Source organism: Tyto alba, unplaced genomic scaffold (assembly GCF_018691265.1).
Source record: "Tyto alba isolate M040663 unplaced genomic scaffold, T.alba_DEE_v4.0 Super-Scaffold_22, whole genome shotgun sequence".
Taxonomy (NCBI): domain Eukaryota; kingdom Metazoa; phylum Chordata; class Aves; order Strigiformes; family Tytonidae; genus Tyto; species Tyto alba.
Genome location: NW_024881296.1, coordinates 33730387 through 34018744, shown reverse-complemented (window position 1 = coordinate 34018744; position 288358 = coordinate 33730387). Strand labels below are relative to the sequence as shown.

The 288358-nt window shown below is 42.1% G+C and overlaps 4 protein-coding genes, 1 long non-coding RNA gene and 1 other non-coding gene across 19 annotated transcripts; 4 read left to right on the top strand and 2 right to left on the bottom strand.

Annotated features, from left to right (window-relative positions):
* The first annotated feature begins 101997 nt into the window (after nucleotides 1-101997).
* HEY2 (hes related family bHLH transcription factor with YRPW motif 2) lies at nucleotides 101998-112362 on the top strand. The gene is made up of 5 exons (XM_042796224.1): nucleotides 101998-102223; nucleotides 103382-103460; nucleotides 103567-103650; nucleotides 106360-106441; nucleotides 111370-112362. The coding sequence occupies exons 1-5, from the start codon at nucleotides 102141-102143 to the stop codon at nucleotides 112047-112049; spliced, it is 1008 nt and encodes a 335-aa protein (XP_042652158.1). The 5' UTR covers nucleotides 101998-102140; the 3' UTR covers nucleotides 112050-112362.
* Nucleotides 112363-126883: 14521 nt separating this feature from the next.
* TRNAE-CUC lies at nucleotides 126884-126955 on the bottom strand. The gene has a single exon. It is a non-coding gene; the product is annotated as a tRNA-Glu (tRNA).
* Nucleotides 126956-127163: 208 nt separating this feature from the next.
* On the top strand, nucleotides 127164-225380 carry NCOA7 (nuclear receptor coactivator 7). 10 transcript variants are annotated; one of them, XM_042795623.1, is made up of 17 exons: nucleotides 127164-127272; nucleotides 129694-129884; nucleotides 153714-153845; nucleotides 173930-174183; nucleotides 196411-196490; nucleotides 197125-197232; nucleotides 198620-198721; nucleotides 199701-199826; nucleotides 202132-202316; nucleotides 203765-204792; nucleotides 206332-206500; nucleotides 215445-215592; nucleotides 220095-220220; nucleotides 220708-220860; nucleotides 221404-221499; nucleotides 222146-222219; nucleotides 223113-225380. In XM_042795623.1, exons 3-17 carry the CDS (start codon nucleotides 153796-153798, stop codon nucleotides 223246-223248), a joined length of 2835 nt encoding a protein of 944 aa, XP_042651557.1. In that variant the 5' UTR covers nucleotides 127164-127272; nucleotides 129694-129884; nucleotides 153714-153795; the 3' UTR covers nucleotides 223249-225380. The 10 variants fall into 10 exon arrangements, with proteins under 10 accessions (XP_042651557.1, XP_042651558.1, XP_042651555.1 ...); XM_042795624.1 differs by having other exon boundaries at nucleotides 203732-204378; XM_042795621.1 differs by having other exon boundaries at nucleotides 203732-204792.
* A 2097-nt stretch (nucleotides 225381-227477) lies between these two features.
* Nucleotides 227478-236098, top strand: HINT3 (histidine triad nucleotide binding protein 3). The gene is made up of 5 exons (XM_032998105.2): nucleotides 227478-227636; nucleotides 228356-228473; nucleotides 229842-229911; nucleotides 230735-230861; nucleotides 232761-236098. Exons 1-5 carry the CDS (start codon nucleotides 227478-227480, stop codon nucleotides 232806-232808), a joined length of 522 nt encoding a protein of 173 aa, XP_032853996.2. The 3' UTR covers nucleotides 232809-236098.
* A 2812-nt stretch (nucleotides 236099-238910) lies between these two features.
* Nucleotides 238911-240456, bottom strand: LOC116962887. Its single transcript, XR_004407866.2, has 2 exons — nucleotides 240167-240456; nucleotides 238911-239964 (listed from the first exon to the last, which is right to left on the bottom strand). It is a non-coding gene; the product is annotated as an uncharacterized LOC116962887 (long non-coding RNA).
* Nucleotides 240457-241194: 738 nt separating this feature from the next.
* TRMT11 (tRNA methyltransferase 11 homolog) lies at nucleotides 241195-271867 on the top strand. Of its 5 annotated transcripts, none has more exons than XM_032998071.2 (13): nucleotides 241195-241322; nucleotides 246701-246766; nucleotides 247483-247556; nucleotides 249726-249807; nucleotides 249901-249993; nucleotides 251191-251325; nucleotides 252982-253138; nucleotides 257208-257288; nucleotides 257976-258140; nucleotides 259540-259612; nucleotides 260362-260493; nucleotides 263827-263947; nucleotides 271285-271867. In XM_032998071.2, exons 3-13 carry the CDS (start codon nucleotides 247519-247521, stop codon nucleotides 271414-271416), a joined length of 1209 nt encoding a protein of 402 aa, XP_032853962.1. In that variant the 5' UTR covers nucleotides 241195-241322; nucleotides 246701-246766; nucleotides 247483-247518; the 3' UTR covers nucleotides 271417-271867. The 5 variants fall into 5 exon arrangements, 4 of the variants coding, with proteins under 4 accessions (XP_032853962.1, XP_042651737.1, XP_042651736.1 ...); XR_006165574.1 differs by lacking the exon at nucleotides 241195-241322 and adding an exon at nucleotides 243163-243346 and having other exon boundaries at nucleotides 260362-260513; nucleotides 271285-271396; XM_042795802.1 differs by lacking the exon at nucleotides 241195-241322 and adding an exon at nucleotides 243165-243346.
* Nucleotides 271868-288358: the final 16491 nt, after the last annotated feature.

The window sequence follows — 288358 nt, the reverse complement described above, 5'->3', positions numbered from 1 at the left end:
GACTAATTTTTCACATCTGAAAAGTCTTCTCAATACAACCAGGCTTTCAGCAAACGCTTCATTACACAGCTAAGTTTGGCAATCACTCCCAGGAGTGCAGCCAAACTGGACATTGTCACGACCTAGTGTGACATGCTTGCCTTGGATACCAGTACAAGTATAAAGATACCCATCTACCAGTGTTTGCCACCAGCTTCCAGCATTTTCACAGCTGGTTGCCTGTTCTCCAGCCCATGTGCAGTATCTTCATGCCATGTATAACACTGCTCATTGACTAGAGGAAGAAGACAATTCCAGATGGATTTCTGCACCTGCTTACTCTCCATTGGGACCCTCCTGAGAGTACATGGAATGAGATGGGCTCCTGAGGAGGACAGGCAGGACCCACGGTCTTTTGGCTACAGGTAACACTGCAGTTGAGCCGAGTATGGTTTGTCAATAAACATTGGCCTGGTTACTTTTTTCCCTGCTGTTTCTTCCAGCAAAATATCTGCAGGTTGTTTGCCATTGTCTCAGGTTTACTCCTGGTGAAGTAGAACATGCGGGAGGACTCCAACGTATCTAAAATGTCATGTGCAAATGCAGTCAGCCCCCTGTGCCGTGGTATGCTTAACCTCTGAACATGAAGCAGCTACCTTCAGCTGCCTTCCCTTCTCCTCAGGGTGAACCTCTGGACTGTTGGGAACATGTGAGACCTTGGGGGCTTCTAAAACAGCCCAGACCATGACACTTACCCAGTTTCCCTCCTCATCTGCCAGAGGGCTCACAAACACCCCTTGAAGTTTCTGAACAGCCTTCCGTTGGCTTCCATGGGAGTTGGATTGGGCCCGCGGGCACAACTCCAAGTCTAATCCCAGCGAGGCAGTGTTTTTGGCCTCTGTTAATTGGGAACTTGGAATCCCCTGCTCATTTACAAACCTAAGGGCTCCAGCTAGGGCGTACAAAGTGCTTGAGCCATGCCAAGAAGCCAACTGGAATAATTTTTTTTTGCAAGAGTTAATTATGTTAAATTGGGTGCCCTGCTCTGAGGGATTCAGCCGCAGAGGCAAGCACGAGAGAAGGAATCTAGCCAGTTTTGCATGAGCATTAGTGAGGACTGTGATCATGCCAGTGTGTGAGAAATCTGGGGCTGGGGAGCAATCTGCACACGATGTCATCTTTCCCAGACTTGTGAAAAGGTTGCAAGGACCTGCTGCAACCCTCCCAGAAAGGCTTGGTCTTGTTGCTCCTGGATTTGGAGTGTATGGCTGCCTGGGCACACAGCTCGTTAGGGAGATATGTGTAAGGGAAACAAACCCCACTCCAAGAGCGTGTTTATCTCATGGCACAGAATGCCGCATGCCCGCAGATCAAAGCCGGTGGGAACAGATGCTGTTAGCTGAGCAGCAGCTGCACTCAGATCCTGTCCACACCCTTCCTGTTTGCAGTGGCCCACCCGGGGGCTATTATGTTCCCCACGGGGCGATGATTGCCCCTCCCTCCCACCCCTGCTGCCATTCTCTGACGAGGGTGTACCGGCGCTCGCCTCTCTGTCTGCCTTCGGGTTCTCATTGTTTCTTTCAGAAGGTGCAGATAGTGGGGCTAGACACTCCTTGGCTGGTGCTCTGATAAGGGTCTGGAAATTGTTCTCATGGGTTACACAGGAGCCCGCCTGAAAGAAGGAACTCTACCCAAAATAACAAAACTGACCTCGGGGGTCATTATTTTCTGTTAAGGAAGGAGCTTGTGCCTGTCCACATTGGAAGAAAAAAAAAAAAAAAAAAAAAAAGTCAGTGTGGTCAGACCTTGTTTTCTACTGCACTAGAGTAAGATGGCATTAAAGTTGGTGATGTTACTGTGCTTTTCTACAAGTGTTCTGGAGACCTGATTCCAGCTCTGAATGCAAGGATATATCTATTTCCTTACTGTCCTGCAATTCCACCTGTTGTCCAAGTCATTTGCATCGAGTTTGGCTTAACCAGACTAGCCCTAACTTTAAGCAGTAGCAGTTTAATCTTTCTTGCAGTAGTGTAGAAAGAACTGCGTTCATTGTAAAAGGAGGTGACGTGGAAAGCAGATGTTCAACAAGAGGACCTGGGTGAGAAGGAAACATGTTCCTTTTCAGCCTGGATGTCTAAATAACCTTTGATCTGTTCAGTAGTTTATGAACAACTCAACCTGTAATACACAGCAGACTGGACTAAGACTTTCACTTGTGAAAATCAGGAATAATTGCCACAGGCATCAATGGGTCTAATCAGTGGAATTTAAATTTTAAAATGCCTTCTGATTTGTATCTGTAGCAAAGATAGGAGTCCTTCAGGCAGCTTTGTTCTGTCATTGTCAAGTGGTAACACAAGCATTCCTGCAGGCAAAGCATTTTCCACCCTGCCTCCAGTGTGAAGCCTAATTACTTTGGAAGAGTCATCATCTTCAAAAGACCATTTTAAATACACTGCTGGCAGGTACAGTTTGTGTTTTATTTTTCTGTGGTGCTTGCAAGTTCAACAACAAAACCAACACAACGAGATATAACCTAAGGTCACTTCTCTCACTCAGGACAAATACGGCGTTATATCAAAATTCTAGATTGCTCACTAGCTTAGCTTCTTGACAAGTCTTTGTTTGCTGTCTTACTGTCTCATATAGGTGAAAAAAATCAGCAAACCGATTGATGGCAAAAAAGTCGATTGCATTACCTCACATCAAAGAGAATCATAGGATGCTCCAAGTGACCCAGCCAGTGTGAGTGAATGGACAAAATAATGATAAAAATATGATGGGCTGATAACTATAAAGTATGCTTTGTATTTTAAGATCTCCTTAAGAGAAGAGATGGTATGAACTGCTCTTTCAAAAACTGATTTGTCAATTAATTTGTTCAGAGTTACAGCAGAAAGTGACAGACACTTTTGCACTATGGGGACTATGTTGGATCATGGAGTAGCTATTCTGTAATATGCTTGTCTAACTTCCCTGAAAACTCTGGTCCTTGCCCACTCTTCAAGACAGGAGATTGGATCACATGGAGCAGTTTTACCATTTCTAATGTCCCCAACGTCTTTTCCTTATACTTTCCACAATTCAACTTATATCTTTACAAGTCACCATCAAACCCTCTAGATGATGGCTTTTCATAGGAGTTCCAAATACACCGTCATCTATGGCTGTATCTGTGATAATAAAACATCCTGAGATATGAGAACATGCACTCAGTCATGAATGTTTTTTACTTTCTGAAAGGCCCCTGGCGCAGTTTAGCCATGCCAGTTATCAATTCTCCCAAGGAGTTCCTGGTCACGGCTCACATGTGGCCTCTTCTGAAAAAGCAGCCTACCCATGGCCACTCCATTTTGGAGGTTAAGAGAGATTAATAGCTATGGATGTGGCCAGACTGTGTTTCCAGCTTTGGGTGAAGAGAATGGGCTTTGACACTTTTTAGTGTACTGACATATATGTAGGCAAAAAATAGCCTTACTGACATATATGTAGGCTTAAAAATAGCCACTCAGTGTTTTCTCGATTAACCTTTCCTTGAAATAATATTGTAGAGGGAAATTCCCTGCCTACAAATCCTAGATAAGGCTCTCTGTTTCATGAGTGTTTTCTCTCTATTTGTTTGTTATTTTCCCTGACAGCTTATTTATTTTCCCAGTTGCACTTGCCTATCTGCCGGCTTGTGCAAGTCGAACTGTTCTTTCCCATTTCCTCTGTCTCTGGTGTTTCCTCTCTCATCATCATTTTACACTGTGGCATTTGCAGAAGCATCACTCCTTTCTCATCATCGCAGCCAGTATGTGCTGACCCCAGCCACGATGGCAGGAGTGGGGAAGAAAGCAGCTCTGCCTCCTCTTCAGTGTGGTCCCTCTCCTGCACAGGGACTGTTCTGTGCTGCAGCCATGGGCCCAAGGTAAACTGATACAAGCAGGGATTTCTCCCAGGGAAAGAAGAAAAAGACAAGCTACTTGGTGTTTCACAGCGGTCAAAATAATGGAAAATTACTTATGGTGGTAAATTGGTAAGGTGTGTTCAACAAGAAAAGCAATTCTTTATAAATTTTGGGAGCTGTCAGGACAATCTGGGTTATGCCAGCTTCCTGCACAGCGCCAGCCACAGGATCTCAGACATATCTTAGAGCTGAGTTCCTACTTTAAAAATGTCAATTGTTTCTGGCCTTGAAAATATATTAGACTTTAAAAGGCATGCCTTCTGATCTCTGTTGTCAGGATTGTTTTGGGTTTTAGTTTTTTCACCCAAAGTCTCTGTAAGGCAAGAAGCTAGTCTCCATCTTGCCTTGCACAGTTTTCTCCTCTGCACAGCGGCACAGCATCAGCAGGATCGTGCAAAATATTCCCCAGACACATACAGCAGGCTGCCAGGATGGGATGCTCAGCTTCAAATGCCTTGAATCCCTTCCCACTGCAGGACAAGTCCCCAGGTTTCTTTTCTTGGAGCAGCCAGAATAAGAGGATCATCTAAGCAAAAGGATGATCAGATGCAGCGTGTCAGCAGCTGCAATGTGCCCATCTCACTTGCTCAGAGAAGTCCCACACAAGGATAGACTCAGTCTCCTCTCTGGAAGGAGATGACAGCTTCACAGCCCTAACCCTGGCTCTGACAGCTGGAATAGGACAGGATTTCCAACACAATTCCACATTTTTTATTTTCTATTAGCTGACCACAGATGGCTTTCTCAACGGGGCATGCTTTTTTTAAGCAGTGGATGAGTGTTACTCTGACCTTCAGATTACATTCTGCGGGCCAAGCACCAAGTCTGTAGGTGTGCATGTGTCTTTTTCTTGGATCTAGCTCTAACAACTCTACTAACTGTGAAATAAAATTCAGGGGGCTAAAAGCCCCAGGAGGAAGGCAGCAACACAGACACTAATGAAATCACTGTCTGACGACTGCCATCCTCACACCTAGCCCAGGTCAATAAATCAACAGGAAAGAATTTGTATATTTACAATACTGCACCATCAGGCAGTAACACCGAGGTATTTTGGAAGACAAGTGACATTTGTATGCATGGCTGTATGTGTATGCACATGTGGCAAGTACAGGCACACAGATGCACACACTGCAAAAGGCATGAAGTGCTGCAATGTGGTGAAGTCTGGTTGCAGAGAAGTGATATTTTGGTGTGTTTTGTAGTTAATAAATTAAAAAAAGTTTCTCAAACACGATTCAGGATCCCATCATAAGCCAAGAGCCATTGCATATATGTAGCTGTGCGTTTCATCCTCCAAAAGCCTGTTCTCGGCAGAATGTCAGAGCATACCATGGTGTACAAGAGCTCCACATCTCTTTTTTTTTTTTGTAATAGTGAAGAACACTGTTACTGAACAGTTAATAACATACAAAACTGAAGAAGTTAAGTTTCGTCTTGTTTTGATGGCTATGCTGGGACCAATCTCTCTTAGATTCCCTAAGAAACACTGCTAATTAGTCCGTAGATTTCACTTAGGTTCTGCATCCAAAGAATGAAGAGTTTGATACAAGATATAAGATTCTTGTTCATGCCAAGAATCATAGTATTGCTGTCCCAGGAGCTGGTGTTGAGAAGCTCCAAGACTGAGTTGATATTTGAAGAAATCTCTGTGCTGCTACACGATGAAATAGCAAGTAAAGTGAGTTACAAGTCTCTCCTTGGGAGGAGAGAGCAGGACGCTCCAGAAGCTCTCCTGCTTATCTGGAGCCTTGACCCCAGCCTGCACCATTTGATTCACATGCCTGCAACTGCTGGAGACTTATCTCTTGCAGCAGGAATTTGCCTGTGCCTCATGCACCCATCTTACAGTCCACTTACAAACTAGATTATGGGACTAACACTTCAACACTCACAAGTGGGAAACCTGAGAGCAGGTCATGGTCTCCATCACAGGCAAGGTGTAACAGAGTCAAGTGGGGGGTCAAGCAGAACTAACTGGGTGAGGTACAGCATATTTCATGTCATTTTATCTTCCTTCTATCCTTCTCAAATTTGATCTTTACAAAACAATTTTAGACAGGTAATGGAATAGAATTTGATGTTCATTTATCTTCTTCTATCCCTTTGAATGCAGGATAGCATAGGTATTTTTCTGGAACTGACAGCCAGGTGTTTTCTACATAAGTTCCAAGATCAGGTAAGGTGTCTGCACCCCCATGGGGGTCAGCGAGCACTGTCAGTACCCAGGTGAGATACTTAGTCTCCCAGTGAGGGTGTGGGAAGGCACCTGGGTCTGATGAGGATTCATGGCCTAGATATTAAAAGGCTCTTCAGAGTCACCTCCGAAGTCTATAAGGATTCAGACCCACGTTGTTCACTTTCCCAGAGCATCCTGCAGCCAGCAAGACTGCTCCAGCTGGTGAGACCAGGAAACACAGACTTCTCCAAAAGCCATGGCAAGTTGCAGAAAGGAAAGGAAGGCCCTGTTGTTTGAGAGGAGACTTGTCTTCCATCTAAGAGAAAATGTGAACTAGATAACAATTTTTTTGTCTGGTATGTTATATTCTGGCCCATAATTATTTCCCCTCCCTCTCCCATCCTCAGATACGAGTAATTTTCCACATCTACTCTATGTGGCAGTCCTAAGTCGGTGCTTAGGATACATTTATTTTTCAGAACTCTTTTGTTGTGTTTGAACATATTGATTCTTCCCACTGCACCACTACCAATGATGCCATTATTCTAACGCAAAGCTGACAATTTACTCTAGGTTGTGATTTATAGGCTTCTGGGCTTTTTATAGAGCTCAGTGTTTCCTAAAGCTTGTGCTGGGGCATTTGTCTCTTCCAATTTACCCTCGTGGCTAACAGACAGACAGTGAACAACATTTCTTAAAAATGGCAGGGGGGGACTTTCCCGAGCAACTTCTCTAGCATCTTCTTGAGTTGTTAACTACTGTGGGGGAGAGAGGAGCGGGCAGAGGCAGGCGGCTGCGATCACTGCGAGCAAGCATTCGGTTTTGCCTTGGTGACACATGGCTTTCTAAATTAGAGAGCTCTGAATAAAATAAAAAATATCAAAGCCATGTGTCTGCTTGTGGGTGCCACATTCTTTAAGATCACAGTGGCTGTCCTTCTGCACGAATGTCACAGAAACGGCTCAGTTTCATCCCGCTTGAATGATGTGGCAATATTGTGAAACGCGGGGTGGAAAGGCGTCCCAAAAACAGTCAAGCGAAGAAACTACCGGAGAGCTGGAAAGTGGCTGTAGAGACCCAAGTTCTGTCACTTTAAAAAGGCGACGGGCCTCGGCGCCTTTGAAATCATTTATCACAGAAGCCGTAACATCTGCCACCATCTTGGATTCATTCGAGAAGTGCGTCTCAGTAGCCATTTTAAAAATGTTTGTTTTCAATTCAAAACACATAATTAAGTACAGGCTGGGGTAGAATATATGCCTTGAGCTGCTTTCCCTCACCCTGGTTCAGAGCATGGCTTTTTCACAACTATGTGCTTTGAATTGAAAGCTTTCTTTTCTTTCTTTTTTTTTTTTTTTTTTTTTTCTGCGGGGCCTGCAGTTTCTCAAGAATAAATTGAAAGTAGGGCTACAGTTTTAAAGGAGCCCATCCGATAGGAGCCTGAGCATCCTGCAGCCAGAGGGGCAGCCCAGCCTCCTGGAGCTCCGATCAGCTCCTTCCTTCAGCGGGGACGGAGCTTGGCCCCAGCAAACCGCAGCCGAAGCCTTCTTGTCAGATAAGTAGGGTATGTTTAATTAAGCCATGTCCCATTTCATAGATAAGAGACACTCAGATGATTTGTGGTTGTAGAAGGAATGAGCAACCTTGTTACAAGTCTCCAGAGAGGCTACCAAAAAGGTAGTTCTGTCCTTAATATACTGTCCTTAATAAACTATTCACATCCTTTTTCCAGAGTTTCTAGGAGGCACTTCAGAGGGACAGCGTGAAGACAGTTCTTGTCTGTTTACATGGCCTTCGGTTCAGCCGACTTTTATCACCATCACTGACACGTTGCAAACAAGCCTGGGGAAAAGACGAGCAAATGCTCAGGAATGAGCCACTCCAGACCAGCTGGGGATGGGCTGGACCTGCGGCTCTAACATTATCTCCTAAACAGGCAGGAAGAAAAGCAAGTCGCTGATACAGGAATGAGTTAGGAGCTAAGGTAGTGCAGGTCTCAATCTACTCCCCCCAAAGAAGAAGCGGGTTTTGTGTGAGGGTGGACAAAGTCCAGAAAAGGCTTTAAGTGAAAAGTCTTCTGAATTCAGTTCCTCTTTGTAAGTCTGACCCACCATTTCCAGGTACCTGAAATTCTCCATCTGAACATACAAGTCACACAAGTTCTCTGAATGACCGAGGTGCTCAGACGCTGGGGCTATGGCTACGTGTGTGCTGCTGCACCATCCCCTCTCCTCAGTTCAGGTGGGTGTAAGGGAGTAGGTCGGTACTCAGGGACACTTAGCAGAGACCTACTCCCCACCCCCACTGAGCACTGTGGTTCCCAGGGTTAAGGAAAATCAGATATGCGCATGGGCCAGGAGCTGCAGCATGCTTTAACCACCGATTTTCAGGCTGAGATGGTTTCTGAATGATGGGGGGACTGGAACTCGGTAATGTGTCATGGTGAGCAAGTATGTGCAGCTAATGTTAATGAAAACCAGAAATAGATGATCTCAGATTTCGATGACTCTGTGCTTTTAAACATGACATCTTTATTTTAAAACACAATGTATACAAGGCAGTTTTTCTTTCCTGAAGGTGCCTGGCAAAAGCTGAATTCAGAACTATGCAAAGAGAGGAGACCCCTTCATACATCTTCAGTGAAATGAAGAAGCAATGAGCTTTTAAATAACTCATCCTAGAGGTTTCTGTGAATGAGACCTATGAGTGAGAGTGTTTTTACACCAATATATTGTTCCACTGATGATGAAATATATTTACTATTCTGGCAGTGTTTTCACTAAAAGAGGAAAAATTGGAGGAAAACCCGGGAAATTAATGAGAATATTACTCATGACAGGGTCCCCGCAAAAGACACTTTCTGTCTGTTGTCATAGTATTGTACAAAGGAGATGGGATGCATCCATGTTGAAAATAAAAGTATCTGTGTGTGCTCCTGGCATGTGTTTGGGAATAGACTGCAATTCTAATGTGGGGGAAACCAAAAGCAGAAAAAGTGAGATACCTGCTGCTACTTGAGCTAGCGCTTCCTAAACACAAAGCCAAAGCATGCTTTTAATTTTTTACTACACCCATCTTTTTGAAGTGTCCCGTAACCATGTGAGGGGGGGATGTTACTCTAGATTTCAAGGAGGAGGGGATCTGCTTTCTTTTTTCTTACAAATCTGTTTTTCATGGGCTTTCTTCTTTGGGCACGCATTCCAGCGTTACAGATGAGCGCTGAAATTACAGGGGTGAGAACGGAGCCAGGAATGAGTAACATGCAGCCATACAGAAAACATCCTCTTTGACTAGGTGATAATTAGGAAGGCTACTTCATTGCTGTGTACACAAACAAAGCACGTCCCCTTTGGGAATGTATTTTCTTTCCTCTGATGTGAAAACATTAATATTTTTTTTGTGGAGGACAGATTTTTAACTGCTCGCTGATCTATTTTTAAACAAAACTTCTGCCTGCTCCAGCAATTGCATCCAGCTACAGGCATCTGACCACTGCCCAAGTGGGTCTAGGTGGGATGTTGGAGAACTGGACTAGTGTCTGATTAGAAATGCTTGATAACTTATCAGCACTTGCTGTTACTTGATTAAAGCCAATTAAAGGTCTCTTGGAAATAAGCTACTATCTCCTCATCTATAGCCGTGGCTGGTGACTGACAGGCTGAGCTGAACTATGAGCTCTGCACTTTTTCTTCGATTACAAAGATCATCTTCCCCTAATACGCTTCCCTTGTGCTCAATCCAGAATTCATGGGCTTTCCTCTGTGTCTGACCCATCTTCTGCATTTCCTCACTACAGTCTGATCATAACTCCATCAGCCTAGAATGACCTTCCCATAAAAGCCATATCTCACCATGCAGACTGTAAAAGAATATTTTGTGAGTAGTTAACAGATACGAATATGAAACTTTCAGATTAAATGTATGACAAGCTGAGACAGTATGCTGTTGGATGTCTTGCAGAGACAAATATGACACATGCCTGAATCTTTTTTAGGGGAAAGGAAGGAATATACTTAGGAAGGAAGGAGAAAAAAAATGTATTTTTTATATCCTTCCTGTGTTCATTGGCTGCTTGAAGAACTGTAACAACATTCAGAACCAACCCCTCTTGCCAGGGTGCAGCACAGGGAGGCTGATGAAGTTGACCCTCTCCAGCTGACCCTCTTTACTGTTCTGGTCTAAATGGAGGCAAAAATATCACAGCAACACTTAATGTGCCAGGGAAATCACATGTAAATTTTGCTAACAGACATGTTAAATAGTTGAAGTTCTTGCTGGTGGATAATTACTTCAAGTTCTGTGTGATCTCTGGGAAAAAGGAACTATGTGGATTCAAAGCATTACTTTAATCATTAATTGGCATAGAAAGGTTAATATAGTGAGGAGGGTATTAAGGTCAAAGCTGAACCTTGATTTAGGCTTTATGTTTTTATTTAGACTTACTAAACATTCTACCTTGCATTCTACAGAGAAAAGGACAGATCTTCATAAAAGTTAATATGTCTTTTTAAGGTTGCTTTTACTGGCAAGAGAAGAGGCAAAATAGCATTTGTTTTCAAAACACATCATTTTCACTATTTGGATGTCATTTTTGTATTCAACCAAAGCAAGAAAAGGATGTCATTTGATGAAAAGGTTCAACAGAATTTAAATGCAAATTGTGTAAAAGAACAAAATATTTTCTACCTTCCATATACAGTGGTAGCAGCAGGCTAACACTGATGTATTTAAAAGTAATGAAAATGTCTAATTTGCATTTTTCCCAAAAGTTTTAGGATATATACACACAGCTCTCAAAAGTGGCTTTTAAACTGAGATTTATGTAGGATTCACAAAACACTCTGCTAAATGAGCACAGCTGAAGAACTAAAAATTTTTGTACACAAATTTCCGGATAACCAAAATTGTGTTCAGTAAGGCACTAAATGCCATTACATTCTAAGATCATTACATGCAAGAACACTCAGGTAGGAAGCAGTTGCCATCTTCTAAGGTTTAGCGAGATGCCGTAGTAGTCAGGTTTGTAACAGGTTTTGTATTTTTTTAATGCAGGCATTTGCAACGGCATTTAGTGTTTCTGCAGTGGGCCACATCCCGGCACAATCAGGCCCTGATTCAACAATCATATAACGTAATTGTAATAACATACCCGAGCGTTATTATCTAGCAGAACACATCAATGCAAGCCAACCTTCAGTCCTACCAAACTTGGTAGATCTACACTGCCTATTTGGAGTCAAGCGCAGGCTGAGTGACATATTTGGGATCAGAGCCACCCCCCCTCAGCCGCTACGGCTGGGGTTAGGACCACCTCCCTGCCCGACCCTGCTCCCCTGGCTGCTCTTGGTCCTTCAGCAAAGGGCTGGGACCTCCTCTGGCTGACCATCAAAGGCAATCAGGAGGGCAGGGCAGCCCGTGCCCTCTGCAGAGCCGCTGTGGCAGCCCAGGGAGTGGCTGAGCCCCACCCGGGACAGGGGCAGGACCGGCCGGGGCCGTGGGGCAGCAAAGAGGGGGGAGGCTGCCCTGCCCCTGGTGCAGCCCCGCCAGCTCAGAGCCAGGTGCCATCGGCTTTCCTAGGGCTGTAGAAACGTCGGGTTTTCCACAAATCGACAAGCACACGGCTTCATCTTAATTACAACACACGATACAATAAAGAGCTTTTTCATTTTAAAGGTAACTAATTCTTGGCTAAAATCTTTGGGTGGAGTAGAGCTCCTCCCAGAGTAATGCCCCACAGTAGTAGTTTTAAGTCATAAAGAATCCAAGGGCTTGCTAAAGTTTAAAAAAAAAATAAAATAAAAAAAAAAAAAAAACAGGGGCAAAGCAGTGTCACTGGGCTGAAATTCCTTTGACAGATGTAAAGGTCTCGATGACAGTTATTTTCCAGGTCTGCAGCTCAGCAATCATGCCTCTGAACAGTTTCCCACGTGAAGTGTTTGAAGAAGCGGTCGACGTGTGACTGATCTCTAAGGCCCACCGCCTGGTCTTCTTTAAAGATGAGGCACAGGCAGAAGGAAAGGTGATGCTGATAAGGGAATCTGAACCAAATGTTGTCACGTTCTAGAGATGATTAGATGCCCTTGCTGTGACTTATTACACAATCTGAGAGTGGAAAGGGAAAACCTGGGATGAAATGTAGCCTCAGGAGGGGGAGATGCTTTTTCAGCAAAGAACAAAATCCAAGAGAGAAATTGTTGTTGATGCCTAAGATCAGATCGGACATCAGAGCATTCTCTGTGCTGTGGGATAGATGTGATGCTCAATAAATCTTCCTCTAAATGAGACCTACTGTGATCTGTATTTATATCTTCACAACCTGCTGATTATATAAAAAAAGCTTGTCTTTAGTAAAGAACAGGGAAATGCATTTAAAGGGTATTTCTGATTGACCTAGGCTATTTAAGATTTTACATTTTTCCTTGCATACATTAATGAATGAAAGCTTTGAGGCCTAATGTATGCAATAGAAATAATAGACTTAAATTTGAAAACCTCTCTAAACTTCAATAAAAAGTTTGTATATTTGCTTATAAGAAAAATTATTGATTCATATATTTCATATATGGCATACACAGCTTAAAGAAAATGCGATCTTGCTCCTATATCTGCATTTTCTTTTAAAAAGAAATTACCTGTTGGCATATTCCTAATCTTGGGATTAGATGCCTTTTCTGTGTATCACCCTACAGTCTGACTATGATGAAGGGGTATTTAGCTCAACAGAAAAGAGAAGGGAGCATGAGAGTCTGGAGGAGTTATTTGGTCAGAACACTCCAGTTCACTGAAGAGTGCTTTCACATCTATAAAACACTCTTGTTAAAAGTAGCATCAAAAAAAGCCTGCTGCTATGGAACTACTGATTTGTCACATGAAACGTAGACACCAAAGAACGGTTTATACATGATCTGTCATGCATGACCACTGCTGCATGGCTTAATTTGCAGTATAAATATAGAAGTTACATTAAGTATAACTTCTCAAGATGTCTGCCATTTACTCTGTCATTAAAAAACACCTTCTGGATTGTTTAGTTACCACAGAAACTAGTGTAAGTTTTCCCATTGATTTCAGGACAGGAAGTGTCACCCCTTGCATCCACCTTCCCACAGATTTAAGGAGATGCAAGGGCAGAGCTCCCTACTGCTGTTCTGTAGCTTAGAAACAATGCTGTGTTGAAAAAGGAGTGTCATTCTTAATATTAATCATGGCTTATGAAATAACTGTAGTATGCTCAAATTTTTCAAAAACTTTTTTATCAAGTGTGAAGACCCTGAAACAAGGATTTCAGGATTTAATGTGTTATTGTTATGTATTTTTAAGTATGTATTATTTGGAAATATGCATTATTGTATGTGTTGATACAAAAAATTATTGTGCAAGTGCAAGAGAAAGTGCAAATTTTCCTAGTGCGATGGAAAAGCTGACAATCTCCTTCTTAACCAGGTCCCACACTTCTCTCCGGCCTCAACACCTATCACATACAGCCTGGATTTGTTCTGCTTCTGGACGCCAAGGTGGCTAGTAACTACTCCCCAGCTTATTATTTAATTGTTGAAATCCTGACTGAGGATGGCAGCTAAAATGTCATGCAGAAACACAGGCCACTTAACACATACCCCAGCCTCATCATCCTGCTGCCCTTTCCTGAGGTGGCTGAATAGCTATTTTAAAGACTGGCCTTTATCAGGCCTGCGATTGCCTAAGCAAATCCATGGGTGATTATAATGAACAGAAGATGATCTATAGACTGGGAAAGATCAAAGTGGAGGCTCTACCTGTTACCCCACTTTTATAGCTCAAGAGGAACTGTGATGAGACTGAGGTTTTACCACAATGTAAATTATTGGTTTCGGTGTCCCAAAAATGCATGTCTTGAGGCAGCCAGGTGGTTAGCGCTGCTTTGCAAGCAGCTGCAGCGAGTGCTCTGTGGAGCTGAGATGACTGAGATCGGCAGGAATTTGGGTCTGGAGTGTGGCTGTGACAGAGAGGATCTATGGCTTGAAGTTTCCCATCGCTCCACCACAGGACTGTGACTCACTGTGTCAAGGAAGAGGTCACAGGAAGGAAAAGGGCAACAAAGGGACAAAAAGAAAAAGGAATCCTTACCCCTTGGTGCCTATCTCCCCTGGTGTTTTACCTTAGCAGTTTGAGAAATGCGTGTCTTTTATCTCCTTCCTCGAGCCTGGGGAATTTTAAAGGCTGTCCATACGCTACCTACGTACCTTCTTTTACTCTCCTATTTCCCTTCATCACAAGCACTTGCCCTCACCGAACTCTGGGCACGTTTGTATTGCAGGCACAGGCAGGCGAGGACAGCCGCCTTCAGCACACCCTCCTTTCAACCCCGTGTTGCCCTTCACCAGGTCCTCACCCCCTGCACGACCCCGTCCCTTTGCTGGCAGCCTTACAGGGGTCTGAGTGGCTCATCCCTGACTTTGAGGCCAAAATATATCAGGGGCACAGTGAAGGGTGCTGCCTTTTGTTTCATTTCTGTTCCACAAGTAAGCAGGATGCTTCACAACATAGTGCTGCAGCACAGATACTTAGTTTGTAAACTCTTGCCCCATGTTTGTACAGTGCCTGCCCATCAGGAGGTCCAGCCCATGATAACCATAATGAAACTTGTATGGACCTTGTAAAATACATCTACATGCAGAATGACAGTACTGGAGCTGTAAAAAATGTTGTATCTCTTCGAGACCTGATTTGGGCAGCTTGCATAGATCCTTGTGTGATGAGCGGAGTGACGTCTCTGCCCAGATGTCAAGAGAAGTCTGAATTCAGCAAGGAGAAGCTAAGAAGAATGTAGCAACATATGACAGCAGGAAATTGCAAAAACACTGCTCATAAATGCACACCGAATGGTTTTTACCCTCTTTCTCACAGCTGTCAGCTCATTTAGGTATATGGCTTCATCCTGCTCTATTAAATCAAGTCTTCACTTTTTGTTTTGCCAGGAAGACAAGCTCAGCATTGTTTTTTTCCTCAGACGTGCTATCCAGCTGTCTTTCTGGTTACTTGACATAGTCACATTTCTGCAGCCACTGTATTTAGCAAGGAAGTATCACCCCTATTTTACAGGTGTGAATGTGACAGACAGAGTACGCTGAGAGACATCACCATGCAAAGAACTTTATTCTGTTTCTCCAGCTCTCTTCAATCTGTTAGATTTCTCTTCCTAAAAGCAAGAAGGGATGCTAAACTTCAGAGGCAGTGGGCCTGGGAGAAAGCGAGAAAAGAGAAGAAAGGAAGTTGTGGTACTGACTGAAGCCAATTGCTTGCCATGCTTTGCTGTGCATTAGCTTTTATTTAGATGAAGCTACTGAAGTTGTCAGTCCAGACTGTCAGAAAGTGATGGAAAAAAGTGCATGATAATTTACAGGGGAAAAAAACCTCAGTCGGAAGGTCACTGATGGAATCACTCCAAGTGAACACACATGGTTCATTCCACATCCCCCAGAATTTATGCCATAAATGGGTGCAGGACTCATTTTCCCATGCACATCCCTTCAGCAGAGACTGTGGGCAGGGGAAGGAGGGACTTGCTCTCCTCTTTCTGTCTCTTGCAGCATTTCCCTTTGCCTTCCTTCCTCTCCCAGTTTATGCAGCCAGGTCCTGCTGTGTCCTCACCTTGCTAAAGGGTTAAAGCCTGCACTGCCCTTTCAGCTGCTGGTTCAACCTTTGCTTTTGGGGGGGCACATCATGCTGTAGCCTGGTCTACAGCCTTTAGCTAGCCATAGATTTGCCTCCGGCAAAGGAAAGTATTTTAGCTGCTGGGCTTGCAAAAGGCATGCCCAGTGGGAGTGTCAGCAGCTCCTCCAATTGCTGCTGAAAGATGAGCTAGCTGGCTCCCATGCATCAGATGCCAAAACTGTGGGGAAGAGCTGGAAGAGATGAAAGAGAGATGAAAAAGCAGGAGGGAAGATTTGCTGTTTCTGTGGAAACCAAGACTTTACTCAAACTCAGGTTTTTGCATCCCTGACCCCAAGGTGACCTGCTGACCTTTCCTCCCAGCCTGACTCCAGCCCAGCTGTTTCTCCTGAAGGAAAGGGGCCAGACTCACCTCCTGCTCTCTGCTTGACAGCGTGTCCAGGCAGACTCCTTCCTGCCAGAGTAAATACAATTAAAAGAGCATCATGCACGGGGTTCGGGCCACCTAATACCAAAGAGGTCAACAGGATAGGTGCCCCAGAAAGCCCCAGTGTGCCAGTGCCATCATAACAAGTAAATAACTGCACATGTGCTACTCTTTCAAGTTTGCTGGCTGCATAGGTAAGAATTGTTGGATGTTGCTTGTTCCCCACACATATGTAAAAAAACGTAAAATAAAGATCTGAAGCAACCTATGAGGTTATTAATCCAGCTTTCAAAAGGTGTTTGCTAATCACTTTCCTAGTCAAAAAGCCCTAATAGAAAAAATTACAGCATCATGCAGCATGAAGGCTAAACCAGCACACACTAGCAAAGAAGTGAGAGATGTACGACCAGCCCCTGACAGGAAAAATTTATTTGAGAGGAAGAAGAAATATTTAAAAAGCAGTAGAGAAATAATCTAGTCCACAGCCAGGCGGGACAAAGCAACTACAATTATGTGTGCTTGTATTAGGAAGGAACAGTGGTTCCATTGCTAAACTCCTTCCTCAGGCAAGAGATCAAAGCAAATTACACCCATAAGAAGAATTTCTACAATGCCTCACTAATTAAATAGCAGTTGGTTCGTGCAATATTGAAATCAAAAAACATGTAAACAAACCTTGAGACAGGGTTGAATATTTTCCATGAAGACATGAGCCTGAGCAAACTCTATCTTGCACTGTGCCTGAATTTTGGAGAATTTTAAATCCAAAGATGGATCCAATTTTTGTGTTCCAGTTGCATCTCCACTTAATATTAACAAAAGTCAAATCCTTAGCAAGGAAAATACAGTAGCTTGAAAAAAATTCAGAACACAACCAGTGACTGATAACAAAATGCAAACTGAGTCCAACTGCAGTGATGTTTCAAAACTAAAAACGAGTCTGACTGGTGTCACATACTTAGATGCAAGTAAGTGTAAGACATTCAGTATTTTTTAAGCTCCTGTAGTTAAGAAAAGGAATGAGCATTACAGCAGCAAAAGTAATAGCAGTACCTTCCAGTGCAACTGAGAAGGTTCCTAGGCCAGCGGCAAGGCAGCAGCAAAGACCAGCAGCACCCTTCTTTCACCCTCTCCTCTGAGTCAATTTACCTCCAAGAAAGTGGACAAGCGCTGCAACATACGTGATGCTGAGCTGGTCAGAAAGGGACAAAATAATAACTAGAGCTTACCACATCTTTTTATAGTAACACTTTTGAAAGTCTATGAGGCCTGACTCTGTGACATCTACAAATCTCTTCCATCTGACACATGCAGGGCTTGTGTTTTGAAGGGGTTATCCCTGAAGCCACATGTGTTCACCTAAATAAAAAAATAATACCTAAGACCAGGCAACGGGGGATTTCTTGGCTCTTTTCCATCATAAGTCTATAATGGGAACTTGCAGCATCTCTGCTTTCCATTAACAGTTTCTTCTCATTGATTTAAGGACTAACTGTAATGCCACTGTCCATCAGAGACCCCACTGGGAACACTGGAAGTGTTTCTCCTCCTTCATGGCAGAGATCTCTCTTCTCCCAAACCAGCTTCTGCTCTGTGTATGCTGATGTTGCTCTGGCTATGTCTCTTCCAGTAAATGAGGCAAGGCCAGAGAAAAGGCTTAAGCACTGACCCAAGGCTGCCTCTGCCATTTGGCTGTCGACAGACTCCTGGGAGCAGTGCTGACGGCTGCCTCCTGGCCCACTTGCATTGCTTGGACATGATTTGCAAATGCCAGATTTGCATTTTCTCACAGCAAAGGTAACCCTATAACCTCCCATCCCTCCCAGTCACTGCCCTTCCCATATTCGAGTACCATTCCACTTCACCTCATCCCCGATTCCCTTCCTGCTAACCTGGGTCTACATGCATACACACAGCATATCACCACATCCATTGCTATTCCTGTTTTTCCCTTTGAATCATAACCCTGGAGCCCCTCATCTCTAGAAAGCCAATTTTCTTTTAGAAAGAAGATTTACAAAATGAGAATTTCCTTCTCAAGAGCTCATCCGCTTAGTCCCCACCTGCACTCCTAATCCTACTGGTGACATCAGGGGGAATGGGCAGATATTTGAATGTTCAGTAAAAGGCAAAAGTGGTTGGTCTCATACTACACCCATAATCATCTGCTCCCAAAAGAGCAAAACAGAAATTTGTTTTGTTTTCTAAAAAAAATGAATAAGCCGAAATAATAGCCAAAACCCCTGCACACTCCGATATATGACAGAATCACCTTATTTCTCAAGCAAACACCTCTGAGTTTCCCGTAACGACAAACTGGATACACAGTTCAAGTACCCTTCGGATGTGGTATCTGGGAGCTGGAACGAGCAGCCAAATGTTTGGCGCAGACATGGCCACTTGCCAAGGGCAGGGGAAGAGAATCACAGGGACGATACTTTCTCCCTCCAAAGGCAGAGTGCCAGGAGAGCACATCTTCCTCCTGAGGAGCCAGGGTGGCCGCAGAGTTGGCCCACCTTCACAGGCTGCCCGGCGAATCCTCCTGTCCTTCAGGTTTCCCCCCAAAAGGACATTCCTTTCCCAGCTCACCTGTGCCAAGAGCTTCCCTCTCGGGGCAGCTCAGAGCTCTGCTACCTACCACAGACATCTGCAGATGGCTCTTCTGCAAACTGCTGCTTCCAACCAGCTCAACCTGCGCAGACTTGTGCTTCGCAGCAAAAGGACATCACTCGTAATTACATGTTTCAAAAGCCCTTGCACACACTCACGCATTCACATATACACACGCACACATGTACACACACACATTCACACCCCCACGGGGAGGTACATGCCATAGCCGTAGGACAAGTAAATTCAGAACTGGCTTAAAGCATAACTCTACTGCATCCCTTCATTTTAAGAATTAAAGTCTTCGCAGAAAAATGTCTTGAGAGAAGCCACAGGGCTGTTATAGTTTTAACAGACCCAAGTGCTTATCTCAAGCTGAGAGAGTGATTTCATGGCAATAATTTGTTTAAAGTGTTGCTGATTGCTTCCTATTTCTTCCTAGCAAATGACTTTTACACCTTTCTACTGTTGCTTTTATATGAGCTGCTATGGCAATTACTCTGTGGGAGGCTGTGTAAACATCACACAGACCCTTTTATCTGACTACTAAGGGCCATAGAAGACACTCTTGAGACCTGATAAAAAGTATTTTCATACGTTTTTCCCCTCCCTTGAAAAAAATATCATTATTAAGTTGCTAACAGAGTTTTCTCTATTCTTACAGAACTCATTCAAACGCATTTCCAACAGAGACTGTCTGATCCCTGTAAGTATTGTCTTTGAAGGGAAGTCCTATAAAGTAGCAAATAAAATTACTGAGAGTTTCTGGGGTCAAGGAATTGCGCCTTCTCTGCTAAAAGAAGAATTTCTCTGGTAAAATTATTTCAAATCAAGCTGACTTTTTCAGAAGAACCAAGGGTATGCAGCAATTAGGACTAGTAAATGGAATCTCTTTCAGGTTCATCCTTTTATTCTCAAGTGCCAGCGCTAGGTGTCAGCTATTCATTTCTCCTACCCCTGATAGGAACAGGTTGATGCAGTGATGTTCCAGGTGTGACCAAGGCGCTTTGGGTGTTTGTCTGGGGCTCCAGCCCAAGGATTTGATTTGGCCCATGAAAATTTTCTGCTTTATCACAGATTCAAAGCTTCTGTATTCTCCATTCTTCATCTGTCAGAGATCCAAGCCCTGTCAGATCACCCATGGAGCCCAAACATTGTCACACAACCACATCTCTGTCAGAGTAACCGGAACACACACTTCAGAGTCTATGCCAGTTTTTGGCTTCTTTTCTGCCAGTTTTATTCTGACTTTAAGAGGACTTAAAATAGCTGAACCAGCACAAAGTTAGAGCAGCACAGGAAGATAATACAAGATCTGGCATAAATCCTGCTGATACGAAGTTGGGTTGTCAATGTTTTTTAGCATATTTATACTGATGCTCTGAGTTTATTCTTGATCAGTGTTTTGTGTCATATGCCATAGTGGGGTTTTTTTCTTATCAAGAAAATCATTATATTATTCAATGAAGAGTGAGAAAGACACTCTGATAGCAATTAGTAGAAAGAGAATGACAGAGCATTAAACCTTACAGGATAATTAACTCAATGATTCATTATTGTTGCTAGGATTGTGATGTAGGTTCCATTTTAATCCTTGATTTTCGGTTGTTTGGGGGATTTGTTGGTTTAGCTATAACTTCTATAAAAAGACTGATTAAACTCCTACATGCTCACCGGCAGATTATCTTTCTTTGTATGAGATAATGCAACATAGTCTAGTATAAGTAATATGATATTTCTTTCCCCAGTATTCCATATGAATGCACTGTTTCAAATGTCTCATGGATGAAAGCACCAAAACACAAAAGGAAAATTCATAAGGTTTTTACCTGTAGGCAAAATGGGGAAAACATTCCACAGTGATGTTATCATAGATTCTTAATCATCGGTTTCCATTTTGTATAAAATTTGTATTATGATTCCATTTTGCACTCTCTGAATTCATATTTACTTTGGGACAAGGTAAATTTGAAAATAAGCACATCAGTTTACTTCCGAAAGCTACCATTTCCAGTCACCCTGTCCCAGGGATAAAAATCATACATACAATATTGTGAGAGTACACTATTAGATTCATCCAGTTCTGTTCTTTACCTTTACCCAATCAAGGAAAGTTTTCTGAATTGCAGGTCATATTAGTCTTCCAGAGCATTTATTGCCACACTGGTCCCTCTGCTGCTCATCCACCCCTACTGATAAACCATCAATAATACACAATGACATCTTCTTATATTCACCCCCCATAAGTTGTGGGTGGGTTTTCTCAGTGTTTAAAATGTGTTATCAATACTAGCAGAGAACAGGACTCCAGTAGATACCGGATCAAATTTATATTCAATAAAGGGAATAAAGGACATTATACGTATCCTTACCTACACATAGAGTTCTCTCCTCATTTCTACTTGTGCTTCTGGGCAGTGAAATAACTCCCTAGCTTTAAGAGAAGAGCAGGTACTCATCAATAGGCTCTACAACATCTGTTGAAAGACGTGCTGTGTGCAGCATGATGTCAAACAGAGGGAGCATGAGCTCGTTAGGAAGTTATGAAAGGAGCTTCCTTGTTCCTTGGACTGAAAGCCCACTTCTGGCTCCAGGTGGTAAAAACATTAAAATAAGACTGATTGTGTATTATTCTCACTGCTTATTTCACACAAGCACGAACTGGTCTGGTACAAGAACTGTCTGTCAAGTAAGTGAAATGAGATAAGCAGGACTAACACAGTATTATGCACTTAGCATAACAGTAACTCCTGTAACATTATCTAGATGGCTACATAAATCGCTCTTAAGTACTCCAAGTGTCATTACGTGCATTTTCTTTACAAACAGGCTTGGTAACATTGCTCTTCCCAGCCTTTGCACACCCACTTACATGCTCCTCAGCTCTTAGAAAGAGAGAACTGTAACTGTGTGAAACAAAAGCTGAAATAATTATTCACAGCAGTACTATCTAATTCCAGTAAAAGTTTTCTGAGATCTATTTGCTATATATGTCCCTGGGTATATGAAAACACAATGCAATACCACCCTCTATTAAATGAACACTCATTTGCCAAACATAAGCCAGATAGTGGAAAATCCTGATTCAAGCCCCAAGATTTGTGTAAGAATACCGCTTAGACCAAACAAAGAGGAAACTGTTGTACGCTATCTGATGTTCATTTGCAACCCAACACGGAGCTAACTAATTCATCACTGTTCCTTAACGTTATCAAATTCAGTCCTAAATCCTCACTTGGCGTGAATGGTGGCACTGTTCCACCACAAAACTTGTTTCAGATAAAAAAAAAAATACACACTGTGTCACTGTCTAGTCAAAGCTGCTTCTCAAATGCAATTGCCTTCAAACCATTTTATACAAATGAATCTATTTCTGACCTGTTTAAGTGGAAGAGGAGGAGTACTTAGGAAACCTCCCATCTCCACAGCTAGCTTTAGCAATTTAACTGCCATCTGGTGTGGTTTTATAGCTCTCAGAGAGGCACCAGGCCCCTAACCTGCCTTTCCCACCCCGGGAGCCCTTCTGTCTCCCCTTCCTACTGAGGGACCTTAGAGAGAAGAAGATTCTCACGAGGGGTTCTCTTTGGTTGCCTGCTCATAGACACGAAGAGATGCTGGAGCCCCCCAGAACACTGAAGACAGAGCAGAAGGCTGGCAGGCGGGACCTGTGCTCTCTGGGCCATCAGCAGGAGCACCCTGGGTGGCACGGAACATCACTGACCATGGAGGTGGTCATCTGCTGGTCCCAGGGGCAGCCTGGGGACAGCACAGGCAAAGACAAGAGGAAGTGGCCTCAAGTTGTGCCAAGGGAGGCTTAGACTGGATAGTAGGAAAAATTTTCTTCACCAAAAGCATTGTCAAAAATTGGAACAGGCTGCCTGCTGGGGGAAGCAGTTGAGTCACCATCCCTGGAGGTATTTAAAAGACATGTAGATGTAGCACTTAGGGACATGGTTTGTGGTGGCCTTGGCAGTGTTAGGTTAACAGTTGAACTAGGTGATCTTAAAGGTCTTTTCCAACCTAAGAGATTCTATGATTCTATGACTTTTCCCACAAGGCAATAAGGAAGGGTTTGGCTGTACGCACACAGGCTCTGCCGTGCCACTTACTTCCAGGGCCAGAAAGCAGCCCCTGGTCCATTTTATTTACTGGTGTAAGTGTAACCCTTGGCTTCAACGGTGACATTTCTTGAAGAACTGCACAGTCTACCCAAAGGGAGTGAAGTGTAGATGACAAACAATAAAGCAGTCACATTGCTCCTCTTGTGTCCTTCTAGTCTATGGTCCTCTTCCATTTGAAAATAAGAAGCTGTTGTTGGTTTTTTTTTTTTTTTTTAAACAAACAAACAAACAAACAAACAAACAAACAAAAAAAAAAAAACAACAGATTAATTTGTAAGATCTTCTGTTCAAATGATACAGTGATTGCATATAGTCTGTAAACACCTTCCACTGAGACTCTGGGAACTATATGGTCTCTAAATTAGCTATGCTATGAGACACTTGCCTTATTTTCTACTTTTACAGAAAACTACAAATCTGAGAATATAAAAGGCAATAGGAAATTCCTTTCTTGTTTCCTGTTATATTCAATGTAACAAATTTTCCAATATAAAAGCAGCTTCCATAACATTTTATATCACCTTCTACTAAGGTACTGTTCAGTTTACTAACTTCAAGGTAACATTTTCATTTTAGTTTAATGATAGAAATTTGCTGTGTGTTGCATGTAAATTTATTTCCCATTGTGTAAGAATTATTATAAGTAAAGATTTTTGTCTTAGAGTAGGCATCTTCCACCTGGAGGGATTCATAAGACTACATATTTCTGGTCCTTGTAGGTAAAATTATTAGTTCTCTGTCATCTTTAGTCGCGTGATTTCTCACTAAATAAATGTCCAGTACAGCTCTCAAAATAGAAGCATTTTCCATATTTCAATGTTTACTTATATTTTCTGGTACCATTTTTCTCAGGAATGTAAAATCATCCTGTAATTCCTTATCTACTGAGTATTTCAAAGTCATCGCATGTTTTTAAACTGGACCACAGGCAAATGAGAGGTAGTTCTTGAACAGAATGGCCAAGTTAGTGGCATTCCTTGGAGTAATGTTGCTTCATTTTGAATTAGGGAAAGAAAATATAGCAAAGTATTCAATCTGTGTATCAGTGAAAATGACAACACAATCTTTACCTTGATGTAAATGAAGAAACTCCCTAATTTTATATATGGTGCCATTCCCCTTTCTGTATCGGAAGTGCTTATCAATTGAGAAAATTTTTTTTTTTTTAAAGGCACAAACTGTAGAGGACTCAGACAATTTGGCAGTATGTCTGGCAGCAGACAACATAATACCTATTGTTTCTAAATCTCTTTGAAATATGAATGAAATCCAGCAGAAAATTAGAAACCTAGATGACTTCACTCATCATCAATGGTTTCATATAGCGAAGCAACAGTCAAAATCTGAATCCCACTCCTGGAAGGAAATACCAATTACCAGTATATTACCTTGAGGCAATTCCACTCCCAGTAAAATACAAAGCTCCCCTAGTTGCAGTGATGCAAGGTCACAGTGACTGAAGTTATAGAGAACAGACAAAGAAACTAACTCTTAACTAAAAGAAATTCAGTGGGAATAAAGAAACAAAGAGCAAGTGAAGATGTCTCTGTTACGAGTACAAACTACACAGGTGCCTTAGTTGCCTTTCTTCATGGGAAAGAAGAGGTGGAGGGTGAGCTGGGAGGGTTGGAAACTGCATGTTAACAGTAAATGAGTTTTTGATGATGAGTTTTTGACATTCAAACAACACAATGACCTTTATGTTACTGTTCCAGTTGGCTCAGATTGACCCCCGGGCTGCTCTAAATTACAGCAGAAGCTGGAGCCTGTAGGCTTAGGGAAGCCCTAAGTTTCTGCAAAGCATCCTGCCTCCATGTTTGTTTTTTACCTCTTCAGCAATACAGGTCAGTCTGTAAAGGTTTTTTCATCTGCTCCTACAGTGCCTCTGACATGTTCAAGCAGGAGGTGACAGCCATCACAGCAGCATGTGCCATTTTGTGATGGAATCCATGTTCAGAGACCTTGGCAATTATATTATAGGCCTTCATCTGTTCAGTGTTCAATTTGCGAAACATTGTTCAAATGCAGAGACATACTACATGACTCGTACCACATGATACAGCGATTTTAGCATCCTACAGTAAGAGCTCATCTGAGATGATCCACGACATATTGCCCAGAACATTTACTAAGATGCTGATAATCTGTATTTCACCACTATCCTGATTTCTTTTGCATCTTTTTCCTTCCATGTCTTATATTTTTGGTAACATAGGCCAGTAACATATTACTGAACCTTACACTCAGAGGAGCCTTCAGCACCCTGTCCCTAAATCCAGACAGGAGCAGAACCAATTTTGCAATACAGTCCCATTTACCCTGCCTTTCAGTTGTGCAGCTGGGGAAGAACAAGAAAGTTAACATCTAGCATGATAACTCTGAGCCTTCTTTGCTAGAGTTTACAAGAGACATCAGTTTTTGAAGTGTAAAAGTCAGTCCTCCACAAAAATAGATGCTTTCCAAATTATTTATATGCCAGTATAGCGTTTTCAAATGGGTTCATAACAAGTTACTTCTTGCAGGACCTTCACCATAAGCTTTCTCTATGTTTCTGATTGCACAGCTCTGTTAATCAATTTTATGCAACTAATGTTCCTGATCTACTACCCAAATGTGCCCTAGAGAGTTCATATGATCTGCTGTAAGCCTGATAGTATATTTCTTAAATTAGTTTGCCTTAGAGGTGAAAAGATTAGGGCCCTGTAGACCCCTAAGCACCTACTTTTAGGTCTTTGCCAGAAGATATATCTCTTTTATTTCTCTTGCAGAGAAAATTTCTCTCATTTTGTGACACTGGAGGTAATACTTCAAAGCCATCCACTATAAACTGAAGGACAGAAATTTGAATAGTATTAGTTCGTGGCAGCCCTGTTATTTGCTCCAGAGAGGAGAACAAATTCTGATGCGATCATGGTGCAGCTTTTCTTTGCACTAAATCTGGGTCAGCCTCAGAGGATGTGCTTATTTAATTACTTCCACTGTTATTACCTTTGGCATAATGTGCAACAGGTTCTATATCCCAGAATGCTTAGTGCTTTATCTCTGCGTTGAATTTTAAGTTTGCATGGAGATGTAAAATAGAAACAGTCACAGATATATTTTATGGTCAATAGGTTAGAGAGAGCTAAACATACAATGTAGTGCTTTCTGGAACCGATTCTCTCCTGCAGTATACCCCCAGTATTTTAAAGAATATTTCACTAAAGTTATATTATCATGAACAGATGCAACAGAGAACTGAGCATTTGACTGTATTTTTGCATAAAGGTCATTATCTGGTTCACTTGCAGCTTAATACCTAAGTCCTCTGCAGAATAGCAAATATTTGTAATGCAATGTATATATTGTTCTACTTATTTTTTTTTTCCAGAGTTTCTCTAAAAATATCTGCTGCAGTCCTATTCATGTAAACCTCTATACAGACACTTCGGAGAAAACAATGTCCCCCAAACAAAACAAACAAAACAAAACAAAAAACTCAGATCAAAAACTGTTTTCTCTGCCTCGATAAATAGAAAAGAATTTATCCCAGATATAAAGCAGTCAAACCCACATCTACAGTCAATTAAGTAGCTATGCCATGGTGTTTACAAATTTACCAACTGTAGAAGCAGCAGACATGTACTGTACAAATAAATAAAATGCATTTTAAACCATATTTATAATTACCACAGAGTAAGCAAACAAATTATTTTGTGAAGGTCAATACCTAGTTCCGTACTATTCATTTTAACTTCCTGTAGATTTCTTTTTTTAAGTTGTTATTATTAAGATAGGAATTTACTGTTTATTATTAACTTCAAAATTTCATCTCTTTAACCAGGATGTCCCTCACTTCTGGCAACTCTGTTGGAAAGCCAACCCATCTTAATTTAAACAACTCAAGTGATAAAGAGTCTATCATGGTAATGAACAGCCTGCAAGGTACACTCATTACATGCCCCCAGATTGTCAAGTAGTGAGATAGCAGCATTTCTGATTAGTGGGAATACGATATATATATTGCCCTGCTACCAGCTTGGGACCCTGAGAAACCGAGTCGAAAATTCTGTTTGAAAGTCTAGCATCCCCTTCTCTCTGCAGTTGTCTTTCTTGATATCCTATCATGAAACAGTGTTCAGCTTGCAAGAATTAATAGTATTAACTATTAATCCCTAGCATTTAATTAAGTTTTCCAATATACAGATGATGTATTTATGACTATACCTTATCTTCCTTTGAAATATCTATTATTATGAAGGTATCCCAGATTTCATTAATATTTTTATTATTCCAAAAGATATTTATTATTTCTTATGAAAGTACAAATTTTATTGCATAAATTCTACTGCACAAATCACTGGAAAGGTATTAGAAAGCCTTTTGGAAAATTTTTCCTCAAAACTGTTCTGTGCCAGCCTGGATGTGAAAGCTGAAGTGAGTAGACCTTGTTCTGCTACTGGTATGCCACAGTGACCTAAGAGTATTGTAAAAGAGCCTCAAAGTTCCTGCTTCTGGGGTTTCCACAGTGGTAGCTGGGAGGGACTTCAGGAGAACACTGCAGCCAAAATAATTTTATTCAGTGTTATCATAGACTGAAAAAAAAATAAGGTTTGTAAACTAATCCAGAACATTTTACATATTGATCCATATTGTGGTTTAACCTCAGCCGAAACCAGGAAAATCCATTTACATTTAAACTGTTTCTGTTCAGTAACAGCTGACAAAGTTGGTTATGTCCTTTTACTTTTGACATTTAGATTAGATTTTCATTCCAAAATTTACTTTAATGCCTATGTTTAGTATCAGGAATTAAACAAAAATCAATATTTTTAAGATCATATGAGATTAGGTAAGAGAATACTCCCGGGCTTAAAAGTTGTTATTTATTCTCAGACAGTACCTCTCTACCTTCACCAGTCTGCCTTCTGTGTACACAAAAGAGCTTTACTCTTAAATATTTTTACACTCCCATACTTCTGTGTTGTCATACAGGTTTTTTAACCAGCATTATATGATGGTTTCTGGCATGCCATTGCAAGGTACATATCTTCATAGATGCAGTTTTGTCCATTGAGAACACATGTTGAAAGTAAAGCACAGTTTTAACAAGGAGGTTCTCCTAGTTCCAGTCAATAATACACATCTACATAAACTATCCTTCCTGCATTGGAGCAGGCTTTGTTGTCTGACCCTGTATCTACACAAATCTTCCATGTTGCCAATTCACAGATGTGCTGGCTTTTTTGCCTCTTAATCACATACACTACTTTACAATGGGTCTTATTAGACTGACACCTACTACCATGGTTCCCACTGAGTCAGGGCGAGCATCAGACAGGGGCTGTGGGGTGCATCTTTCTCTCATCCCATCCAACACTGGATGACTTGCAGTGATTCTTAACTTAGCTTCATACCTTAGCATCTTTGAGCACCACAGTCATTTGTCCTAGTTTTTCAGGCCTAACACTGGCTCTGGCATCATGCATCATATTTTGGGTAATCAGAAAAAAAATTAGAGCTTTCTAGCACCAAGGTTACATTGAAGATAACAAGCTGTGGAAACCTTCACTGAAAAGCTAGCCACCTGCAAACATCATGTCTTGTTACTAATTTTCAGGCTCTTCCCTGATACATTTTATGTACCTTCCTACAAAGGCTCTTAATACTTTCTATGCTTCACCCTCATGTTTTCTTGAGGCTCTCTTCAAAAGGAAAAGGTATAGGAATTTAGAATTTAAGATGAAAGACATATCTGCTCCACTGTGCCCAAATCTGGCTTCTTTGAGAAGACACTGGTAGGATATCCCATCTAGTGCATTGGGATAGTGAAAAACATAGAAGTGGAACGTGGTGGCTTATTTCATTGCACACAGGTTCTTATGGCACACTCATTACTGTAATATCTACACCGTGGAATAGTGTATTTAATGTGGTGAGTGTACATCAGTCATCCTGGGCTGCTTATTTTCTCATCTTCTCCCTGAAGGGACAAGAATCTGCAAGGAAGTGTCTTTTTCAGTTAGCTTTGGGAAGGTGGGAAAAGCCATCTCTTTTCCTTTAACATACATAATGTGGTGTGTGTAAAAGAAGGCAGAACAAAAATGTATTTGAGGCAAAAAAATGGTGACATGGATGATGGTCTTTAGATTTTAGAGAATTTTAATATAGACTCTCTGATTTGATCCCAAGTAAGTTTACTTTTGTCTCACAAACAATATTTTTTCTCTTTATTCAAACTGTTCTGTTGTGTCAGAGGTTTTATAAGATAAAGCATTAAACTTCTCCTGGGTGAAGCTCCCTTTAAACCTCAAAAAATACCTCCAAATGTTCTACTGACTTTGAAATGCTGTAGAAAATCAGCATAGAGAGATGAGGGTACCCACAGGTGCCATGGCTGCTGGGGAAATGCACTCAGCACTGGTTAAGGTGCAATGTTGGAGCTTTGGGCCCAGCTAAATGATATTCACATTGTCAAAATCAGGCTCCTCAGAGCACAAGAATCATCTGAGGTAATGTGCAGAGAGTTAAGCAAGCCTGACAGAAGGCCATCTTGGATGAATCTGGTGATCCGGACTGAGCCTGAGCACAAAAAGGAGGCACGCAGAGACAGGAGCAGGGGCAGGCCAATTGGGAGGATACAGAGGCATTGGCTGTGCATGTAGGGATGAAGTCAGGAAAGCCAAAGCTCAGCTGGGATTGAAGCTAGGAAGGAGGGTGGAGGACAACAGGCAAGGTTTCCTCTGTAAGTACATTGGCAGCAAGAGGAAGGCTAAGGAGAGTGTGGGCCCATTGCTTAGAGGGGTCAAGATCCTAGTGGCAAGGGAAAGGTGCCCTTTGTGCCCTTTTTGCCTCAGTTTTCAGTTGTCCCCAGGCCTCACAGGTCCTTGGGTCTGCTGGCAGAGTCTGTGTGAGTGAGGCCATACTCACAAGAGACAAGCACAGAGTTAGGGCTCACTTAACTACTTGGACGTGCACAAGAGCTTGGGACCAGCTGGGATGCATCCAAGGGTGCCGGAGGAGCTAGATGATGTCATTGTGAGGGTAGTCTACATAGTTTTCAAAAGGTCGTGGCACTTGAGGGAGGCTCCTCACGACTGGAAAAAGGAAACATCACAGCCATTCTCAAGAAGAGCAAGAAGGATGCAGGGAATTGCAGGCTGGTCAACCTCACCCCAGCCCCTGGGAAGGTTATGGAGCAGATTGTTTTAGAAACCATTTTCAAACAGATGAAGCACAAGAAGAGGATTGGGAGCAGTGAACATGGGTTTTCCAGGGGCAAATTATGCCTGGCCAGTCTGACCACTTTCTGTGATGAGCCTCTGTAGACAAGAGACAGGGAGTGAATATCACATACCTTGACTTTAGCTAGGTCTTTGACACAGTCTCACATAGTTCCCTTATCACTGAACTGGTGAGATATAGGCTGTGCAACTGGAGAGTAAGGTGGGTGAAAAACTGTCAGGACTTCCAGGCTCAAAGTTGTGATCAGGGGTGCAAAGTTCAGCTGGTGGTCAGATAGGGCTTACAGCTGAAGATCACCATTAGCAATCTGGATGACAGGCTGAGAGGAACCTAATGAAGTTCAACAAATGCAAATGCAAAGTCTTACATCTGGGACGGAATGACCCTCCACACCAGTACAGGCTTGGGGCTGATTGGGACACAGCTCTACAGAAAAGCCTTTTCAGTGAAAGTTTAGGTATCGGGTTTTAGGTTCAGCAAACGACTTCAAGAGCTTTTTGCATGGTAGGCTGTATCAGTGTGGGAAAGCTGGCCTGAGCTTTTGACTTTCACCAGGAGAGTATTCTGAGGCAGTGTTCATTATCACGTGTTTATTAGTCAAGATTTAGGCTTTCACTGGCCTACATGAGCTTAGCAAGTACTTAGATGAATAGGTGTAATTTACCTTGTGCTTCTCAGGGAATAAAAACAACCACCTATATCTTATTATTAACTCTATACTGCATCTTTACAAAGATAAAGGAACGTTTGCAGGTAAATGCCCTGCTCAATTCCAAGCTTTTTAAGCAATCCTTCCTAAACAAGTCTCTCTGCTCTCTTCTGCTCAGTGTTGCTAGGACCTGATCAGGACTTTTCCCCATAGAGAAATGCGAAAGCTCTACCTTCTGGTCTTAAAGCTATTCAAGCTTACTCAGACCTATCTCAAATGTCAACAATATTTACAGTTACCAAGAAAAATGTTGGGGCTGGGGCCAGCACTGTGCTACGCATGCGTCCCTCCCTCTGGGGAACGAGGGTGCATCCTTTGCCAGCCAACAACAGAGCAGGCAACACTTTGATTCTCCTTTACCAAGTCTCTATCTCCAACTAAGTTACTCAGTTCCCCTTCTCAGTATGAAGTAGAAAAGAAAGGGGAAAACTGTTTACTCTGTTCCTCTCTTCATTACGGTCATTGCTGTTTCTGTGCCATCTAGAGTGCTGCCATGATCTACCAGGTTTTGAGGTGTTGATGTTGCAGCAGGACAGCAGTGTGTTAAAGGCTCCTGCAGGGCAGAGAGAAGCTCCTTCTCATTGCTATCTCCCATGCCTAAAAAGGCAGAAGACAGAGCAGTCCGTCTCTTTCCTTCCCAAAAGCTGTGCACTGGTGGGAGAAAGAGAGGCAGGAGGGAAGGTGAAATGGAAAGAGGAGAGAAGAGAGATAAACAGCAAGAGGAAAAACATGGTAAGGAGAGAAGAGCCTTGCATAACCTTTCAACTTGTTGCAGCCAAGTCACATTTTTTACAGTTACAATCTTCCACGTCTTGCTGCGCTGTTCAGAAAATGTTCCCACAAGAAAGGGATTTTAATGTCTAAAAAAGCCTTCATTATTACTATTTATTGTTACATCCTGGTAATTTCCAGGATTTCTGACAACATTCCAGTTTCCGGGGAGCCATAGAAATCCATATAAGAAATTAATAAAACAAGAAGTACTTATAAGAAATTAATAAAATGCTTGCTGTTTTACCTTTTGTTTCCTTTGATAAAAGGTCTTTAGCACCTTTCAGCTAAACGGCTTCCATACAGTTCCTGCATATGAGAGCACATATCAGCAGCACCTCTGTGCGAGACTGATGTATTCATCAAAACCTCCGCAGCAGGCACAGTGCACCATGAGCTGATATTGAAGACCTCCAAGCCTTCTTAGTGAGAGTTATTTTTTACATCTTGAACAGTAAACACACATTGCAATACTGTCACATCAGTTAAAGGGAAAAATCACCATCCTATTCAAAGAAAGAAAAAAATCCTACCCCTATTTCACTTGGTGAAACAACACAGAAAGAAAGACAAGAGTCCCAGATTAAAAATGGCACCTTTAAAATAGTTTTTCAGTGCTTATGATCTGAGGACCTGTAGCCTCCAGAAAGCCACTGACATTCAGAAAAAATGCTTATATCTCAATACTTCTGTGAGATAGCCTCTCAAAATCAACTTCTTCTCTTTTAGTCCTGTCCTTCCTCTATAACGTATTTTTGTATAGAAATAAAAGCAAAGCCATGCTGGATTTTCTTTCCTTCCCCTCTCTTCTTGATTGTGGGCTAAAAGATTGAGAAAGTTTGATATTTCTTGATCTAGAGCTTTAAGCGTAAAAGCGCAAAGCAGAAGAGAACAGGAAGCCCCAGTGAGCACAGATCACTTTATGATGTCTATGGGTTTGAAGAAAAAAGCGAAGCTGGAGCGCAAGCACAGTATGGCATGCTCTCCATTTGCTCTATAATATCCCAGATTTACTAACAGCACAAAGACAAAGCAGTACCGTATTATTTATAATGTCATTTCTCAAGAATGCAATGTCCCACCCTCTCCCACTCTCAGCTTTAAACTTGTTTGATGAACACCAGTTTTCCAGTAAAGACAACATGGTATTTGGCCAGAGTGGTGGAATAAGAAACATGATTCTTTTCATGTTGGACACTTGCATAATATTTCTCAACATCCAAAATTGGGGTTATGCAGGATTACAGCAATCCTTATATTATTTATGAAAGATGACAGCATGTCATGTGATAATGTTTAGGTTAGTCATCATGCAACCTACCATAGCTTACGTGGAGGGAAATATGAAATTTTAGTTAGCAAAGTCAAAACTTTAATTAATTTCATCTGTCCAACACTTGCTTTTTTTTTTTTTTTTTTTTTTTTTTAACCCAAGCAGTAAATATCTTCCAACAGATTCACAGAGCAGAGACTTGTCTTACAGTGACAGCTAAGAAAAATGCTTATTAATGCTCTGAGCCTGCCATTTATGCCTTACACAGCCAGGTTTGTCATGCTGTTGATCTCAGATCTGCGTGAGAAAAACAGCTTGCACACAACCCTTCACAGCTTCTCCAGGCCTGTGAAGGCTTGCATGGTCTGCGCTGGAGAATAACATCCTTCTCTGGGAGAGGAGAGGAGAAAACTCTCGCCCGTTGCCATCATCTCCTCATGTATTGCTGCTACCTTCAGCAGGGCGGGCAAGCCATCCTTCTGGGGAGAGATGAGGAAACAGCCAGGAAAACCATGAGACCTGTTGAGATTAACATTTCCAAAACGTCTCCAGCTGACCCTCTGGGTGCTATCAATAATGTTAATCGTGGATGATCTTCTAAAGGCAACGATATGTTTTTTATTGCAGTACAACCGTAAATAATTAAATACAATGTAATAAATGAGCCTGTCAAAACCAGCTGGCATAAAGCTAGACCTCCTAATCTGAGCTGACTGCCAAAATCAGCACGCAAACAAATCTCCGTCTGTGAACTGACTGCCCAAGGTGCGCAGGGGGCATGCTGTGCATGCCCGTGGCAGCTACCCAGAGCAAAGATGCTGCTGGGACGTGCCCCGTGGTGGCAGATGGATGTCCCATAGGGCAGAGGAGTGTGAAGGTCAGTGCTTAATTACTACCGTGCACGAGTATGTGCCATAAGTACAGCCTATCACTGGTTTTACTTTTTTTCTAGATAGAATAAAATACTTCAGGGAAAGCTGATTCTCTAGTAAAAGCTTTTTCTTGTACATACATACGTGTATGTACTACGTGAACAGTATTAATAAAACATACTACGTGAACGGTATTAATAAAACGTCTCTGGTTGTGTGAAAATTTGCTCAGAGCCAGGAAGTTAGAACTACACCCTTAACTCAGAGGCTTGAGCATTTATAAAATGTGACTTTTCCCCTTCTTTTCATTGTGCTTAAAAAAAAAAAAAAAAAAAAAAGAAAAGAAAAGGAAATTAATCTGCAGCTGACCAAAACACACAAAAATGTTTCATAAAAACCTGGCATTTTTAGAAGATGATTATTGGCCACACATTGGTGATGTTATTCAGGTTTTTCTTTTAAGCCCTGACATTTAATCTAAGCATTATTAACACAAATAATTTGCCAATTTTTTTCCTTACTAAGCCTTCTTTTTAGGATGGTTATTGGTTTGTTTCCTTTTAAATAGTGTTTCAAGTGTGATTTTTAATGAATTTTCAATAAAATATCTCTTTAAAAAGTCAAATACTCTTTTAGGAAATGAAAAATGGCTCTGAATAGAGACCTTGCAAACTCAAATCATCCTCAATGCTTTCTACTCTGCATTTTCCTGGTTTTGGCTGACTCCATTTCATTGAATCTAAAAAACCAAACAGTAACAAATGTATATGCTGTGTATGCACACATATACACTTGTAAAAATACACACACACACACACGCACAGATACTATTTGGCCAAGGCCAGTTTGGAAAAACAAAAAACATATGCTAATGCCTGAAGACAGGGATCTCTGGTGGGAATAACTGTGTGGCTACAGTAGGCATCAGTGTTACCGGGAGCTTGCTCTCGGCATCTATTTGTGTTTAACATTCCAGGGATCTTAGAGATGTCGCAATCATAATCTGTCAAATTGAGATGATGATTTCTTGATAGTCTCTTTCTGGTGTAAGGGGAAGCACTCACTTTTCTACTGTGCAGTTGGGTGGGTTTTTGAGAGGATCCTCCACCCTGTAGCAAGACCATATATATTATATATCTATAAAAATATATATAATATATATAAAAATATGTATATGGTAAATATATATATATAAAATAGATGACAAACATTTCAGTGTTTAAATTTTTGTTGATGTTTACACACCTTTGTCTCCCTCTATATCTTTTACCTGATGACAATAAAGAGAAGGGGATATTATCCTTGCACGTACTGATACAACATTAATATTTTTTAAGTTTATCACTTAGATAAGGAAAGACTATTCTGTTTCTGACTCCCTTTTTACATCAAATTTTCCCAACAGCAGCTTCCTTTGGCTATTGTCAAGCACACTGCATAAAAAAAATGAGTGTACGCTGAGGGTGTGTTATGCCTGAGTGATGTTAAAGTCAGAGCAAACTGGTGACAGAATGGATGTGAGCACAGCCAAGGAAGCTGTGAAACTGTCTATCGTCCCAACGCCCTTCAGGGATCTTCGCACTTGTGATCTAACCTTGGTTGCAGGACATGGGGCTCCAGAAAGGCCTCCAAGCCTTGACATTAAAGTTGTCAGGAGGGGGGTCCAAGCACCACATCTCTCGCTTTCCTCCCTCCCGGCCGGCGGTGGGTGCCCGTGGGCGGCGGTGCGTGCCGTGGGCCGGTGCCTCCCCACGCTCGCCAAGCCTCCCCACGGCCCCGTGCCCACAAACGCGCCAATAAATCAGCCGCCCGCTCACGCAGGGCGGCCGGCTGGCCCCCACCTCCTCCCCGCCAGCGTTACGGGCTCCTAATCAGTCTTCCTGCAGGAGCAACCGTGCCGGATTAGACGGCGGCACGTTTTTGTGCTGGGTACCTGCCTTAGCGGAGGCCTTTTCTTTTGAATTGCAGCCCTCAGCCAGCTGGACAGAGCGGCCAAGGGGCCGTCGGGGCTCGGTAGGAAAGTCTGGGAGGAAGGCAGCCCCGTGCGGAGAATGGCAGGAAAGCCGCTCCGCTTCCCGGCGGCTCTGTCTGCTGGGAGGCAGCGCGGGCGCCTGGAGCCTGCCTGCCCTTCAGGCGCTTCCCGGGATTTCCGAGTCGCAGCCACGGCTCCCGCTAACAGCCAAATATTTCACTCTTGAGGCATACTACACTTCCTGATATAGGATGCACTTGCATGTCTCCCGGTGACCTTAAACACTAATAAAGGAGTCATAATATGACCTAGGCAGGCCTCGAGAGCCAGCCATCGTGTGAGCGATTAAAGGGGACGTTGAACGGGGTGGGTGTGCTTGTCTGCTCTTTGTTTTACAGCTTTTGTGCCGTTTTCCTTTCCTTTTGATTACGCGGAGGAAGAGATTTTAAAATGCATTCATGTTGTCCTTTTGCCAACGGCAGAATTTAATCCACTGTGCTGGGAGAGAAAAATCTACGCGTGCTGACCATCAGGGCTGACCAGCAGCTCCCGTTGCCTTGCTCTTGCTCCTCTTCACTTCATCCTACCAAGGAAAAAAGCGACGCAGCGCAAACGCCAATCCTCCTGTGCAGCCACGAATTCCCACTGCCTGCGCAGGCAAGAAACTATTGTGCACGTGTATCACGCACATCGTAAGGCCAATCTGCAGTTGTATATCCAGCTCCTGTCCAAATCACAGACAAGAGATGGTGGAGTTCTTGGTGCTGCTGGACCAGATTGTCATCTGCTGACAACAGACTTACCTGCACTCAGAAAAGCGGAGAATTTAGCCCCTTTGGTTAAGGAAACACAGAAGTTATCATTTGCTGCTTCATGCCACGCGTGGAGTTTTGTACGGCCTTGGCCCTACAGGCTAAGCAAGAATAAGCAGAAAGAGGCTAATTTTGGATCATGCTGGCAATCCAGCTATCAACCATAAAATGTGCTCAGACTTGCTAAGTAATGAGTGAATGATGACTTTGTTACCAGCAAAACAGCCAGTGTTACAAAGATCAAATGCAAGTGGAGGAGAAACAAGAGACCACCAGGGAAAGAGGCAGACTTTCTTGTCAGCAGAGTACTCTTTTAACTGCTTTAATAGCTCTAAAAATACTTAATTTGACCATGAAGCTATGTTATTTAGATATATTTATTTGTAAAAGGAAGGATAACAGTTTGTCTTTAACTCTATATTACATAAGATCAGCTGACATTTGCTGCGATATCATAGACCAACAAAATGAAATAACTTGCAGAGAAAATATTTACTTTCTTTGTCTGAAATGAAGCCAGCAGACAGAAGAAAGACGAATATGAAATAAGAGAAAATATTAGAGCAGTCAAACCCAGGCTAAATTTAGATACAAGTGATGCATGACCTAATTCAGGGAAGCTCAAGAAAAAAATCTTAGGCATTATTATCATTAATATAAAAGCTTTAAATTGCAGAAACCAATCCTTAGCAAATGAACAGTGCAGTGAGACAGTTCTCACAAGTGATGAAAACTAAAGTGAACCATGATCTCATCGTCTTCCCATACTTTCACATAATTCCCATTGATTTTGACAGGAGTTATGCACACATTTCGGAGGGAGGTCTTTAGTTGCACAGCGAAGCAGGAGGCAGAACCTGTACACATGACAATTCTTAACACTCGCTGTCACTGCACAGCCCAGCAACTCAAAACATTATAGATCTGCTCACAGCTAAGACCCTAATCAAATAACCTCACATCTGACATGTCTTTGGAATATCAGTCTGCCTTCAAGACTCTTTCCCAGGATCTGACTGACAAGGGCAATTAATCAGGGCTGGGTCCACTGTAGCCAACAATGTGGTGAGAAGTCCACACCATTCCTCTTTTTCTGCATCAACTTTACTCTTGACATAGTGCTGTTACTCACTTACCACTTCATTTTTTAAAATAAACGTACATTTTTGAAACTTGGTGGGATACATTTCTCAGTTTGATTCAGCACAGTAGACTTGAACTGCAACTTCTACAAAATCCTGTTCACTCATTCCACTTCTTTACAAAGAGAAAAAAGCAATGATGACTGTCTTTGGATATTTCTGTCTGTTGAGGAGACCTCTCCAAAATTTCCTCTGTACATTCAGAACAGTCCCCTGCATAACTCTTCTAGGATCTGATGTGTCCACTTTGCTATTATAATTCACCATCATGAGTACAGAAAATGTTTCTCCTGACATATTCTCAAATTCTTCATTTTTAATCCAATACATCTAAATAACACCTCATTATCTCCCTCCAGTCATAGGCTTGGAGGGGATGAAATGCTGTCTCCCATGTGCTCTAGGGCTTTAGCATGGCAGAAGTTTTGAATGTTAGTCTTTCTTTAATATTTATAGGAATTGATTCATTACACTACACCCTCACTACTGAGTTTACATTTGTGCTCAGAAATCACTCCAGACCAAGAACTGTGTTGAGGACCCAATCCATTCAGTGTCTGACCTATACGTAGTAAAATCAAATTTAGAAGACTTTAGAGACCTAGCCACTTCTTAGAGAATCCTGGATTTTTGTATTATTTCTGGTTTTTTGTAGCATCTTATTAAGCAATACTTCTGTCTCCTGTTACCCCTTGCCAGATCTACGCAAGGAGGACTGTGTTCTGCAGCACTCCAGGACTCTGCACCTCTTCCCTTTTCTCCCTTGGCCTTTTGTCTGCTGTTTCTGTCATGTATTTCTGCACAGCATTTCAGTTTCTTTAAATGCACCGCTATTGGAGCCTCAGCTGATCTCAATTTGTATGTCACACAAGAAAAAAAAAGAAGACAAAAAAAAAGTCTGAAATATCATTTGCTTTTTACTGTCTAAAATGCACCATAAGTTCACCTCATGTCATGTGCGTGTTTCCATTCTCCTCCGCATCGATTTTTCCATGGAAGCTTGCACCAGCGTCATATAGGATAGTAACGCCCTGTGTCTGGGCTGCCCATGCGTGAGAGGAGGAGGGGGTTTGCTGGGAAGGTAAGTGTGACAGACAGACAAACGGCCTGCGGCTCTTCAGCACATATGTTTCTCAAGCTTCAGTTGTGAGTTGACATGTTTACATTTCAAACCACTCACAGATTGCAGTGGGTGCAAACAGGCATCTTCAATTATTCGTGTGGCCTCTTCTCTATAAATAAAATATTAAGAAAGAAAGAAAACTGCCTTCTAGCCTCTTTACTGCTGGGATTTATCCCATCTTGTTGTACTCAATCTGAGAAACTGCAAGGATCTCCTCGGCTGTTGTGAAAATAAGAAGTCATGACAAATAAGCCCGGACAATGGTGAGGTAGATGCACTCCCTCTGGGCCCAAGAGAAAGAGCCCCGATGAAAGGATGGCTCTGCAGCAAGGGGGAGGTCAGGGCCCCCGCTGACGTGCAGGCACACTTCAGTACGTCATTGCAGATTTGCTGTCACCCCAAAACAGGGAGCCGGTGGCCACATCAGCCCCCCTTGCCCTGGAGGTGGGGTGGGAACCGGTGTAACAGCCCTTTCAGCCTCCCCAGCTGCTGCCAGCACTCCCACCCACCCGTTTGGCAGGACAGCTTAGCCCAGGTGACAGCTATGTCGCATCCAGTTCCTACATATCCCACTGAAACTCCAAACCGGTGCCAAGGGTTCTTCTTTGGGCCATAACGCACGTTTGTTTGTTTGGTCAGAGATTTGTCCATGATGGTAACTTGGTCCAGAAAAAAACACGTGCAGAGGGTATGTCCCATGTCAGTCTCACGTGGATTTAGAAATAGCTTTGGTCTAGGTAGATTTAAAGTAGCATTTTTTTAAAACGCCTATTTGAGTTATAACCTAAACACTATTTTTCAAAGTAACATTAGGGCCTACTTCCCTCCAGCTTTCGATGAGGCTAATGGCTTGTCCAAGCTGGCAATTACAGCACTTCATATAAGGTTGGGCTTCACACTTCTTGATTCATAGATATCACTCCCACAGTGGACGATTCCTGTTTGGCATATGGCAATGTAGACATGAGCATGCAGTCATGGGCCCCAGCATTTCAGCTCATGCTCAGCATATTAACCAAGATTGCAGGGATAGGTTTTGTCAGTTCCCCTTAAATTCTGAACTTTTATAAACTAACGAAAAAGAAATTGATAGGCAAATAAACTAATGAGAGCAGAGAAAAGCCATGCATTCGGGAAGACCAGTCCCCTGCAATAATCTGTGAACAGTATGGTTCAACGATATTTAGTTTTCTTTTTCACTATTCCCTAGGAGTTGTATTCATCCTGCCTTCAAGAACTGGTGCCCCTGATTAATCAGATTTATAATAAGCCTAATATTTAAGTTCTCAAGAACAATTTGAGATTTCCTTCCAGTGAACATTAGAAAATGATACTGTGATTAGCTGTGATATCTCTCTAGCTGAGACTGCTAAACAAAACAAACAGCTGGCACAACTATTTGCTTTCAGAAGGAAGAGAAGCAAGAGTAATGACAGCCAGTTTCCAGGTTTTTATTAGAGGAAATGTTTTTGATACAGAAGTCCCATCCCAGATGTATTTAAGTTCACGTATGAAATAATGCATTTTTTTTTAAACATGGAAAAGTTCAGAAAAACTGATTAAAATGATTTCCTACAGCCCTCTATTCACCTTTTTCTTTATTCATCCCCCCAGAGTTAAGAGAATTATGGCAAAAGATAACCAAAAGATCAGTCCTGCACAAAGATATGCTAGTCAGTTCAGACAAGAGCAGAATTTTTCCCAGCTTTGCCTTTCATCCGTAAGGACTTTGTTAGCATAAAAAGAGACAAAGTTATTTTTCTGAGGAATCCGATGTCAGCAGAGTTCTTGAAGAATAAACAAAATATTTTTTTGCATTGTGCCATACAGTCTTAGAAAAATAGTGAACTTTCTTCTCAAGTTTTTTACCACAAGTGATGCATAAAGCAGAAAAAAAATGCTGAATAGATCCTGAAATTTCAAGTTAAACTGGCAGAAGTTAGAAAAAATTTGCCAATTTAACCACTGTGACCCTGAAACAAGTGACAAAACAGAACTATGCAACTTTATATTTTTGTTTTCCATGGTTCAGTTTAATTCTTCTGAAGAACAGACCAGACCCAGCACTGACAAGGGCTGTTGCTTTTTCTTCATGTTGCAGAAATTCAAATTTCAACGTGCTTTTTACTCTGGTCTGAAAATAGTTTAAAAGTAAACATCTGTCTTTCATTTGCTGGATAGCAATTAAAGAATTATCATTAACCCCCCAGGTACCTCTGCAGATTCTGGGTCCCTGGGAGCAAGAGATGCTTGGGGGTCCTTGGGTATGGAGGAACCCAGTGCATCTCTACCTGTTTCTGTGAAGAAGGGAATACAGCATCAGGGATGCCTTTCCGCAGTACAGCTGGGAGACAGGATAAAAGTCAGAAAAGGGTCCTAAAACAAAACATCAGCTACAGTATAGATCTGTTCCTGCATGTGCTCCTACTAGTGTCCTGAAGGCAGACATGTATTTGTTTTTTTTTTTTTTTAAATAAGAAAGAGTAGCATCTATTACAACTGAAAAAAAAATGTACTTTATGGTAGTTTTATGTGTAAAAACATATTCAGTCCTTCCTGTCATTTGCCTTCATTCCTGTTTAGCACCCAGGGGTCTCTACCGTTCTCTTCTGAAGCAGCCTTACAATTTCACTTTCTAGCGAATACCTAAGCACATTCAAGGTGCAGGTACTTCACACTCCGGGACACGATCCAATCTGTTAAGCAGGAATAAAATGCATTTCCTTCTTTCTTTGACATCCTACTTAATATGTTTCAGGGAATATGAAATGCAGAGGAAAGGACTCAGCCTGAAAACCCATGCCTCACCCAGTGCCTCCAAAGAAGCGTTTCCATGTGCTTGGGATGAGCACTGGATACCATTTCTCCAGGGAAGAAACTGAGCTTTATCCCATCCCAAACTGGCTGCCCCAGGACATGAAACATCCAGAGTTGTTGGCCTCAGGATATTTAAACTATTACCTGCCAAATGACTGTTTAGCCACTGGATCAGTTCTAGCCCATTCTGGCACTTTTCTGCCAGAACAGCAAGTTCCCTTTGACCAGGGAGTAAGCTAAAAAGTGGTGGTGGTTAGGCTTGGGGAGACCGAGGTGCCGCGACCCATGTGTGTTTAACACAACACATAAACATTCAAGGGACAAATGCCTAAATATCTTTCAGCCTGTTCTGTTTTGTTTTATGGGGATTATCGTGCCATGCACATTACCACGACATCTGAGCGGTGCGTTTCCAGTGGTACACAAAACAACCTACATCTAAACCTATTTTTTTAAAAAAGGATTTCAATTCGCAAGTCAACAAGACGCTTTTGAAAATGTTACTCTCAGTCCAACTAAGCTCCTCAGGCTTCACCCGGAGAAGCAGCTGGGATGCTTGGGACCTACCAGCACAGAAGCAGTTAATTTCTATGAAGACTCTGAGAAAGAAAAACAGTCTAAGAACAGCCTTGTGTTGGGAGGAGGGCTAGAAAACGAAGCTGTTGCTGTTGTTTTCATTGTGTGCACTCTAATCAGAGAGAGTAAGAACAATAATGCATGTAATGCTGATTTTGGACTGTTTCCATGCAGCTTTTCCCAGGCTAGGCAGCCTTGGGAACCACTGATAGTGTGGCACACCAGGGGCACAGCCTCAATCACCAAGCACAGGGCAGGGCAGCCTTTTCTGCGGATAAAATATGTGAGGGATGACAAGAATCTTCCCAGCATGGGAAGTGGCAATAACAAAAAAAAATATACAAGGGGCTGAAGCTGAGTGCAACAGCCACTGCAGAGCGTGCCTGCAGGCAACACTCAGATTTGAAAGGTAGACTGCTATTTTTCATTTCCTCCCCCATTTTGTGTGTGTTTGTTTGTTTGTTTGTTTGTTTTCCCTTATTTCATTAGATGCCCCCCTCCCCCTCTCAGCACCACTTTGAAGCCAAGATGAAAGAAATGCTGTGGCTGCTGGCACGGAGCACACACAGGGAGACCGACTGAAGTGTGCTTTAGTTTAAGATGCCATGGCTTTTTTTTTTTTTTTTTTCCCTAAGTAGGGGAGGGACAGGGGGAGGGGAGAAGAGGAGAAGAAAGTTATTCAGCTAAAAACAATATATTACACTTCATTGAAAAGCATATTGTACGGCTTGGATTAAAACATCGTCCTAATTTTTCAAAGCTTTTCTCTTCAAGGACAGAAGGCTGGGGCTAGCTAAGATGTGGCATCCTCCCAGACAGCAACTGCCCATATTTTATTCATAAAACCTGTCACATCAATATATGATGAGAATTGACACAACAAGCTGTAGCTTCGTGACCTGTTTTGAATAAGTCGGTCAAACCAATGATGTTTGTCCCTTAGTAGCAGAAATTTATATGGCCACTGCAGGGTGGAAAAAAGTCACTTGCCACCATTTTTGTTCCTGAAACAAAGAGATGCTTTTGAACAGTAACAATAAAAGGATCAACTTGTTTTCTTTTCTTTTCTCTAGGCAATTGATTTCTTTTGACATCCACTTCTAAAAAAAAAAAAAGAAAAATCTGGCAGCAGAAGGAGTAGTATTCATGCACCTCTGCCTTGACACTGTAAATACTGGAAGATGTGATTAACTCTGAGTGGCTGAAGAATGCAGATCTTTGGGGAAATCCTAGCACCAATGACATCAGCAAGGGATGTGTCAATGACTTCAGCATATCAAGAAGTTCAAATCCCACCAAGTTCATTATGTGCCACCCAAGCCTGCAACAACAAGGCCCTTCCACCAACTCAGGCTTGCCTTGATGCTGGGAAAGTTGTGCAAAGACTCTGTAAAATCCAGAGGAAAAGGAAGGTCACCATGGATGGTTGTAATATTTTCTCCTGCCTTCAGCTTCCAGCACTTGCCCCTATAAAAGTGTCATTCACCACTAGAATTTCATGCTTATTTAATATCTGTTAGTCACTGTTAAACTGCCAACAGCTAGCTAAATTCACACTAATGTTCTTTTAAATATGCAGCAGTCCTACCATTTACAATCATTATGGAATTAAACTGGAGAATTAAACTCTCAGGTCAAATACCTTAACGTATATCTAAAACAGCATTAATTAGCATGTCCAAGGATCTTTTGGAAGCCCTTGAAGAGAGCAATTACAGCAATTGGTGAATATCCTTTGAAGGGTGGATTGCATGCAGCTTAGCAAGTTAGAACTTCTGACTATTAATTTATTTTGAACTAATTCTGACCCTGCTTCTGTCTGTTAACTGCAAGCCAATTTTCAAAGGCCAAGTATACTGGTGTACAGAGTAAGCCAAGTTTTCTGGAGAATAGAGAACAGTAAGCCAGCTCTCAGAGGGATGGGGCTGGTTCAGTATCAGAGATTAGTGGAGAAACAAAAGAATCACAAAATAGGTGTTATCATGACCTGTTACACAGAAAAATATTTTTATAGCAATATGTTTTGTATATGGAACAATCCAGGGTCCGTTTTAGGAAACAGCACAGCTATTGTAAGAGTTTCTTGTCACACTAGTAACAGAGAGGATTTGTTCCAAACTAAGAGTTTCCAAGCAAGTAGCAAGCAGGGGAACAGAGCCATTTGCAGTTGTGGCATCACGAGAGAATCATGATCAGACCTTTAAATGACAGACAGATTATAGTGTTTGAAGAGGTTTTCTGACTTGACTCCAGGGAAAGATCAGTTATATTTAAACTATTCCAGCCACGTTTATGGAATCTCCTCTTCAAGATTTCAAATGATGGAGATTCCTCCATTTCCCCAGATAACACAATTCAGTGTGTAGCTGGCTGCACATGAAAACTAATTCCTAAGATCTTCCCCAATCTCCTTTATTACTGTTTGGTATGCATGCATCACATTCTTCTGGAAGGCAAAACGCATTATACATTAGTGTTTTCATTTGGGCTGCCTTTATCCTTATCATTAATAGGTCTGGTCAGGCCCAACTTTCCTCCTAACAGCTCCAGGATAGTGCGATTAAAGCTGTAACATGCTCCGGGTCTCTTATTTGATGCATTTTGTCTAGCCAAATTCTAATTGTAGGACTCCCTTTTGTGAGTACCATGATACACTTCCTATCACCATTGTTTTAAAAACACAGGCCCTTTCAGAAGTGTAAGTAGGAGGGGATCAGAAGAGGAAACGTCCAACATTTAAATCAATCGCAGTAACTGGGTGCCAAGACATTGGGCAATGAATTTTGCATATCAGACGACCACATGGATCTCTCTCAGTCTGAATCAATACGTGAATAATATTCCAGAATTGAAGTAATTTTAACTGAAAGATAGAAAGAATCAAACAGACCAACTATCTATATCATGTAGTACATATCCTGTACTACACAAAATCTAGCTACAAATCAAATACACTGGAGTGAGCAAAAAGCTAGGATCCATCAAGAGTTATTTTTCAATGTGGTGAGATTAAGAGTTCTCCAAAATTCTTTCTTCTTAAATCAGTGGATTTTACGTTTCCTGGGGACAATTGTAAAGCTGTGACACAGGAAAGGCACAGCAAGTTGTAATTCTTACCTACTTCCAAGAAATACTTCAGTTATTGTAACCACCTGAAAGAAGACTCAAGTACCTTCTGGAGGCCCTCAGTAAAAGTATCTGTTGGATGTACCTCTGAGACAGAAAACTCAAATTGTTAGTGCTTCTGGGAGAGTTAACATTTGAAAAAGAGATTGGACAACTATCTGAAGAATACAAATATAGGGAATTATAAAAGATAATGATAAAGAAATCCAAATGATACATTAAACCTGTTGCTTCAGGATTTAGTTGCCTCTAAATACTGGTGGCTTTATAGTAAGGAAGAAACCTGCTGGATAGGAACACAAATCTCCCTGCCTGTGTGAGGCAGGGTTTTCCCACCAAACGTCTAATGCTGACTGGTTTTTAAGGTAGCATATTGAACAGTATGAGCCACATATTGGTCTGATATGAGAACTACCATTAAAAAAAAAAAAAAAATAATAAATCTAGAATCAACTTCAAGGTAGCATCTTTTCCATTTTTACCATCATATCTGTCACAAAAATGTTTATGAGGGCTGGTAGCTGTTTAACCTCATTCACTAACTTATTCTTTTTACCAGCTGGACTCTAAGTGCCAGCTGCAACACTTCAGCACAGTAGTCCTGGCTTTAGCTTTTTAATTACAGCATCCTACTCCCACTACCCCTGTGTGCTCACCAACCACAGGAGGCTGTGTGCCTGACCCCGTGAGGCTCTGTGTGCGGAACCCCATAGAAAAAAGCAGTACCCTCTGCCTCCAGCACCTTTAGTGTAAGTTCCTGCACTGCCCTACAGATCCAGCAACCATGATTTTTATGAATCCTTGAGCTTTGCCTATTTTATATGGCCTAAAATGCCAGATAAATAAATTCTGTTGATTAAACCTATTCATTCTGTCAGTGAACTTTGAGTTTCATTTAGTGTCCAGCAAATGATTTTGGGAAATCAGCCCTTGCCTCTGCTCCATAATAAAGTCAGGGGCAAGATGTAGCCCGCACGCTTGTTCAGCAGCCTCCTCAAGCTCTGTGAGGATCACTCTTACTAACGTATTCCCGGCTGAGTGCCTAACAGGAAAGTATCAGTTGAGGACATTTTTTGCATTAAATGATTAAACATTCTTCATTAAGTAACACTGAGGTACTAAAATAGTAATGTGGTTTTTCATGCCTTATGAATGCCTTTGACAGGCAGCAAGTCCACTGGAGTTACTGACTGCCTGCAGTACAGGGCAGAGGCTTTTTAAATGGTTACAGGAGAATCCTGGTATTGTTTAACAAGTTTGTCCTCTCCTATGTGTGACTGGTATAATCAAGGGGAAATATGTCATGGATTACTTCTAAAAAAGAGAGTAAGTGTGTTTTAAAACACAAATAGCCTCTACCTTTGCAGTCTCTCAGTAGATCGCAGCAGGCAGATAAAAGGTTTGAGCTGCTATTCATGAGCCATTCGTAACCATCTTGAAAACTTTCCCTCCTAACATTAGTCCAAAGCTAAGGCTTACTAGCCAGAGCAAAACCAGCTGCGTTGCCATGACCCACAGCTTTTAAGGGAACAAAACAACTAGCATAGTTATAAATAACTACTTTTGAAGAGCATAAATCATACATTTCAGTTTTTCCTTTGTGTTCCTTATAAACAAAGTACCCTTTAAAATAACTGTGTTAAGAATAAAGACACATGAGATATATGACTGTGACAAATAATGGCCTCTTGTAAAAATATGGGAAATTGGGGTTTTTTTACATTCCTAGTATAATAAAGAAGATCGTAGGCTTTTTTAACGACTGTAACAACATCTGAGAGAAGGACGTGGATTGCCATTGACAATGAATCTCTCAGTCAATTATGTGTCGGCATAATTCATAGTAACGGCTACACTGTCTTCTTCTGACCCTGTCAGGAGCAGAGAAGCTCGGAGAGCAGGAATGTTCAGCGCCCGTCCCCCTGAAGCCAGGGCTTGTGCCTCCCGACCAGCGGAGAGGGCAGCAAGCAGGGACGCGGGGCAATGTGGCACCAACCCAACGGGAAAAAGGTGGCGACAACGATTTGGTTGAGAGTTCAGATCTGTGCAGTCTTTCCCAACTGCTCTCACTCACTGAAACTTTTCTGCTCTTGTACTTTTCTCCTGCGGTTTAGTTAGACCTGCTACACTGGCTGGAGAGTTTATCTAAATGAAAGCTATTTTGCTTTCTGTCACGCTGTTCTCGTTTATCTGAAACTCCCACCAAAATCACCATGTTATTGTGGAAAAATAAGAGGTCTAATTGAGAGAACAAATATCTGAAGGCAATAATATCATATCTGAATGGATGCTTTCAGCAAAGGAATGCAGATTAAAAACTTGAATAAACTAGCAAGCAGAACTGTGACTCCCTCTCTTGCTGCCTGAGTCTCAACAGGGGTGTCACAGGGGTGGAAGGGTGACACAAGAGACTGGAGCAAGCTCTTTTCCACCAGCAATAAAAGAAAGGATACTGAAAGGATTACTGAAACCGGAACCAGGATGCTCCTGACATGTGCCACAGCATTACTGAGAAGGGAAGTGAGTAACACCAGGTCTCTGGCTGACTGAAAACTTTCTTTTGGTTCTTTGGGCTTGTTAACTGAGGGAACGAGAGACTCCTGAGCAGGTACCGAAAGGCTCCCAGAATACTTTCCAACATGTCCCTGTAATAAAACTATGAGTCTCACTGCAGCTGTAGATGAAACTGCTGCTGTGCAAGAGATCCCAGCCATAATCCAAACAGAGGATCTTGATCGCTTTTTTCTTTCTTCACTGGGCAACAGCTACAGATGCCATCATGGTGAGACAGGGGTGTTTCTGTGGGTCCCAAAAGGTGATGAATCCAAAGTTCAAGGCAAAATGTGCGACATTTCTGTTGCTTGGAAGCCACCAGGGCAGAGATGTTCACTTCAAAAATCTGTCACAGATGTTACAGATTGCTAAACTAGGGACTTGGCTATGAAGTCCATTTTTCAGATCATGGAAATAATTTAACTGTCTAGTCTAGAGCTAACCAGCTTACCTCTCCTCTCTTCTGGATAACGACATTAGGGGGATGTAGCCTTGAACATGGGGATACGGAGGTTTAATTTTCAGCTCTGTCAGTCTTCTGGTCTGAATTTGAATGTAACATTTGAATGTGTATCAGAATGACAGGGTGGTAAATGTCTCTACCCTCCAACCCAAGGCTGGACACGGGTTCAGCGACAAAAACATTTGGGGCCCATGCACTTTACTTGAGCAGGGGTCTCCCACCATTAGAACATTCCCATTGCAAAGCAACTGCTAAACCTCTTGCAAACACGGCTGGCAGCCCTGGGAGGACTCATCCAGGCTGGAGCCCTCCCTGTGAGGCTGGAGATGCATGGTGTTAACGAAGGGGCTATCAGGACATCCCCCAGGCTGCCATCAAACCATCACCCCCCGACAACCATCCATGGTGGGGTGACCGGTTTGATGGCAGCCTGAGGATGTCCCAGCAGCAGCACGATGGGATGCTCTGCTTGGACCATGTCTGCTATCCCTCCTAAGCTCTCCCCTGCCTCTCACGTGGAAGCAGCGATGACAGTGGGGACAGCACCGGATCCTGCTCAGCTTGCTGTCAGTCTGAGAGCAGACAATGCTTGTCTATTTTTATTACACCCTTTGCCGTAGCGGGTCTTGGACCACAGATGTGGAGTAATTTCTGGAAACGTTCATCCTGAAACTATAATGGCTAACGCCTTGCATAAGAGAGCTCTGTTATTGCCTTTGCCCTCAGTATAGATAGTCTCAACAGCAGGGGAGCATCCTCCTGTGCTGGTGTGCTGGTGTGCATTTAACTTTGTCTCTCTGGCATGCTTTCAGCTGTGCTGTGAGCAAGAGGAACGATGTAAAAGAGAAACTGGTTCAAAGGAGAAGAGGTTTTCTGATTCCGTGTCTCTGTCCTTGCCTTTGTCTGTTGCTATCACACAGTGGTTGAGTTACAGCAGTGCAAAGGAGGCTGTGGGAACAGAAACAGAGAGGCCCCCCCGGCCAGAGCTACAGCAGTGATATAGGGCAGTGAAGGAGCCCTCCACCCTTACAAGCCCAGGTAGGCAGCTTTTCTACATGACATGCCATTACTCCCAGCCTTCCTGCCTGCATGACACTACCACATAACACTGAACTTTTGCCTTTTCCTCCTAAATCTGGTTTCCTGCATACCATTTTCGTAAGCAACATAGCTCAAAGTGGCCCCTAATTTGCTGGTGCCTATGTTAAAATATATTTAAGCAGTCTGATTTTCAACAAGGTTCTTGAAACTCTTTTTCAACCAGCTTTTCTTCATTCGTCACCGTACAACTGAGTCACTGAAGATCCTTTGCTAATACAAGGATCTCACTTTACCCCCAGTACTTCTATTAAGCCCATAGAGATTGTGTAAAAGTCAGTGATGTTTTGCACTTTAAAAGCATGAGCTATCTTCAGCATGGAAAGAAAAGCAACTCTATGAACTGTTCTTTAATTTTTCAGGTATAACTGGTAAGCTACTGGTAAGCTACACTTGATGCTAAAAACTACTGCAGGTGGGGCTACTATATGATCTACATAGGGCTTACTAATAGTAGGGTAATGATCTGGAGAAAATCTGATTATCTGTTTTTCAGACACAACAAAGGGGAGAAGCTGAATTCTGTAACATTTACTTTGATAAGCTCTGTTTTGCTGCATTTACTCTCACCTCTAGCCAAAATGAAGTCCTGATTTTCAATAGATCCTTTGAAAACAACAGTATACATGTCAAATAATAAGAACAAGAAGTTTGCTGCACACATTTTTTTCTTGGTCGTTATTCCTTTTAAAAAGAGGAAATACGTGTTGTATCGTGTTAACCGAACATGGATTCCTCAAGCCTTACCTGGCATCCTAGTCACCAAAACAATCTTTTTCTGTAAACTAAATGCATGTATTCTGAACAGGTGTGTTGTAGAGGTGATTGATTCAAAGACTGAGAAGTGATACATTTCAGTGTCACTCCTTTGTGACTCTGCATATATGTATATGTGTGTGAATAGAAATTCATGTGTGAAAACATAGAAAACCAAGATTCACTTTTTCTAATCTCTGAATGATTTTATACTCCTTCCACCCATCTTCTGGTGGGGACTTCTGACAGTTTCTGAGATCTTGAGTTACAGCTGAGCCAGCAGGATGGAGAGGTGGCATAAAGACTTTCAAAGAGCTGGCTGATGAGAACAGATTGGTGAAAGAAAAGTTTTAAACACAAATATATGACATTTTTATAGCAGAAAGATCCCAAATCTTTTCAAAAAGATTTTACTGAGGCATTTGCAGGCTAAATACATTAATTGTTTTGACATTTTTACTTGCTATATCAGAAGTGAGTAAAAGCAAGAGTGAAGGCTAGGCTGGAAAAAAACTGCAAACTCATAGAACCACTTCAGCAGAGTGTAACCACCCCAAATTCCAATATGGACACAGCAGCAGAGGTACATCTGTATCTGTAATGGCCATGTAGCCAAAACAGAGTATCTGGATCTAAGGGATGTAGATTCGGTGGCACAATGTCCACCGATGCTGAAAGAAGACAAAGTCCTTATATCTGATCCAGCCTTGGTGCTGCCTTGTGCTGGGTAAGCAGTGCCAGAGCATGGTCAATTTATATGGAGATACTGCAAGTATCCAATAGTTTTGGTATCTGAAATTTCCAGGATTAAAATACTATTCATTCACTTGTTTTATGCGGCAGTCCTATTAAAAAAAAAAAAAAAAACAAAAAAACAAAACAAACAAAAACAAAACAAAAAAAAAAAACCTGAACAAAAAAAAAGAAAGAGTACTATAGAAACAGAACAACTCAGAGACACACTGATTTTTTTAGTTTTCTTGTGATGCAAGGTCTGTTGATTTGCACCCTGGCTGTCATAATTTGCCTCTTGTCAGCACTTATCCCTCTCCCTTAGTTGTTCTAAATTCCTCCTACTTCAACATTATGTGCTCTCCATCAGCTTTCTCATGGCTTCTTCACCATCTGTATCATGTCAGTCTGGTCTAAAACTTTCTGTTGCAGCACTATGGCCTTAGAAACTAGAGAAAAAGGCCTTTACCTCATCCTAAAACTTCCCTCCCTGTGCTAGGCTTGCTGTTTTAGGAAGACAAGAAAAGAAAAGAACAAAAGGAGAGAGGGGTGGGGAGGGGAGGAAGGAGAGGAGAGGAGAGGAGAGGAGAGGAGAGGAGAGGAGAGGAGAGGAGAGGAGAGGAGAGGAGAGGAGAGGAGAGGAGAGGAGAGGAGAGGAGAGGAGAGGAGAGGAGAGGAGAGGAGAGGAGAGGAGAGGAGAGGAGAGGAGAGGAGAGGAGAGGAGAGGAGAGGAGAGGAGAGGAGAGGAGAGGAGAGGAGAGGAGAGGAGAGGAGAGGAGAGGAGAGGAGAGGAGAGGAGAGGAGAGGAGAGGAGAGGAGAGGAGAGGATAAAAAGGAAAATAAAAGAAAAAACCTGTGGTGTAATCCCCATGGGAAGACCATGTCCAAGAGTGACATTCTTGATTCTAATCTTCCCATATGTCCTCTCTAACAAGCACGGTAAGAAATAATTGCAACCATTCGTGCTCAAGTCGCGTACGCTGGCAAAAATTATTTCACCAAAAGAGCATTCTTTTGTGCAAGTCCCCAAGCGCTTGTGAGAGGCTGCAAGGCAGCACTCTCTTGCTCACTCTCCAACATTCCTGCTCTCAAGAGTGTGGCATTCCAGTACGGAGCGGGTTGTGCTTTCTGGTAGAGCGAGTAAAGGTGACTCTCACTGTTACTGTAAATTAACCTGTCAACACTAGCCAGAGAGCCACAGCCAATAAAAATAATGGGCCTGCTAGTGAAGAGTTGTTGACATAGCATTTCAAAAAGACAAGTTCAGCACTTGGGGCTGCAAGGGCACCAAACGTTTTTGTTTTGTTTTGTTTTTTTTCCAAGTTTGCTTGGAAAATGCAGAAAAGTGGAGAACGTTCAGCATCATTTCCAGTTGGCTAGTGTGTTAGGGAGGGCATGGGTAGCCTGAGGAATTTCAGCCTCAGAGGCCACCTGACATTATATACATAGTTTGCATATCTATATTGCATGAGAAAATCAATAGCCAGGGGATTATATCTGTTGATAAATCATTTTCAGCCATGATGCTCCTTAAAGTGGGCCTTTAGAACTGATTGAAGATTGATCCCCCAGCGTTCTCAACCATTGCAAAATTATCACATAAATTCATGTTCTCTCATTTGGTTGCAGGAGGCACTCATGTATCTCCATCTGGAAAGCAGTGACATCTTCCTTTTCTCTTAAAAATCTCCTTTGTTGCAAGATCAGAAGCACAGGTAGACTTGAAAATGGAAGAGCATAAGCACATCTTTGTTCAGAGTGGTTTTTGAGTAGCCACTGGTCTTCAAAGCTGTTTGTATCCCAGCAAGTTTCATTACAACTACTATAAAGTGACTTTATAAGTACTGTTTCCAGTACTCAGGGAACAATTCCTGCTGTGATCCTCACCATCTTCAATTAAGCCAGTACATGCACAGCTTGTTCCGCTGGCCAGATCAGGGCAGTCCCTTAACCAAAGGGAGTAAGTACAAAGAACAAAGGAGCCTGTAAGCAATCTATGTGGTGGTGTGTGGGAGGGAAAGGAGTAATCCTCTCTGTCCTGGTGGCTGGGACAGAAATTGCCTGTGGATTGACTGGGACTCAGTTCAGTCATTCTTGCTGTTCTGATGTTCCTCCGAGTCTTCCTGACACATGGTCGTATGGTTAGAGCACTGATGTTCAGGTGTTTTAGGCTCAGTCCCTACCTCAGCTAGAGACTAACCGAAATGATGGATGAGCCAAGAAATCTTACATGAAGGGGATGACAGTTCTTCTGTTTCCCTGCCTGGTATCTGCTTTATCTGTGTGTCATAGCTGTGGGTCCTCAGGCTAGGAATGCCTCTCTCCCTGTGTTTATACAGTACCAGCCCCAGGGACACCAACATCACTGAGAACCTGTATGGTAGCCCAAAAATATAAGCAGACAGATGGATGTCCACATAAAACTTCCCTTTTTTTAGTTTTTAACAATAGCTGCTACCAAGCTCAGCTTTATCAACCTGTACTGCCATCCTCTCCAGATAACTACCCTGTATGAAACAGTACTCTCCTGCTTCTTTTTGATGCTTTCAGTTTCCTCCACCAGAGTTTGGCAGGATCTCCATTACAGGCAGAAGTACTGATTGGTCCATGGGCCAGAAATATCTTTCACAATTCATTAAGGTTTTACAACTGTTTGACTGAAAAAGAGTTGCCTAATACTCACACAGAGCTCTACATCAGTGAGGTGTCATCTGTCACAGACAGAAATGCAACAACACGATTCCCATCTCAAAGAACCTGCTGTTTAACTAGATAGTTCTTCATACAGTGCTAGCCCTTGTGTCTGCTAATTTGCAGTAAAGCTTCCTAAAAAAATTATTTTAAGTTCAGTGTTTGACTCAGAACTATTTTAATTGATTTTTTTCTGAACCATGATCTGATTTTGTAGAACATTAGCATAAAGAAATTTGGAAGATAAACGCTGGATTTACCAAGTGACTTGAAAAACCTCGGGAATGTGTTGTGCCCTGAGCCTACATAATCAGGAAAGTTAATTTCTTGCAGTATTTACCAAGGAGACACAACTTCAACACTCCTCCTTGTGTCTCTACTGCAGAGAGCAACACACTTGAATTTGGGCTCTTTGCTTCTCAGGACCTTGTCTCAACACTCAGAAAAGTTGGTCTGGAGTGAAGCTCTCCCAGTATTTCTAACTGAATCTTCATTCCAATTTATAGAAAGTAATTAAAGTAATTAATTACCTACTCAGACAAGTGCTGTAGACACCAAAATATAAGAATGAGTTGCAGGGGAGGGACGTGCAACCGTCTCTTTCTTCTCTGCATTGTGAAAGCCACTAGGCTGCCTCATGAATCAAACCTTCCAAAATTCAATGTTTCCTTCTGAAAATGTCGAAATGAACCAGTTGGGCATTTCCAGAGCTTCATTTGTTTGTTAGTTTTTGCATCAGCCAAAATTAGTTGTCCTGCTTGACCCAGTGTCATAAGCCTGAACTTTTCTGAGCGAACGCTTGATTTATTGGGGAAAAGAGAACAATTGTAAAGTCCTGGTCTGTGTCACTTCCTTCTAAGCCAGGTCCAGCAGCTGGGGAGCGGAGCCCGCGCTCCGTCCCGCCCGGGCATAGCGGGCAGCCTCTGACCGGCAGCAGGAGGTTAGCTACTTGTGTGGCAGCATGTGGCATTTCTTCTTAATAAAAAAAGAAATCACCAAAGCAAAAACAGATGATAGAGAGTAGCCGTTGCTGAGATACTACAAATAAGTAAACAATCCTTGGGCTTTGTGCTGTTGTTATTTTTCTTTAATGAGGGCTGTGGGTGGGAGGCCCTGGCGCCTCTTCAGTGCACCCAGCCTAGAAGAAGAGCTCTTTCCTACCCTAATCAGCTTGACTAAGCGACAGGAGTGCTACCTCCTGAGCAACTCAGCTCACAGCTGGGGAATATTCCTCCACTTTGAAGGTTTCTGTTGCTGACATCAGAATAAAATATGAAAACTCTCTCTCTTCTCCTGGATCAATTCGTGCAGTTCTGCTCCCACAAGAAGAAGCTGCTGTCAGGGACTTGGCAGTCTTCCCGAAGCTCAGCAGTTGAGTGACAAGGAGTAGGGAAGGGCACTATACCAGGGCTAGTAATGATTTTTTTAGCCTATTATTAGGTATTAAAAACTATAGAGATGTCCTCACAGGTGCAAATCATCTCAATTCTAAGCTGATGGTAGAGTTCATAAAATCTCATTTTGAGTACAAGCCAGACTGTACCATATCAGCCACAGGCTTTTTGGGCACACTAGAAAAATATTTTCCCGTACTCTTCAAAACTCCTGTTTGTCCACTGTAAGACATATTCAACAAAAGATAATGAAAACAGTGGGAAGGAGGTACAGAGTTGTCCCTGGAAACACCTTCCGGCTACAGCTTCTATATCCAAGTATCCTCCTACTTCAGGAAGCCTTATTATAATTTTTTACCAACTGCAATTGCACTTACACATGGGTTTAACAGTTCTGCTGTCTCTGGACCACCATGTCTACTTCTTTGCACAAAACTGGACCTGTTACTGGAAAAGAAAAATGAGATGGTTATTTGAGATTTCAGCTAGACACCGAATGGATTGTTCTCCATGATACAAACCCAGCCTCATGGGATCCCACAGAAAAGAGGGCAGCGCTGCTTTTTCACTCCTCCTGTACAGTGTGGCACTGCTATTTCTTGTGTGTCTTTCTGCATATACAGCCCTGATGACTTATGGTCTTTTTAGAATTATCAATAATGTTGTTTACACTCCTGTGGTGAATGGATAGAGCATTTTGTGCCTAGTTCAGGAGAGGAACTGCGCTGGGTAAGGGCTGATTTCCTTGCCAACCATCAAACGTCAGTTTGAATGTGAAGGCCTGTAGTTGCTCCTATGGAGTCCTACACTGCTTGTGTAGATTGCTTCCTCTTCCTGACAGCTCAGTAAAACCTGCTGCTATTGCTGCTGCTTATTCCTTTCCTTATAAGTAAACGTACAAAAAGTACTCACTGCAAACATTAATGAATGTACCTTTATGTTTGAGGGAAAAACAAGAACAATGTGGGCTGACCAGACCAGCCGGCTGCTCCCTGTCAGCTGCTGCCAAACGAGGTGCAAGGGGGGAAAACTGAAGTGCCCGCCAAATGCGTCACTCTGGGTGCCAGCTCAAAGGGCACGTGGTTTCCCACAGACTTGTGTTTCGAAGCTGGTGTCCAGAGAGGAGTAAGGTTTCTTCTTTGGAAAGATCTGTCTCCAGTGAATTCTCAGGTGTCTACTAGGGTTGCGGTCCCTCAACAGCATTTCTCTCAGCTGGGGTGATACAATAGGCTTGTGTGATTTCATGAAGCTTGCAGGAATATCGCTAATACTTTGGTGATCCCTACCAACTCTAGCTGACCAACTGCCAGCCAGTTTGAAAGATACTGCGAGATGTGTATATGAACAAACACATGCACACCACGCTGAGTAGTATGTTGGGAGCCTTATTTCCTAGAAAATTCAGCTAGTAAGCAAAACAAAATGACAAGTCATGCCATTGGTAGTAATGTCAGCAGTTCCCTTACCTGCCATGGTGCTGAGGGCACCCAGATGCCTTACTGTCTCCAACCAGCCCCTTTTGGGGCTACTCCTACCCTGTCCACAGACCAGGACCCCATTTCAGCTCAGCCTGGGGCGGTCACTCCCTGCCCCAGTGGTACTGTAACAATGCTGGTTTCCATCCCTATCTCTGGATGGACTGGACCTACACCATAGAAAGCCTGTCTTCTGGATGTACACTGTGGTTTGTCTCCAGCCCTGTCTCTGGCCCTGGATGGACTTTGGACCCAACTGATCATCTCTGGCCAGGAGAAAGGGCTCCATGCATCCTGTCAAGAGAGACTTCTAAGAGCCAGATGGCACCCTGACACAGAGTATCTAGCCAGTTAGGGCTAGATCTGTAATATCACCTCTTAGAAGCGTAAGACCATATGAAATACATTTATATAATCTTTCAGTAGATAATTTGTGGCTCACAGACTTGGGACTAATGTCACAAACTTTTAGGGGAGGAGGAAGAGGGCAAATATGAGCAATGATACTTCACGTGTTCAAAAAGTACAAATACTTGAGGTGCCCTCAGTCAACAAGCTGATATTCCTTGAGGCATCTTCACTGGTGAGGAACTACTGAAAAAAATATATTTGTGTGTGTGAGGGGTGTCTTTAACACTAGGAATTTTTTTGTATGAAAAAGGCTAAATAGTTCACATGCAAAGTAACAAATCTGTATTTATACAAGTCTTATCAAACTAATTCATGAACAATGTTTTTTTTTAGCAGAAAAGCTTTAAATAGTAAGCACAGCATTGTAGCATGTGTTAGCAAAGAAAATATAATGTTAAATAACTCCTACAAGGCTTAAGGCCATGTAATAATCACTGGAAGCTGAACAAGTTCTCTGAAATGGAGGCATAACAAATATGTTCCTCCTGTTGCAAACAAGATCACAAACACTGGAGTATCCCCAAGAGTTTGTTTCTGGTTAGCTATCTACACAATGCTTTAGCTTGGCTGTCTGCAGCCATGGAGAAAAGGAAGAAGAGCTGAAGTCTACAGCTGGGAGCAAAGAAAAGGAAAGGTTAAAATCACAGAACCAGTCTCCAGGGAGTTGAGAATGGAAGGTGAAAGGTGCTAAAGGGTGGCATGAGGGAGTGTCAAGTGCCAGTGAGGGAGTGTTTGGTATCTCAGCCCTGTTATGGGAAAACATACAGAGGGACAAGTCGAAGCTCCAGCAGGGCTGTGCCTGGAACTAGAGTAGATGCGTAAGCTAAGGCTGCTACCCCCTCGAGAAACCAGAAGAAAGGCTTTTGTGAGGATAGTGAGGTACTCTTTGGATGATCGGAAGCAAAAATGCATCGGGATCCTGCAGTGCACTCATACTCCAATACTAAAGGTGACACACATTTTCTTTCATTTTGTTGAGCCAAAATCAGTGAGTTAATGTTTGGTTTTCTCAATCATTGTGCAAACATTTGGCTGAATGCCCTCTGTAGTGCTATTATTACATTTAACAGTCTGTCCTTTGATGTTTTATAGTCACATCCTTCAACAGCCCCTAAGTTTTGTCCTCTGTGTCAAAACCCTCTGTAAGACCTATCAGAGTTACCTGTGGGCCAAACCTAGAGGACAACAGCTTCCCATGACAGCTTCAGTCCTGGGGACAATGGAGCTGTCAAGATCCACGAATCCAAGCCTTGTGCCCGGCTGGCAGGGGCTCCGCGGCAGCCAGCCTTCAGCTGCAGCACGTGCTCAGCAAATACAGCAGGAAGACTCAGATATCAACATTCACAGGCTTTGAAAATAAAATGTAGAAATATAGTGTACCATTAATCCTGAATCCACTTGGAGCTCAGAATTAAAAACACACGAGAAAATTTCTCACAAAAAAAGGGAGATGGAGAAAGATGCAGAAATCTCCTGTTCTTGGGTTTTTCCTTACAAGTTGATGAACTATTCAAAAAATGACATGACAAGCACTGTAAAAGAAGCCAACAAATGACTGTCAGGTTATTTTCACAAAATCACAACCAGATCCTGCCTTTCTTTTTGAAAGAGAATTGCTGTTGTCATTATCCATGGATGATGAAGTAAGCCTGTTCATTTGTGTTTTTAACTGCAAACCTAGGAAGAAAGGTTAAAAAAAGTGTCATGATCCTTACTTGACATAATACAGAAAATAATAAAAGGCAATTAATTTTCATCATAAAGGCATGCAGTTTGCACTTACAAACATTTCTATAGTAAGCCAGATACATTGTAGTATGTATCTTGATGGATCCAGTCCTTTATTCAATTTTTCTTTCAGTGATCTCAAGCTGTAAAAATCCAAATATTTCCTTCATCCAACAGGACTATAATGGAGTCCCAGTCCTGTGAACAGACAGTTGAAACCAGTGCCTAATGTGTGAGCACACTGCTCTGTCCCCTCCTAGAATAGTGTTGAATGGTTAGCTTAAAACACCTGTGTTTTATGCTGCAAAAACATGATTACTCTTGCTCAGCCCAAATCAGTGCTTTACTGTGAATTTTTATTCTCTTTTACCAGCCAGACCAAACTAGTGATGGCTTAAACCAGGCTCTCTGTCCTTGTCCTTAAAGAGGACTAGAGCATTATATATCCTTTCAGACCAGCATGTCAAGAAGATTACATTAATTTGTGAAACCTTCAACACTAGTGCTTCTCTACTTATGGTTTTTATGTGTGTGTTTGACTGTTTTCTGTGTAACATATAAGCACCATACCTTCCAGTACTGCTTTAAGCAACCCATAGCCTTGAGGCTGGGACTCTATAGGTACAACTGCAGTTCCCAGTTCAGGCCTGAGACCTAGCACTGAGGAAGAAGAGAATATGATGATTGCTTTCAAATGTATGTCCTCAAACAAGCACCCAGAGTAGCCCAGAAAGAACACTCCAGCTTCTATGCTTTCGCAGGCTTGAAGACTTCTGATCAGGAAAGCATTTATGGATGTGTTTAATTAGAAACACATTCTAAAATTATGGACTTCAATTATACTAACTTCAATGCAATTTAATTGAAAATGTGCTTAAATATTTCCTGTTTGAGGCCTAAAAGAACAAGAACATATTTCTCCAAAATATAGGATGTTTCATTGTGTGGAATCTTAAAGGACTTTATGTGCTGCATATGCTGTCATTATTTATCCCTGAAAAGCGGCTGCTTCTAAGGTGGAACATTTTGTGTGCTATGAGAACAAACAGCTACAGACAATGAGTATATCATGCCCAAATAAAACCACTGTAGGAAAACAGACAACCAGAACATAATTTCTCAGCTTGAAATTTAGAGGAGACACTAACTGTTACAAAAAGCCTTACTGGAGCTCTGACAATGAGCATGGAGGTCTGGAGCCCTTAGCTTCATACCAGGACACTGATTCATTTCTTACTCCCAGGGAAGAATGACCTCTTCCTTAATGAACTACCAGTAGAGCGTTATTCCTTGCACAGTGCTTAGTCTTCCTGCAAGGTGGTGTCCTATCCCAAAGCCATGCTTTGCTTGCAAGGGTGTCACAGCCTGGCTGTCACGGCCATAGGGAGAAGCCTGCCTAGCAGTTTAGAAAATATCATACAAAGTTTTGTCACTGGTTTTTGTTGCTGTTGTTGCCTTCCACTTAGGGCACTTATTCCTTTCCGTTTATTTCTAAAAACCGCTCTGCGCCACCACTTTTTCAATGGTGCTTAAAAATGGATAGCGCGTCAAGCTGCACAGCCACGTGCTTTGCCTTACCCGCAGCATCTGCCTCGTCTGCTTTCGGCAGCACAGGCGGGAGCTGCACAGAAGCACAGCCAGCCCGACGCACGTGAGAGGTTCCCGGGAAAGCAAGGGGCACTGGCAGGGCTCAGGGCATGCGCTGCCCTGCCCGCACCCACTGCCTGCAGTGCTTTACCTGTTGTAGTACTGTAAAATCTCCAGATACAGCTCTATTAGCCAGAGGAAGTATTTCTGGCAGTATAGCTCTTTCCTGCATGGCTTGGGTATAATGATGTCAGCTGCCTTTATACTACTTAGTTATATTTACAGTAGATCATGTACCAGAACATTCATGCTCTTTCTTTAAATTCACTTTGTTAACTACCACTAAATTGCAGTAAAAAAAAAAAAAAAAAAAAAAAAAGTACGTGTCTTAGATCTTCAGCTCAAAACTTGTTTGCATGATCACAACACAAATTTGTTCTGGAACATATACTCCAAACAGTGTCAGTCTAAAAAAATGGGGAGGGGGAAGAGGGGAGAAATAGAATTAAAAAAACAGTTAACACCATTTATAGTTAAGAATAACCTCATTCCTTCTCAGTTTTTTCTCAGTTGGTTTTCTTCTATTGCTTGATGCCCTCTTTGAGGAGTGATATAAAAGACTTTTTAAAAGGACATTTGCGGGAGATTAGTCTGTGATGTGAATTAATCCCAGTCTGTGTTCTTAAAACATTCAACGTCAGAATTTACAAGGCATCTATGCAGTAATCATTCAAAATAGATTACTACATGGCTGAAATTATAATTCTACAGCATACACATACCAATAGACATGAAAGGCAACAAAGAAACATACTCCAAACACGTTAGTAGCAAGAGGATGGGAAAATAGCTCAACCACCATGCAGTGTAGAAGGAATGACACTGCTTGCTCACACAGGCAAAGGCAAAATATTGAATCTTGCATCAGCCTTCAACACAAAGGTTGCGTGCAGTCACACAATTAACACAACCTACATCAGAACTCAGGTCTCAGGCTAAGAGGAAGATAAAGAATATTTAGAGAAGTTAGTGGCTGAGTTGTGTTGTTTCCCACATCAGCTTCCTTTGGGCATTTAAAGAAATAGCCAAAACCACCTTGGAGGTTCACAGGACTCAGGTGGACAAATGCAGAAAGGACATTCATGCCACCCCATGCAGATCATCTGAAAGTCAGGCATCGTTAATAACACACATTGCACAGATATTAGAGACAAATGTTTTCTCCAGAAGGTAATTTTCTCATCCTAAAATGGTTCCTAAAATGACTGTTTTGAGGCACTCATCTCTCTCCCATAATTACAGAGAGAACCTTGATAATTATTTTAGATTGGACATCAAATGCTCCAACATCCTACATCATGTAAACTGAATTGCACTTACATCTTCAGAAAAAGGAGAAGTTACAGGATTGTAGGGCAGTCATGTGATCTTTAATGTAGGAAAAATACTAGAATAAAGAATCAAATAATGCCTTTGTGAGTCTCTGAAGATAACAAGGAAAGGAGCACAGGGAACATGGATTTGTCAAAGCCTCTGTATTCCAACCCTTCCTGGAGAGCAGCGTGGCTACTGGGTACAGGCTGCTATGGGGTAGGTTGTCTCCATCCATCCCAGTATTTCATATTGCATGTGCAGTAAGAGGCTAAAAACTGTATTCCTTGTGTGCTCTAACCAAGGAGCAATCTGTGAATTGATAGCAAAGGCGGCTGGAAGTGCAGGGAGCCCTTTTGGCTCCCAGGGGCTCTCTGGTGCCCGGCTGGTCAGTCTCCTCTGTCACAGCGGTGCCACATGTCACAGGTGAGGGGCAGAGAGAGCGGTGACCAGCTGGAGGGAGGACAGTGCCAGAGCTGCGGCTGTAACGCCTCCTCTCAAACAGCCACACAGATTAAGCAGCCAGCTCTATTTCACCCCCCACCATGGGCTTTGGCTGCAGAGCCTTAACTCACTCTTTGGCTGCCGTGAGAAGCAGCTCAGGCACAGCGGCGGATGGGGTGAGGCCACTGAGAGCTGATACAGGGGGTAAGAAGAGAGTGATGCTTCTGCCAGGGAAGGGCATGAGTGTGATGTCGCAGGAAAAGCCTTTTTATACAGCAAGAGTACTGTCTCTTATTCAGACCTTTCCTGAGCGACATCTATCAGGGAGTGCCCGTAGCTGTTCTCTTCTTCTTAGTCCTTTGACATGGTACCTACTGAAGCCACCTCTGAACAACCCTTCCTCTTGCCCTGACCCATCACCACGTCTTCCAGCAGCTCGAGTGCGTGAGGCACAGACCACGGTGTGTGTCTGCTGTGGGAAGCACCCACTGGGGCAGGCCCCACAGCGCGTACCAGGCAGCGAGGTCACACATGGCTCACCACACCCGGGGCCACATAGAATTGCAGGCACTCGGGGAATTTGGCTGATGGGAACACAGATTCCTTGGGAGTTTAGGTACCTCTGGCCTCAAGCAGCCTCTGCATGTCCTATGCAGCTACTTCACAAGCAAATGTCTTTGCTTAGCGATCCCACACACAATAGAAAACAGATAACGGCGCAAATGCTTCAAAGCCAAGTATAAAATTACCTATAAAGAGATGTGGTTGAAATAAAATACATATGGACAAATACCTATGTTTTAACATACCATCACATTGCCACTGATCCTATTTAGAATAATGTATTACTGAAATAAATTTAAATATAGAGTCTGATACTTGGCTGTTTGAGATCAGTTGGTTGCCTGATCCCTGGTGTATTTTCAGCACAATTACCATAATTTACATTTTCTCAGGCTGCTTGACATTGATTTCTATTCTTTGTGTTCCTGCATCACAGCCCACCCTGTGAGGGCTGAGGAGCATCTCTGCTGTGCTGCAGAGCACAACACACAAAGCCCAGAGCAAGGGTGCACCCAGCATGGTGTGCTCCCAAAACAGTAGGGCAATCCCATGCAGCCATCTCTGAATAGATGTGGAAGAAGTAATTTATAGAATTACATGGAATTGTGAAAATAACTATTTGCAATTATGTCTTATTGGTGCTAAATGACCATATGGGCAGTGGTTCTGAACCTGTCAACTTCCACGGGTCCAGGTCTCTGCACCCAGGGTCTCTGTAACTAAAATACTTCACACCAGGCCCGGGCTCAGACAATTCAGCTTGGATGTTTCCATTCCCACAAGGTGGATGTTCCCTGAGCCTCCGGATTTAGAAGTAGTGATAAGAACTGAGAGCAAAAGAATATGCCAGCTGGCATGTACACAACATTAGCCAAATAGTACTAGTTAAATAAGGCAACATCTCCTAGACTCAGATGCTCTGCAGGCTCCCTGCATGGCACCCATCAAGCACCAGAAGGCAATTCAGAAATCAGCAGGTTCTGAAAATCTTTTTGTGCTGTGCAGCACCTAGCATGGCGGGGCACTGGTCCATGTCAGACTCAGAGGCACGAGCGCAGTGAAAACAGTGGATCAGTTATCTCAGATGGGGGGGGCAGTGCTGTCATTTACTGAAGCAAATGGTGTCATCCTCACTGTCTCTGCCTGTCTTCCAGAGAGGCAAAATACAGCCAATCTGATGCTTTTTAGGTTATGCAGGTGTTTCCAGATCCGCCCTCCCATATATCTTTTTCTCCTCTTCTAGCTGTCTCAGTAATAATCATGAAAGCAAAACCAAATCAATAACAGGAATGAACCAGCAGTTAAGTGGCACTGGGCTGGCCACACAAGGTGTGATGGATCAGGTTACCAGGTCTTGCAGAGTACCATCTGCAGAGAACAGAACAAGCTTTTCTTGCCTTCATAGCTCTCAGATGGGGCAGAATGCATGAGCATCTCTCTAACTTTATGTTAGGGTTTTCCTTAATGATAGTGAGGATGAAATGGAAATTATTAGTTTTACAGAGATACCTAAAGACAAATATATGCTGATGTACTGTGCTATGTAGGGTCCTTGGTGCTTTCACAGAAGATGCATAAAATGATGACTTACACTGTCATGGCTGTGTTAAAATTGCACCGATGAGAGCTTTAATTAGTGTCTGGCTTTGCCTGATGCTCTTATTTCAGCACTAACTTCGGAAATTAAATTACCTTTCTGTTTCTTTTGTCTGTGCTTTCTAGTTTCTTGCATTTTCAGTCATGGGGCTATATTTTGGCCAGCCACACTGCTGTGCACTTTGAAAGGCGCCAGAAGAAAACACTGCAAGTACAGCAGAAATTACCTGCCTCCAGGATGCTGTGTGTTTTAATTTCATTTTTTAGATTTTCTGTAAACCACATAATTTTCCCACAAGGTGAAACAGATGTAATAAATTTTCAGCACTTGCCTTTGTGAAGGGATTTCACTCTCATAAATTGTGCAGTGTCAGGTCAAACATTCCCTGGAGAAACCAGGGCATAGATTACATTTAAAGCCATGAACGGCACACGCCGACCTATGGCTATACATCCAGCATTCATTTTGAATGTATGACACCTTGAACTTCAGAGAATAGATCATTACAATAGATACAAGAATGAACAGGGAAGAGGGCCGTGAAATACAACATTCACTTCTGCACCTCTTCGGTACAGAGCCAGCAGTGTTTTCCCATATGATTATAGAAACAAGGAAGTTTTTGTAAACTTAAAGGTGGTGAGGAAGCACAGTTACATCTCATGAAACACTGAAGAATGGGAAGGATATTTTTTTCTATTAGCTATGAGTTTTTCCTAGCAGAAACTAAGCTTTTTCTTTTTTCTTTCCCAGAAAGTGGTCAAGTTGAAAAATAAATATATGAGAAAATATAGATGTGTGTGTATAATTTTATAGATATCTTATATGTATTTTTAGAGAAGTTCTACTTTAACACCTTGCCATCATTGGGGAAGTACTCTGTACTTTCACGTTCCAGACAAACCCTCCCAACATCCTCTCCTGCACTTTGATGGAGAAATCCAGTGGTTATAGAGATAATGCATGTTTGTATCCCATGAGCTAGATTTCCTGCTTACTTGAATCACTGGTGAAAACTTCAGGTTCTTCTCTAAAATGGCTAGATTTTCCCAGTTCACTAGTTTCTCCCATTCCTGAAAGTACTGCAGAAATTCAGGGTTTAAACAGAGATTAATAATAGTTTTTAAATGTATTTTCCAAGTTCTGATAGGGACACAGCAGTGCAGCTGGAATGTTGGCAGAGGACTTCAGAAATAAAACGCTGTAAAGATAGCCGAAAAGTCGCAAGTAAAACCAACATAATGTGATCGGCACCAGGGATACAGGACACTGCACCAGTCAGACAAAAGGGCCTTTAGAAGTGTATTTTAAGCCTCTAGGGTTGATTTAACAGAGACAAAGTTTACTGCGGCGCGGAGAGCACTCTCGCTCCGTGGAGGCAGCAGAAAGCAGTTGGTGGGTCCCGCCCGAGCTGCCGGGGGGAAGGAAGGGAGAGAAAAAACCAGAATCAGTGTATTTTCTGAAATGCTGTCTCTTTCCACCTCTGGCCTTTGGCCAGATTGTGAAGTTTCACCCCAACAGAAGGCAAGGATTTAGAAGGGCAAAAGGCTGCCTTGCGCCTGGTGTCGCTGGTCCCTGTGATAAGCCCTAGTATGCTGCCCTGGGACCCGCCGCACGGAACAGCCGGCCAAGGGAAAGGGCTGCCCGAGCATCCCCCAGCTGCACTGCCACCAGTCTGGGCTGGCCACCCTCTGGGTCCCACCTGTCACTCAGGCGTTAGCATCTGTGGGGTTGTCTTGTGATAAATACCAGGGTTCTTTCAAGACTAATACAGAAATATGGGGAAATCTAGTGTTCCTTCCCTAGGACTATTGTCCACATTTCTTCTCACATTCAAGTACACTGAGGCTGTAGAAACAAAGCCTTCAGAAGAGGATGGGGAATGCAATCATGAACTTTGGCAAAAAAACAAACAAACAAACAAAACAAAAAAAAAAAACCACAAACAAACAAACAAACAAAAAAACCCCACTTAAATACAATGCATACGGTACATAAAGTACTAATGCCTTTGGTAGAGGTCTCTCTCTTATTTCCTTTTTCCTAGTGATGAAGACTGTCCCACAGCTCCACCACTTCTCACAGACCATGTCAATGCAGAGCACTAGCTCAGCTTTCTCTTGGCAGGTCTGTCTCTAGTTCTTGGGGGGTCCAGCTCTCTCAGAATACGGTGGGAGCATCACTCCCTTACTCAGACAGCGTCCCAGCCTCCTTGAGGGGCAGAAGAGGTGAGGAAGGTACTGCTGTCTTCTGTGCCACCTCCCACTGCCAGGTCCTCCCTGCCATCACCCGTGCTAGCGTTTAGTCCATTGCAACAGAGACCCCAGAAATGCAGACCTCTGCAGCAGCCTTGAGCGGATGGTCTTGGCAGCATGGAAATAAAGTCTTTGCTACAACTTTGTTAAACTCCCAGAGTGCAAGTGCAACTATGTTAAACTATCTCTTGAATTTCTCTTTCACAAATGAAGCTCAGCATGACAGCACTTTGCCCTTTTTATCAAGACAGGAGGTAGATGATAGCTTTTTCCTCACTAAAGCTTCTGGTCATGGGGTTGAAGGTACTTTGCTGTCGGTAAGATTATAGCAATCCCTAATGCCACAGTCTAAGGACAGGTGCTGAAGTCTCAGTCAAACTTGAAATTATTAAGTTGTACATTTTGGCAGTCCTTTCATTCCTGACTTGGTTATAAGCTGTACCGTGATCACAATGATCATAAAGCCAGAACTAAAACCTGTGGAGGGAACCCAGCATTCATAAAGCAGTCAAGTTTGCTCAGCCCTCCGCAACAGAGCTCATGGAGCATGACCCAATTTCTCCATTATGGCAGCAGTGATATTTAAAAGCATGTGGTAGATATGCTGTCAGTCTGTAGTTAGAAGTACCACTTTAATTTCCAGCAACTCCGTATGCTCCAAGAGAAAAGAATTTCATCCTTGCCTTCATCCATTAGAAATGTGTAGCATCCTTCATTCAGCCCTACTAAGATGGATCACTGGAAAAGAAGAATAAGGGAAAGAATGAACCAAGCGCTGCAGATGTATAGTTACACTTAAGGCATCGCTAGAAGACACTGGATGTATCTCAACAAGAGTGATGTGTAAAAATCTATGTCAAACTGATGAGTGGATCCTGAATCCAGGAAGCCACTGATCACTGACAGGCTGCAGACCATAAGGAACCCTTGTCATCAAGTTCATAATTCAAAACATTATATGAGTGAGATAGTTCCATAGGCCAGCTCCAGATAACAAGGAGTCCACACTTAGTTTGTAAATCGGTGGAATAAGAAAAATGTTAGCTTCTTCAGTATTCATAGCTTTTGCATTCTTTATTTCTTAATCTCAGAATTTTGAAGACAGAAACTCTGTGGGGCTATCCTCATTAAATGAAACTACCAGCAGGTCTCCCTGTGCAGCCAAAAGAGTGGAGCTCAGAAGAGATTCCATCCTTAATTACGGCTGAATGTTCTGCACACACTTATCTGTGAGGCAGAGAAACAGATCTGCATTCCTCAAAAAAAAAAAAAAATGTGCATTTCAATGTCTTGCTGCTCACGTACAAAAGCAACTATAACCTTATGCTTTTGTACTTCTTCTTATCTACTGTATTTTTTTAGATTCCTAAGAATTGAAAATATAATCCTTTGGTCACAAACCTTCATCTTTATTGCAGTCAAATACCATTTGAAATATGAGAGATCTGAAGCCCATCCAAACTTCTTCTGACATTGTTTTTCTGAGCATGGCCCAAACTTTGCCATGACTCAAGTGAAGTTTAAGGCATATAGGTGCTGAACAAAAATAAAGCATCATCCAACAGTCCACGTAATGTAACTATACATGAGATAGAGATAAAATTAGATACTGCAGGGATCGGTAAGGAAGATACATCCATAGCCAAAGTTTCAAGAAACTGACAAAGACCATCAGGATTTTGCAATAGAGAAGAGACATGTGTTTTTCAGTGATGTTAAAGATGAAAGAGATTATTATAATTTTCAGCTGTTACTAGTGCAAGCCATTTCACAAACTCATTTCAGCCAAGAAAAGGACCCAAATATGTGCCAAACAATCCCATGCAAAGCTTCCCATGTAACATACACATCTATCAGAAGCACAACATCAGATTATCAGACAGACGATAATTGCATTTGACACAGGATATCAGATTCTGTAAATAAGTTGTGTGTTTGGTCCAGCCAACCAAAGATAAGGCTCTATTCTGAAGATTTTTCCATCATAGACAGTAGGCAAATCTGATGACCTGCAGCTTGGAGATGGGAATGGGAGGGGTAAACTGAAACCAAAAGAAAAGTTTGTATTAAACTTCAAACACTAAAAAAAAAAAGTTCTTGAACTATAGGAGGGGAAAATACTGAAGTTACAACATGTCAAGTCAATTATTTGCATCCTAATATTGCTGATTCTTTTTAATATGTGTTGTTAATACTTTCTTCATCTTCATCAAATATGTCCTTGTTTTCTCCCATAAAGTCTCAATAGCACTATTGGTGGCTGTTATGAAGTTGTCTTTGTCTTAATATTCCCAAGATGACTCCATCTCTGTAGCAAGCCTCTCACTCTACATTATCCACTGCTAATAGCAATCCAAACAACTCTTAGACTTCAAATATTTCTGAAAAATTGGAAGAGCAGCCATGGCTCCATTCTGCAGTGGGAAGAACCGCAGCACAGATTGATAAAATCGTCTGTCCTTGGCAGGAAGCCACTTACAGAATACTTGCTTTTTGTGTGTTTTTTTTCTCTCCCGCCTTTATATTCCAGACACTTCTTAGATATATTTTTCTTTCTCTTTCTTTCTGGTATTTTGTTGTTTGGTTTTTGTTTTTTTTTTTTAGTTCTTTGCCTTGTTTAGCAAGGTGCTTTTATTTTTAATTACTTCTCCCTACAGGCTATTTCATAGAAGAAAACATCCCCTTGATTGCACAAAGTCCCTAGTGAAGCATCCAACATGATCAAGACTAACCATACCTTCCTCTACTTTTATCCCATTTTTCTCCATCCTTCAGATCTGTTTTTCCTTAGTTCTATCCATTTTGATCTAAACTTCTAACCCTCCCCCCCCCATTCCCTGTCGCCGCCTTCCTATTTTCTTTCTGTCTCTCTCTCCTCTTTTCCCACCAGCTGGACATAAAGGGACCAGGATTTGAAATACCAAACAATAGCTTTTCAGATCTTGGTATGTTTCCTAAGGACTTCACAGGACTGGAGTCTATGGGAGGGGGAGTAGCCTTTAAAAAAATAAGTAGATGTTCCTAATCATTGCCAGGAGATGCACTAAGGGGAGCCTAAAAGGACTCAGTCACAAAAAGGGAGTGGTATTTTCCTTGCCATGAGCCCAGTATTTCACTAGCCAGCAGTCTGAGTCACTGGGGGGAGCTTTGCTGGGAGAAGTCATGCAGGATGTTCAGTCCAAGAAATCAATCTCAGAACAGCCATTGCCCTATTTTGGAAAATATCAAGTATAAACACAGAGCTTCAGGAAGGTTGTTCAAGGTAATCTTCTCATTATGGGGAAAAAGCATCAGCAATGCCTAAGCACAACAGTCCTCCTTAACAGTTTCTCCCTGATATCCCTTATTACTCTGATGTTAACATGGTCACTGTGACCTATGGTCATCTGCTGAATACAGGCTGGTGGCATATGTTCAAAATATCCCTACATTCCTTTAAATAGTTCAATAAATATTTCTCTGATGTTTATGCGTTTTGGAGATACTGAATGACTGCTTAAGCCAGTCCCTGTTCAAGTGTCCTTTCCCAGACCCCTGCAGTTGTTCTTATTTGTATCATCAGCATTGTTTATCAATTTTCACAAAAACTACCTAGCAACAATCAGTAAAACTGAAAGACCTTGGGTTGTCCCCTTGCATCCTGCAGCATGCAACATAGTCAGAAGCTCAGGAGAAAAAATCTTAGTCTGAGAATGCTCCCTTCAATAGAGGTACATAAGAAGAAAGATGATTACAGAAAATGTTAGGAGGGCTTTTAGCAAGCTGGCACAACAAGTAAGAAATAAATGATGGATGTGTTCTTGTCTCAGATGTCTATGTTGGATTTCAAATCAAGCATTAACCATGGTGTGTTTGTATTGGAATAGATGTTCCACAGACTTTTGAAACAGGTCCTTTGCTGCAAGAAAATCAGAAAATAAGAGGTAGCTTCCCAAAGACCACTTTGATTTCTATTCATGTATCTTGCATGGAAAATAGAATAATGTAGTACAGAGTTACCGTTCGTTAAAGTGCAATGTGGAAAGAAAGTCACAGAAGAGTGACATAGCAGTGACATGAACCAGATTGTCATCTATTGTTTTACATACATAGACTTCATCACTTGCACTGCTGAAACACCACATTAGCTAATCGATGTGATGTAATGAGAAACAGCACTGTAACCCAGGGCATCTCTTCATATGCCTCCCTAAATATGGTAAGCCTTTCTGTTTCTGAAATCCATGAGTGGGTTTTTGTCCTGTGGTATGCAGTGCATATAAATGAAGAGTGGAGAGACCATACGCTCAGTCAAACAAAGGGAAAAATATGGAAAAAAAATCTCAATATCAAACATGATGGTGATGAGTTCATTGCTTATCTGACTTTATTTCTGGGTCTGAGGGTAATGTTTTCTAAAGGCTGACAGCAGACCTGCCACAGCTTTGGGCAAAACAGGTGGTTTTTCCATGTTTCTGAGGCTATTCCCTTAAAATGAACTTTGCAAACCTAAACTACCACAAGATTAATTGATACTACTCACAGCTGAGAGCCTAGATTGCACCAGGCTGTGCTGCGGGACCAGCTCCCCAGCCCAGGTCCATGCCTGAAGTGTGTCCAAACTCCTCACTCTGACTGGGGGGGAAGTCAAAACAAGACCTAGACCTACAGCCTCCCTCATGCCCTCGGTCCCAAGGAAAGGAAAGCCAGATCTGCTGGAGGCAGCTCCAGCATTTTCCAACAGATCCCAGGTCTGATGAAGTAACAGACCAGGACAGTGAGAGGAGAGGGAGGACTCAGTATTCAGGCTTCTCTCTTTTCAATAGTAATGTAAAAGAAACCACAAAACCAGCCCTGCAATCACATGCGAAGAAAAAGGCTCTGTGAACTCTTGACATTTAGGCTCACTGGGAGTAATATTTTCCAAGCAATTAATACAGATATACCCAGGTGTGTCTTACACTACAGGCATATAAGATTAATGCAGCTTTCTCAGAATCATAAGAGGAGGACCAGAAAATAACCAAGCTGATCTGACAAAATGTAGATGTACCAGATAGTATGGCCCTGGACAGAAAAGAGGAAGGCATTTGAAAACCTTTTGTTTGGGGAATGTTGTGTCCTTTTGAAATATCTCAAAGACAGCCTTGTGCAGGCTTGACAATTAGTGAGGGAAAGAGAGGATTGCGAAAAAAAGAAATTAAGGAAATGGAAGGAGAACATGAAGAGCATTTTAAGAGCTTGGAGGCAAACACCCCCACCACGGAGAGTGGGCAAAAAGGGAGCTAAAAATAGGCAGCATGAGACAGGGCTCTCCAAAAGAGAGAGGGAAGGACACTGTGTTCTGGAAACCGGTGCAACCAACCACAGACAAATGTGCCAAGACTCTTGTACATTTTGTTGGCAGTTGCTCAAGGCTGGCACATAATCCGTACCAGGAAAGGTATCACGAAGTAGGCAGTGCCCTTCGCTGGGGTATGCATTGCCAGTACAAACCCCCGAGGGACTGGAGGCGAATGGCTCATCGGTCAGTGACAGAAAATGATAAAATGAAGATCTTCCCGGGCACTCCCTTATCTCCAGAGGAACTGATCGAAGTAAAGTTTTATGTACTTATCTAACTCCATCAAAAAAATCTTTTTTTCTACCTACCCACAGTCTATAGCCATTTGCTCTTGTGCTTACATTGGCATTTAGTTTCTTTCTAAATTATCTTTAGTCAGCTTATCTTCTCCCCCCATGTGTTTTTAGAGAGTAATAATACCACCACATGCATTTATAGAGAGTAATCATACCCCCCACACTCTAAGCTAATGCACCAACCTCTGCTATGTTCTTATTGTAAAACAGATCTTTGATTCCATCATCTCTCTCCCTTTCCATTTCTGCCCTGGCCCAAACTAGTTTCTCTTGAAGTGGGGTAAACAAAATGAAAATGGAATTTCAAATACAAGCTCACAAGCACCTTGAAAAATAATACCTCTCTACCTCCATCTAAGATGTCTGACAAAACATGAGGGTAAATAAGTCTTTTTTGCTTCCAAATCACACTGATATTTCTAAGTCCCTACTACCTCTTACAGAGACCTAGTTTATATACAGATGTTCAGATCACTTCCTAAATGCAATCATTTGCTATATTATAAATGCTATCCCATTTCTGATACAGTCGTCTTCAAATTAATCTTCAAAGTCATCTTTATGTGATGTTCTGATCTTCATCTGTATTGACATGCTTCTCTTTTTATTTATCACAGGCGGTTTTCATCAGCTTATTCCTGTTTTCTATGCCAAGCTCATGAAACATACATATTAAGTGGCACCAGTGCCAAGACAGATTCTCAAGGCACCTCCTTGCAGCCTGCCAGGTTTCTTTTCAGCACAGTATGTTGTTCCTTCCCTTTTATGTTCAACTCAGGTATCTCATATTAATTTCCGTCTTCTCCAATCTGACAGTTTCTCAGGTGGTACAATATAAAACACTTCACTAGAGACCAGAAATATTTGACATACTATTTTTCCTTTAGCTAGAAGATAACTTATTTTTCTCAAAGAGAAATTTTATGTCAATGTGGAATACTTTATGCGAACAAGGCCATGCTTTGTCCTGTTTTCTATTTACCTCCATATCCTTAATTATGCTATGTGTCAGCAGTAAGCTGTGCTAAAAGTCCTTGCTGCTAGAACTACACTTCTCTGATTGGTCTCACAGGTGAAAATAGTCCAGTGCCCTGATTTGAGTACATGGAGAGGGCATGGAAACCACATGCTCCTCACTGTCTCTTCCAATCCAAGAAGTAAGACACACATTCAAAGCAAACACAAGGAAGTTGTTCTTCAATCAAAGTGCAGGCAACCTCTGGAATTTCTTGTCCTGAGATGTTGTGGATAATTAAAGTTAAAAACAGATGAGGGGGTGCATGTATGAGTCAATTAAAGTGGAGGAAATCAAAGGTTAATAGCTACCACCCTCCCCACATTTACTCTGGGTAAGTCCCTGGGCCACAAAATGCTGGAGGCTCAGAGACTAATCCTGAATTGGGAATAGATTTTCAGTCTAACCCAGTAAATTGACTCATATATTCATGTAACCTACCATATCTTATTTAAGTAGCTTATCTCAGTCTTGTTTCCATCACACTCATTCTGACATACCTACTCCCATTCTTTCCAACTTTTTACCTTGTGGCCAACATCATCATTATTGAAAGCTGAGACAAAATGTGTGTTTAGATTTTACACAATACTTAGATTATCTTTAAACCCTGTAATATTCTTATGGCACAGCAGATGTGCTTCTTTTTCTTTTTTTCCTTTACATTTCTTGCATTGCCTGCTGTTATTTGCTGTCATTTCTTTTTCTAGGTTAAGAGTATGACTTCTGGAAATTCTCTTTGTCCCTATGTTTTCTAAGATCCAGGAAAAGGTTTGTTTCTTGGTAAGTTCTTTTTCTGTTCCTTGTAGCCTTCAAGTTTCATTCATAAATTCTTGTTTGACGCTAGAGTTCATTAGGCCACAGCTGGACCCCTTTCTGCAAGTTCTTCCTTGCCAAAAATGAAACAGATTTTTCACCTTTAGGGTAGATTTTACACCTATTATCTGAGGGATTCCAGACCTCTGCTGGTTCCCAGTTCCTTGTGATCTCCAAGTTATAACAACAAGGACACCATCTCGAGAGGGAATGGAAAGTAGATTTTGTGATCTGAAGCCCCTTCCAAGTGTCTGAGGTACTTACCTACAACAATTGCAGCCATCTAGTGGGCAAATACCAGAAACAGTCACCAGTCAGTAAAAATGTGGTCTCCTGTTACTTGCAATTGTTCACTTCCTCTGTGGACTGACATATCATGGCTAAACCAGGCAATATGAAAAAAACACATTCCAAAATATTTTATCATAAGCTCGTATTACAGCACAGTTGCCCTGACCACCTCCCTCCTAAAACCTCAGAAATGCACACACCTTGCTACCACTGAACATTATACCACAAGGAGTCACTTGGGCACTTATGCTCTTGTATTTCCGATACCACAAAAAAAAAAGTTATGACTATATTGATGCTGCCGTGCTCTGAGAGTGATAATAAATACATAACCAAGATGGTTTCTACAGTGGGCCACACAAATGACTCACTTGGATGCTTGACAACTGGAGTCAGATTTATGTTTGTCAAGGCCTTACCCTACAGCTGCAATTCCTAACATGTGCTACACCTACCTGATAGATGCACCGATCACTCTATCGAGGGGAATGTCAGCAGCTGCTGATTATCCCTGGTGTAAGTGCTTGCCATCACAGCAGGTAACTCTACATAGACAATTACTACTTTTGCATGCTCAATTAACTCAGACAGCTAGGTAATGGCAATCCAACAGCAACTACCTTTTGGGGTAGGGGAGGTATGAAAGGAAAATAGATCAACTGGTATGCATGGTGTGGAGGAGAGGGTGCAGAGTTGTAGGAAAAGGAAGAAAAGACTGTAGATATCTCTTAACCTGTTAGATCCAAGTATGGAGACAGAAGTTATTGTTATTGCTGCTGTCAGTGTTAATTACCTTTTTTAGCATCAGTTATGGTGGTATCCACACACTCTATGACCACAAGCTGCTTTGCTGAAGGTTTTTATACAGATTTATCAGTCACAAATTGTACATCATATAAGATAAGGTAATTCCTTAAGACTGTACTTGTTTATTTTTTCAAATGACCACATTATCACAGAGTGTATAACACCTGAAACACTTCAGTGTCAAAAAAACTTGCACTTGGCAACATCATTATGATGATGTTCTTCTTTTCCTGCCAAACGTCATCTTTCAAAATGCTGCTACTTCAGTGCAAGGTATGACTATTCCATTTTTCTAGCTAGGAACTCACCACAATTTTGATGCTGTACCGTTGATAAATGCTTCTAAATACACTGAAGGAATGACTTGTTGGAAGCATAGTCATTTCAGTTTTATTTTAAATATTACCACAAAACTTAGCTGAACCCTGGTGGTTATTACCAAGATGAAAGACATATGCCTGTAAAAGAATTTTCCAAAACGTGAACTCTTGAGAACCTAACTGAAATGCTAAGCAGGTACAATACAAAAGTCTAGCTTTTCCACACCCTGTACCCATGTTATGGGTGCTTTCAGGTGTCCTGTCATTGTCAGTGTATGCCTGCATTATTCCTGGCTATTTGGAATTTAAAAAAATAAATAGCAATTTTCTAGTGAGATTCAGTATTAGTGCTTCCTTGAGATCACTGTTACGAAGCCGGGTATGAAGAGAATAGACTTGATATGAGAGGATCAGATCAACACAGATGAGAAAGAAAGTCAGAAACATCCAGCCACTGAAGTTCCCCTTCCTGTGCCTACAGTGCTTTCCCTCCCTTTCTCTTCATTCAGCTCCCACTTTCCCTTGTCCAAGTGTCTGAACTGATGCACAGAATTCTGTCCATTTTCTTCTCCTCCCTCTCCCAGCAAGGTATCACTGCCAGATACTCGCAGCTGCTCCTGTTTTTTACGGAGCAGCAGGTATTTTTCTCCAGAGCAGGGGACATGACTGCTCAAAAGGATAGGATATCCCCAGTGTTTCATATTTTATGGGCAAGGGAGTTTCTACCAAAAAGCAGATGCAGCTCTGCACGCCTAACCCCCACAGCAAAGGTGTGAGCAGGCAGCAGCACGCAGCAGTGCCCAGGGAGGCAGGGAGGAGAGGCCATGCTCTACCTCCGTTTCATTCAGCACAGCTTCTGCAGCTCCTGGAGCTGGACACCATTTGGGCACTAGTGTAACCACCTGGCTGATTCAGCACCAGAGCTAAGTAAACTGTTTCTAGCCAACAACATAACAAATCCAGCTCTCTTTCCCATTCATAAACTATTTTTAAGCTCTGCATTTTATCAATGTGGTTTACTTGTAAAAAATTCACTGTAACTCTTTATTGAAGTATATGCAATTTGTGTTATACTTAGCTCACAAGATATTATTTCTATTGACAGATCAACGCTCTGAAACCTTTCTTCCATAGACGGTGGAACTGAAACAGTCATTTCGAGTTGGATCTTTAAGCAAAGACAGACTTACTCACACATACAAAAATCAGCAGACAATGTCTGTTTGTGTGCATGACCTGGGGCAGCAGTTTTCAGTACTGAAACCCAATGGTACACAACAGATAGGAAAGCAGATGTGCTGTGAAGTCCCCAGCATCGGCAGAACATCCTCAGCTACATATTCCAGTGATCAGTCCATGCCGGGGGGGGGCTGACATCAAACCAATGTTGGATTTATTTCACATTCCAGAATAGCAACAATAATCCTAAATTGCGTAGGTCTACACTAGACTTTAGCACCTGACAGTCATTTGTCAGCTGTAGTCTTGCTCCACATGTCCTCAGTCCCCGCAACATTTTAGCATGTTGCCTTTTGGCAGGATTAGTGTACTGGACATCCCCTGAGAATGCCATAGGAAATACATACTGGTCTTGTGGTGAATTTAACAAAGCTCTTGATGTCATTATTAGTGGAAATGTAGTCAAACACTTACTGTGCGGCCAAAATTTAAATAAATTCCCATGTTCTTAAGTGGTCATTTTAAACGTTTGACATAAAATGTACATCTCCATTTAAGACACATGGCATACGCAGATGAACTTACACACCACTGTGGCTTTTAACATGCTGAAATGATTTGCAACTCTGCTTTAAAGTTGCTGGCTTCCAAAACCAATGGTGATAAGTAAAGTGAGATCTGGAACAAATTAATGTATTTCCCAATAACATGCGGGTTTCTTTGGGACGGCTCATAGTACTTAATGGGCAGCCAGAGCTTCCCATAACAATAACAAAACGTAAAAGAAGAAAAAACTCTGTGAACACTGCTAAGGTGCAAAGTCAGGCACTTTACATTTAGGAAGTTTAAAAATAAGGGTCTTGGAGTGATGTTAATTTAAGACCCTCATATACATTTATTTTGATACAAAGCCGATATTCAACCTTTTTCCACGGGATTCTTCTGCGGCCAGGACAGACTGGGAAGCTGGGAAGCAGAAGCAATGTGCTGCTTTCCAAGTAGGACACAGCTGGCTGTCAGCAAACGCCACGCCAGTGCCAGCTTCTCTGCCGCAGAACTAGGAGCCCGGAGGAGTTATCAGAGGCACGCGTGTTTGTGCAGAGACATTGGGTGTGCAGAAAACAAGTTAATTAACTCCTCCGCTTCCCACCTTTCCCAGGAGGCCCTTAGGAGCAGAAGTATCCCGGCTGGGTTGCCCAGGAGGGGCAGCTGCATCCTGCCACCTCCTTCCCTTCCCCTCCCTGTAACCCCACCGCTGGGTCTCTCACCCGAGCGGGGGGACAGGCAGACCCATGCCTGCGCCCAGCGGTCCCTTGAAAAAAGAGGGCAGTCGGGAACAGGCGGCCAGAGTCGTTCCAGGAGTGCATACGGTTTTTTTGGCTGTCATCTTTCTACCCCCGGGATCTGCGGGGAAGCGCCGGGTCGGCTGGGCTGGTCGTGCCCCCAGCTGCAGACCTGTGGGGGGAGAGGAGCTGGCCCCGGCTGGGCACCTGCCAGGACCAGGTGTGTGTCCGTGGGAAACACGTATCCCCCAGGCACCGTGCAGGTATCACCCTGCAGAGATCCTCAAACTACTTCTAAATGAGCTACTGCAGGGAGTGGGGATTAATCCTGCATTAATGCAATGCTACACCCAGCCTAATAAGCTCTGTTTCTTGAGCCGTAAGGCCACCTTACCGTTCATTTCCCCCTCTGTGTTGTTTCCTATGTGGCTGTGTTATATATTAGACCTTTTTAGTACAGCAATTTAAAATTGAGAGAAAAGATTTTACAATTCACACCCATTTTATTCTGCTTCTTTTTTTCTTCTTTCCAGGGGAAAAAAAAATTCCAAAGACCAACTCTGCCTTTCAGCTTGTCCGGTTTTGTACTTGGGCACTACAATGGTTCACATTAACAGCTGTAATATTTTTTATAGGCGGTAACTGGAAGTTCACAGACACTGAGTGACCTCTCCATGCAGGAAGAAACAAAAGCCTTTATTTCCAGCTTCCTCTTCTAACAGAAAAGCTCCTCTCCCACCCTCCCTACAGTTTACTGAAAATTGTTCCTTCTCTTTAAAATGTTTACTCCAAAATACCACAATTGTGTCTCAGATTCCTGCAAAGCTCATTGTAACAACACAACAGACCCCAAATCTGCCAACATAGCTTCACCTCAGTGTTGCTGCTGCAGCCAAGGTTTGGATTAATGCACCTCAGACTTCCGCACTGCCTACATGCAGAGCCCAGCCACTTGTAAAGGAGGCAACAGTGAGCTATGGGTGACAAGCCAGCATATGGATTTGGGGAGATACAGGGACTAAGTTTTAAAATTACAACCTAAGGAGTGAAGAGTAAAAGAAAAAATTTAAAATTATTCCATACCTAAAATATCAGAGTATTTTTTTCAAAGTCAGACAAAGGGTCTCACTCAAATAATACAGTTGTTTATGACTCAAATTTTCCTCAGCCTCCACATACCTAAACACTCAGCTGATTGCAGTATTTTTTAATGTAAAGCCATCTCTAGACTTCCCAGCAGTGTAGGCAAAATGCAGTTTTGGAAATGGTGGCAGAATGGGTCCAGGATAGTGAGGACAAAAAATAAGGGGCTTTGGTACGTGATAAAGAACCAGACCAGCTTTTCTTGCACTACAAGAAGTGTGGTTCAAGTGGTTTGAGTCTGCTCGAAGCCTGATTTAAGGAAAGTATTTTTAAAATTTTCCAGTTGCTAAAGAGGAAAGAGAATAAAATATCTGCCTCTTGGGTGGGAGTGCTTAAAAAGGAAGACACTGAGTTGTTCCCCATCTGGAAGAGGCTGTTAGCCTCAGAGGGGCTGCGGGACACAGATTTTCATTGCTCCCTGGATTGAATTTCCTGGCCTTTTGCTAAGAGTAGCAGCCAACCAGTTGCGGTACTTGCTGTCCCAGTGCAGGGATGGTGCTGCCAGTGCCCAGGCTCCCCAGGGCTGCCACAGGAGACCACAGTCACTCCAGCTTCTCACAGAGTAGGTGACGGGAGGCTCTGCCTCTTGAGAGAATAGCTCACCGAGGCCAAATCTGCAAGACTGACAATGACAGGGAGTGCTCCCGAGTGCTGCGTTTTGGTCAGATTTTTGGGTTGGGTGGTTTTTTTTGGTCTTTTGCAGCCAAAGGAATCTGTTTTGTCCTCACTTTCAATGCACCTGCATGCTGGTTTTGAACACCAGCCTGTTTACGTAGGTATGGTACTAGATGCTTCCTCCACAGACTGATTAGCCTGCTCCCATCTTTACATGTTCCTCAGAGAGACATGAATGTGGCACTCAGGACTCAGCTGGGACAGCCCTCTGAGCCCAAATCAACTTCCCGATTTGTTATGGGAATGGGTCATAAAGGGGTGTAATAGCTTATCTCCTTTACACAGCCCTTTACTGGTTACCACTTACAGCAACATGTTCAACAATAGTCCCAGGCAAGCTCTGTGGCTTCACTGAGGACTGATAATGTCCATGGCATCTGCTGAGCACCTACTTGGAGCCCAAACCCTACTTTCTGAAAGGCATTCATAGATAACCTTGAATGCGCGACATTACACCTTAGAGGGACTCACAGTATGAAGGTGCACGTGGCCTCAAGGACAGGAACAACAGCAATGGGAATGTTCCATGGTGATTGGTCTGAATGCATGGTGCACTATGTATTTCCCTCTCCGTTGGAGGCTTTTTAATCTGCCTCTTTGGGGACACGGTAAGCAAGATGGTGCCCTGTTCATGTGCATTTAGGAAGCCTGGGGAGATGGAAGGAGGCTCAGATATGAACCAGTGTATCTACTTTCATGCCCTGAGTGCTTGTACACAGGGACTGCCTGTTTCAAAGAGCGATGGTTACTGGTAAGTAATCTGTCAGTTGCCTTTTCTCCTTGCTTCATTCTGTGTAATATTCAGTTTAAAAATATGTTAAGAGCTTTGGGTTGGTTTAGCCAGCTCTTTCAGTGAATCTGAAAACTATTGTTTTAACATGTCTCAACTTTCTGTTACAATTTAGGAAGAAATGAATTGATTCACTTAATGAAAACTGCAAACTCAACCAACCTTTGCTTCTTGTGGATGTGACTTGCCTCGGTGCCCCATCAGTCCTGTACTGCAAACCATCATGTGGGAAAGCGGGAAGGAACTTACACTCAAAGGTTGACTGCTAGTCCCTTTCTTGACACACTGAGAGAAAATGTGATGGCCTCTGGTTGGTAGAAAAAGCAAAGTTAGTCCGTTTCCTTTGTCAGATGTGTTAGAACACCTGCCGTTGCTACCCCAGGACACTCAGGTTTCCAAGATCACCAGCAATTGTTCAATGAATCATCACAGATCTACAGATCCATAGCTGCTTCTGAATAAAGGTGCCCTTCATGCACCGTGTACATGGGGAACTTCTCAAGAGGCTTGTGCAAGACTCCAAGTCCTTTACTCATGTCACAGTTTTCATGACTTTAAAGATTAAGTTTTGTATAGCACTAATATGAGCAAATATTTATCATTCTGAGCTGAACTCACATGTAACTGTGCCTACCACAGTTCAACAAGGATTTTAATCTGCTGTCTGCTTAAAGCAAGACATAGGCTTAAGCAGCTTGCTGAATAAAAGCCAAAGGAAGGAGACATTGAAATAAAAGATTAGGCAGTCATAAAAGATTACATAAAGTTTTCAAACAAACTTTAAAATTGTTTTCCTGTTAATTCTGATGCCTTACTTTTCCTTAACTGGTATTGCATTCCCAGTAGAATCTCAGTGCAGCTCTCATCGTTACATAGAAAAGAAAGAAAACTGAAACAAAACTATAGTTTCCCATTTAACTGAGTGCAAGTTTTTAATGGGTGGAGTCAGGCCCATACACAAAATTCCTCAGACAGACTCCGAGTTCTTTATTTGCATCTTCCAAAAGCCTTAAGCTGTTTAGCAAATGTTTTATCTTATATTAATTAAATGAAAATCAATCATTTCAATATAATTTCAAATGATACATGGAACACACGGGGGTCTTGTAAACATAACAAAACATAAAAACATCTGTTATTATTAATGATCTTTACTTTCTGCCAAGTTTTATCCATGGTCCTGTCAAGTGAGGAAATCCATCCTTGCTGGTACAGGAATCAGATGATCAGAGGAAGGGAAGAGGAGACAAGGATTCTGAAGCATTTCAGGTCAGTGTAAAGGATTTGTTCACACTGTTCTTACTGAAGAAGTGTAAAGGAACTATTGCCTGTGAATATGACTAAAAGGACTGAGTACCATATGAATCTCCTTACTGATGTGTTGTGATCTTCTGGGCAACCTTAATGTTGGTGGATTTGATGGGGGTCAGTGAAGGGTCATTATTAATTTCAGTGGCGTGTAAAGAGAGGCAACGTGCCCTGCATCACCCAGGTTCTGTTTGTCCAACATATCGCAATTATATGTATTCAGCCCAGCAGTGTTCAAGTATCCCCTCAGTGGTGATATTTCAGGCAAGAAAAATATTTTTTTCTGGGTTGAATAACAGAAAGTGGTAAAAAACAAGTATGGAATCATAGTATCAGTGCAAAATGCCGTGGGCAAGATGAGATTGGCAAGCTATTTGCATGTCAGTATACAGAAAGCTGGGTTGTAGCACGCCATGAAAACATTGGGAGGAATGGACTGCAAGGTTTGATATTCATGTTTCTGAAAGATCAAAAAATGTTTCCTGTGACATTGATAAGGATTAGGAGAAAAAAAAATATTCTAACTGAAATGTCCAGGAAAAAATACATTCAACACAAAAAAATTATTTCCCACAATCTAAATCAGTTCAGACTTATCCCAGAGGGAGCTGCTCATCCTTTCTGCCTATTTCCACCCCATTTGTTTTATGCCATCTCTTTCTAATACAACCAGGGAAACTGATCAAACACATTCTATACATACCACCCAGCCCACAGTCTCAACATCCCAGCTGTATTCCTAACCTCACAAATTCACAGTGAAACCATCTCCAGGGTTTCAAAAGCATAGCAGCTTTCATGAAGGAGGGCAGTGGGAGCTCTCTTAATTAGCTCAGCTTCTTTGTGCATTTCTAGACACGTCTCCCTCTTTGTTCACCTTCAAGAGTTTAATGCCATGGTAGAAAGAGAAGATTTCTCCTCCGTAAAGTAGCATCACATTCTTTTGGGTCTTCTTTTTTTCCTAGCAAAGTTTTGGCACTCGGAAAAACAGCTGGGGCCAAGCATCCAAATGGAAAGAGGTGAATTTTAACAGTCTGCATATTTATTGAGCACTAACAGAGGAAAATTTGGAATCCCAGACAGTTAGGTGAGCATTTCATTCTCAGGAAGTCCTTCACTTGTTGTCCCTACAACTCTGACATAGAAAATGCAAACACGAAGCCATCATTAATGTAATTTAACCCTTTCTGGAAGTAGAACAAAATGAAATTCAGTCTTGATAGCTTAATTCTTTTAATTTTTCCTCTTGAGACATAACTTACTAACCTGACAGTCATTTCTAGAACACAGGGAAGGCAGCAGGACTGTGAATTTTCTCATCAGTTCTTTAAAGTACAAGTCTATACAGAGAATAGAGTTGAGGATAAAGTTATGGAAAGGTGGGTTCTACCTGTACTGTGTTATTGATTTCATTATCAAAGATTTGCAATAAGGAAATCACATGATGCCCTGGCACATTCAGCCTGGGCTGAGAGGTCCTGAGACAACTAATTACTCAAGGATGTGCCTAATCTACACACAGCAAGTTTTTCTAAGGAAAACCTGTGCAGACTAAGTTAGAGAATAATTGAAAAGGTTATTACAATTTCTCTCTGGCTACTAATAATAAGGTTTGAAAACTGAGAGTCTCCATTAAAATTTGCATGGATTCCAAATTCTGAAGTAGTACATGGCTGGATAAGAGGCAACAGTCAGTTTAATTTTATAGCTTCTGAGAAATGTTTTGTCTTACACATTGCAATATTTCTATTACAGGAGAACTGAAATAAAAAGGTTAACTCTGGATGTTGTCTAGTTTTTATGCATTATCATGATGGCTTAAAAGAAAGATGAAAACATGAAAGAAATGGTGAATTCTAAAGCACCCTAAAAGTGGATCTCCTCCTGAAAGGCAAGGCAGCTATGAACACCAATCTATCTCTAGATGTTTCCTCATTGATATAAAGAGGCTATCTTCTCTACTAAGTAAGCTGTATTTAGAGAATTTCATACTAAGCCACTGCAATATAAAGGAACATAAACTAATTCTGATCTCTACCTCACCTCTACCTCCCCTTGAAACCCCACCCTGGACTGGTGTTTATTCTGATCCATCTCACCAATGTTCTCACCAATTTCCCCTTTGAAACTCCTGCAGATCTCTCCTGATTATTTAAAATACATCTTTCCTGCAAGAAAGGAGGCAACGATCTAATCAAAGCCTACTTACCTTTTCAGTGCATACATATATGTACACTGTATATCTTAATGCATGTGTATCTTCTGCTTTTCAGTGTATTCTAGCTCCCTTCTCAGAAACAGCAAAGTTTAAGGGTGGGGGTATTACCTAGAAATACATCAACATTGCTTTAACAACCTACAGTAATAAACTACTTCAGTGTCTGAAACTGTACAGCTCTCATTGCAAGGCCTTTTGTATTTTATTTTTCCCATGTAAAATAAGATCTTAATTTTATATAAAAAGTTTGAACAAAAGTTACACATATTAAATTTGTCATACTGTACACAATCCTAGTGGTTTAGAAGGTACCATTCCAAAAATCACATTTTGGTTATTTGGAGATTTATTGTCAGTGAACCACTGTAACAACCACAAATATGTATAGTTAAAGCACAAAGTGAAGCAGATATAATAAATTCACACTCATGGAGCCTAAGGGGTAAGAGGTCTCCTCATCCTCAAGCTATTAATTTTTGTAAATCAGCATCTTAATCTGCATTTTCATTTAATTGTAGTAAATATTTAGTTGTGAGGCTGTGTGCTGCAGGGAAGGGAATGAGAAAAGGTCCACAGGAATATATCCACAGTCAAGTTTAGACAACTAATCACATCTGTTCCCCCTGGATTCTGCCATTTATGGTAACGTAATATAGTCCCAAGCCTTATCTCTCAACCATTCTGTTGAACAAAGGTCATAGACCTTGCATTCACTATGGAAAAAGAGGCTAAACTGACTATGTTGACCAGCTATTAATCCTTGTTTCTTTTCAATGTAATACCTAACATGTTGATGCTATTTAACAAAAATTCAATTCATTAACAAATTAGTCAATATACAAATACTGTTTGACGTTTACCTTCCTGTTCTTTTTCCCAGGCATAAAGTGATCAAACTAAATCTCAGATGTTTTATTCTTGTTGCTTTACTTTCTCAGCTGTTTTGTTAACTATCATTTTTTGTAGATAATTGGGTAAAATGAGATGCTTCTGTAATTATTGTCTTTTATGTATTCTTATTAGAGCATTTCTGTTGTTTGAAGGGACTGCGGCCATCCCTCTTATTGAAGGGCTATACTCAAACAAAACAATGGCAAACATAATTCTACAACCACCACGCACAGACTTCTCTTTATTTGTCTGAATAGGGTTTGGGTTGAAGGATCCTGGAGGATAATTTTATGCCTTTTGGACATACCCTCACTGTCCTGCCTAAGTACAGCAGACTGTGGGGCACAGCTCAGTTACATCTGTGCTAGCAGACAATGGCTCTGCTCCTGCTTCTGATGTAGTCACTGAGAATTTTGCCATGAACTCATATTACTGTAATTCAGATGCGCTACTGAAATAAATGTGATGTATATTTTCCATGATATGATTACTGGATTCAGTTCTGGTCAATTAAAGCAGCCTGCCCAGGGCTATCAACAGCGCAATGATTAATGTCAGTAAGCAGCCCTTCCTGGCATCTGCTGGCTGCCTGTGAAAAAAAAAAAAAAAAAATAAAAAAAATGGGGCAGTCACAACAATTTGCTGCCTTCAGCCACATTTAGACTAAGAACAGAAAACTGCATGGAGCTGAAGATGTGTTGTGTGCCCAACGAGAGACTGTCAGAGGGACACACGTATTGCTAAGAGTGTGTTGGACCTGCCGTGAGTGAGGCCCAGGCTCAAGGTGAAGAGTTGTGCCGCAGCACGGCGCACATCACCCGTGGAAGCCCACCCGGCAGTGCTCTGCCGGGGCGTCACGGTGCAGCCCCACTAGACCCGAGCCTCGCAGCGCAGCAGAAGCAGGCACAAACTGTAACGGAGGTAAGAGAAGAGCGAGCGTGCGAGCACCTGAATCGGCATTTTTATAACAGAACAGCCCACGGTGGGCAGCCCCAGTGCCAGCCCTGCGGAGGACAGCACAAGGGCGGCCGGGCTGGGACCCTCCCACGGGGGCAAAACTTCAGAATAGAGAAGCTCCTGGTGAGCTTCACTTGAGTCCCTGGCTCCCCCCTGCTCTCCTTCCCACCAGCTCCCACTATACCCACACTGACCCTCCACATTTCAGCAAGCATGAGACATCTCTTTTTTCCATCCGAGCTGGGCCTTCCTAATCATCCAGTGGGTTGCATCTCCGAAACAAAGATGCTTCCTTGCGCTCCAGCTCCACTCCTAACTCCTTCTCCCACAGTTTTGATGCCACCCTAGAGATCGTGCTAAACAGATCCCTTGCACCTCAGGGAGCAAAGATGGGCATCTCTCATTCCCCATTGTTTTGAAGCAGGAAATGTCTGCAGAAAAGCCTCTTCTCAGCGCACAGGGCTGATGACATGGGACTGGTGGGATCCCTTCTGGTCAGAACGTAACCCTCACTGGAACAATCAGCAATTTGGACATCCGAAAATTATTTTATTAAACAGCAGTTGTTAATCAGTAGGAGGTCTTTTTCCACAACCATTCTTTAAAGCCCAAACATTTCCATGTTTCCTGTAATACTTGTGCTTAGTCACACATTGACAAATACAAGGAAAAAAACTCAGATCTGTATGACAGATTTTTGGAACCGCCAAAATAATCTCTTTGAATTTTGCAGTCACTTGACAGCAGGAGACCAGGAGGAGAGTGTTGAAAACAAAAACTTGTATTTATTCACTGGATTTTTTACTGCATTTCTCTCCCAGAAAAAGGACACCTATCATATTCTGCTAAAAATACATTATCAAATAAATAGACCACAGACCCTATTAAAGTTTAAATGTTATCAAGTCCACTTTTTGTTACCAAGCCTGTAAATTTGACAGAAAGAGAACGGATGGTCCTTTGCAATTCAACGAGAATTTAACACACTCAGGTATAGGCTCTGACAGAGGACATCTGCTGAAGAGCATCCTGCCATCTCTCAACCCACACACATTTATGAGCAAAAAGTCTCTAGCTGAGTCTGACCTCCCCTTCTATAATACATCACAAGAAAAGAGATCTCTTGGTCAAAATGCCAAAAAATCTAAATACTTGAAAAGTATTAAGTACTATAATTAAGAGTTATTAATATTACTCTCTAAATGCTTAGAGAAGAATGGTTGTGCTGGTTGGGCACAAGGCCATGTGACACTAATCCATGAAACTTTCCTCCTCCACACCAGGCTGTCAGGAGGCTGGCAGTGGGTCTTGTTCAGAGTACTGCCCATGCAAAGAGCAGATCCACTCTTTCATCTTTTTTTTTTAATGATCATCTTAAAAGGTCATGACTCCAACAGAAGCGGAGGCAAATATCCTCTCCCACATCCATCAGTTTTGAGGCATGGAAGGAACATGCACTGCATCTCTGAGGGGATTTTGAAAGAGAGAGATAAGCCTGGCTGTTTTTCAAAGGACTGGCTGTAGCACAGAGCTGGGACCGGGCGTAGGCAGCTGAGGAGGGCCATAGCCTGCTGAGGATAGCAGCCCTGTGGTCTGCTCTGCTGGTGGCACAGGCCTGAGAAACTGGGTTTGCTGCTTGACCTTGCATGACCAGCTCCTGCTGGTGGAATCCTCCCCCTTCCCTTCACCAGTCATGCACCCATGAACTGGAGCAGCAGGCTGGGCTCTCCCCCAGCTCCCTGGCTCAGATTTGCCCTTTCTTTCTTCCGCTTCTCTTTCCAGGACAAGTCCAGTCTCTCCATCACCCACCTCAGACCAGGCTGGCTGTGTTGCTGAGAACCTCGAGCATGGGGTGCTTCAGGGTCTACCTCCAGGGGAGATATTCAGGCTGTGTCCCACAGCAGCCCTGCATCAATATCAGAGATCCAGAGAGGCCTGGTGCTTGGATGTACCCATAGCGTGTCCTACTAGCCTGCTAAGCAACTTGTAAACATCATTGACATCTACTACACATGCCTCTACACATCCCAGACTGTGATCGCTGTCGGTGGCACTTCACTCTCCTTATGACATGCCTGAATGTCCTTGGGAGTCCAACTCAAAGGCCTGGGTTTCGCCAGCCGATGCTGAGAATCAAAACTTCAGTGTCCCGTTGTGAATCTATTCCTTAGCCCATTCCATGCCCATCTGCATAATATGAACAATATTTTTCACCAGATACAACATTTCTGCAGCTTGGAGGAGTACTGTGAATATAAAGCACATTGAAGTCCATGAGGCACTTGATTTTTTGTGTCCTTGGGGTTATCCTGTTATGATGGAGTTACAGGTGCTGTAAGGGAAATGAACATCCCTGCTCATCACCTTCACGGCACAGGCTGAGGTGGTCTTTGTAAACAAAATTAAAAATAAGACCCTCCAACAAATATGGACTGAGAACTGAGACTTTATACTATCACCAATATTTCCTCACAATAAAGTATTTATGCTAAAGACTGTTTTAAATTAATTTTGACCAAGTGAACACAGTGCTGGCCCTGATGTGGCAAAGCCATGGGGACAAGTCTCCTGGAGAAGCAAATAACAGCAGCTGGATGTGGACGTTGGGTGCAGCTGGGCACCACCAAGCCTTCGTGGTGACCTCAGCAGGATGAGTAAGTAGACCCAGCATTTTCCGTGCAGCAGAGAACAATTTTTTTTCACTTTGCGGCTTTCTCCTGAGGCTCCCGAGAGAGCAATTCTTCTTTTTTCCAGACTGTTTCCAACTGCCACAGAGCTTCCCCCCAAATCCCTGTAACTCCTGCCTTATCAATACAAGAAAGGAAGGAAATATAAAATGTTCAGTGACAGGTTCAACTGCTTTTCCTCTTAACTGTAAATGTGGGAAATCTATGGTGGTAGGAGAAAGAGGTGAAAACACGTCAGTGCAGCAAGGTGACATGTCTTTGCAAGCCTCCTGCCTCCCGCTCCCCATCCGCAGGCACAACCGGCCATGAACACAGATGCAATAGGAGCGGCTGTTGCAGATCCCCTGGTTTGCCCCATTATGTCTTCTAGCAGTCCCTCCAGGAGCAGACCCCTTTGGTCAGCGACAGAGGGAAGATTAGATCTGAGCTGATACAACAGCTCATGGCGGGACAAGGCGCGTTTGGCTCCCGCCTGTCAGCGCAACGTGCCATGTCCGTGGGGCTACCGCATCTGCGTGAGAGTGGCCACGCTGAGCTCCCATGATGTACAAAGCTCATGTACTGAATTTTCCCTCTTTGCCTGCAGCCATCCCTGTTCTGCTTCTTGCTAAGTCAATTAATATCTACCATACTAGCAGTAAAGGGCCCTTGGGAAAAAGGAAACCAGGGAGTAGGCTGGTTGTTCCCGATCTAGGCTTGCCCTGTGCCAATACAGCATATTTTCTAGAGTGTTTTTTACAATTCAGTTTAAATGACTCAGCTGAGGGGTTTTGTATAACTTCTGACCACAGCCTAACAGTTCTCACAGGAGGTAATATTTCCTAGTGTTTGGCATGAGCTTTCCTCCTTTTCATCTTAGCACTTGTGCTCCTTCAGCAATCCTTACCCACTTCTTTCCTTTCTTCATGCTTACAGCCTACGACTTTGTAAGTGGTTACTGGATCCCTCAGCTTCCACCGAGCCCTACACCACGCAGAATAATATATCACATTCATTACTGTTATGCAAGTACCTAGACAGACAGGCTTTATCTAGCTGTTTCAATCTTTCCCATAAACCAGTCCTTAAAGTCGAACAGGGGTTTGGGTTATTTTATGTGAATTCCCTCCAGTTTGTCAACGTCAATCTGCAATGTTCTAATCTTTGAATAACTGGATTGTCGCAGTGCTGACAAGGTGTGGCCGTTTTCTTTTTGGTAAGTAACCAATTACTCATTTGTTGCATTTTACTAATTGCACTTAATTCTACCTCTGCTTTTACCCAGTTCCATTATACTCTCCATATTACACTTTTTTGTGGTAAGCAGTACCAGACACAATCGGATTCCTTAGTCTGCCAGCAGCAAAGGTAATCGCCATAGATATTTAAAACACAACAAACTCTGATATATGAAACAATTAAAACCCTTTCAAAACCTGTCTTCTGGTAAATTGAATTTAAGTGGCAGCAAAACAGCCTAACCAAAACATGGCCTTTCATTTCTGCCAATGTGAAATATTCCCCCTCTCTGCTCTGTGTCCTTGCTCCTTGCAGAGTGAGTAGATACTTGATTAGGTACAGATTTAAACACAAAAAGATTTTCCAAGCCTCGGTTCCAAGTTCCAAGCAATTACCCATTTGCTGGGTGTAACTCACTGCAGGGTCGCCCAACTGGAGAGCAGAACAGAGAAGGCTCTTTACAAAGGAAAAAAAAAAAAAAAAAAAAAAAACAAAAAACCAAACCTATTCCCAGTGTTTCACCTCACAAGGAATTCTTGAAAAATGTGCTTTCCCCCAGAGACCTGGAGTTGTTTGTCTCATTCGAGGGCTGAGTGTTTTCCTCTCGCTAGCAGATGGGCAAAGAGGTGGAGGGGTCACGCTGCAGAGTGAGCGAAGAGCTGTCCTGAGCTGACACTGGATTTGCATGAGAGTGCCTGAGGACTTCACCTGTGTCACCTAAAAGTGCTGTCTGCAGGACACTGGACCCTTGCGCTTGATGTCAGGTATAGCAAGCAGGATGTCCTCACCTCATCTGCTCTCCAGCAGCACTGGCAGCAAAATAACTCTGCAATCAGGGCAAAAAGTCCCAGTCGCATGCCTAGGTCTGCCCCCAAATCAGGCTTTCTAAGAGGGAATACAGTTGTTAAGGCTGGTGGTCTTCTGGTGACCCTGCAATGCTGTCTCCGAATAGCTCACCTGCAGAGAATAAGAGCTAATATTAGTCCCCCAGGTCTCAGATAATCAAGATTAAATGTGATTTTTTTAACACTAAAAGCAAGTCTAGAACAAGAAGCTAAGTAACTAGCTCCAACTAGATGACACCAAGTGGTCATAGCAAAATTTGCATTTATTATTACTGGAGCACTTTGCAAAACTTTCACCCTTTGAACTGGAGTTTTGCAGCTTTGCCATTTGAACAGTTTTATTTTTTATGTGGGAGCCACTAAGTCTGGGTATTTTGAGTCTAGCAAGAGTGCTCAATATGTTGAAAAATGCAAGAGAAATATTTCAAACATGAATTGCTACCATACTCAAAAGCTGATTTACTGTATATTAACAGGATGCAGATTTTTAAGCATCAGTTATTAATTTAGTTAATTAGTGGCTAATGAAGTGATTAATAACTAGGCTATGCAATAGTGTTAACATAAAAGTCAATGAAAAAGTTCCTATTACTAAAACATCAAGAGGTCCTTGGATAAAGCATTGCATGGACTACTCAAACTTTCTGAAGTATAAAATAGCAGCAGATCAGTTACACCATTATTTCAGAACAAGTGTTTATCACTCCCTATGCTCTTAGGGTTATAATATCTCTCACAAGAGACACCTGAACATATCTTTATTGAACAAAATAATGTATGTAGGAAAAGAGATGTCAGTGGTGCATTTTCTCATCCGTTACAATTTTATGTATGATGAAGAGTTATATGAGCAAATATCAAAACGTATTTTTAGAAGTTAGTCATCTGCTGGAATGTGTTCTGTTAGGATTTTTTCTTTTCTCCCTTAGATGACTCTGTAAAATACATCCCTACTCGTTTAGCCAATAACCATGAAACTCCAGGAACACATCAGAACTCCAGCCCATCCAAGGCTGCAAAGCTGGCTACACTGAGCATTAGCTCAACAGGTTCTTCCATTGTTTTTGAAGGGCTTAAATTCTCCCCCACTAAATATTCAGAACCTATGCAGACACACGTGAAAAAGGAGAGGGGCAGTGATGTGAAAGCAAATGCTCTCTGTGCCCACGGGGAAGGGGAAGGTGAGAAGCAGGTGTGTGGACAAAGGTGTGTGGACACATGTACTTTGTACTACCTCTGTCCCTAGCAATGAATTTCTGTTCTCTTTCTATAGAGAGTTATCATCCTCTCTAAATATTTCCCATTTTGACTCTGATCCTTGTACAAGGCATGTTCTGAACTGAAAAACTGCAAACTGAACAAGAAGGCAAGAGCAGCATGAAACACGTAACGGAAGGCAACCCTTGCCATCCTCTTTCTTCCTGAGCTTTCCGAACGGGCTAAATGGCCTGCTTCTGTCACCGACGGGACAGCAACAGGCTGTACCATGAGGATTTGCTCTCCTGGCACCTGTGCAAGCCTGCCCCATAAGTGCACGGCCATCTGGCCAGCTGAGCTGAGCTACGGTGGCCACTTTATAGACTTGCTATGTTATAAATACTCTGTGCCCCTCTGTTTGCCGGAACGTACCCCCATTTCTCATGATTCACCTTGCGCCTTGGGCTGTGTTCCCTGAGCTCACTGCATTGCTTTCTGTCATGCCCATGTCCTCATTACTATTACCAGGTCTGCTAAATGTTAAATAATCTTATATGCTCTCTTCAGCATTACTCTGGCAGTCTGCTTACTTCCCATTTAAGATCAATACAGAAGAAATCAATGAACCAAATAAAATTACTTCAGGCACTTCTCTCTAGACTATATAGCATTGCTTTGTATCTGGTCCATTAGCTGTCTTTCTTTCTTTTTAACAGTGGTTTTATCTGAGATAATTTTAATTAGCAGAAAGTTAAGATTCTTGGAGAAACTCTGTTTGGAAAAGTGGTCTTGAAAATCTAAATATCCATTACTTGTGCTATTTTATGTTTTGCTGTATGGAACAAATGAAATACAGGTTCGTCAATAACAGAAGTAATGGACTTCAGATGAGCCCATGGACTCAGAGCACGAGGACTCTGGTCTTTTTGAAACCACAGCAAAAGCCACACTGTAGATGAAACCATGCCCCGGGCCTCTGAGCCCTGCAGGGTACCTGGCTTGGGAAGCAGAGCATACAAGTGACGTGTACCTATTGCATGGGTTCTAACCTATTTCAGACAAGCAGGTACTTGGCAACAGCCTCCAGCAGGGCACTGGCTCTGCGTGACAATCCCCTCTCCTTACTCAATACCAGCAAGAAGATTCTCCCTTGTTCTCCTTACTGTCAGACTCCTCAGAGCAGGAAGGTTTGCCCAGCACATTTCCTCAGCACAGATGCTGCCTGAGGAAATGTCCTACCTCCCTTCACCCTCCCCAGCCCCACGTGCCCGCCTGGACCCCCCTCCCCACTGGCAGCTGAGGAAGGGCAGCATCAGGGAGGTTTCTGGAGCTCGTTCCCTCTCGCCTCCCTCCTCCCTGACAGAGCCAGCAGGCTGCAGCTCCGGCTTGGAATTCCCCTATCAGGGAAGGAAAATCCCTCCAGATTGCGGGAACCCAAATCTCCCACAGAAGTGGACAGGTGATAGAGTCCAAATGCCGCTGCTCTGACATGTCACCTCACATGAAAAGTCACGCGCACCAAGTACCTTTGTGTGGGACTCCCAACCACCAGGAGCTCCAAGGCCAAGGGGAAAATTTTGGAGGCTTAGGGACACGGACATACCTAGTAGCCCTGGGGGCATCTGGGGTTTACAGGGCCTGTGCTTAGGCCCAGAAATAATATAAAGGCAATACAGGAGATTAACTAGCAGTGCTATTGAAGTGTGACCTGGAAAACACTGGAGCTAGTCTGCATTGGGGAGCATCAGCTGAGCCTAGAAAATTGGTATGGTGAGTCTGAGCAGACGTCACAAACAACCATCAGAGCCCTCGTGTTTGGGAGCCCCACACACAACCACTGCTAACCCTGAGCATGCCTGGAAAATCCGCCAAAATGCTTCAGAGACTCTGCATGCCCAGGAAAGGGGAAGGCAGATAAGTCTGACTTGACTGGACTGGTAGAAAAAGGGAGGAGAGAATATGGTAAGAAAAAAGGCAGGGGTGAGTGAGGGCTGGGGAAGGGCTGAGATAGTGAAGGCGGGGTATTTCAGGCAGAGTAGGAATGAGTGAGCCAGGGGGAGCGACAGGAGAGATGTGGTCAGAGCTATTAACCAGAAAGATGAACTGAACAACTTTTCTAACAGTCCAGAAGCAGAGAGAGATGTGCTTGGGAAGCCAGGCAGAAGCCTGGACAGAGTTTAGTCTATCTAGCAGAAAAATCAGATTATTATCTGCTTATATAAGAAGACCTGTTAGCTGCATTTGGAGGCAACCTTCATGTCTAAGCAAACAAGAGGTCAGAGAAGGCACCAGCATTATAAATCTTTTTCACCAAGACTGGAAGAACTGATGCCCTCAGCCTTGTCTGAGGAGGCAGAGGAGAGGAGAGCTTCAGGAAGGAAGAAGAGGGGTTCAAAGTTGGCTGTGTGAAGTCCAAAGATGGGACAGGGACATAGGAAGAGGGAAAGCCTATCAAAAAAAGACGCCACGTAAAAGCCATTTTTGTGACAGGGAAAAGTCATTGGTAGAAACTGAGTTCTGCGAGCTGCGGTCTGCAAGACATCTCAGGCTGTTCCTAGAGATGGAGTTGGCAAAAAGGAAGGGAGCAAAAGGGGGGACCTGAACACATCTCATGAAGATAAAGGGACAATCAGAATCAGGAAAAGAAGCTAAGGAGCAGGGCTTAGGGAAGGCCAAGGAGGGCAGCTTTCCAAGCAGGAGTGATGATGGCCTGAAAGAATAGAAAGTTTTCAGAGACCTGAAATTTGGCTAAGAAAAGGAAGCTAAAATATTCACTTAAAAATCATTCCATGGTCAAAACCAATGCAACAGCAACTAAAGTAGGGGCTGGAGGGAAGAAACATGAAATAACAGTGTCTGTTTTATCCTTAACACCAGAAGAAAAAAAACGGAAGACCTCATGGTGTTTTGGCAGGGGCAATGTCCATTTGCTGCAGCTCCAGAAGGGTCTCAGGCCTGAGGACGTGGTGCCGGCTGCCTCAGGTCCTGCCGTGGAGCCCAGGATGGGAAACAGCATGTATCCAAAAATGAAACCTCTGCTCCTTGCACAGGTAAGCACCAACAGCCACGCAGAACTGGCGAGCACCAAAAGCAAAGTGCTCTCCCACAGCAATTGTAAGTGTTCTTTAGTTAACATCTGCCATAAAAAATAAAACACAAGAAAATAACTTACCAAGCAAATGAAAGCATTTAGCATCTTGGAAAGCCTTCAGTCTACACAGATTTTTTCATCTCTTGCACCACAAAGAGCAGTGAACACTTTTTAAGTCACTGACAATTAGTATGACATGTCCTCAGAACTGCAGAGCTTTCCTCTCAAAAAGAAAGTCAGATCTCATTTTCCTGTAGTATGACATTTATTTTCAACTGCGTATAAACAAAAAAGATACACAGAATTAATCAGATGATGTTAAGCTATAATACTATCAAAATAATATAATATTTTGAAGAAGAAAAAAATGTTTATCACTATAAATCAAAAATATCTTATCAGTATCCTTTTCTTTTAGAAGAGAGAAAAAAATGAGAATTAGGCCCAGCTCTTAAAGAGAGCTCTTCAATTTTCTTAATGAAGTAAAAGTCATACTCAGTCAACACAGGTTTTCCTGATTAAGCTCAGCACAATCAAATGCAATATTAACTAAAGAATCACAAAAATACTTGTTTTAGCACAGACATCCATAAGACACAAGGCTAAGCACAACCAAGACAGAGGCAATTTATCTCCCTCAGAAAATGCAAATGATTGACAAAAGGGAACTTTCTGCAACTTGGAATAACTGTTCTCTGCATGGACAAACATTCATGGCAGTATTTAAAACTTTCAATTTGGGGAAAACTGTTTTCTCTCTTTGGTTTAAGATCTTGATCCAAACCCTTCTGTGGCAGAGGACTCTGGATCTTGACTGGATTTATTCCTGCTTAGTTTGGGTACAAACTTTACCAGTTGAGTATTCATTTTGGCACTACGTGTTTTATTGCAGAGATTTGGAAGATGTTTGCATCAATACTTTTCTTTTTCCAGAGATGATAAGTTCTTCTGCTGAGAAGTGGATGTTTAGCATGTCCTTTTACTTACTTAGCTTTACAGGATCTGTAGTTTCATGGTCACCTCCAGCTGCTGACAGAGACTACTGTTGCTGAGGAAGTTCATTAAAATACCATGGATCTAGTCAGAATATCTGGGGTTGCTTATTTTTATTACACGCATAATCTATATACAGGAGTGGTTTTAGAGCATTGGGTGTTGTGCTTTATTATTAACAGGTAGGTTTGAAGCCTGAAGATGATACACTATTTTCTCTCATAAGAAAAATCGGCTAACGCTACCACTGTTGCCTTAGTGCTCCTTGAAAATTGGTTCCTTCCTAACTCTCTGGAAAGCATCTTCATTTTTATTTTAAAATTTAACCAACAACAAAACTCAAATAATGACAATTCCCCAGTTTTTGGCAACCAAAAAGCACAAAATAAGTCCCATTTGGAGCGAAAACATTCAAGAAGGAAAGGAAAATGCTGAAGAAAGCTGACTGGGAAGAAGGAACTAAAAAAGAATTCCTTTATTCCAAAATCCACTAAGTTTTGCTAAAAAAAAAATCCAAGAAGATCCCCATTTTTGACACTGGATGTGTTTATCTAGCCTTGCCACAGTTACTAGAGTCAAACCATGCTTCACTACTGTGAAAATGTATTTAAACAGGAATGAGTTTCAGCAAGAAAGCTGTGCTTATATGCTCATTTTTACAAGTACTCTGTTTTCATTATACTAGGATAGTTTTATTCTTGTTACAGCCCCGTGCATTTTAATAGAGCTACCTCTAAAATAGATTAAAGTTCATAATTTGTGTTGTGCAGAGAACCATGAGACTAGGTTCTGTATATTTTTGTGAGGTAATTAAGTGGCCTGATTTCCATTAATAAAGAAAGTGCCCTAGTTCCCATTAACACCATTGAAGCCGTTCATTAAGATGACTAAAGTTAGAGAGTTCTTAAATCTTGGCCCATAGTCTTTGAAGAAAACACAGAGCCAAAGCCAAGGAGATGTTCAGTGAAAGTTTAAAATGCACAGTGAGGCCCTAATTCTCCACTGCCGCATGTCTCCTGTGGTCTTGTACAGCTGGGTAGAGTCCCCATAAAATACTACCAGGCAAGAATTTTTCACATGTGTAGAAAATCAGGACCTGGCTTTTGCAGAACATATACGCTGAGTATCAGGCAAAATTCTGCAGTTACCAAAACCCTTCCACACAATGGCTTTAAAATGTTTACAGGCAATTACTATTTCCATTTTACTGATAGGGGACTGAAATAGAGAGACAAAGCAAGCTAGGCTAGATGGAGATGCCCAGGAAAATTAATAGAGTTAATTTTTAGAGTGGATTAGTTAAACCACAAACAATTCTGTGTAGACATCCATTCAAAACTAAAGCAGCTTTTATTCTATTCAGTGTTATTTTATTCTGAAAGTGAATTAATTTAAATCAAATTGCAGCCAGTTCTGTTGTGAATAAGAGCATGCAAATTGAGGTTCAATACAGTTCACAGTCACTTTTAATTTACACCTTTTGTTAATTTAATTAATTGTCCTGAGTGCCTGAGCTCACATGGGAAGCTGCCAAGGTGCAAAGAGTTAAGGATGAGGCTCTTCAACTTCAGGGTTTGCCCCCTCCAGCAGTCCTTCCTTGGGGTGCTGCTCAACCACCCTCCTTATCACCAGAGGGCACAGCCCTGTGTCCTTGAGCACTCGGAGGCCAGAGGAGGCATCCCTGTCTTTCCCTGTCACCTACGATGTAGTGACAGCTCTCAGGGAGAGCATTTCATGCATTTAAGAGGAGGACGGGACAAACATGCAGCACCTATTGAGTAGGGGCCAGGAGGAAGCACTCGACCCAGGAGGGTGCGTTCATTGACCTCTGTAGGCACCAAAAGCAGCGAAGTAGTGTGACACAGCACAGGGGATGCGGAGTTATGTTTTCAGTGGTCAGCCTAGAAAGCCGAGAGTCAGCTTCAATACTTCAACAAGATCAGATCTGTAGAGGTGTATCTCAGTGATAAACATTAAATGATGTCACTGAGAAAGATCTATAAATACCCACTGCATCTTCTTTCCTTCCTACTTTTTTTTTTTTTTAATCATATTCAGCTTGAAATTGTAGTTTCTTACAGCAAGTCCCTGTGCAATTTCTGTACTTCCCAAAACTTGAGGTAAGCTGGAGCGATCTACTGGGGTGATGGCATCCACCTCAGAGCAGAGCAGTTCTATCAGTATCTACACAGTTATTGTAGAGCTGCAGCAACTGCCCATGGATCAGCCCCTACTTTGACCCTCTGGCAAGAGTCCTACAGCCCACCTAACAGTCAAATACTCCTCCACGATGCAAAAATGTGGGGGATGCTGGGCATCCCCCTCCACTCGTGTGCAGGCACTGTCTAGGCAAAGCCAGATGTTTGAAGGTCTTTCCACCTTTTTTGAGCATATTTCCTTCAGCTTTGTAACACATGGTTTCCTCAGTTCTCTTTCTTCAGTCTGCCAGTCCCTCCCTGGTATGAATTTAGCCAGAAATCATATTAACCTTTTAGTTACAATTACATCAGAGAAAAAAATCAAGAAGGATTTTTTGCTCATTTTCCAGCTTTTCCTGGCAGTTAATGATGAGTCCATCAAGAAAAAAAACAAAACAAAACAAAACAAAACAAAACAGCGGCATATCCGTAGTCCATAAATGTGGATTGTCTTTCCTTACTGTTCTTAGAGCCTCCTAGTAGGAGAAAGTAACTTAAAAGTTATAGAACAGTTCTCCCTAAGAGGTTGCTTACTGAGTGAAGGAAATGGGATGCAAACGTTTAAGAATGAGAGGATAAAGGATAAAAAAAAAAAAAAAAAAAAAACAAACAAAAAAAACCAGCAACTCCAAGACTAAAAGTTTGCGTGCCTTCTGTGTCCAGTAAAGAAACTCGGGACAATCTTGAGTCCCTTTGAAAAGAGCTGCTGGGTAAAACTTCAGCTCCTTGAGGAGGCCACGCTCATTTTTAAGATGCCTCCCGGGGCAGATTCCCCCTTCGCCGGGGGAAAAGCTGCCCGGGCGGCCGCGGGGGGCTCGGCCCGGCTCTCCCCGCCCCGGGGCCGCGGCTTCCCCACGGGGCGCGGCGGGGCGGCCCGGCTCTGCCCCTTCGCGGGGAAAGGGACCGTGGAGCGGGGGAAAGACGCGCTGCTCCGGGCTTCAGCCGCAAGCCTGCGGCGGCTGCTTGCTGCCGGAGGAGCGGGTAATCCCCCCCGCGGCAAATGCTCCGGGGAGCCACGCTTTACGAGGCCACTGGTGAAGGAGACACGCGAGTCGTAGGGCGGATTTTCCACCCGGGACCTAAGCAAAACAAGAGGCTTCGCCCCGCGGCGGCGGCTCCCCGGGCACGGAGGGCCCGCCGCAGCCCCTGCCTGGCCCGTGGGTCGTGGTGCTGGTCCTGCCCGCGGGGAGCCGTGGAGCGCCCACGGAACCCGCACCTGACTCGGCGGGAAGAGCCCGGGACCTGGCGGGGGTGCAAGGGCCTGCCTGCCCAGCTGCGAACCGGCACAGCCGTAACTCCTGCCCCCAAGGAGCAGGTAGATCTAAATAAATTAAAAAATAAATAATAATTTAAAAAAAAAAAAAAATAATCGGGGCAAAATGAAAACAGGAATTGACTGCTAACATTAGGAGCTTTCCGGAGGAGGAACTTCAGCAAGGATGCCAGGAGGATTTAGTAGCCGGATCCGCGACAAACAACGCTGACATAAGCTTTACTCGGGTAGGTAAACACAGGATAGCTCAGGTTTCTTTAAGAGAAAAGCACGGGAGAGTTGTGCCCCGAGGAAAAAAAAAAAAAAAAAAAAAATCGTAAAGCAGCAGGAGCTATTTCCAGAGTGAGCAGAAGTTACAAATCCAGAGGCACTGACGCGTGACATATTAAAGATTTCTGTGCAAAACCCCGAGACAGCTCGGAAACGCACCGATGTCCACGGGTGATTAAAATATTTTAGCGGGGATTCAACCACCCACCCAGGAACCTGTTGCCCCGTTTCGGGAGTGTCTGCAGGCGCATCTAGAGCAGCTGCAGCCCAGGCGAGGTAACACGGGCTTCAGCTCAGCCCTACCAAATCTCGCCCCCCTCTGAAAGGCCGGCTCTGCGGCGGGACAGCGTTTCCCGGCCGCTCCCGGCCCTCGCTGGCCCCCCCCGCCCCGGCTCCTTACAGCACAGATCAACGAAGGAAGTTTTTGTCTTCTTTTTTTTTTTTTTTAATGTTTTTTTAATCTAGAAAACCCCACGCCGAGCGGTAAAACTGCTGAGTCCTCTCCCAGATTTCTAAAGCGCTTGTGCTTCAAACTGCAGTCGGGCGCCGCAGGCTGCTCCTGCTATTCCACTTCTCCTGAAAGGTCCCGCTACTTTTGGGGGGTTTGGTTTTTTTGTGTGTTTTTTGTTTGTTTGTTTGTTTTGTTTTGTTTTGTTGTTGGTTTTGTTTTGGGTTTTGTTTTGGGTTTTTTTTGGTTTGTTTTTTTTTTTTTTTTTTTTTTGGTCAGATCCCATCAAAGGGACCATTGTGGGGAATGAGTCGCAAGTTCCCGGGACCTGCCTTTGCCTTTCCCGCGGGCGCTCACTTCTGTTGTGCCTGAGCAGCCGCGGAGTTTTTAGTAACTCTGCAAACACGGGCATGAAAAGGATGTCCCGGTCGGGCAATGAGGCATGAAATCCCGCTGTTCCTTTACATAGTAGCAACATCCACATGAAAGAGCAAACACCCGACGTGCCACCAAATATAATTGCGTAGATGGAGGGTATTAGCGGAAAAGAAAAAAAAAAAAAAAAAAAAAAAAGCAAGCTGGCGCCGGTTTCCCTTTCGCCACGGCCCCTTTCCCTCACGCACACCCGAAACCAAACCAAACCACCTGTACCTTCAGCAGGATTTAACCGAGTGGAAAACTGAGCCATCGCTCCCCCTCCTCTCTCTCCGGCAGGTGCTGCCGCCGCGCCCCCCGGAGCCCGGGTTGGGCAACCTCAGCCCCGGGCCGGGCAACCTCAGCCCGGGCCGCCGGGCGGGGGGGGTGAGGCGGTCGGTACCGAGCGGTAACCGCTCGGCGGGGGCAGCCCCCCTCGTCGCCCGGCCCGGCTGCAAGTCCTCCGGCTTGCCGAGCGACCCGCGGCTCCCTGTGTCCCCCCGAGGGACAGGAAAACACGGCGGTGCCCAGTGGGGTGCCCGGCGCGGCAGCGCGGCCGACCGGCCCCCGGCCCCTCTCGGCCAGAGTCCCGGCAGCTGGGGCGGGAGAAAAATGTCCCCAGGAAGGTGACAAAGGGGACAGAGAGGGGACAGGAGGGGGGGGTTGGGGGGGGGTGGGGTGGGGAACGACGACGACGACACAGTCACCGAAGGTGGAAGATTAAATTTCTGCGGAGAACGTATCACAGCGAATGTATTTTGTCAGGAATCCGGAATTAGACAGCAAAAGACAAACAAACGGGGGCGGGGGCGGCGGAATCCCAAGCAAAAGCAAAATAAAACCCGCCTGCTAGAGATCCTCCGGTAACCGAGCCGCTAAACGTCTTCCAGGTCCTTCCCAGCCGGGATTATCGCCGCGCTTGGCTCCCGTCCCTGCAAATGCCCGCTACCCCTCGGCGCGCCCGTGGGGGCCCCGCGGGACGGGACGGGACGGAGGGGGCCGCTCGCCCGGCCGGGCCGGGATTTATACTTTTCCCGGGATTTACGCGTTTCCCGGGATTTACACAACCCTCCAAACCCACGCTCGTGTGACCTACAAGACACCCCGCGGCACCCCGGGAGCGGCGGCCGGGGTTGCCCGCCACCGCCGGAGGCTTTGCAGGACGGGAGGGGGGGGGGGGGGCGGCTAATCCGTCTCGGCGATCATGGGGTCCAGGGGCAGCAAGGCCCCCCCCAAATGCGGGGTGGGATAGCGAAACCGCCCCCTGCCCCCCCCCCCGCATGCCCCCGTGGGAGGGCTGGGAACAAGATACCGCTTCTTCCCTCGGCGGACGAGCCCCGGGGATGCCGCGGAGCCCCGCGCCCCCCCCTTGCCTCCGTGCCGAGGGCATCTGACCCGCTCCGCTCCCCGCCCGCCCGGGGCCGGGGGCGGCCGGGCACCCCGCGGGGCGGCCGCCCGCTCCTCCGCGCCGCTCCGCGCCTCCGCGGTGGGCGGCCCCCCCTCCCCGTCACCCCCCGGCGGGGCGGGCCTTGCCGGGGGCGGGCCGTCGGGCTTGAGGCTGTGCCGCGGCGTGGGAAAGCGCCTCAGAGAGGCTTTGCTCTGCCGGCGGTGCGGAGGCGAGCCGAGCTGAGCCGAGCCTTGACGGACACCCCCCCCCCCCCCCCTCCCGCCTTCCCCCCCCCCGGATTTATTTATCTCTGCCCCTATCCCGGCTAGAAGCTGCGCCGCGTCCTGTGCCCACGATGAAGCGACCTTGCGAGGAAACTACCTCAGACAGCGACATGGACGAGACTATAGACGTGGGGAGTGAGAACAACTACTCGGGGTAAGCGGGGGACCCCCGGGACCGCCGTCTCCGCGGGTGGCGGCGGGGGCCGGGATGCCCCCTGGGATGGGGCAGAGCGAGGGGGGGGGGAAACCTCGGCCGCCCCGTCGAGGGTGGGGGGGGGCGAGGGGGGGATCGCGCGGTTTTGTCTCCCCTCTACGTCAATTCAAAGCTTGTTGGTAGCCCCCCCAAGAATTTGCCCCGCGGTCTGGCTGCCCGAGCCCCGAAAATACGCCGAGCACTCAAGTAGCCTGTGACCCCCCCCCCAGGCTGCAGTTTATTAGCTCTGCTTCATTTGCCGTTTCCGATCGGACCTTTTCCCAAATAGCTCCTGAGCAGGCCGAGCAACCGAAGGGAATGGGTGCCGGTGGGAAATGAGCTGTGGGATCCGCAGTAGTCAAATGGCAACTTCACCAGCCCCCGTGGGCGAGCCGCGGTGCGTGCCACGGGAGGGCCGGCCTGGGACCCCCGTGGGTCGGCGCCGGCCGTCAAAGCTGGTCCTGCCAATTTAGAGGCACATGCACTGGAGCACCGTCTCTTCCGCATCAGTGGCTAAATGAGTTTTAAAAGCTACTGGATTTTTTTTCGCTCTCTCATGATGAAAGAAAAGCTTTTTCGTGCTCGTGGGTAGTGTGGTTTTAAAAGTGGATTTTGAATTCTGCTCCTGGCGCAGGACACCGTGACAGACCCGCGCTGGGCAACCGGCTCTGTACTGGAGCATCTACTAACCTGAGCAGCAGCAGGCAGGAATGTCAAAACCTAGCAGGCTCAGCAGAGGCTGTGGCATCAGATACATGTACTTAGCACTGCCGCTAGCATACAGAGGTGGCTGATGCGGTTTTGGACTCAGTTCTTCAGCCTGTATTTGGGAGGCAGGACTTTATATGCAGTGAAAACAAAATCCGCTGTGCCGGACAGTGAACTGTCTCCAGAAAGGGGTTTTATTTCCAACAGAGTGTTCTATCAATTCAAAATATACGCTGGGGCAATCAAAAATGAAATGTCTCTTTTTAAAAGCGGTGTGCAGTGCAAAGCACATCTTCTAAGCATTGAAAAGGGCCTGAGAGGGACTGTGCATACTTAGTATGGTGACCTAAGGTGTCCTCAAAGAGCGGTATCAAGTTGTGCAACACCTGACATACTTTTATTGTTTCACAGGCAAAGTAATAGCTCTGTCATTCGATCAAATTCCCCAACAACAACATCTCAGATTATGGCCAGAAAGAAAAGAAGAGGGGTACGTTGCATTTAATTCTTCTCCTGTGTGACAATTGCATGTGTGCTGTGATTTTGCCCTTCAACATTTTTTATAAACTTAATGTGTTTTGTTTTTTTGAGAATAGATTATAGAGAAAAGGCGCCGTGATCGTATAAATAACAGCTTATCAGAGCTGAGGCGGCTTGTGCCAACTGCTTTTGAAAAACAAGTAAGCCTTTTTTTTTTTTTTGAATTCTGTATCTCATTTGGCAATGTTAGTTCTCCTGTAAAACTCATTAAAATAATATTATATGTGTCCTGATTTGGCACAAAGCAGGCATTTCAATAAAATGCTTTCTTGTGGCAAAACTATTAGAAACATAATTCATTATAAGGCTGAAAAACATTTCCATTCTTTGGCTTGTTTTTCCCTTAAGGGTAACTGTGTTCATGTTGCCTCTGTTCTTTCGATGAATTCCAGTAGTGGTTTTGTTAAAAATGTGCTTTACTCCATATTTAAAAAAAAAAAAAAAAAAACAACAAACCAACAAACCCAACACAACTCCCCCAAACCTTTATGTCAATTAGCCTTCTGTCTAAATCTTTAAATATCATCTCCTTCACCCCTACTTTAAGAAACGTTCATTTTTTTAATCTGTAATTTCAGTTGCAATCTAATCAATCCAGTTTCCTGAAAAGGGAATAGTCTGAATTATTCACATTTTAAAATGACTCTTTAGAACCAGGGCATTAGGAGAGGGAATAGGCCCACGTCATGTGGGCTAGTGAAGTCACTGATACATTCAGAGACTTTCAGTGAGAAAGTATTCAGTGGGAAGGCTGGAAGGATCCAGCTAATTTTGGTTCAGCTCCTTGGTCATGAAATTACAGACTAAAACCTTAGAATACAATCTGTCCTGTAAAAAAGGGCATTTTGTTTATGCTATTCAATTTAAATTTTTATTTACTTTTCCATATCTTGATTTTTAGTTTTTAGGCTTTGATTTAATATTTAGCCTTGTTCCTGTTTTACTGGAGGTACGTGAAGATCTATGGATATGTGAGATTGACACTATGTTTCAATAAAAAGGAACCAACTGAAAATAAAGAACCTGACTTCCTTGTAATAGTAAAAAAAAAAAAAACAAAACAAAACAAAAAAACCCACAGAAAATAAAATTTAGGAGCAGGATTGCAATATTGCGAGGTGCTGAAGATCGGTGGTAACTGCATGGCAAGCACTGCACCATATTAGGCCTGTTACATCTCTGGTCTGAACAAAAGTTAGGAAGAATTTTTAAATACTGTAATCATGGTGAGAGCATCATTTGTGTCACCTGCAATACGTTTTTAATAACTAGTAGTTGTAATTGTGCCCTTCCGTAGGTTCTTGCGAAATGGAGTGCCAGGGGTATTTTGAGCTAGATAAACAGGGGCAAGAGACAACAGTTGTTTGTCCCATTTTATTGTTTACTTCTTGAAAACCACAATCATTATAAAACAAGTCCTACAGAGCCTTTGGAAATTACCCAGCGCCATGCAGTTTTTAGCTATTAGTCACTCTCACTGAGACTGCTTGTACTGTGTCTATGGAAAAGATGAAGTCTGAGAAAAATACAGGATGTAGTCGCATTTAGAATGGGGAATTCTGACCAAAAATTCACACGTGCACCAACCTTTGCACGACGAATGAGCCGAAAGCAGAAAGCGGATTGAAAAAAGCCCACACTGGCGTAAAAACGAGCGCGCGCTGTATTTTGCTCAGAAAGCCCCGCCATTTTTCTGCAATATGCCAAGGACAAAGCCATCAGTCCTTTTCCAGCTCCTTGACATTCAGCTCACTGAAGTTTCCAAGTTGGAGGTTTAGTTTCGCTCCCTCCTCCCTCCCTCCCTCCCTCCCTCCCCAAACCACAGCTCGGCTCTCCCGAGCCCCTCGCAGAGGTGGGCGCTGGGGAGGAGGGTCCCCACACCTCCCCTAACTCGCACCCCCGCAACAGGGTGCAGGACGGCCGGCGGCAGGGAGGCGGCCCCGGGTGATAACGAAGAGAAAAATTTGGCTTGCGGGATGCAATCCGCTGGTGGCTGCAGCTTGTGCAGCCCTGGTTTTAACCCATGCCAAGGGATGATCTCTTGCACTGGAGTAACATTTGGGTGGTAAAATCAGTCGTCTGGGCATACTCCAGGTATTGAAGGGAATTCTACCATGGAAAATAGTTTTATTAATAGATTATTATATTAATACTACATTTTGAGTTGTATTTTATGCTTTTCCAGCACCCACCGTAGGTCTGTTAGCCACCTTCAGTAGCAGAAAAGATTTTTACTGACAGAAGACCTAAACCCTTTTGCAGTATTTAGCTTCATGTCCCTGCAAACTAGGCCTCTCACTGACTGGAAACACTGTGGGCTGTGCGGTTGCTTTTTCAGTCGAGAATGAGAATAGAATACTCAGCAGCCAAATGACATGTTGAAAATTAGCAGGCGATTAAGGAAGAGGGACACTTCTGGGTGTGTGCCCACAGGGACACCTACTGGTAAAAGCAGAAAAAAAATGTTGCACCAGGGTCTTCGTCGATAACTGTGCAGCGGACCTGTCCTGCCCGCTCTCCATTTCTGTTTGCTGTTAAAGTCCACCAAGTCATGTATTTCTCTCACTTCAGGAAGATGTCATGTCTTCACTACCTTCAAGGCCAGAGCTACATTGAACCAGAGACTTAATAAACCAAAACTGTGCTGGTGCTGCTTGTATTGCTCGAGAGGAGACAGCATCAGTCCTTCGACAAAGTCTGGGAGGCAGATGCTCACGAAAGAATTAAGCCGAGAATGTCCTAATGATAGGGAAAATTGAAACCATAAGTCTGAGCTCAGTGGAAAGTATATCAAATTAAAGTTTCTAGTACTTGTAAGCCTTTATTTATATAAGTCTCTTATCTCAAAGGGATCTGCCAAATTAGAAAAAGCAGAAATACTGCAAATGACAGTGGATCATCTGAAGATGTTACAGGCAACGGGAGGTAAAGGTAAGGAGCTGACAGTTTCTCTTCTAATATTTGGGGAAATCTTAGCAAAAAAAAAAAGTGCTTTGAGGAGCTGTGATAGGCGTTTCCAGATTAAAGGAGTGGAAATCAATGCTAATGGCAGGATTGAACTCGTGGGAAAGAACTACTGGGACAAAAGAAGCACTTGACCCTGGGCTTGTGTTTGCTTTCATAACACTGTGGGAGTAAAGGCTTCATTCACAGGCAGCCCAGTCAGAGATTTGTTTGGGGTTTCCAAAGAGCACTGAAATCTGCACAGGGAGACAAAACAAATACACAAACACCAAACATAAACAGGAGGTTTGTGGCAACAATTGTGTGGCAAAAAAACTGCTGCTAAACCTCTTTATCCAGCAGCTATACCGAAGGAAGTGGACAGAGAGGAACTTTCATTATTGTTTACGTATTTTTGTTCTGGAAAGACTTTTAGATGCCAGGTTAGACCGTTTCATTCAGCAGAACAAACCCCAGTCTTGCTCTACGCAGCTCCAGGTATCTGATAAAGCAGACCAGCAGACAGCTAGCAGGGCTCTCTGCACTTGTATTTACACGCTGTATTTGTGTGTCAGAGGGCTGGGGAGCTCCCTGGTAGTGGGTGCCGGCATGACGCAGGGGCTGCACTGGCTGACCCATTAGATCAGCTGGCTGCCGGGAGTCGAGCGTACCTCGCTTGTGCAAGCTGACAGCCCCAAGGCTGGAGGCCAAATGGTTTCAGCCACCCACGAGGTATTCTGTATAGTCATGATTTTGGAACTTATTTGGAGTGAAAAACTTGCTGGCTTCCTGTAAGCACGGCCCTGCGTCCCGTGCCATCAACCGTGGTTGTGGTTCAGATTGGTGTGGTGGAAACCAGCTGATTTTTCAATGACATGTTCTGCCATGCAGGTAAAGGCTAGAAAAGAGGTGGCTGCTGCTCTCTCTCTCCCTTTTTTGATTTAACTCAAAAGTTTTTAGCCCATGACTGAAATACTGCTCTTCTCTGTGTCTTACAGTGAATACAAAATTCAACTTCTAATCAGTACGTGCTTAACAACAAACGCTTACGGGAAAGGCTGGTGCTCCGTTATTTGTGAAAATTAACACCAAGCTGGCATACATATTTTCTAGGTGTTAAGAGGCTTTTGCTAGGAGTCCATTTAAGCTTAAAATTTATGGGTAACTTGTTCTATAAGGGGCGAAAGGAATTTTATTGCCCTTCATATAACGGGACACGCCTCTTGATTCCTCAGAAAATATGCAAAATTAGAAAAAGAAGTTCATTTTTATATCTAAAGACCTCCTTTGTGGAGTTGGTAAAGCCACGGTCTTGACAGTTACGGAACGCCGGAATTATTTGTGCTTGTGCAATTGAAATTCAGATCCCCCCCGTGCGTGCGCGCGCTGGTGCCGTTCTTAACGGCGTGGTTGCGTGCCGGCTTTCCCCAGGCTCCGTCCCGCCGGGTGCGCGGGGAGAGCGGCGCTCAGCCGCTGCGGGAAGCGGTGGCTGTTCCGCTTCACCCTCCCTGCGCGACGTGCGGCTCAGCTATCCCAACCCCATCCCGCTGCACATCGTTCCTCTGGAAAGCTGCAGCAGCTCCCACCCCTCCGACGTCTGCACCGGCAGCGGGAGGGCCGGGAGGCGAACCCGATCAGAGGCCTAATTTAATAGGAACCCTTCCTCCCCTGCCTCCCCGCCCCCCAAAAAGTATGTGGGGGATTATTTTATAACTGGGTCAGGCCAGGCGGCACAGCTAGTGGGGCAGGGGACGAAGCGCCTCGGACGGGAGCTGCTGGGCGAAGGGAGTTGTTGGCAGAGCCCCAGCCTCCGGCTGCGGCCGGACAAGCTGGATTTTGTTGGCAGTCCCAGGTCCTGCGGTCTCTTCCTTGGTCTGCCACCGCCGCCGTGCCTCTCCCTGCCCCGGCGGCCGGAGGGCAGCGCGGGGAAGGATGGAGCGTTGGGGTGCAGGGAGAGACGATGCTGGTTTATCCCCGCAGCCGCCTTCCATGCTGAGCTCCACAGTGGGTGGTACATCAGGATAATGCCCGATCGCCTCACAAACACTACAACTTTATCTTCTTCTGACCCAGATATAAGAGTAATCTCACAGCACAGACTACGAAACTTTAAGAAAAAGAGGTCTGTGAGTTAGTACCAGGCAAAGTTTAAGCCTGCGTTTCCTGCTTGATGTTTTACTTTGCAATCTAAGTAACAGCTTTAAATATAATTTCTTAGGGTGTTTTTAAGGCAGATGTTTGTTTTATTCGCAAATGTAGTTATTCCCACTTTGTAACTCATCTTCCACATCAGAAACTTTTTTAGATCAGCAAAAAAATAAGTTGCATCATTTTTCCTATGGACACAAGCTAATATCGCAGCCGGGAGAAATGGATCCTGATAGCCTTATGCTCCCCTGCACTAGAGGGCCGGGGAGAGCTCATCCTCTCCCTGCTCAGGCAGAAATGGAGGATACCCACAACTGGGGGTAGGCAAGGCTGGGTGGAGTCAGCCACCGCTCAGCATGCTGAGCCCAAGGTGGGCATGATGGAAGAAAACCTGACATGGCTCCTGTCCTTTCTCTGCTTTTCGGAGCTGCTCGGGCAGGCAGGCTGCCGCTTCTGAGGTCCTGTGTGGACTCTGTGTTTCCACGGCCTGATGCAGGTGTGGGCAACGGTTTCCCGTTCACGTTGAGGTATTATTTTGGCCTGGGGCCAGGGCTTTTTGCTGACCATGCAAGCAAGCAAGCACAGTGGAGGAGTAATTTGTCAACAGTGAGTCGCTTGCTGGGACCTCGGTGTGGTTTTCTTGCAGCTTCGCTGCAAATTTAGCTTGCGTGACTGACACCTGGGTCAGCAGCGTGGGTTAATAAAGCTCAAATGACTTAGCCAGTGTCCTGCGTGCAGAGCAGGTTAGTTACCAGGATAGCTGAAGTAAAACTGAGATTTTCCATTCGCTACAAAATGCTGGTGTGTACGCGTGTGAGTGGTGGTGGAGAATGTTCTTGGGATTTGGAAAGAAAGAAGAAACAACAATTTTAAGCCTCTCTCAGAAGGGGTAAGCCAGCAAAGGGGAAACCTGGAAAAGATAACCATCAAAATCAAAACATAATGGAGCCTGGGAGTCTCAGCTCTCATCTCCCCTCTGTTTTCATGTCTCAGCCACCATACGAGACTGAGAAGGAGCCAGGATCACCAGGACTTCGGGATGGCTCGTCACAGAGCCAGCAGCTCAGACTCAGGGGAAGCTGGTGACAACCACATCCCCCCATGTCTCCTCCGGTCCGGAGGGAGGGAGGCCGGGAAGCCCTGGCTTGAGCCGTGCTCTCTCAGGATTTTCAGGCTGGCTGACTCTTGGCCAGAGCCGGGAGGCGGATTTGGCTGTGCGTCAGCCCCTCTGAAGCTGCTGGAGGTCCTGGAGCCTCTACCCTGCTAGCCCACCGTCTCTGGCCTGCCTGGCTTTTGTTTCTCAGGAGCTCACTCAAACCGTGGCATTTCCACAGATCGTTTGGTCGAAGTGGACCTGGCAGGGAAAAAGCTGGGACGAACCAGTGCTTGCTGACACTAGTCCTCGACCCCTCATGCTCACTGATCTGCTGGCCAAGCCAGCGTTTCTCTCGGGTTCCATACAGCCTCAGATGAGCACTGTGGCCCGCAGCAAAGGAACCATCAAAATTTGGCAAGAAGGGGTGTAAAGAGGGCAGGAGATTTAGGGCAACATCTATAAATATGCCCTGGTTAATTCTATAATGCGGGCATGCAGCAACAGAAACATTCATTTCTGGCTTGAAAGTTGATACAAGTGAAAAAGGCCATCTAAGGTGCTAGCATTTTTCAGAAAGACAGAGAATATTCCATGCCAGAGAGTACAAGGCCGAATGTAGGTGTTGCTGCCACATTTCCTCATAATAAGGACACTTGAGTTTTGTATACTAACACACATTATAGTCATGCATACCTAAAAATTTTTACTGGAAGCAAGAGGAAAAAGCACCGTGTCAACTTGAGAGTGGATAGGGTGTTATTCCCCCAAGGAGACTACTTTTAAACTAAAATAGGAAAATTCCAAAAACCGGAGTAGGTTTTTGTGGTTGAAGAGCTGCAACTTAAGCACTAGATTTGATGCTAGACCCTTTTAGTAAGGGAATATCTTTTCATGTGCATTTAATAAGACACTTTTTTTTCAAATCCTTTTTTGTCCCAAGCCTGTGGAGCTCCAGTTGCTGTTTGTTGAAATACCTCATGGGCCATATGACTGTCAGTCTTCCATCTCCAAATTAGCAATGGCATTACATAAAACGTTTTCTCAGTAAAGCTTTTTATTGTGTGTGTGCAGAGTCATGACAAGATGTTTTTAGTTTGTAGTTAAGTAACACCGTATGTCATATTGTCTTAATGACTCTGTGAAGTAGATGGGACCCCGGCAGCAGTTACAACAACTGTCTCACGATGTCAAGAAACAGTTTGAGAGTGTTACGATGAATGCCAGTGTAGGGAAGAAAAGGCAGGGTAGTACATTCAAACTCTCTGATCTTCAGCCTGTTTCTTTGTGTGGATAAATGTCTCGTTCACACACACGTGCAGGATCAATACTGCACTGCAGCAGCTTGCTGAAGAATACCAGGAAAGGCATCGTTTATCTTTTTAAGTATCATGAGTACTTACAGACTTGGTTCTTTTCATTTGTGCATTGTCTGCAAAAGCAACTGCAGCCTATTGCATTACAAGGATGACCACAGAAATCACATACACATCAGAAAACAAACTTTTCAGGTTGCAAATCTCAATCCGTAAATGGGTTAACCTGTAACCTTAACCCGTAAATCTTAACCTTCAAATCTGAACACGGCTGAGCAAGGACCGGATTAGCTGTGTCACCTAACATAGGCTAGGAAACCATCTTGACGCTCAACACGTCTTTTTCCCTCCCCTTGCAGGTTATTTTGACGCTCATTCCCTGGCCATGGATTTCATGAGCATTGGCTTCCGGGAGTGCTTGACAGAAGTTGCGAGGTACCTGACTTCGGTGGAAGGTCTCGACACATCCGACCCCCTGCGCGTCAGGCTCGTGTCTCACCTGAGTACCTGTGCCTCGCAGAGGGAAGCCGCCGCCATGACCTCCTCCATGGCCCACCACCACCACCCCTTGCACCCTCACCACTGGGCAGCCGCCTTTCACCACCTCCCGGCCGCCTTGCTGCAGCCGAACGGACTCCACGCCTCCGACGCCGCCCCGTGCAGACTCTCCTCGGACATGCCACCCCACGGCTCTGCCCTGCTCACCGCCACCTTCGCCCACGCCGACGCCGCCCTCAGAGTCCCCTCCGCTGGCAGCGTCGCTCCCTGCGTCCCTCCTCTCTCCACCTCCCTCTTGTCCCTCTCGGCCACCGTTCACGCCGCAGCGGCCGCGGCTACGGCCGCTGCCCAGAGCTTCCCCCTCTCCTTCACCGGCGCCTTCCCCATGCTTCCCCCCAGCGCGGCCGCCGCCGCCGTGGCGGCAGCGACGGCCATCACACCTCCGCTGGCCGTAACCGCCACCGCCAGCCCCCAGCAGGCTGGCAGCGGGGGCAGCACTAAACCGTACCGGCCCTGGGGGACTGAAGTTGGAGCTTTTTAAATCCCCCCTCTCTCCCTTCTCGGTCTGGCTCCCTCCTCTCCCTCAGCTCCCACACGCGTGCACACACCCCCCCACGTGCCCCCACACACCCGCCGCCGGGACTCAGCCCGGCCGAGCGGCCGCCTTCACCCACAGGGCCCGAGAGGTGCCGGCAAGCCCGCCGGGGAATGGCACAGCTACCCTCCTCGTTCATGGCGTTGGAGAGGACATGGGGTGATTTCTTCTTCTTCTTCTTCTTCTTCTTCTTCTTCTTCTTCTTCTTCTTCTTCTTCTTCTTCTTCTTCTTCCTCTTCTTCTTCTTCTTCTTCTTCTTCTTCTTCTTCTTCTTCTTCTTCTTCTTCTTCTTCTTCTTCTTCTTCTTCTTCTTCTTCTTCTTCTTCTTCTTCTTCTTCTTCTTCTTCTTCTTCTTCTTCTTCTTCTTCTTCTTCTTCTTCTTCTTCTTCTTCTTCTCTTCTTCCTCTTCTTCTTCTTCCTCTTCTTCTTTTTCTTCTTCTTCTTCTCCTTCTTCTCCTCTTCCTCCTCCTCCTCCTCCTCCTCCTCCTCCTCCTCCTCCTCCTCCTCCTCCTCCTCCTCCTCCTCCTCCTCCTCCTCCTCCTCCTCCTCCTCCTCCTCCTCCTCCTCCTCCTCCTCCTTCTTCTTCTTCTTCTTCTTCTTCTTCTTCTTCTTCTCAATTTGTTTTGCTGGAGGTACCCTGAGGGAGCAGCAATGGCTTTCATAACAGCATGACCATATCGGCATGTAGAGGTTTCCTGGGAAATACGTAGACATTAGAACTAATAATTCTCCAGCTATGCGTCCTTGTTTGTCAGAGAGGTGAGGGATTGCACCTACCAGCTCTCTCCAGTCTAGAAAAAGAGTCTGAGTTTCATAAGTGCCTGACATTGAAAAAATAATAAATAAAAATAAAATTATATATATGTGTGTTCTGCTAAAACAAATAACATTGCACAGGTATGGAAATGGTATGGGAGAGAGGCGAAATCCTGCGTTCAACTTCAGACCTGGGATACCTTTCCAGAGAAGAGCGTGCTCTTGAAAAGGAGAGGTTTTTTTAGCCAAAAGATTGCCGAGGAAGAATGTTCAATCTGACAGGCCTCGTTCTCGCTTCTTTAGTTCACTTTCTTTGTACAGACTTGCCAAATTGTGACATCTAGCATAGCATTGGTAAAAGCAATTATCTTATCAGTGCTGGGATTAATGAATGTTTCAGCACTGCCTGTGAGCCTTGAGGCACCCTTTCTTATGGCTTAAATATGGTGCTAGCTCGTATCTGCACAAACAGTGAATTTGTCATGCACCCAGAAGTAACCACCTATTTAAAGTGTGCACACTTGGATACGGTCAGTTGATGCCACTACAAGAGACTCGGTGTTGTAAGAGATCAAATTAACTTATTTAGCTGTATTTGGACATTTACTTTTAGCCGATTCTGTGCAAGATCCCTCTTCTTTATCAGCTTCTGGGAGAACTATCACTCTGGGTATGAATGAAGTTATGGTAGGGACAATTTTTTAATTGGCTATTAACACGCCAACATTGTAATGTGGGTTTGATTCCAAACCAAAATGAATGTATTAAAGGGTATGTGAGTAAATTATTTTGTCAATACCCAGACAACTAGTGCTGCATAAAATGGTTTGCTTTCATTTTTTATTACAGTGACTTAAAATAACCTAAATATTTTAATACATCCAGTCAAGAACTAGAGATTTTATGTAAAAAATAAAACACAGCATGTATTATTATGCACTTGATTTCTCTGCTGTGTGGAGAAAACAATAAGCATTGAGAATGTTAAACATTATGCAAAATATTCTTTAAAATATTTGTTTTAAAAATACTGTACCTAGTCGGTCTTTTATGCATTACTTTGTTAACCTTTTTTCTATGCAAAAGTCTTTACATATCACTAATTAAACGAAGTCCTTTTTGACTGCGTTTTATGGATGATTTGTTGCAGTTTTTGTTTGTTCTTGAGGAATACTTGTGGACTCAAAGCTAGTTTCTGCCCCTGGTAAACAAGCCTGTTGGCTGCTCTGTCCTTTTCTGCTCCCCTCGCTCAGGCAGGAAGCCTGTCTCGTGCAACACACTCTGAAATAGGCAGAAAAAAGCTGTCAGTAAAGCAACATCAGCTTTCAGGCTTGTAAACAGGTTCTGCAGTGGTGATACGCTTAATGATACAAACCCGTCTGTCCATCCTGGAGATCCCCAAAAAACATTGGGGTTTCTAGCTTCAGCTTTCCTTCAGATCTTCACTAGGGGCTTGTGTTTAGAAGGGGAAAATTTTAACCTACTGACATCATTAAATATTTGGATTGCAAGAGGGTAGTTTTTCCCTCCAGTTCTGGTCTTCTAATTTACTAGTTCTCACTGAGGCAAGGGCTTGTTATTATTTCGTCCTAGATCTGCAAAGGCCATCCACAGAAGCTCTATCCATAGGGATAAGCACAAAGTTTTACGTGTCCAAAAGACACAAAAAGATTATTATGCCCAAATAACAGCTGACAAGACTGAGGCATCAGAACAGCACGACCCTGTAGCCAGACAGAGACTTCATCCACAGCTGAAATGCAGCCTCAGCTCAGTGCCTCGCTCCTCATCATCCCTGTCTCCCAAATGTTAAACTTGTAACCCATCCCCTCCTGCATCAGACTGTCTCTGGCTGGAGGGATTGCAATTTGCCTGAACAGCATGCTGTCCCATGGAGAAAACGGACAAAAGATGGGGAGGAAGGATCTCTACCCTTGTGCTGTAAATCATGTTTGATCTTCTTTGAAGTTTTATTTGTTGGGGAATTAGACATTTTTAGATTCAGGACACAAATGCTGCGCTGTTGTACTGGCATGCTCAGCAGCATCTGGTTCAGGTGCTGTTCACTTTCCGTATGAGCAGTTTCAAGAATGAAGATTACATTAGTGAACCGGGCAGGTAGATAAAAAGTGGGCTTTATTTACATGAAAAAGAGCAGGTTGTAACCCAACTTGTCTTTAAGCTGTTAACTATTAACCTGCCCTCTGAGAGTCTGGTAGGTGGTCTTCCTTGTATCAAATCATGTTAAAAATGGGCAGCCACTGACTTAGTTCCACCTAAGGGCAACAGTCTAATTGATGTGCCCCAAAAAATTGCCATTTGTTGCCCCAAATGTGACGTTTTGCCTCATTCTAAAAAAAAAGGAGTTTGAAAAAATATTTCTAAGAGACTGAGTGGATGAAAGCGTAGTTATTTTAGCATCCTGAAACACTGCATCATGGATAGATTTGTGCAGCCTGTGTGTTTGGGTTTATCTCATTTTCACTCTCACAAAACAGGTCAAACTCATGCATGCTGAGTTGCTGAAGTCTCCTCTCTTTTTTCTTGTTTTGTTTTGTTGTCTTTTCTTGTGGTGGTTTGTTTTGTTGTGTTTTTTGTTTTTCGTTTTTTTTTTTTTTTTTTTTTTTTTTAATCAGAATCACCTGAAGGGACCAGCACATGAGGCAGGAGCTCAGCCCTCATGCCTATTTCATCCTGAACCTCTGTTGCGAGTGTTACCTCTGTGAGAGTGGATGAAGATTTCCCAAGTGAGAAATTAATGGAGAAGAAGCATATTCCACATGTGCTGTTGGAAAGACAACAGAGAGTAATAGCTTCTGATGGCTTTGGTTGTAGCTGTGCTAACAGGTCAGAGCTGAAGAAATCTATGCAGGTTTTAAGACAGAGCAAGGGAAAGCTGTTTCCTTGGCATTACCAAGACCCAAAAGGGAGGACTCGTGGCTGCACACATGCAATCATACTTCAGCCCTTTTCTATATTTATTCTGTATTCAGTGATGAATGGACCTAGAGAATAAGGAAAGTTTGTAATTAATATAATTTATGATCATAGCACGTATCATAAGAAAGCAAATCAGGCTGCTTACTCAACAGTATATCTGGCTTTGACTTACTTTTCAAGGGGTGGGTTTGCAACCTTAAATTCCAGTTATCAGGAGGATCAAAGGAGGTTATGCAATTTCCTAGAATGTTTTTCTTAAGAGGAAAAAGCTAAAAACCAATTCTGTCACTCAGCATTACCGAGCTCTAAACCTTAGCCCTCAGCAGTGCAAATAAGAAGCACTTAGGCTGCTGTAACTTTGGGATTGTGTCACACTGCACCGAGAGAAGATTATTACCCTAGAGAGGAGACGGGCTACTGAGAGGCGGTGCTGCCTGTCCTCCCTCTGCTCTGATTGCAACTGGAGGAAATCCGGCATTAGGTGCTGCCCCAGAAGAAAAACCGGCTACTGTGGCTGAGGGCTGAATGCATATATTCAAAGCAGAATAATCGTATCCTGGCTGTGACTACATCTGCCTGAAAAATTGCCAGGAGGTGCCAGTTCATGCTGCTGCCTCCTTAGTGTGAGCCTTCAAACTGTTTGTTTGCAGCTGTTCTGAAAGATGATACTTCAATCAGGATGTCATAAGATAAGTGAAGGACATTTACTGAAGCCTGGGACACGGATATTGGCAAATTCTTAGGGCTACTGTAAATGAGAAATTTCTTCTTCATAATAGAAAAAGGTCACAAGCATCTTTTCATCAGAAGATACTACTTCAGAAAATACTACTGAAGTGTGGACTGTTACCAACTCTGTAGTCACCAGTCTCATTAGTCATCCGCTTTTGTAGGCACAGATAATCTGAGATCACACACATGAAGACCTCAGTGATGTAACACAGGTAGTTTTGTCCAGCTTCAAAGATGAAGAAATTGGTATAGCTTTGTTTGCAAGCTTCAGGTACCCAGCCTCATTTGTGTGAAGCTCTTGCTTGAACCTGAGTGTAATTTTACTCAACACTGTAATTTTTACTTGTGCTATGTTCCTCTGCTTCACCAATTTACACAGCAAAGACTTGTGTTTTGGAAGCTAATATGTAAAGGTCTCAAAAGGGATGACTGCAGCAACACATCTGACTGACCAGAAATGAAGATCAGAGGAGCAAGAGGCTGGTGATAGAAATGCTGGGATCTCAACTTGAGGGTAAACCCAATCTTTCCTCATTTACAAATGAAACAACATTTTGACAGATAATTATTTGAAAAGCAATGTTTTGAGGTTTTTGTTTGTTTGTTTGTTTGGTCAGTTTGTTTCTTTGTTTGTTTGTTTGTTTTGTCTCTGGTAATTGCTACTACTGTGCTATTACTCAAGGTGCTATTAATGTGTAAATACAATCACTTAGCATTCAGTCACCTAAATATTTGCTATGTCCTAAGCTGGGCTCCAGTTATCACTCCGGAAGGTGCAGATCTCCCTTCTGTCCTGTGTCACCTCTGCCAGACCTGTGTAGATGCCTGGAAAGCCCAAAGGTTGCTTAAGTGGCACTAAATGCATATGGCCAGGCAACTAAATTTCTCCTTCTCTATCTTGCATCATCTCTGGAGAGATAGGATTTGAAGCTTAAAAATATTTTCACATGTGATCTAATTTTTTCAAAGCATCAGCCTCCTTCACACCTGAAGAAACAACAGAACAGTATCAAAATCATTTGATGATAATGTAGTGTTGCCTATCAATCTTGTAAAATAAGACCAGACAACTCCTTATTCAACACTAATCTCAGAATTTCTTTTAATGGTCTGGTTGCAGCAGTGGTGGTAATTATAAGATGATGTCAATATAATTTATTTTTAAAGGGATATTTTTCTGCATTCATGGTGATAGTGCGAAGCTGGGACCCATGAGTTAGTGTTGTACCCTAGAAATTAAAAAAATCAGAAGCAAAGGGAAATTAATATGGGAAATAAAAGGAAATGTGTCTGGTTGAATTACTTTCATGATCTGGAGAGGTAGACTCCTTTTTTACAGATACAGATGCTGATATTGAATTCAAGCAAAGCTAAAAGTTTCAGACAATGTTTATCTGAACAGTGTTATTACTTATTCTACAGGTAAGTCCTTCTGAGGTGTTGACTTAATTTATCTTGCCACAGAGTCCATATTCAGCATTTTTCTCTTCTACAAAGGAAAGTCTTCAGGATGAAAAAAATACCTTGATGAAACCTTGAAATTGTGATTGCAATTGCCTAACAGCTGGGAAATTTCTAACTCTGCCCATATCTTCATATATGTTACTCTGCAAGACCTCCTTCTACGGAATCAGCACACTGCTCCAGGAAATAGTATGCTACTGGAAGATGTAAAGAAAAGTATTTTACCTGTAAAGAATATCCATAAAGAGTATTCTGTATTACTGTGTGGTAGGTGAAAATCTAATAAATTACTACAAGGCAATCCATAAACCCAGGGAGACAAAATGATTAAACACCTATACTTTTTTCCCCTTAGTTTTGATTTAACTCTGAATGTTGTATTTATTTTCTTTTTCATGTATCAGGGAGCCAAGTAACTTTATTTTTCTTTAGTAGAAGGGCTCTGCTTTGAGGAGTTTAAAACAAAGTGTTACGCATTTAAGGTACACTTTTGCACTAGATTCACTAGATGAGGTCTGTTGTGTGTGGATAGTTCAAATAGTTTTTAATGATGCTTCCCAGCACAACACTTGAGTTTAATATACAAGCCTTAAAATAACATTGTTTCTCTCCCTCTGTTGCTTTCTAAACGTATTTTGGTAGAGGAGGAGGGAGTTTATTTTGTTTGGGTTTTCTTGGGTTTGTTTTTATAAAGAGGCACCGGCGTGGCAAGGGAAGCAATGGCAGGGCACGCCGGCTCCTTGGGTGCGAGGAGCATCTTCTGTCCTCTGGGTAAGCAAAGCTGCTTCCTCGCCTTTTCCCTCTTCTTTTGGACAGCTGTCCCACTGGGCAGCCCACTCACTCCTTTCCTGATGGAAAGGCAAGCCAAACGGTTTTCAACCACTGAAAAAGACTGCAGTTTCACCAGGCTGTCCCGGTCTCTCTCACTGTGCTCTCTTCCTTTTATCAATCACAAAGGCCAAAGTGTGTGTTTTCTGATAATTACCTCAGGTCTTCAGTCGTGACCTGCCATCACTTGTGCCTGCTTCCTTCCTTCCCCTCCCATCACGGGCCCAACACCTGCCCAGTTACAGTGACTTTGTTCCTTCAATTTATTATTGCAGTTAGTGGATAAAAAACCCTACAAACAGGAATCTCAAAACAAAACAAATAAAACCATTTCTTGATACTGCTGAAAACTGACCTTCATGTGCCGCCCCGTCCTCCTTCAAGGCCTGCTAAGACCACAAGAAAGATTCCCATTAGTAAATCACTATTGGATCATTAAACCTTTTTAAGGCAGTATGTGCCTTACCAAGAGAATGAGGATTACGACACAGCAGTGGCTGCTGCCCACTGACAATCATGGGAACCGACCTCCGTAATAAATCCATGAATTATCTGGCTCACTTTGACCGGTTCTCACGCCAGAGCAGCTCCTTTGATGTGACCGTCAAAACCCAAGGATGCCCAATAGCAGTAGCCACCAGCAAAACAATACAGAAGTAATAATTCAATACAAATATGTAAAACCTGCTTGCCCATATGCCCAGCTTTTGCAGTGGGGTACTTCTGTGCCTGTGGTTGAAATTTGAGACAAAAAAAGGAAATAAGCCATTTTTTTTTCTGCATATAACCATTTAGGGGAAGAAAAGCTGGGCATGCTGGAAAGATATTTTTTAATTACCACCGATGTGCATGATTTTTTCAGCTAAGGTGGGGGTTCTCTGTTGCTTTTCAAAATCAGTCTGACAGCTCTTCACCAGTATGCCCTTAAGGACTGATCCTGCAGAGTGACTAAGGATATCCCTCTGGGGGACACAGAGAAACTATTCCTCTTCAGTGGGACTATTTGTATAAAAAAAAGTTATTCATGCTTTTAAGTCCCTGCAGGACCAAAACTTTAGAGGATGTATTCTCGTTTGTCTGATTTGTAAAAATATTTAGATGTCAGGCTCCTGTTGAGTGTTTAAATACATCAGAAATACAACTGTTTGTTAGTCTGCTTCTTTGGCTGCCCACCTGTAAAGTGGGAACAGTGTTATTTAGTTTCTTGTCCTTGATCTTGTCTAATTAGACCCCAGACTCTAAGGGAAAGATTGTCTCCAAACTCACGATCATCTCGTGAGCACCCTTAACTAGAGTTTCTGGCCCTTACCGTAAGCCTCCAGTTAACAGAAGATGGTAGCCGTCCTGGAGCCCAGGGGCTGCTAGTGAGGGAGGCAAACTTCTGATGGCATAAGGGTTGACATGGAAGAAAAAGCCCCGTCAAATTGTCTGACCAGAGGAGGAGCAGAATGTATTAAATTACTTTTTAACCAGTCTTTTTTTTTTAACTCTTAAAACAGCAAACTGTAATAAGCGCTAGGTACAAAATATTTTAAGATACCTAGCTTTCAAAAGAACTGAAGTACCTGCAAGGGTAGCAACACGACGGGAATGAATAAGCAGAGGATGCTACTTCTGGGTATTGCTGTGCTGAGCTGCCACGGGGGAATCACTGCCACGCGTGGGGTGAGGCAAGCCACTCCCGCTGCCTGCGGCGTGTTTATCTCAGGCTGCCACCTGCTGCAAGCGGCCCAGCAGCGGAGGGCAGACCAAAAAAGCAGACAGACGACGGGATCACGGGCGCCTCTTCTAAATTTCTGTGTTTTGGAAGAGTGGCAGTTACGGCACATGGCAGCGAGCTGCTGCGTATTGCGTGCGTTCACTGCCAGAGCCGCCAGCAGCTCCCGTCACTCTTTTCTCCCCAAAGCCAGGCTTGGGGAGGCCGTGGAGGGGAGCCCAAAGGTGAGCACTTCAGAACCGGGTTTGGCATGAACACAAGGGCTCCCCGTGGGGCTCGCAGCGGGCAGGGGAGTCGCAGTGACAGGAGCTCAGGCTTGTCATCTCCCGTGCTTCACGCTCAGCTTCAGCGTGCTTGCCTAGGGGGGGATGAGTGCATAATGTTGGGGGGATGAAAGGCACCCAGCAGGCTACAGCAAGACGCTCCATTTCGACTGACCCAAGGCCATAGTCTAAACAAATTTGAGGCTGAGACTTTCTACCCAGCACGGAGTAGAGGACAAACAAACTGAAGATTATGTACTGCAAAACTTCACCGTGATAGAATTAGACAGGCAGTCTCTTATCTGAGCAGAGGGGGAAGATCATTCCTGCTTCTTTCGTTTATTTTGCTGGATCTCTCACACAGAACTGCAGCTTACACAATACCAATTAAGCCATTTATGGAATACGGAGTTGTCGTTTATGTCAAAAAATCCCTTGCAAAGGCTGCAGGGCCAGTTTGGGTGCATATCTGCTCGGCGGCAGAGCTGCAGAAGGCATCCTGCTGTGGCCACGCTCCATCAGCCGCCTTGGCCTCGCCTGGGTTACTGCTATTCCCTGTTAGACGCAGCGGGCAGCACCACCAGCCAGAGCATGTGTTGTAATATCAATTTATAGTCTGTTATTATTTTCCTGCTTTCGGGGGAAGCTGGCACCTCCCAGCTCTGTTTTCCTGCCAGCAACACAAAGATTAGGCACAGCATAATAACATTGTCAATATAGTTTACTAAAATGTGATTAATCAAAAGAGCACATGAGAAACAAAGCATGGAAAAGCAGAAGGTAATGATTGACTGTAGCCACAGGGCAGTAATAAAAGGGGTCTAGAAAGCATATTTTCAGCACATAAGTGAAAAATCTCAGGCTTTTAAAAGGATCAGAGCTTTCATAATTTCGTGATCAGAGCATTTCTTAATAGGACATGGCAATTGCTCCTGTAAAAGGACTTTTTGGAGAATGGTCCTTGGATAGTATTATCTAGATCCGTGTATGGTAATTAAATCTGCATTGGACTTTCATTACTATCAACTTAAATAAAATACCTTGATTTGGATAAAACAGTTTCTCTTAAAATATGATTCAGAGTAAATATTCCAACTGTAGTTCTGAAGGGACAGTCCTAGTAGGACTTGAAATGAGGTTGTTGTTGTTGTTGTTTTTTTTTTTTCACTTTATCTTCCTGTCCAGGAGGTGTTCCATATTGAATCTGTACCTAGGAAAGAGACTTACAGTTCTGTTTTAAGACAGCAGTATTTTACAGAAAGGATCTCGAGGAGAGGTAATAAAAGGGGAAAAAAAATAAAAATCTAGAGAAGGGATTGTGTGACTGAAAGCTTTTTTGTTTGTTTGTTTGTATTTTCTTTCCATCTCCAGCAGTTTAATAAACACTTTGCCTTGTTTGTGTCCTTTGACTGCCACGGTGACAACAGCACTAAAGTACAGACTGCTCCTGTGGTTCACCAGCCCTGTGAATCTGTGCAGAAGGGAACAAAACCAGATCCTTCTTGTCTGCCCTGGGATCCTGACCTGGGATGCAGAAATTCTGGTTCTCTCCTTTGCCTTGGCAAAGGCTTTCTGCTTGATCTTCAGTCCAAAATCTACAGGCAAGAAGCAGAGGTGCTGCTGGCCGCTGATGGAGCGGCTGTGAGGACGAACACGTCCAGGGCCACCCGGTTCTTTGTCACTCTGGTAATGGCATAGGTCATCATTGTATAAATGCCACAGATAGATAGACCGAAATGTTAAATAACCTGAATCATTCTCCTGATAATCCTTTGTAACTTTTTTTTTTTTTTTTTTTTTTTTTTAAATACTACATTAAGGCTGTTTAAAAGGCAGCTCGTCAAGTTTCCATGCGCAGCCCTAGACTCAAGGAAACACGTTGCATGTGATTTGGCCGAACAACAGCAGCTTCATCTGTACATGAAGTTGGCTTTCTCAGCAAACCCAAAGCCTTCATTACTCCATAGCTCATTGGAATGAAAGGGGCACAGTGCTAACCCGTGGGGCTAACCCCGAAACCTGCAGAGCGGGGACCACGCAGGGCGGCGCGGGTGGGTGGTGGCAGGAACGGGGCCGGGGTGCCACCTCGTGGCCTCTTCAAACGGAGTTTTACCAACGAGCAGAGAGGCTGGTTGCTTCTTTATGTCCACAACAAAACCAAAATAAGGGGATGAGCAGCCACCAGACTGGCCTGGGAACGGAATAAATCCAATGGCTGCAGAACCATATGTCCTTCAGATAGAACTGAAATATGAGGTCAAGCAGAAAATACGCCTTTAGAAAAAAACTGGGAGCTTTTATTTTCTACAGAGTCTACTGGTTGTAAAAGTCATGCAAAATTTTATGTTCATTCAGAGGCAAGATATTTTATATAAGACTGGAAAAAAACTTTAGAAGCAGAATTAAAGTAGGGCTAAACTTTAAAGGAGGTAGCCAGAAAGAGAAGTTAATGTCAGAAATAAAAGATCAAGTTTAGATGTTGAAAGCTCCTGTTCCCAAATTTTCCAATGAACTATAAAAAGTAAGAGTTAACAGTCTTAACCAGAAACTCAGCTGCTGGCCTAAAATGAGCTACAGTTAAGGTACTGTCTTCCTCACCTTCCTTATTTCTACTGCAGTGCATTCTCATCAACCTTTGCTGTGAGATGGAAGGCAATTGGTCAAACTTTTGAGAAAGAACAAAAATGAAAGTAAAAATACTTCTGATCCAGTATCTCAGACTATATCACAGTTAGAAGCAACTTCAGCTACACTTTGAGAATGTGATGCTTCAAATCATCATTATCATCATCTTAATCTTATATTTGTTTCAAATTCCTCTGTTCTAGGCTGTGCAGCCATCTGCCAGATTGGCTTTATAATGTGCTTTTGATTGTACTGCCAGTACGCTGCAAAATAGCCCATCTTTTCTGGGGCTTCAGCATGCCAGTGTCATGAGTTACTTCTACTTTAAAACAAAAAATATCAACAAAGACTTTAGGAAAGATGCTTCTCCCACTTGCTAAAAACAAGCATCCAGTTCCTTCCCTTCATCACATTAATCTAAGGCCCAGGAAACAGGGAGTCAGAGATTGTCATAACTGTTAAACCCACACTGAAGGTGAACACTGATCCTGGAGTCATTTTACCTCAAACCAGGACACGTTTAATCACAGTGGGACCTGAAGTGGTAGGACACCAGCAAGAGGACTGGTTCCAACTCCTTACTGGGTAGATATTTATCCTCAGTGCAAGGGCAAATTTCATATCCAGCATCGGACAGTAAAGGAATTGGGAAGGCCATTAGGAAGCCTCTTCAGAGACCATGCTTCTACTCCTAGCAAGGTACTGGAAAATGCACTTTTTCTTTGTGTGCAAGGTCTATTCTGATGACTTTTTCCAGGTTTCTAAAATCTTACATAAGATTATCCTTTCTCAGATGACTCTAAAGCTGGACTCATGGTGCCAAGAGCATGCAAACATACAACTACAAAATTAGTTAAAACCGAAAGAAATGCTTCTTTTGTTCCCATTCTGTAAAAGCACATCTATATCTTTTCTGGGAAACTAGTCAACACCTGAAATTCACTTGAGCTGCTTCTAAAATGACCCATCATTTTCTGAGGTAGAAAACAGCAACTTCTTCCACTGAGACTGAAGAGGGGGGAGGGGGAAATCTGAGACCCCTACACAGCTATCTCAGTGCAACACATGTAAACTGAAAATTATAGGGGAAAGTCCAAGACAAAATAATTAAATTCGGACTCCCAGGATCTTAGGAGACCCACTGAGCTATTCCCCTGACCCAGTCTGAGGCCCTTGATGAGATTCTTGCCTAGCCTGCTCTTAAAAACCTCCAACCATAGGAATCCAATAATTCCTTAGGTTATACCCTTTGGTCCTTGTGTTCAACTATTATGGGGCACCTTTATTAGTATCTAAAGGGTGGTGATGGTCCTTTTGACTGTGCTTTCTGCCTTAAAGCAAAGATGACCCCATCCCTTTGCACCCCCTTGAAGCTTCTTTAACATAAAAAATACAGATGAAGACCTTGGGATTTCTCACGAGACGCTCCTATCTGCACTGGAGGACAGCCCAGACTGCAGTACACCTCTGACACCCCCCGGGAAAGGCAGCCAAAGCCATTATTTCCAGCAATGCTTTCACATCAGGGCAAAGTACTCCTCTATGAAGGGTGGCCTGCCAGTATTAAGGAGTTATACGGGTGATGCGAGGGCCATGGTTTGCTCCCGACAGCAGGGAGCATCCCTGCTAAAGCACAGTCTGCCACATGTGCTAGCCTCTGTTTTGAAGCCTGTCTAAGCTAACTATTATATTCATTTATTATCAGTATTTCTTGTTTTACCTGCAGCAGTGTACTGGGTCTGACTGGGATGGAGTTCGTTTTCCCCATAGCGGCCCTCATAGTGCTGCACTTTGTATTTGTAGCTGGAAGGGTGTTGATAACACACCGGTGTTTTGGCTACTCCTGAGCAGTGCTCACAAGCATCAAGGCTGTCTCTCCAACACTCTCCCCTCCCAAGAACAGTAGGCTGGGGAGCAGGGGGGAGAAGAGAGTTTGGGAGGGGACACAGCTGACCCAAACTGAACAAAGAGGATATTTCCTATCATGATTGTCGTGCTCAGAAAAAAAAACTAAGAGAAGGGTGGCGGAAGGGATTAATTTTTAAGGCATTTGTCTGCCAAGGCAACTGCTATGTGTACTGGGGCCCTGTTTCCCAGAAAGTCAATGGGTATCACCTGCTGATGCAAAGTAGAGAATAAATCTTTATTTTTTTTTTTGCTTTGCTTCCACATGTGGCCTTTGGTTTCTTTTATTAAACTGCCCTTATCTCAACCCAGGAGGATTTTGATCTTATTTTCTCCCCATCCTGCTGAGGAGGGGGGTGTGAGAGAGCAGCTGGGTGGGCACCTCGGTGGCCAGCCAAGGTCAGCCCACCGCAGGCAGGCACTGCTCCAGCATGAAAGAAGGGGCTCTCCCTCCCACTGCCCTCTCACCCCACAAATCACGGGCAGGGGTGGGAGGTGGGGGGGCTACAGGCAAAGAAGAACAGCTCTTGCTGGAGCCCTAGGTGCGAGTTTGGATGTGCAGCTACTGTGCTGTGCTACAGGACAGAGCTGGGAGCTCCGGGAGAAGGAGGGGAGCCACCCCACTGTTCTCTTCACCTCTCTCCATCCCACCTATCAGGGCACCTGCACCATTTTTAGGAGGTGAGGTGTGGTGAGGGCTTCATTGCAGGAGGGAGCGAGGCAGATGCTAATGACAGGAAGATATTACAACTCTTTTTGCCTTCTTCGTTTATTTCTTTCCACCTCTGAAAGAATATTTGGGATTTCTCTTGCCCCCCTAGCCGTATATACCCAACAACACTGCACGGTGGGGGCTGTGCAAATACACTGCAAAGAGTCTCTTTGTTCCTCAGGTGATCAAACACCGTAGAGAATTGCAGCCCCCTTCCTTCCAGGACAAATACGTGGGGGACAAACCCTCCTCCGGGGGAAACAACACTCACTCAGACACATGGGCACACCAGTGACAGCTAAGGGGGGTCCCCACTGCCATGGCTCAAAGATTCATGATAGCACCAAGTGACCATTCATCTGTGGGGGGAAAGGTGTGGGAACACCTCAACCTGCCAAAACAGCTAAAAAAAAAAAAAAAAAAAATTATTTCTACGTGCTGGGCAACAGTCCTGCCAGTGCCCCGCTCTGCAGACATTGCTCAGCAGCCCTCTGCTAACTCCTAGAAACCCAATGGGTGGGCGTGGGGTGTCCACAGCCAGTTTTGTGACGGGGAGACTTCCAGACTGATGCTACACCTGGGCAGGCTTCCCCTGCCTGCCCGTTCTGCACTGGGCGCTGAGACTTTGCACACTGCCTCCACGCGTGGCTCCTCCAAACTCGTCAGCGCGTCTTACAACTCGGTGCTGGGCAGCAACGCCGACGCCTCGGGGTCGCACAGCAGCCGGCCGGCCGCTCCCTGAGTTGTAAAAGCAGAGGGAGCGGGTCGGCGAGAATCCTAAAATGCAACAGAGTCAGAGGGGGAGAGGAAAAAACGGTAAGGCTGGAAAAAAACAAGCTTCCCTGACCGGGAATCGAACCCGGGCCGCGGCGGTGAGAGCGCCGAATCCTAACCACTAGACCACCAGGGATCTACAAGAGTAGCTCTCACCTCCTTCCTCAAGAGCGAGGCCACACGACCGCGCCGCCGCGCCACACCCCCCCACCCCCGGCTTCTCTTCGTTCCGCCCCTACCTCCCGGGCAGTACCAAGTCTCGGGGGCAGCCATGTGCAGGGAGGGACGTTCCATTCCACGCCACGGAAAGGGGGGGGGGGTGTGGGAGGAGAGGGGGGCGCCTCGGGCGAGGCCGGTGAGGGGCTGTCGCCGTGGGCGGGATGGCGGTGGGAGGCCGGGCGGGACGGAGCCCCGAGCCCGGCCGCCATCCCGGCGGCGCAGGAGCGGCTGCAGGTGGGCGCGACGGGCGAGAGCTGCGCGGCCGGGGCAGGGGGCGGGTCAGCGGGGCGGGTCTCCCTCCGCCCGCCGGCGCCCTCCCGGCCCCTCGGGCGGCGGCGGGGCGGCGTTCCGTCACTTCGGGCGGCCTGTTCGCGGCCGTTCCCCGCAGGATGGCCTCTGCCCGGGGTGTTGCTGTAACGGCTCCGGGCTGGGCCTCGGCGGCGCTTTTCCTCCGCTCCCGCTTAGTTGCTCTTCGGGGGACGGACGGACCGCGGCTTCTCCGGTGCGCGGTCTGCCGGGGGGGGCCGGTCTGAAGGCGCGCCGCCGGTGGGAGCGAGCCCGCGGCTGCACCGGGGGAAGCCGGGTGGGCGGTTTGCTTGCCTGGTGCTGCCGGGGCCGCCTCACGCGATAGACAGCCGTCTCGGGCTTTGCTGCTCTTGGTGAGGTTTCTATGGGAGGAGTGAAAACTCTGCCATCGGTGCAGATGACATCTGCATTAAGTGCTTTGTCCCCTGGCACGTTGATTTCATGAACAGAGTAGATCTGCATGCTGTTCTAGCAAAAGTAATTTTCCCTGTTTAAGCATAATATGAGGGTTTGCTCTACGCACGCAAATTTCTCCAGTTCTCAGTCCCTCTGCCTCTGAAATGCATTATATGAGAAACCTTTTCCGTGTTAAGATAGATAAGCTTCAGGCTTCATGCTTGTGGACTCCACAAATACGCCTTAGCTTACTTTTAAAAGCTTTAGAGTCTGAAAGCAACTTTAAGGGCACCTCTTTCCTCAGGGATGTACTCGGGAGGTTTGGGTGTTTGGTTTCCATCTTACAAGAATTCGGTTTCTCCCTCTTCGCCCAATGGTTCATTTCATCCCAAACCCTTCACGGTAGCGGGCTTGAACAATTGCGACGGAGCTTTCTTTTGTCTAATGTGAGCAATTTATGTGCAACGATGTAGCTAACTTACAAAACGTGAGGTTACAATCAGGCCCTATTAGATACAGTCAGATATCTTACATACTGCATGAACTGTGCTTTGCATGCATATAGTCACAGAGGCTTCTTTGGTAAGACCAGGGCATTTTAGTCCTTGAGGAGACAAAGCTGTGGAGCGCTGGAGGCAGGGCACGGCTCAGAGTGAGGCACCACCAGGGCCCGAGGCCACTGCAGAGAGCGGGACGTGGTTAGGTGAGAGGGGGCAGCTGCCCCCAGCAGATGATCTGTGCCCCTTGTTGAAACGCAAGGCAAAGTGGGACCCGGGTTCCTGTAACTTCGAGCCAAGTGAAAGTCGGCCAGTGCAAATAGCGTGATGGTTTTGGCCCCAGAACCTGCAAGGGACGCCAACGACCTATTAAGGTGCTTCTGTACCGCAGAAACTGAGCTAGATTTAATGGAGTTTGTTTGCTTCACTAGCTCCCCCGGTCTCACGGTTAAAAGCATAGCCTTCCCCACCCTGGGTGCTTCTCAGGTGGGTTTTGGAGGGGTACTGATTTCTGTGCTTCTCTGGCTGTGATGCTAGCAGCGGTTGAGACAGCTAGCTTAAAACTAGGGTTGGTCCACATGGGCTATATTTTGCAGTGTTGAAGACGTGTTACAGAAGGGTCGTTGCCACTGTTTGTTCTTAGAGTGCTTCGGTTGTCTGACACCTTGGAGGAAGGCAGGAGTGAGCCCCCCGATTCTGAAGCTGCCTGAGTGATAGAGACAAAATATTCCCCCCGACCGCTTCAGAAAAGTAGCTGTCCCCATGAAAGATGGGATCTCATGGCTGATGGCAGGGCCCGCAAACATGGCTTGTCCCTGTCTTAGGAAACTGTTAGATGTAGAAACAAATAATTCTTGCTCTGTTATTAGAGAATCGTTTGGGTTGGAAGGGGCCTTTAAAGGTCACCTAGTGCAACCCCGCTGCAGTGAGCAGGGATGTCTTCGACTAGATCAGATTCCTCAGAGCCCCATCCAACCTGGCCTTCAACACTTCCAGGGACGGAGCATCTACCCCTCTCTGGGTAACCTGTTCCAGTGTTTCACCACCCACACCATAAAAAATGTCTTCCTTATATCTAGTCTAAATCTACCCTCTTTTAGTTTAAAACCGTTACCCTTTGTCCTATCACTATGCTTGATGTACTTCAAGTTACTTTCAAGATGCATAATGTGTCGTACCAAATTTCTATTGACCAGTGAAAGGGTCGTTGATTACAGCTGTAAGAGTATTGAAAACTCTAATGTATGTACTAGAGGAGTTTCACTGAAATAAGAAATCTTTCCCTGGATGGGAACACAGGTTGTGGGGGGCAGGGGGCTGACCACTAGACCACCTGGGAAGTAGCACTGCGAGTCATATGCTGTCTAGTTATTTTTAGAAATAGCTTTCTTTTCTGCACAAGTCATGGGCACTGACAAAAGGTTGTGCCTTTTCTCTGTCTTCCTCTATCTGATAGAGAGACGCATCAGTGAAACTGTCAGCGATTCAGCCTCCTGCCAGCGCAGAAGCAGCCGGCGCCTGTGCCTGCATCCCTGCAATGCTAGTTGGAGAAGAATGATCTTCCTGAAAGCGCCAGGGAAGGAATGTCAGAGGCCGATGTTTCTTTTCACTTCACACAACGGAACGGCAGAGTGTCAGTAAAACCAAGTGAGTAATATTCAGTGTTAGAGGTACTGTACCACAGCTTTCTGAATTTCGCATGCAAAGCTGAATTTTGGCACCTGAAAAATCAGAGCCATTACTTTGAATGCAGGCTATAAATCAGCATGCAATTAACTTGTCTGTTCCATATTAATATGTTACATATTATTATTACTTTAATTTGCCATGTTAATTGTTGTGTGACAGTAGGCTTGTTATGTAAAAATTAGTAAGAATAACAACAAAGTAATGTGCTAATTTAATGAAAGTATATTTTTGGGGTATATTTCTCCTACATATATGCATATATATATATATATATATATATATATATATATATGTACAAATTGTCTTTAGTGCCTGAAGTACATGCTTCAGCAGTAGTGAAAATCCTTGATTTGCACAGAAGATGTAAATTATTTTTATAACTGTGTAATGTATGCATTTATCACTCCTCTCTTTCCTCAACTGTGTATTTGATCTGGAAAGTCTTGGCTTCAGCTTTTCCTCTTTAGGCTAGCCTGGCTTAAAATGTACATCATCCCAGTTTCAGGGAGGTGGAGAAGAGGGGGAAGGAAAAGATGATGCACAGTCTTTTGCTGTTTTGTGCTTAATTTCCACATCTGGTCAGAATGGTTACTTAACTGTTAGATTATAATGCTTTTCTGGGGGAAAAAATACTATTGCGGTTTAGATTTCTTATATCTATTTTGCCCATAATAGTGTTTTTGTGGAAATAATCTAAGAAAAATCTCAAAAGGTGTTGTCCAAATGTTACAGCCGTTCTGATACTCATCTTCCAAGCTGTACAGTGACTCTATATTCTTGTAGTTTAATTTAAATAGAGCCAGGGGGCAGTATATGAGAATGTGCAGTGTCATGTCTTAATACTGTGTGGACTAGTCATTTACTATTTACAGAAAATATTTTAAAGATCCTGAAGAAAAATGGGGGAGTAAATCACCAGCAATAGTTTTATAAATACTTTTACAGGTTATTGTACTGTTTTCCGTGATCTTCTGTTCTTCCACGACACAGTATTTGATCCAGGAAAACTGTGTCAGTGTTTTTTCTCTCAGCCTGTGTTAAAATACACGTGATTCTGGGGTTCAGGATAAGGTATGGCGGTGGGGTGTTTCATCCAGTGTCCTCTGAGCTCAACAAAATACCTTAGTTGAAGCAAATATGACTTTTTAAATCATCTCATGTATCTCAACAGATTCCTTTTCTTTTACAGTCTTTCTTCTGCAGAACATTTTGGAAGCAACTTCTGGTTTGCTCTACTAGATAATAGAAATGGGTGCTCAGAATCAGTTATGAGGGGAGAACTTCTTATAAAAGTTTTAAGCTCTGGTCTCTTTCATTTTTGTGAAACTTGTAGAAATTTTCAGTACCTCTGTCAAATTGAGTTATATCTAGACAATCAATTCAAAGTTACAGGGTTAGTTGGGGACACTCAGAAAATTCATCATTACATAAACTGAAGAAACCAGGCTAAAAATAGCAATGTATTGTTACAGAAGTCAACCCCAGTGCATGGTAGGATCAAGCAGAGCCTCAGTTATGCATAAAAGTCTGAAACGTATAAAAGTATGAAACCTATTTCATGACTACTTCATGGTAAATAATTGTAAGAGTAATTGGAAACCCCAGGATGATTGCTAGTGGAAAAATAAAAGATTGGTGTCACCTTCATTTTCATACCTTTTCAAAACTGGACTGTTATGGTATTCAAACTCATCAGCGTAATTCTTTATGTCAGGTTATCTTTCTTAAATAACCAAACCGTAACCGAACAGTTGCAGATGTTAAAAAAGAAATTACATGAACCACACATGAGCAATACAATATTTTCTTCTGATATTATTGTTAGCTGATTTGAGTGCAGGCCATAAACATACTGTACCTGTGACAGTTTTTTCCTCTGTAATGTATGCAGCTCTACAAATACACACCAAAGTGTGCATTGTGGGAGATTAAACCCCGTTCAAACATTGTATTTACATACCTCAAGTCTATTCTGTCTTCCATGTGTTACTATCCATGTTTGTGTGAGAAATCTTCTTCTAGGGTAAAAACTTACAATTTGGAAGTGACTAGAAAAGCAAACTAGTATTTTTATTTCCATCAGAATAGTGCAATCAGTGGTAAAGCAAATTTGCCCAATCCTGAAATGAATGAGTGACATGAATTTAAGATTTTCTCAAGTATTCTAAGCATTGATATCACAAAGACAATGAATCAACTTATGTTAGATCATTTGTATTCAATCAATTGCTATGGGACATAACGCCACAGGAAAGAGCAAACCATTGAGAGAATCTTCTATCCTCTATGCCACAGAGAGACCAAACCAGAATTTTATTTCGAAGGTGATGTGTGTGTGTATCATGTTCAGCATTTTAATAGATAGTTAGGCATCACCTCTTACTTCCAGACTCAGTAAAATAAAATGGTATATTAGATCCCACTCATACAGTTTCTCCCAGTGACACAAATTCTGTGGGTTGAGCTCCAGGCAATAACCCACAGCGCTGTAACCAGAACTTGTATGACGCTTTCGTTCCAGTCCTAGCCTGCTTGTTTCTGCTGCTGTGACAGAAGTTTGAGTGATTTCTGCCCCGTGCCAGTAGGCTAGAATATGTATTTTAAGTGCTTGGGGCAATGTAAATACTGTAGAAATGCATAATTTCTTTGTCTGCTATATGGAATCTATGCATTGTCTTCATAGAACTTTCTATGCAATACAGTAGAGGTACTTGGAATGATGATGGACAGCGAACTGGTACATAAGGACAGAGACAACTTTTCCTGGAGCTAAAATAAGGTGTCAGTCACTGTCATTGTTGTGCAGGTTCAGCTAAGAGATAAGTAGGTTTTCCACCACTTTGATGGATAGGGTGCGTATCTTCTACTGCAATTTGGTAAGTGTGAAAGAAGTCAAGTAAGTGGTGCTATTTTGGGTCTACAGTTTTCTTCCTCTTTTTTCCCAATTTTGTTACCTAAGCACTGCCGGAGGAGCAACTGAGAGCAGGGCCCCGTTCTTCTGTGCTGTTAGAGAACCCGTGTGCCAGTGAGGTCTTTGAGATTTTAACCAATGTAGATTTGGGTTTGCCCAAATTTTGCCTGGGTAATAAAAAAGATACCAGGTGTAGTAACTGCAGTATGCTATCAAAATGTATCCTCTAAGCAGGAAACTTGTTTTAAAGAAAATCTGTATCTTGTAAAATAAGTGGGTTTGGAGGAAATAAAAAAAAACAAAACAAAACAAAACAACCAACCAACCAATAAAACAGATATAAACTTCAATTTTAGCTGGAAGTACAGCAGGGAGTTTAGTGGAGGAATCCAGACAGTTGTCCCAGTACTGACACTGAGTGGTAGAAAGTATCTGCTGCGGGTAAAGTGATGGTAGTGGTGGGAGAGGCTCCGTGTCCCTGTCAGATTCGGTCCTGAAATCAACACGTATGATTTTGAAGTGGATCTTTCTGTTAGGTTAAAAAATAGGCTGTTGACAGATTCCTCTCAAAATTAAAACTTGTTGGATTTGTAACATTGTAACTACTAAGAAAAATGATTCTTATCTTGAGATACCCGTTCACCACTTGCTTTTTTATTTTTGCACGTTCTTTTAGGATCTGTATATGTACGTATACACTTTGTGTTTTCATTTCTGCAGGTATCTGCCCATCTTCAAGCTTTTGAACTGCAGAATTGGGGGTTTAATGGTGTTAGAATACAGTAGGCCTTTTCATAAGCTTTCCAGCCTTTCGGAGCTGGTCACTGACTGAAGGAGGGAATAGGAAGCTAGGTCTTGTTGAGGTTAGCCACGCACGTCTAGAAGGGTTACCTGGAGTAACCTCTGATGAGGGAATGGAGTTTCTGGTACTTGGAGTGGGTTTTGTGTTTGGGGGGTTGGGTGAGGCAGCCCGTGTGCGGGCAGCGTGCGAAGAGCAGACTGAGTTTGCAGGGTTTTCAGTTTCCCGTGGATGTGGAGGCTTCGGTTAACCTCAATTTCCAAAACCGGCTGTTCTGTTTTAGTACGTCCTTGGGGAGAACTGGAGTCTCCGGACGAAGAGCCCGCAGCTCGGGCTTTACGGAGACCTCCGCCAGGCTCGGCTCTTTTTTGGCCCCAAAGACCGAGCCCTTTCCTCCAGGCCAGGGCTCGGCTTTCCCCGCCCCGTGCTCCGGGCCGGGCCGGGCCGGGGGGCGGGATCGCCGGGCCGGGCCGGGGCGGGTTTGGCGGGGGGGGAGCGGCGGGGCTGGCGCAGCTCCGGCCCAGCGCTGCAGCCGGAGCCGCCGGGCAGCGAGCGGGGCCGCCATGCCGCCCGCCCCCCGCCCTAAAGGTGCGCCGAGTGGGAGTGGGAGTGGGAGTGTGTGTGTGTGTGGGGGGGGGGGGGCGCCGTGTTTTCCTGTGGGCGCGCCGGCTCGGGGCCACGGCCTGGTTGCGGGGCGGGGGGCGGCGGGCGGCGGGGCCGGTCCGGGAGCTGAGCCGCGGCGGGGGAGCCGCGTCCCCCGCTCGCTGGTGCGGGGAGCCGGCGTGGGGCGGCCCCGCGCTCCCGGGGCGTGCGGGGCCGGGGGGCGGCTGCGGCGAGCGGCCCGGCCGGCCCTGCCTGCCGTGCTGGTCTGCGAGCCCCCGGCGGCCGCCGCCGCAGCCGAGCGGGTTGCTTTGTTGGCGTCCACGGCTTCATTGATTTCCTCCCTCCCCAGATCTTGGATGATTTACTGGAATGTTCCGGGCTCCCTCTATAATAATTTGTAGACTCGGGTTGTCATGGTTAAGAAGTGCTGCCAGGTGCCGAAAGTGTGTTAGTAACTGATTTTTGTTTCTTTAATCTGTGCAACGGACTTCCCTCTCCGTCCCTCATCGTGCGCTGCTCCAGTTGGTTTTTGGCTGGAGGGGCTTACCTCCGCGTTGGTGATGGGCGTGCAATATTATGGTGCCAAAGGATGTAGGAACTGTTTGCCCTCTAGGCAACGAAATGAGATGATGAACAAACACTTAGACTCAATAACAGGCTTTTACCCTGTGTTTACTTTACGCGCCGCGGTTGTTGTTCTCCCATTAAGTAGTCATACGTTTCTTGTATTAATGCATAATGATGGACTTTGAAGATGGTTAGGTGCCCATTAATCGATTATGGTTTGCCTCAAATGCTGTGACCCAGGCTAAGGGCCTGTGTTTGGACGATAGTTAAAATGCCCATTGATGAACTCCCAGCATTTTGTATCAGCAAGTGTTTACATAGTGCGGAAATAACATTTTGCTAATATTGTTCTTCTGGATGTGTATGTATATACACGCAGACTTAAGAAAATCAGTGGAGAAGGTAGTAAAAAATGCCAGGAAAAGTGTGTGTTTGTATATACATTCTGAATGAAAATTACTTTTATCAGGACTATAGGTCTTTAAATGTAAGTCACGGTTAAAAATATGTAAGTCCTAGCACATTTTAGGTTGCTTTCTCTTTCATCCTTTTACCTGGAAAATGTCCATAAATACACACAAAGTATATTAAAGATCTAAACAGGCAAGTCATGTTGGTCCTGTTAAGAGTTGTATTGAAGCTGGTGGGACTGCTTGTAAACAAAACGCTGTCTGATGACTTCTCCCACCACCACTTTTTTTTTTAATAATCCAAATCTTGCGCTTAGAAGGAAAATCTGTGCTTCAGTTAAATTCAGTACATTGCCTTCTTGTTGTGTATTATGTTGTGAAAAAGAAACACTTCTAGAAAACCTGGTTTGTCTGTCAGTTGTGAGGCACAGTCTCTGAGTCTCGCTCCTCGCCTTTGCCCGGTATCCTGTTCTCACTGCACCAGTGGCCACACTCCCATTTGGATTCGTCAAGTTTACTGTCGAAATGGTAAGTGATTCCCTTTGGAGTTGAAGTGTCTTGGAATTGATTGGCACTGTCCTTGTCTTGTTGTATAGGAATACAGCTTTGTTGCTCTGCGCATCCAGGATTTTGAAAGAGAAGAGTGAAATTGGCTTGGGTTTGGCTGTAGTAAATATTTGGCTAGCTTACGGTCCTGACTTCAGTGGACTGCTTGCAAATCCCTTACAGTGTTAGGGAATAAGTCCGTCTATTCAAATAGAGGTGAATTCATTGGAGAGTGATTTGTGTTGGAGAATAAAATTTCTTCAGAGAGTTTATTAACAAAATCGTGAGAATCCTATGGATGAGTACTGCAGCTGGTGGCTTCCTTGCAGTCACCCGTCTGGGTGAGTGTTTCAAAGGTTGGAAATAGTGTGAGCCTCTACAGCATGATCTGAAACAAGAAATTGCTGCTTCAGGCAGCTGGAGATGTTCACAAATGATAATTATGATGGAAGTGCAGGACAAAGGGACTTGATTTTCCTTGCTTTCCAGTAGGCATTGAAGGAAAGCTGGAACATAACCAGTGTCAAGAAGAATCCCTGTCTGGCACCTGGCTTGTGCCCTCTGTGTCTCAGCAGGTGCCCAACGCAGCAGCAGGCAGTTGTGGTCCTCAGCTCTTCTGGTGGGGAGGAATCTAGTGTCATCACCCAAGAAGCACCAGATGGACAAATCTCTTCCTCCTCGTGGTCAAGAGGACAAAGTCTCAGGCCTTGCAGGCTCAGCCCTTGTTGTAGTGAGGTGTACACTTGCTGGTGTAGTTACTGATGGTAGGGATGGCCACCTGCCACAAAGTTGGTGGTTTCTCACTCCCCACTGCGAGGGAGCTGGGCCTCAGGACCTGTGCCCTCGTGGAGGAAAATGCAGGAGTCACTGTTGCTGCTGCGAGTTTGTCCTGGGGACTAAGACTGCTTTCCCCAAAAGAGGAAACATAATGCTACAGTTGAGTAATGAAGTCAGCATTAAGAGCATTCACTTGGGTGGCCTCCTTTGACGAGGAAGAAAAGCAGGGTAGGATAAACAAGTTTAGAGATTTTTATTTATATGTATTTTTAAAAATCTGACTGATTTCCTTACTCCCGCGTCTTTTTTCCCTAGCCGGATTCATGAAACAGTGAGGCAGTGATAAAATTCACAGCAAGCTAGAGGGATTATATTCCCCGCCCCCCCAACCATAATGCCTCAGATTGGTACATTAAACACACATGGGAGTATTCTTCTCCCCTCCCCCCCTCCCCCTTTTGTTTTTGTAAACCCTTCTGACTGTAGGCGCAAAGCTGTACCTCTTTGCTCTTGATCAAAACGTCAGGCAGGCGTGAGCAGCTGTGGCACTGCTGGAAGGTGCTAGGAACTGGTCGTTCAGTTTTGGGGTGGGCAGCGCGCTGCAGTGGGGCAGGAGCTGTGGCTGCTTATCTGCCGTCTCTCCTCTGCTTGCCTGCAAGGGCAGAGTGCAGGCAGGCTTGGTGGGTCTGTCGATGCTTCCCGATGAGTTGCAATGCAGAAGGTAGTAGTAAGTGCCAAGAAGGGTGAGTTACTCCAGGAGCAGTGCTTTGCTCTTGCACCTCTGCTGCTCCCAGTCTCTGACCAAGCTTGGAGAAATAGTACCAGTATTTCACCTTGGTACTGGATAGCACCCTAGTGACGTGCCTGTCCTTATTTGAGACTTAGTGACTTGTCACGGAACCACAGTTTATCCTTTAGAAAGGCTTCTGGCTTAGACTTGGAGCTCTCAGTGGGATAGAGTACTCACGATAATAAGTCTTTCTGATAGTTATTTATCTTGTTTTTAAGATGCGAGCTGTGCTTTCAGTTACATGCCTTAAATTCCGTGTGTTGTGTGGTCCTATGGCCGTGAAGCCATTCCCTGCTCTCAGTTGTTCTGTCCTCTGTAGTACTCCTACATTGTAATCAAGCATTAGCCTTCCTCTTTGATGTGCTACAAGTAGATCCCACTGAGGTGCTGCTTTTTTTTTTTTTTTTTTTTTTTTTTCTCCTTTTGTTGCCTTTGTTATGGCTGCTATGTGTGTTTTACAGAGGTTTTTTTCAACACCCTTTTTGAAATGCAGGCTCTGTGACTACCCATTATAGTTAAGTAATGGCAATATCAACCTGGTTTTACAGGAAAGATTTGCATTTACCTTTTGGTTACAGTGTCAAATTAGGATTGTTTACGTTTCATTCCATGTTCACTTAGCAGGACTTAAAAGCCTTTTATTAATAGCTACCAGTTTTTAGGAAGGAAATTTTCTTAACGGTAGCCTCACCCGTTAGTGACTGATTTTAGGATCTTTCCTTAGTGTTTCCATAGACATCTGAGAGACATTTCCCCAAAATCTAAGCTTACCTGGACAGGCAGAGAGCTGTCCCAGTACACCAGGTAGAGGAAATCACAGCTTTGTTTTACAGAAGTTCACAGGGAGAGCTAGTGCTTCCTTGAACTCAGCCTTATCTTAAGGAAAGGTAATTTATTCCCTGACTCATTTTTCAAGTGAATGTAACCTTTTCTAACAGTGCTCTCTCTATCTGCCACTACTCCTGCCTGGTTTTTTTCTGCTTTCTGTCCTACATGCCATCTGTCTTATTTTCTGGTTTGTTTTCTTTTTTAAATACTCTGAGCTAATGCAGTAGATAGAAGAGAAGTATGAATATTTATGAACCATCACTGCCACCTTCCTTTTGAAGGAGAGAGGTGTGGATGGCTTCCTGCCAGGTCAGGTGATGCTGTGATTGCAGAAACTAATTGGGATCTGCCTAGGTTGCTGCTTGGAGGGGATGCTACAAGGATCCTCAGTGGCTCAGCAGTGCTTGCATGCTGTCTCCAGTAGTCGCTTTGCACAAATAATGTAGTAGGTAGCGCCAGGCTATTGCGGTAGTTAACTGTCTAGTGGTCAAGTAATGCCCACTCTGGTGACAAGGGTTTTATTTTACCATCAACTTAAGAATAGCATCCCTATAATGCTTTTAAAGTAGCTGTACTGATGCCAAAGACTGGGGCACTTTTGATAAAACTGGGTATAATCCTGTGTGCAGGTTTTGGTAGCTGTAACAAGCTCGGCAAAGATTTGTAGGCCAGAGAGTGGCTTGACTTTTTCCTTCATAGTTCCTCACAAAGGTTCAGATAATTCAGAGAAGGGTATAATAAAGTAATTTTACAAATTAAGATTATTTGTATGATATTTAGAATATATATTAAAAATAAATTCTTCATTTGTAGTATATAAAAAATGTTTGACTTTTCATGCTCCTTTTTTCTTCCATCCTGGTTGCTGATTAAACCTTTTGCAGTGAAGCTGCCGAAGACTGATGGCTAAAGGTAGCAGCTGTGATAACCCATGAGATAAAATCCAATCAGTTCCATCTGTCCCAGCTCCAAAAGTTTCTGAAATGCAGGTGTTGTCTGGTAGATGTGTGGAGTGAGTGGTGAGATCCTGGTGACAATGAGTGGAGAACCAAGGAGATAAAACTTTGACTTTGTTACGGAACAGTGTGCTGAAATGTGGTCAGGCATGTGGTGAAAGATTGACTTTGCCTGCTGTAAGCCAGTCACTTGCGCAGATATGGCGCAGATGACTAACAGCTATGCAACAGCTGATGGACATGAAAACCCCTTGCCACCCAGATGTGCAGGGATCAGTTAGCAAGCAGTCTGAGCAGTCATCAGAGCAATTAGGAGATGAATTGAGAACCACAAAGGAATGAGAGGGGTGGCTTTCTGCCAGTGCAGTGAGTTGTTCTCCAGCCCTTGCGCTTGGGTATCAGCTGAAGAAATTTAATTTGATTTACAAGTAATTTTTTTTTTTTTTTTTTTTTTTTTTTTTGTGTATGATGCTGAGCTGTATTGATTAGGTGTGCCTTGCTGTTAGGGGTGAGTAGATGGTGGAAGACGGCTGGCATCATCAAATCACTACAGAGGCTAGGCAGGAGCTTGTGGTGACATCTTTATTTGTGTCCTGCTACAGTCATGCTTGCAGGATGGAAAGTAAAATGTCCTGTGTTGGGCTAGTGCTGATGTGGCTGCTCATTGGGGCACGTTTGTTTCCTTATATACAGGAACTCTGGATTCCTTAAAATCGAGCCCTGCTGCTAACTGATCACTCGGTGGATGAATTTTTAAGTGGGTTATTTGTTTTGAAAATTGGATTTCCCTTTGTAATGCATAATTTCTGTTAGTATAAGTAATACATTGGTTGTCATGAAGAGAGATTAAGGAGCTGAAGATTAGTTTTCTTTTCTCCTGCTCTGTTGACACTGTGCACTTGACCCTATTGTGTGAGTAGTAAGTTTCAGTGTTTTGTCAACTAGTTGTGTCCTTTCCTGAGCCCTGCACTGGTAGTTCCCAGTTGCAGGCTGAGCCTGGCAGGTAACAGGCAGGTTTTACAGGAAGGGGGATAGAGACTGGTCTTGAGACCAAAATGGTACTGCAAATACAAGAAATCCAGAATATTCTACAGGGAAGGTGGGAAGAGTAAATAACGTGAACCCCAGGAAACAACCAGGCCTTGTGCAGTGTTGGAGAGTTGTCCTGGGCTCCACGAATAGCGAGCTGTGGAAAGACCACTGCACCCCGGAGAGCGATTCCTAGCCCTTCTGCTCAAGGTTCAGTGCTTTTTGGATTAAGCTTGTGAGAAGAGCAAGGGAACCCTCCTGTGTTTTCCTCCTGGGAAGGAGATGCAGGCCCAGACCCGGCAGAGCAGGGACACGCTGCTCCTTGTAGAACGGGGCCCCGCTCTGCTCGGAACGAGCCAGGGTTGTGGAGCCAGTCTGTGCAAATGCCAGCAGAATGCCGAGGAGGTTTGCAAGAGGAAAGCTGGCAGAGCTGAAGGGGCCACCTGTAGCACTAAACCTGATTTTAAGGTGCTTCTGAAGAAACGTGTATTTGTAGTTGGGAACTGTAATGAGTTCGTTTTGTCTCTTGGAGCAGTATAGGATTTGGGGTGCAAGGACTTCAAGTTATAAAATGTATTTCTTGGGTAAAATTTTTGTCATCCCTCAGTAAATGGTAACAGGCCTTTAAAAGCCTCATGTCTGGCTGTGTTTTTTGGTTGTTTGTTTGTTTTGTTTTTAGTATCTAGAAATTTTGTAAACAATCATCATTCCATGGATGTCACTGAAATCAGGACTTCATCTTCAGTACTGAGTAGTTTCCAACTCTTAACTACCTTGCAGTCAGCCTTATATTGCATTTAAAATGAAGTTTTACCTGGTACTGTGTTTTGTAACTTTTGTTTAAATTTTGATCTCTTCATCTCAAGTACGATTTGTTGTGAATTCTGTGATGAAAAGAGTTGTGGATGATTATTTTGTCACTGAAAGGCTCTAGGATGACAGCATGCTGTGTTACAAGTTGGAATTTACTTTAACTGGCCTTGAAACATAGCTTTCTTCCTGCTTATCTTTTTTTTTTTTTTTTTTTTTTTTTCTTCACTGATTCCAGCAAGCAGATAGCTCAGAAAAGCAGTTTTGATCTCTGGAAGCTACTGCTGGGTATTACCTGTTTATTTTGTTAGCCCAGCCATGTGTCTGAGATTGGAAGTGTGCATTTTAATTGTAGGTCTTGTAGTAGTTATTGATAAGAACATGAATCTAGCTCTGTTGTAATATACACTTCCGACAGGTAATGCATCAGTCCTTTTTAACTACAAATCGCTGATGCACCCATATGGGGGATAGGTATAAGATGCTTTCCCTAATTTTTTAGGCAAAGCATCCTTTTTTCCTTTTTTTCCCTGCCCCCCCCCCCCTCCTTTTTTTTTTTAAGGTGTAGGCCTCTACCCAGTTTGGACAGATTTTCAGAGCAACTGTGAAAAAGTCTGAATTGCTCTTTGCCAAATTTTAACATCAAAACTGGAAGCACTATAGCCCCTCAAAAAAAAGAGGCTTTAACATGGACCAAAAAAACTCCCCCAAACATTTTAATACATTAACTGTTTTGGCTGGCTTCAACTTGAGGAAGGGCAGGCAATTACTTTGATGTAGCTGTAAACAAGTGAAGACAAGGTTTTGTTTGAAATGTGACACTCACCATTGCCAGCTATGTCAGGCATAACTTGGGGTGAATGGAAAGTTAGCAGCTTTCATCTTTGGGCCCCAATTCTGCAAGTGTGTGCTTAGGTATGACAGGCATGACTCATGTCAGTGAGTAGTCCTTCTGAATGCCCTTGGAACATGAGTAGAGAGCTCAGCGATGTTCTGGTGCCTGGTGATGTGGCTTCCATGAAAATGCAGCACTGGAGGAATTGAAGCAATTTTTAAAATTAGGTCAATTTTTGTGAAGGTGTTTTTTTTTCCCCCCCAGCAAAAAGAAACACCTAACTTCAGAAAGGCATCAATATAAGATGTTTTAATTTTAGTTTCAAAGTCATCCTGTTTTGTTCAACAAGAACACCTTGGTTCAGTTATAATGTTTAAAATACTTGAGTAATCTGAAAGTAAAATATATACTGCTATTGTTTTACCAGAAATTTTCTACACTTCTGTTTTTTATGCAACAGTACTCAAACTTAATTCAAGTGTATTTTTAACTTTCTGTTGTTTTTTTCTAACTGAGCCCTGAAGCATCTCACTGACTGAACACATCCGGAGTTGAGCAAATAAAGTCCAGATTAGATATGCTGAAAGAAGGGTAACATATAGCTGTTTTGTATGAACCATTCTGTTGTTCTGTCTTTTCTGCATACATAGAAATAGGTTGCTAACTTTATTTACCTGAATAATTTTAAGCAGACACTTAGCTGTGCACCAATAGTTAGAACACAGAGAAGTAGGGAAAACTTACCTGTTTCTGGAAAGAAGCAAGCAGCTATTCAGAGAGACTCTCTAATTAGGTCGCTAAATGTAATTGTGCTATGGTACATATCAAGGGGAATTCAGTTTGAGGAAAATTTTTGCTTTGTGTATTGTGCAAGGTGACTCTCAGTACAAGGCCAGAAACTGTGTGTAGTGTTGTACAGGAATCTGGAGATGGAGGAAGGAAAAATGGTAACATAATAAAGGTTTTAAGGCTGTTTCAGAAGAGCAAGAGAACTAAATCATTCTCAGCTACACAATGCCTGAAGGAAATTTGTAAGGAGGAAGGAAATAATTAGAAACATTGCTGCTTTTAAAACGGGCTTCAGACTATGCAGTGGGTAGAGGGTATGATTTACTGTTGATTGTTGTAATTTTAATGCACCTAATGCTGCCAACATCTGAGCACCTGTGAAGCTGCGTGTGCTGGTGTAATACAAGGTCACATTCGACAGACTGTAATGCAGTAAATGTTGCAGGCTAAGGAATTGAAAAATAAACAGCTAAGGTTTCTAGTGTTAATTTTGTACATTACAAATATACAGGATTTTCTGTTACAACTCAACTGTTCAATATGTTGCTTAATGTACAGTGTATGCAGTGTGACACAGTTCAGGTTGCTATGGAAACCTGGCATTTTGGTTCAGTTAAGGGTGTTTCTGACAGGAAAACATTTGCATTGCATTACTGTGAGACTCCTTTCTACCCCCACTACTCAGCTCCTTTGCTCATCAGTTGGGAGGGGGGTGACAGAGAAAAAGCCATGGCCTGGAATTTGCATGTGTCAGGGTTGATCGAAAAAAGGGATGTTGAGCTGAAACTTTAAAAAAATTATAATTTTACCTTCAAGTAGCTCTTGAGTTGCTTTTTGAAGTGAGGAAGTATTTAAATGTTAATCTTTCACACGGTACTGTTAGTGAGCTGTTAATTTGTGGGTCTTTTTCTAAAAACTTGAAAATGATGGGTACTTTCTGTAGAAAAGTTTCCAGAAATTTTCACAGCATAATTATGAGTGGTGCTGGAAATGTCCTTGACCTAAAAACTAGTGACCAGTTCTAATACTTCCTGTTAAATTGATGGGTTTATTCACATTAACTCTTTCTTATTGCCTGGCCTTCTTCTGTAAAGCATTGAGAACATGGTAACCAAGTTTCATTGAGTATAGTGGGAATGTTTACAAATAAGCTTTATGCTTAAGCATTCTGAGACCTCAACTTAATTGTAAGTAGAAGGTGATTTACAGTATGGGTATTTGTGCCAAGCATCAAGCTGCATCTTTGTGGTTTAAGTGACTCTTCAAACACCTGTCTCTGCTCTACCTCTGCTTTATTTACCATTGGTATAACTGCCTTTATTGGGTTGGTGAGGAAAGCTGAGAAGCAAGGGACGGTTTGCTGTGTAGCTGAGAACATGCGTTTGCCTACTGTAGTCTGTTTTTCATCTCATGAACACCAGTTGTAGGTCTCAGCAGCGCTCAAAGTGGGTGGATTCCCGAGGCCACCAAGTGAAGTTGCTGCTCAAGGAGCCCCGCCGATGGTTATCTGCCCAAGCTTTCTGCTGCAGGTCTGCCTTCTGGGGCAGAAGGGTGGGTGTGCTTGCAGGTCAGCTGTGTGCTGCAGAGTCCACTGGAAGTGGGTGTGAGCTAGCTTGGCAGAATATAAACTCAACTGCAGATACCGAGCCGCTTCTGCTGGCTCTGCTGCAGGGGATTTGTGTGGTAATTTTGGGCGGAGGAGTGGTAGCAAACAGGTGAAGTAGGTGAAAGGGAGGAAGGTGAGCGGCAGTAGAACTTCAGACTGTCAGCTGCTTGCTGCATGGATGCATTTTGACAGCCTGAGAGAGGTGAGTGAAAATGCAGTTTCTTTGGCTTGGTACTTTGGCTGGCCAAGGTCCCCTTGATCACCAAAGGACCTCTGCTGTGCATCCGTCTGCAGTGGTGCTGCACTTTTGCCAGTGCCAATCCTGCTCGAACCCTGTGTAAGCGAATTCATAGAAGCAGCTGTGAGGTATGGCTGGGCCTGGATTATGTGGCACTGTGGGTCCAGTGGCCCTTAACAGCATTCATGTCTACCTATGGGACACAGGACAGTTCTACTTGCTCACCTGTCGTGGAGGTGGCACCAGGCAGTCAGCTGATTTTATTTGATACCTGACTTGCTCTTGTAACACGTTGCTGTGTAAGAGTGGTGAGGATAGAGTGACTTTCCGTTCACTGCTTCTCTCCTTTGGTTTGGTTAAGAGAGGGGAACCTAAGGAGGACTTGGTCATGTCCCTTAAAAACCTGATAGAGAACCTGTAACTCATTGGCTCTGGGACTGATGTGGTTATGTGTCTGCATATGTTTTGACCTTGTTGAAGCAGATGTGCAGGCTTGCTTTGGAATGTTTCTAAACAGATCATGAAACTAGCAATTGTTACAAGCAAGGAACATGACTGGTGTCAACTGCCAAATCAGCAAGGTAATACTAAGGGGATTGTCTAAATGCTAGTTGATGTGTTGATGGTTCATCAATTTTTATTTTTTAGAAAACTGCAATTACTGGGTGTTTTAGCCGAACACTGCTAAGCACATATATAAAATTCCTTTGTGTGTATGTCTGTATGCTCCTGGGAGAGGTAAGAGAACAGTGACTTCTGTCTTACACTCTTCGGATATGGCAACAGCATCCTCCTCTTATTCTGTGGCAGCGGAACTAGGATGGTGTACATCAGTTTAGGATCTGGCTCAGAAATGCAACATAAACTGTGATAGAAATGCCTTAGTATGTGGCATAAGCACAGACTTGATTTCATTCAGCGGGTGTCCCGGGAGAGAAAGTCACAAAGGGTGAGCCATTTGCCTTGCAGTTGAAAGATTTGTGGTTTTGTCATATTTCTGCAGAATGAACACAAGGTCCTTCTGGATCTCAGTCTCTCACCTGTAAAATGAAAGTAGTGTTCTTGACAAAGAATGTTTGAAAGGCTTAGCTTTTTAAATAACAGTAGCTAAAATTTACTGGAACCGGCACCGTGAAAATTCTTGCGTGTTTGTTGTTTACATGTATGAGGTTTTCTGTATTTCAGTGGCTACAGAATTCATTCTGTTTATCCAAATGCTAATGTTTTTCTGCTGCCTTGTGCCTTTTGTTACAGTATTTGATAGGCAGAGACCAGTGTTTTCTGTCAACATTCCATTAAGATGTTGGATTTGGTGTTTAAACTCTGCGTTTACCTGTGCAATGTCAGTATGAAAGGCTGCAGGGTTCAGAAGGCTTGGGCTTGACACTTAATTGAACCAGCGTGGGTTGAAACAAGGGATACAATAAAATTAAGGTGTTAATTTTTTTAAAACTTCTGCAGCAATGTTCTTGTTGACTTAAAAATTAAATTCTTCCCAAGTGGCCTGATTTCAAACAACACTGCACTTTTACATTTGGTATAACAGAATACTCTACCTGTTAATAGTTTATACTGTATTTTGTAACCAGTTTCTGTCTAGCAACTGCAGCTGAGTTACACAGTAAAACACATTGCTCCTTACGGAAAATGCATCTGGTGATATTCAGCTGCCAGTGAGGGAAGTTTAAATCTGGATGTTTTTCCTCTCTTGACAACTCTCATGGGTGATGTGGAATTTCTGGTAGCTCTTTTGCTTCCCCTTAATTCTGTGTGAAACGTGACAGCCTGAATTAGTGAGTAAAAGTCTCCTCCCAGGCAAGGTAGGAGTAATTCATCTGGGGAGTCTATTGGAGCTGAATCAAGTTTTGTTATTGTTCTGTTTCTGAATCAGAAATGCTCGTTACATTGATTCTCATTTATTTTATTTGAACTTTGTTCATGTGGACAGGCTGTTAAGTTGAAGGTGTTCTCAGCTTAGCCTGTTCTTATTGCATTATTAGAGAATGAAAATGCTTGGACTATTAGCTTACCACACCTCTGTGGTGGGGATAATAACCCCCTAAACATTGCACCCATCTCCTCAAGAGCAAGGGTGGTTATTTCCTTTGCCTGTCTTATATCCAGATCTTGCCTTCACCGTCCTTGAGAGTCCACAGGGTGCAGAAGGCACATCAAATCTCTTTTACTCTCTCCATTTGGAGCTAGAGAAATCGTGATACTGTTGTGTTTAATCTGAACGAGAAGTTCAGAAATTGCTTCTGCATATGAATTTATTTTCAGTCTCTTAATTTTTGCATTTTAATTATTTGGGGATTTTAAGAGTGCACCCTTGTTACAAGAAACATGACAGGTTTAATACTTCAAAGGTCAGTGGAGTTGTGTGCATAAATAAGGGTTATTCACCTAAATAAGGGTTGAATCATCAGCCTCAACTTCACTGAGGTACAGAAGCTTTCCTAGGTTAGTTTAGCACCCCTTGGCTGTGTATAATGGACTGAAACTTCTTTACAGAGCTTATTAATGTTTTAGAAATAACGTTGCACTTTCCACGGCAATTATAATGTAACTATATCATTGTATTAAAATAGTTCCATATTCATTTTAGAATAAACATTTTTTTTGTCCATTCTAATGAATCTAACTTAATGTAATTAGTCTGTGCTGTGTTTTATTGGCTTGCGCTAGTACTTTCCTGAAAGATTCCTATCTTTTAGCTAGGTCATTCTGCCTGAAGGAAATACTAAAAAAGTTGTAGCTTACTCTCCTCTTTGCTGGCTGTGAATTTCTGTTACCTTTCATCTTGAGATGCTGTAGTGTTTATTCTGAAACTTTTATCTTTACTATTACACTGAATGAAATACACTATCAGAATATAAAAGCAGTAAAACTCAACTTGGTCCATCCAGCCAGGAGGCATTTACAAAATACTGCAAAGTTTAGTATTTCTCATAAGGTGCTTTCACCTTCCTGTTTTTAAAAATGGAGTATCTGTTGAATTGAATGCTAGAGTTTATATTGGTACTTTGGCTTGTGAAGCTTAATCATGTGCATTTATATAACCCAGTAGCAAATTACAGCATGCCTTTTCTTCCATGTTCACCTGTTTCTGTTGCCTTATGCTTAAAGGTATTGTGTGTGACCCTATGCTGCAACCTTGTTGGTGTGTGTTTGTATCTATTTGCATCTGCAGTGATCTGGAAACTGATTTGGGCTTACCAGAGGCGCAGATAACAACCCCCAATGGTTCAATTTCAGATCTAATACACTGAAAATGCTTTCCCTCTATCTGTGATTTGTTCTACCATTTCTTATTCTTCCAGCTTGATAGACATTTTTAATATTGCTCTTGAAGTACTACATACATGTCTTTCATTTTTTTTTGGTCTTACTGTTGACTCAGTGTAATCCTTGTTATCTCTCATTCTGCATTTTTTTAGGGGTCAGAATTGGCACGTACCTAAAAGACTTCTTACAGGAATTCTAAACAGAATCATTAGTAATGCTTCATGTCCAAGTATGACCAGTGGCAACATTTACATGTTCATATTACAGCAGGTGATAGTAAGGAAACGTGCAGTGGTATGAGCAGATGTGTGCGACATTTGTCTGTAGTCTCAGGGGCAGAGGTAAAATAGAGAAGCAAAAATAAAAAGCTAATGTTGTGTGTGATACTGCACCAGAGAGCAGGTGGGAGCTACGTGGTGTGTCTGGGCAGCATCCTGTTTCCTCAGCACAGTGGGGTCTCCCTGTTACATCCTTGGTGTGACCGTGTCTACTTGCCTGTCTCACTGGGAGTCTTTTGCCTTAATCTGCTCCATCTTCCTAACTGTAGAAAATTTGTGCATAGGCCTCTCCCCTTTCCTGCTTGTTTTCACAGTATGATTGCTGCCACTATTGCTTGCATTGTGAGGCCCATGCTGAGATACAGGATACTACCCTTCACTTGGTTTCCATAAAGTCAATTCATTGCTTTTTTACATATATCCTGAAGGACCTGAGAGTTCCACTTAAACCTAGATCCTCAGAGGAGTTAGGCTTTTTATTTCCTTTTGTGGATCTGAGCTTTAATTTCTGTGCATATGCCCACAGCTCCAAATAAAGGTGAGGCTGTGCTATCAATCTCCAAAGCTTGTCAATTGAAATTTTACACAGAAAGTAATTACTAGCTCCCTGTCAAAGTGGTCTCCCTTGTTCTCATTGCTGCTAGTTATTGAGGCTGGTTACATTAAAGCTAGTAGGAGGATACTTGCACAAGTTGTTCTGCTCTCATTTGGGTGTCTGGATGTACTTCATGCAGTTCAGTTCGCTATTTGCAAAGTAGGGAATCGCAGCATTTTTCTACCTCATTGAAAGGCTGAGATACACTGACTATACAGGGTCATGAAAATATACCTAGAAAATGTCATGATCTTGAACTTTTTTTTTTTTCCTCTGTATGTCTTTCTAGGATTTGCAGGGGGCACAGAGGGGCAGAGGCAAGCTGTCAAGTCATTTGAATGTTCTAAAAATACTCAGATACTTCAGTGGCTTCTGCATTGCTAGTACTGTTGGACATGCTCTTGTTCATGCGCGCAGTTTTGGAAAGTTAAGCTCACAATTGGATGATTGGTGCTGTAGAGCCAGCAAATGTGCTTACACCTGAGCACAGCAAGCAACTGCAAGTAGCAAAGTATATTATTTTTTGTGCCTGAGAAGGGAAGGAAAAGAGGAAGAGTAATTGTGAAATATTGATAAATTTATCAAAGTCTTTAGAGAATTTAGGATGCTCTATTCACATATTTATTTATTTTTAACCTTCCACCCAATTACAGTTTCCTTCAGCTTTGTTTATCCTCACACTTAGAGCATCTTCCTCTTCTGCTGCTTTGAATGTACCATGACAGGAGTCTGCTGTCCTGCAGTGCCAGGTGGCAGAGCGGGCAGCAGGAGCTGGAAGCAGCATTTCTGGAGGTCTTGGGAGGATGGTGACAGATGCAGTGGTGTGGGTACCCACAATCAGGAGTTAAGTCTGTTTTTTTTTATTTTGTTTTTTGTTTGTTTGTTTGTTTGTTTTTAAAACAAACAACCAAACAACTTTTTTTTTTGTTACTTTGCTGGAGCATTCCCACCCTCATTACAAATTCCCAGTAGCATCCCCAAAACTCCCTGGCAGCAAGCCTAAACAGATAAAGCAAGTATGCAAACATATGCTAATACAAATGAAAAAAAAAAAAAAAAACACAATAGGAATAACAGCAAAAAGTACAGTATATTGTTATATATTTTGTTCTTTCCAGGTGCTGACATAAGCTGAATTTGGAGAGTACCAAAATCTTAACAGGATCCTTACTTAAATACATTATTTGTCCATCAGAAATATCTTTCCTCTTGAAATTACCTAATAAAAACATTGCTGTAGACATGTAACACAAGCTTTTCACTATTTCCATTTCAGTGTAGAAATGGTTAAACCAAGCTTGAAATTTCTGTAAAATCAGTTTTGTCATTATTTGAGTTTGAACTGTACTCATGATATATGAGTAAGATATCTGTCTCCCAGCATACAAATATCCCCCAAATACGTACATTTTTAATAGTCTGCCAGATTCAGTCTTTGTCTGTACCAGAAAGGAGCTACCAGGAAACCAAGATTCATTTTAATCATATATCCTTAATAACATTTTGAGCAGTTGACATTAATAAAGAATACCTTGGATTTCTTTCTTGGGAGATATCAAAGGACAGGTGGGGGGAAGTGTGGAGTAGGCTTGCTTTTTTTGATGTAACTTTAAAACGTCAGTGACAATCTATAAAGTAAATGTGGCTTTTGTACTGTTACAGCTGAAAGAACTAAAAATTGAAAAGGACCTTTCAGAAATGCTAGTTTTCAGTAGCAATTACTGCAGGTTATGCTGTGATCCTCCTAGCTGTCAGGCTTTTTTTTTTTTTTTTTTCCTTAAAGTCAACTAGTACATGAAAAATTCTCAGTAACAGAAGTAAACTCAGAGATTATGAAGTCAGTACTCCTAATCAATTTGCTTTTCCTAGTACTATGTTTTCAAAGTATAATTTTCAGACTTAAATATGCCTTCCTAGAACACCACCTTTGTTTATTCTGAGAAGGTGAGCTAAATAGGTTTTAAATCAACAGTGGGAACTGTTGTTAAATTATTTTATTGTGAAAATTTTTATTAATTGGTGACTGAATATGAGATACCTGTGTATTTTTAGTAGCAAAATTAAAAAAAAAAAAATCACCTGAATGCCTTTGTTACTTCTGGTCTATGGATAACATTCCAGTTTTCTGAGTACCCATCTGTTCTGGATGTATTTTTTTTTTCCTTTAAGTTCTTGATTTTATCCCCCCTCACGGTGTGAAAAGACTTGGAGTTGCATTGAGTTAGATGGAGGAAGAACAAGCTCCACACCCGTGTTGTCGTTGCTAGCTTTGTTTAGCACTGACGAAAGCAAACAGCAAACCTTATCCCTGGTGAGCGGAGCAGTGCCACTCCAGTTTGGTGCTGCACCTCCTGCAGCACCTCTGGTCAGGTCTGGGGTTAAGCCCTCCCTGCCCTCCTCGCACCCCTCTTTGCTGAAGCAGGGGCTGGCTGCTCCGGCACTGGGCCAGGCAGCGTTTGCTCCTCCTGGCACTTCATTCATCTGCCAGCACCGTGCTGGAGCAGGGCTGGTATTCCCCTGGAAGGGGTCGGTAAATCAAGGGAGAGGAAGAGGATGGAATGGAGGGAGCGTGTTGGCGACTCTTGTGCGGAGTGAGGCCAGATCTCACTTCCCTCCATTCGCACCAGCTGATCATGTTTCAGTGAGGTGAGAGCAGCTCTCCCCATTTCCCTCTTCTCATTCCCATGGGTCCCACTGTCCCCACGGTCATGGGTTTATTGTTATTTCAGTGCTCCATGGTTATTTGATAGTTCATTGTGTCAATGTGAGACTCAGCTCTGGCCTGTTAGTGTCCTTGAGCACACACTGCAGAGTGTAGTGAGGGCAAAGGGGAATGAGTAGTTCCTCTTTCTTTGAACTCTCTGTAGTTCTCTTTGTAGTTTGCTATAGAGATTGTAGTTGTATGCTTTGAAAGATTTATTGTAACTATAAATGCAGTGCTAAACAAAGCCACCATTTTTGATCCTCTGAAGATATAAGGACTTGCCCCAACAGGGAAGATAAGGATGTGTCAAAATTCTCAAGAATTATGCTGTATCATCATACAGACTGAACATCTGAGCAGGACAATTTGTTTTGATGCTATTATGCTCCTATCATGTAAGTTTCTGTGTCTGGCTGAAGACTGCGACATGCATTAACTTGCAGAGATAAAATACTATTCTATTTATAAAAAGCCAAAGATGCCATAGATATGCCATTTAAAGAGTGTCCATTACTGTAAGACTCTACCTGATGCATAAAGATCAGAGATACTAGATTCTTTTTGATGTACTGGAGATATTCAGAATTAATGAGCAAGAAAAAGTGCATTTTGAAGCAATGGACTTTAATTGCTGTGGACTGATGCTCCATAAATGAGGAGAGAAAATTATGGCGAGTATTTCTGATAGAATCTAGCATGATATGTTCTTGAACTTTTCAACTAGATTAGTCTATTTTTGCTACATTATCTCTTTTGTTGACATCTGGCAGTTTATAGCTGTTGTGGTTTAACCCCAGCTGTCAACTAAGCACCATGCAGCTGCTCTCTCACTCCTTCCCTCCCCCCACTGGTAACTTGGGGAGGAGACTCGTTTTTGAAAAAAAAAAAAAAAAAAAAAAAAAAAAGTGAAACTCCTGGGTTGAGATAAGAACTGTTTAATAATTGAAATAAAATATTGCAATAATAATAATTGTAATGAAAATGAAGATAACAGAGAGAAATAAAAGCCAAGACAGACAAGTGATGCACAGTGCAATTGCTCACCACCTGCTGACTGACGCCCAAGCAGCGAACTGCCCCTCCTGGACAACTCCCACCCAGTTTATATACTGAACATGATGTTCTATGGTATGGGATATCCCTTTGGCTAGTTCAGGTGAGCTGTCTTGGCTATGCTGCCTCCCAGCTTCTCGTGCACTTCCTCGCTGGCAGAGCGCGGGAAACTGAAAAGTCCTTAACTTGGGATAAACACTGTTCAGCAACAACTAAAACATCAGTGTTATCAACATTATTCTCATGCTAAATCCAAAACACGGTACTGTGCCAGCTACTATGAAGAAAATTAACTGTCTCCCAGCCCAGATCAGGACAATACCTTATGATCTTTTAATGCAGGGGAAAATAATGGGAACTGATTAGGTCCCAGAGGAATTTTTCTTCTTTTGCTAGGAATCATAATTTATGTTGCTTCCATTTCTTTGTTATACAGCCCATTAGACTAAAATGCTTAGTAGTAACTTCTGGTTACTACTTTAATCTGGAATACTGATAAAAGAACTCTTGAGAAGTTAACTTATTTTGTGCATGTGCACAAGCCATCGGGATAGGTTGAATGTATATTAGAGAGGGGAAGAGGATAAAACAACTTGGCAGGAACGTTGGACAGCAGTTGATGTGGCATATCATTAATTGCAGTAATTACTAAGCAGTTCTGAAATTCCCAACTCCTGCTTTCCAAGTGCCTCAGTATGGCATTCTGCAAAGAGGTGGTGATTTCCATGTCAAAAGCCAGTGTTACTGGTGTCTCTCTTTTTTTTTTTTTTTTTTTTTTTTGAACTTCTCAGAGTATCTTCTTACTTCTATCTCAAAAGTGTCTGCAGTTCATCTGGAGAGCAGGAGATCCACTGTGTTTCTCCCTGTATACTTGTTTGAACTTGTGTATTGTTCACAACAGTCAAACCTGTGTAGAGAATGTAGATCACTCTCTTGTTCTTTACATTATTTTAAAACTCTCTCACTATTTCACAGAATTTTTATAAAGTGAATATTTTATGTCTTTCTGGTTATATTGTTTGTGCTGGGTATTTCCAAAGCTTCTCTTGATCTTCCTGTCTACAAAACACATGAAACCAGGAAGATGTTTTAGTATAAACTATTTAACAGCATGTGACATACTTTAATCCTTACCGGGTTTTAAAACTTGCTACTGCTCTTTGGGTTACCTGCTTTGCTGTTCTGGAGAAACTGGCCTGAGTGTGCTTATTGTTTTTTGCCTCGTATATTAAATGGATATCACATGGCAAGTATTGACTGGTTAAAGTTTTACTTCGCTTTGTCACTGGTCAGCTGCATTTCCACAACCCTCTTGTTTTTTGTAGTTGTTGTTGCCATGTTGATTTATGAACTTCCTGTTTTTACATGTTATATACAGGGGACTCTGTCTGGATATGAGATACTGAGGGGAAAAAGAGCATCACGCTTGGCCACTCACCTTGCCCATTTGACTGTACATAATGGAGACCAAGGAAGAGAAGAAGGAACGACGACAAGGCTATTTTGCTCGGTAAGATTACAGAGTTGATTTCAATGTTGATTAAAATATGAAACTCCTCCTTTTGTCTTTTTCACAAAGCTTTATGACCCATGCCGTATTATGTATCCAGAAAGTGCTTTCCTTGCTTTGTCCCTGATATTGGACTGGTCATTTTTTCCTCTTTGAGTAGTGGAGATAAACTTGAATTACAGTTGTTATGCAAAACTCTTCTTGGATATTTAGTTGCAACTGGCATTGCATTTGAGCTTCCAGCATCCAGTTCCTGAAGAGTGTTTATAAAAACAAGCACATCTAAAATATAAACATGTCTAAAGCTAAAGTTTATCTGATTTCAAATAAAGCACAAACTGACTAGTATTACCTCATAGGAGAAGATCAGCTAAGAAGGGGTAAGCTGCCTAGACTGTATCATCTTTATTAATAAAAGCAATGTTTTTTCAGTCAATCATTTTTATCACTTAGAATTCATGATTGGTGATTTTTAAGAAATAAGTAATGTTGATTTCCTAATAACTTGTCTTTGTTAATTTAGCAAGTGTATAATCATCTCTGAGCTCTGATATACAAGAAGAAACAAAGCTCACTTACTCTTGGGAGGGTAGGAGGAGGAAGAAATCAGTATAAAAACCCATCTTTTTCTCAAAGATACTTTCTGCACTCTTGATTTCCACTCTCTACTAAATAACTATTTCTGAAGCTGCACTAAAACACTCGCCTTAGTGCATTACAGACATCTAGAGACATGTCTGTGGCACCACTTGGAAGTAGTAGTGGGGGAGAAAAGTTGCAGCACTGCTTTATTGCTGTTCAGGTGGTATGTGGTGGAGGCTAAAGACCTGACAGAGTTTTGTCGTGAAGGACAACTGTTAATGCCAGGTAACTTGCTTTCCTTTTGGATAAATGAAATTATGTTGATGTTGACAGAAAGTAATGTTGGAGATTGGGATTTTGAGAAGGGGAAATAAACAATGGCACCTATACCAGAGAAGGTATCAAGAAGGATAAAGCAGAAGTAGCTAAAGAGATTGTAGTAAGGAACAAGTAATTTCTTGTTAAGGGAGACTCAGGCTTTGAGAGAGATGTCTGAGTAAGATGCTTTAGTATTGAAGAAGGTGTTTTGAGTCCTTTCTAAATGTTGTCTACTGAGCGAAATGGAAAGTCACAGGAGGCTTTCAGCAAAGTCTTTGATGTTTTTTTTTTAAATCTGTTTTGCAGCTTTCCTGTGTCATCTGTGGCTATTTTCTTTTAAAAAATCACAGGGGCATTATGTCTTGTGTGGGCACAGAACATTAGGAAAGGGTCAAAAAGACCTGAAATCAATCCTTAGTTCTAGCACTTACCTGATATGTAACTTTGGGGAGGTCATCTGTCCCCTTCCCTTCTGGCTTGCAACTTTTTTCTTTATGTAGGTTGCAGGACCTTAAATGAAGTTCCCACTCTAAGCAAGCCCATGTATGATTTCTACAAGAGTGTTCTTGCAGACCCTCAAGTCATGTTTTAATAGAAGCTAAAGTAGGTCAGGAGGTGGTATGCCCAACTTACCTTCACGTGCACTGTCTGCATGTGCAGTCAGGGACAGAAGCAGAACTGAATTTACATGTCCTTGATTTTAGTTGAGTATCTTGAGTCTAGCATGCTTCCTCGAGTTAAACAGGTGTCCCAGTATCTTGCAGATGAACTGTTTGAATGTTTTACATGATGACCCATGTAAATGACATATGAGTACCTGAAAATAATAAGCGGGTTATATTGCCTTCAGTACAAAGGCAGTTCTAACAATGTCTCTACCTGTTTTTTTTAAACTTTTAAAAATTTAGCTTTTGACTTGATATAGACAGAAGGTCCTAGCTTAGATGCCTGATATTGGAACACTGGATAATTTAAGCAAATGCATGCTTGGATGTTGCTGTCAATTTTGGTTGTTTTGTATCTCAGAATCTGTGGACACATATTCTGGCCTTAAATTTAAGCACCCAAGTTTAATAACTTTTGGCCCTCACACTGTTTCGTGTGCTATTTCAAACACTCTGGTTTTCCTGCCAGCTTGGGCTTATATTTATTAAGTTAAGAGCAACCTCAGCTGGTTCCCCAATATATGTACCCATCTACTTCCATTACTGTTTCCTCTCCCTCCCCCCCAAGCCTAAGATGATAATAGTATTTACAAAATGTAAATTTATGTATAGTAAACATTCTAATCAGACAAGGACTCTCCCCTGCTACTTTCACATGAATCTTCAGTTGGTTTTGCCTGTGTTCATTGGAGAAGACTCTACTGCTTACCAAGGAAGAGAATAGGAAATGGGTTAGACATTTTGCCAGCAGGAGGGAAAACTGTGCTGCATGTCAGGAGGGTGGGGAAAAGGGCTCTGCTCCACTCAGGGCTGAGGAGAAGGATTCTGCTTATATCCTGATTAGAAAGGAGAAATTTTATATATTCAATGCTGATGAAATAAGATGTTTTATAGCTACCTTGTGGACTATATTAATGAAAATACACAAATTTCAATAGAAAACTTCACTCTTTAACATGAAGGGAAAGGTTATTGTGATATTAACAAGGACAAAGGCATTAACTGAAAAATGGGAGATAATAGCTCTTCCTCTTAAGCACCTGCTAACAGAAACTCAGGTTCTCTGTTGGCAGAGTAAGGGACCATCTGGGCATGAACAGCAGGACGAGCAGTGGCCTCGCTGCCCTGCCAGCATCCCAAAGTGTCTGACTTCCTTGAGAACCCCAAAATATTTGGTTAGCATGGTGGTAGTTATGTGTTGACAGATCAGCTCCTGAACTGCTAGAGAAGAAGCAAGAATAACGTGAATTAACAATAACATGAAATAACTGTCTGCATCTATGTCCCCCAAATTTAGTGTTGTAATCAAGCTAGTTTAAACATTTATCCTGAAAAATATTTAAAATGTCACTATAGAAGAGAGCAACTCAGCCGTCATATCTTTCCACTCCAGATCTTCATGGTCTGAGTGCCTCAGTTTTCCCAGGTCTCTACCCCTTCCTGTGGCAAGTGAAGCTGAAATAAAACCCTCACCGTCCATTTTTGCTTCTTACCAGATGCTGCTTTACCCACTGTGTTTTGTGGTAAAGAGCTCATTTTTTGCCTTGTTTGGCAAGAAATGAAACAAGTAACTTTTCAAACAAAATAGAAATCTTTACAAAACTTTTTAAAGACTAATTTAGATTCCTTATGCAGATAAGATGTTACAGCTCGTGGGAGTTTAACAGTCAAGAAGTAAAAGTATAAGAGTAACATGCAAGCATACATTTTTCTTATGAAATAGGTCCTTATTTAAGACTGCTACTCCTACTTAAAGGCTATTCCATGTAGTTAAGTTTTCTTGCCTGGTTCTTCAGACCTTGTTTAGGCTCTTCTGTTGACTTCTGTGTCATTAGCTCCCAAATGGACCAGTATTACTCCAGCTTTTGCAAAGAACTGTCTCCTTGTGAAATGACTAGCTTTTAAAGTTTTAACTTAATTTAGAAAGAAATCACCCAAATAAGTGACGTGTCACATGGAGAGAATTGCCTTGGATATAAATTGGTAGTCTGGAATGCTGAATGTACAGCTTGAAACTGGAGTTGCTTTGCATGTGCTATTATGTGATACTGGATATATTTGGACAAGAAGTTCTAGGAGATGAGAAATCATAAGGGAAGTGCTTGTGTAGTTTTCTGAAAGAATGACAGAAGAGCCTCTCTTAATTTCAGGTTGTCTGTGTGTCTTAATCTTCCTCACTATAATTTACTCATCATTTTCTATGCTTTATGATCTATCTGATCTATGTCAAGTAGCTCTCTACTACTTTCTTAGCAGAAAACAACAAATAAGCAGTGCTTTATTTGAAAAAAATGTTACTTTTCAACAAGGTGACCAAGATGCTTACATTAATTTTATTAATAGTTCTGTTTCCAACTTGTGGTGACCTTAATCCAAAGAATGCTGTATAGAGATGAACTGTAAAACCAATATTTGAAATTTTTTTTAATAGTTTCAGAGGAATTACAGCTTTAGTTTTCAGTCTTTTTTTTTTTGGTCATCAGTGAGAACCAGATTTCTGAAGTCAAAGATGAAGTGATTGTATTAGGGAAAATACTCTTACTGGGATTTGGCCACTTTTGTGTTTACTGAATTTACATTGGTCATGTTACCATCATTCTTTTGAAAAAAATTACATAAATGTCTGGGACGTGCTCCAAAGCCCCTTTGAGTAGGCAGCGACCCCCTTTAGCTCCATATTGCTAGTACTCTGTCAGAACGTGAAGCCAGTTGTACAACCTGATGTTCACCTTTTATTGCCTTACGATGTGAATATTTAAGGGAAATAAAGGAATTCACAGCATGTTTTAATTTAGTCTAGATTCTTTGCTTAGATACATAAATTTACATTCATACTGATTAGTATTTGTAGATTAAAACCAAGATTTACAAAGATATATATGTGTTTAGTACAGTTATTTACTTGTTAACAGGCTCTACTTGATAGCCTCTTTTCTGCTTCTAATTATTCTTTAATACCTAAAAATAAGTAAAACAAACGCTACAACAAATGGTGTAGAGCATTCCAATCACATTAGCTGTTTACGACCTAACCTTAGCATTCCTTTTAGACAGTCACAACTCATGACAGTAGGAATCATGTATCATTAGCTGCTGAGATAGAGTCTGGCAAGCTTAGCAGGAGGAGTTGTGTATACTTGTCATATTGTTATGGTCTTTCCCTGGTCCTTGCTCTGGGCTGCTGTTGGACATGGTATATTGGCTTGCACTGACCCTTGGTCTGACGCACTGTGGTCACTCCTTTGGTCAGTCTTTTGCATATTACAAACTAGCAAGGTTATAAGCGTCTCATTTGGAATTTTTCTGGCTTTGTTCCGTTTTATTCCTATATTCAGTATTTGTACGCTTCATATTTTTTTTATTCCTGTGGCTACTAAAACATAAGAAGAAGATGAAGTAAGAAAAATGCAGTGAGCACAGAGGGAACGTGTAGAAAGAGGATATCAGTGGTGACAAGGAAGGAGGGAAGCCTAGATAAGGAATATATGCACAAACATACTTTCTTGAGGGCATCTCCTTTACGTGAGACTTTGTCATAGGTTTTCCTGTCAGGTGCTTTTCTTGTTGGCCAGACTCATTATATCCACGCAACAGGCTTCAGATGTTGGGTGCTCCTCAGATCACTATTTCTCCAGCAGTCATCTCCTTGCAATTATTCTTGCTCTGCTGAGCCAAAGTGCTGGTGTTTATTCAGGTTTCCTGTAGCACCCATAATTTATTTTTTGCTTTTAAAAGGAAAAGTTTCCACACATTGTTTTTAAAACAAACCATCACGGAGGTTTATCTTGGGCGTGAAGAATAGTCAAGCCAAGATCCTGGAGATGCTTACAGTTTTTTAAATGACTCTCGGAAATAATATATCATTTAAGCTCATCTGTATAATGGAAATTTCTTAGCTCTGCTTCCAGACATATAAACATTACCTCATAATCCTGTTATTGAAACTAAAAACCAGTATTGCGTTTTACTCACATTGTTTTGACCAATAACATGTACGCCCGAGGCATTTTATTTTCTAAGAAAAAAGATTAAGATATCACTACTTCAGATACATGGAGTGCAGTGGTTATTATTTGCTCTGTTATTTAGGGGTATATGTGTGGGATAGTTGATTTGCTGTGTTGGATTCTAAGAGAAGCCATCAGATATTTTCTGAAACATATAGTATCATGATTTACCTTCCAGATACTTTAAATGGAGGTATTTCAGTGTTTTTGGCAGACTTTCTGCCTGTTGCTGTGTAGGTTAGTATTTCAGCTGTCCTTTGGAACTATTGTAGCTCTCAGACATTGGAGAATGTCTAGAATTCCACAGACAACAGCACGAGGAGCTTTTGATTAGAGCTTTGGGAGGTTTGTCAAATCCTTCAGGTGCTTGAGAGACACTTTGCTATTCATTGCTCATGGATTTACTGTTGTGTGTATATAAAAAAAAAAGATAAAGTTTTCTTTTTATCATAGGTGTAAATCTGGAGAATGAGAGTTGGGGGGGAAACTGAACCAGCTTTTTCTGAAGTGTTGTAGTATGGGGGAGAAGTACGTTGAACAGCTGCTTATCTCAGGAACTGTTTCTTCATCTCATGTTCCCGATGCTTTCTGGACTCTGAGGTTTTTATATTAGCAGTCTTGTAATTCTGTGGTGCAGGATGAGAGTCAGCAGAAGAGCACAAATTGCTGTCCTCTACTTAGCCTATGAATTATTCCTGATGTGAGTACTTCCTCTGGGAAGCATAAACAAGGCAGTGGTTTCTGCAGCCTCGGTTCTTTCCAGTGCTTTCATTCTCAAGATTAGTGGAGTCATTTAGGATTGAAGAATTTTGTTATTGGATAACAGAGCTAGTGAAAGTATCTAATGGAGTCCCAAGGCTTTGTTCAGGGTTTTTCAAAAATTTTCCAGTACCAGAAATGCTATTTATGGAGATACAAAGCTTGCATAAGACAGGAAGCATGGTTAATCTCCTCACCCATTCACTTCCCTGTGCATGTGAAGTGAGATGGGTAACAGTGTGGGCTCTGTATAAAGAGGCTTTTTTTAGGAAAGAGGAGAAAGGCAGAGTTTCATGATGTTCTTGATTTCTTTGAGGGCTGGTGATATCACCGAATATACAGAGAAAAGACTTTCTGTTTGTTTAATCTTCAAACATGCTGTCTCCCACCAGCAATTTCAGAATTTTCACTAATCACCTTGCAAGTTATGCATAAGGCTGGCTTGTTAGGCAGCAAGCATACAATGACCTTATATTTGCTTTTCCCAAAGGGACCTTTGGGTGTCTCTTATCAGCCTTTAAAAAGAAACTGCAAAAAAATAAACTGTTTTAGCCTCCTTTTTAGAACATAAATAGTTGCACGGCAGGCCGTTTGATGTAGAAGTCTGTGCAGTTTTGATAAGAGTTGCTATTAACATAGCTGTAACATATTTTGTCTTCCCTTCCCCGCAGCCTGCAGCTGCGTATGCTGAGCACGAGGGATGTGCTGGAGGCTCCTGGTGGGCCATGCCATTTACCTTTTTGCTCTTGGAGGGATTTAAAGATGTTGTATCTTAAAGGATATAAAATTTGGGGGCTTCAAAAGATTGCTTTCTGGATGGGTGAGATACAAACTTCTTATTGTTGTCTGTAAGAAACTGATATAATTACCTTTTTAAATTATACAGTGTTTCTGTAGCATCTGCAGGTATGGTCTTGTCCCTTCAGCCTCCCAGATACATCTTAAGACCTACTGCATAAAATTCTGCTTAATCCCAGTGAACTGTTTTAAAATTAAGCCTTGCTTAAACCCTGGTGGAAATTTAGCATTAGTACTTGGCAGAGATGTGGTTCCACAGTCAGTTTTAAAGCGGTGCTGTGTAAGATGCCACTAAAAGAGGTGGTCCCACTCAGCCTTCTGCTTTTGCCATATCTCTTATGCATGGCAGAGCTGGGATCAGGAGCTGCTGTGGTCTGAAGGCCTCTTCCAGAAGCAGCCACATTTTTGTTTAAATGATATGGAGGCACAAACCTAAAGAGATGCCTAATGGTACTGACTTCTTGGTGGTGCTGTTAAACATCTCTTGCTTCTGCTCTGAGAAATCCCAGCTGTTTTACCACCCTGTGGCAGCAGTCCTGGTCAGCTCTCCTGTGCCTTCTTCCACGTGGGAGTAGGGAGCTTGGTGTATAGTATTTTGAGAAGGAGGAGCGTCAGCATTGTGAGATATGTTAGTTTGGTGGAAAACCTGGGTTGGTAAGAAGCTAGATATGACCCTTCAGGGAAGGTTGCTGGTGTTTCTAGCCCATGGATGAAGTTGCCTGCCTGATATCTGCTGCTGTGATTCACGACTTCTGCCTGTCCGTTTATGGCATGTGCCGTGCTACATGGAATTGTTGGTTTGACTGGTGGAATGGTCTATTTCTGGTAATGGTGCTGCATTTTTAAAGGTAAAGATATGAATGATACCTGCAGGAATGTGCTTTCGGAGAGAGGTGGTTTTTTCCCCTCTGTCTGAAGGATTGGAAAACATCGTATATCTAACTAAGGGAATTCTGTCGTTAAGAAATGTTGTGCATCTTGCCTGGGGGCACTGGATGACTCTCTGCTTGCACTGTATTTCAACTATTGGTTCCGTGTTCTGCAGTTTCCGCTGTGTGCCGGTGGGCACTGGGCTCCCCTTTACCCCAGGAAATAAATCTTTTTCCCTCTGCCATGGGGCTTTGGACAGTGGTAAGAGACTGTGTGGATATTCTTGATGGTGTTAGGCTCCCCATGGTGCCAGGCTGGTAAAATCTCATGCCCTTAGCATTAATCCAGCTTCCAACCTGGGTTTTGGAAGGGGTTTCTCCCCACCCCACCTGTCACCTGACAATCTGATTATGGGGAGGTGGGTTGTAAGTGTAGGTTTGTGGTGGGTTTTTTCTCTTCTACTCTGTAGTCTGAGCAGGTAGTGTTTCCTAGGATCACCTGAAATTTAAGCATGTATGTTAACTATGCTCTAAGTCTCTCACGCTATTCCACTGAAGGCTGTGGGATTTGTCTTGTTGAATTGTGTGAGTGAAAATCCCAAGGAGACCAGCAGAACTGGTTAGGAATTTGGGGAAGAGGGAGAGAATTGTCCTTACTCTGGAAAACCTTTGTAATGCACGTGAGCCATAAGTCAGCTCTTTGGGTGTCTTGATGCACTGAGTATTTTCCTGCCAGACAGCAGTCTCTGGCACAGAGAACTTGTCTTGTATAGCACTTTATATACTGATAATAACTCCAGGTTTCTGCCACTATTTTTCTGGAGTGGCTGTTTTTGTTTCAGTGGGTGTAAATGGAACACCTAGCCAATCATAGGCAATCTTTGTTTTATGTTTTTGACATAACAGTGCATTTCTGTCAGCTGCTGGATTTTTGCTTTCAGTAATGCTTCTATAAATACGTGGCTTCAAGGTGTTAATCACATGATTCAATCGGACAATCTGAAAATCAGATCTCCTTAAGCATAAGATTTATCTGTATTTTCAACACTTGTGTTAAAAAGATGATGATGCTCCTCTTTCCGTCCGGACCACAGCAGGTGCTGCATGTAGCAGTTCTGCTTGCCTGAGGCTGACAAGGTTGGGGTTTTTTTTGTTATTATAGAAGTGGTTTGTGTTACAAATGCTGCCAAACCCCCTTTCTCCTCCCACTCTTTTTTTTTTTTTTTTTTTTTTTTGGCAATCCCACAGAGTCTTAAAACTACAGCATATGACTCTAGTCCCGTGAACTGACGCATTTGAGCAATTTGATGCATGTGAAGAATCATACTGCTAGGTTTAACAGAACGGTGAAAGTTCCTTGTAGGAGCAGAGCTGTAGGGAGGGTGATGGTCCAAGGCACTGCTGCTGCAGAGTGAAACACCAGAGCACCGGGGAGGAGGGAGGGCAGCTGTTCCCCACCAATTGGCCGTAGCTGAGTTGGACCCAGCGTGCCAGGAAGCTTTCCTTCCCAGCCCAGAAGGGACTGGGCACCGGGGGGGCAGGCAGCAGGACAGGGCACCTGCCTTATCTGGCTCCGGCCAGGCGTGCAGGGAGGCTGTTGAACACAGCAGGGGATTGAAGATAGCCAGCCCGCTTCAACCTGCCACCCTCCCGCTCTGCTTCTGTGGGGAGGAGGCAGCACTTGCACGTGGGTGCACGTGGCGGCTGCCAGGAGCGGGGCCACTGGGCGTTAAGCAGGAGGGCTGTCTTAGAAGATCAAATTCAAGAGCACTCTAACTTTTTGGTTTCCTTAGCTGCTTATTCTAGTTCGGTGTTGTGTGAAGTGCAGTGCACTCATGGAGTACTGAGAACGTGGGGATGGAGCAAAACCTCTTGTTATCCTCCTGTTGCCTCTTCTTCCATTGTGTTGATAGAGGGCAAGATACACTTTTTGCCTTTGTTTTTCTCCTGTGGTAGTTGCTGCTTCCCCTCCCAATCATAAATATTTTGATTGCACGTTGAAAGTTTCAGCTGAAGAGTAAATGAGAAAATCCAAACTATTTTTCAATCAAAAAAAAAAAAGCATAAATAATTTAATATTTTATATAAAAACCACAGAGAACTTTTAAGACAAAGTAATTAACACACCTTTTGTTTCTTACAGTAAACATGATGGAGGACCTGCTACACTAGTATAATGGTATGGTTGCTGAAAAATATCAGACCATGCCAAATACTCATTCCAGCACAAGATATACACATATGAGAAGCTGCATTAGTGCATGCATGCCATGTGGCTGTCCCATGTAGATAAGCCCTACCATGTCGTGTCATCTTTATACTTATGGTTAACGATCTTTTGACCATAATGCTAAAGCTACAGGTTCTTCTTTTTCCCCACCCATTATCAGCATTGCTGGATGTTTCTTTGAACTTTAATCCATTTAAGAGGATCTTCAATACGCTTGAGCATTTCCTCTTCTGTGCTGAGTGAGTGTCAGTTAATGGGAACTCGGTTCCGCAAGCCCATTAAACTGCTAAACGTGACAAATAGCTTACAAGTTGTTTGGAGACGATGAATGCAAACATAGAACTGAGCCGCAAGGTGAGTTGGTTGAGATGTAACAATTACTCTGAAATACTTTAAATAGAGCCTTTCTCTACTTGTGTCATGGTGCTTCTTGCTGTAAATTTGTTTCTGAACAGATGAGTTTTCAACCTGTTTGTAAGCATGTGCACAGCATCTCTTATGTTATAAGATGCAGATCTGATTAACTGAATCCCTGAGAAATACATAGTGGCATTTGGATAATTCTTGGGTCATCAGGAAAGTTAGCATTTAAAACCTTTAGTTTGGCTTCCTTTTTGTGCCTTTTTTTCTCATTCTGGTCTTGTCTATTAATAATAAGAAAAAGAAGAAGTTGTATGTTTTTTCTTCTCTGTCTTTTTAATTTTTTAAACTACTTTTTTTTTACGTCTATATTAAGTCAGTAGTTTCATGCCATACAGAATGGTGCAATGATGCAGAGAGCCTTGACATTTAAATATTAAATTTCAAAGTAACTTTGTAAATAAAAACAAAAGCTAATGCAGACAGGTACTGTAAGTCCCTCCCTCTCTAAGATATCCTTTTTATTGATCATTTAAGTAAAGAAATAATTGAATTTTTGACTCTGATCACTGACTTACTGACCATGGTTACTTTTGGATCTCCCCGACCTTGCCAGTCAGCAGAGTCAGCCAGGTGACTTCACTCTTCAAGTTGAGTCAACTTATTCAATGTTAAGATCCTCTTTATGAAGAAAACAATGGTTTCTTCTTTTCCTGATGCTGTTGGAGCAGCTGTCACTGTTTTATTGCCTTTTGCAGCAGGGGAAGCTGCCTGTCTCCCAGCCCTTGCAGCACAAACCTTCATAAAAATTTCCCATCATCAAAGCACCTTTTCTGGATAAGTGGGAAGAAGCTGCCACAACCGCCTCCCTGCCCCTGTCCAGGGGTCCGTTGGGCATGGCGTGGCCTGTTTCTGGTTTGGCTTTCTGGCTTCCTCTTTTTGATGATCTCAGCCTAACGTTACAGAGAACAAGCAGGGCTGTAGCTTAACAAGCCCTTCAGTCTGGGCAAAGTGCTTTTGAACTGGCACTGCTGCTTGGAGGAGCAGTCTTGTCTCCTCTTTTGGACTTCTCCTTTGTGTTGATAGAAATGGTAGCACAGCCAAGTGGAATCTAATGGGAGAGTGATCCGATTTTGAAAAGTTAATTTATGTATTGGCACTTTTACTGGGTTATGTTTAACATAGATAACATCCCTGTGGAGCTGCAACAAATGCTTGGGTGTGAGAATGGGGACAACTCAAGAGGACAGGATCAGTGGTGAGCAGAGACACACCTTCTTTTGCGGACAGAAGTGACTTAAAACACTTCTTTGAGCTACAGGCTTTGAGCCAAATCTTTTCCTCAAATAGTACTGTGCTCCTCCTGAATCCTGGGAGTTTGCTGTGCTTTTTGCCCCATTGCCACTGCACTCACTGTGCTTTATCTCTGACAGGGGACAGTTGGGGATGTGTAGGAATGAAAAAGTAAAAAGTGAATGCATGCAGGGATCCTTCATGAGTATGACCACAGGTGTACAGGCTTCTAGCAGTTTTCAGTCTAGGTAACTGCTGAGGAAGGGAAAAAAAAAAAAAAGGCTGTATCCCTGTGGCTGTTCTCTGTAGCCCTTCACAGGCCATGCCATGATGAATTATCATAGTTCTTTTTTGTACCTGTTTAGATCTTTGGAAAACACAGCATGCCTAAGCTATTTAATTTTAGCTGCTTTTCACCTTATCTGAAAGTATTTCTTGAAAGTATTTAATGTGGTGCTCTTGGTACTTCTCATGTAAGAAATAATAAAATACCATTCCCTAAGATTATATTTTTTCCTGGAGGTGGGTTCCAGCTACATTATTGCTGCATGATGTATGGTACATTTCCCATGGATTTTGCTTTAAATGACTGTTGTTTTTCATTTGCTGTTTCATTGCTTCATTGTGAATGTTTATTGCTGTTTGAGTCACTGAGCACTAAATTTCCTTCTGGCTGTTTGCAGTCAGTTTAATCAATATTAAAACTGTCTCTGTATTATCAGGAGAAGTTTGGCACTTACCTGCTCTGAGAAAGTGGGTGTGCAGTGATGACTGTACGGAGCAATGCACATCCCCCACAGCTCTCCATGTACACTGTTGTTGTTTGTGTTCTTCTGGGTCATTCTCAATTCTTGCGCTTTGTTACCCTATGTTAATCTATTACTAATTTCAGAGGGCCTCCCTCTTTGTTTCATGGAAGTTGAGTTGCTTCAGGAGTGTTCAGATGAGACAGGGAGTGGGGGGAGTTTATCAGATTTTCAGGGAGAACTGGAGATGTTTCAGCCAGCCTGATTAGCATGTGCTTATAGTCCTCGTCACATAATCTTAATTCTTTTAATACGGTGTGCCTCTCCTGTGCAGAATCCATGCAGCTTCCCCGTAACACCCTCCTTTGCTGTGTAACTGCAGTTCCCTTTCTCTTACAGTTCCAGCCAGCTGCTCTCGGGGGGGGGCTGGCACCGAGCAGGGGGGGTGAGGAGGGGGGGTCCCTCCCTGGCCAGGGCTTTGGTGCAGGGAGGAGAGAGCGCCTTGCTGAATCACTTTGGGAAGAATTCCTTGCATGTGTGTAGGAGTGGTTTGGGGTGATTAATGAACACCACGGTAGGAGAAAGTATCTGGCAGTGCTAGCGGAGGAGAAGAGGAGGAGCAGGATGGGAGTGTGGTAAGAGTCAAGTTGGTATTTGTGACAAGATAGATCTGTTGTGCGGGTTTAATTGAACAAGCCTGTTAAGTGAACTTCAGGCAAAGTTAAAGGAGTCATCTGAAGGGAGGGATTTCTTCGTTTTGCCTTCTTTCTAAAGCTGTTCTTTGAGAGCCTGCAGTAATTGAGGTTATAAGAGAAGGAATTAAATAGATGGCTAGATCAAATAAAGCAGCTTTCCAAAATCCTTTCCCTATGGAAAAGATTTTATTAAATTGTTGTCATGGTAATGGAGTTCTAAATACATTGTAACCTCTTTAGCTAAGTAAACAGAAAAGATGGGGATACTTTTTGCCTTTGAAAATAGAAAGATTATTAAGCTGCGTGGGGGGAACACTGTATTCTTAAATTTAAGAAAATAAAAACTTTGACAGCTCAAAACTCTTATCAAGTTTTACCCTGGGAAATTGTGTTTATCTTCCCCACCTCTCAATAAACATAAGAGAGCTTAAGTGTGATATTTAGAATTTCCTGATATCAGTCAGAAGACTGGGGGGAAAATTAACATATTTTCATTTAATCTAAGAACATTTTTCTATCAGAAGGTACGTTGTCTTTAAAGTTCCAGAACAGCTTTACTACAAATTCTTCCCTCCTCATTACAGGTGATGAAACAGAAGTAGTGTCTTGTTTTTGTAAGCTAATGGCAGTATCAGCAGTAACCAGACATACCCTGATTGGTAGTACAGCACTTTATTCTCTGGAACAGGCCAACTTCCTTCTGGAGCGTTCCTGATGAGTGGCCATGTGTGAAACCCGGTGCTGGTTTTTGTTGTAAATCAGTAACAAGGGTTCCGATAAAAATTAAATTTCCAGCTTTGACCTGTGCTACTAATATCAGAGCTTTCTGTAGTTGCTGTGTGTCATTTGGAATGGCCAGAGGATGAATGCTTTTCAGTGTCTGCAACCACTGTACTGCGACCACGCTGTTGTCCTTGATAACTATTTCAGAGATACTTTTTTTTGTGTCTTTCCCCCCTGAAGTTAATTGTTTATATCTCATAAAAAAAAAAAAAAAAAAAAAAAAAGGTGTTCCATCCCTTATTTTTGCCTTAATAGGCCATCTTGTTTTAATAGTAAACGTACAGCCTTGTGGCTTGCTCATTTCCAAAACAGGATTCATACCAGCATGTTCAGTGTTTCTTGGAGTGTGCTTTCTTGCGGGATGGGTGCTATTTAATTTTAGGAAGATTTCTCACTGAGGGTGAATGGTTTTGTATTCATTTCTGTTGTGAAGTGACAGTAGCTGCACTGAGGAAGTCAGGAGCAAAGCGTTACAGTCTGGCAAGCAGTCTGACTTCCTTTGGCTTTGCGAACAGTAATGATTTATTTTGTCTGAGCTTGTTTATTTGTCGAGTTACATCAGATGGGATGAGAGCACAGCCATGCCCAGAGCTGGCCGCGTCATGCTGGCACCGAGCTGGGTGAAAGGGAGATGGATGATCTGTGCGAGCTGGAACAGAATAGCTGTATAGGATCAGACCAGTGGGTGCTTAATGGGGATTTTTACAGTAAGGTTTCTGTATGTAGTTTTTTTAAAATGTAATAAATTTGATTTATTTAGCTGTTCTGGATGGGTGGAGAAAGTCATGTAAGGTACAAAGAAGTTGGTACATACTGAGTGCGAAGATTTAAATTAATATGAAAATGTTTAATTCTAAATGAAACAACTGGGCTGTATGTAATTTTGTGTACAAAGTAAATTAACGGGAATCTTGATGAGAACAAAACAGATTAAGATGTTTGAAGTGTTTTAAACTTCTTTTTGACAGGTTCTGTTAATCTTATTGCAGATATGCATAAATGGATTTGAAGAAAACAACAACAACACTTGTAGCACATAATCTGTTTGTGCTGTGCAGGATGTTAAGCTGGTTGTATGCCAGATATCAAGGCATATTCTAGAGGATGCACATTGTGGAAAACATCCCAAAAGGAAAACTGTGTCAGTTTCAAGATAAGATGAAGATTTCTTCTCCCTTCCCCCTTCTTTTTTTTTTTTTTTTTTTTTTTTTTTTGGGCCACTTTGTTAGATACTTTTTCTAAAGCAAGAGTTGTTCATGCTGTGTGATTTTTATTAATCTAATAAATCATAAAAATAGTGCCTTATTTTCCTAGGAGTTTTTTAGAACATCCTACAACGTGGACCTAGTTCTCTTTGTCTGATTAATTATTATATATTAAACGAGGTCCTATTCAATTGTTTTGTTAGGCGTCTCTGTTGAATAAGCGTTAAACAAAGCCAAATGGAATTTCGAGAAAAAATTGTCAGATTTCCATTTCTTTATTGTCTCAGTGTCAGAGTTGCATAGCTTTATTGGTTGCTTGTAGCCTTCTAGTGAAAGATGTGCAGATAATATCAGCCCTTCTTTCACTGATCAGTTTTCTTTTTACTTTAACCACCTACCTTGCTAGTGTAATGGGAAATTCAGGCTGTTCTATTCTAAAAATGCAGATTTATTTGTTTTTTGTAAGCAGTCAAATAGACTTGGGTCTGGAAGATGAAGTAGGCCATTTCTTGAAATCTTTCCTGGCTCTTTTCCTGTAAGTCAGTGCCCAAGCTATTAAACAGTCAGTTGCAAATTAATTTAAGTGAGCACTGCTAACCTTGTGTTTTTACCTGCCTACTCTGAGAGTATGTCTGTTTCAGATCATCAGTCTTTATTAAATGGTATGAGAGTGGTCACCGTGTGGCAGAAAGTTTCTGCTCCCTGTTCCTTCTGTAGGGCAGATGCCCAAAAGATCCCTGCAGCCAGGTTATGGTGCCCATTGAAGGCCGATTCCTCTGGTTCTCATGGGACTCCGTGGGAAAGCCCCCATGCCATCCACTGTGTACAGTAACAGTCTGAAAACTTTTACTGGGAAACACTGTATCTGGACAGACTTTGAAAATGGCTTGTTACTGCTCAGAAAACACTTTGAGGAGCTGTAAAATGATACCTCTGTAGAAATGCAGCAGAAGTGTTTTGCCTGTCAGAACCAGTTAGCTCGAAAAATGTTATCTGGCATCTAAATAAAGTTACAGATGTGTAAGACACTGTATTCAGAAACCAAAGTGTTTTTGCAAATAAGCTGTTTGTTCCTCCTGCCCTCCCTTTTTCTCTCTCCCTCTTCTTTTCCCCAGCAACTTTCCTAGTGAAATACAACGTATCCATTGACTCTGATATTGAAAAACAAACGTTTTCTGCAGTAACACCTTCTCTGTTCCCTGGAAAAGATGCATATTGTTTTGTTTGAAAGGTTGATTTAATTGCAAAACCTGAGACTGGTCAAAATGAGGGGTTTCATTTATTAATTTGACCTTCAGCTCCCTTTTGCTCTAATAACCATTAGGACAAAACTGAATGTTGGTTTTATTCAGAGAAATAGCCTTTAAAACTGAACAAAACCACTTGAAATATTCCAAAATAGTTTAAAAATGAAATTATTTGACAAATGGCGTTCTTAAATCCATCTTCCATGGCAGTTCTTTCCGTGAAAGGTGGGAAATACCTGAGAGCTGGGAGAAGAGCTGATGAGACCTTCAGCCTCTGACTTCTTCAGGAGGTGATGGGTTTGAAATCTGAGCAGGAGGGGCTGGCAGCTTGTGTGGGTGCCCAGTCTAAATTGTTGGCATGTGCAGGTCAGTGTGAGAGACGGACGAATGGGGGCTGAAGGGGTTGCCTCAAGGAGGTGGAGTTCTGTTTAATGTGTAGTAAGCACTCCAGCTGTGCTCTTCACAGCCTAACGCCTGCTGCACCATACCTGCGTGTGTTAATAATGAATTTTCTTGTGCGTATACAGGAACTTTGTGTTTTCATTACTAAGAGCATGCACATAATGTCAAAAAGCTTAATAAATTTGAGGCTGCTGTTAGGGTTTTAAATGCTGTTGAAGGCTTGTTTTGGTTCTTTGGAATATTGTAGTTGTGGTTTTTCAAGAGTGAGTGAAGTGGAGGGTTTTGGGCAATTTTGGCCAGGCTTTAGAGACCTCTAAAAGCAGCATCTTCCAAGCAGACATCATAACCCTAAGCAGAGTTGCAGTAACTCCGAGTCCTGTGGTGAACATCATGGATACTCACTCCTCATCTGGTATTTTTTTTCTAGTGTCGAGGTGGCTGCTTTGTGAGTTGGATGGTCGTTGCCTTGAAATGGAGCAGTGGACAGGAGGAGTAGGCTTGGCACTATCTGAAAATCTGATGCCTGCCATGAGGATGGAGTAGAAATTATGGAGCGCCCAGATTCTTGATCACTCTTACCTGAAAAGTCCCTGTGGCACTGTCCCTTTGCAGCAACAGCCACGTGCTGAGGATGCTGTAGGTTGTGTGATGAGCTCTTGGGCTGAAGTATGTGGGAATCGAGCAAGATTAAACACTGTGAGGAGAGTTATGTTGCAGTCAGTTCAGATGATTGTTTCTGCTTCCTTCTTTTCTATTGCTAATGGGCCGGTTCTTTTTTAGCTCTTCATTCTCAAAGTTGCCTGGGGCATCTTTGAAAACTAGTCCAAATGAGTATGTTTTAAGGAAGGTGCTGTTGGAAGCTGTTAGTATGGTCTTGATGACCTCTCGAGAGGTTTTCCTTTTTCTTTTTTTCCCCTCCAAGAAAGGATTCTATGTTTCCATTAGCAGCTTGTTTTGTTGTTTGGAGATACTACATTTATACTACAGAAAGCTTGCTTAACAGTTTGTGATCAAAACAAATGAACTAGGAATCTGAGGACAGAAGTCTCTGATGCAATGTGAGTAGAAATGGGGCTGCCAGTAGGTGCTTGCTAGTTCTTTTCTACTGCAGCACATGATTTGGGTACCCTGTGATTTGGGTACATGCACAAAGGTCACTGAGTCACTGGAATAAAAAGTCAGGGATGTATCTCATTTACAAGTCAGGAATCATGTACAGCCATGATAAGTATATGCCTTTTCAGTGTAGAGGGCTGCTTTGTAAAGCTTTCTACCAGCGCTAAATATAGACATTGTGTATGCAACGTGACTGTAATGTTTTGTGGTTGCTACAGCAGCCTTTGATCAGGACTGTGGCTTATTAGTCAAAAATAACCTTCCTTTGCATACACAGATTTTCATTAGTCTAAACAAAACATTTCATTTGTTATATAGGTATATTCACTTTTATCTTTTAAAAATCCCTGCAGGTTGTTTTCGTATGTAATCAGGACTTGATCTATAAAGTTTCTGAACTTTACACACTAAATCTCTTCTGCTGTGCAGAGTGTGAACTACTACTAGTTGTCTTACAAATCAGTGGGTTTGAATGAATGGTGAGCCACAACATCCTCACCGAATTGGTTGCAGAATGTGAATCTACTGTGGTACTTTGGGAAGCATTTGAGAAATATGTATACATACGTGTGTGATAGACACAGCTTTTGCAAGACAATCTTTTGAAATGTTTCACTGGAAAGTGTTGGTCGCATGTGGTCTGAGAAACTGGCCTTTCTCAGAGGTCTGAAGCTGGATATTCTGAACTTGGGAACTGGTTTTAATGTTTTATTTAGAAAAAAAAAAAAAAAAAGTGTAGCCTGAAATGTCTTACTGTAATTCTCAGATGCTCTGTGTATTTATTTTTATGTTGTAGCCTGAGAAAATATATTGATAGTATATAAATATAAAAGGTAGAGGGAAGAACCTCTGAAATTCCTGCATTATATTAATAACTTAATACATTAAGTTTTTGCTGACGTAAACTAGTGCTGTGAGATCATGTAACCTTTTCCCATTAGTGGTGACTCACTGATTGTCTGTATTTTGTATGCATAATTCTTCCTGTGCATGTAACAGAGTTAGCATCAGCAAGATTAATATACTGCTCCCTCCCATAGGTACCTTGTAACTAAGAAGTTAATGTACTAGAGAGAAGGACCATTAGATAGATTAGTTTTTCATTTTATGTGGTATGTGTCAGTGATTTTTAACTGAGGACTATTCTAGTGACACTGACCCTCAGCCTGTGAAGTCAGCCTTTGATCTCACTAAGCAAAGTCAGCACTAAAGATGGTGATTTACCAGAAAATTGCACGTTGGGATTCCTGAAGCATCTTTCTCACTTGAGCTGTGCTTTAAGGAGTCTTCTAAAAAGAAAATAATCTTGTTGCTATAGTGATAAGTTGGAAGATTTATAGGCAGCTTGTTAAGATTTCTCTCAGAAAAGCTATAGCAGCTGGAAAATGTTCCTGCACAAGCAGTTTGTGGCCACATCCGCCGCGTTGTGGAAGGAGCTGCTGGGTGACATTTGGAGTACCAGGTGGTGTGGGTTGTGTAAGAACAGATGTGGCGTAGCGTGGGTGGCCGCTGGGAGATAACCTTGGATGAAATGGAAAGAAATAACAAGTTTGTATCAAAACAAGTAGCTTTATAAAACAGGAGCAGTTGACTGTGAAATTGTTATGGTAGTTGTTGTGTTATAATACATTATGATCTGAGGTTTTATTTCATCCTAAGCTTCATCTTGAATACATGATTCAGTATCTTGTTTCTGTACTTAGATATATGGTGGTTTAAAACAAAGCAACTTTTCGATGGTTTTTGTTTCTTTTTCCCCGTTCTTTCTCTTCAGTAAAAAACAGTAAAACCTTTCCCTTTTTTAATATTCTTGAGATGATGATATGATTGAAGAGTATTCTGTAGGATAATCTTGGATACCAAGTTACTAATGTAAAGTGTGTGGGTTTTGCTGAGTTATAAGGAATCATGATATTAAACTCATTTAAAAAAAAAAATTAGCAAGTGAGTTAACTTGTCTGTAGAGGCTGGCTATATCTTAATGTTGTGGGTTTTTTCTTTATGCATAGTTTGAAAAAGAAAAGGCAAGTCAAACAAAACACTGAGACTGTCTCTGCCAATTCCCCTGGATCTCCTGTTTCCAAAACACCTTCTGAGAAAGATGATGAAAGTAAAGTTATTTTGGAGCAAATCAGTTCCTCTGAAGACAACTGTAAATTTGCTGGGGAAAAGGGAGCTGCTTCAGACAAAGAAAAGAAAAAGAAAAAATACAATCAACTGAAAGACATCAGGCGCACAGAACTTAAAAGATACTATAGTACAGGTGAGTTATGTTAATGCTATAGTATTTTGAAATATGTTTGTTTTGATATCTTGTTAATGTACTTTTCTTATATTCTCCAGGCCTTCCTTAAAAGGATAATTGACTTTGGATATCCTTCCCATAAAAACAAACAAAATTATGTAGTTCTGAATATCATCTGCTTCTAACTTTAACCTTGCAGTTCTCAAAAAAATAGGTGTTTCTTGTTTCTCTGTTTTAAAACTCAGTGTTGTTATAGGCAACATTGAAGTTTATTGCATTTTAATTATTTTTAAGATTTGTCTTCAGTGGGTTTTGGCATTGGGGTTCAAGTTTTTTGGTGGAATTATTTGTTTCATACATCAATGTATACTGTTTAAGACTTCAGTCTTAATTCATATTCATTTTGTCTGTTGAAGTGTGAACAAGTAAGTAGATGAACTACCTATTTTTAAACAAGATGTCAAAGGACTTGTGTGCTGGAAAGCTTATTTTTGCCTCACCCTTCCCCCCAACTGTATCAGTACCTCAGTTAATCATAAATACCTCTTTTAGTTTTATTCTTACAAGTAATTCCGAAAAAAAAAAAAAAAAAAACCCAAACAGTTTGTGCATAAATATGAGTCATATACACATCTGTTTACAGTTCTGGATTATAATTTGTTGGATACTCTAAGTAATTTTTAGATACGATTTATGAAATACTTCTGCTTCCAAATTTTCTCTTGCTATTTTGTAGGAATGAACTCTTAGATTAAGAGAACTCTGGTTCCATCTTGTAACGAATCCTTTTTTAAAGAGAAAGAAGGGAACAGAAAATTGTAGCTATCCTTAAAAAAAACTTCTTTCCTGCTCACACAGTATGTGTGTGAACTCGGAAGGATGAGTCCTCCTCTTTAGAGGAAATAAATGAATATGCAGTAGAAACGTTATGTGTTGACTGACGCATGCAGACTAGTCCACACCTGAAGATTGTCTTTTATAAGGCAATACAGACCTTACCAAAAAGAAGATAAATCTTGGAGGTAATGTTTCCTTGCAAGCTCTAGATTTTACAGTGATTTATTGATCAGTCCATAATTTCTGGCAGGTTTGAATCTGATGATATTAATAATTTGGAAACTGAAAGAAAACTTGCTTCTGTTTGTCTGAAGTTCTGACCGTGCTGTTCTTGAAGTAAAATCTGTAGAAGAAAAACTGGAGAATTGTTAATGAATGAACCTGTGAACTCTTTTGGTTTTGCTAGTATGCTAATTTAAAGAAACACAAACACATCAGAATACAACCTCCTGTTGCATTCCTAGTAAAGTGCTTCAACTAAAAGCAGCAATTTATTGTTGGTTTTTACCTAGAGGAATTTGGGGTTTTGTGAGGTGGCCGGATTTTGTTTCTCTTGTGTTTCAGTAGTTTTGTGAAAAACGCTGTGACAGTTGGCACTTGTGGTGGCGAGGTGGGGGAGAAGGGGGGCAATGGCATCCCTCTCTCTTACTGAAGAGTCTGGCAGGGCTGACGAGGCAGAATGTACAGCTTTCCAGCCCTGTTGAGCTTGTGATCCAACGGTCAATACACACTCTGGTTTTATTAATGTTTGTTTCTTAAATGTTTCCGTGCTTCTTGTGGACTGGCATAGTTGCAGGGGTGACTTGAAATGCTACTGGCTGTCATGCAGGTGTGCAAACGCTCTGGGTCCTGCAGAAATACAGAATTTCTGTTGAGAAATACAATAATTTAATGCTGCTGTTGAGCTGAGCACAGACTCAACTGACAACATTCACAGAGAGAGAAACCTCTTTGTTGTTTAAATGCCTGCTTTCAGTTGTTCCTAAATCTAGACTTTTACCTAACTGGAGCATCAAAATTGTGGAAGTGAAACTTTGGAGATGAAAAGCAGTTGATGCAGTAGCTCCATGTTCCCTATGCAACTCTTAAAATGAAGTAAATTCTGTGGAATTGTTAGTTGCCGTAGTATTAATCTTCATGTCCTGCACCTGCCTTCCTCCACTGCAGCTGTAGCTGGCTGTGGTTACCTGCACAGCCGTTTGTTACTGCTGCTCTCCTGAAAGCTGCTGCCTTCACTAACATCCCCAGCATTTCCAAGAGCCCTCCCTGCTCCCGTATAATACGGTACCTATAAGCACTGGACTTGTTTAAATAGTTGGCCTTTACCTACATGCAGCAAAGGACAAAACCATCAGCCTTGCTGAGCTGAGTTCTGCCAGAAGGTGTGTGCTCAGCACTTGCCTGCTGGAAGATGTGTGAGCTGCAGTGGTGGGAGGGTGCTGCTAAACTTGTAAAGACTTTGTTTTTTAATTGTTGACATGCTTTCATAGGAAACGCTGAGAGGGATTATCCATGCGTGTACATCTGTCTTCATTATTTAACATGGATGTGTATACCTCAGGTTTTTTTTCCTTTCATGTGATTTCCCCTCCCTTCCCCCCCCACCTCTGAAATGTCCCTTTGAAGTTTCTGAGGTGCTCTGACTTAAATAGTCATTCTCTCTTACTCAAGGTTAACCATTTTTCTAGATGTGTTTGCACAAGGGCCTGGAGGTTTTGTTTGATGGTTGTTTCTTCCCAGTTACCCAGCTTTGACCTAATGTCTAGAACTTTAAGAAAATCTGATACAGGGATTACTGATTCTTCTAAATGCTTTTTGTGCTTTGCCAAAACGCTTAGTTTTCCTAGTCAGAATAAAAATACATTAGATGTAGCAAGTTTTGTATATTCTCATTTGTTGGTATGATGATGCATACATACTTAATTTCGTGGCTTAACAGAGGTCTTGTCATAAGGTGCTCTGAGCCTAGAAAGGGTCCTGACTGTCAGTCTAACAGAATGAAGACCCCTGAATAATCTCCCTTTTATATTTTACAGGGCTATAAATCCTTCTTTATTTATTGTTCTAAGAGATTGGGGAAGGAACATCACATCTCACTATAATTTATTCTTGGCACACCATGTCCCTTCATTAAAAGTTTGTGAATGTGTTTCCCTTTATGAATTTGTAAATGCTCACAGTGACATCCTTCCTCTTTCACTTTGAATGTCATGCCTTTTAATAGATTTATGCAAGGGCTGATAATCTGTCAGAAGGATTTTGTAGACTCAGTAAATCCCTCTTCCCTGGTGGGAAGACTGTAGAGCCGTTTCTGAAGCCTGCGAAGAACTGGAGGTGGCGGTGCTCCCTGTCACACTTTGTTGAAAAGGCTGTGGTTAAAAGACTTTTCTGGCTTGAAGAAGGTGGGAGCGTGGCCCTGGAGCCAGGAGCTGCTGGCCTGGGGCCATGTTGCGGTAATGCCCACGCCCCGAGGAGGAGGCGTTGTGACTGGAGGCATCCTCGGGGAAGGGCATACCCGCTAGCACTGTGGTGGCACCGTTAAAAATAGCCCCGTGGTATGAGGTATTGATCATTTCTCTTGAGGCACTGCTAAATGGCTGAACAGGTCCCACGGCCAGAAAGTTTCCTGAGTGTAGCCTCATATTTTCCCTCTCTCTTAGTTTCTTCAGTGGCTTTGTAATTCTGGAATAATTTGTATAGTTCAGTCTCCAAATCTCACCTTGTAAGACATTGCTTTGCAGATACAGCCCTTGTTTTCTTGCCTTAAAACAACAGAACTGCCAATACTGCTTGTTGTTCTTTCCTGAGGATCAATGGAAATAACATTCCTTTCTCTTTATTTTTGCCTTATCTCTTGGCTTATGTGGTAATCGGCTTCTTAACTTTGTCTTACCCTTTCTGCTGTTGTTGCTGCAGTAATCTGCTTTCAGACTTCCAAGGATGTGTCTGTCTGGCACAGTGCAGTGGTTGCGTAGGCACCCTGGCTGCTATACCCAGTGCCCAGGATGCTCTCCCCTTCGTCTTGGGATAACCTAGCTGACCTACTTCTGCAGCTTGGCTGCATGATTCAGACACACTTTCTGTGAGAAGCCTGGCAAGATGGTGACTTGCTAAGCTACGATATTTTTTGTAAATTTTTTTTTTGTTATTCTCTCATTGATTCTCTTTTTTTCTCCACGTGTCACGGGCTCTAAAACACTTTCACAAATACTAGGCAAAGTGCAGGAACCCAGCAGTGGAACTGTGGCAGCCTGGAAGCACCAATTTATTGGCTCTAGAAAGGGATGCACGTCTTTGGGATAGACCCGTTACGTAGATTCCGGTGAGATTATGAAACCGGGATTTCTGTCAGGAATTGCTAAACTGGATGAAGATGATTGTTTGTGTTTTACCACCGAAGACACTGAAACAGGAAAAGAATGGGACCTTCTGAAAGCAGGCAGTGTAACAGAGGTGTAAATTTGGATCAAGCACAATGCTCTGAATTTCATCCGTATATTTATTCCAGCACAATACAATGTGTCTTTCTACCAGATATGTAGAATATTCCTGGATTCCACTGATTTTGCTTGAAAACATAAGTGGTCAACATATGTGAGGAATGGGTCTCCATCAAAAGAATGGTTTAGGTGACTTGTCCCATATCACACGCCTACTTTTATCTTACCAGCCACATAAAATCCAGTTGACTAGCTTATTGTTCTGTTCTCTAATCATAAAGCCATCCTTTCTTGTTCAATTTCTGCAGCAAACGAGTGGGAGGTGAGACTAACAAAACCTCCTCTTTTTGTAGCTCTGATTTCTGTCTAAAACAAGCAGGAGTCCTAAACGCCATGAGAGGGAAAATGCTACATGCCCATTTAATGAGATAGTATATTAAATGTTGAATAGGAGGTGTCAGAGTATCTCCCCAGAGTCCAGAGGCAGAAAACAGATGCCTTTTTGACTTGTCCTCCCTGCCATCACTCGGGCAGGGGGCGATACGGGAGCAGCACTGCAGGCGTGCAGTTACCAAGCCTCTGAATGTTCTGGGTAACTGGCCAAGAACAAATGTAAATAAAACAGAGAGGGCATAGCAATTTTCATCACTGATAATGTGGTGAGATTTGCGCTGACTGGCACAGAACCAGCAGAGACAGCTCCCATGATACCAGCTGTACTTACTCTGTTTCGAAATTGAATGTTGCTTGCAATGTAGTGAAAATTTATAGATAATTTAAATTTAATAAAAAGGTGGGGCACTTACTGAAGCTACTTCGCACAGTAGTTTCTAGTAGTTAGGTCATTTGCTAAATAGGCTTAATCTGAAGTGAACTTTGCAGTATATATTGAGTTGAAAATTGAAGCTGTCTTCTGCTAATGAGTCCTGGTTTTGTCTTTTGTACTACCTAGTACCGTTATTCAACAGTAGGATGCAGTTGAGGATTTAATTAAGGTGCTAATCATAAAGAGGTAGAGTGTCTTTAAAAAAAATAAGAAAATCCTTATAAATTCTTGCTGGTAATTGGCTATCTGTAATCAGTCTTAATCTCCGAGGGCTTGATTTGGTCAGCCCTATTCGTGTAGCAAGGTACTTTGTATTTTAACTAATCCAAGTGATTTACAAAATAGGCTACTCAGTGTTTTTGCTTCATACAACAGTAAGAGGAATAGGATGTGAAGTTCTGGGACCTTGCTTTAGCCTTTCAGGTTGGCTTCAGACAGCAAAAATGAGAGTAGACATAATGAGGGGTGAAAAGGGAAATAATTTGTTTCTTCCAGAATCAAGATCTCAAATAAAATTAAAGCAGCATGGGAAGAAGTTTATTTGGTTGTAAATGCCTGTGTAGAATAACAAGAGGTTTGGAATAATTTACATATGAGTGTAATGTGAATGTAGTGTGTAGTGGCTGGTTGGGAAGCTTCAAACTGTTGGTATATTTGCATTGGTTGCTGAAACCATGTGGAAAGAATGAGGTGGATGAATGACTGAAAGGCAGCTGGTTTCAGATCATTTGTTTTGGAATAAGAACAAATTATCTCAAATCCCAGTGGATCAGTGTTAGGGGCACCAGGTTATATTCAAGTGGGGTTGTTAATTGGTGTTTACTGGAAACTGTTGCACATATAAGGACTGCCTTGTCCTCAGGCAAGAGAATTTGATCTGAGCGGCAAGTACCAGAAATAATGCTGTTAGCAGGAAAATTTAGATGAAAACACCTTAATGCTACTTGGGCTCCCCATGTGTGGAATCCTCTTCTAATTTTCATCTCGAAGGATAAGCTCCTATTTGTTGTAAAACCAAGGACACAAATAAGCAAAACTTGGTGTTTTTTGTGTAATCAGTTGGTATTGCCTATCAGCACATGACTAGTTGCCTCAAAACCTGTAGTTAAGACAGAAGGCTTAGCTGTTTTTAAATCTGCTGTTAGATGGAGGTGAAGCTATACGGATATATAAAACAAATTGTAAACTTGGCCATTGATAGTCAGTAAACTAATGTATGTTTCACTTCCCACCTGAATTGAAATGGGAATGTAAAGGACAGAATGTGAAAACTGTATCCAGTAACAGAAAAATAAAGAGATTTCTTAACTGTGTTAAGAATAAAAGAGAAACTAACAATAATGTTAACTCATTATGCGATGCTAGCGGTTGAATTTTCAGTAACTTTATGGTGTGCTTCTGACCAGCGGGGAGGAGGAAGAAATATAGAGGGAAATTGATATATTTGTATCCTCAGCTGTGAAGGTAAACATTAGCTTAATAGATCTCTTTCTTTAATTGGCAGAGCTGCTTTTCATGTGGGAATCCTAAGAGTTTATTGATGGACCTCCTTGATCACTCATGTTGCTTTTCTTCAGTAAGCCTTTAAAAAGGGTTGATGAGATTTTTATATTTCTTGCTTTAATTTTCAAATAGTCGATCAAGGCCAATTGCATTTGAAAGAATTATGTTGCTGGTCTTATGTACTCGTATCTTGTGCGGGCCTTGAGTTTATATTCTAGAACATCATGAGTTTTAAATTTGGACAGTATCTCCCTGCAGTAGGATGACTGAACAAGTGTGTTTAGGTCTGAAGGGGATCAGTTGCTTGCTGTATGTGATTTAATGTTTTTATAGGTGGGGAGAAAGGTACCTCTTACATTTGTACAAAGTTGTAAGAATTGTAAACAGCACAAGTTACCAATGTTGAGTATATGAATTGATTGGTAATTTGTGCACAGGCAAATTACATATTTTAAAGGGAGGTTGTAAAACAAAGATTGCCAGCACGAGTGGCCTATTAAGTCTGACAATTACTTGGGATATTTGATGTGCGTATTTACTTGAGCATAAACTTGCAGAACATCACTTTGGAGGAAGAAAAAATAGTACAAGTACTTGGAAATTTTATGCAAGGCAGTAATGGGAATTCTGGTGTGACTGCTGCTGAACCACTATCTGGTGTCTGTGGTTCTAGGGTGAAGAAGTGCTAGAGGGACCACAGAAATGGCTGTGCTGTTTGAGACCAGGGCCTGTTTAGCGCTGAATTTGTTCTCCCACAAGGGCCCTGCCTGGATGTCTGGGGAAGGTTAAGAATACAGTGAATTTTGTAAAATTATCTGCACTAATGTTCTTCTGTCTTCTGATGATTTTCAGCTGTTGGAGGATCCTCTGAGTTGCTTGTAGCTTGTGCCTTTAGAGAATGTTCTTCCATATGCTTACCTTGTCTCTCCCTGGGCCTGTGCAGGTTTCTATGTTATTTTTTGGTAAAGAGTGCACAGGTTTGCCACCGTTTGCATGAAGAGCAGTGTTGCTCCTGCTGGCTTTGTTTGGTGGCCACTGGGTCTTGTAGAAGAAACTGAACAGTCAATCGCTACTCACCATCTTCAAGCCTCCAAGCCTCCTATGATTTTTTTTTCTTTTTTTTTTTTTTGTACTCTTTTCTCTATAAAATACCCATCTTACATAATTTTCTTCTCAGGCTGAAGAAATTCTGTATTTCTTATGTGTAGGCTGTTTCATGGTTTTGCTTGTCCTTGTAATTCTTCTCTGAACCTCCAGGACCCAGGATGCTCAGACAGGGCATCTTAACCTCAGATTCTCTGACCTGATTTACTGTGAGCTGTCTTTAGCACAACTCAGGGAGGAAGCAAAGTTTTGGGGACTAGAGGGAGCTGTGAGAGACTCCTTCAATTTTAACTGCTTCTGAGGGGAAAAGAACCCAGAGCTTTATCCTAAATTATTTGTGTAAGTAATTGAAATATCACAAGAAAGAGTTTTGGCAAGCTGAGCACCCTAGGAGATGGAGAGAAACAAGTGGAGATTAGATATCACAGATACCTTTAACAGTGGCAGTAGTTACTGAGGCAGAAAACTAAAAAAGCGTTACGGTGGAATTTCTGTCACTGGGGAAAAAACACCAGGATTTGATATTTTCTAAAAGTTACATTCTACTATAGCAGTTACTTAAATTAAGGTTTAAGATAGTGACGTCTTGAGATCTAGTCTGCGAAGGTCAGACTAGGGGATGACTTGACTGGTGTTTGATCACCAAGCAGATGCTTCCAAGGGCAGTCTGTTTTCCTAGGGCCTGAATTTTCAGGAAGAGTGAGCACTTACATTCTTAATTATATTTAAATGCAGATGCACTTCACATCTCTGAAAAGCATCCCCTGGAGGAAGGGAGGAAAGCTGTGGAAGAATTGGTCACAGAGCACACAGCGAGGCTGTGGCAGGTGTATGTGTGCAGGAGGGGAAAGGGAAGCATGTCTGGAGAACTAATGAAGAGAGTTGTCATATTTCTGGCAGGGATAATGAAGGGAAATATGTCAGTGTGGTTAGCAAGTCCTTCACCTCTAGGATCCACTGACTCATCCTGTTTGGGGTGGCCTGAGCTCTCCCTGGTAGTGCCAGCTGCGGGTCGGGCCTTGCTCTTGCTGAGCACCGGCGGTGATTTTGGTAGCATATCTTGTCCTGGGGGAAAGGGTTGGACTCTCTTACACGTTTTTCTCTTCGAGGTTTCCTGGGAGGGCTGCTGACCAGGCAGACTGGATCCTTTGCTTCCTCTCCCACCCAGGTTTCCAGGACCCGCCTGGGGTGCCGGTGGAGCAGTTCTCTGCAGCACCCGAGTATATCAGTGCCATCGTCTCTCTGCCCTGCCCACTGACTTGTTGCTCTCTCAGGGATCTCTGCCCACAGGGAATAGACAGAATATTCTCTTTGTAGTTTCAGACATGAGGTTTACATTTGTAAGATTTTTCTCTCTAAGGCAGGAATATTCATAAACCAAGTACATAAAGAGCATGAGGTAGTGCATTTGAAATCATGTTGCAAATCTTTTAGTCTCCAAGTAGAGGCGTGAGGGAGCCATTCTCAGGGAGTCTGTGTAACTCAAGCCTGGTATCCTGAAGGCAGGCTTTTAATTTCTCTTTTTCAAGTTCCCCTATTGTGCTTGAAATACACTGTTGGAAGTTAATCTGAATTCTCTGAAAAGCAGAACTCCTTTCACCTATATTTAAATAATAATACAAAGTTAAGTGAGATCTTTTTTGTTTTGTAACGCACTCATTCCCAGCTTTCCACACGGATGCTTCCTCCTGTCTGCTCAGTCTGTCATGATGTCTGTGATGTGACTGTCAGATCTCTCTTGGGATCAGTTGCATGTATAAACTGAGTTGCTCTTTTCTATGGCTCCTGAGCTGTGTGATGAAGTGCTGGCAGTCAGCAACACATCAGATGTTGATGTCACCTCCGTACACAAAAATAGGACATGTGTCCCATATCTTTAGAGTCTTTGTGATTTTAGTCTACGTTTTTAACTTATGACCTTGTAATCACCAACCAATAGACAAGAGAGCATGTGATTTGAAGAGACATTGCCCTCGTTGACTTAAATGGCATAGCCTTCCCTGGAATGCTGCTGTGTGTTCAAGCATCAGAACGTTCAAGAATGAAGGAAAGCAGCATGTGTAGTGTTAACAGTTTTCTAAAATGCATGTCTTCTTTTGTGGTGGCTAGGTGTTCCTTCCTTCAGCCCTGATCTGTTAACAGGATGATTTTCCTTTGTCTGTATTGTCTTTGAGTCCCTGATGTAGTGGATAGTCAGAAATTTTATGGTGGTTCTTTTGTGATCTGTGCATTTAAGTACTGACAGTTACCCGAATGGGATTCACAGGTAATGCCGTCTGTCAGACCACAGAAAGAACAGTGGGCAGCTTCTCGTCCACCCAGATCCAAAATGCTCCTGAGCCTACTTATACCCAGAGTGAGTAAAACTTCACTGAACCTTCTTTTTCTGCATCCCCTCATCTCTTGAAATAATCACTGACTCTTTTTACCTCCACCTTTGTATAAGAAACCTGGAACTAGCTCTGATTGTCACCATTTATCCCTCCTGGGGTGCGCTTTCATAAACAGTTTAAGCCAATCCAAGGTGTCCACGCTGCTGCTAAAGGAGGATGTGCTGCCCATCCTCCTCCTGAGCCCAGATGGGTGGTCCCAGTCCCAGCCTACAGCCGTTACCAGCTGAGTCGGGAGCTGCTTTCCCCAGGCTGGCATCTAGGGACCTCGGTCAGTGCAGGGCTGGTGGCAGGAACACGTGGAAGGAGGAGGTCAGTGGAGCCGCCCCTTCAGGCAACAGCTTCATGGTAGGTTTGTTTAAGCTACTCCTGAAGCTGTGCCCAAATCCTGTAATGCTCCAGAGGGACTAACGTTGGGTCTGTTTTCAGGGGGAGCTGTACAGAGTCATGTTCACTAGGCCTTTGTCACTGTCAAGGTAACTGTGCGTGAAAGGGTTGATTTTTAAGAATTGCTTAGTCTGAAAAGTGTATCTAGTGTTTTATCTAATTTAAAAAAACAAACAAACAAACAAACAAAAAAACCAACCAACCAACCAACCAAAAAAAAAAACAAAAACAAAACAACAACAACCCCCAAACAAGCAAAGCTCCAAACAACCTGCGGTTTAAAGCATGTGTTGGGGATTTTTAGTGTTTCCCAGTGGAAGTCTTTGCGTTTTCCTCATTCCCACCATTTTGTTTCTTAACTTAATCTGAATTAACTCCATCCAGCAGAGGCCTGAGAAAGGCAGTGTGAAAGCTTCCCTCCCTGTATCTGGATTTTCTTCAGTAACTGAAAACAGGATGTAGAATTTGCATGAGTGGAGTTCCTGACCACACAGTTAAGATACCAAGTGTCTGAACAGCTCATCCAGGGCAAGTTACAGAAAATAAGAATGACCTTCTTTAGCTGATCTAAGGGTATGTGTGGCTTTCTTCTTGCAGTTCCCAGTAACTCAGAATATTTCTAGAGTGTATTAAAAGACTGACATACTTAGCTATGCTATGCAGTTTGATCCAGGTTATGCGTTGATAGCGCTGACATGGAGTATACATCTGCAGGTGACCAGTTTAGCCAGAAAAGCTCTTTCACATGCAGTGAATAATGGGGGAAGATGTTAGCCAAGGGAGCACTTACCAGACACTTTATTACTGTCATTATCAAACTGAAAACGTAGAGCTTTTCCCCCCTGCTTTTAAAGAAAAACAGGTTAAGTAATTTGTTCTGGTTTTTTTCATGCAATTCACCGTGCTATATTCTGGGGTGTAGCCTTCTCTCTTAAGTCTGTGGTCACTGTTGCAATGTGGTAAGACAGATAAGACCCCACTGGCTGATAAATCTGGCAAAGCACAAAATTAATTTTGTCCTGCAGCTCCATCTGACTTTATCAGTGCACCTAAGAGGTCCTTTCTTCCTACACAAATACACAAGGAGAGCAGGATATTTTAGAGGTCGACTGTCAAACACACGGATCTTGGGGTAGATTGAATGGTCTTGAATTAGAAACTGGAAGAAGTGACAATAGATGGTATGAACAGTTTCTAATCTAAAGTCTGCACATTTATTTTATGTGCGTAAAGCTGAACTCTGGATGGAGAGGATATTTCTGGATGCTGAGTCTGTGAATTATCTTATGGAAGTTGGTATTTCTGTGGAAGGTTGACTTAACATTCCGCATTTGTGTAATGCTAACCATGCTAGGGGGGGAACTTAGACCATACTGTTGCCAAACAGTCTAGAGGATATAATAATACCGTTTTGGGGTTCTTATTGTATACATACCCAGTGAACTCAGCAAGTTGGTAGCAGCCCGTGCCAAAGTTTCTATTGCTGCATCTTTGCTTTGGCTTTCATGCTTCTTAGGTTGAAGGCAGCGTGTGTACCTGCACGCAGTGTAATTACTTCCCTGATAGCTGTAGCCCTCACAGATGGTAGCTATTTATTCAGCCTTTAGGTAGTAGATAGCCATGGCTTGCAGGCTGTCTTTTGTGTGGTTGGTAAATGTGGTTCATAAACTTTTCCTCTGAAGGAGGATAAAGCACTTAGCTGAAGATGTGTAATTTGGCTGCTGACTACAGTTAATCTGAGGTGGTGGTGTTGTGAAGTAGGACTTTGGTCTATCTCATGGATAGCTCAGGTGAACAACGTGCTCCCAAGTCCATCTTACATAGGTTGTTGGAAGTTGGTGAAGTAGCAGTGGGGAGGGACAGTTACTAGTGGTAAATGAAAAGTAGGTTGGGAAGAGTCCACAGTTTTGATGACACCATGAAATACTTATCCAGAGCACGTGGGAACAAGCTCCCATCACAGAAATAATGATCACTTCTATTGTTCATGGCATGTGAGTATTTCACTGCGACTATCCAGGGCCAGAATAAATGTATGATACAAGTACTTTCACAGTAAGTATAGTTAGATCACATATACAAAATGCAGAACAGTACTAGCAAATACCTTCCCGTCTGAAATTTTCTGTGGATATCCTTTTGAATGCCACACTTAAAGCTTCGTGCAACAAGATCTCCTTTTGTTTCACCACTGCTTTGTCTATACATATGAACATGCAGAAGGACACATGGTTGTGGAATGGAAGGCTAAAATTACCACACGTGTCTTTAGACAGCATCAGTGGGAACTAAAGACAGCCTTCAGAAAAAGAATTACAATAACATATATCAGACATAGGACTGATAAGGAAGAGGAAACAATTAATTGCCCTTTTCTAAATGAAAGAATAGAGTTAGAACCTGCATCTACCACCCAGCTGCTTCAGCTGTTTTTTTCAGACACTCCTACTCTTACTCATTCTCCCCCCCTGCCCTGTCCCTCCCTTCTCTCTCTCATCCTTAGTGCTGACACCAAGATTTGTTAAATGCTACATTGACATGGGAGGATTTGACAGGTTGGAATGGGGTGAGAGTTAATAGGTTAGTGTAGAGTGAGCAGAAACTAAAACTAGGAAGCTATTTACTGTTTTAGAGCATAATTCAAAAAACTAAGCTCCCCAGAAGTGAGGAATTGAAAATTTGTTTTTATATGATAATATGGATAGATCTAAATTGCACTGTTGAATTTTGAAATAGTGTTGCTCAGGCTAAAAGCTCACATGTGAATATGATTCATGGTGAAGAGCACTCTATAAAATGTGTGAGGAGATAATAGGAGCAGGATCAACTCTGTTGTTAGGACGTATAACTTGTAATTCCATGATGCTTTTATATTACCAGTTTATTCATGGTACTAGAGGAGCTGCTTGTGTCTTGGATCTTGTTCTCTGCTATAGTAACAATTGTATAATTCCTTAGAGATAGTAATTGTTGTTTAATTCCTTACAGAGACTAAACTGGTCAAGCTCCATTTTAAAACTAATGAGAGCTTCCTTCCCTCTCATATCTGTTATTCCTCCTTACTGCTTTCTTGTCAACCAACTTATTTGTTGCTAAAACTTACTGATTTTATGCCATCTGAATCTTTCTGGTTGTCCCTTGCAACCTTTAAGAGTAATAAAGAGGTTTCATATGTCTGAAATGGTTTTCTTCTTAAAATTTCTTCCTTAGAGTGGCCCAGGCTGGATTTAGACTATGTCCATATGCCTGGTGACTATAGGCAGTAGTTTCAAAGTACAGCTGGGTGCTATGAAGAGCTTGATGTTTCACAGTGAATTAACACCTTTGCTGCATCTGAACAGGGAGGACTTGTGCTTCCTCCCCCTGCTCGGAACTACAGCTTTTTCCCTCTGTCTGAACTGGCATTGGCATTTATTTGACCGCAAGGTAAGATGAATCAATTCACTAGACCGACAAAGTAAAAAATTGAGGTAATTGATCATTTAAATCAGTTGAGTAGTCTCTCTGTGGGTTCAGATGAGAGCCAGAGTCCAAGGTAGAAAGAGATGTGAGGAGAGAACAGCTCCTCTCCTCTTAGGAGCTATTAATTTGGCTTATGGAACAAAACAGCTTGAGCTCTACATACAGTCTAACTTAAGAGCTATTCACATGTTTTTTCACTGTTCTCCAAAGTATTCTCCTTTTGTATAAGGAGAATTACCCAGCTTAGGTTTTTAATTCGTCTACCACTTTTATTTCTGCCTTTCATTTGTATGGCAGCCTTGAACAAGTACAAATTTGGGAATGGTACATCTCCTGAAAATTTGAAAATGCTAACCTGATATAATAGGAAGTAAGACTACCTCTGCAGTGAAGCTCTTTGCCCAGCTGCTATTGTATAGTCTTGGACAAGTCATGGAGGTCTACAGATGTACAGCTTGTGTTGAACTTCAGGTGTCGGAGCAGCCCCTTTTGACAGTACTCTTGACCTGTGCTTGGTGTTTTGACGGATACTTTACAGTATTATAATACATTGGTGTGAAGTGTCAATTCCAATAAATTAAGGAATAAAACTTCAGAATGTTCTGGAGTAAAAACTTTGAGAGATGCAGGTTATACCCAAAATGAAGCAGCAACTGGTATCTCAACATCAGTTACATCTCCAAAGGCCAAGCCACATATGGTTAAATAATACAATTAACAACTGTTACCTTTTTTTGCTCAGTCTCAATATATATTTCACCCTTGTGTAAGGAGGTGTTCAGTTGTGCCTGCAAGAACTTTGCTTACAGAAGCATTCAAGTTGCAGACTGGGGACTTGCTTTAGAACTTGGATGAACTGTTGCCCAAATTGTGAGTAGCAGAAATGAGATTGTTTTCTCTTAGCCTGTTTTCCTTTCACATCTTGAAACATGAACCGCGCTCTCCTTTGGAGAGATGCTCAGGATAATTACATTTCTGTAAATTACATCCCCTACGGACATAGAAAATTATTTCTGGAAATCTAACCAGCTGTTTAAAACAGTTTCAGTGTGTGTTACTGTTCTGCCTCAAACCCAAAGGGGAGTGTGATCTTTGTTTTGATCCACAGCTGAGGATTGTGTTTGCTCATGCACCCAGTCTATCTCAGAGAGGACACAAAACATTTGCATCACAGTAGGACATTTCCCCCAGCACAAAAGAAAAGCACGGGTAACCAGTTTACTTAAGGGTAAAGAAAGACAGATATGATCACTGCAACTGGGAGCTATACTCCTGTCCAGCTGATACATATCTTAACTCGTTCCTAATGTGTACTTAGCTGAAAAGCCTGATCTTTGTCAGACCTGAAAAGTGTGTTCATGGTCCCAAAGTCTCACCTGCTTTTTTCTACCTGTATTCACTGCTCTTTCAGAAACCTGTTGCCTCTCACAATAGCCTTGTCTTGCCTGTTTTCGGCTACAAGGACCCACCACCGTTCTCTCCTTCATTCTTCCTCATGACTCCAAATATTCACATTGCAGATGGGCTGCTTTGCACCTGGAGAAAGGTCGGGGAGAGCTCCCAGGGAGTCACTTATCTCCCTTTTAAGGAAGATTTCTCTAGGTTAAGTTCCACAGGAGCTGGAGGCAGAGGCTGTCCTGTCCATCAGCATCCCTGTTAGCAGAGAACTGGTTGTGCAGTCTCCATCAACAAGGCACATGCATCTAGAACGGCTTTCTCTACAGGCTTGCTGTGCTTTGGCAAGCATCACCATGACCTATTTCTTGGGTAGTGTGTCTGTTTTCTGACTGATATGAGGCTATCAGTTGATCTGAATATTTCCTGTGTCTTCAGACAGCACCTGGAGCGAATGCCAGGAACCCTTCACTTCTGCCTTTACTGGACATCCTCTGCACATCTTCCCAGCTCACATCACTGCGCATCCTTTCCTTTAAGCTTCCCTTCTGACCATAGCATTCAATATAAAGAGTCCTCTAGTCACCTCTCCTCAGGGCTTCGAGTGCCCAGTGACACGCCACTTCAGCAATACTCTAGTTTCAGTACATTTCAATTGCTGCCATATTTTTTTTTCCAGATGAGATTTAGAGGTAAAGCACTGAACTGTTGGCTGCATCTCACTGTTTCTTTACAGTAACATGTCAAATTTTCATCTTAACATTTGGAGTGAATGAACTACCTTCTTCTGAAATTGAGTGGTGGGGTTTTTTTGGTGGTTTGGGTTTTCCCTTTTCCTAAACCTCAGTGACGTTTTAAACTAGATCTGGCTTCCTCTCGCTTTTCAAGCAGATCCTCGCAAAGGAAACTTCGAATGCAGCGACGTGTGTCTTGCCATCTTAAACACGAGAGCTGCTTAGCTGCCTGGAGCTTGGCACTCTTGGTGAGCGCTCATTCCCCCTGCACTGTCCCTGCAGGGCTTGTGTCTCCTGCTCCGTGTCCACTTTGTTCAAGGGCCAGCAAAAAAGTGGCAGTGATGCTGTCCTGGACCACGTCTCCTTGCAAGGCTGCTGGTGGGAGGAACCCTGCTGCAGGGAGGCCCTCTGCCCTCGCTTAGCTGAAGGGCTGGCTTTCGGAGTGTCCCATTGCCCAAAAATACCCCACTGCCCAAGTGCGGGTGCTGTCTGCCCTCCAGCCCTCTGCCGGGCTGCGGGGGAAGGATGGCAGTGGGTCCTCTCGTGCTTTCACCGGTGCGAAAGGGTCGCTTCGTGTCTTAGTGCAGCATATTCGGGTGGTTATAAACCGTTCAGCAGGTAACGTGTAGCATCACTTTGTGCCTCTGCAAAGGAGCTAAAGCCACGTTTTGGAGAAGAAGGACTAAATAAAGAGGGAGTTTAAGTTCCTCGGAAATACTTGCAGTTTTTCATGTAGAAGCTGCAGTATATGAATACTGCATGAATATCAATAGCCAAATTCTTATTTAAATGTTCCTTAAAATACCTTCTCCATTTATAGCAGAAGTAGTTACTACCTTTTTTTATATCAGTTCTTTGAACTGCTTGTCATTTTTGTTGGGGCCCTATATTTTCTGGTGCTTACTTTATTCTTTTGGAAGACTTGCTTGGAAAATAACTAGTGGAGAATCACAATCAATTTTTCTTGAGAGAAAAGTTGTTCAAGGCATAGATATTTCAGAATCATGTGCCTGTAATTTGTATTGATCAGGGAATTGCTGTTGTCCTATGGCAGGAGAAGTTTCACTGCTCAGGGAGCAAAAATGTGGTCGTGATGGGTGACAGCTGTTTCAAGTGAATTCAGCAGTAGAGAAGGAGGAAGCCAAATGATTATATGATTCAATAGAGGAAAAATATACAGAAGGGAAGGTGAGGGTTTGGCAGGAGGCTAAGGGGAAAATTGGGAAGCAGAATAGAAAAACAGAGACCTGACAGAGTGGGATGTGAGGTTTTTGTTTTGGTTTTGTTTTTTTGTTTTTTTTTTTCCTTCTCTTCTTTTAACATGGGAGCAGTCCACTACCCAATCTGAGCGGGAAATGTTTCTGTCTAACTTGCTGCCTTTTCCTTAGGGAGATAGGTCTGATCAGATGGCAAAACCACCCTTTTTATGGATATGCACCCCAGCTGCTCCAGCTGGCTGAAGGTAAGATTGGGGCTGGGATGATGTCTCTTTCTAGAAGGCTGCTGCAGCCTCTGGGAAGTGCTGTAACATCACGAGTGGGTGGACGGTGTCCCGAAAGAGGGATCTGGCCCCTGTGGTGGTGGGGTTCACCTGCGTTTGACAGGAGCTGAAATAAAGTCTTTTTATTCGAAAGTAGTGATTGTAATGTGAACGCTGTTCAGTTCACTTTGAGAGCCATGAGAGGTGCCAGAAAGTTGCTTGTAGAGACATGATTAAATCATCCTAAACACCAGTCTGCACGTAATAGCATTGCTGGAAGCTATTAAAATGTAAGTCTAGAAAGCAGAAATGCAAAAAATTGTGCAAACTGATTTGTCTTCCTCCTTCCTCTTCTACCAGCCCAACCAGAACCTTCATATTTTTTGAGGTCTCTTGTGTGTCTCTAGAATGACTTAAGTGATATTTATTGTACTCCACCTCTGTCAAGATAGTTGTTATCAGGCCCTATTCACTGATAAAGGAAATAGCCCAGGAAGCTTTGTTTGCTTAATTTCTTATCAGTACTCTGATTAGAAATGATAACTGTTCTCCCCTGAACTTAATGCAGTTCAGGTTCTTGTAAGCTACCTTCAGCTTTTCACTCCTTGGTCCTGGTGCTTGGCTAGACTGTGGTAGTATAGTTTTATTTCTTCTAACAAATCTGTCAGAGATGTAGGACTGGAATGTCCTAGAACAGCAGTGATGTACTCAGATGTGGAGAAATATGACAAGTATCTTACAGTTTTAAGGAAATCCTCATTACATCATTGCATAAATTAATGGGCTTTTTTAATCTTAAAATCTGCATTTGGTTTTCCTTCCTCTGTCTCAAAAAGGATATAGCAGGAGAAGAAAAACTAATGAGAAGGACAGCTTGTGTCATCAGAGAAATAGGAAAGAATCTGAAGTATGCCAGTATGTCAACCTGAAAAAGTGAAATAACTAAGAGAAAATGTTGGAAATCTGTGACATTGTGAATGGTATGCAGAAGGTGAATAAGGACTATTTATTTATTCACCCTTAACATTAATTGGGATCTTCAGTGAAATTTTTCAAGTATAAAGTACAAGAAAGGAAGCACTACTTTATGTAGCACATCATGGTGCTGTGGGGTTCACTGGCATAGGACCAGTGTGGAGGTCTTGAAGGGATCGGGCAGTTTAGTGGATGGTGCTCTTCTACCCTGGGAAATCATGGTTTCTAGAAGCCGAGGGGGCTAGTCAGGGGAAAGATTTCTCTATTTACACGCTGCTGAACTGTTTGGTAAGACAGAGATTAATGAGTAAAATGGACTTCTGGTCCAAGTACGCCATTGCCTCTATTCTCTCAGGATACTAAGTTTGTTTACCTGGTATGGGAAGCAGTCAGTCCTTTGGCCCCTTGTTCACTTCTGCATTCCTGCTGGCGTTACCAGATGTCACCCGAACTGCTGGCTCGGGAACTGTCAGGCAGGTTCAGCTGTCACGGGGAGCACTGCGAAACCTTGCACTGGTTTTGGCTGGCAGCAGGTGAGTCTGTAACATTGGTGGTGATGGGATCGTCTCGTACGCACATTGTACGTCAGTGTGAGCAGCCCGGCATTCTGTTGATGCTTCTTGACCTATTGTATCTACTTATACAACTATTTACATAGTTGCAGAGGTGTAATTCTCATATCATGCGTCAAGGTCTTTTGGATGATAAACTGATTGACCTCTTTGTCATATTCCTTCAATAGCTGCTTTCCAAGTTATTCCTAGGTAACTCTTTTTTTGTAAGGTTTCCTATAGCATTGCAAAATGAAATATGAACAGTCTGCTAAGAAACCAAATTGGGTATAAATATATCAGTAAGGGCAGAAAAATTTCCATTCCAGACCTATCTGTTTTCGGTAGGCCTGTATTTTCTTGCCTGTTCTCACTTGCCATTCTTCTCATTGCTCATTAATTTTACTGTCTTTTCATAATTCTTATTTTACATGTTTCCTGAAATTGGAGAGGTTCAGTCCGCCCACTCTGCACTTTACCTAAAAATGCAGTGTGATCACATTTGCATTAACACCTAGTCAGCTCTTGTGGTTGTACGATCCTATCTGCAGTGTACGTGCAGTGCGGGAAGACTTAGGAGCCAGAACTGTGAGTCACTTCACCACTCAGCAAGTGTCCAAGTTCAAAAAGTAACATTTATTTTAAAGCCTGTGGAGAGGTACAGTTCTTCCATCTAGTTGTGCCTGAAAGAAATGTGGTCACTGAGGACTCCATCACGCCTGCGTGTGCTCTGCGTGCCTTTGGGACTCCTATGAGAGCTAGCTGCCTTCACATCATGTCAGAAAACATTTGGCTTCCTGAAGGCAAAACGAGAGAGGATAAGGGAACTGGAGAAACAATACATTGTGGTGTTTTGCTTACTTTGCTAGGCTTTCCACCCCTTCCACTGTAACCATTCATGTAGGGCATTATTTGTGACCTTGGCCTCGCTACGTGTACAGTAAGTGGGGCTGGCAGTACCTGTCAGATATAATGGATTCATTGGAACTTTTCCCTCTGAAGGTCTAAAGTTGTTAATTTATTATTTTAAATCTTTATATGCACAATTTAAAAACATAGACTAATTAAGACTTTGTACTATTCAAAGTGATATGACATGATTTGGAATTGCCAAAGCCTGAGAAGTAGTTATGCTCAGTGTAAGGACAGTGTGAGAACCCCTTGGTGGGACTTAAAGATGTGAGGGGAAAGAAAAAGGAGAAAAAGTATCCAAACAAGAAACTCCAGATTTTGGTTTCAGAAGACAGGTTAGGTTCACAGACTGTGACTGCTGCTTCTAGCCTGTAGCTAAACAGGCTATACGAGATATATCCTTGCACACAGATGTGGAAAAAAAGGCAAGCCGCCTAATTGTTTGGCTTACTTAGGCTTTATTAACCTGTATTGTCAAAAGGAGGACTGTATTATGTTTAGTCTAAACTTGACTTGTCTTTTGAACTTTTTCTTTTTTACTTGTCTGTACAGTTTTGGGTTTTCAACAATGTGTGAGTATCTAGTGCAGGCCTCTGTATTGCACCACGGTTGTGTTGGGGACCCTACTGAACTGACAGACCCACAGTCCTGTCAGCCAGGAGCTAGAGCGTGTTGTACATCACCTTGCAGCACGGTATTTCAGGTTATAACTTTTCACAGGATAGTATCTTTTAATCTCCAAACCCTTCAGCCAATGCAATTCGGATGACCTGAAAAACAGTGTATTTTAGAGGAACATTCCCTCCCTGGTAGAAAGTTGTAGAGGAGAAAGTTGTCTATATTGCTAGAGTATTTTGTGGTGGGCTTGTGCCACAGTGGCACAGTGGTTGCTGTTGTGATCATCTCTCAGTCACCATCCCACCTTCCAAGGACAAAGCTTTGGAATGAAAATGTTTGGCGAATACCAAACATCATAAGCTCTGCAGAGAAACTGCTTTTTTTGCATATTGTTATTCCCATCCACACACAGACTTAAACTTTTTCACATTCGGCAGGTACAAAATCTCTCTCCATCACTCCGGGTTACTTTATTTTTATCCCACCCACCCCAAGGTCTTACTGATGCATGTCTAGTTAGTATGAACAGGCGAGTCCTCCCCCTTCTTTTTACTATCTGCCTCTTGCCCTCTGAAAATATCAAAGGTTGCAGCAAACCCCGAGTGTGAGCCAGAAGCCCTGCTCTGCCATTCCCCATCCTTTCCTCCCTGATCCCCCTCTAGAGCTGTCAGCTTGGACCATGGGGACAGCCCCCCCCGGGAGGGCAGAGTCTCCCCGCTCCCGGCCCAGGCTGCTGGTTTTGCCTGGCCCAGCCTTGCCTTGCCTCCTCGCCTCTCCCCGGCTCAGCCGGGCTGCAGCACCGTGCCGGGGGCAGCAGGACCTCTCCGAGGGGCTGGGGGTGAGCAGGCTGGGCGAGCGGGGCTGTGTGCCGCCCTCGCCTCCCCCAGGTATGGGGGGGCCTGGGCTCTGGGGGCGGGGGGTGAGCCCCGGGCAGCTGGCATCCTCCCCGATCCTCGTCTTCGCTCACCCTCTGCTGCGGGAAGCACTGGCCATAGCTGCCCTGCTCACAGTGCTGAGCTCGCCTGTGCCTTTTGGGCCCTGCAAGGGTTCCTGCACGTGCAGCGAGTTTTGCGTACTGCGGCTGATGGAACATGTCTTCTGGACGAGCTTAATGCTTCCTGATGCTTGACTGTATATGGCATGCATGCACGTTTTGCAGGACTACTTGGCATGTTTTAAACTCTGAAGGTAAAAGTAGTGCTCAGGTATGACGTACTGGTGGTGAAGTGGTGATTAACCGGTATTTATTGTGGTTGCACTGATGCAGTGTCAGTGTGTACGTTCATCTGCTGGTTTCTACCTCAGCCCTGAGAGCAGCTCATCGTACAAAGTACTTGTATCCAACAGCCAAACTGTCTAGGAATCACGGAGAAAAACGTGAGCAGTTCTGTATTGATATGGTATCATGTATACATTACCCTTGCAGAGTTCCTGAATGATTACTAAATCTGCTGTACTTGATGAAGTTTTGTTTGCCTTGCAATGCAATTTTAAGGCCTAATAGATATTTTTGTGCCCTCTTGTTCCTGTTCACAGCTGCAATTTGTACATCCTGTAGATCTCTTTCAAAACATGTTGATAGGCAAACATCTTGAGAGTCAGTTACTTGAATATTTTTTTTTTCTCTTTAGATGACAATCAAAACAAAGCCAATGAAAAGAAAGAGAAAAAAATGGTTTCTCAGAAACCCCATGGTACCATAGAATATACTGTAAGTATTGGTGTATGGTTTGTTCATGTCTGCTTTTTGAAACTGAAGTTGTTGAGGTCAAGAGGGAGCCAGTGACAGCCAACTGAAAGCACTAAGTGAATACTGGCTGCAGGTTATACCTATCTCAATACGAACTGCTCCAGATATCGTTGTGTGGGGAGAGCTAGACTCACGTTCTGAACCACTGCTCGACACAGATCCTCTGCCTCTTCTTGCTGCTGTCAGTCCTATTTTTACTTCTGCACCATGGCTCTTTAATGAGCGATGGAAAGGCGAGTGCCCCAGCCGGGAGCAGCACAAATGCCTGGCGTGCTGCGGGCTGCTGAAGCTCAAATGAGCTAAACAGTGTGTGTCCTGTCCCTGCTTGCAGGACCAGTTCTAAATAAGGTGGTGCTGCTTTGAAAGTTTTAGGAGAGAAGGAGAGGGACGTTTGTAACACCTCTCCATTTTATCATCTGTGTGGTAAGAGAGAATTTTTTTCTATCGATACTGGCTTATCATGTAAGCCATTAAACAGAACATGTGTTGAGATCATCAGATTTATTCCCTGCAAACAGTCTGTTAAATGGTTTTAGTTCAGCTTGTGTGCTGAATGTATTTACTATGGTATCTTAAGCTTCAACTCTTTCTTCAGGCTGGAAATCAGGACACCATAAACAGCATAGCATTAAAGTTTAACATCACCCCAAACAAGCTTGTGGAGCTCAATAGGCTTTTCACGCAGACGATTGTGCCAGGCCAGGTAAATATTTTATGTGGCTTTTTTAATACATGAAACCTGATTATTTGCTATGTATTTAAAAGCTTTTTACTACTTTCACATATCTTTTAAGTACTTGGATGCAAGGATAGTGGACAGTAATTTAAATCCCTCAAAGAGGAGCTCATCAGATAGTTCTGTAGAGTTGGGGACGGAGCTTTGTAATTGCCATATCTGACTTTTGTTATTTATTTGCTGTCACTAAAGCTTAAGGATGACTCTGAAGCTCGAGAGGGTAATGTAGCTGTTGCAAGAGAATTGAATTGTTGGGAAGCCTAGATAATGCTATATATAATACATTAAAGAATTAGAGTTAGGTACAGTAATTGAAATGGCTCTTTGCCATTATGTTGGGGATGAGTCAGTCTCCTGTAAGGTGAGAAGTAAATGGAGGTAGACTGTTTCTGGGAGAGTCACGTAATGGAAATGCAAGTGTGAAGGCTAACACCTGTTTCATGAAGAGCAGATCTCTACTTCTGCTTCACAGGCATGAAGAGATTTTAAGTGTCCTGATTTGCAGATGGGGAAACTGAGGCACGAGGAGATGGTGTGAATTGCCTAAATATACCCAGCAGACAGAAGCTGGGATAAAGAAAATGGTTTTATTTTTCTCAACATTTTTACTTTAAAACTAAACTATGAACATTTTTCTAACTTTAGAAGTATCTTTTCTCTGACACTTGCAACAAATGACTGGTTTTATTTGGGGTGGAGTACTGTTCTGCAGTTTTTGTACTGCTGTACTAAAAATCTGGGATATTCACTGTGAGGGCATATGAAAATTCAAACAAAGCATTATATTTTTATGTATACTTGTATTAGTGGAAGGGTGGTTTTTTTCTTTTAAATGTAGTAGATGATGCTAAAATGCTGGTTCATATAAAGAATATTTTCTTAAATTTGGAGATGCAAGTATGTTTTTGGAAACAGATACCCTATAGTGAAATGTTATACACTTTTAGCACTGAAAATCCCCTATCTTCATCAATGGCCTTCTCTTTGGACTCGAGTTTGCTCTGACAGGTTAATGACTGCTAGCAGCCATCTTGCAATTACTTGATTTGTAGTTGAGATAGTTGCAAGACAACCTGGGATTGTAAATTTGGGGGGAAAATTGTGGTTTTCATTCTGTGGAAAATGTTTCATTTTCGTGCCTGCGCTGCAAAACAAAATGTTGAGCTAGATCCTGTAATTAATTAGACCTGCACGTGCCTTGCCATCACCACTTATGAAGAAGGACTGTAGAATTTGTAGTTGTTAGGGAGCATGTTGCAATCACAAGTGTTCAGTACTGGGTTGTCATTCTAGTAGAACATAGTATTTATAGTGAATAACTCTATAAAGCTTGTGTCTTGCTGTTTTGATTTAGATTCTCTTTGTGCCAGAAACAAGCGCTGCAAGGCTGTCTTCTTTCAGCCCTGGTGCTCCTGTATCTCCTTCTTCATCAGATGCCGAATATGATAAACTCCCTGTAAGTCAAACTTTGTTTCACTGGCCTTAAACTCACAAAATAATTTGTGATTCTGAAGCTGAGATTCAGGGCTGTGTAAATAGCAGCATTTTGAATTTACAGTTCAGACCTTGCGTGTAGTGTATTGAATAACATTAATTTTATTTTGCTGTACTACAAAATTTACCATATATTTACAATATTCCAAATTAAGGGAGTTCTGCCTGAGAGTCTGTCAAAGCAGTTGAAAATGTTGTGGTGTATAGTTCTTAAAGAATACAGAGTGAAATATGAAGAATTATTTGGGGTTTCAGCCTGGAGATTTCTGTGTTGCTCAGCAGTCCAGAGCCTTAATCCTGCACTGGGATCCTTGAGCACAGAGGCTGTCAGTTTAGTCCGAGCAGTCAGTTTCTTTCTAGTTAAATGTATTATGGTGATACCTATAGACAGGACTGCTGGATGTAACCTTTGTGAAAGCCCTTGGCATATCTGATCTTTCATTTTCCTTAGAAGGGCGATTGGCCATGATGATTTTAAATGGTAGTTTTAGGGAGTTTAGCTGCTCACCTGCTGATGTTAAAGCAATTAGACATTCCAAATCCATTACTAATGAAAAAGAAAATGGAGAGGAGCCTGAAGTCAATAACTGTGTTTAACCTTAGTCTTATGCCTCTGTGCCACCTATATGGGGAATCACACCAGTGCACTGTGTGCGGAGGTCTTCAGTGTAGTGAGAGGGCAGGACTGTCCCTCTCTTAATGAGAGTATCTCATTGAACTTCCTTGCCTGTTATTTGTATGGAAGATTTTTGTAATGTTACAAGCTTTTTCTTCCATAAAGGATACTGCAGGAAGTGGACATACATATGTATATACATACATGATCACTTCTTTTCTTCCCTAAACAAAAGGAAAATAGTTGTTTGAAGCTGGCCATTTAGTTGCCCAAAATATAGATGTACATGATTGTGCTCTGCACTGAACTTTTTATTTTTTTTAAGGATGCTGATTTGGCAAGAAATGCCTTCAAACCAGTTGAGAGAGTTCTGTCCTCTACTTCAGAAGAGGATGAGCCTGTGGTTGTCAAATTTTTAAAAATGAATTGTCGTTACTTCACAGATGGTAAGGTAGGTGGGACCTGGCTTTTGGTCATTGTCTGAGATTCTTTAAAAGCAAAATTTGTTTGGATAAGTGAGAGGTGAATACTGGGAGAGTTAAACATGCCCACATTTGTAAAGAACGTAAATGTTATGGTGGCTTTAACTTATCACTGCTGTGTTTGTTGGTACTGTGGTAATAGGCTGTATCATTTTGTTCTTACAGTTGTTTTAATCTATTATGATAATTGCTTTATGAAAGAATAGCTCTTCTACCCATCTTCATTCCCTTACGATGTCTTACCAGAATTCTCTGTTTAAGTGTATATTGCTAGATACACATAGAAAACTGCACTTTAGAGTTATGACGTGTCAGGATTAGTTGTCCAGTTCCAGCAAATTGTGCAACAGCTTTATAAAACCAGCACATGCCTATTTCATTTATGACTAAGCTAAATTTTAACTGTTTACAGAGCAGTGTTTCCAAATATGTCCCTGTTGCTTCTGCACTTGCTAATGAATGTCATGAACACCCTAATAAAAAGATAAATACTGCATGATAAAACCTTTTATTTCTTTTTCGTGCAAGCGTTCTTGTAACATACGTGTTCCCACTGAGACTGCACCCTAAATTTTACATCAGCTGTTTTAGAAGAGAAGGCACAAAGCTTGAGCAGTATTTTAACCCTCTTTTCTTCTCAAGGTTGCAAGACACTGTCGTCTTGAACTGTCAAGTTTGATGTATCTACTCTTGTTGACTCTGGTTTCAGTTAGATGCCTGCTTGTTTGGGTTTTCAAGTTCCCCGGAATTTATAACACTGGAGATGCTAACCATTGTCGTTCAAACATATTTTTCCCTTAGCCCTGACTTTTGTAAGATGGATGTGTTTACACTTACAGTTTTTGGCTTCTTTTCGCATCAAGGGAATGTAGACTGTATTTAACCACGCTGCAATTTTTCAGTCTGCTATTTTGTAGAAACTAGTAGAAGGCTACTTGATGTCTTGCATGTAAATTAGGGCAATACTGTTGTTTTGTTATGTGATGCTTGCTAGGTGCAGAGGATATAGATTGCCAAATCTATGGCTGCAGGACTGAAAAAGTAATTTGCAGTCAGAACAATCAAAAGGGGGATGGGTTCTTTGCTAATGTAGCTAAAATCCCTTGTTGCCTTGCTTCCTGCAGTGGCTGGGTAGGAAGTACACCCTACTGATGTATTGCTCTTCTGGCTAACTTGAGTTACATACCTGTGGAAGAAGCCTCTGCACTTCATTTTGATTCTTTCATCCAAACACAAAGCAGGCATGTGTACATGAGTCATACAGGAGAAACAAGTGGAAAATACATACAGACTTTGCTTTACAAAGGAGTAGGCACACATGTACTGACTTGCCAGTGCCAAGACATCGCCTTGGCATTTCTCAGATTTTAAAAATAATCAGACCAAGTTTGTGGTCCTTTACCTGCCTATTTGTTAGCCTTCCTCGGCTTGTCTTGCAGATGACCTTAGGTAATTAATAGTATCTACAGTGTAGGTCATTCCTGTTGATTTGTGGCTCCTGTCAGATGTCATTATTTATGCACAGCTTATGAGTTGGTCTGGGTAAATTTTGTAGCTTCTCTGGAAGAGAGGGTGCAGGAGCAAGACATTGAAAATCTCCTTTGTAAACCTTGAAAAATGGTCAGTTGGCATGGGCTGGATGCTGAATAATGCCTGATACATTATCAAATCCATGGCTAGAGCACATTTTGAAGAGTTAAATGTGTCTTCTACAGCTGTGCAAAATATGCTTGGATCAGTTGCAGAAGCTGCTTCTAGGTTGGGGAGAAGTTTGTTGCATGTACCTCTGGGAGAATAGATCAAGGGGACCTATAATGTAGCTTAGCATAGTAACCTTGACATTTCCATGACTAAGTAAGTCTGCCTTCAGGTGTGCTGGTTGCATATAGATTCATGTATCAAATGAAGGGTGGCAGCATCTAGAATAAAATGGATTTTTTTTTTTTTTTTTTTAATCTGCTAATCTCTTTTGGCTGAGATTGTTAATCAATCTGCAGTTTTAGCTTGTAGCAGCCAGCACTGAAAGTTGAAGAGTTCAGATGTTCTTCCTTATCAGCCAGGAACTTGGATGTTACTAAGCAATTATTTTCTTTGCTGTCCTTACAATGTCTGACTTGATGCAATTGGAAACCAAAATGTTTTGTCAGCACATGTTGCATGACAGGGTATAAAGAGGCAGCAGAGAGGTGTTTCTTTTTAGTATAGTAGCCTAAAATACAGTATCAAATAAGTGAATGATGTGCGATGTGCTAACTTTTCCTTTCCCTATTTTAGGGCGTAGTTGGAGGAGTCATGATAGTAACTCCAAACAATATCATGTTTGACCCGCATAAATCTGATCCTCTGGTAATAGAGAATGGCTGTGAAGAGTATGGGCTCATCTGCCCCATGGAGGAGGTTGTCTCAATAGCTCTCTACAATGACATCTCTCACATGAAGATTAAAGATGCATTGCCATCGTAAGGAGTGTTCTTTCCTGAACTTACATTTACAGATTTTTCAGTAAGGGTCATAGAAAAGGAGGGGAAGGAACAGAGGGAGAGTTTTAATGCAGCAGAATAAAACAAATCAGAGGAGGAAGGTGCCAGCAGAGAGGAATGACTCACTTGTGTTATTCTTCCATTTTCTTTTAAAACACTTCAGTGAGATTAAAGAGAAATAGATCATAAATATGAGAACCAAAATGCAAAGGAGACCAGTAAAACCCTGTAATTAAAAGCACTGGTGGCATGCCATAGTCAGGCTCTTGCCCTGACCTGTCTCTAGGGTTATTTTGGTGGAAGTGAGAGGGGTTAGATGTGGACCATTTGTTGTGTTACCGGGACTGTTCTGAGAGGTGTCTTTTAAAATTTTGAAGATAACAGCACCTTAGCCATCTTCAGGACTTACAGAAATACCAGTCTGTGGAATACTTCCACTTCAGAACCAGAAATGCATTGATATTTATAGCACATAATAGACTTTCTGGGGTGGGCTACTTTCATTTATGCATAGTCTAGGCACTGCTTATGTATTTGTTCTAGCAGAGTTTTGTCCTTATAGGCAACACCTGTTTGATCAGTGAAATTCATTTACTTCCCTCCATTTTCACATTTCAAGAACTACTTTCCAGATATTCGTTACACTTATTACTAGAGTGTTTAGTAACTTCTCAGTAACTTTTAAGCGCTGGCAATCTTATATTCTCAGTCACCTCAGACTTTTTAGCAGCAATGAAGAGCTCAAGTTATATGCTGTTAAGTTTTTAAGAGTTTTCCATTTTGAAATGTTTTATGATTGTCCTGCTTTAAAAAGAAATCTTTGGGGAAGTCTGCATTCAAACAGTGCGTTTGAGTAATGGAGAAAAATAAAAGGAAAAAAACCCCAACTCTGTTGCCTGTTACTGTTCTGCAGTAAACATGTTCCAACAGGGTATGACTTATCTCCAATTTGCATTCTTCTCAAAAATACATTTGTACTGACGAGGGAAGCGTGTATGGTTGTAGAAGCTGACTCATTGTTAAGTGTGGGAAATAACAATATTAATATGGTATGAATGAAATTCCAGCAGCTAAATACATGTCCTGTGGTTTTTTGGTTACCGAACTTCTGATGACTTGCATGTTGTTATTACATGTGTACCATTTCTTCACCCATGTAGCATATTCTGCCACATGGTTTACTCGTTTTATTTCGGTATTATTCTTTCTGCATTTTTCTCCGTTTTCTTTAAAGTCACTTACTTCCACTGATGTATGTTTATTTTGGAGAAAGTAATTTTTTATTACGTTTCAGAGCCTTAAGTTGGTATATTATTTAGTTTTTCTTTTCCATTTTTTTTCTGTTTCCATTTTGCTTTTAACATCCTATGTACATCCATCATTTTCCTTGACAGTGACATACCAAAGGATCTTTGTCCTCTGTACAGGCCAGGAGAATGGGAAGACCTATCCTCTGAGAAAGATATCAATCCTTTCAGCAAATTCAAATCCCTTAGCAAGGAAAAGAGGCAGCAGAATGGGGATTCATCCGTTGCTCTGGGTGCCAAACAGATAAAGCCTTCAGATAAGGAAAAATCTGCTGATTTTGAAGTTCTTCAGTCATCTGAGAGTACAGGCTCAATCAAATCCAAGTCACTGGAGTTTCCTAACAACATCACCACCACTGAACATTTGGAAAAGTTTGCTGCGGATCCATGTGCCAAGGACGGGGAAAAAAATGCTTCAGATATCAAAACCAAAGAAAAATCGCTTTTGGGAGAAGGGAAAGATGGCTTCGTTGAGCTGGAAAAGACATCATCTCGTATGGATAAAGGGTTGGACAGGAAAATCTCAGTAATGGAAGGCTTGCTGGCTGACCCCAGGGAGTTGGGGAGAACTAAGCAGCAGGTAACCAAACCCACTACAGAAGTCCAGGAGCACTTGACAGTTGATTCCTTGGAAAAAAAGGACAGTGTTGAACCTAAAGCTGACTTAGACTTAGAGCTGTGTGAAAAGCAAGATGTTATTCCAGAAGTAAACAAATGTGTCAGTTCCCCGACAGGTAAGGTGGAGACTGCATTGGACACTAAGAAAGAGCTAGAGAAAGATAAACTTATTGAATTTTACCTCAATAAAGATGGGAATGGGTCTCAGTCATCTGAAGACTTACACAAGGCTGAAATCCAGAAAGGTGAAAACAATAAAGCAATTGGCATAGACCTTACACTTAGCTGTTCAAAGTCCCAAGCTAATGAAGTCCATACAGTTAAAAGTATGGAGCTTGATTCCTGCTGTGTTGAAAGGAAAGCACCTTCATTAGAAATCAGCTCAGCAGCAGCAGAGGAAAAGGATCTGAAAGAGTCTGTGGACTCTTCGTTAGTACCAGCTATAGACAAGACCTGTCAAGAAACACAGTTAGACAATCAATCAGAAATCAGACTGTGGCTGCTGCAGAAAATTCAAGTGCCAATTGAAGGTAGGTCTCTGGTTATCCTTGTTTCCTCTGAGACTTGGACAGCATTATGACGGTAACCTTTGAATTTATAGCCTTCTGCTCTAAATTTCCTCTTTCGATAATACCCGGTCTTTTTTTTTTTTCACTCTTGTCTATTATATTTTTATATTATCTGCTATTTAGAAATAAAAAATACCTTCAGATTCCCTAAGGTTCTAGTTTGATAAGTAGCTCGTGTGCTGTTTCCATATTCGGTGATCACTGTTTATATAATCTTCACCTCTGTTTACTGGCCGTAGGAAGGACAGTGAAATGTCATCCAGTTGCAGTATTGACAGGGACACTGCATGGCCTAGGAATTGTCACTCCGTATTGGTAATTTTTGTTGCTTCAATGAAGTCTGTCAGTGTAGTATCCAAAGTAGTAGTGTGTTGCTGTAAAGGGGGGTGTACCAAAGTATTCTCGGCACTATTTGCATCTGTCTAGTGTCTTTCATGCTGTGGAAACCCTCTTAAAGAAGTAATAAATAGGAATATATGTAGAGTCTCACTGACTGATCATTTTGTCCTGATGGGTTGTTGGGTTATCATTAAAAAAAAAAAAAACAAAAAAAAAACCAAACAAACAAACAAACAAACAAAAACAACAAAAAAAAAACCCAGGCTGTCACTGGAAAGCATATAACAAAATGAAACCTCAGTTTAGGTAGCATGTACACATAGTACGATTTCTACTACAGCCCAGTGCCTCGAAGCACTACTCCATCCTGGAGCACTGATGCTCCTCCCTTGGTAGCTTAAAGAACCAGTGGACATACCCTTGGTTCATATCAGGTCAGGCAGGGATGATCAGAGTGGAAGTCTTTACTTTAAAAACAGTTGTTCTTAAAATGATTTCTCCTTTATTTTGGAAGGGTTTATATCTTGCTAATTGTATTTGGCGATTGTTCTTATTTTGGGGGGGGAATATGGCTGTATGTATACTCCTAAAATGAATGATGCAACTTCAGTGTGATTGAGGCTATAGTTTAATACGCAATTTTTTTGTCGCACTAGCAATTTAAGGAACTTAAACTGCTCTTATGCTTGACCCTGTCTTGTGCAGACAGAAGGTATTTGTATGGCTGTCTGACTGTCAGAGCTGAGGAACTGATCGGGCTTTGGGAGGGATGTGTCTGTGTGTGCACACAGGGTTACCCTTTGACTGGATGGGTTTTCTAGACCCAGTCAAACACTGTCCCCTTTTCTTGCCTGCTTCGTATTTTAGTTTTTACCCAGCCTGATCATCTTGCTGATTGGCTTTACAGGGCTATTCTATACATAGCTATACAGCTGAGGGGGATACAGGTTGTGACGAAATGGGACTAGATGGCCACAGTTTTGGATGAAGAAGGGTTTATTAAACCAGTTTTGCTATTGAATGACATGTCAGGTGTAATTCTCTGTACGGTGACTCTGAGTGTTCCTTTGCACAAGATTATTAATCTTTGTGACAATGTTTGATCAGCTGCAGTATTTGTACTCTCCTGTAAGCAGCCCATTTCTTTCGTCTCTCATTCAGATATGCTTCCTTCAAAAGAGGAAAAGAGCAAGACTCCTCCAATGTTTCTGTGCATTAAAGTAGGCAAGCCCATGAGAAAGTCCTTTGCATCTCAGAGTACCACCATGTCTCAACAGTACAGTAAAAAGATAAAGCAACCAGAGTACTGGTTTGCTGTTCCTCGGGAAAGGTAAGCTGCAGTGCATATCACAAAAACATCTTTGTCTCTTATTTTTTTCAATGTGTAGTGCTTTCTAGACTTTCTGACTTTACCTACGTGGTCCGAGGTATGAAATGCAGCAAGGATGCCAAGATGAGCAGACGGGTGCCCTCATTGCATTGCATGCCAGAGAGATAAGGCAGTGTGTGTTGCTGGTCCGATATGGCTCCCGGTGGGAAGGAGGAAGGGGTCAGGTGCCACTTGGAAGATGAAAAGAGGGATATACTTGCAGCTAACACAGGATAAAAACACTGAGGGATGATCTAGGTTTCGGCTGTAGTCTAGAAAGTGAGGGAAGGGGCAAAAAGGAAGCAGTGGCAAGAGAGGCAGGGAATCTACTAAGGTGCCGGTGCTAAAAAAATCGGTATTTCACGTGAGCAAAGGGCATCATGTGGAGAAGGGAGACACCCCTAATTGTATGGGTGTGGCTGTTACTGCCCTCAGGCTGATAAAAAAATGACCCTTCCTTCATGATAAAATCCATTTAAATTTTTTGTCTGCTGGTAGGTATGTAGGTATGCATAAACAATACTATAGCCAAAAAAAAAAAAAAAAAAAAAAAAATCACCCCAAGAATTTGCACTGGCTGTGAGAAATCAAGTCCCTGGTCCTTTTCTTGATAGAAGGCAGCTAGAGCAATTCTCTGATCTGTTGATGAACCAAAATAGGGAAATCAGTGATCACACTTCTGGTGTATTAGATACCAGGAAGGAAAGAGGTGTCTCCTTAAGATGCGAACAATTTTTTTTCTTATTTTTAGAATATTTAATTTTATTTACAAGTTTGGAGCATGTGTGTTAATTTAAGTGTTTATTTCTTGTATTTTAGAAATTAGTCTTTTGAGCAGACCAGAGTGTGGAAGTTGCTGACCCAGTAGAGGAGGGGGGAGAGGTTAAATCCAGCTGGAATGTGGCCATTGGGAGTGTAGCTGAAGATAGCTTTTGGTTTGCTTGCTATCTGCTGAACCCGGTCCTTGGCTCCTCAGGGATTGCAAAAGGGTGGGTTCAGGAAACTCTAGGTTGAAGTGTGAGTAAATACTTCAAGGAGTTGGAGTGATGCTGTAATATAACGCAAGGTCAGTTATTGCTTTGGGGATAGTGTATCTAAATGTTGAATAAAGCTGCTGAGCTGAACTGTGGTCGTTTCTAATCATTGCTTTGTGCAAGAGATAGAGCTATTAAGCTTCTTACCACAAACTTTGAAAACAGCTTTTCTACTTGTCTTTTTATAAGCAGAAATTTTCTGGATAGTGAGGGGAACTAACCCATATATAAATAAGCTCAAGTGTTGATAACTGGTTTATACTTCAGTTTTCAGAATGAGGAAAAAGTAATTTGTGCCGTGAGCTGTTGCAGGAGCTCTTGGCTGTTGTGGCTGACAGGCCAGATCTTCGCTGTCAGGGCTGCTCTTCAGATCTTGATCAAGATTAGTGGTGAATGTAGTAAAAGATTGGGTCGTATTGGTGCTCTTCGTGCATGCCTGTTTTAAGACCACGGAGATGCATAAAAGACCACGTTGAACTTGGGGCAAAAATTGAACACAAGACCCCCTCCTTTGCATTAATACAAGACGTGCCTTTGCCTCACAAGTCAGTGTTTTCTCTAAACTCTCGGATGCCTTCCCAAAGCAAAATGCATCGCTTCCTACCCACTGGTGATATTCTTGAACCAGTCTATGATTATCAGTGTTGTGTCTTGAAAGTACCATGGACAGTAATTCATTCACCATAGTTTTACAAAGTATTTTTGATACAATGTACCAGAATAATTTGCCATTTTTAAAAACATATGGAATACAATTTATATTCATGTAGGAAAGTATCAAGAATATCACTCTCATCTCATTGGCCATAAAGCAGCGTAAATAAAACAGTTTGTGTTCAGTGCAGTCACAGTAGCTTATGCAGTATCTTAATGTTTCATAGTAATTAAAAAGCAAACAAACAAAAAAAAAACACAAAACAAAAAAAACAAAACAAAACAAAACCAAACAACCAAACAACCAAACAAAAAAAAAACCAAACACAAGCTAAACCTGGATTGAGAGTGTATCGAAATTCGTGTGCATGTCTGTAATCACTGTGTAAATGAAATCTTCCTCTGATTTGCACTTAATTACATTTTTCCATGGTCTCTTAATCTTTGCTGTTAAAACAGCTTCTGTTATCAGTTGTGAAAATGACTCCATTTTCAGCCTCGGCCCTGTAGCCTGCCTCTCCCAGCAGAGCTGTTCTTCCATCCGCAGCCTGCTGCTGCTTTCCTGCCCTTGGCAGGCTGTGGGAAAGCTACACTGCAGGAGGAGACGTACTTACCTTTTAAAATTTTTAATTTTTTTTTTCCTTTTTTTTTTTTTTTAATATTTTTTTTATTGGAAGCTTCTGGAATCATTATTAGTACAGAGAGAATGGTGTTAGGCTGATATTTTTTATAAAGGCCGTCAAGTCTTAAGTCTCGTCTGCCTTTTGTGGCTGTTGTAGTTTTTCTCTCATGGTACGTGGCTTCCCGGGTGCCGAGCGTGTCCCAGCGTGTCACCCCGTGACCCGCACAGCGTGGCTGAGTTAATCACTGACTACAGAGCTGGTTTGCGCTGCCTGCTTGATCACAGCAGCAGTCTCCTTAGCACGTGACGGGGGAGATGGGCACCCTGGGTTGCCTTATATACAGATTACTCAGCCTAGGGTTGCCTCTTGTTGGGCTCAGCTGAGCAGAGAGGCACCCATGCTTCTGGACACTAATAGAGAGGTTGATTCTTTTGCTGAGAAGTCTTGCAATGGGCATAGCTTACAGTATTAGAGGGTAAGTCTGTGCATGCTCTTACTACAGGGATTTATGTTTAAATGGTACATAGATTTTCCACCTTAGTGGATTTTGAGTAGCAGTAGGTCAGTAATTATGTTGCAGATTTCCTCAAGGTCTTGCAGTGGAAAATGTTGTGCACTGGGACAGATAAGAGTAATGCAGAATTTCTTTGATTATAGGCGTGTGTCCTAACAAATAATTTACTCATTTTAGTATCAACTAGTCAGTTCCTCAGTCAAAAAGTAAATCTCATTGATTATCTACAATATAAATTTGGCAGACAGGTTTGGTTTATGAATGTATAATTTGCATTGATATTGGTGTAAAGACATTGCACTGAGATCATGCTGCTCAGAGGGCATCTGCTTTTTTGGAAGTTTCTTATTTAAGAGCAGGCAGATTTTCAAGGAGGAAAAGTAACGGGTTGAGCCTTGCTTCTCTTTTTCAGTCTTAGCTTCCTGCCCTATTTTTTTGGTTCAGGTGGGGGAGTTGGGTGAGTTTTGGTTTGGTTTTTCTCACTGTTTCTGTGGGGTTTCCTTTTGTAAAGAGAGATGTTTCTTGTCCTGTTAGTATCTAGTGGATAACACTCCGTAGTTAGTATGGGTAAAGGTGAGATCTGGAAGAACTTGTAGCACAACTAGCTGGAATCAATACCTACATGATGCTTCTGTGCATTTACGCAGGGCTTTGCATTAAAGGACGATGACTAAGATGGTCCTGATGCTGAGGGTCACTATTCCATGCTCCTGCTATTGGAATGGAATAGGTAGCATAAAGCTTAGACTCCTTTTGAATTAGCCTCCTACAAATAGAGTATTCCTAGATTGCTGATAAGGTATCAAACTATACAGATGAAACCTATGAAAACCTGTTTGTATCTTTAGCTTAGTATCTTCTAATGAGGGTGCATATAAGATTAGATAAGCTTATATAGGTACATGAGGGCTTACGATACCTTAGCCCTCGTAGCATTCATGAAGGATCAGCATCTAGTCAGGCATGTTTATAACAAACTTGTAGAACTCCTCCAAATTAATTCCTGTTTCTAGTCCAGGAGCTGTGGTTGGACTCGGAGCCTTTGTACATGTATCACAGGATGCACAAACCCTCCCCCACCACCCAAACACACAAATTTGGAAGTAACCCCACCTCGCGCCTGTGACTGACCTGAAGACATTTATGGAAAACTAGTTTGCCTCTGCCCTCAAAGAATTCAGATAATGTTGCCATATCAACAGATATGGTGGTGGTGATGATGTCAGTTTGGGACCTCCCAAATTAAATTATATCTTTTAGAAGAAAAATAATTTATGGTTTCCCCTCAAGAATCAACTTTAACTTGACAAGTTGTCTGGTGTGTTTTACTGATAATTGCCTTTGCTCTTTTTTGGTGTACAATATACCTACTTTAATTTTTCTGGCTTATGTTCCCTGGTTGTGGTTGTATCTGTACTACCAGGATTTAGTTCCTCTTAATGTAGGCCACCACAAACTGTCGCTCCAATAAGCTAAATAACTCTTTTTGCCTCTTGCTGTATGGCAGCTGGTTTTACGTGTCTGTGCTGCAACACTTGAGCGTGACTTGGGAAAGGTGCACAAGAGTTGGGCAGAGTATTCCCACAGCAGTCACCCAAGTGTCAAAACACCAAACTGAACGCAGTCTCATTCCTTCCACTGAATGTTGGAATTAATTATGTTTAAGGATCGCAGCAAGTATTGTCATCAGCGTGCTGGTGCAGAGCTCTTGCTCCAAAATTCAGAGCCATTATCCCAGGTCTCTAGGGTCCTTCTGCCAAGGGTAAAGCACCATCCTGCAAGCACAGCCCCTGCTCACTGTTCTCCAGTGTGTGCTCCTCTGTTTGGGTGCGTTCACACCCACAGCTGACTGTGCCTGGTTTAATAAGCAATGCAGTGGCATAATACTCCGCCAAGCTTTTGTCTGACACTAATTTTACCACTTTGCTGTCATGATCTTTAAGTCATGTTTTCTACTTTCCAAAATTAGTTTTCTACTGAATTTATATCCTTCACTACCAACTTTTTTTACTTTTGTTTTGTGCCTTCTGTGTATTACTACAAACATATTCGTAAGCGTATTCACTTTCCTTTTAATCTGGCTACAGCGGGGAGCGGTTCCATCTTTAATCAGTGTTCCACCTTTTGTTTTTGATTTGTGTCTCCTAGGCTAGTTTTTTGGGGTTGTTATTTTGGTTTGGTTTTTTTGGTTTGGTTTGGTTTTTAAAGTTCTCTGTTACCATCTTTTGAATAATTTCTTTCTGGGGTGATTAACTTCAGGTTTCTGAAGTTGTTCCTTTCCAAGTACTTTGTTTTGTTGATGCTTCTCTGTTAGTGCATGACACACTCAGAAGCATGTCATCACCAAAACAGCTATTGAATTGTTGGATAAATCTCCTTGCAGCTGTCAAATTGACTATAAGAGACTTTCTCAAGCGGTGGTTTTTCAATTTAAAAATTGTCTCAATTTTTTTTCCATTTGGTAGCTTGGAAATACCAACATAGCATAATATTATAATCTTACTAACAGAGAAAGGATGCTCTCCATCCCCTTTCAGAATGACCTCACTTCTACAGTCACCGATTTCTCATTTTATGCTGCTGCTGCTGCTTAAATCTGGAGCGTCTGGATTCATTTAGCATCTGTCCAAAGTAGAGGAAAACTTAGATATGAAACACTTAGTTAAACTGAGCATGCACAGGTCCATGAGGCCGGACAGGAAATATTCTGAGTGTACTGAGGAAGTTGGTTGATGTTTTTGCAAGATTGCTTTCTATCATTCTTTGAGAGGTTATGGTCATTGGGAGAGGTCCTCAATAACTGGAAAGACAAATGCTGTGACCATCATGAGAAAAATAGAGAAGGATCTGTGGCAGCACAGGGCAGTCAGCTTCACCTCAGTCCCTGGGAAGATTATGAAGCAAGTCCTTACGGATGCTCTTTCCAGGCACACGGAGGGCAAGAAGTAATCTGGAACAGCAATTGTAGAATTACCAAGGGCAAACTGTTTTTCTACCAACCAGTTAACTCTTCTGTTTGAGATGGCTAGCTCTGTCAACAAGGAGAGAGCAAAGGATCCTGGTTTACCATGACCTTAGTAAGGCTTTCAACACGATCTCCCATAGTATCCTCAGAGCCAAACTGGAGAGACGTGATCTGGACGGGGAGACTACAAAGTGGGTGAAAGACTGACTTGGACCATCAGGCTCAAAGGGCTGATAGCTAGTCTGAGTGGCAGCCAGATGCAAGTGGTATTCCTTGGGGACTGATACCGTTCAGTGTCTTCATCAAGGATGTGGACCATGGGACCGAATGTACCTTTGTCATCTTAGGGGATGACACCAAATTTGGGGAGTATTCATACACTAGAGGGCAGGGCTGCCATTCAGAGGGACCTCAGCACAGAGGAATGGGCTGACAGAAGTGTCAGGAAGTTCAGAAAAGGCAAATGCAAAGTTGTGAACCTGGGGTGGAGCAGCCCCTGCAGTGCTGCAGTCTGTGGCAGGGTAGCCTGGGGAGCAGCTCTGCAGAAAAGGAGCTGGGGCAGTTGAGAACAAAGTCAACATAAGTTGGTGGCAGGTCTTTGCAGTATTGAAGGCTTCACTTCTTGCTGGCCCACGTAAGGAAGAGCATAGCCAACAGCTTGGAGGAAGTGGTTATTTCCCTCTTCCTTTTGGACGTGTGGTTAAAAACAGATGGAGGCAGGGAGGCAGAGAAAAAGTAGGATGGTGCCAGACCCTCCTCGGATCATATGCTGCATGCATCAGAGGAAATTGTGATTAGATAGAAGAGAAAAAAAACATGAGTCTGGTTATGCATGGAACAGGCTGCATGGAGAGATGGTAGTGTTGGAGATTTTCACAACTGCAAATGGACAAGACTCTGCAACATCCTCTAATTTGGAAGTTAGCTCTACTATAAACAGAAGTTGGCCTAGATGATCTCCAGAGGTGCCCTACAACCTAAATATGTTCTGCGATTCCAAGATGAGAGTATGGTGCTTTCCTCATCCACCTGCATGAACGTGCTTTCAAACTGATCTTGGCCAGACAGCAGCAACCACTAGTTTTATTGTTCCTCAATAGGAATTTGTAGGAATTAAGTAGTTAGCTTTCCAGACTAGGACTGCTGCATATAAAATACACAGTGCTCAAGTTAAATGTCTCTTTCAGTTAAAACTCACATTAGTTAGTGAAGAGATGCTCATGCTGCTCTTTCTGAAGCCTCTGTGAGCAAGTGAAGAGGAACGGGGCATGCTGAGTGGCACCTATTGATGTGGGAAAAGTTCCGCAGTTAGAAGAAAAGGTCGTGACTAAAATGAGATGGTACAGCTTTTAGAAGTGTCTTCCATAGTTCACTGGTTTTAGATCTATGCAAACTTGTAAGCAATCGCGTGGCTTCTCACAAAGAAAAGGGCAACCCTTGGCGATGGGAGTGTGACCCTCTTTTAGCTTTTACCGGGCAATCATTTGCGAGAACTCTCACAAAGACTGATTGTTTGCACAGTACTACCTTGATCTCATGTGGGTGTGTATGTTGCTGCAGAGGAATGAAGAGCAGCTAAAATTTTTGCTTTTATACCAACATTAGCTACCTTACTTGTTCTTGATGAAGGGAGGTTGCTGATGCCTCAGGAACTAGTGTTGGGTGTTCACAAATTTAGGACAATTGTACTAGAACTGTATGTGATAGTATCTATTAAAAACGTTTCACAGGCACAGTTCTTATTTGATAACAAAAAATTGAACTCCGCTAGAACATTGGTTAGCCACGCAGCACAGAAGCATTTGTGAATGTGCAAAGGAGCAGAGAAAAAACTGATGGCAATGCAAATTTGTTCCTTTTTCACGATTAAGAGGACATTTCCAGGATGAAGCAAAGTCAATCCTTTATTCTTTCTGAGGGCAGTGGAAATTTGATTCAAATTTCTTGAGGCTAAAGTGAGTCAAGCCCCTCCAAATATCTCACGTTGACTGAATTAGTGTGGCTAACATGAGCAGGCAACAATTTCAGGGCTGTCAGTTTATGCAGTTAGAACCAACATCAGACTCTAGCTCTCATTGGTAGGAGTGAAGAACAAAAAATGTAGACTCGATTGGAAAAATCTCTGGAATTATACTAGTGAACCTGAACAGAATCCAACAGTGATGAAATGGGGTTTTAAGATTATTTGTGCACATATATAAATCCAAGTAACTTGAAATATAGGGGGAAAATGTCTAAATTTCTCTAAGACTTTTCTTGCTTTGTATTAATCAAGGAATTGCTAGACAAAACTATCTAGTGAATAACTGAAGAAAGATCCAGTGTCATAAGTACTTACTATCTTTCTATCTGACCTCTTTAATTAGGGTTTGATTTTTTTTTTTTTTTTTTGGCTGGCAATTCAACTTTTTGTACAGTGGATCCACTATAGTATCCCTGTTTGAAATTGCTTGTGTTCATTTTAGTATATTACATAAATGCCTCTTTCAGAAATTGGTTCACTGTTTGTTATGGATGTTGTCAAAGAAAATATATTTTAAAAGAGTGATTGAGAGCTGAGTACGTTTATGGAAGTGCATACACTGCTGGTACTGTATCATTAGCAAAGCTGTCTGTAACTGCTTATTTTCATTATACTAACAGAATGAAGAATTGTTTCATGGTTAGTCTCTATAACTTTTAGAGGGCAGCTAGAAATATGGTGTAGACTTTACTGGTTCTGGCTTGTTTTATGCAGGAGGTCAAACTGAATAAGTGAAATTTTTTATGGACTTAACTTTTGGGAGTATGACCTGATACCAATCAGTTTGACTTCTTAATATGAATTGTGTGGGACTAGACAAGCCGCTTAGTTTTACCATGATGCTTGAGCAGTGTGTATAGCAAAGGGTGGAGAAAAATACGTTGTGGGGAGTGAAAGCGGGGAAACCCTGAAGTACTTCAGGCTGCCAGGTGGAGGGACCTGTTGCTTTGTGTGGTATGTGAGGGTGGAAGAACACGGGCATCCTGTTTGTGTGGTTGTCCCTTCTTTGTCATTGGGCGAAACCTCTGTACTACGTGACAGTGTTGTATTCATGGAGCACTGAACAGTTGTATCCTCCTCTTCTGTCTACAGGGTGGATCACTTGTACACGTTTTTTGTTCAGTGGTCACCAGAAATATATGGGAAAGATGCCAAAGAGCAAGGTTTTGTCGTGGTAGAAAAGGAGGAGCTTGACATGATAGACAACTTCTTCAGTGAGCCCACTACTAAAAGCTGGGAGGTGAGTGCTTTCTGCCTTTACGTGAAGCACGTGCATATCAAGTGTGCATCCTCTATTAAGAGTCTCAACACTTGCTCTTTTGATTATTTTTATGGTGTTTCTTTATAATGCTTGCTTCTTCGTATAGAAGTCTCCTCCTACCTGTCTCACAAATACTCCTTTAGTCCTCCTTTTTTTCTCTCCCTAGAAAGTGCAGGCAAACTCTGGTGTGCAACCAGCGGGAGTTATGTAAATATTCTGGTTATGTGATGATAGCCTTTTGCAAAACTATACAGATGTATGTTGTCAGTGTTCCTAAATTTGTATTGTATTTATATGCTACAATAAAATCTCCAAAATGTGTATGTATACGTAAACACCAACACAGACTCCTGTGCGCTGGTTGAAATGGGTTGGTGTGTGGTGGTGTGCCAGACCCTTGCTTCTCAGGTGTATGCAGCTATTCTGTCTGAATATTGTTTGCAAGATGGCTAAGTTTTATCCTCAGACTTTAGCTTTTTCATACGGGGGCTTTTGCAATCTGTTTTAACTACCTGGCATGCCTGTGTTTGTTATCTGTCTGTCTCTTGTGCATATAAAGCCTAGTTTCTAAGGGAAATAAGCTCACACACATTTTTTAATGGTATTTCTGAATTTCTGAACGCTGAAGCACTTGCTGTGCTAAGGATCAGGGATAAATCAAAAAAAAAAAAAAGATAAATCCCTAAATGGGAAGTATCTTGATGGTGATTTAAAAAGTCACCTGATTATTTGTCTTAAACATAAACTTGCTTTTAAAATTCTACTGCCCTCTTTTTTTTTTAGCATTTCTGTGTTCAAATTATGTTGTCCTGTTCAAAAGTGGAGCTTGGGAGTGGGGCTTGTTATTTGAAATGTAGCATCATCTCTAATTCCAAATAGCTTTTATTTTTACAATTTTGTAGTTTCTTAATGTTGCTGTTTTGTGAACTGCAAGATTGGGGGGGGGGGGGGGCGGGGAGGGGGAAGAATATTAATTCTTTGTTTCGCTCAGAGCTGAGCACAGTCATATATTGCACTAGATTTCACTGTTCAGTTATTTGCATGCCATTTTCATAAAACCAAAACGAAGGAGGGCCAGTGGCTGGAAGAACAGAGGTGGGAGAGATCTGGCCACACTGGGAGCTTGTGTCTCATTGTTTTATTTAAATATGTATTGGAAGAAGAATTAGCTGGAAACTGCTTCTAAAGGTGTGTCTCTTTTATTTGCAATATATTCAGGCTTTACAAATTTAAAGTAGGTCTGCCAGGAAGTCTCTATGGAAAGTCCAAATTTGGGCATGATTACTGTGAAAGTTTCACTCTCCCTTGTGAGGAAACAGAAAGTATTATTGTAGAGAAGCATATAAGCAATTTTATCACAGCTTGCCACGGGGAGTAGCTGTCTGTCATGCTTGTGGGAAAGAGCTCTTGCCACTAGAGCAGGGAAGTGTAGTGGATACTGCAAAATAAACTGGTAGATGATGAAAGGGAAACAAATGCCTTTGAATATTCGAATTCTTTACTGTGCCAGACCAAACCAGGAGGAACCTTTTGTGGAGGTATGTTGAACTGTGTCCCTGTTTGAACAGCATGGATCTGATAGAGTACTTCTGTCCTACTGAAAAAATGTGCTCCCTACTCAGATCAATTTTAATGGGGTATTTCCACCCCAGGTAGCTTGTTTTCTCAGTCCCATAAAATCTTTAAAAGATTTTGTAGATCCAGTTTCTGTAGTGATTGATTCTTTTAATCTGTTTCTGCTTTTGCGTGGTCTGTAAATATCTGATCTTGCAGATCCCTTTTCTTGCATTTGTTGGCTTTGAACTTCATTCAGATGTGTACTTCAGTTACAGACTGAAAGGTATCTATGCAGTGAAGAGGGGGGGCTTGTCTGTCACTGGAGTTGGTTTGCAACATACAGCTGTATTAACAGATTTTTCTGTGAGTTTGTTATGTGTCTGAGTTTGGTTATCTTTTGCTAGATACGTGTTGCTGGTTGATTTACCGTGACACTTTAGCCCCCCTCCTGGGGGGGAGACTATTCCTAGAAAATAGTCTTCAAGAGAGGAGTGGAGTACCTTTGATTTAAGATGAAAAAGGTGTTCATTTAAAAAAAAAAAAATAGTTGTAAAATAAAATAATGGCCTAGGAGATGAGGAGCGAAGGAAAGCCATTCAGGAGGTGGAAAAAGAACAAGGATAAAAACAGAAATACCATTTTCCTTTAGTAGTTTGTTAGTTTTTAAAAAATTTACCTTAATTTTGCAGTGCAAACATTCCCTGAAATTGGCCATACGAAAAATTTTTCCATCACAGGATTCTCTCCAGTCTCAGAAGACCCAGGACTTAGATCCCACTGATCCTGAGCTGGAGGGGCAGGATGCAGCTGTACCGCTTTTCCAGTATAGCCAGCAGGAATACCCGTACTGCCTGGGTGCACGGGGGCACGAAGTGACGCTGGTTCTGCAGGCTGGATTTTGCCCTCCTCTCCTAACCCCGCTGTGCGCGTCAGAGTGCCAGCACCCAGCTGCCCTGCTCAGGGTCGCTCCCCTGGGCTCAGCTCCAGGTGAATTAGGGGCTGGACACGAGCCTGTGCCACGGACACGTTGCTCACATCCCCCCTGGAGATGCTAGGTGTGACTGAGGGTATCAGGGCTTTGTCCTACCCACAGCAGACTCCTCACCAGTCCTGGTCTTCACGAAAAGCTGCTCCCGTGCTTTGTGGTGTGGTTAAATCTGCACTTGGAGGCAGCCCAGCACGTTTGCTTTCTCGCCTGTGGGCCAGGTGTGTGTAGGACCTCCAGGCACTTCTTGGCAACTGTCTCAACTGTTGACAGCTTCTGCAAGTTCAAGCAGCAGTTGTGAAGGCACGGAGGAGTTATGCAAAGCTCTACCCATGTGTAACGCGAAAGTCTCTCGGAAGCCGTAGTTGCAGGGAGGTGTGTGGCAGCGGCGCAGCGTGCTCTGCCGCTACATCTTGAGGTCCCTGCTCCGAGAGAAGCCCTTTGTGGTGGTCTGCTTATGGAAGGAAAGAGGTTCAAGGCTTTCCCGTTTGTTTTGTAGTTAGACCTCCTTGCTTCCCCTTTTCTTTATCATCGGCCCTGCCCCGGAGCTCTTGCTGTTCCTCCCCGTTTGCCATGGTGGCACTGAGCCCCAGCTGAAGCCTGCTGCTGGGCACAGCGTGCCTCATCTCACCTCCCACTGCTGTGTTGCTCGCTAGGCACCCCCAGCTGCCCTGAAGGGTTAGCAGCTTCCCAGCCGTGCCGGACGATGCTCACTGCCAGCCGGGAGGCCGAGCACCCCAGCAGCAGCTCGGCGGGAGCCAGGACGCCCAGACCGCTGCGGCCGAGGGGCGAGGCAGCGTCCCCAGCTCTGCGGTGAGCTCCAGGCGCCGTGGGTGCTGCCGGCCTGGGAGCTCCTGCCCCGGGCCACGTTTGGGCTCCTATTCGCTGTATGTGCCCCGTGGGGTTCAGAGTTTGTCCCCATCTCTCTCAGCACCTCGTAGGCTGTTGAGTCCTTTTACAGACAAGCATTAAGTGTACGGACTCACATTCTCGTTTCCAGCTTTCTGGGAAAAGGTAGTGTGGCTTACCTGTAGTTGCTGGAGAGAAGTCTAGGCTTCATTTTGTAAGCAAATTCAAATCTGATATTACAAATATTTATATGGCCTCACCTTTTAAAATACTACAGTGTGTTCTCTTTATAAACTCTTAAGCAAAGGAATAAATAGAAGTGTCCAAACAGCTGTTTGACCATTTTCAACTAAGAATTTACTTTATAAAACCATGTCTCTAAAAATGAGTATTTTCAAGAAAGTACTTAAACTGGATGCTCAGAATGTTACTTAGTGCTTTTCCTGCAGGACACAACTTCGAATTACCTGTTCCAGTTGATTTACATTTTTACTTTGCTATATACATTCTGTTTCCGTTTGTATACACAAAACCATGTATGAGTCAGTGAAGACAATCAGGAAAAAGCTGTTGTTTTAATCAAAAGAAGTAAAATTTTAAACTTTTTCATTTTCTCATGCGTTTGCACCTGAAAAAAATAATTTATGTACTCACCTAGCTGCATGAGACAAAAAATGAGAAGCTTCTGTGTCTTCCTCAGACTCCCACAAGACATCCAGTTCAGATGCACGTAGTGTGCCGCAGAAGTAGGTACACTTCAGCCTGCTGACTTGGGACCAAGTATGTGTGAGACTGACCACATGATGTCACCTGGTTACCTCAGTGTTTATTACTCCCAAAGAACTCTACAGCTGTGGGAGGCCACCAAGGCATGAAGAATTTCTGGCCGTGCTGTCTCAAAGACACCTTGTCAGTTAAGATTTTCCCCATTTGGTTAAGGCTGCCTGTGCTTGATAGAACCATCCCATACCACAGCTTTTCTCCACACAGTGTCACAGCCAAGGAGTATGTTTTAAATTAATTTGTTTCAACAGAGCATTGATAGTGTAAGAGCTATGCTTTAGTTTGGACACTTGTTCTCTTGCCTCAGATTATTACTGTAGAAGAAGCAAAACGACGAAAGAGCGTTTGCAGCTACTATGAAGAAGAAGATGATGATACTTTGCCTGTCTTAAAGCATCACAGCGCTCTCCTGGAGAACATGCACATAGAGCAGGTATGGTTAGAAAAACCCCAAGTTCCCTTGTTAGCTGTGGTGCTGTCCCTGCCGAGCATGGGACATTCTGTCTCTGGAGGCAATACCAATGCTTTTTAAGACTTTGGAAAGTACTTAGTATGTTGGAGCGTCCTTGTGCAGGGTCCTGTCTTCTGCAGCACTGGCTCACCTGGAAAGCTTATTCTTATGTTTTGCAACTCTGGAGTTTGAGTTGTGATACTGAGAAGTAGCAACTCTTTCAGTGCTTGGAGAGGGGGTGCCAGTTTGGCAATCCTTTCACAGGTGATGGGAATGCAGACAGTTGGGCTCTGAGTACAAGGCCACATGCCTGTGGTGGGGATGTGAAGCTGCTGGCATCAGCTGGCCCCTTGACAGCCGTTTTTTTTTTTTGGCTCAGAATCCCATGCAGAAAGGGAATAGTTTGGGGTACCACCTGTGACCCAACCTGTTGAATATGTAACCATTTCCCCCCCGGTTCATTGCCCAGCTTGCCCGGTGCTTGCCCGCACGAGTGCAGGGATATCCCTGGCGGCTTGCATACAGCACACTGGAGCACGGGACTAGCCTGAAGACTCTGTACCGCAAATCGGCATCTCTCGACAATCCCGTTCTCCTTGTCATCAAGGATATGGACAACCAGGTAAGGAGTCCGTGTTCTGCGGCAGTGGGGCTGAAAGGGCAACATTATAAAAAGTGATCATTATGAAGTGCTAGTCGTGCCGTGAAGTGACATCATACCGAAGTAAGACACTGGTGGTTTTCCTTCCATATTTTCTACTGTTTAAACAAAACTTACAGGCAAGAAAGTATATCAGCACTAATAGAAATACTCCCCCAGCTTCGTAATTGCAATGAGTGCTCCTTTTAATAGTGTCCATGGAAGTATCTTCCTTAGATATCTCAGTTAACGAGCTGTCACAAATAAAGCCCCCGTGGAGGTCTAGTACTTTGGCAGCTCCAGGAGTGGGCATTCCTGCTGCCATTGTTGTCATCTGGCTTTTAACTTGCAGGATACAAAGGATGTGCAGCAGTACTTGCTCATCTGATGTACTTTACTAGTTGGTGGTTCTAACATGAAACACCAGCTGAGTTGTTCTTTAGGAAGTATTCTGAAATGTTTGGTGGTTTTTCTCTTTAATTTTGCACTGTTCTCAGAAGTAGTTTAATCATTTTATTCTGACAGATATTTGGAGCGTATGCGACACATCCCTTCAGGTTTAGTGACCATTACTATGGCACTGGTGAAACATTTCTCTACACATTCAGTCCAAATTTCAAGGTAAGTGCATGTTCACTTTCTCAAATAAGATTTTTGGGTCCCACTTCGGAAACAGTTATGAGATTTTTATGAAGACAGCAAATTTGAGTTTAGAAGATGTGCTGGCTTCAATGTGATACTTTAAGTGAAAGAGGCTGTAATTATCTGCAGTGCCAAGAGGACGGTCTGTAAGGGTGAGAAGAGGGTTTTAGGTGGATTGAAGGGAGGAAGTAAGGAGGAGTAAGGCATGGACTGTCAAAGACTCACCTTGGAAGGCAGTGATATCAAGAATTAGGGTATAATTTCACGTGTGCTTAGGATCACAAACAACAAACCAGAGATAAGCGCTACTGAAATACCCTTTAATGTACATGGCTTATGCATTGTTCAATATTGAACACATTGTTCCTTTTTAACAGAACGTCTGTTGATTTAGAGACGCAAGCAGAATTTTAAGAATGATAAGGGTGCCTTGTTCACAGCTTTAAATATGCATTGTTCCTTTACTTTCTACCTGTTACCTCTTCTTCCTGTCCTTTGAGGGAAAAAAGAAAATAAAATGTGACCACACTGAAAAGCACCCACTGAGAGTCAGTCCCCAGCAGTTTTAGAGTACAAGAATCCTCACAGCCCAAATATATTTGTTTTGTTTTTTTCCCCTTCTCAGGTATTCAAATGGAGTGGAGAGAACACCTACTTCATCAATGGAGACACCAGCTCTCTGGAGCTCGGAGGTGGAGGGTGAGTGAATGGTTTTCAAATCATATAGCTAACTTTTTTTAATGAGAACAGTAACAATGGTAGTTGGAAGAAAAACTATTTAGAAAAATGGCTGAACTCAAATTTAGCAAACTGTTTAGGGCAGGTACCTTATCAATTTGGTTTCTGTTATAGACCCAGAGCAATTGCTATTGCTTAAAGAGAGTGACTGATGTTAGACGAGTTGGGTTTGTTGTTGTTTTTTTTTTTTTTTTTTAGCTAGGAAAACCCCAGATGTTTTGTGTAGCTACATATCTCATGGCTGAAGAGGTTTACCACTGGAAGATAATCTCTGATGGCAGTTTTGCCACCAGCTTCTAAGGTTTCTCATGTGATCCTTACTAAACTGTCATTACTCTGTACACAGAGGAAGGATAGAGACAGTGCTTAATCGGGTCCTAAGTTTCAAAGGCCAGTGGGTATGAAATCGAGGGCTAAGGCAATGCCACTGACTAAAGCCGACTGCAGGCTGCACCACGGGACACCTGGGCATGGTTTGCATCGGGAGTGTATAAACACCCCTCCTCCTCCTCTGCCTAAACCAGAAGGGGCCATGTCCACATCCAAACAGCCGTGGAAGGTGCCCTGGTATCGGTGTCAGCCACAGCTGGCGGTGCGGACAGCCGAATGGCCCGGGGGGCTGCGGGCACACGCTGGGCCCCACGCTCAGCCCCACTGGTGGGCACAAACAAAACTGAGGGGGCTGCTCCGCAAGCTTCTTGGCAAGCACCTTGCCAGAGCTGAGCTCTTCATGTTCAATCTAAGAGGGCCTCAACTGCCTGGATCCCTCTGTATCACTCCTCTGGTTGTTTCTACAGCTTCCAGTATTTCTACTATTATATATAACCTGAAATTTGTTGTGTATTTCCTTTTAGTGGCCGGTTTGGGTTATGGTTAGATGCAGATTTGTATCACGGGCGAAGCAACTCCTGCAGCACCTTCAATAATGACATCTTATCTAAGAAAGAAGATTTCATAATACAAGATGTAGAAGTATGGACATTTGAATGAAATACTGACTGCCTTAAGGACTGGATCCATTAGGCACTTAAAAGCTAACTAGAAGGTGCAGGCTGCCTCACAATGTTACACGCTTTTTCTTCAAGTTTGTACCAGAGCATGACCACACAAAAACACCCCAACCAACCAACCCAAGAAAAAACAAGAGCTGGTTTTGAGAGGCAGTAAGAGATCAGTCTGAAGTGTTTTTTACTTCCTCCTCCAACACTTCTCCATCGAAGATTTGATGCTTATGAAAACATTCATGGTGTATAAGTTGAAAACTTTTTCTGTAACTGTGAAGGAGATACTGTGGGAAAACTATAACTATCTAGTACATTCCGTGTGTATTTATGTTCAATGTACAAATGCTAACCAAAAATAAAAGGTTACTTAACCAAAATCTACAGCATACTGTTTGCCATGGAAAAGAATCAGAAATAGGTGTACACAGCACTTAAGGGAACATGTTTATAAAATCTTTTTATTTATTATTATTGTATAGCAGATTTTTTTTGTAAATGTATTAGCTATGAGTTTTTTCTTTAAATGTTTCAAATCTCAATTTGATAAATAATAATTGTTCATGTAGGTTTCTTATGCACTGTTGTTTATTCTGGATCAATTTATTTGATTTTTGAAGTTAATTTTTATATTTTTATTTTGTAAATGAGATTTGGGTTTCATTTTACCCTAATTAGAGGGTTTGTTTTCTGGCAGAAACACGAGTGCATAATTCTGTTTTGGTTTTTTTTTTTCTGGGAAGAAGGAGAAGGTGGATAGTGCTTCTTATTAACTCTGCTGCCACATTCCTGCTAATAGATTATTATTTTGGCAGTGTATGGAGACACTGGGCAAACTGCCATCTGGTATAGACTGTATCAGCTCTGTTGCAGTCAACAGAATGGGGACAGCATGCTCTGAGCATCTGCCCTAGTATTACTTGACTGTTTACGAAGGACATTTATTTCTAAGAGAGGATTGTTTTTCTGTATCACCACCAACTGATTCAAAATAAGCCACCCACTGTGCTTCTATGACCATTTCTCTACAAATTGAAGAATTAGTTAAGGAGAAAATATAATTGTGGTTTAGAGAAGAATACTATTTCCCTAACAAGCCCAGGTCATGTTAGTGTAATACTTGTTTTCTTAGTAATCATATATATGATTTCTTTCCCAAGAAAGACTTAAAACAACGGGCTGGTTTAGGATTTGACAGGCAACTAAATATTCTTGTTTTTCTTTAAATAATCAGATCATCCCCCCCGACAACTCTGAAGATAAAAGACTGAATGTTACAAAATTAAAATTTCAGTAAATAGGGAGAGTGTGACAGAGGACTGGCAGTCTTCATTGTTTGCTAAGGAATTCTGCTTTCCCATTAAGCTGTGGTTTTGTTTACACAATCCAGGCCTGACCAACATTAGGATGCTGTCTTGCCCTTAGACTTGAATGTGCCATTGTCCTGAGAAAGGCAGGTTTTAGAAACAGTAGTCTGCTTCCACGCGTTAAAACAGTACAGCCTAATTTTGGAATATGAGAAACAGAGTAATATACAACTCAATTTAGTTACTGCTCCTCCCTTTTTCAATAGATTAAAAAAAAAAAAAAAAAAAAAAGAAAAAAAAAAAAAAAGAAAGCAAAGTGGTTTCCTTTCAAAAGCATTACTAAATCTTAATCCTGCACAGAAATTTCACAGTCTAAACCCAATGCTATATACAGTAAGCCTGTAACACACTGCACGTGAGCTTTTCACACTTCCCTTCTATGTGGTCTACTACAGCCATAAATAAATTGGTAATGCTGTAAAATATTTTGGAAGTAGCTAACAGCATAATGCTTTGAAAATACCAGGAATATCTAATCCTGTTTGCTCTTCTAAATGATGGCAGACTACTTAATAGTTAAAAAAACCCACAACCCAAATCAGCCAAGTTCAACATTTTACATACATTTCACTACTGCTACCTACAACTTACTCCATTATATTATCCTTGTCAGAGCATATCTAAACGCTGTGGTCTATATTCAAAACAGTGTTGTTCAATCAAAATTCTGTGACCCTTGAAACTATGAATATTGAATATATGTAATGCAGTGCTATCACAATATTTTCAATAAAGGAATTTATGCATTCAGAAACTTCTTTCAGATGTTTTTTTATTCACAAACTTTAGTACATTTTAAAGATTAAAAGATGAAGCTTAAGTTACAGGTTATGTTGACAAATACCCCTCAAAAAGAGAATTGCAGCAATATAATGTTTTAGAAACATGGCTAATGGGATTGGAGATTTGGGGTTTGGTTGTTTTTTTTTAGTATGGTATTGCATCTCCTAAAACAGACTTGTGTTTTGAGTTTACTCAGGGACAGACTGACAAAGCGCTAATACCAGTAAACAGTTAAGCAGTTAACCTAGTAGTTCTTGTTGCTTCTCTCAGCTGTAGTGAATGGCATCTGTTCCCTCATCTTTTTTGACCAACCTGTTCCCAGAAGTCAAAGTCCATTTACATAATTTCTGTATGCACCCTTTTTTATATTGCTAACTGTTCATGTATTTTTATTTCTTGCCAAGCAAGACACAAAGGCACGCAATGTCTTAAAGGTGCTTGGTTCTTGGCTTTTACTGTTTTTTTTTGGTATAGAGGTGGCATTAAGGAAAAACAAACTGTGACTACGCATGAAACAGAACAAGTATGCTACCTGTGAACCTTGCTTTGAGTGAAATGGCAGTGAGAATTTTCTTAATGTAAAGTAGGAAAAATTAAGGTTGCTAGTCATTTTTCTCTTGGAGAACAAAAGTTTGTTCTTGCAACATGAAGTGTATGTACTTTAGTGGTACTCGCATAAATATTTTGGATTCAGTACAGTGTTGAAATGCTTATTCACAGTAAGGCTTGTAAGTACCCAGGTACGTGCAGATGTTTGATTTGGTGCTGGTTTCAGTACAGTTTTTGCACTGGCTGTTTTGTACAAAGGTGGCTTTAGAGCAAAGTAAAACCCAGTTACTTTCGGAATAACCCTCACGTGTAAACAAACTCAAGATTTCACTTGCCCGGTTTACAGCAGAGAAAATGAGCTGGTCAGCGCATTACAAGTGAGCTGCTTCAGGTAGAACAGCAAACCGTGTCCTATTTGTACAAGCACAGCTTGCTTGCTCTGAAAGAAACACATTTTTGGGAAACCTCATTCTAAATTTTGCAACTCGTTCCCTCTTTAAACACTGCGGCCTGTCGTCAGTGGGACAAGCGCTTTGTGCTACTGGGGCTGCACGAAGAACATAAACATTGCAATTCTGTGGCCAGGGATTCTGCCGCTCTGCAACTAAAATCTAATGAACAGTGCAAGTGATTTAAAAGACAAATGATCAAGAATGCATTTTTAGATAATTGACGGTTAGCTACCATTTAGAAATATCCTCAGTTAGCTTTGGAAGCAGCTCATACAATGAGGGTGGTGAGACCCTGGCACAGAGAGGCTGTGGCTGCCCCCTCCCTGGAAGGGTTCAGGGCCAGGTTGGACGGGGCTGGGAGCCCCCTGGGCTGGGGGAAGGGGGCCCTGCCCGGGGCAGGGGGGTTGGAACTAGGTGGTCTTTAAGGTCCCTTCAACACAAACCGTTCTGTGATCCTATGACCTGAATGCGCTCGGAAAGCGTTCACTTAATTTTACTCCCCGTTTGCACCTTTTTTTTTAGTGAAACTTACTGTGAGCAGACTTCATCTCTTTTTACGGATGCCTCAGGGGTTTAACTCCGTCGGCGGCTGCAGTTTCGCTTCAGAGCACGAAGGGAACCCCGCCCTTCCCCCGCGGGGCGGGCCCTGCCCCTGCCGGCGGCGGAGCCAAAGCGGCCTCCGTTCCCGCGTGAGCTCTGACAGGCTTCATTAAAAAAAAAAAAAAAAAGCAAAAAAGCAAACCAAACCCAGGGTTTAGGTGGGAGTTCGTGCCCGTCCCCCTCAGAGGAGGCAAGCTCCGCGGCCGCGCTGCCTTCCGCGCCAACCGCCCCCCACACACACACACACACACACGCGCCACCGCGGCCCGCGCGCGCCCCCTGGCGGCGCGGAGGGGGCGGGGCGCGGGCCGGTGGGCGGTCCCTTGCTGGGGCGCCTCGCCATTGGTGGCGGGCGACGAGCGCGTGAGGGCACCGCCCCCCCCGCTCCCCCCCCCCCCACCTTTCCCCTCCTCCGCAGCCAAGCGCCGGCAGGGGGCGCGCGCGGCGCCGGCGGAGGGGCCGGGGCCATGGCGGGGGAGGGGGCGGCGGCGGCGGCGGCGGCGGCGGCGACCGAGGGGCGGGAAACCGAGGGGAACGGCGGCGGCGGCGGTGGCTACGATGGCAAGTGCGTGTTCTGCAGGATCGCCCGCCGGGAGGAGCCGGGCACGGCGCTGCTCCCCTGCCAGGTGGGTGAGGGGCGCCGGCCGCCGTGTCCCGCTCCCGCCTCTCGCCGCCGCCGCGCTCCCCCGCAGGGGCGGGCCCGGCCGGCGCCCCGCTGGCGGCGGGGGGGAGAGCGGATTTGGGTGGCCTGGGCCGGGGGGGCGGGTGGACGTCGCCGGTGTTTGACGAGGCGGCAGGCGGTGTCTGCCGCCGTGCTGGTGCGGGCGGTGCTGGGCCCCGCGGCCTGCAGAGGGGGCAGCGCTCCCGGGGGAGCAGAGAGGGACCCGGCGGGGGTGTGGGGGGTGTATTTGCGTGTGAATTTGGGAGCGGGAGATCGAACCCTGAAGCCGTGCGTTTGTCGGCCGCCCGGTGCCAGCCCTCCGTCCCGGTAAGGCTGGCGCTTGGAGAGGCTCGGCGGGCTCGGGGTGGTCTTAAGGGCCCTCAGCTCTTCTGGGGAGGGGGGGTCGGAACATGGGTCAGGGGGAAGATGCCATCTGTACGTGTTGGCACAGCTGCCAGGATCCTTAAAGCTGGCACCGAGGAATCCTGGCTGCAGCTCAACGGAGGGCACGAATCGTGCTCGCAAGTCTTTCTGCAGGCTGGCTCAAAAAATTTCAAGATTTTTGCTAGTTACTTCAAATATAATACTAAGTATTACCTTGACAGGGGGAAGATGAACTTTGTTACCTACTCTTGGCCAGTACCCTCGTCCTAATCAATTTAATACGTTTACATCCTTTTTTAGTATGAAGACCTTGTTTGCTTTAGAGATATCAGACCTAGTGCCCCCCACCACTATTTGGTGGTGCCGGTGGAGCACATGGGGAACTGCAAAACCCTGAAGACAGAACACATACCCATAGGTAAGGCTGTAAGTGTGTGTTTAACCTAGAGGAAAATAATTTTGTACTGCCTTAAATAGTGTGCTGTCAGCTAAATTACACCTTCGAGCACTATTTGGTTGAGGATGTGAGCGTGGAAATAGATGGTATGAGTGAGTGTAAGCAGGGACTTGCCCTTCCTGGGGACTTCCATGTGCTAGTCTAGAATAGCACGTTTGTTTTGTTCAATGCTAAAAAACCCATTGCACTAGTGCATGAAATCTGTTTTGTTTGCATGGAGTATAGATGCCTCTGCACTTTGTTGGAATCGCAACTTTATTTTTAAAGTGTTTATGTGCTGTTTCATTGCATTTACCTAGGTATATATGCAATTCTAAATTATGAAGAATTATAGAAGAATTTTATTAAATGTATATTTTAATAAAAGTGCTACATTATTTTCCAGAAAAAAAGGGAGTGAGAGAAGAGGGAAACGGTGTTACAATAAACTTCAGTAATTCTTGAAAAAATAAAATTCTAAAATATTGAAGCTACGATTTATTGTTAATAGGCTTTTTTTTTTTTTTTTTTTTTCCTTAAGAAAGTATTGTCCTGGAATTTATTTCACAAGAAATGCCTAGCTAAGTGTGTTGAGTAACAGAAGAAACTACAGCCATACATGCATGAAGAGATTCCACCTTAGGGAAATGTACAGGAGATGCAAGAAGAGAGTTACAGCTGTGTGTTTCAAATCTTGCGTCGCTGTACTTCTCTTCTGGAAAAAACTACCCTGTGTTTAGAAACAACTTCTATATGTGTCTGGCTTCAAGACAATTCCTTAGACTTTTGCCTTGAGTTTTTGTGTTAGGGTTGCTTCTTTTCTCAGTGATACAGTAATGAAACTTTGTCCTAGTAATAAGTAGGACTGACAGTTTTATTGTATTTTGATTAAAACTTGTGTACCATCTCTGAAACTTCCTAATTTATGCCAGGCGGCAAGGACCTAGAGATCAAAGTCCTGTAGCTGTGTAGAGATGTAACACTGGAATTAGTGTAAATGTCATCATTTTGACCAATCAGTATTTGTTGGGTTTTTTTATAAGGATGTGGTGATACCTTGGCCTCGGCCAAAGTTCTTAGAATAATAAAACACTTAAAAGCATCATCAGTGTGGACATTGGTAATGGTGGCAATTTTCATGTCAATCATTGCACAACACTGTCTTGACAATCTTTGTTTGATTATGAGTAGTTACAGTACTTGTATTTTGAAAAACCTGTGTTTGTGATCTCCGTGTAATCAGTCTGTTGAAGTTAATATTCTGAAGAATACCTTTTTTAAGTTACTTGATGGCATATGATGTGTAAAATACTCCTTAAACATTGAATGAAATTTATTTGTGTTTAATAGTGAAGAGAATGATGGAAGTTGGAAAAGCTGTTCTCCAGAAAAATAATTTTAGTGACTTGACTAATGTAAGGTATGTAATGGAAACCTTCTCTGTTTACTGAGTATGTTTTTTACTTTTCAAAGTATTTTAGAGATGGTGGCAACAACTGCAGTATGATTTATTGAAGAAATCGAGTCTTTATTCACTTATCACATGACTTCTCAGGTAGAATGTGCTGGCATTGAATATAAACTCTTTTCTTCTGATTCATTTCCAGCACAGATTGCTTTCCAACTCTGAGATTCTTTCTTGACCACATCTTGGGTTAGGGAGGATACTTCAAACAACTTATCTAAAAGGCTGCTCTATAATTACTTGCTGAAAATATGTTTTAACTCCTAGATTCCAGAAGAGAGGTAACCTTTGTCCTGTTTAAGCAGGGCACTGCCTTGCTTTTCAGTCATACCTGATTTCAGTGCTTGCACCCTTTAGTTTAAACCAGTGCCTTTGATAGCCAAAGTAAATTGTAATGTAATTTAAATAGTGTAGAGTATAGCAAGCTTGGCCTTCATGATGAGAATAGGTAAAAACTACAGTCATCTAGTGACAGGTGGCCTTCCAGCTGAAAACTAGATATAATGCATTTAAGATACATTGTATTTTTCAAATCCCCCTTTTTAACAAAATGTATACTAAATACAGAGATGTGAAGAAGGAATTTAATGAGCTTTTGAAGGGTTCCCCGAGTGCATAATTAAAGGAAAGGACATACTTTTGTTCCTGCCTTTATGTACAAGGAAAATGCAATGAGTCGGGTTACTAATTCGGTTGATCATGTTAAATAACTTGCGATGTTCCACTTCTTCCTGAATTAACAGCATCAGTATTTTTCACTTGTTTTCCTTTTCTGAAGAATGGGTTTTCACTGGCCTCCATTCTGCTCAATATCCCACTTGCATCTTCACGTCCTGGCCCCAGCCAGTCAGCTAGGATTCTTATCCAGACTCATTTACAGAATCAATTCCTACTGGTTTATCACGGTAAGTGTAATGCAGATGAGCTTCTTGGTAGGTTTTCAATTGAAAGCTGAAAATGTGATGTCTTTCTAAAAATTCTTTGAGCAATTATTTTTGTCATTACTGTAATTAATAATTAGGTATATATTGCGTTAACTATTTGAGAAAACATAATGGTAAAAACCTTAATGCTTACTAAAGGGAATGGAGTGCCAATAACATCAACAGCAAACTGTACGGTAGTTCTGGGTCTAATGTGTAGCTGAGGTTAATGTGATGTGTTTCTGAGGACACTTTGTATTTGTTCTTTAATTTAAAATGATATATTCAAATGGGATGGACTGTACTGTACATACCCTGGTTCATCCAACTGAGGTGAAAAACACGTCCACCTAATGATTGCTTCTGTCATTTCACATGGTTTTTGTCATCTTGTCATCTTTAGACTAACACAAGTGTCAGCTTTACAAAACTGTTGTTTGTACTGATTTATGTCAGTAGAGATAAGCAATGAGATTGAACTGGCACTGACTAAATCACTCTTTGAAAATCCCTCTCGAGGGCTAAAGCTTACTCTCACTGCTTCAACACAGCAAAGAACCTGTCCTTGCAACGTAGCCGCAGCATCCTGCTGCCATTGTGCAGCCCCAAAATAAGGTGCTTAAAAAGGTCTGTCTCATCTAAAGAATACAGACAGCCTCTTAAAGAGAAAAAACTCCGCTTTTTCACAGTGGTACCTTGCAGGAGATCTCACCTAGCTTGAAAAAAGTCAGTGTGCCTCTGCTGTACTGTAGAGCGTCACACAGATATTTGGTCCTCAAATAAGTTATAGCTGTGTAGTTTTACTGCTTGCTATCTTGGATTAGCTTAGGGAAATCTGTAGCAAGTTTGGTTATCCAATATGAATGCACTTCAAAAGATAATTTGCTTTCTTGTCAAGTTGGAAAATGTTCTTGAGTTGTTTTGGGGTGTTGTTTTGTTTAGGTTTTTTTTTTTTTTTTTAATGGTTTGAATGTGATATTTGGTTAAGAATACAAAACAAGATTCAGGTAACTTAATTTTCAGTTGCTTCATCCTTTGTCTAGCTTTATTTGCAAATAAACTGCAACAGCTACTTAACTTCTGTTAAGTTATTCCTACCCTAAGTAGCTGATGGCATTTTTACTCTGTGTGTTTAAGACATGCCAAATTTTTAACATGGTTCCTTTGGAGTTCTTAATAAAACCTCAAGTACTAGTTCAAAATAAGATTTATTCAGTGGGACTGGCAAAAAAAAGGCTGACAGTAAACTGATTTATTTCAGAAGTGCTCCTGTTAGTCTCCCTGTGCCCAGTTTGGCCTGCCAGAACAACGCTGGCAGGCTTCCTTCTGCCCGGAGCCTTTCTGAGGGCTCTGTGGGCTGCTGCTGTTACACATACAAAATGCAGCTGTCCCAGTTATGCACTGGATGCATAAATGGCCATATGATAAGAAAAGTACGTGTGAGCATGGATGCACATCTCCTGACATGAAGCACATACGTGAATGCAGCGTATGTAGCTGTGTGGAGCTGGTCGGGTGATGAGAGGCCACAACACACTGTTCTGAAGCATCTCCCAAAGAGTTCCACGTCTTACAGCTTGGTGGTTCTGAGCACTGCTGTCTTCTGAGGTCTTTAAAACCATACTGCTTTAGCTGCTATTTATTTGCTCAAACATCCTCTGAGTTTCATAGGTTAGGTTTCCTTTTCTGATCACCTAGTAGGAATTTGGAAACTGTGAAAAAGAGTCTGGTGTTTAAAGCAGTTATTGTATTCTGCTTCTGTTGTATGCTTCGTAATAATGAAAAGCAAATGCTCTGCCAGTGTCACTGTTTTTTAAATGGAATTTTCAGTAAACTGAAGGTCCACACTGTAGTTAATGCATTGCTTTCTCTCTTTCATAGGCTGAACAACTGATTGAGCGACTGCAAAATGAAAATGCTGCCAGTTGAAAGCACTTTTAGCCTTGTGTTGCTAGCCAGTTTGTCTTTCAACTCTGATTTAAGGCTGTACAGTTTGATGTTGCCAATAATATACCAGGATAAAAAAAGCTTTAGATCCTTATGAGGAAAAACACACAGAATTTGTAGCTGCCAACCTAATTCTCCTATTTGAATACTTGAGTCTGTATACTTCTCTGACAATAAGGTGAGGTATTTTAATTATAGTTTAGTTAAATTAGTGTTTGTATATATATACATACATAACACACACATGTACATGTGCAAAGAACTTTTGCTAGTAAAAGGCAAGGAATAGCAGCAGAACGTATTGCAACTAAGGCAACAAGTTGCTACTAACAGCAGGTACATGGTACCAAAGGGAATATTTGTTGCAGAATCAAGCTTTTATTTCAAAGATGCATTGTTCTGGGATTGCAAGTAACATTTAAAACACTTAAATTTCCATCTGTATTAATATGATATGTTACTTAGTAAGTACATTGCTGAAAGTACACTACTAACTTTCTGGTGTTAAGCCACTTTAGTATATTACCTGTCTTACTTGCATGACAGTGACATAATAAATGTTAATATAATAGGTGCCCAAGATGTGATAATGCTATATAACACAGAATATAGTTTAAATATATGTCTAAGTGGTTGTATGTTGGACTTAATGATTGTTTCCCTCTTATGTGCACAAAATTTTAAATTGGTTATTGTATGTTTACAAAACAATGTGAAGAGTATAGAAAGGAATAGATTTAATATACTGCTCTTCTGCATGGTAGGAAAAAAATCCAAGTTTTTAGATGGTTCTGGTATTGTTCTCACTGGAAGTCCCTTGGAGATTACTGATGTCTTGGCTAAATTTGATTTATAAATGAAGCCATAAGTGAAACAAGTCTTTAGTGCAGGGAGTAAGTGGCAGGCTTGCATAATAGCAATCAGATTTTAATTTGGAATAGCAGGAACTCAGCCCAAAATTGGAACGTGTTGTGTTGCTTAAGGAACCTGCTGAACATTTGCCTTTGCTGTAGGACTAATCAGTAACCCTAGCGCTCTGTTTTTCAATACCATATTAAGGCAGGCTATTTGGAAATTTAAAACTCCAGAAAACACGGAGTGGATTTTCTCTGTTCACAGAGCGTATCTCTTGGTGCCTAACTAAACAAGTGTCCTTGGCTGATGCATTTAGATGCAGCTGAGGTGATGATGGTCTGTTGCACCTGCAATCTTCCCTAAACGCCATCTCAGTGTTTTCCACTGATCCAGCACTGTTGCCTTAGCAGTAGGATGTATTCTAATAGTCTTACAGTAAACTGTACACAATACTTCAGGAAATTTACACCCTTACAAAGAACAACATTTTCTGCTCAGAAGAGTTTCCACCTCTCTCTTCTGTAAGACTTTGTTTCTAATATCTTGTTATTCTTATTAGTGGGCACTCACACGTGGTTTGCAGCTCTTTATGGTTTTAACTTGTACTATTAGGTAGGAAGAGTGTGAATTAAAGCCACTGAACTTTGACTACTTGTGTGCAGTGGAGGTTTCACAAAACTGGGAGCCAGCTCAAATATCGGAATATTAAGATCTTTCAAGAGTTAATACTCAGTAAGCATTCTGATTTGTAATTAATTTATGTAACTGTACTTAACTGTGACATCTAATATTTAAATTACCACCATGAAATATTGTCGAAGTGCATTAATAAATAGAATAAACGCAAATCTTTGAATCGTCTTCCAGTGCAATGGAATAGCTGGATGTGGGGGTTGACCCTGGATAGCCCTTTGCTCACTCTTCACCCCTGACCCCAGTGGGATGGGAGAGCGAATAGGAAGCACAAAAGTGAGAAATCTCCTGGGTCAAGATACAGACAGTTTAATAAATGAAGAGGAAATAAAAAAACAAGGTATGTGATGCAAAGGTAATCAATTACTCATGACCTCCCACAAGCAGGCCAGTATCACTGGCTGCTCCCACCCTCTATAAAGAAAACCCACCCCTCCTCAGCTTTTATTGCTGAGCATGACATACAGCGTGGGATATCTCTGCTGCTGGTCAGTTGGTGCTGGGTGTGCAGGTTGTGGCCCCCTCCCAGCTTTTTGCCCACTGGAGGGGCACAGCAGGAAAAAGAGACATCCTTGGCGCTGTACAGGCACTGCTCAGCAGTCGGCAGAACACGGGTGTGTTATCAGCACTGTCAGCCACAAACACAAAACACGCCACCTTACGGGCTGCTCTGGAGAAAATTATCTCCATCCCAGCCAGTCCCGGTAAGTTGTCAAATGCACACAGAAGCACAAGGGTCAGCTTTTACACCTTGCACTTGAGAAGGGTCCTGTGAATGACAGTGAGAGTGGAAAAGTAAAAATCAGGATATAATCTAGCTTCCAAACCTGCCGATGAGCAAGATGGGGAATTCAACTTGCCTCTTGACAGCAACAGAGAGGCCTCAAACCAGCTCAAGCAAGGAAGCATTTGGCAGAGCCACGTTAATTACTGAGATGAATGTTCAGTACCTCATTAGTGTTTTTCAGCATAGAACTGTGTTCCATTTTCCTTCTGTATTGACAAGCATTCCTGGACTCGGCAGATAATTTTTTTAATTAGGCTGCGAAATACTTTCTGAAAAGCCTATCCTAATCCTTTGAATATGTCTCAGAATTACTGGCTAGCCCCTGGAAGAGGCAGTGGGCAGACCCCATTAACTATGTCACCCTCTTCTACAGCAGCTTTATAGCATCACTTTAAATCTTCCAAAGTCATCCGTAGAGCTTTCCAGTGAGCAAAGACCAATAGAATACTCTTGGAGGGTGAACTCAACAGCTCTTACTCTCCAAGAGCCTGGAGAAGCAAAGGAAAGTTGCTTAGCCACTGCCTCTGGCTCTGTCGTTCTTTGATCCAGTATTAGCAGTCCTGAGAAAAGCTGCTTTTTTGAATGCATGTTTAGGAATGACAAAGCTTTATTTGTACTCTTTTGCTCAATTGTTTCACATAAACTCCCAACCTAATGTGAACCCAGAGAATAATGCGTTTATGCTGCAGTACTAACTGTCTCCTCTGAAAGGATGGAACAGATACACGTACAATGCTGTTAAATGTACAATTTAAAAATTTTGTGTTTTGACTAAGGACAGCATTTTCTATGTGATTAAACTGGCAAGAGCGCCTCAAGCTATTCTGAAGTCTTCTTAACTGTGAGTTGCAAATAAAAGCACAAAAATAGGAGCAAACCAGTGAAAATTGTATTTGAAATTTGACAAACTTGGAAACAATAAAATGCTGCATAAAAACTCACTTGCTGTCATTTCAAACTGAATGTGCATCATCTGTTGCACTGTTGAAAGTGCTCTCAGTGTTTGACAAGACAAAACACAGGCAATGCCTATACAATGTACAGTCCAAAACTGATGCAGAATTCACAGGCTTCAAGTGGAAGAAGAAAGACCACTGGGGGAGCCTGCCACAAAGAAGTGAAGTTTAGGAGACATTCGAAGAGCTGAAAGCTACTTTTAGATGCTCAAAGTTTCCTTACAACTCCAAACAATCTGTAATACTAAAAAAATCTCACATGCTACAATTTTTGTAAAGTAGTTTAATAAATTCTGTTTCAATTACTCTAATGGGTGCCTGTTGCAAAAAAAAAAAAAAAGTTGCATGTTGGAAAGTTTAAATTCCTGTTTAATCTGTAGATGCTAATCTAATCTCCACATCCCAGATGAGGAAGCAGAATTTTGTAAAACTTCTAAACCAGTAGCTAAATTGGACTGTGTGCGTTAGATATGATCCATCTGTGACTATACAGGCTTCAGGAGTAGTTTTTATTCTGGAGCATACCAGCAGACAAGCTGTCCAATTGTATTATCGATCTTTCAGACTTCTTTTGAAATACTGGGTATTGCTGGAAGCAGGAGATTGGGTTTGTCAACCTGTGTGCTGATCCAGTTTGGCAGCTCGGTGTTTGTAATCATTGCGTGGGCACACAGATTTCAGTCACTCTTTAGGGGATACTCACCTAAAGCTGGCAGGTAGGAAACTTGACCCCATAAATTGTTCGAAAAAAAGATCTCTCTATAGCATTTTTTTTTTTTATAATAACCCTTGGTTTTATTCAAAATATCATGATAGGGCAAGCTTTTTCTATTTGCTTACATAGTGGGTAAGACCATTTCATTAGGGCTTGCTCTGCTTCCATCTGTTTTGATCAGAGGTGTGCTTAAAGCTCTTGTAGATGTGCTCAAGTGATATTTAAACCAACCAGCAGCAGGAGAGAGCGCAGCAGAGGCCCTGCAAGCATCTAACACTAACTACTTACATGACAGTGGAACCCTAGATTCCTGACATTTAATTATTTGAGCCAGCCTCAATTAAGGACTACTAAGTTTACATGAGCTGGACTTGCATCTCAGAGTGGTCAGGCTACACTGCCTCAACTGTGTGTCTTCTATTGTATTATTTGTACAATGTCTAGTAATGTTTTATTTTTCCTGAAATTGCCATCCTGTGAGTCAGCTGGCAACACTTGAACCACCTGATACTGCTTCTTGCAAGCTATGAACTAATGCTACAGCAGAACTGACTGGATTTCAAAATTGTTAGAATTAAACAAACCACATTCCATTGCTGTATTATAAAAAGCTTGATTAGTTTTGAAATCAAAATGTATGTACAGGCTTTATCTAATGGGAGCTGAAACCCACTGAGGTGTGTGTGCTCATGCCATTTCTGCAAGAAGTGTTTTTCTAGAAAACAAAGCACTTCAGGTGTGTTAAGATCACAAATTATATGTCTTGTTTTCAGCTGTAAGGCATAGATTTGCTTAGGAAAGAGGAGTGGATCTGAAAACTAAAGGAACAGACAGAAGCAGTGCCTGGTGCAGCACATATTCTGCAGTTTCCAACGCAGTAAAATTACGTGGTGCTTAAAATCCACCCTTTTGTTTCCCCATCCATGCTCTACCTGCATCTGATTCTCCTGTCCGCCAGATACACTTACTTCAGCACATTAATTTCTTCCCTTTTTTCTATTTATTTTTATTTCACTAGGAAAAGGAGGCAAGGGGATAATGAAATCTGTATTTTTAATTGCTCAGTCAAAAGGCTGATTTTGAAGCAAAGCCCCACTGGATGAAAATGTTAAAATAAGAAAACCATTATTTTAAGCTTTTTGAAAAAAAAAAAAAAGTTGTTTTTGTAAATAGCATAAAATAACTATCACTTTTATGAAGTTCATAATTTATATTAAATTTAAATATCCTTTTGAGGCAAGAGAACATCTTACTTTAAAGATCCACCAAGTAGTGTAGTTAATACCACATAAAAGCTTTTATTTGCACTGGTAAAAAATAGAACTTTATATTTCTAATTATACGGTTTTCTTGGTGGGAACTATTGTAAATATAGCTCACGATTATTTTTAATAGCATTATTACAACTATTGTATATAACCAATCCTTTTTTTTTTTTTTTAAAACTTAGGAAAAGTTCCCCCCAGAAGAACCATGAAGGAAATTGTTATCGGTCATCTTTCAGTCTCAGTTTTAACTAGCTGATCATTTTTTGTCCCAGTTTGAAGAACTCACAACCGTGCTCTGAAAGCACAGCTCTGCCTCAGATAAACAAGGTACGGGACTGCACCGCTATAATTTTCTTTATGCATTTGGCACTACAGGATCTCTAGTCTCCTCCTCTTGTACGCAACATTGCTGCTTTCTGGTGAAACAAGAGAGCAAGCCTTGTGTTTTTCTTCCTCTCAAATGCACAGTGCCTCAATATACAGTTCCAGCTGTCTTTCACATCTTTACGTTGTGGCACCCTACTTTCTATTAAGGGATATTAGGTGAATGTACCAAGAAGGCTGAAGAGCTTTGTGATCTTCTAGGGTATGACATGGCATTAGCAGAACAGAACAGGTAAAAATGGTGTGAGATACAGAGGAAAAAGAACAAGAGACACAGAAGGTCTGGAGAACGTATGATGATAAGGACAATTAAATACCAGGACTAGTGCAGCTTTCCAAAATACATGCAAGATGCAACTAGTTTAGGAACCATCAAATATATTTGCTGTGATATTTCTGTAAATTCAGGAATTTTCACATACTTCATGCAAGTAACTTCCATTTATTCAGTTTCACCATGTGAAAATAAGCTAAACTTTTGTTATATATCAGACTCTTTTTTGAACAAGTATATGAATGCCCGTAAGTTTCACATTCCATGCTTTACACATCAAAATCCCACACACAGTGAGTATTTCACAACCTGCAAGAATCAGTGATGTATGGTAGCATTAGTAATTTTTACTTTCAGTAACCTAAAGCAGTAAGCCAGTGGAGATATCTGAAGAACTGTGGTACACTTGGTAGTAGATGATAATAATGAAAAGACAATCCAATGTCAGCACAATAGATTAGCTCATTATTTGTGATTTCTGTCCAAATCTCTACCATTTTTATGAAAATATTTTTTACCCTTCTCACCCATTTTCTCTCCTGCTCATGTCCCCGTAAGTAGCTGAATTGAACTTCTGTAACAAAAACCTCTCTCAAGATGGTATCTAGATATGTTTTTCCAAATGGAACCGTGCAGCAGAATTCACTAGATGACAAAGCCTTATTCTAGTAAAGTAATGATCACATCATCATCTTTTCCTTGCCAAAGCATTTCACCTTCAAAATGAACCAGACCGTGTTTTCTGGCTCTTAACAAGATTCCCACTACTTTATTGGAAATAGTCACATATGTTTCAAACAGCTTCCCGAATGTCACACTCACATGTCCATCTTCTCCCACCTCACCAGTGCTTCTAATGATCAAGCACAGCTCTTCTACTTCCTTACCCACGTGTGAGTGAGCATCTTTCCCTCTCTGCTCTGTCTGAGACCCTTCGGGGGGTCTCCCGTAGGTAGGATCTCCTCTGTGAGTATTCACGGGTTTAGATGCAAGCCTGTCATTGCTGCTGAACGGGTTCTTTCTCTGATACTCAATGTGATCCTCTGCCCAGGTCTGCCAACTTTTCCTCAAGTCACCCACTGCACTGGTAGCTTTAGCACTCTGCCTTTTATCTTCTTCCATTTCTTGTTTTATGGCAGGAAATGTTTTATGGCAGGAAACAAATCAATGACTTGTCCTAACTGTGGTTCCTGGGTGCACTGTCAGCTGTGAAGGAAAAACAACAAATCAGCCTGATAATTTTTGGAAGAGTTTTGCCCGAGTGAGAAGCAAGGCTGCTGCAAAAGACGTATAATATCGGAAGATTTTGTAAAGTCCGACAATAATTCTACAGCAATGAGGAAAGTGAAAGTGATTCAGCTGAAATTCAGAAGTAATTTTGTAACACAGGGCAGTAAATTATGCTTACCAGGTTACACAGCAAACCGCCGGTCCCGCAGTTACCATACATAGCCCGCAGCCTCCGTGCAACACGCCCGTAGCGCAGTACTTACTCTTCGTGCAACAACGCCTTTTAAACAACTTTATCCTTACAGCTGGCAGCCCCGCAGACTTGCCCAACAGGCTGATGCAGTGCTGGCTGACCTGTTCAGCACAGCGCTTACTGACAGGTCAGAGAGAAAACCTTTCCCTAGGAGGCACCAACCCACAGACAGGGGTGGGCAGCCTTTCTCCTGCCTGCACACTGATTAAAGGTGGACGAACTCACGCTGTGCTGACCAGGTTCCCACAGACTGTGGCAGTTACTACGCACAGAAAATCTGGAGCGGAGATGCTGATACGTGGTGGGAGCAGGGGGGAATCTTCCTCATCAGGCACTGAGAAGTAGAAATCCAGTTAGCGAGCGCGGTGCTGTCTGCAACTCCCTATTTAGCGAGGAAGACAAAACCAGAATAGATAGTTCACCCTTAAAAGGCTGTGCTGACAGCCATGGCTGCCTGCTAAAACCTCCGGGCAGGCTGCAGGCAAGGGGCTTGCACTCCAGAGGTGACACTGCCCAGCCCCTCTAGGCACACCGACTGCCTGCCACCTATCAAACCACATGGACTATCTGTGCAATATGTCATTATTTTGATGAATTAGGGACAGACTGTTATATACCTATAGAGATCCGACTGTGGTATAACCATGTCTTTGCTGGATCGTATACTTTACCTGTTGAAACACACAGAGTTCTCATGTAGAGCAGTAATAGAGCTGATACTTTTCTAACAGACATTTGGAGATAAAACAGAGGATTAGCGCTGCCTTTTCTATGGGGAAATGGATAGAAGTGCAAATTCTGAACAATGAAATCACTGAATTACAGGTCAGGTATTTCTATATTTTAAAAGCATTGTTGGTTTTTTTTTTTTTGCAAAGTAAGGTTTCATGGGTGTTTGCCCATATACACACATTGATGCTCCTGCATGTGAACCCCGTGAGCAGTGACAGAGCTCCCTCAGTGCCCCAGCAGAACACGCAACTCACGGTCAAAACCCACTTGTGTTGCCCTTGGGTCTAGAAGCGTGCATGGGGTGAGTAGAAGGTGGCAACACAATGGCTGCGAAAGAGAATTGAGAAAGGTAAGCAGCAGCACACATTAAATAATGTTTTTTTCATTCAGTCTCTCACTTTTAAATTAAAACTCATGATTGTCATATGATCCTGTTGTATTTTTTGTGAGCTGAGGGTGGTTAATTCTAGCTTCCTGGATAAATTTCAATTTGAGTAATTACCTTTTGTGTACTTAACATTCCCCTGAAGGCTAGAAAGGATAATTGTTCTTCTTTTCCCTCCCTAAAATAGTTATGTAATGTTGTTGATGTAAAATGACTCCCCGAATCCATGCTAACAAACTGCTTGATTCTCCTCTGGCAGTACAGAAACGTATGCTAAATTTACAAATACAGCATCTGAAAAGCACTTTGGTTTTATGTCAGGATCAAATACTCTGTAAGTCTTACTTTATTAATATACATACACGTTCAAACTATGCTGAGCAGCATATAGAGACTGCTGGCGATTTTGCCTGGATTCTCAAGTCAAAAGCAGAACAAAACACAGGGCTTTGGTTAAATTCTTGTGTAGAAAACCGTATCACTGGAAAATTGAGGTATTCATCTTCTGAGAACAGGCAGCAATGCTCTGCAGATAAAGTAAGTGAAAGCCAATCTCAAAGAGATTAAGCTTAAAGAATAATAGCAATAACCCCTCCTAAGGAGTTTCTAAAATGAAAGGTATATAGCTAAGAAATTTGAAGTGAGACAGATAGGAAAAATAAAAGCAGACTTCCACTAAATCTCTTTCAGCAATCCCAAGATTTTGTAAGCAATTTCAGACTTGTGGGGTTTGTCAGCAGTTCAGCAATGTGTTTATTTGCTGGGTCTCAGCACTCAACCGCTGAGGTGAACAAGCCTGATTCACAACTACCTCTTTTCTTTCTTTTCTAGGAAAGTTCATGATTAGCTGCCAGTTCACATTTAGATTGCTTTCTTGTCAGCCGTCAGGGCTAAAGCTTCACAGCAAACTTCAGTTTTGATTACCACAGGATAAGATAACGGGAGAAGTTGCAGGATGAGATGATGGAGATGCATGAAGAACACCGCTCACAGGTCATGAGCAAAATCTTAGCCATCTAGGAAAAAAAGCTGTCCAAAAATCAGCACAGAAAATACAAAACATGAGTTCAGCACTGTGCTGGCCTGGTCTTGACAAAAGGCTTACTGAAATCTGGATAAGCCAAACCTTTCAGTTCAATGTAACAGAGAGATCAGTGAGCACGGGATTTTAGTTATGAAGTCTAGATGTTAAAATGAAGACAAAATACAAACTGTAAGACAAAAAACGTCCCCTCCCCCCCCCGCCGGATAGTCATCTCTCTGCCCCTTTCCTGGGAATCTGCTTCTCATCTGTCTGCTCCTACACTCACATCGCCAGCGCTGACCTCCTTCCCATGGAAAAACAAATGTGACTCCTTTGGCGCCCGTTAATTCTTAATGTTGTTGAATGACCTGCTCCACCGATGCCGGCGGGGGCAGGTTACCGCCGGGAGAAGGAGAGCTCGCAGCTCCCAGCCAGGAGGGCACGGCCCCCCTCCCCCTCCGCTTCCCAACCGCGCACCCCCGCCTGCAAAGCGCTGCTGGGCACGCCTCCCCGGCATAAACGATGTACAGGCACCGCCGGCCTGGCGCACGGCACGCGTTATAACGCATACACAACGTATAAATTTTAAGAAGGACGAGAGGAAGATGAAATAAACGCTAATCGGTCAAAGTGTGCGAGCGGTGACCAGCCCGCGCTGCGGCCGCTGCTCCGGACCCCTCGGCCAGCGGAGCCGCTGGCGACGCCCGCAGCCCGCCCTAGGGAGAGCGGGAAGGGGCCGGGGGAGGCTTTTTGTCACACCCCCCCCCCCCTTACCGGTGGCCGCGGCCGGGCCGGTAACGGCACCTTCCCGCCGAGGCGGACCGGCTCCTCCCGCCGCTGGGCCCGCCCGGCCGCGCATGCGGCCCGGGGAGGCGGGGGATGGCCCGACATGGCGCTGGCGGCCCCGCCGCTCCGGCGGTACCTGCTGCTGCTGGCGCAGGAGCACCTCGAGTTCCGCCTGCCGGTGAGCGCCCCGCGGGGCCGGGGTCCCGGCGGGGTGGGCCCGCTGAGGCGGGGGGCCGGGCGGCGCGCTGCACCCCCCCCCCCCGCCGCCCCGGGCGCGCTGAGGAGGCGGCCTGGCCCCGGCGGGGCCTCGCCTCCTGCCCGCGGGCGGCGCGGCTCGGGGAGAGCCCCCGGCGCTGCCGCCTTCCCCCTCGGCCTCGCCGCGGGGCTCGGCTTCCCCTTCCTGCCCCCAGCCTCCTCGGGGTGGCTTTCGGGCAGCGCTCCCCTCGCAGCTCTCAGGAGCCTTTGGAGCTAGGAGAGGTTGCCAGCAAAGTCGCCTGGGGCTCCAGATAAGAAATGGAAACCGGGCGGGAAAAATGGGTGGACAAAAATGTCTTTAAAGCCTCGTTTGGGTGACTTTTTAGTTCGTGGAAACTATGAAGGTGCTCCCGCTGGCGTGGTGTGGGTACATAAAGGAGTGGTGGTGCCCAGGCAAGGGCCTCTCTGTCCCAGGGGCTTACGGAGCTGCGTGAGGCAGGAGGGTGCGGATACCTTCGGTTTTCTGGAGGAAAACTTGGGGGGCAGCGAGGATGGGGCCCCTCCGAAGTCCGCGATGGAACAGAGGTCTCCGAGGTCTTGGCTGGCTTGACCAGCCTCGCTCCGCTGCACCGCACCGCTGGGTGCGAGGACTGCTCGCTCGCCTTTGCGTTTTGGTTCTGAGCGCCTGTTCCCGGGCGGTCAGGAGGGTTTTGTGCCCCACTGGCCGAGCTGCGGGGTCAGGGGGAGTAGACCCGCTTCTGCAGTAGGGTCACAGCTCGTCAGGAGTGGGAGCCAGCAAGTCCTGCCCCGAGTACTGCAGGCTGCTTGCCACTGACACGCTTATGCCGGCCGGTTGCAAAATTTGGGGTGCAGAGTTCAAGTGGTATTCACAGAATTTATTAAAAAATATGTAGTTGTAACTTCTCCGAAGCTCCCTGGTAATTTACATGGCTCCTTGGTGAATGTCTAGCTTAGCATACACTCAATTTCTGTGTTTATAAGAAAACACTTTTGTTTGTAAATTTAACTTATTATTTCTTTTTTCCCCATGATGGTTTACAGAGTTACTACGCATTGTAACAAATTTTGATACTTTACCTGCTCTTGTAGGCACCACCCTGAAGAGCTAGTAGTATGGTATCCAGGGTAATACATTAGTGTTTTAAAATAGTGCTGAAATGCACAGTTATTTTCTTAGAATTGGTAGGTCATCAATGCCTACGTTGTAGAATATCTAATGAATATTGCATCATCTTATTTTCCTTGTTTTCTTTAAGGCTTTCTCTTGTAAATGTTCTTGTTTAGTATCTGCTTTGTGGGACTGGAACATTATTCTATTTATTTACGATCAACCCAATTTTTCTTTAGACCAGGACTTCAGATTAAGTTAAAAAAAAAAAATTATATGTATGTAACATAGAAAGCTTTCATTTTTTTCACCAAGATTGTGGTTGTTCTTGGTTGATACAGCTGCTGAAGTAAGCAGTTCCATTTCCCTGTCCTTGCACTCTGGTGTCTGCTCAGCTGTGTGTTTGGCTTTGTGATGAGCTGCTTTATGGACCTGATTTGTCTGAAAACTTAATGAACCAAGCACGGAATTTTCAGCCAGATCAGTTTCCTGGTCTCCATCTTTACCGTGCCTTCACATGGGATGAGCAGTGCTTTTCTTCTGGTGGTGGTAGGCCGCAACAGCTGAAAGTGTTTCTTGAAGTCCACTTTTGTTCTTGAGTGACTGAAGAATAAAATTCTGTATTTCATATTTCTTGGTCGATAAAAAGCATGCTCTGTAGTCAGGGATCTCTCTTCAGTTAGGTCAGATACTGAGAGGTAACGTCAGGCATCCTGTTTTCCATCACAGTGTGTCTCTAATGGCAGATAGATGCATGCCAAGCATTTTAACAACCTCTTCATGCAGATCCGTTCCAGTGCTTCAGGCTTTACAGTTGGAAGGATCTTCCCAACCTCTCATCCGGAACACTGCTGTGATCTGAGCCTGGAGCTCTCATCTTCTCTGTAGTAAACGTTGAAGACGGATTATTACCTTCCTTTATCACAGCAACCTTTAGCATGTGTAGAGGTCGCAATCGCGTTTCTCTCCAAGCCTTCCCTCACAGGCCATGTTTTCTCCACTTCTCATTCTTGTCACTTTCCTGTAGATAGTATTACTGGTAGTGTGTGGAGGTGCCACTGATTCATGTGTAAAATCTCAGGTGCTTTTGCTGTCCTAGGACCATACAGTGGAATAGTTACAGATAAACTTTTATTCTCCTGGAGCAGAATCCCTCTTTTTTTCCAGCATTTTTTTACATCCTTGAAATAAATGGGGTAATGTCCCACTAAAGTTGTGTGCTAGTGTTGTATAGGGGTTTTCTTTTCCTCCATTTTTTTGGGATACTTCATGGTAATCTTGTTATTTACCCAGCTGGCTCAAATCTAAGCCGATGTAAAAATTTGCTTCCATGGTAGTGGAGTATGCCAGTTACATGTAAGTGCCAGTAAGTTCAGAGGCTGCAGCCTGTCATTTCTAGCAAAGAGGCTGCATGAGAAACATCCCTAATGTTTACCTCTCATCTTAGTTCAAAAGCCTTTTTAATGTTTGCGTTTTTACTAGGTTGTTTCTTGGAGATTTGCTGTTTTGCGTGTTCAATTTATGGTCTTCAGTTTTATCTGGAAAAGATACCTATTGAAGAAAACTGTTGAGATACCTGTAAAGCAGAGTGGTGACAGAAAAGGAATTGATGCTCAGTGCTGGGCTCAGCCCTGGGTCACAGTGTTAGCAGTGAGACATTGCTTTTACATGAATTAGTCAGAAAAGTAGAAAGAATAATATTGCAAGAGGAATATTCTTGTGAGAGTATACGATTGAGCAGTAAGGATTTTAATGAAAGAGAAAATGCAAAACAGAGGTATTCGGTTACTGAAATGTGCCTAACTTGATCTTGTTCTGTTGTATACTGTACAACTTTCCATAACCTAACCATAGCTCATTGCTTTGCAACTGAACTGAGAAGGGTAATCAGCTGCTTTTATAGCAGGAGAGTCTAATTTTTACAGTTCATGAACAGTATGTACAAGCTGAATTTAACTGTGAACCTCTGCCCTATCCACACCACTACTCTAAGTGTTGCACTGATAGTTCCCACAGTAAATCGGTAATAAATACCATTTTTAATTCTGTTGCTATGTCTAACATTTTGTTTATAATCCCTACGGAGGTCACTGTCTGCGTTAGAATTCATGGCATACTGTGCCTTTTTTTTTTTTTTTTTTTTTTTTTTTCTTTCTTTAAAACATTAGTTAATGCTCCTAAAACTTGACCTTTATATTTTCACTTTAGGAAATAACATCTTTGCTCTCGCTTTATGGTGGACAATTCAGTGGTGAACAGGAAATTCATGTAAATGTAAGTGAGGACCAAATATTTCACTTGAGTGTGTGTATGGTATATAAGTACGTTCTTTATAGTATTTTTATTATATGTGGGTAGCTGAATACATTCTGGAATTTCTTAGGAAAATAAGGAATCTTCCAAAACTGAGCAATTCTCAATTTCGATAAAGACTTAGAACTGAGCAAAAGATGTACAAAATGCACCTCAGGTTGTCTTCATTTAAGAGCATGAAAAGAAGCAGTGCCATCTGCTGGGAGGCTCTTCTTTCTTTTCAGAATAGCTGAAAGTGAAAACATTCAGCAGCAGTTTGAATTTGGTGTTTGCCTCTAAATCAGTGAAAGAGTGAAGCTAGGAAACTGTATGATCCTGGTCTCCATGCTTAGTCAGGGAACATTGCTGGGATTTAGTTACTACTCGTGTGTAATGAGGTATTTTGAGTCTTTAGAGGATGAATAATCTAGAGAAGCATAAACAAAGAATATTTTACCAAGTCAAAGATATAGTGGGAAAATGAAATACCTAATAAAATTTCTCAGAGATTCAGGCTGAGTATACAGTTTTACCTCAAATATTTTATCCTCATGCTCTCTGTACAGTTAACAGATTTATATTTTTTTTAATCTTCAACGTGCATGTTCTGTTTTTATAGAACAGAATTGTGTAGTTGTGTAATTCATGTGACATCCTCCAGCTATCTATTTGCATCACTTATTTTCTCTTTATTTCAGTCTCCATTTTGGATTCTCAATATCCCTTCAGAAGAGATGGCAAGGGGACTAATGAAACGGACAGTATGTGCAAAGTAAGAGGTGAAAAATCTTGTAAATGATAATATAGGTGGTAGAAAATTGTTCTGCTATGTTGCAGCAAATATTAATTTTGTATGGAGTCTTAAAATAAACAGTTTCTGACTACCTCTAGAATTGAGGAGGCACTACTGGAGCCTGTAGGACTGACTACGTAGCCTGCCTGTCCACTTTAGTTAGTATGTGTTCAATGCAGGGTCTTGAGATGGCTTTCTTCACTGCAGAGCCAGTACTTGTCTTGTAGTGTCACTGATTTTTTTAGTCACTTTGAATAATGTTCAGTTAGTGGCTAGTTTTAAAATGTGTATGGAATTAAAAGATAAAACCAGCGATACGTAAAAAGTGAAAATCAGATTTGGAAGGGAAGGGTAATGATTCCTTGTGACACCCTGCTAGTGCTTGTAACCCTCAGCCCAGACCGCTGCAGCAGAGGTCCTTCTAGAAAATTCAAGAGCACAGGAATATGCCAGAGAGCAATTGCTCTAGCAGATTTTGGCCAATTTTAGAGATGTCTGAATAACATGCTTTCCAGTGAGGCTTGAGAGATACCTCAGAGCTATGGTTCAAGAGGAGAAACATCATGGCTGTGGTATGGCACTCTGACCACACTAAATTTGAGGTGTCTGTGCTGTCCTGTTCAGGGTTAGTTTGGGCACCTCTGCAGAGCATTGCATGGTCCCTCCTGAGTGCTGTTTGTGTCAGGTGTTCAGTTTTACCTACATCGACTTTTGCTGTAGGCTTTTGGCTAAAGAAACCTCATGTATACAAACCAGTCATTATGATAGTGTGTTTCCAGTGGGGATAAATGGTACTGCACTTCAAAAAGCAGCTGTAGGCAACTAAGGAGGTAAAACATGACAAAACAACTTACACTTGTTAAATACACCATGCTCTGTCAACTAACGTATGCTTATTTTATGTAGAAAGCATAACCGTCCCGCTGTTTTTTCCTAATCTACTACTGGTTGTGGGTAGTTGTTAATTTTAGAGTAAGATCGCTGGAGCATCTCCATTGCAATGCAAGTGAATATTAAAAGCTCTGAATCATACGTTTATCTAAATAAAATCTCCCCAGCATTTTGTGATTTCCTTCAATACATATGTAAGTGTAAAATTAAGAAGTGAGCCTGAAGGTGGTATAAGAGCTTTTCCAACAGTTGAATAAAATTCAAGGATGAATATTTGGTTCTCTCTAGTACAACCTATGCTGTCAGCATTTCCATTGCTTATATGGTTTAAATTTGAACAGGGGATAGAAACAGATGCTTTAGGAAAAAATTAGAAACTGGTAAGTGTCCTTTTTTCAGAGTTAATGCAGGTTAGAAATGTAACCTTAAATAATTTATTCAAGAAAGGAATACTTTAGCAAAATGACTTATCACTGGGTCTTGGTATCTGCTATTGTCACTTCATAAATGTAGTTTGTGTTAGCTAACTCTTTGAACATTTTGAAGATTTTCTTTCAGGAGTCATCTCTAAAGTGGTACTACATGGCACTGCTAGTCCTTAAAGCCTGTGTTTATGGTGTGTTGCAAATGCAATATATACAGCGACACTATGATTCCTGTGGTATTGTGCCTTCATTACAGTAGCACCAGTTATCTCATCTTCCAAGGCAATGCTTTTCTTACAGCCAGGAATATGAAACAAAACAAAACAAAGCATATGATGGAATAGTGTTTAAACATCTGAAAATCAGATATTGTCACCACTTCTGATGTTGTCATATGTAGGATGTTACAGTTTCATGATTTGTTTTACTCCAGGGTAGTGTAACACTTTGAAAGTCCGTTCTTGACCTTTTTTAGCCTTTGCCTACCCCATCAAATTGATAGGTACAAATGAATTTTGTCTGATTTGCTATTATCACTGTTGCCAGAAAAAGGTGTGGTGATATCGAAGGATACTAAGACTGAAATTTACCTTTTAGTATATGTTACCGAACAAATACCTTAATTGAAATACACTTATTTTTAGTCCTAAACTAGTATCCCTGTTAAGAATAAAACTTAAGCATGTGCTAAGAGTTAAATAATGCATTTCAATACTTCATAAAACAAAGCCTAAATACATTGGCCAAGAAGTTTAAAAGGAGTAAGTATCTGCAAAGCATTTTTTTTTTTAACCCCTACATGACTGCACTCTAAAAAACTTTGTAATTTCAGGTCTATATTTGAACTATGGGGTCATGGAAGATCTGCAGGGGAGCTCTATGGATCTTTGGAGAGCTATCCAATGGACAAGATGGTATGTGTATATAAAATCTGGGAAATATGGTTCCTTAATCACACTGAATAAACTGCAGCTGTACTAATGAAAGTGTCTTTGCCTTTTTTTCAGCTTCCATATCTGCAGTCAGACTCTACGTACAAAGTACATATTCATACATTTAATAAAACACTGACCCAAGCACAGAAAATAAAAAAGATAGATGTAAGTAGCTGTTTAAGAAAACTTTGACATTTAATCTATTCACTTTGTTCTTACTGCATGCTATCAGTGTTGTCTAGAGTGTATTTAAGTTTGGGTTTCCTGAAGATCTTAAAGCAGTTTACAGCTTATGCCTTGTCAGCTCTAAATGAGATCTTTGTGTCTGAATTAACGTTCTCCTCAAAATTCATTAATTTTTTTTTTTTTTTTTTTTTCCTAAACAGACCATGTGAGGCATATACAAAGACAAATATCACTGATGATTTCAGCATAGTGTGCTGGGGAAATTGAAGCTTATTGCTCAAAACTGTACGATTCAAATGGCTAGAGTTAGGTGCTAGATTTTTAGAAAACCTGTTACTTGATCTCCAGTTTAGAAATTTATTGCTGCAAAATGTGGAACAAGCCAGTTTGGTGACTTCAGCTGCAAGTCGTGGAGGATGTGCTGATTTCCTGTTCTGTCCTTATGATCTTGTCTGCACTTGCGCCCTCCTCCTACCTGTATCAATATTTTAATTAGGAAATTTTTCCAACTTAATTTTTGTTTTTCCACATTCTATTTTTAGCAGCTGTTTATCCTATTTACTTCCTTTACAGAGACTGAAATTATCTGTATTGACAGCAGCTATCCCTTACTGTCTGTTTATTTTCTGTGTATGTGAAATAATGCTGAGTATGTAAATTGGTGTGGCTGCATATTACTGAAATTTTAAATCACATTGTTCATCATCAGTGTTGTTTTTATAACTTGAAAATTGCATAATTAATACACACAGTTCATTTCCTCTAAAGTTTGCCCAGATAATCTGTGGCTGCCCCCTCCCTGGGGGAGTGTCCAAGGCCAGGTTGGACGGGGCTTTGAGCAACCTGGGCTGGTCGAAGGTGTCTCTGCCCAGGGTAGGGGAGTTGGAACTGTATGATCTTTACGGTCCCTTCCAACCTAAACCATTCAATGATTCTGTAGGTTCTATTCAGTTATTAAAAAATGTTATGGTTCCTGATCCTTAATCATTTGAGTTATCTTTAGTCACAAGAAAGACATTTCAAATATCCAGGAAAAAAATTGAGAATGTACTTTTAGTACTAATCTATGATTTATCACAAGTGGAATTATGGCTTGTTTTTTTCTTTTTATTTTTTTGTGGGGTGCGTATTTAAAAAAATTTACCCTGTTATTTTTTTACTCTATTTATTGTATAGGCCCTTGAATTTCTGCCATTCAAAGGAAAAGTAAATTTAAAGAATCCAAAACACACCTTCTGGATTTTGGAGGATTATGGAATGGATCCTAATAATGTTCCAGAAGAGCCCTTTCATCTGTATTTTGGTAGATGGGTGCGTGAGTACACTTGTTTCAGTTCTTATGAGCTTGTATTTTCCGGAAAGTGTTTGTCAATTTAAATGTTAAAAATTGTGAGTTTTAATGGAAGCAGACAACATAATTATGGCTGAATCTGTCACTGCATAGTACACTGATGCGAGTCTTGAAAGTCCTTACTGTGATTAGTGAAAAGCAGGTTAATTGAACAATTTAGAGGTGGAAGAAAACAAAGCTGTACCTGGGATCATGCCTTACCTTGCCCTCCATGAGTTCCAATGAGGGAACTCATTGAGTGAAACTGCACAGCTGTGGTGGTGTATTATATTATTGTGGGCCCTGGTGGAGCAAGAAGCACCAGCAGCTCATTTCAAACACGAAGAAAGATTTACAGGAACTGTAGATGGCTTGTGGCCCTGCTGAGTTGTACCACCCCCACAGGAACGTTGTGTAAGTGCTTCCAGTGGTCCTGGCAGGCACCTCCACAGAAAGGCACAGGTTGATCCCTGAGGCTTTGGATGTCAGCAGGTCCAGCCCACCACCGGCTGCCCGCCCGAGGGGACACTGACAGTGCAGTGCTGTACAGTAGGAACCTCGCTCAAAAAAATGTGTGGAGTTTCACATCTGAGGCCTTTACTACAAACATTCTTGCCTGTTGGGTATATGCACTCCAAACCTGCTGCGTTACTGGGATATCCTGAGGAAGTCTGATCTGGGCTTTTATTTTTTTGTGAGGAAAAAGTGGCTCCCCCAAAGGACATTTTCCAGGATGACAGCAGCTTCTGATGGGAATATGTGCTTGCAATGTCCGGGGTCAAGAGCAGCTGGAAGGAGGGAGAACCACTGCTGAGGTTGTACAGCTATGGTCAGGGGCTTGTGTACAGAGGAGTTGGAGATCCAAGTGGTCTGTTAGCACCTGTGAATATTCTCCCTGCCTGTGATTAGTGTGAAAGCATCCTGGGTTGTGGCAATACTGCCAAACACAGCAGCTGTTGTCCCATCTGTTCTGGATTCCTGAAATGTTTAAAAACGAGTAAACCAACCTGAAAAAATAGTCAGGTGTGTTTTGTTTATCTAGTAAGACTGACATTGACTGGAGCTGGCGAATAGTGTTGGAAGAGCTTTTAAACATCTTCCAGACTCCTTTGGTCATCTTCAACATACTTTGGAAGTCTGATGTAAAAATGTCAATATTGGGGGTTGGTTTGTTTTCCAGTAAATTCTGATCAGTCAATGCTATCCCACATTTAGCTTTTGAGCATGACAGAAATGCCAGTGAAGATGGAAGTTCTGTGTGACCTTAAGCATGTGTATGTGCATGCACGTGTTAACATGTATTTCCACTCATAATTTCGAAATACTTTGAGTTGCCAGGAAGTCTAATACCTGGAATAGCAAAGTTGCTCAAATTGTTATTTCTTCATAAGAATTTTCGCTCTAAGTTGTTTGTACATTTTTGACCTCTGCCTTGAAAAATGTATGTAGGTGTTGAACCGGGATATCTGTTGCTTGGAAAGAAGTCTGTCCTATTTTCAGACAGCAGAAAGCAATGTGATATGTTATGAAATGAAGAGTTACCTATTTATTGGATGGTGTCACTTAAGCAGACAGGCTAACAGACGTGCTTATACCTTGTATCTAAGACCTGACAGTGATTTAAAATGTTTCAACAGATCGCAGATGGCCAAAGAGAGCTTATCGAGTCCTACAGTGTGAAAAAGAGGCACTTTATTGGAAATACAAGCATGGATGCCTGCCTGTCTTTCATTATGGCAAACCATGGGAGAGTAAAACCCAATGATGTTGTGTATGATCCATTTGTTGGAACAGGTATATTTTTTTTCTACCTGTGGGAAAAACTGGGAGATTGTCTTACTGCTTGCACCACACTTTTAGCTGGAACAGCTTTTGATGCTTGACTGATATTTGAGGTGATGCCAAAAGCAAAATGGTGATTATAAAATGAATGTTTTGTTAACTTGAAAGGGATTTGTGAGGAAGGAGACCAACTTCAGAAGTTGTAAACAGTTTATTTACACTTCTGACATGTCTTATCTTCACTGTATTATTTTATGTAACATGGCTTAAACACCAGCTCATGCATGTCATGGACTGCCTAAAATCTAAAGTGGCTAAGAACTGAAATTTGACTAGAGCACTCCCTGCAGCCACTTTCAGAATGTTACAAGGAACAGCATTTTTGGAGGTGGCTATTTAGAGGTGTGCTGAGGGCACTTCTGGCCCTGAGCATTCCGTAGTGATCAGTTCCTTGTACCATCATGTCTTGTCTTCAATATAATATTGTTCACACCATGTATTCACCCCCAGCTGAACTTTTCTTAGGTAAGCCAGGAGAGGGAGCTTTTATTCCACATATTACTGTGTGTAGCATAGAAGTACTTTTTACCTGAGGGAAACTCAGCTGTTTTGTAGGTGAAATAGAAGATCTATTGTGTCAGGTTGTGCCATTTAATCATACAAGAGTGTATTGTGTTAAGCTAGTTATAGGAGTTTCTTCCAAAGCATAGCAAAGGCTGTATTTCTGACCTGGATTTTGCTAAACTTTAATCAAGAAGACCGTGCGTGAGACATGTACAATTAAAAATACTTACATTAATGGGAGGATGAAGTGAATTCAGTGCAGAGAAGTTAGGGAGAGAGAAGACAACACTACAGGGTTGATATTAGGGCAAATTCTTATTAGCGTGTGGCTTCTCTGTACCATAGAAAACAGAGCAGGATATAATATTTTCAGAAACACAGGACTTCAGTGAACTGTATGTTTTTGTCTTAAATTTTTGTTCATATACAACCTGATTTTTTTGCGTGCATAATAATATCATCTGAAATTTCTTCCTTCTCCTTGTGCCTGTGTTCCTTGCAGATGGGTAGTACCCTTTGAAAGGTTGAAGAAATTCCTCTAATTCATCTCTAAGCAGCTTGTTTCATTTCAGTGTTTGTGGTTTTGTGTTTTTTTACAAAAAAAATGATAAACAAAAGATTCTCTAAGAGCATTCATTCTCTTGAGAGTGAAAATTGAAGAGGAAAAAGGGAGGTTAAAGTTAGAGGAATAAAAATCACATAGAAGTGGCAAAGCTATAGAAATTAAAGATAAATGTTAAGTTGTGTTTCAGTTCAAAACTGTAACATATACAAAATTCTCCCCAAATTGCCTAATGATGTGAATTGCAATTTTTGTGGTTTTATTGCACTAGTCAGCTGTAATATACAGGCTTGAGAGTAAAGGTACATAGGGACACTGGAGATAACTGGGTGACATGCCATTTGTCAGTAAAGTGTATTTATGGCTAAACAACTAAACAGTGGCTTTTGCACCTACTTTTGGTGAGTAAACTCCAGGAATTTCAGTAGTCTCTTGAGGTCCTCTAGAGGATTTTCAAGATTGTCAGTGCAACAGTGCCCTGCCACTGGAATTTTGGGAAGTAGCTCAGAGTTGAGATTCCTGCAGTGGGTTTGAGCTGATGGGTGTGAAAAGAACATACATTTAGAATCTGAGGACGACTTTGAAGAAACTGCAGTTCAGATTTCTTTATTTGTGCAACTTTAATACCTGGCTTGGTTTTTTCCTGAAAAGGTAAATAGTACCAAATTAGAATTGTTTTGCAAAGTGGTGCTTGCCTGTTGGAAACAAAGCGATTTTGCTGGATGATCCAAATCACAAGTCTTCCACGTTAGTGTAAGAGTGGACAGTTGGAATTTGTCCTTGGAATGAAAAGTGCTTTTGACCAGGCTTGTTTAGGAGACTTGTTTCCCCTTTTTGGTAAAGCAGACTTGGAATGGCCAGGATTGTTTTTGAGTTGTAAAATGTAACTTCCGTAAACTGTTTAGATATTCTTTCCTCAGTGTTGGGCAGAAGGAAGCCTGGAGGTTTCTGGAAGAATAAATCAAGTCTTTTACCTGAATACTTCCTCTTAGACAATCCCTTCTGGTTATCTCAGTAAGCTTATTGTTTGTACCTTTAGAAGATGTTTGTCCCTACTTTCCCTTTGCCAATTTGTGATACTGTGTAATTGCAAATTACAGGAATTTTTTATTTGACATCCTGGAGGATAGACCAGACCCTCATCTGTGCTGAAGGGATAGGGGAAATAGTGTACAGTAGAAAGGCACGAAGTGCCCTCCTCATTCTGCTAATAGCCATCAGGGGACACAGTGATTCTCTGGTTAACCCTTTGTATACATCTGTTTGATATAGTAGATCAAAGGGCTGGCCATATTAGAGTATTCATGCACCTTCTGTGTGAACACAATTGAACTAGTACCAGCTGAGATTTATTAAAAGCTGTAAGTTCATGTTTTCCTAACTTTTTTTTTTTTTTTTTTTTTTCCCTGTGATTAAAAACATTCTTAGATGGGCAAAGTACTTTCTTCTTACTTTTTTTATAGGACTGGGTGGTATGCCATACTTGGGGTCAGGGCTAGCTAAATTTGTCTTGACCCTCTGGAGGTACTGCCCATCTGTTCTGAGGGATTGCAGCCAAGAAGGGAAATGGGTGACTCCTCTGGGGTGAGTAACCTTGCTTTTCCCTGATCCATTTCGCAAGAAAAAACAGAGGAACTTTTTTCTTTTTTTTTCTCCCGCACCTTCAGTTTTGGTAGAGTTCATTAGCATGTGATGCAGGAGTTTTCTAGTGCCCTGCATGGGATCTTTAGCCTGTGCACGCAGGGTGTGTCAGGGATTTGCTGGTGCTGAGTAGGTGGCGTGGGGCAGTGCAGCCGCCTGAGATGCTCCTCTCCGTGCTGCTGGTGAGTGGGAGAACTGGTGTCAGCCGCCCAGCCAGCTCGCGTGTTGTTCCCTGTGCTGGCCAACTCTTGGTCCTGCAGCAATTGTTCCTGTTATTTGAGCAGGACTGTTTGCATCCATAAGCAGTTGACAGCAGTAGCGTGGGGGTCACAGCCTTGTTCTCAGTCACCGTTCTGTTTTAAACCGTTCTGTTAGCTACATACCTCCTTATTAACAACTCGACAGCACAGCTCTTTGGTAATCTGCTGCTGTCAGTCCTTTTATTCATTTGGAAGCTGTTAAAGAGATAATGTAATTTTCTCTTTTCTTTGGGCTGTTTGACCATTGCCCAGTTTTGAGGAGAAATCACCTGCTTTTTCGGTAGTGTTTTGTTTTTTTTTTTTTTTTTAAATTAGGGAAGCAGATCACAAGGGTAGTGATTAAAAAAAATATTTTATTGCAGGATGAGTACGCTAACAAATGTACTAACAAAAGAGGTGGCATACAGAAAAAATAGGTCTGTGTATAGCTTCATGCTGGAAAACAGTTACAGAAACTTTTTTTATATTGCTGTTTACATTGGAGATATTTACATTTAGAGTGTTCTTGACAATTGCTTCTTACTCAGGGAACAGCCACGTTATACAAGTTTGATCTTAGACAGTTAAGGAGACTGACTTTAAGAACAGGCATGGTAGAATTGCCATTTGTTTGATGACGATGCTTTGAAATTGTTCGCCGACAATTTTAAATTCTGCTGCTTTGAAAGTAGAATTAGAAGTTTTGGTTCATGTAGTGATTAAAGAATCTTATTGACTTGAAATACAGAAAACCATGAACAGACTCTTAAGAACAGTCTCCAGAGACAAGGAATGACATAAGGCACAGCAAGATAAGGAAGATCAGATATAGCAGCAAGCGACCTAATGTTATTATCTCCATTTCTAGTTGAATAGTGATTCTAACTGCGTGGTAGTTTTAATTCTTTTTTCTTGTTTGGTTTTTTTTTTTTTTTTTTTTTTTTTTCTTCTTGGGTCTAGCTTTGGGTCAAAAGTGCTACTGGTGTAAACTCCTGAAGTTCGTGAGCAAAAGATCCTAACACATACAACATTTATGACAGCAGTTTATACTTTTTCCCTTTTCTCCCCTTTATAGGAGGCCTTCTAATCTCCTCAGCACACTTTGGAGCATATGTGTGTGGTACTGATATAGATTACAACACAATCCATGGATTAGGTATGTTATATACTTCTAAGCCACTGAAATCTTACTCTCTGGAATTTAAGAATACTGATGGCAGCGGGTGATACTTAGCAGATTTTAAAGCAACATTAATCTTCACAGGATTTATTTAGTCATGCTTATTTTTTATGGACCAATTTACGTGTATTCTAGCTAAGATATTCCCTTATTTTTTAAGCAGGAATTATTTAATAAGAGAAATAATGAAAGCCAAAACAAAGTTCTGAATAATAATTACAATAGTTGTGTGGGTTTTTTAGCCTGTGATGTAGGAAGCTTCTCGTAACCTAATTAGACACAGTAAGTCTAATCCTATTCTTACTGCTCTGAAAAACCGTGGTGCAAATTATATCTGACTTATTGGACAGGACTATGACTGGGGGATAGAGAGAACATCTTAGAAATGAACATTTTTATAAATGTGTTCTGTGACACCCTATGCAGATGGAGTAGCAGAACTTTTCTCGTGTTCTCATTATTCCTTGCCACTTTTGAAGTTTATCTCAAATACTTGTGACAATGAGTAGAATAAGGCAGGAGATAAACTCTGGCTTTGTATGTGACATTTATTTTTTTTACTTTAAAATACATGATAGAGTATATGAAAGCTTTTCCTATAAAATAGTTTGTTATTGAGTATGCTTTTTTTCCCTGTCCCATGCCCCCCCACTCCCACCCCAGGCAAGGCAAGCAGAAAAAACCAGAAATGGAGAGGGCCAGATGAAAATATCAGAGCTAATCTCCGACAGTATGGTTTAGAGAAATATTATCTTGATGCACTAGTTTCTGATTCTTCAAGACCAATATGGCGAAAAGGGCTGCTCTTTGATGCAATCATTACAGATCGTAAGTTTGTTAATGCTTTTTGTTGCCTAATAACAATGACTTAAAGATTATTGCCTATGTCTGTGCACATTGATTTAATGTCTTGATGAGTTCTCAGATCAGCCGTTTCCATATTACAAAAGATGACCATTGAGAGCAGCACAGTGGAATTTGGATCAGTATTTGACATCTCTGCATTTCTTTTAAGGATAGTTATAAATGTGTAACAAAGCTGACCATAATACTTTCTTCCATGGAGAGACTATTATGTTTGCCAGTAGATATCAATATGGCTGAAAATCATCATTTGAAGAAGTTTCACTCAGTAAAGGCAAAACTTTATTGATTCATAGAGACTTCTCATCAGAATGGTCCATGCTGCTGTTAGGGCTTGATCTGCAACACACTGGAATCTGCCGTGCAGCTCTGATGGACTTCTGGAGACTTATGTTAAGTGCTTATTGGAGTGCTTCCAAAGAGAAATTTTAATGCATTTCTGATACACCTAACTACTAGAAGCACTAGTGGTTTGAAAGGATCCTCTGCTTTTTTAGAAACCTATGTAATTAACACCATTTGTCATGCATGAGAGGGAGTAGAGGCTAGTGAAATAAATAAAAGACCTTGATACTGCAATTTCTGATCTCCATTGATGGCTCTGATGATGACACATTCATATTAATTAGAACAGAGAATATAACTTTTCTTTGTGGGTTGCCTGCTAATTTTTATTAGGCCTGTTTGACAATGTAGACTAATAATATGACCTAGAACTGAGTTTGCAAATTATGTCACAATTTACACATTTTCAAAATTGTGATACTGGTGCTTCCATAACACTGAAACAAGTCTCCAAAAACAAATGTGTTGAACATGAAAAAAGTATGTTATGCTATTAGGAATATTCCAAAGTGTATGAGAAAAAGCCATCTCTGGCTCTTCTTACCTGTCTGCGTGAGAATTACCATTTGTGTAATGTGTTGCAAGAAATTCCAATATATAAAATTTAATATTGAAAAAGATTCACTAAGTGCTATAGGGGAGATGTTTGTGTCTGTCAAACAAGAGGGTGGGTTTATTTGTCACATGTTGGAAATGTAAGGAATATAATATCTTTTAATGAACTAAACCAGAAAAGCGTTGTCCTTTGTAGTGTAGAGAACGTCTAGGCTCCTAGAAACCTCTTACAGCTGAAGGGCTTTCTTTGAAACAGTTTTAAAGTAATCTTTTGGAACAGGAAGCTTTTAGTAGATCTTGAAGAAGCTGCTCTTACTGACTTTTACTTTGTAAAAGTTTTTTTTTTTTTTTAACTTTGTGTAAGCCAACATTTGTACACTGTTGTGTATGTATAATATAATTGCATGTTATTTGGACAGAGGATGAGGTTTTCATCTCTGCATTATGCATTTGCTTTGTATAGCACCATATGGTATCAGAGAAGCTACTCGTAGAATGGGTTCACAAAAGGAAATGGTTAAGTCAGCTGAAAGAAGGTAGGTAAGCTGTCTTGCCTGATGTAGAATGTAAATGTCTTAATGAAAATCCAGTCACAGTTTTAGAATCTTTATTATTTCTTGGTTGGCTATCAGCAGTTTAAAAACATGATAGTAACAATAATTAAAGAAGAAAAGCCCTTTTTATTATGCTTACAAAGCACTTTCTGAAATCCTCTTGTTCTTGTTCTCCCTGCTTATCACTTGCATGTGTTCGGATGTTCAGATTTCAAATCCTATTTCTTGTCTCTGTGAGCCACCATTACTCTGTTTCCTATTCTCAGAAAGTTCTCTTCAGTTCCTGCAAGCTGCAAAATCAGTCTAAAGTGGAATACCTTTACTTTACCTTGATCTTCTCTCTTGGATTTCCACTGCTTCTTTCTCTTCAGAGATAGCACATGGCTTCTCCACTGCCCAGCCTTCCTTGTCTTCTGCCTTTTACTCTAAATTGCCCTTAAGAAAGATGCTGTGCAAAATAACTATTCCCAACATGCTTGTGATTCTTTGACTTCCACAAGTACTAAAGGTGATAGTCTAAAGAGCCAGTGAGGGAATTTGGATAGTCATATATCTCATAGTAGAAGTTGTACTCCTGGATTGTCCTAGGTAGTTTTACAAATCTCAGATAGTACTATTTTGTGGTTTGGGGTTGGTGGTATGGGTTTGGGGTTTTTTTTCAATATTTTTTTAATTAAAAATGCAGGTTTTACCTGTGCTTTTATGTTTATACTTGTAAATTTTTTGTTTAGCACAGAAAATCACATCTTCGTTTCATCCAATTATCATCTAAGTGACATCTTTTTTGACCTATTGAAGTTTGCAGCAGAATATCTGGTGATGGGAGGAAGATTAGTTTACTGGCTGCCGATATACAGGCCTGAGTATGTATTCTTGATTTCTGGTATGTAGTGTGTCAGAACAGATGCTACATTCTCACTGTGCTTTCTTTTGGGGCATAGTACAGTTGGAACTTCATTAGTATTAACATGTAAGAGTAATGCTCAGACTTCACATTTTAAAACTTCGTATAAGGGAAAGCAGATTTTTGAAATAAGGTTTTTGGATGGAGATAATTCCTGACTATTAGCAAAAAGAAGGAAGCCTTCACATATCGTTGCAAATGTATGTCCAATGGGTTGAGGTTTAATCTTAGAATTAGACTTTCAATGTACAGATGGATGTCTAAGACAGTAGTAGTAGGAAGGGTCTTATTAATATGTGTTTCTACTAGAGTAGTTGATAGAGGTGTGTGACAGGGTCCTGTAAGAGAACGTTCTTGGCTCTTTGGTATTTGGCACTCACTTTTTCTGAGAAATCAAAAGTCAAGTGACCAAGAGATGGCAGTGAAAAGCAGGAAGCATTAGGGGAGCAGCCCTGTTAAGGTCGAGAGAGGCCAGCAGAGACTGCAGGATGCTGTCTGCTCAGCAGTGCAGCCTGGGGGTTAGGACTAGGTTTAAAAGGAAAGACATCTGTTTTCATACCTTACTTCAGCATCTCTTAGATAAGGTTTTGAGTTTTTTTTTTTTTTGGCTGGTTTCTTTTTTCAAAACTGTTTCACAGTGAAGTGGGAAGTTGATGTAAAATAGCTCTTTCTAAGTATCTTCCAGATACTTCAGTTGTACTCCAAAGGTAGCTTATACAATGTCATATGTACAGTCAAACTATACTAACATATAAAGTGGTGGTTGTCCCTGGTTTCACCATGGAAACAGTTTATGACAGTCTGACATATAATTATTACCTGCTGTTTTGAGAATATGGAAATCAGGAGGAGACATTTCTGTTACATGCTTCTGTAACAGAAGAGTGCATTTAGTAGCTTGCATTTTATTTTAATGATAGAATTGGTATCAGGCTTTTTTTCTGGTAAGACTATTCACAAACAAAACAATGACTGCCATTAACAGTATTATATAGCTAATTGTTCAAAATGTCTGTCTATACATGTTGAACCCTGACAGACCGTGAGTGGTTGTGAATTCTTAGATTTTCACGTCAGTAAAATCTGTTTGGAATTACTGAGTTTATTCTGTTTGTCAAGCTATCGGAGCTTTTTGTCTGCTTATTGAATATTGGTAAGAGTATGCTTCCTCAGTACAGCAGTATGAAGTGTTTAACTGTAGATAACTATGAACTGCATATTCTGGTTCTACTTTAGTTGCTGTTTTGGGGAGGTCAGCTCTCAAGCTCTAGTTGAGTTGCCTATTAAAAAGTGAATTTGTACATACTACTATGAGTTGAAATACTGCAGTCACTGTATTAGCACAGAATAGTAGTATAGTCACTTTATTTTCAGCTTTAATGATGAACACAGGAACAAACATTTTAACAGGTATGTGGAGGGAAAATAAGAGACTGTAATATGCTGTTACCAAATATCCCTTGGCAACACTTGCCATCAGGTTCATGTGTTATCTTAGATCTTTCTGTATTACCTTAAATTAAAACTAAAACCGGATTAAAATGGATGTCTGTTAAAACCACTGCTACTATATTTCTTACTTGATAATGTTCTGAGTTTTACCTGAAAGAATGTAGAAATATATGCATTAATGCTAACAGACAAGGCTTTTTAACAAAGTGATAATGATCTCTCCTTCTGCAAGATAGCATCTCACTCCAAAGTTTACTCTTTCAATCTGACATTGAAATCATTGTTGAGTCTGAATTCTTTTAATTCCTTTGCAGTCAGGCTTTTATATGGTTATGAAGAGAAACTTTTAGGTTGTGGCAGAATGCCTACCTTTGTAAGAGAAAGTGGCAGTTTGGTGGTACTAGATGCATCAAAAGTCTTGTGTAATAGAAAAAACAGTTGAGAATTAATTTGATTCTCCTTTGTCAAAAGCATGTTCTGACTTCACCTAGCAGAAGTGGTGACTTGATTCCACACATGAGAAGTGACTGAAAGGTGGTTTTGTGATCTGGAAATTTTGGAACAATGCAAAGAGGCAGTACTGTTTGGGGTTTTTTCCTATTTATAAGTCTATATTTTGTATTGTCTTACTTGTTTAGCAGCACCCTGTTATCTTTAAGAAATGTCAAGATTTCCATCAGCACCTGTTCCATCAGGATCCTGTTCTGGGTTGTGTTACATTTGACAGAACATTCTCCCAGAACAATATGTTTATTTTGTAAAGTGCATTCAGAAAATCCACTTCTTTAAAGAAAAAATATGAAGCTTCTCCTTTGTATCTTTTAACTTCAAGTGATAAGCATGAAAGTTGTTCAGTTCTGCTTTTTAATATCTGACTTCTGTTGACCCCTGAGCATTGGAGAATCATGAAAGCTAGCATTTTATTTGAAATCTGACAATACCACATACCATTTTCTGTATTATGTTGTAGTAACTACTACAGGAAAGCTTATTACAAAAACTAAGACTAAATGGCTGATCTGTATTTCAGTATACGGGAAGGATGTCTGATCTCATATTTATCTTATTAACTAGGTCAATACTTCTTGCTCCTATAGTCCCATGCCAAGCTCTTAAATCCTTAAATTCCACTTTCAGCATTCAGAGAAATAGAAGGATTGAAAGCAACCTAGAGAAAGAGGTTTCTATAGAAAATAGTATGCTTATGAGATGGGGGCATTTAAAACACAGTAACTGCTTCTATAGAGAGGGTTTAATTGCAAGGTAGTGTTGCTGCCATCTGATGTTAAAAGAAAATGGATTTTTTTTCTTCCCTTTAGAAAAAGTAATTACGATGTGATAGATTTGTAATACCAAATTCTGAAGTCCAGTAATATCACTGTCTTATAAGAGCTGGTTTAATACAATTTGAACTTGAAGTCTAGTGGTCTCCTTTTAGGGAGGCAGAGTTAAGTCTCTTGCTCCTGCAACTTTATGTTGGCTGTGGAATGCATTTTTAAAATCAGAGTTCTTATTGGATAAATTATTACTCCTGATTGGCTGAGATATTTTCTACTTGAAATTATACAGGCAGGCCAGTGTATATACATTAACATGAAAATATATGTAGAAAATGATGGTGGTGGGGTGTCTCTTCACTGTGAGCTTTTAACTTATTCTATGCATTTTATGTCACAAGATGATTGGAATATATGATATAAACTCTGGAGCACCAATACCTGAACTTCTTTAATCGGATTAAAATGCATAGCAACTTTCTAGTGTAAGCCATTTTGTGAACAATCTGTATGAATTTTTTCAGATGCAAGTCTTCCAATTCATGAATGTTTATTTATTCCAGATATACAGAAGAAATCATTCCCCGCCACCCGTGCCTGAAACTTATTAGCAACTGTGAGCAGATGCTTTCCAGCCACACATCAAGGCGCCTGATAACCATGGAAAAGGTGAAAGAATTCAAGGTAAGCTTGAATTCTTGATTATAATGTGTAAAACAGTAGCTTTTTCATTCATGAAAAGTTTGTGCTATTCAGCATTTGATCCTTATTTCTATCACACTTCAGTTTTTTATGATGAGAGTTAGAGCTTTTGTGAAGTTACCGCACGTTTCTTTAAAGTAAATTGGGTAGTGATTTAAGGGACCATTCTGGTATTGGTCTTTTCCTTTTTGCCTCAGTTTTTAAAAAACTTTTCATCCTGAGCAAGACACTTAATAGTGTGAAAGAGATCTTTGAACTTACAGTTACTTGTGAAAGTTGCTATGTTTTCCTTGGAAAACTGAACTCTGTGAATCCCATCCATAGAGATTCCAGGCTTTGATGCCCAAGTAAATACTGAATGCCTTTGTGGGTCTCACAGTGCAGGTAACTTGTATTAAATTCTGTTACTTAATTTTTAGAGTGGTACTTTTCTAGCTCTTGAAATTATATTAAATCTGTGACATAAGTACAGTGAAGCATATTGGCTGATTTTTTTGTTTTGGGACATGCCTCTCCTGAGCCGTTGAGACCAGAGAATATTGCATTGAGGTCTCCTTTCCATTCTTGCTGCTTCTGTTACTACTGTTAATATTAACTAGCATTCTGCTAATACTATTAAAAGATATGCTAGACAAAGGTGAAGCAAATTCTTAATGAAAACACAGGCAAAGGGTGAGAAAGTGGTTTTAATACATTCCTCGTCAGCTGGAAGAGCTATTTTAACTGACAGGAGATACAGTCAGACTTCTGTGTCTGCATGGTGCCTGTACTAACAACACAGTAAGGTTTCAGTACTGCATTCATAATGCTAATGATGACTGAGATCCTCAAGCAACACCTGAAATTTTTTAAAACACTGTATATGGAGTTCAGAGCCAGAGCTGCCAACTTCACCAGCAGCGAACCAAGAGGGTAAATTATAAAAGTTTTTGACAGGTATGTCTCAGGATATTCATGGAGGTTTTCTGCAGGAGTTTTATTACTGCCAGTGCTGTAGGATAACGTGTTCTAATTTAAAAAATATATCTACCCTTCTGCAAATAGACTTTCATCATTTGTTATTCTCGTTTTGTGCATCACCTGTTCTTCAGCACATGCTTTGACAGGTTCATGTCTGGCAGTGCTTAGCTGTGAGCACCTGAGTCTAGTTGGCAGGCTTACTGCTTAGATAAAACTGTGCAGGTGCTTACACTCAGGACTCCAGATGTCTGTTAGATAATTTAAAGATACCAGAACCCATGTATTGTTTCTGATGGTGTACTTGTCCAAATAACAAAATACATATTGATTCCTTAGGTAGTGCCTGCTTGGTTTAGGTTCTTGTTAGATACTGAACAACTACCTAAGATTTCCCCACCCCACTGTCCCTTACCTGGGATATGTTTTTTCCTGTCTTAATATCCTGAACAACCTTTGAATTGGATACTTCTGACTCATCAGATATGATCATAAAATTCAATAGCTGGAACTTGGGCTGTTTTTCCCAAAAGAAAGGGTGAATTTTTGTGAATATATGAGCATTCATGTTTCCAGACAGTTCCTGTCTGCTTTACTAAACTGGTTTGCAGCAGTCACTCACAAATGCCTTTTAATTCAGCTCAGTGTAGTACTTGTAAGTGTCTAAGAAGTTTTATAAATCATGTGTTGTCATTATGCAGTCCTTCAGTTTCCCCAGTGTTTGCCACCGATAGCGAATTGCAGATTTCACAGCAAATTCGATTTCACTATTAACACTCTAAACTGTTAACTGGAGATTAATTCAGTCAGTTACTGAATGCGAAATTGGTGGTGCAACTTAATTGTGCTTGTAATATAAAGGAGACCAAAGTGAACGTAAAAAGCGAATATGTCTAGTTGAAATATTGATCTAGCATAATCATAAGGATGAAGATCATAAATGTTGGATTAAAAACCTCAGAAAAGGTGGTATGTAACTCACTGTCTTGTAAGCATCTAGTCTGTTCTATTTAAGTTTACAATGAAATCATGCCAACTGGAGATTTTAGTGAACGCGGTGTTGATATGAGTAGACTTTTCCATCATGTGCACAATATGAGCAGAAGAGTTGTTTGGCTTTTAACATTTAAGGCTTTTTTTTGGACAGCCACGGTGGTCATTAGTAACTCCCCTCCTCCCCAATCTTAAATTATAGTGTTAATAATAAAAGTGAATGAAGGCAGTTGTAGAGGGCAGCTAAGCTAGGAACTTCTAGCCTTCTAAAACTCTGAAGGCAGAAGAATTAGGGAAGTGAGGATCTGGAGTGTGGAATGGAAGAGGAACAAAGCAGAAGTGATGCAAGGTGAGAGCTTACTAACCTGATGTATTGCTTTTTTCTATGGTCATTAGTGTCCCTTCTTCTGTCATTAAATGGATACGGATCTCCCCAATATCTCCCTAAACCTGAAATAAAACTTTTTACTTCATATTATAGCAGGCAGGACTGTGGTCTGTTTTAGGTCAGAGGAGGTTTGAACTAATGCTTCCAGCCCGAATCGGGTGAAAATGTACCTTCCATTTTGCCAGTTTTATTTTTCAAAAGCCTTAAAATAAATAGTTACGTCAAGGCTGAAAGGTCTCAATCTGTGCCACCTAGATCTGAATTGTCATCATTATTTTTTATTTAAATTTCAAATAATTGGTAAGTGGTTCAGTAGGAAATGAATCAGTAGGAAGATTGGAGTATAAAAATCTTACAGCGTTATGACCACAAGCATTCTTGGGAATCTATATCTGGTGATCAATCAACTGTTTTCATAAAGGGTGGACTCACCAGCAGTGTTTAACCTGTTGTTTGGTGTCCATTTTCTCTACAACAGTGTGTCTTGCTTTCCATTTTCTGAGGTTTGTTGATTTCTCCATGCTGAATTATTTCAGCTATTGCTGAATTACTTGTTCTATTCTTCTGCTGGCTGTCTTACAGAAATATACAGTATCTATTTGGCTGGTAAATGCTACCTACCTAGTTCTGAAATGTCAAATCAGGACTTCTCAAAAAAAAAAAAAAAAATTGGAGGAGATACCTGATTTTGATAGGGACTAAGAGAGACACCTGGAAATTATGTAGCAAGATGAAACAGAAAACTTGACCGAAGGATGCTCTGAGTATATGACAGCCAATGAAAGGAGTCTGGAGCATCAGGCATACAAATCCACCAGGCTGAATGGGTCCTGCATTTCCATGTGTCACGGTCACTCCAGAGTCATTACTGGTGTAGAATTTTTCCTACTGAATTTAGCAGTGTCTGTTCCTGAATATGACCCTGTTGTCTCTGATTTGGAAACTGCTTTGCATTGTTTATAGCTGTATAATGTTAGTACAAGTGGTTTCTATAGCTACTGTCCAATACCAGATGTAGGGTGGTGTAGGAAGCTGTGATAAGGCTAAGAAGATTTTTTTTTTTTTTTAAACAAAAACTGGATGTGGGTAATTACCCTGGGGTTGAACTGATGCATGCTAAATTCATAAAAACACTTTATATTTGCCAAAATCTAAAGAAAAACAAAGCTTGTGTGTTATCTTTAAGCTTCCTCCTCTTTCTTCCACCTCTTTCATTATTTATTGGATATCTGTAACACCTGTTTTAGTGTTATCTTTAGAACAAATAAGTGTTGAGTTGAAAACTCAAATTAGTTAAAAGCATTTTGGTAGCATGCACTTTGACAAGAGCTTTGCTGGTTTTCAGTTGTCACAGGAAGTCATCATAGGACATTTCAGAGCAAAAGTTTTGTGTGATAACTATTGTTCACAGTTAGTCTGCTGTTTTGAGAATTTAAATTATTCAATGAGAGAACCAAGGATGATGATAAAGAAGGACCAGGGATTAACGAACATCTTCAGTTCTGATTTTTACAAATAAAGGAAGAGGTCTTTGTCGTCTTGGTAGTGCTGGCAGACTGGGGAGAGAGCTGACTTACTGCCAGGTAGGCTGATCCTTGCTAATCAGTCTTGGAAATGATTTTTTGGGAAGTCTCACTGTTTTGTGTTGAATAACCAATTACAAACTGTATGCCTTGAAAATTATGTACAGTTGTTTCAAAGGGCGTAAGTGAAGAAAGCTACTCATCCCCAGATGCAGCTATGTATCACAAGCAGTACTCCTTATTCCTCTTCCAGTGTGTCATGTTAAGAGGAGGAAAGAGACTATCTCCCTTAAAACACTGTGGTTCAACTCCATTCCCTGAATTTTAACTTTTTTTTTCTTTTTTTTTTTTAAAAAAAAAAGCAAGAGGAAGAGAAAAACATCCATATTAACTGCACTGGACAGTTAATGCACTTGAGGGAGAGCTGACACTGCCACTGACTCCCTCCATAAGAGATCTTCTCTTACTGCAGAACACCCCTGACAGATATTTAGAGTGCATATTCTACCGATTTATACTACTCAAGGTAGAGCTTAACTGAGGATGTTTGACTGGCTTCCGTACTGAAGCGAGCTGGTGCCTGATGCCTGGGAAAATTCTAGTGCAAATAGTCACAGCATATCGTTTCATGAAGATTATTTTTGACAAGTTCTTATCTCTGTAGCATTAAATGCAGCCTATTCCTAGTGTTCAGTTTGTACCTGTTCAGCTCCTTGTGCAAAAATAAAATACCTGAAGTTAGAATTTGTCTGGAAATTATTAGTCCCTGAAATCCAAGAATTCCTTTTACTTTGATCAGTTCTCATGCTGCCCATAAAACTCTTTTGACTAGTAAATGTCAACAGTGAGTAGCATCTCCGGGTAGTTCAGGATTTCTTATTTTCCTTTCCCTTTTTTTAATAAGTAATTCCCAATGTGTTATTTTTCTTTAAAGCAATTGCCGTCTTTATTGGGCAGTCATGTCTGTACAGGGGAGAGGTAGGGAATGGAAGCTCTTAAACTGGAATTATTGTGATGTGAGCCAGGAGTTTCCTTTGTAGGCTCTCCCAAGAAATCTGACTGACTGCTGATCTCATCTAGCAAGCAATGATTTGCTTAGTTTTTGATGAGGCCTGGATTTACAAAATATATTTCACTGTGGAGTGATGATCTGAACCTGTTATCATTTGTTGAATGCAGATGCTCCTCTTACAGCTGTGTTTAACTTGAAGTTTGTTCTCTTACGTATCCTATCCTCTCTTTGCCCTAACCAGCTTGGGGATAGAAAGAAGTAGTACCTTTCTTCCTTCCTCCCATCACCCTGAATCAGCATTTTGTTACATAAGGAATCAAGATGAATGGTGTACAGATGTGTGACCTCTTTGACGTTGTAGGGATTCATTTTTATGTTAAAATAATGTTAACCTTATCCTTCAGGGTCAAGTATCCCATCCATTTCTCAAAACAAGCAAATTATGTATAATTGTTGTTAAAACACATCCCAAAGGCATGAAAACATATTATATGTTTAGGTCAAAGAAGGATTTCTGACCTGCAAATTCAGGGGAAGAATAACCACTGTTTTCCTCAGAGTGGTCCTGTATAGGAGACCTGGAGTAGTGGGTACAGGCCGGCTGTGAGAGAAGTGTGTCTTAAATCCTCAGTGTTTCCTGTCTGCCTGTAGTATTTTTTTTTTTTTCCCCATGGACATGTTAATTGTTGATTGTGAGCCTGAGAATGGTCTTGGAGATGGCACTCCCTCACAAGTGACCAAAAGTCAACAGATAGTACTGTGTCTGCAGTGGGTTTACTGACGTCATTTTCTCCTGCTGTTTTCCAACAATGCAACAATGCAGTATTTAAATAGAACTGATTTGCTGCTTTACATGTTAGATATCCACATGGCATTTAACGTTTAGCAAGTTAATTTAAGCCAGTGGCGTGCTATTGGTAACTGCTCGGGTAACAGATGAGAACTGCTTCATAGGAATATCTCATTGTGTCCAGAAGAGGGCACTTGTACATGCACAGAAACCTCTTTCTGTGTTGAAAAACCTTTTGTTTAATTACTTTAGAATTTGTATTAGAATATCCAAAGCACGATGAGGTGTTGATCTTGCTAGTTGAAAGCCCGGAAAGGTTACAAAATACCTAAAGGGGGGAGATGGTCCACTAGGATTCAGTTTATCCTTGCAATGTAATACTTCCATAGTATGAAAATATTGACTTAAATCTACTTCCATGTTCCTACTATCCTATTACTTACACTAAAGCATTCCACAGTAACCTTGTTTTCAAATACAAACAAATAACTATGGACAGTAAACTTAAATAATGAACCAATCTGTATGTTGCTGCATTGCTTAAAAAAATTATAACAAGGAAGATGCATTGAGAAGAAACATTTAGCGGAATAGAAGTTTAGTTCTATTGTATGCTTGTTTTTATTTTCTCTTTGCACAATTTAGTTGTTCTATGTGAGTCTGCTTATCTCAGCTCCATCTTGCTATTGAGCATATTAAACTGACATCAACCATAAGTGTAAAACTGTTTTTAGAAGTTGCGATTAATTTTCTTGAGCACTCAGATTAAAGTTTGATGTATTGTTTATCTTACAGTATTGATAACATTAGTTGACAAGTATCTTAATTGTATAAAGCCACAGTACACAATGAACTAAAGCTTTGTATACATAGTGGGCCCATTTTCTAAACTATGTTCTTGGCTGATGTCAAATAGGTATTATGTGTAGGAATTTACTGTGTTAACTTTAACGTTCAGAGTTACATGAGAAAAAATTCTCTGATTGCACTTCAGTAACTGTAGGAACTCATTTTAGTCATCTGTCTTCCTCCCGTTTTTATCTGTCTTCCACAAACCTCTGAGTGATTGCATTCTCCAGATGGTATTTTTTCTCTGAATTAACCTTTATATTTTCCTTTATAAAAGTCTGTGTGGCAAACTGTATACCTGTGCTATCATTCATTCATGCAGTGGTTGGATTCTGGTGATGTTAACTGAGATATTTCCAGCAGCATTGTTAAAACTTCAAATATCTGGTACTGACAACTTGCATCATTTTGCTGTACAGAGTAGAATAATGAAAATTCAAATGAGTACATTAAAAAAAAAAAAAATCCCCAAACCAACAACACCACCAGCAAAAAAACCTTGTCTGCTTACAGCTTGTATTTGATCAATGTTAAATGAGAATCCATTACATATAGATTTTAATTTCTGTTAAATGTTAAGACTTTGCAGTAGGATGTATATGTTTGTGTTAATCCTAGTGAAAACCTTAGCATTCTATTTTTTAAATTCTCTAATCAATCTAGTGACTTAAATATTTGCCCTTGAATTGCAAAAAAACCCAAAAACTTTACTCTCACTTGTTTGAAAAAATCTGGAGGAAAAGTAATGGCAGTACTTGCTGAACATACCACTGTAAAATCTAATGCTTACATTTTGATACCATGCAGGATCAAGATCAGAATTCTTACTTGTTGGATGGTCAATACATGCCATACAGGGGACACAATTCTTTTCGTGAGAAGTATTTCAGTGGTGTGACAAAGAGGATTGCCAAGGAAGAAAAAGACAATCAGAAGTAAAGTATAATATAAACAGATTAAAAAATGAGGAAAGAATGAAGATCGTGTTTCTTTGTAAGGACATCTGGATATGAACATTCATTTGGATGCTTCAGAAAAATAAATACTGCTTTTAATTTTAAAACAAGATGAAACCCACAACACAGGTTGAGAGCAGTTCTTTTTAATTAGCTTTGTTTATAGCAGATTTTATTGCACAAGTTTTTTAAGTCTTATTTAATTTATATTTGTACTTTCAAGTACTAATGATGATTGACTAAAACCATTATTATTGTTCTTTCACCATTAATTTTTACAAAAAAGTAGTAGTATTATTTGGCTTCTTAAACTGTGAACATCTGGCTGTTTTAGAAACACGTGGTGGTGATCAAGGATTGCTTATTAAGAAGATCATTTTCATTTGTTTTGTTTTTTTGTAAATGGTATACAATAAAACAAAAGCTTGTTGTGAGGTTTTTTTTTAATTGTTGCATGCAGTAACTCTTTGTATGAATTCCAGTTGCTCTGTCTGAGGCCAGAAGTGTCTAAAACAAACAAAAAACACAAAACAACAACTGTGTGTGTGTACATACTGCCCCCGTGCCCCCACCCCCACCAAAAAAAAAAAAAAAAAAAAAAAAAAAAATTGCTGCTGTGACCTGACAAATTCTGGAGAGCCTATTAAACCCTGTGAAACCTGTCCACATCTGAAGCTCATCTGTACCTTGGATTTGCTTTTGCATTCCTAAACCTTGACTCTTGGTCAAGCCAACTGTCTGTAATTTTTTGTTCAGAAACTGGTAGTTCAAGCAGTAACAACAACAGCATAAAATCAGGAATGGCTCCCCAATGGTATTAAGCCTAGGCAGATATTTGAAATTGAAACTGTATTTGTTGAAGGGCAAACTTTGCAGAATCCACACCATGTCCATCATGAAAATACCTCATTTGAAAACTACCAAGACCATTAATTCAGGATGTTAATGGATCTTCTCATTTTGGTGGTCAAGGATGTTCAAATACTCTTCAGCAGAGTGTTGGTGAATGTATCTGCTCGCTCCAGCCAGAGGAAGCCTTGCTTCTCAACGTGCTGCATGTCACTGACTGTGGTCATGTTACAGGCTTTGTAGATTATAATCTTCAAGTTCCTCTCCAAAAAAATCAATGATACCTAGGAAGGCACAAGTCGTTGTGTATATCTGATCAAGTTCATTAACTGAATTTGTTCTTCTGTGTGTTGTGGTCCTCAGCTGCAGCAGGGAGAGCTCACATACTCAATGACAACTTTGTCTGACCTTCTGGATCTAATCTGTGGTGTGTTAGGAAGTTCTGAAATAGTGATTTATTTTCTGTTTCCATTATAAATCACTTTGTTTTGAGACTTTTAATGTCAGCCATATAATAGTTGTTCTGGGCTAAACTTGGAGCAAGATCAAAGCTCAGAAAATTTTTCAAAAGCAGAATTTGAACTGATCGCTTCAAATATTACATCAAAAAATTGCTGCTTCTGAAAACCTGTCTTCATATAACTTCTGACTTCAATTTTAGAATTACAATTTGGCATTCAGTTGTTATTACTTACAAATTAAAATTACTTTCTGTTCTTCATAGGCAAGGAATTTTTCTAGATGGATTTATTATGCATTTATAACTTCATTTTCATGAAAGTTACCCTACATAGACATGATCTAAATGGTTATACAAGATGTAAGGTAGTGGCAAATCTGGCTCTGTCTATTCAAAGAGAATGATTTAGTTTGTTTCTCCATCTGCCTGGTCCAACTTTTAGTCCATTCAGCAGCGGTGGTGTGGCTTCTGTTTAGCAGTTCATACATAACAGCTCTATCATTACTGAAGAATACCATTTTGAACAGAAACCGTGAGTGTATTCGGGGTACTGCATCAACACCCACTAATCAAAAATAGTTTAGAATTGAAATCGGCTGTTCAAGCTCTGCTGACCCCCAACTTTAAAGCTATCGTTTGGAAGTATTTCTGACCTTCACATTTCACCTCGCTTGATGTGCATGCTCCGGCCTACTGTATGTGCACACTTGCAAAGCGGAGGTGTTTATAGCTGTAGGGCCCTGAGATGGTCCTTGCGCTCACTCGAGCGACAGACTGACAGGCGGGTGCGTTTTCCTTTCAGCAGGATTTGCCCATCGATGACCACGGTTTTTGGGTTTTTGTTCGATCTGGTTCCATTCAGTCTCTCTCTGTGAGGTTCCACTTTCCTGTCCCTGGGAGGCAGGGTCAATTCACGAGCCCGTTGTCATTCTCTCCTTTGGGGTGGTTTGTGCCATTTTCCAGTTTTGAAAAATAAACGTTATTTTTGGAGCGCTTTGTTGTGCTGCGGCAAATTGGATGGAGGGAGGAGCTGAAAATGGCTGAGAGGTCATATGAGCAGAGGCTGTCTCTTGCTGTGGGGAGCGATTTGTTGAGCCAACGGAGGGAAAGAGCCCCCCCTTTTTACAGAATCCATTTACCTGGTGGTGGTGTTCCTGGCTGCCAAGTCTCCCACGTATCTGTGGAAAGAGGAAGCGGAAGAGTAGTGGAAATAGATTTTCTCTGCATTAATTGTGTGCCCTACCTGCTATTTCTCTCTAATACTTCTTTTAATTAGTGGCCAATTTGAACAAGTTTGACAGAAGGTCAAGGTTTGACAAGGTCTTACAGATAACAGGGAGCTACACATCTTGTTGAAATAGGCAGAGGTGTTGAAGAAAAAGGCCTAGTTAGTTTCTTCCAGGGAAGAGGTTGTGGTATGAGTTCAACTCTCATTAAACATCAGAGAACCCACATGGAAACAAGACCTGGAGACAGAAACTCTGACCAATGTTTTTTGTTGCTGCTGCAACAACCAGTGCTGCTCCTGCTGCTTCTTGATCTTCTCTTTAAAGCAAAAAGACACAAGTAAAAGCATACAAAGAGCTTTTTTAGACGGAACGTAAAAGTTTTGGCTGAACTTTCAGCTTTTATTCGAGCTATGAGACTAACTCACAAAAACTCGGACTCGGTAGTGTCTCCTTATCACTCTGATGAGAGGCATCAAGCAGATGTGTCAGCTTGCTGAACGTCTCAAAGGGAATGCAGTCCTCCCTTTCAACTAACCTAAGGAACTGGTTTCGGTTACTGGGACAACATCTAACTCTGCACCTCCTCTAGTAGACCAGGCTTTTTTGTTTCCACACCACCATTGCTGGGCTTTGTGCTGGTACCACGCACTGCAGCAGTGTCCACTCCCTGGATGCAGGCGCTTCAACAGCAACTCTTGAAGTTTGGTTCTGATGGATCTTTCCTTCCTCTCTCCCTGTTCGACGGGGCTGGAGGACTGTGGTGGAAGTCCTTAACTGTTTGGCATCTCTTCTTTTTCCATTACACTAGTATGTTAGATCAGAACTGTGCCTTACAAGAAGGTCATGAGCATCCATACACGTGGCAGCTGGCAGAAGGCAGTCAAATTTTTGTGAGTTCTTGGTCAAGGCTCACCTGTCCAAAAATACTGAATAAAGCTGCTAAGAAGATAAAGTATGGGCTTTCTCTCAGGCTGTTTTGGTATTAGTTAACTGTAGAGATGTTATAGGGAAGAAACTCCTTAATAATACCAAATCTTCTCTTTCCTTCTATCACTACTTTTTAAGATTTCTTTTTAATGGTTATTTCCACTGTCCCCAGGATAACTCCACAGTTTCAGGGCCACCAGCCGGAGAAGGGCATCACAGAGATGGTGACCTTGTGACTTTGTACTGTCCTCTGGCCACAGGTTTTCCAGAGACAAAAATGTTCAGTTGGAGTGGGCAAGACTGGAGCAGATGATGGGCAGTGGTTACAGGTTTCCCTGTCAGACAAGAGGCAGCTCTGGGGTTAGCTGACTGGCAGCTGATGAAGTCTCCAAAAGGCAAATGTTATTCTCTGCTGGCTCAGCTCCTGTCACCACCATGTTTCTCTTTTCCGACTCTCCTTTCCACCCCTTCACAGAAGCTGAGAAGAAAAACTTAATATGTTCTTTCTTTGCCGTTTAGCTTGATCTGAAGTTTCAACTGAGGTCCAGAGTTGAACAAGATTGTCTTTTCAGTCTGGAAACTTATTCCCTGCTCCTGAAAAATAATAGAGTTGTGGTTACCCAGGAGAATGGAGAGGCCAGTATCCCTCTCTGCCTTTCTCTTCTGTTTGTTATTTGGAAAAAATGTGAGTTTTTTAACCTTGTTGTCTTATGCCATTGATTTTGGTGATGACATAATTTAAAACAGCAAAATATATCTTGCCTGCCTCCAGAAGACATTTCTCTGATGTTCTTATTGGCTTATTGGACTGTAAAAATATCTGTTTATGTATGTATCCTCACAACTGTTTTCTTTATATTTTTCTATCATGGCTGCTGTTATTTTGTACAGTGCCTCTAATCAGTTACAGCTTTCCTAAGCCTATGGACGGAGAGGACACCACTCGAAAGAGACGTCAGCTCTCTGCTAGCGAAAAGGCCTCATCAGACCCAAGGTTCCAGAGAAAGGGCAATCTATCTGGCTACACTAAGGGTATTGGACCTCAAGATAAGTTTGCCAAGGAAGAACTTTTTTAATTCTTATCGGTTGCTTAAAATGAGGTGGGAAGCTGAAAGGTAAAATCCACTGACGAGAGGGAGATCTTACCGTCTTCGCTGTCACTGTTGTGATCTTAGGTATCTGTACGCTCAGTGAGGTGCCCGGGAGATGCATTACAGATTGCTGACAACACAGCAGACCTGGGCACAGGCAGCTTCGGCCCTGCATATCAGGGTTGACAAGGAGTATTTTGAGTCCAACTAGGTAGGAACAGGACATTTTGCTTCATTTGAAATTCCCCATAAGTTAATTTTTTTAAATTCAATTTTCAGGTGCTGGAAGGAGACTATTTTGTACAAAGATACGATGACTGCCAATGATCATCTGAGATTCTAATCCAAAATTTCTGTTGCTTTGCATAAAAATGATTAAAATAAAAAAATCTTACCTTCTAAAGATGTCAAAACAGCATAATATGCTGTCTTAATTCTTACCAAAACTAAATTTTATTTAAAAATTACTTTTTTTTTTTTTTTTTTTTCTAATGAAAATGCCACTGGCTGTATAAAATTCTAATTTAAAACTTGTTCTTCATGGATTCATTCTAAGTTTTTCACTAATAAAAGTGCAAAATAACAGGTCTTGTTACTGTATATAATGGGATAAGTAATCAAATACATAACTCCTAACTAAACAATCTCATCTCCATAAGGAGATACCATTGGCAAAATAGTCACAAAGCAATTAATCATAATACTTCCTTCTATAGGAGTCTGTCCCAAAAGATGGGATGTCTATAAATGATGACTAAGGGTGGATGTTCAGTGCCACTGCTGGACATCCTTTATCTTTGCTTTGTCCTGAGACAGATATGAGAGATTGCCACTGAACACTGCGAATTATGCTGATGATTGCATTTTGGAGGCAAGACTAGTCCTTGATCTATCATTTTTTCTGTTGAATGCAGCACTAGGAGAAATGCAAATGGGCATTTTCAGTACAGGATGAATTTAGCTATGAAAGGTCTTAAGAAGTGATAGGGAAGGTTCATAAAATACTGTGATTTTTGGCTAGAGATGAAACACAGCTGTATGGAGAAAATCCTGTGAGCAGTTGGATCTATTCAAATGGAAGGATAGGTGCTTACACCCAGACAATCTTCTCCACTGAGTTGTGGTCCTGTTCCTTATGTGAATGTATGTGGTGGGTGGAATGGTGCTTCTCTGGCCACAGTTCATGCCTTTATAAATTGTTCTCTCTACAGGTTTGTTTTGAGGCTGTTTGCATAAAGCTGTGAGATCCTGAGGTTAGGAGTGTTAGGCAGGTGCAGTGTGTTTATTGCAGTAACAGTTGTGGCAGAGACTAGGATAACCAGATTGATGAGCAGCACCACAGGACAGACTCCTGTCTTGGAGAGAACCTTCTGTCTTGTTAATAAACAAACCACTAGCAATTTAGAAAAGTTTTGGGAAGTTTCTACTCTCTCTTCAAAATGTGTATGTGAGAGAGAGTACTTGTATGCTTTTGTCTGAACTTAATTTCTTAACAGAACACTCCCTGGAAAAATGTAATGAAATTACATGAGGAAAGGGGCTGGTTCGCGTAATCAGGAAGTATTTGTCAAAGCCGTCATTTGCAAAATGTCATGTTTTAGTCTCCACAGCTCGCAACAGGAGCTCTGACAGAGGCGTGTGTGCACCTGTGGGTGGTTCTTCAGTAGTGGTTACTGGAAAGCAGCTTCCTCAGCAGCGTGATGCCTCTGCTCAGCCTGGTAGTTGCAAAGCAGCTGGTGTGGATGGCGGTGAATACGCTCCCGCACACCGGGCAAACACACACAAGCGCCCAGGCACCGCCTGCATTTGTTCTGCCTCCCTGTGCTGGTGTTCCCCAGGGCGACTCGACAAGCTGCAGGCTGAACTCGATAAACCACTGCTGTCTGCAGCAGGGAATGACCTGCCAAAAAACCGCACAGGCCCTGTGCCTCTGGGGCCAGGGAAGTGGGACCTCCCCTTTCACCCCCAGCTGCCTTGCCTCTTTACAAAGCAAAGCAAATGTCTACCCCAGGAGGAGATTAATTTTGTCATAACCGTGGAATAGCATCTTTAGCCTTATGTAAAGATGTCAAAAAAGAGAAGGATATGGACTATTTCTTAATTTAATATAGATTTTCTTTTGTTTTTTGTTTTTACTCTGAAAGCAAACCAAAACACATTTGTGCCAAGAACTGTTATATCCCACCCCCCTTTCTCTTTATTTTTAATTGTATTTTTATATGCTTGGCAGAATTAACGATGAAAATCTTTCCAGCTGTGACTTTGCCAGAATCCCTTTCTGAAGCTCCTACTAATTTGGATTAAAACTGGATGGATGAAAGCCTCAAACAGCAAATCCTGGCAGTAGATTTGCTGAGGCCCCACAGCATACACTTCTCCAACTGTTCTTATCTTCTGAGGGGGAGAAAAAAAAAAAAAAAAAAAAAAAAAGGGGGGGGGGGGGGGAAGAAAAAAAAAAAATCAAAAATCAAACGTAATTTTGTAATTACACAGTTGTTAGCGCTCTCCCTGCCTTTCCCCTCCCCGGGCTGGGGCAGCGGGTGCCCGTGTGCAGGGCGTGGAACACGCAGCCGGCCGGGGCTCCCCTTCGCGGCGCGGACCTCTGGCTGTCGCAGGGCGAGGGGTTGCTTGCAGGGTGGTGGCGTTTTTTTAAGCGCTAGCTCATAGCAGCCGCCCTGCGTGTTAGCGGGCAGCGTGGATTTTTAGAGAGAGCAGCCACGCTGGGGAGAAACTGTTCAAAGTGGCAAAGGTGGGTGTGCAAGCCTGTCACTGCGGGGACGTGAAGCCGCCGAGCCCCGGCTGATGGGGGCTCACCTCGCTTGCTTAATTCTAGCAGCGTTGGTGCCGTGTTTTCTTACTGTCCCAGGCTTCCTGGAGCCAGCAGCTGCAAGCTCTCCTACTGCCACAAACGATTAAATTAATTTCTTTAATTTGGACAGATTGATCTCTGGCAAGTGGCCCGTGTTCCTTCCCCTCCTCCCTCTTGCCAGGAGAGTCTTCTGGAAGCTTGTGAGCTTACTAAGACCTTGCTCGGTGTGTTCCTCTCTTTGTGCTGAGACACAGAAAATGCAGTGCTCTGGACTCAGGCAGTGCTACAGGGTGCTGACAGCCTCTTCCCGTGGCCTTGCCAGAGGGTGCCCTCTGCACCAGGGATGAGGCTGCAGCTCATGGGGGGCATCCAAAAGCTATTTGTGGGCAGGTTGGCTTAGATGCCATCACTTGCTGGAGGGGAATGGCAGGATCTCCTCACTGCGGGTGCTCTGAGTGCCTTGCTGACCTGTCTGGAGCACCTCCTACGTGGAGAAGGGGTACAAATACTACCACTTGATATTTATGGCATATTCTGTTAATCATTATGAACAGCAGCTTTCCCAAATGGACCACTTACAATTTCTGGCAAATCTGAAGACTGTGAAGAAGGTGGCCACTGCTAAAGCATGATGAGGGACAGCATAGGCAGCAGCATCTCCTGTCTCCAGACTGTGACTGCTGACACAGAAAGCCATACAGCCCCTCTGATCTCCTGCAGCAGACCTACCCCTTCCACTCATTTCCCCTGGGCTGAGGGCTTTCTTTTTAAAGGGAGTGCTCCTTGTCACCATTAGCTGCGGGTTTTCACCATCAGCTGTTCAGCAGGTGTGAGCAGATGCTTGACAGGTTTCTTCAAATTGCCTCCCAGCTGCTTTGAAGGAACAGGGGAAATGCACCGTGACTGAGCTCTTCTTTCCTTCTCAGGGTGCCTGGAGGTAGGGATGAGTGTAGACTAGAAGAGGCAGAAAGTGAAATGTCTCAGGTGAAGTTCATCCTGCCTTTCAGTCAGGAAAGGCAGCGCTGGGGTGTATTGTCAGCCATCATCCAGCATGTTTCCATACCAAATGTGCACAGTTCCGTGAGCAAGAGGTACGTCTTCCCTGACTGCCACCTTTGAAAATGAGTGTTGAGTTCTGTAACAGTAAGTGGATTTTGCTACTCATCCTATTATGAACAGAAGGTGTTATTTAGAATAGTGTTTTGTCCTTTATAAAGCTATTGCCTTCAGATTGTGCCCTTGTGTTAGTGCAAAAGCAAGGCATGAATTTGGACACACTTCTTTTTAAAGATAATATTGTTTAATCATCTTCTAATTATGAACAACCAGCAGGTCTTGAATCCTACTTTTGAAACAATAAAAAATTATTTTAAGGGGTTGCTTTGCTTTTCCATCAACTTGTACCTCTTAGGCTGGAATGTCAGAATCTAAAAGTCCATAACAAATCACCAGGAGCATTCATTTTTGCACAAACAATTCCCACTGTATTCAGTGCCATTCAGCTAAGAGAATTTAGGTAAAAGATAATATAGAAAGTTCTTTATTGACAGTAAGGCCTATGTGATCCTTAAAGTGATAATGGATGGAAATGAACTCTCTGAAAAAGCTAAAGCTTTTAACAAAGTAACCTAGTAAATGATGACTATTATTCAATTTTAGTTTAATATGATGGAAGTTTTTAATTCATACAACTCTAAAAGAACAAGATAGGGAAGATTATTGAATCCTTGTTTCAACTTTTCATCTTGCTAAGAATCATTTGTACATCAGAAGTGTATACCTAATTAACAAGAGCTATCCATTTAACTCACCACCAATGAATGGGGCAAAATAGTTTATTCTTTCCCATGATACTTCATTCTTTCTTGATTTCTGGAAATCAGGTATGGTTTGGGAGTAACACTTCCAAAAGTTGGGTTGTTTAAACCATACAATACTCTGATTTTTTAGAATTTCAAAGAGCAGGCTTTCAGAAACTGCTACAAGTTTGAGAAAACCTGCTTTCCAGATATCCGTTTTGAGTGATATTGATTATTTTCATCTCTTATAATTTTTTTTATTAACTGGGTCTCATATCAAGGGTGGTACCAGTGCTCATGCTGACAGGCCAGTACTTTGTCTTCTGCCAAACTGGCACAATATTCGCTTTCTTTCAGATATCTTAAGTTTTTACAACACGCTGACAATCAGTATTTAGACTGAAGTTTGACTCGCCTAATCTTTCACGTCAACATCTGTATATAAACCAGTCATGTTAGTCTCCTTCTAGTCAATGGAGAGGAGCACTTGTCCGGGGCGCTCGTCAGTCTGCTCTTCTAGAGCTCTTGGATGTACACAACTCAGACTTGCTAATTTAAGAATTACACTAGTTGGTAATATCTACTTTTTTATTGGAATTCTTTGTTTATTGTGAGGCCAGTTAATTCACCTTAATTTCGTGCATGTATATCAGCTTCTTCTTCTCTAAAGCTGGATAAGAGTATTTATGAAATAGTTCTGCCTTTTAATTTTCATCTACTTTGTCCATCCAAAAATGAACTAATTTGTTTTTGATATCCAGAAAAAAAACAAGAATTCAACAAACACACAGGAGAGAAAACACCCAAACATCAAAATCTCTCCTTTCTCAATGTCTTTTGGCCTCACAGAATTTATGTCCTTTTCTCTTTTTGGCCACCTTGTCAGATGTTTTCTGGCTCATGGCTTCTGTGAGTTGCTGCCTACTTCTTTTTTCATGAGTTATCTGAATATTTGTAGAGCTAATTTTACTTTCACTAGATTGTTACTTTATATGTATGATGCTTTGGGGACCTGATGGGTGAGACACGAATTCAGTTTGAGAGTACCATATTACACTTCATGAAAAGTTCTGCAGATGAGTTATTGCCCCGCAGCAAGTCCTCAGCCTGCGGTTTCACAAGCAGGGAAGCTAATGTGACAGTGCAGTGCTGCTGAAAGGAGAGGGGGTTTATGCCTTTTCCCTATTCCCTGGTCCTGATTTTTCTCATGCGGTGCTCAGCCGAGTTGCCCACTCTCGCACTGGCTCTGGTTCTTACTGTAGCTTTTCTTGTGCCAGTTCAACTTACTAAGCCAGCGGAAAGCTACTCTTTTTGCTGAAAAAGATTACTGCAAGGGAGTGAATTTTCTTTCATCGGAGGTGAGTTGTTGGATCAGCTCTCTGTGGTCATGAAACTGTGGTCTCTGTCACATCGCTTCTAAACCTCAGGCTGACTGCCTGAGACTGTGCAGCTCCTTGCTGAATCACCCAAGAACCTCCTCCAGGAGAAGGAAATAAACTGATGGTCTTTTGTGTCACAGTGGGCTTTGTTAAGTGTAAAATTGTAGAACGCTGAAGAAGAAAAGTCATTAGCTGCCTTTGTCAACACAGATTGGCCATGTCTTTGAGAAAAGATAAACTAGAGTGAAAAGGATTGCCTTTAGGGGTTATTTACTCACTTTCAACTTATGCTTTATTGTGTTTTTCTTTTAAATGAAGAGCTATGTTGTGGCTGCTGAAAAGCTTTCTTTTCTTGTGATCCAGGGACAGGGTGTGACAAAGTTAACCCAGAGGAACCATGAGGATCAGTAGTGGAGCCACAAATGGCCTTTTGGTCCATGGGATTTAGCACCTTGGAGGAGTGTGAAGAGATTTTCAGACCTGGGGCACTTGCAGCCTCTCTTCAGGTTCTGGAGGGTTTTAAGGTGTAGAAATGTCCAGCTACAGTGTGTGTCACAGGAGCAAGAATTTCCTTTTTGTGTGCGTGATTGTGGATCTTTACATATTCAGTTCTCTCTTTTTCAATACCTCCTAATTATCACTTCTGGTTTCCTTTCAAAAATTCTCCCTCCGAGCTGATTTGGCCCATAATAGTTTCCAGCCGTGTGAAACTGGCTCTTCTGGAGCATAATGTGTTTCTGATTTGGTCTTTGTCCTGTTTGGATTTGCATCTCAGTGGCTACTGAGTTTTACAGAAGAATCAGTTCTTTCCTCTCAGTCCATCAACTGACGGGTGGCCTGGGATTCCTTTAACTTGGATGCTGCAGCTTTTTGACCCAGGCATGGGTGAAGGATCATGCCTGGGTAGCTGGTGTGAGGATGTGCTGGGGTTTTCTTGCCCTCTGAGTGTCATTTGGTGAGACAGTCCTTGTCTGCGTGAGTAAGGTCTGAGTAGCAGGACATAGACCAGACTCTGTATGCAATCACTGACTAGTTAATCCCAATCTGAATAGTATGGGGGAGCAGCGGTGGTGCTGAGTAGCAGGTTAAGTCAGTTACCCAGCAAACAACAGCACACAATGGAATTTTGGGAGGTGTTTGGAATGAGATGCTGTGTGTGTACTCATGGGGGTATTTGTACCCTATGTGCTGAGATGATGAAGCAGTACGAGAGTGACAGGGCAGCAGTTCTGACTGCAATGGGTACCCCAGATTTTATATCCTGCCTGAAGCCAGAAGGGGTTTTCTGTCTGTGAAATGCAAGCAGGCATTCATCACTGAGGCTGAGAACATCTTCCCATGTGGAACATCTGCATTCAGGAATGCAGGGTGAAGCCTCCTTTTATATAGTGCTGTGGCCATTCTTTCTACAAATGATATGGGAACCTAGGACTCCTTGTCCTGCAAAGCTTCCAGCCACAGAACTTGCATGATTATTTTATGTATTTATATAAATCATCAGCTCTGGGGCCCCCAGCATAAGAAAGACATGGACTTGCTCGAGCAGGTCCAGAGGATGCCATGAAGATGATCAGGGGGCTGGAGCACCTCCCTTGTGAGGACAGGCTGAGAGAGTTGGGGTTGTTCAGCCTGGAGAAGGGAAGGCTGTAAATCTAAATCTGGATCAATCTGTGAAACTAGTAATTTTGTAGGCTTCTCTTGTAGCATTTAAAATTTTAGTGCTTGTGAGAACCATTTACATTCATTTGCTTTCTTACTGGAAAGAACAGATGATCCATAGAAGTGTACTGAAAGTACATGAAAGAAAGACTGATTTTAAAATTAGTGGGGAAATTCATGATAAAATAATTGTTCACAATATATTGCACATTCTCTTGAACAAAATACAGGTTATGTAAACTGCTTGGTACCATGAGCAACAGTGCAAGCAGATTTGTCAGTGATTGTTAAATTTTTCTGGACAATTCATATGATCTTCAAGTAAAACTTCAAAGGTTGTACTCTGCACAGTCAGTTTCATTCACTCTGACTTGTCATTTGAAAGGAAGGTACTCTTTATTTTATACCAAACTACAGTAAACAGATCAAGGAAACTAAGATAATTAATCCTTTACTATAGCAGTTATCTTCAGAGCTTGATTTTTTTTCCACAAGATACCCAACTGTGTTAGAGTTTCCAAAGAAAAAACTGAATGTTGTGATTGCTAATATCAAGAAATACTAATTTATCTATGGAGCATTGCTAATCTGTGAGCACCGATGGTGTTGGGACTAAAATGTACTCATACAAGTTAATTAAAAGTGATAATTGGTGCTTATCACTCCACATCTATAACAAGTGCCTGCCTTATTCAACTCAGTATTGTGCTAAGATACTCAGTATGAGAGACACAAGAATAACATCTAATTTTTAAGAAAGCTTCACCTTATTAATGGCAAACCTTCACAGGAGTCATATGAGAAGGGAGATGTCATTTAAAACTTACTGTTCTTCCATGTCACCTTCAGGCACGTTTTGCCAGATCTGAAATCTAGAGCAGTGTTGACACTATTCTCTCACTCCAGATAGAATAGTCCATTCAGATCCTCCTCCATCACTCAGCAGAGCTGTGACAAGGTGAAGAGAAAAGCATCACAACATTTCAGAGAGTCTGTCTTAGCCTTCTTCACAGGATGCAACACATCAGCGCAAAGAGAGAGGACAGGGTGGTAAGGTACCTCCAGCACATGCCTAGAAGATTATTTTCAAAGTTTTCTGTTTGTTCTTCTAGAAATTAATTCCCACTCTGTGATGATGGATATTTTCAGTCTTAAAGGTAAGAGACTAGACTATCAGATTACTGGCTACCAGATATGGACAACTAATCGTGTTGGCTGTTCCAGCAGCCTGTGTTTTCATGTCTGTGCTTAACTCTACCTTTCTAGCCTTTACTGCTACAGATGGATACTGGACTGCTATTTCTAGATTAAATTAGAGTAATAGATGCTAGAGATGGAAAAATACCTAATGGTCCATACCCCTATAGCTGCCAAATAGACTTTATTAAATAAAGTGCAGGCAAATACCTTCCATGGCAATCTTCTACCATGAAATATTACATCCACTTTATAGCTGGGGCAGACAGCAGGAAATCTAACTGCTTCTTGGCCTAAGGTTTTGCCAGTCTGTAGGCTTGCTACCCAAAGACTCTCTTTGGCTTTGTAGATTTGGAGCATCTGGAAAATTGGATAGGGCAGTTTTTAAAGCATCCAACTAATCTGTTGTGTTAATACCTACGTTCTGAAAAAGGGGGTAAAAAATATCTGTTGAATTGCAGACATTAAGCACCAGTCCCACAGGTTGATTTATTTATAACTCAAAGCACAAGTGCTGTAACTTTGCAGTAGTGCCTGCCGTAACTCTAGGATGCCTTTGTAGCTACAGTGGCTGAATGTACTTTGCTTCTCCTCACTGTGAAAAATAGCTGTTCTGAGTGGGTCAGAAGGGGTGCCTTTCTTCGAAATGATCCCTCTCTGCTGGCTGTCCTATCAGATACACAACTGCACTGTTGCTTCTGAGTTTCCTCAGAACTGATCTCATTCTATGATTTTATAAACCAGGGGTTTCATCATTCAAAGGTTTGTGTATCAATGTTTGTGTGTATGTGGGTGTTTTTGTAAATCTGGACCCTTTAGAAGTGACTGAAAAGCCTCATTTATGTTACGGAACCTGTAATGGAAAAAAAAAAAAGCCCTGCAGACACTGTAACAGTTTAATTGGTATTCAATTGCTTGTACTTTTTCAGGCTTTTAAAGAAAAATATCAAAGAATGAACTATAAAACCAGATGTATATCTCCAGAGACTTAAATTGTCCAGTTTCCAGTGACATACTTTAGTTCTCCTCCCACTTAGTAATTTTACATTGGCACAAGTCCTTTGGATAAGAAAGGGCAACTGACCCCTCCAAAATTACTATTCTTACACTGAGCTGGAAATTATGGGATCTTGTGAAATCTGTTGTCTCATTAATTACAATTGTATATGCCTATTTTTTAATTCTGAATGCTCTAATTAATGTTTTGGAGGTGATTCAGAGGAAGACTTCAGTCTATGCACATGCTTAGGTGCTCAGCCAGCTTTAGAAATTAGTATAGGTAATTATTGATGACCAAGCTTTTCCACTCCTTTCACCATTCCTCCCCCTCACTCTTCCCCACATCGTTACTTAGATTTCAGTTAGTTCAGGTGCTCCCTATTACATCAATGTCTGCCTGAAAAAACAAAACAAAACAAAATAAAACCCATCCCCCCCAAGCCCCATCAAAGCCTGGGTTTTGTGCTCAGAAGGTCCCAAGTCTTTGTTTCAGCTGGTCCTTGTGAGAAAGGGGGACATGCTGTGGCCAGCTTCGAGGTGACATGCCATCAGCCAGTGATGGGTCCCCTGTTAGCACCTGCCTAGATGAGTGGTTAGAGGGGAAAGGGATCTGTGCCCGGGTGCCACAGATGTTGTGGTTTGAACCAGGTCAGCAGCCAAACACCACACAGCTGCTTGTCCACCTTCCCCGCCCCCCCCGCCCCGGGAATAGGGGAGGGAATTGGAGGGGCAAAGGGACACTCATAGATTGAGATGAAAACAGTTTAATAATGGTAATAAAATAAAACAGTAATAATAATAGAAAGTATAAAAGGGCAACACAATAGTTCACCACCCACCGACTGATACCCAGCCCGTTCCTGGCTAGCGATCCTGAAATACCAAGATCCCGCAGTCGCAATCCTGGGAGTGAAAGAGAGCCCCCTCCTTCCCAGCTGCCCCTCCTTTATATACTGAGCATGACATTACATGATATGGAATATTTCATTGGTCAGTTTGGGTCTGGTGCTCTGGCCGTGCTCCCTCCCAGCTTCTTGTGCACCTGAGCACGGGCAGGACATGGGGAGTTGGAGAGTCCTTGAAATCTCAGCAACAACTGAAAACATCAGTGTAATATCAGCATTCTTTTCATACCAAATCCCATATTGAATCCGAAACATAGCACTATTCTAGCTACTAAGAGGAAAAATTAACTCTCTTCCAGCCCACACCAGGACAACAGACCAAGAAAGGCACCCATTCTCTCCTTCTCCCCACTGTGCTGAGAAGCCAGCATTGGTGTGATGAACTGCTTTATTTTGTGCTGCCAATCCCTCTTCTATTGAAGCAGGACATTGTGCCCTGAGGTGCAGGGCTTGGAAGGACCAAAGTGTGCCACGTGCTTGGCTCCAAATGTGTCTGCTTCACGCCAGTAAAACCGCCCACCCCTTTGCAGCAGATCTCTTCGGCTGGGCACTGATGACCTGAGTTCTCCTGGTGATAGCAGTTCTTATGGAAAAATATTGTGATAATTCAGTCAGGTAGATTGGTGGCACCTCTACTTATAATGTGCAACAGAGTAATAAGGTGGGGTAGGGATTTAAACCCAAATGAAATAGCCTCTGTTTATATGAATTGGAAGAGAGTTTGAAATCCCAAAATCTCATCTTGTTATGGTTTCTTTGTGGGTTCACCTTCCTCTTTCCTACTCATTACTTATGACAGAATGAAGTTTACCGAGACCTTTAATTTTCCTGACTCCTGTTCCAGAAGCAGAAACTCAGGATGAGGTAGGATCTACGCCAGCCTCAGTTTCTTTTCTGTTCTCCATTGGTTGTCATCTGACTAATAACTACATCAGTATACATACAATAATGTATATATTGGAGAAAGAGATACAAAGTATGGTTTCTACTAAAACAGATTGCTTTATTTGTTATGGAAACCCCGATCTTGCCTGTTATCTTTGGTTTAAAATATGACTAATTGTTTGAACAGACCGGGAGTTTGGTTGGATGGTTGGCTAGTGTAAGTTGTTTAAGAGTGAAGTAGCTGATTTTAATGATAAAATATGCTCAAATATTATTACAGTTGGGTGTTTTCCTGAAAACTGAGGGGAAAGACTTTTTTTTTTTTTCTTTTTTTGGCTGAATTCTTGGTTTTCTTGGCCAAGGAAATTGCTCTATGTCAATCTGATTTGCAAAGAAATTGTTCAGTGGGGATGTGTAACTGTTTATTAGAGCTGTTGGTGTAATGCTGAGATTGGGGACATTTTGTTAGAGATGGAGGACAGAAATTGTTTTTGTTAAAGAAACCAAGGAATGGAATGAACCTAAACTTATTAATTCTACTGACAGAAGAAGAAATTGGAAAACTGCAAAATAAAGGGTCACTCATATACATTCAGTTCCATTTCTATTGCAGCTAAGATCTTGGGAGAAGTTGATCTGTCTGGTTTAAGGTTGTATTTTTCCCTTCTTGATCTAGGTTTGAAAGTCATATGGCAGAGAGCAGGGGGATTTGTAATGTATTTGAATATTTTGAATAA

Bases quoted from the DNA above. Each gene is read 5' to 3' on its own strand.
- HINT3 (XM_032998105.2), top strand. From the start codon at position 227,478: ATGGCGGGGGAGGGGGCGGCGGCGGCGGCGGCGGCGGCGGCGACCGAG. The intron at 229,912-230,734 runs GTATGTAATGGA...CCTTTTCTGAAG, and splicing joins AGTGACTTGACTAATGTAAG to AATGGGTTTTCACTGGCCTC. The intron at 230,862-232,760 runs GTAAGTGTAATG...TCTCTTTCATAG, and splicing joins ATTCCTACTGGTTTATCACG to GCTGAACAACTGATTGAGCG.
- NCOA7 (XM_042795621.1), top strand. From the start codon at position 153,796: ATGGAGACCAAGGAAGAGAAGAAGGAACGACGACAAGGCTATTTTGCT. The intron at 196,491-197,124 runs GTAAGTATTGGT...CTCTTTCTTCAG, and splicing joins ATGGTACCATAGAATATACT to GCTGGAAATCAGGACACCAT. The intron at 221,500-222,145 runs GTAAGTGCATGT...TCCCCTTCTCAG, and splicing joins CATTCAGTCCAAATTTCAAG to GTATTCAAATGGAGTGGAGA.
- TRMT11 (XM_042795802.1), top strand. From the start codon at position 243,272: ATGGCGCTGGCGGCCCCGCCGCTCCGGCGGTACCTGCTGCTGCTGGCG. The intron at 246,767-247,482 runs GTAAGTGAGGAC...TCTTTATTTCAG, and splicing joins AACAGGAAATTCATGTAAAT to TCTCCATTTTGGATTCTCAA. The intron at 249,808-249,900 runs GTATGTGTATAT...CCTTTTTTTCAG, and splicing joins GCTATCCAATGGACAAGATG to CTTCCATATCTGCAGTCAGA.
- HEY2 (XM_042796224.1), top strand. From the start codon at position 102,141: ATGAAGCGACCTTGCGAGGAAACTACCTCAGACAGCGACATGGACGAG. The intron at 102,224-103,381 runs GTAAGCGGGGGA...ATTGTTTCACAG, and splicing joins AGTGAGAACAACTACTCGGG to GCAAAGTAATAGCTCTGTCA. The intron at 106,442-111,369 runs GTAAGGAGCTGA...CTCCCCTTGCAG, and splicing joins ACAGGCAACGGGAGGTAAAG to GTTATTTTGACGCTCATTCC.